Source organism: Topomyia yanbarensis, chromosome 2, assembly GCF_030247195.1.
Source record: "Topomyia yanbarensis strain Yona2022 chromosome 2, ASM3024719v1, whole genome shotgun sequence".
Lineage (NCBI taxonomy): Eukaryota > Metazoa > Arthropoda > Insecta > Diptera > Culicidae > Topomyia > Topomyia yanbarensis.
The window spans coordinates 305788067-306065797 of record NC_080671.1 but is presented as its reverse complement, the minus strand read 5'-3'; the positions used below and the strand labels follow the sequence as shown (position 1 = coordinate 306065797).

The window sequence follows — 277731 nt, the reverse complement described above, 5'->3', positions numbered from 1 at the left end:
TTAGGTATTTATAAACATCTAATATAATTAAACTTACCACAGTACAGTTAGGGTAGATTTAGTTAGAAATGGGAACAATTATTTAACTTGAGAATTGGGTTAATTTATAACAATTGTGAAAATGTGTTCTAGCTTACGCTACTTTTTACCGAATGACTTGACTTTTTTTCTTTCTTCCTATCTGACTGTCTTGTCCGTGACCGATATTCGTGCCAATCCCTCGAGAAGGCGAAGGGCGCGGTTTGTTGATGTTGATTTGCTGTATGGGCGCCGAGGGGCTCGCTGAACTGTATGGCGCTATTAACAGTTATCAATAGCAAAAAGTTATATTACTTCATATATCACCTAATTTTCGAACTTTGAAAACCTCGAGGTTTGTTTGTTTTTCTGCCGAAAATTTTCTTGTTATGTTCGTAATAATTCATTGTCATAGATACGACGCAAAGATCGACGTTGTTTCCTTTTCGCAAGGCTTCGCTTCAGTTCATTATTGAACTGTCACTCTGACGGTGAACCGGGCGCATCGAGGGGTCGCATTTGGATGGTACATGGGAAACATCGGACCACTCTATCTTGAGTTTATCTTTGTCGCAGCATCCTTTACATTATAATCGGAAAATTATTTTTGCCATAATTCTTGTTTATTGTTTCATATTTCAAATCTGGTAAAAGTGGAATGTAGATGAACAAATCCTTTATTCAGTGCTATCATTAACTAGGGTGATGAGCCTATTTTCACCATACTAAGCAAGGTGCCTCATTAATTCGGTAATTTCTTGCCTTACAATCAATAGAATGCGTAAAAATTGACATCAACCGCTTTGCTTCGTTGTTAAGAACCAATATAATAACACAAATGCTTTGAAAACAGTAAAATTCTCGTGTTTGAGCACAATGAAAACTCGAATCGAGTGCCCCTATTGTTGCGCTACCATTTGACTCAATGCGTTGAACAAAGATGGCAGACACTGCTCTAACCAAAGGCTTCAAATGGGTAGGGTGATAATAGAAACATGGCGCAAATAGGCTCATCACCCTATTTTTTGATGTTTTGCGACTTAGTCCGGTCTGACTTAACACCGACCAATTGAGAAATTGAATGTCATATCATTCATTTATCTTTATACGTCTTACAATTTTTGAGATGATCTTCCATGGGTCACTGATCATGAATCTGACTCAAAATTTAGTGCAGTTTCAAGATTATAGACCTTATCTTTCGTATTTTTGCGCCGAAGTTTTCATATCTATGTTTCTAAAAATACGCATATGGAGACGCCCTGTAGCTCATAAATCTTTTACAAATTGGTTACTTAAACAACCATTTCTGCTATCCGATGTGATTGGTTATTATTATTATCGTGTATATTAACCCTTTAACAACCAACGCCTCGAAATGAGTTAACATAAAAATAGTCGAAAAAAAAGTATGGAATCTCAAAATTGACAGCACAATTCAGCGACCCAATATTAGTTAACACAGTTTTTAGCTACATAAAGCACTTTTTTAAATTTTGTCGCATCTTTGTATGGCGAGGTGCCACTATGCACCGGTGTAGTTCAAAAAAGAGACAGACTGATTACACCCAAGTTTGAACGAGTGTAGCACCGACTTCACCGGTGTAGTGCACTGACAAAAACGAAAATGACATTGGAAAATCAGTAAGTTCTTGCATGAAAATGCATATACCTTAATATGTTAATGTTTATACTGGGTTTGTCTTTAATTTCTTATTTCAATTACTGTTGCGATACCTTGATCCGGCCTAGATTGAACCTCTTGCCATTCTTCAGGGTGAGCCTTCTTGCGATGCTTATACAGATTAGAGATGTACCCAAAACTTTTCAAGCAGAATGCACACTGATACAAGCTCGTTCTTGTATGGGTCGTCATGTGTTCCGTCATTGTGAGACGCGTAGCGAATCCTTTGCCACAAACCTCACACTTGAATGGTCTAGAGTTAATGGTCACAGAACAAGCATAAGAGCGATGACGAGCCATGTGAAACTTGGTCCGGAACTGTTTACCACACATATTACAATTCACCGGAGCTTCTTGTGAGTGTATAACCTTCATGTGTTTGGTCAAACTGGCACCACGACGCATCTCTTTACCGCAATGCTCGCACTTGACCGGTTTTCGTAGCTCTGTATCGTGTTCACGCTTATGCGTTTCTAGACCGCTGCGTGCTTTGAACATTTTTGGACATTGCTCACACATGAACATCTCATCGGTGTGAGCCGACCGTTTGTGAGCGTTGATTGTCTTTTTACTGAAACTAAAAAAAGTTTGTCAAACTAATATGAAATCAATTTAAAAAAAAACCCTCACGGTTTATTGCAGATATCGCAGGTTACATCCTTCACAGCATGCACGCGATCTAAATGCTTCTTAAGGTTAATCACGCCACGGAACATTTTATCACAAAGGTCACATCTATAGTTTTTCTCGATGCGGTCTGTCTCACGGCCGTGTGCCTTGAATTTGTGCCTTTCAAGAAATTGGAATATTTCACCGCATATATCGCACCTGTTCCGAATAGTGATAAGTAAGTAAAGCTAATGCTAAGTATTGCGTTTGTATTTGAGAAGGTAGAGTTTATTATTTTAAAGCAGACAGGTTTTAGCTTTGAAAATGAGAGAGGGCCCTATTCTCACAACCACGTCGCATAGTGACTAGAAGGAAATTTTCCTCTAGGCACTAGGGAACGTGACTGTAAGAATAGAGCACTAAATGTACAATAGTAGGTCTGGCTTATACTAGGTTGGTTGGAAGACGTGTTCTTGCTGATCAAAATGTGATATATAATTTCTTTATCGCTTCAGATTGTATGGTAGACGCGTGATTAGAGATCTTTCGATTTCTCCATCGGCGCTCGTTAAACGAAACCAAACTGTCTCAGGGGATTATATACCATTGCTCAGAAATCCATTTCCAAGAAAGCCATTCCCCAGAAAAGTTCGCATAAGGTAATATGACATACTGGACGTATAGCATTGCGGACAAAAATTACAGGATATATGAACACGCGTTAAACTGATATATACATTTCGGTAAATAGGATATGAAAGAAGATGGAAAACTCAACAACTTTCTATTGAACTGATTTTTTTTTCTAATTTAAATATTCCAAATCATATTATAAAATCAAAGCATCGTGTTAATCATTTTCATTTTGCAGCGTTTGGTGGGGCAATGAGAGCGCAAGTCAGTCCAAGGTCGATGATAGGAGAGGTAATGGCAGAATGGTCCATGCAGACTACAAATACGCCATGGGAAAGGAACAGGGTGTGGGTTGGGGTAGGGTTAATGAATTGATGTGTACTTGACGAATAATTGCACTGCAGAATGTGATGAAAAGGTGCATAGAACAGTACTACTGTTGGCTGTTCAGAAATAAATATAATATATTCTCCATAAGGTTTGATAGCAAATGTACGTATTTTGTGATTATGTGATGCCAATTCATAAGCGTTAACAAGTTCATTTTATCCCGTGGTTTTATCAAGTTTGTGAGACCGCAACGGTAGATGTGCGTGGAAGATCGCGAAATGCTCAAGCGTTTGTATGTTCACGTGTTTATCGCGTATGCCAGAACTGTGTGGCCATATGCATATTCGCGTATGTTCTTGAAAGATCGCGCGGACCGTGAATTTGTTGCTTAGTTTTTAGTGTACGGTTCAGGTACTAGAAGAAAGTTCCCCTATAACACTAGAGTTCCCGGTCATGTTTCCATGGAATATGTTGTCTAATAAATATGAGCCTCATTTGTTTTATTGGTCCAACTGAAGACATGAATCTAGGCTGTTAAGAACGAGGGCAGGGACATCCTAACGTGGCCGTCTCATGATCGGTGGGTTGTTGGCGAGATCGCGAGTATGTTGTGGATGATTGGATGTGTGGATGATTGCAATTGCATGTTCACGTTTATGACCCGGTTTGTGTTATCGCGAAGGTAGCGGCGTTTGTACGTTTTGAATGAGATATTATGAGTGTATATGAGAGAATATGCCATTGATTGTGTCAGCGAGTGTTATAATGAATCTAAGTTAAGATACAGTAATAAAAGGGAAACATACCGAATTAAAAGAAAAAAATGAAGACATTAAGTAGAAGCGTATAGATTGACTGATATTTTGGTTAACATGAGTAGTGGAAAAGCAAACTAATAGAAGTAAAACAAAAACAGACAAATGAAGTAGAAGAACGGGAGGGACGTATTCAAAGGTGCTTATATTTGGGAACATAGCCACTTTAGTTGACGGTTTTGTTCGCGTGTATGATGGTTCTTCAAGATTACTAGGCACATTTTGAACATTTGACTTGATATGGTCCCAATACTTTGGATTTTACACTTAAATCAATACATTGTGCAATTGAATGATGTTTACTTTAGATTTGGGTTCAGTGCTGGGAAAATCATAATCAAAAAAAAATCAAACCGCAATCATGGCTGATAATTATCGCTTATGATTTTTTCGAAAATTCTCACTGCCGATAAAATTATGCCGTGATCACTCTCTTAACTATCAAAAGATCATCTCACAAAAATCACTACCGATTTTTTCTTGCCCTCTATCAGTGGTGATTTTGATCTGTGGTTGAATTAGATAATTGAGAGGGTGATCACGGCATGATTCTATCTGCAGCGAGCAATTCGGAAAAAATCACAAGTGAGCATTATCAGCCATGATTGCGATTTGATTTAATTCTTGGATCAATGATCATTATCTATTTTCGAACATTATGGATATGTTAGGGGTGTCAATGAGCCAAGCTGAAATTTTTTTTTAACTTTTTGGGAAAGTGTTTTATATTGAAAGGCAAATCGAGGGCTGTTGAAAATCAATAGTTTTGAACATTTTCAATGCACAGGGGGGTCCGCCGATGCATCAAAAGTGATTTTTTTTCGCCGATGCATCAAAATGGATTTTTTTCAACTTTTTGGGAAAGTGTTTTATATTGAAAGGCAAATCGAGGGCTGTTGAAAATCAATAGTTTTGAACATTTTCAATGCACAGGGGGGTCCGCGAAGCATCAAAATTGATTTTTTTTCGCCGATGCATCAAAATAGATTTTTTTTCTACTTTTTGGGAAAGTGTTTTATATTGAAAGGCAAGTTGAGGGCTGTTGAAAATCAAGTTTTGGACATATCCAATGCACAGGGGGGTCCGCCGATGTGTCAAAATGGATTTTTTTCAACTTTTTGGGAAAGTGTTTTATATTGAAAGGCAAATCGAGCGCTGTTAAAAATCAATAGTTTTGAACATTTTCAATGCACAAGGGGCAGATGTGTCAAAATGGATTTTTTTTCAGCTTTTTGCGAAAGTGATTTATATTGAAAGGAAAGTTGAGGGCTGTTGAAAATCGACAGTTTTGAACATGTTCAATGCACAGGGGGGTCCGCCTCAAAATGCATCAAAATGGAATTTTTTCAACTTTTTGGGAAAGTGTTTTATATTGAAAGGCAAGTTGAGGGCTGTTGAAAATCAATAGTTTTGGACATTTCCAATGTACAGGGAGGTCCGCCGATGCATCAAAATGGAATTTTTTTCAACTTTTCGAGAAAGTGTTTTATATTGAAAGGCAAATCGAGGGCTGTTGAAAATCAATAGTTTTGAACATTTTCAATGCACAGGGGGGTCCGCCGATGCATCAAAATTGATTTTTTTTCGCCGATGCATCAAAATGGAATTTTTTTCTACTTTTTGGGAAAGTGTTTTATATTGAAAGGCAAGTTGAGGGCTGTTGAAAATCAAGTTTTGGACATTTCCAATACACAGGGGGGTCCGCCGATTTGTCAGAATGGATTTTTTCCAACTTTTTGGGAAAGTGTTTTATATTGAAAGGCAAATCGAGGGCTGTTGAAAATCAATAGTTTTGAACATATTCAATGCACAGGGGGGTCCGCCGATGCATCAAAATGGATTTTTTTCAACTTTTTGGGAAAGTGTTTTATATTGAAAGGCAAGTTGAGGGCTGTTGAAAATCAATAGTTTTGGACATTTCCAATGTACAGGGAGGTCCGCCGATGCATCAAAATGGAATTTTTTTCATCTTTTCGAGAAAGTGTTTTATATTGAAAGGCAAGTTGAGGGCTATTGAAAATCAATAGGTTTAAATATTTTCAATGCACAGGGGAGTCCGCCGATGCATCAAAATGGATTTTTTTCAACTTTTTGGGAAAGTGTTTTATATTGAAAGGCAAGTTGAGGGCTGTTGAAAATCAATAATTTTAAACATTTCCAATGCACAGGGCGGTCCGCCGATGTGCCAAAATGGATTTTTTTCAACTTTTTGGGAAAGTGTTTTATATTGAACGGCAAGTTGAGGGCTATTGAAAATCAATGGTTTTAAACATTTCCAATGCACAGGGCGGTCCGCCGATGCATCAAAATGGAATTTTTTTCATCTTTTCGAGAAAGTGTTTTATATTGAAAGGCAAGTTGAGGGCTATTGAAAATCAATAGGTTTAAATATTTTCAATGCACAGGGGAGTCCGCCGATGTGTCAAAATGGAATTTTTTTCAACTTTTTGGGAAAGTGTTTTATATTGAAATGCAAATCGAGGGCTGTTGAAAATCAATAGTTTTGAACATTTTCAATGCACAGGGGGGTCCGCCGATGCATCAAAATGGAATTTTTTTCAACTTTCCGAGAAAGTGTTTTATATTGAAAGGCAAGTTGAGGGCTGTTGAAAATCAATAGTTTTGGACATTTCCAATGCACAGGGGGTCCGCCGATGTGTCAAAATGGAATTGTTTTCAACTTTTTGGGAAAGTGTTTTATATTGAAAGGCAAGTTGAGGGCTGTTGAAATTCAATAATTTTGGACATTTCCAATGCACAGGGGGTCCGCCGATGTGTCAAAATGGATTTTTTTCAACTTTTTGGGAAAGTGTTTTATATTGAAAGGCAAATCGAGGGCTGTTGAAAATCAATAGTTTTGAACATTTTCAATGCACAGGGGGGTCCGCCGATGCATCAAAATTGATTTTTTTTCGCCGATGCATCAAAATGGAATTTTTTTCTACTTTTTGGGAAAGTGTTTTATATTGAAAGGCAAGTTGAGGGCTGTTGAAAATCAAGTTTTGGACATTTCCAATACACAGGGGGGTCCGCCGATTTGTCAGAATGGATTTTTTCCAACTTTTTGGGAAAGTGTTTTATATTGAAAGGCAAATCGAGGGCTGTTGAAAATCAATAGTTTTGAACATTTTCAATGCACAAGGGAGTCCGCAGATGTGTCAAAATGGAATTTTTTCAACTTTTTGCGAAAGTGTTTTATATTGAAAGGCAAGTTGAGGGCTGTTGAAAATCAATAGTTCTGGACATTTCCAATGCACAGGGGGGTCCGCCGATGTGTCATAATGGAATTTTTTTTCAACTTTTTGGGAAAGTGTTTTATATTGAAAGGCAAGTTGAGGGCTGTTGAAAATCAATAGTTTTGGACATTTCCAATGCACAGGGGGGTCCGCCGATGTGCCAAAATGGATTTTTTTCAACTTTTTGGGAAAGTGTTTTATATTGAAAGGCAAGTTGAGGGCTATTGAAAATCAATGGTTTTAAACATTTTCAATGCACAGGGGGTCCGCTGATGTGTCAAAATGGAATTTTTTGAACTTTTTGGGAAAGTGTTATATTGAAAGGCAAATCGAGGGCTGTTGAAAATCAATAATTTTGAACATTTTCAATGCACAGGGGGGTTCGCCGATGCACCAAAATTGATTTTTTTTCGCCGATGCATCAAAATGGAATTTTTTTCTACTTTTTGGGAAAGCGTTTTATATTGAAAGGCAAGTTGAGGGCTGATGAAAATCAAGTTTTGGACATTTCCAATACACAGGGGGGTCCGCCGATGTGTCAAAATGGATTTTTTTCAACTTTTTGGGAAAGTGTTTTATATTGAAAGGCAAATCGAGGGCTGTTGAAAATCAATAGTTTTGAACATTTTCAATGCACAGGGGGGTCCGCCGATGCATCAAAATTGATTTTTTTTCGCCGATGCATCAAAATGGAATTTTTTTCTACTTTTTGGGAAAGTGTTTTATATTGAAAGGCAAGTTGAGGGCTGTTGAAAATCAAGTTTTGGACATTTCCAATACACAGGGGGGTCCGCCGATGTGTCAAAATGGATTTTTTTCAACTTTTTGGGAAAGTGTTTTATATTGAAAGGCAAATCGAGGGCTGTTGAAAATCAATAGTTTTGAACATTTCCAATGCACAGGGGGTCCGCCGATGTGTCAAAATGGAATTGTTTTCAACTTTTTGGGAAAGTGTTTTATATTGAAAGGCAAGTTGAGGGCTGTTGAAATTCAATAATTTTGGACATTTCCAATGCACAGGGGGTCCGCCGATGTGTCAAAATGGATTTTTTTCAACTTTTTGGGAAAGTGTTTTATATTGAAAGGCAAATCGAGGGCTGTTGAAAATCAATAGTTTTGAACATTTTCAATGCACAGGGGGGTCCGCCGATGCATCAAAATTGATTTTTTTTCGCCGATGCATCAAAATGGAATTTTTTTCTACTTTTTGGGAAAGTGTTTTATATTGAAAGGCAAGTTGAGGGCTGTTGAAAATCAAGTTTTGGACATTTCCAATACACAGGGGGGTCCGCCGATTTGTCAGAATGGATTTTTTCCAACTTTTTGGGAAAGTGTTTTATATTGAAAGGCAAATCGAGGGCTGTTGAAAATCAATAGTTTTGAACATTTTCAATGCACAAGGGAGTCCGCAGATGTGTCAAAATGGAATTTTTTCAACTTTTTGCGAAAGTGTTTTATATTGAAAGGCAAGTTGAGGGCTGTTGAAAATCAATAGTTCTGGACATTTCCAATGCACAGGGGGGTCCGCCGATGTGTCATAATGGAATTTTTTTTCAACTTTTTGGGAAAGTGTTTTATATTGAAAGGCAAGTTGAGGGCTGTTGAAAATCAATTGTTTTGGACATTTCCAATGCACAGGGGGGTCCGCCGATGTGCCAAAATGGATTTTTTTCAACTTTTTGGGAAAGTGTTTTATATTGAAAGGCAAGTTGAGGGCTATTGAAAATCAATGGTTTTAAACATTTTCAATGCACAGGGGGTCCGCTGATGTGTCAAAATGGAATTTTTTGAACTTTTTGGGAAAGTGTTATATTGAAAGGCAAATCGAGGGCTGTTGAAAATCAATAATTTTGAACATTTTCAATGCACAGGGGGGTTCGCCGATGCACCAAAATTGATTTTTTTTCGCCGATGCATCAAAATGGAATTTTTTTCTACTTTTTGGGAAAGTGTTTTATATTGAAAGGCAAGTTGAGGGCTGTTGAAAATCAAGTTTTGGACATTTCCAATACACAGGGGGGTCCGCCGATGTGTCAAAATGGATTTTTTTCAACTTTTTGGGAAAGTGTTTTATATTGAAAGGCAAATCGAGGGCTGTTGAAAATCAATAGTTTTGAACATTTTCAATGCACAAGGGAGTCCACAGATGTGTCAAAATGGATTTTTTTCAGCTTTTTGCGAAAGTGTTTTATATTGAAAGGCAAGTTGAGGGCTGTTGAAAATCGATAGTTTTGAACATTTTCAATGCACAGGGGGGGTCCGCCAATGCATCAAAATGGATTTTTTTCAACTTTTTGGGAAAGTGTTTTATATTGAAAGGCAAATCGAGGGCTGTTGAAAATCAATAGTTTTTAACATTTTCAATGCACAGGGGGGTCCGCCGATGCATCAAAATGGATTTTGTTTCAACTTTTTGGCAGTGTTTTATATTGAAAGGCAAGTTGAGGGCTGTTGAAAATCAATAGTTTTGGACATTTTCATAACTTTAATGTGTCAAAGTGAAATTTACATTTATTGACTCTCCAAAACAAGGTTATTGGATGCGTAGTACGCATTTTTTGAACACATCCTTTTATTTTTACGAGCACTACATTCATGTGCTTTCACACATAAATAACGAGCATAATCCATAACAATAAATCAAGGAGTTAACATGATTCTGCGAAAAAAAAAATTTGGCGTAAAGTAGCCCCCTTGTGGGGGTGACTACGCCAATTTTAGCTCTTTAGATTTCTCGTACAATCTTGATTTTCTAAAAAAAATTTTAATGACTTTGGAGGTACTTGTTCCATATGTAAAACATTGAACAGTTTGAAATTTGAAGTTGCGTGATCGTAGTTCTTGAGTGTAACGTACAAAACGTTCTATTTTTGGCGTAAAGTAATCACCGATGACGGTATTTCAAAACCCACTCGTCAAACTCGTTCCAAAAACAAAGATAATTACAAAAATATTGATATCCGTCATTATCCCGACTGAAGCGAAACGAGCCTTGGAAAAACAAATGTTGGAAGCGGAAAAACGACATCTGTCACAAATGTTCCAACTTAGAAAGGCCCAACTGGAATGTGAGGAAGAACACACGGACCGCAGCCGGATAAGCAAGCGGCAGAGTATCGACCAGGTGCGTCAGTGGATGGAAGAATGCGCTGAACAAGCAGAAGGTGCCGTTAGATTCTCAACCAATCTAGAAACAGCCTCGCTGTCAATGCCGCAGCAAACATCCCAGTTCGAGGGGAACACGAAAGACAGTTGCTACCCCGGTAGGACAGTGATGCCACAGGTAGGACAAGTCCAGAGTCCGCTGAGGCATCCTTCGTTACCAAACGTACTTCAGCGTACGTCATTGTCAGCAGTAAATCCAGCTGGCCAATACGGCTACTCCGTTCCAGGTGCCGGTAATTATAAGCAAATCCAACTGGTGGATACCGGTGCAATCCCCAAGGGAACCAACGTTGAGCAAGCCGTAGTAAGCGTTACCCACAACCCCGCAGGTAACCCTTTACCCCCCGTAGTACCAGGTAAGCCACCACATAGTAAAAATAAAGTGAAAGCCCAACTGTGTTGCGAGGATAATATTGCTCAATTAACCGAGCAGTTCGGGAACATTCAAATTCCCTCGGCATTACTAATGAACCAAAAGAGTGATGCTGTATTCCCAAAGAATCTAACGAGGAATGTGTGTATAGAGCAGGTACAACCGAACCCTTCGTTTGGAACAGTCCCAGTTCCTCAAGGGCTTTTGAATATGTCTACATTTGTTCCAACCCCCTCGCAGTTAGCAGCCCGACAGGTGATGACGAAAGAATTACCCCCCTTTTCGGGCAACCCAACCGACTGGCCCGTATTCATAAGCAGCTTTATGACAACTACGCTTGCTTGTGGATATTCGAGTGCCGAAAATTTAACACGTTTACAACGCTGCTTGAAAGGTGCTGCATACGAAGCTGTCCAGAGTCGTTTGGTTCTACCTGAGTGTGTTCCCCACGTGTTGGAGGACCTGCATTTTCTCTTTGGTAGGCCTGAGCTTTTAATCGACGCACTTCTTGAAAAGGTTCGTTCTGTCGCTGCACCGAAATCCGAAAAATTGGAATCCCTTATCGATTTTGGTATGGTGGTACGAACTCTTTGCGACCACTTGGAAGCTGCCGGTCAACGTGAACATTTATCGAATCCGTCCTTGTTGACGGAGCTTATCGGGAAGCTTCCCGCTCACGTTAAAATGGAATGGGGTGCACATCTGAAAAACTGCCGAGAAGTCAATTTGAAAACTTTCGCCAGTTTCATGTCCAGTGTGATGACTTCTGTGGGTAGAGTGACAATGACAAAAGTGAACAAGCCGCCGGAGAAAACGAATCAAAGAACTAGAGGATCGATTAACACACACGCTGCTAATCCAGTAGCCGCCGTTGTTCCGGATAGGTTGTGCTATTCGTGTAGAAAACCTGGTCACCGCATTCAGGATTGTGGAATGTTCAAAGCGCTGCCTATGGAAGAACGTTGGAGGTACGTGAATACGAACGGACTTTGCCGAAACTGCTTGAATGCCCACGGGAAACGTAGCTGTCGCAGCAAGGGCTCGTGTGGCATCCAGGGTTGCGAGTATCGTCATCATCCTCTACTGCACGCAGCACGAAACAATCAAGTCTTGAACGGCCAACTTCAACATTCAGCGGGAAACTTCACGCATAGAGTACTCGAACAAGTCATCCTGTTTCGTATTGTGCCTGTGGTGTTACGCGGGAGTAAAGCTACCATTAACACGTTCGCTTTTCTCGACGAAGGATCGTCACTGACGCTTGTCGAAGATAAACTTGCAAACGAGCTCGGCGCCAACGGGATTACGAAGCCTTTGTGTCTGATGTGGACCGGAAACGTGACGAGGATGGAATCAGCATCAAAACAAATTTCTCTGACGATCTCGGCGGTGAACGGAAATAAGGAGTACGAGGTAGAAGATGCACGTACAGTGAAGGAGTTGTCTCTTCCAAAACAAACAGTATCATTTGAACGCTTGGTCAACCAGTATCGTCATCTCCAAGGACTTCCGATTGCCAGCTATGAAGATGCTACACCCAGACTGTTGATAGGAGTAAATAACTTGAATCTGATTGTTCCACTACGAACTAAAGAAGGCCTACGTTACGAACCCGTTGCTGTCAAAACCAGATTGGGCTGGTGCGTCTACGGCGGAAAGATGGGTGAGGGAACAACACATACAGTGAACTGTCATTCATGCGGTTGCACTGTAACTCAAGAGCTGCATAACACAGTGAGAGATTATTTCGCGCTAGAGGATGTCGCGGCTAAGGCGGTGACCGTGCTTGTGTCAGAAGAAGAGAAGCGTGCCCATCGTATCCTAGAACAAACGACAACTCGTATTGGCAAACGCTTCGAAACGGGGCTGCTATGGAAGTATGACCATATTGAGTTCCCTGATAGCTACAATATGGCTATAAGCCGACTGGAATGCCTGGAGAAGAAACTGTCACGAGAACCGAAGCTTAAGGAGATCGTTCAGGAGCAGTTGACTGCATACCAAACAAAAGGCTACACCCATCTCGCTTCAAAGGAGGAACTACTCAATGCGGACCTGAAACGAGTCTGGTATCTGCCACTAGGACTGGTGACGAATCCTCGGAAGCCAGACAAAGTGCGAATAATTTGGGATGCAGCGGCAAAGGTCAGTGGAATTTCTCTCAATACGGCGCTTCTGAAAGGTCCCGATCAACTGACTTCGTTACCAGCGGTCCTGTTACGTTTCCGCCAGTTCAAAGTTGGAGTTACCGCAGACATCAAAGAGATGTTCCATCAAATCTCCATACGCAAAGAAGATCGCCACTCTCAGCGATTCCTCTGGCGTTCGGATCCTTCACACCGTCCGGAGATCTTCTTGATGGATGTGGCGACGTTTGGATCAACGTGCTCACCCGCATCAGCGCAATTCGTGAAAAACAAAAACGCTGAAGAGTTTCGGGAACAATATCCTCGCGCCGTGGAGGGCATAGTTGAAAACCATTATGTGGACGACTGCTTGGAGAGTTTTGAGAGCGCTGAAGAAGCCTTGCGCGTCAGTCGAGAAATGCGCATGATACACGATGAAGGAGGCTTCGAACTGAGAAGCTGGCATTCGAACAGTGCAGAAGTGCTAAATGGCTTAGGCGAAACCAAATCAGCTGAAACGAAGACCATCGTTCAAGGCGGTGGATTCGAGCGCGTGCTAGGACTACTGTGGAGTACGGAAGCAGATGAACTTCACTTCTCTACAACGATGACGAACGAGATCCAGAACTTGGTGGAAGGCAACCAACGTCCAACTAAAAGACAGATGCTGAAATGCCTAATGGGTTTCTTTGACCCACTGGGACTTATGAGTTTCTTCCATATCCATGGTAAGATGCTTCTGCAAGACGTCTGGCGATCGGGAATCGAGTGGGATGATGTGGTCAGCGATAGTATCTTTGAGCGTTGGCTGAAATGGACAAGACTCTTCAGCGAAGTTAGCGTAGTGCGCATACCCAGGTGTTACTTCCACGAAGCGACCCTAGAACACTATGATGGACTACAGCTGCACGTTTTTGTGGATGCTAGCGAGGTAGCTTACTCCGCAGCTGCTTATTTTCGAGTAGTGAATCCTCACGGTATAGGCGAATGTGCGTTGGTCGCTGCGAAGGCGAAAGTAGCTCCGTTGAAGCCCCTCTCAGTGCCCAGGATGGAATTGCAAGCAGCTGTTTTGGGATCGCGGTTGATGAAATTCGTGGAAGAAGCTCATAGTCTCACCATAGCGCGAAGGTACTTGTGGACCGATTCGGCTACTGTGCTGTCGTGGCTTCGAGCGGATCATCGCAGGTATAAGCAGTTCGTGGCCTGTCGTATTGGAGAGTTACTTACCACAACGGATGCCGGTGACTGGCGATGGGTGCCCTCGAAATTTAACCCTGCTGATGCCGCAACCAAGTGGGGTAAAGGCCCAAAATTGACAACGGACAGTATGTGGTTCAAAAGTCCAGAATTCTTGTGCGAACCGGAGACAAGTTGGCCTGTTCAAAGAATTCGTTCCGTGGACACGGAAGAAGAGTTGCGCCCTTGCTATGCGCACCGCGGAATTATCCTGCCAACGCTGATAATCGATTTGGATCGATTTTCAAAGCTTTCTCGGGCGGTGAGGACCATCGGCCACGTGCATAGATTTCTGGGGAACCTGAAACGGAAGCGACTCAGCGAGAATGCGGTAAATGGAAGATTCAGTTCGGAGGAGCTCAAATCGGCAGAACGCTCATTGATACGGATGGTGCAATGGCAGGCATTTCCCGATGAAATGGCGATAACAGCGCGAAATCAACAGAAATCAGCTGAGCAGTGGGAACCTCTGGACAAGAGCAGCAGAATTTACCAGTTGTCTCCGATCGTGGATGATTATGGGGTGCTCCGGATCGGCGGACGCATTGGGAAAGCCCCTAATATCGACCTAGATGCGAAGTTTCCGGTCATACTCCCACGAAATCATAGGTTTACCACACTATTGGTGGACGACTACCACCGTAAGTTTCGTCATGGTAACCACGAAACCGTGACAAATGAAATACGCCAAAAGTATTATGTACCGAGATTGAGAGTAGCAGTGAAGCAGCAAGCAACAGCTTGTCAATGGTGCAAAATAAATAAGGTCAAGCCGCAAACTCCGCAGATGGCTCCATTACCGGCAGCACGCATGGCCGCATTCACTAAACCGTTCACTTATGTGGGCCTCGATTTCTTCGGACCGCTACTCGTGAAAATCGGGAGAAGCAACGCAAAGCGTTGGATCGCTGTGTTTACATGCCTGACCATTAGAGCCGTTCATGTAGAAGTAGCGCATAGCCTCAGCACCGACTCGTGCGTGAAGTGCGTACGGCGTTTCGTTTGTCGACGGGGTTCGCCGGCAGAGATACACAGCGACAACGGCACCAACTTCCAGGGTGCTAGCCGACTGTTGAGGGAACAAATGCAAGAAATACAAGGAGAGCTTGCAGCAACCTTCACCAATACGAGCACAAAATGGTTATTCATACCACCCGCGACCCCTCACATGGGTGGATCGTGGGAAAGAATGGTGCGCTCTATCAAAACCGCGATGGAGACGGCCTACAACAACTGTCGTAAGCTGGACGACGAAGCTTTGGAGACGTTAGTCGTAGAAGCGGAGGCGATCGTAAACACTCGTCCCTTGACGTATTTGCCATTGACTTCCGAAGAAAGTGAAGCCATTACTCCGAACCACTTTCTGTTGGGGAGCTCAAGCGGTGTTCGTCAGCCAACGGTTGAACCAACGGATTCATCGGCAGCCTTGCGGACCTCCTGGAATCAGATTCAGTTTCAACTAGACGTCTTCTGGAAAAGGTGGACTCGGGAATATCTTCCGACCCTCACGAAGCGCACGAAGTGGTTCGGGGATGTAAAGCCTGTCGCCGAAGGAGACTTGGTGTACATCGTGGACGGAGACAGAAGAAACGGCTGGGAACGAGGTCGCGTGCAGTTAGTCATCAAAGGAGCGGATGGGAAGATTCGTCAAGCGATTGTACAAACTGCGAGGGGGGTTGTGCGTAGACCTGTCTCGAGGTTGGCTGTCTTGGAGGTGGATCGTAAAACTGAACCTGGTGGCCAGTGTTACGGGGGGGAGGATGTTGGAACTGGCAGCACGGACAATGTTGGAACTGGCAGCACGTACATTGTTGGAACTGGCAGTACGGACATGGTCGGAACTGGGAGCACGGACATACACGAGTAGGATTTACACATTTAGAGAGAGGAAAGATTTAGAGTGTAGAGAGGAAGAAGTGTCAGAATGAGAAAAAGGAAAAGATTAACAGCGTGCGGAAGAATTTCTATTTCTAAACCTAAACCCTAAAATTTATTGGCTAGTGTAAAACTTATTAACTAGTTAAAACTTAATATCTAGTGTAAAACTTAACCTATCTTAGAACTACTGCGAAACACTACTGTAAGTAAATTTGATTCAATTGCAATAATTAAAATATAAGCTAATTGGAAATTTATCCTAACCTAGATTCGCGTACGATAGAGTTAGTTTGCACTAAAAGCGGGAGATAGCGTATGCAATTGAACGAATACCGATTTATGTAAGTCTTTATTGTATAACTGCATTACCTTTATCTAAACAAATATAATTGCAGCTAAAAGCTGAATCGAAATCACAAATTGTGATTTGTTGTTTGCGATCTGCTAAACAGATTTCGGATCTTCACGCGCCCCGTCTTCTTGTTCTCCGGAACACCGACGAACTAGTTATGAAAAAAAAAGTTCAACAGACGTTTTTTTGGAGCCAATACGTTTTTATGTACAACGTATCCAACACTTAAATTTATTTAGCGCAGCTGTCTACAAATCAATATAATCCTAACAATAGCAAAACAAACTTTAATTTCGTTTTTACTCTTAATTTACTATAATAAACACTTAATTTACTATTATAAACCGAAGCTGTTAATGTATTCTTCTATAGTCCCTAAACATAGGCTTATAACTTTTTCTGATTTTGTATAAATTTCACTTAAGGAGGTCTTCCAGCGCAAAATTAAAAAAAAACTCTAAGGCACGGAAAATATGCTCAAGATCCTTTCTTTACACGAATTGGACTTGGTTCGTCTGCTAGAGCTTATCAAACATATGTTAATATGAGGCTGACAAAAACGGGTTAAAAAGCTGATAAAATCAGGGGCTGACAAAATTGGGTTAAAAAGCTGATAAAATCTGAGTAGACAAAATCGGGAGCTGATAAAATCGGGTCTTCACTTTATTAACTTTTCTAAGTAACAACTTGAACAATTTTGAATTGCTCGAAAAATAAAAAAAATGGATAACGCAATCTTTAGCCTTAAATTATTGTAGACAAAGAAAAGACCTTTATCAGCCCCCGATTTTGTTTATCCCCAATTTTGTCAGCTTTTGACGCTTTTTTTCAGCCTCATATTTATCAAAAAGAAAAAAATAAACAAAACAATTTTCCAAAAAAAAATCAATTTTGACACATCGGCGGACCCCTCTGTGCATTGAAAATGTCCAAAACTATTGATTTTGAACTACCAACAACTTGTCCTTCAATATAAAACACTTTCCCGAAAAGTTGAAAAAAATCAATTTTAACGCATCGGCAGACCCCCCTGTGCATTGAAAATGTTCAAAACTATTGATTTTGAACTACCAACAACTTGTCCTTCAATATAAAACACTTTCCCGAAAAGTTTGAAAACAATCCATTTTGACACATCGGCGGACCCCCTGTACATTGAAAATGTTCAAAACTATTGATTTTCAACAGCCCTCGATTTTTTCGGCAAATTTAAGACTAAGAGAAAAGGAAGCAATGAAATTTAAAGCCGTATATGTATTCTAGAGCGAATCAGTTATAAACTTAGAACGGAAAACTACGACTAGAACAACTTGGCTTATATGGGTATGATCGAAAAGAAATGGGAAGAATCTTTTGCCTTCTGATGGTAGGAGTTAAGGTAGTGGATAAATTTTGCTAGGTAAATTTTATCTTGTAATCCAACGAAATTAAATTTGAATATTATAAAGCATAGTTAAAATGCCATGCATTACATGCAGAAGGTTGCGCTTCGCTAGTTCGGGACGACAGTTTCGGGCAACCGGCACACTACGCTTCTATGAATGATGTCGTCCTCGACCATTGAAATGTCAGCATTATGTTCGACGCATTCAGTCAAATGGTATCAGATTTTATCGATTACTTCTATTAGGCCTCAAATTAATCGCTCTATTTCGGGGAATATGCGAATCTTATACTTAGTTGTACACTGTATGGATAGTATATTCTTCCTAACTCTTGCCTAACGAGAAACAGTACATAATATTAAAATATTGATAAACAATCTAATATAATTTAAAGTATTTGCAACATCCATTTCAAATAGTCTAATCTGGGTATGGTTGTGTTAGTGCGTCGGCTGAGCTTACATTAAATGGTGTCTTAAGTTGGGTTAAGTTTTCTATACGTACATACCATCATTCCATTTTGACATACACTCAGGTTTTTTTAAGCGGGGGATACAGGCCGCGTAAATGAAAACCGCGTAAACTTCAAAAATTGAAATGTAAATGAAAACCGCGTAGATTTAAGAATCCGCGTTAATGGAAACCTCGTTAATGGATACCGCGTAAATTCAAAAATACGCGTAAATGAAAACCACGCAAATTCAAAAATCCGCGTAAATGAAAACTGCGTGAATTTCAAAATTAAATTAATTAAAAAATTAATTATTAACACTCGGAATACCAAGGGGGTAAAAAAAATGGGAACGCTTACTTTGACCGGTCGTATCTCAGCCGTTACATAATCGATTTCAAATCTGTCTTCACCAATAGAAAGGTATATCTTTTGTGAACACGTCGAATTTAAAAAATAGAAGACTAGAGTTGTCTACAGTAAGTTACAGTAAAAAGAGAATAACAAAGTCAGTGAGAAAAAAATGGGAACGCTTCTTTGACTTGCCATATCTTAGCTGTTTGCTCACCAATTTTAATTCTTTCTTCACCATTGGATAGGTAAATCTTTTATAAAAACAGTGAACAAAGAATGATGGAAAGCAAATTTGTATATCTAAAGTAATTGTAAAAAAGTAATTGAGAGTCAGTGCAGACGAAATGAGTTTTTCTGTTCAAACAATCGTATCACGACCATTTGTCAGCCAATTTCAATTTTCCTTACACCAATGCAATCCTTAGAGCTTCTAGACTTTTAATATATGCAATAAATAGTAGATTTTCAAAAATTACTATACTTTTTCGAGTTTTTAGGAGATAAGATTTTTACAATGTACGTGGCATACGGCATTGAAATTCTTTGCGACTTATTAGTTTTACAGTTTGAAAATTACCTGTTTACTCAATAGTTCTACATATTATACATGGATATTATTATATCAAAATGTTTGCACAAACGTGGAGAAACACAATATTGTATGTAAGTTACTTAATAATAGAGTGTGTTAGGACGATTCAGTAAATACGAAGAAGTTCAGAATTTTAAAATATTCGTCATATAACTTCAAATTTGAAGCGATGACCTATACATTTTAATACACCAATCGATTGTAATTGATGGCGGCTACAATTTCTGAAAAAAGACATTTTTATATTTTCTCAAAAAATAGCCAAAAGTACGTAGAAGTACAGAAATTTCATTTAGTTCGCAAATAACGTCGAATTCAAAGCGATGGCCTATACCTTTTTATATACCAATCGATTATAATTGATTTTGGTTACAATTTCTGGAAGAACAATTTTTATATTTTCTCAAAAATAGACAAAAGTACGTAGAACTACAGTAATTTCATTTAGTTGACAAATAACTTCAAGTATTCAAATCTATCACCTATGCAATTTATACACCAATCGTTTGTAATTGATTTTGGCTACAATTTCTGAAAGAACAAATTTTTATATTTTCTCAAAAAAATAGCCAAAAATACGTACAAGTACAGAAATTTCATTTAGTGGGTAAATAACGTCGAATTCTAAGGGATGATTTATACTTTTTTATACACCAATCGATTGTAATTGAAGGCGGCTACAATTTTTGAAAGAACACATCTTTATATTTTCTCAAAAAATAGACAAAATACGTAGAAGTACGGAAATTTGATGTAGTTGGCAAATAAGGTCAAATTCAAAATGATGGCCTACACTTTTATATATACCAATCGATTGTAATTGATTTCAGCTACAATTGTTGCAAGATAAACTTTTCATATTTTCCCAAAAAACGACAAAAATACTTAGAAGTACAGAAATTTCGTCTGATTGGCACATACCTGCGAATTTCCGTACTTCTACGTATTTTTGGCTAATTTTTGAGAAAATATAAACAATTGTTCTTTCAGAAATTGTAGCCGCCATCAATTACAATAGATTGGTGTATAAATAGTGTAGGTCATCCCTTTTAATTTGCAGTTATTTGCCAATCAAACGAAATTTCTGTACTTCTACGTATTTTTGTCGTTTTTTTTAAAGAATATATAAAAAGTTTATCTTGCAACAATTGTAGCCGAAATCAATTACAATCGATTGGTGTATAAAAAAGTATAAATCATCCCTTAGAATTCGACGTTATTTACCTACTAAATGCAATTTCTGTACTTGTACGTATTTTTGGCTATTTTTTTGAGAAAATATAAAAATTTGTTCTTTCAGAAATTGTAGCCAAAATCAATTACAAACGATTGGTGTATAAATTGCATAGGTGATAGATTTGAATACTTGAAGTTATTTGTCAACTAAATGAAATTACTGTAGTTCTACGTACTTTTGTCTATTTTTGAGAAAATATAAAAATTGTTCTTCCAGAAATTGTAACCAAAATCAATTATAATCGATTGGTATATAAAAAGGTATAGGCCATCGCTTTAAATTCGACGTTATTTGCGAACTAAATGAAATTTCTGTACTTCTACGTACTTTTGGCTATTTTTTGAGAAAATATAAAAATGTCTTTTTTCAGAAATTGTAGCCGCCATCAATTACAATCGATTGGTGTATTAAAATGTATAGGTCATCGCTTCAAATTTGAAGTTATATGACGAATATTTTAAAATTCTGAACTTCTTCGTATTTACTGAATCGTCCTAACACACTCTATTATTAAGTAACTTACATACAATATTGTGTTTCTCCACGTTTGTGCAAACATTTTGATATAATAATATCCATGTATAATATGTAGAACTATTGAGTAAACAGGTAATTTTCAAACCGTAAAACTAACAAGTCGCAAAGAATTTCAATGCCGTATGCCACGTACATTGTAAAAATCTTATCTCCTAAAAACTCGAAAAAATATAGTAATTTTTGAAAATCTACTATTTATTGCATATATTAAAAGTCTAGAAGCTCTAAGGATTGCATTGGTGTAAGGAAAATTGAAATTGGCTGACAAATGGTCGTGATACGATTGTTTGAACAGAAAAACTCATTTCGTCTGCACTGACTCTCAATTACTTTTTTACAATTACTTTAGATATACAAATTTGCTTTCCATCATTCTTTGTTCACTGTTTTTATAAAAGATTTACCTATCCAATGGTGAAGAAAGAATTAAAATTGGTGAGCAAACAGCTAAGATATGGCAAGTCAAAGAAGCGTTCCCATTTTTTTTCTCACTGACTTTGTTATACTCTTTTTACTGTAACTTACGGTAGACAACTCTATTCTTCTATTTTTTTATTTGACGTATTCACAAAAGACATATCTTTCTATTGGTGAAGACAGATTTGAAATCGATTATGTAACGGCTGAGATATGACCGGTTAAAGTAAGCGTTCCCATTTTTTTAGACCCCCTTGGTAGTCCGCGTAACTTTTTACCCCCTTGGTATTCCGAGTGTTAAAAATCTGCCTAAAAAACCTGAGTGTATATGAAATCACATAAAATCAGTGTACGTTTCATTCAACTCACCGTATTCACCAAAAGCGTAAACGTCCAGTAATTCGATTATTATTATTATATATCCAAATATACTAACAAATTAATTAATATTAAATTCAAAATATTCTGTTTAGAAGCTGCAATTCTAATTCAACAGTTCGTATAACCCATTGGACTTTTCCTTGAAGTTTTTTCGTTAGATGTGTCCTGCATACATTCCAAAATAACTGGTCTCTTAAACTGAAGAGCTAAACTATATTTAGTTTGCCATGAGTTATATGGGTATTCTAAAAATATGCAAACTTTAACTCTTAAATGCATGCTGTTGCCATTTGGTAACATACCGAATTTCGTGATATAAATCCTTAATAAGAGATATATATCGTATCCATCCAGAAAAATGAGTACCAAGGAAAAATAAGTCATGCATTTATGGGTTAAATACGATGTAATTGTTTGAAGTTGTGGTAAGGAAATAATGATGATGTGTTTTGACCACTACACTATATATTCCTCTTCAACAAGTTTTCGTTACTTGCTTTAAAATCACTTATTCTACTGCTTAATAAGGTGATATTGACCTTGTACACTTGTACTTTCAAATCAAACCGCAAATCTTCGAAAAGCTTCAGAAATTCGCATGATTTAAATGTTCCATAAAAAGAAACTTCGCGGTGTTTCAGATATTTTTCAATATCGCCAAATCTTCTATCCAGCGCGATGGCGGCTCATATTACTTTCGAAATTTGCTTAAATAGAAAATAAAACCGTAAAATATACTTAATATATAAATTTGATGTTTATTACTGTGTATTTGACATTAATTTCTTATTTCAATTACTGTTGCGATACCTTGATCCGGCCTAGATTGAACTTCTTGCCATTCTTCTGGGTGAGCCTTTTTACGATGCTTGTATAGATTGGAGATATACCCAAATGTCTTGAAGCAGAATGCACACTGATACAAACTCGTTCTTGTATGAGTCGTCATGTGTTCCGTCATTGTAAGACGCATAGAAAATCCTTTACCACAAACCTCACACTTGAATGGTCTAGAGTTGATGGTCGCAGAGCAAGTATTAGTACGATGACGAACCATGTGAAACTTGGTTCGGAACTGTTTTCCGCACATATTGCAATTCACCGGAGCTTCTTGTGAGTGTATAACCTTCATGTGTTTGGTCAAGCTGGCACCCCGACGCATTTCTTTACCGCAAAGCTCGCACTTGACCGGCTTTCGTAGCTCTATATCGTGTTCGCTCTTATGCGATTCTAGACCGCTACGAGTTTTGAACATTTTTGGACATTGTTCACACATAAACATCTCATCAGTGTGAGCTGACCGTTTGTGAGCACTGATTGCCTTTTTGCTGAAGCTAAAAAAATAAACAAAAAGTTTGTCAAAATGATGTGAAAACAATTTCAAAAAGTTCCTCACGGTTTATTGCAGATATCACAAGTTACATCCTTGATAGCATGCACGCGATCTATATGATTTTTAAGATTTATCACGCAACGGAACATTTTACCACAATGCTCGCAGCTATAGTTTTTCTCGCTGGGATCTGTCTCACGACCGTGTGCTTTAAACTTGTGTTTCTCAAGAAATTGGAATACTTCTCCGCATATATCGCACCTGTTCCGAATAGTAAGCATAAGTAAGTAATGGTATGTGTTCGAGTGCGTACTAGGTCGAGTTTCATTTTTTTAATCAGATATTTTTTTATCCTTAAACCCTGAGGCCGAGAATATTAAATTAAAATAGACTTAACCTCATGATTCAAAATGCTTGAGATCGGGTTTCGTAATATACCCCAAGAGTTCGTTGCTCCTCAAAATCACTCAACCTCATTGGTAAAAACACTAGTTAACAAAATAAAAATCTTATCTTCAATAAGTGACCTCTTTTACCTAAAATTGTGAGCGGAATGCGAAAATGATGTCCAAAAAATTACAGTAGAACAGTTTTTGAGTTAGAGTGAAAAAGTGGATTTCACTTTTAAAGAAAAAAGCACGTTTTGAAAAATCCATATACATATGTACTATGCTATATTTCACCCTAAGAAGCAAAATTGGGTAAACACCAAAATTTCTCACAAGGGCTATTCCGACAAAAAGTTAGTGTCGGTTTCTGATGAGACGAAGTCGAAACGCTCCCATGTAACATATATCAACGGTTATAGTGCATCGAGATGAAATATAACTATGTTAAATGAAAGGTGTACTTTCGGTCGTCCGAACATTTTGTTTTGATGCGACTAATGGTTCTGACATTATTTAGGCGTTTGTTGATTTTTTTTAATTTTTCCTCATTTTTTAAGGGAAATTGGGCGCTTGGTCAAAATTTTGGGCAAAATAAAGCAACTTTAAGAATTATGTTTTTAGTGAAACTTAAAGTCTGCTGATAACCAATGAAAATAATGCCTCGTTAGTTTAAATCGGATGAAAATTGCGAAAGTTATTGACTTTTTTGCAAAATGAGAATTTTTGAGTTTCTCTGGCTTAACTTAATCGACCCAAACCCAGGTCGTCAAGCGGTGAGATAACATAGTTTTCACTAAAGGGATTAGAACAGCAACATGTTCCGCTTGGAGTTTTAATTCAGCTGTAGAAACTTATTGCTGATCTCGGATTCCGGACGGAGCATGCCGTTTCTGTTTTTCTAATCTCTTTAGTGCTAACAAGTCTCCTATCTCATTTCTCCACGCAAATCTAAGTCTATTGATGACGTTTGGTCCTTAGACCGGCGAAGACTGGGACGATAGTAGCAGAATGAGAGGTTGCGATCTTATCAAAAACACTACCGTAAAAAAGACTAGCTGATCGGAAATCTTACTAGCATCGATTATTGCGGGTTAATACGTACTGAAAAAAATTCGCCGCGTCTGTTTTCATGAATCTAATTTCAAGTTCCGTTAATGCGAACCAGCCCGTGTATCAGGTTAATAACCCTTTGTATTACTCTTCAATGGTCGTTATTGTCGCTCGTAAACGTGTAGTTAACAAATAATCCGATACGAAAAATAGGAAATACTTTCCTTGATTCATAACATCTCGCGCTATTATAACGCTTTGTCTGTGTAACGTGTTATCACTCCATAGTTTTCAACCTAATAATTATATCGTAGACAAGGAATAGTGAAATCTGTCTAAATCAGCCCCGTGAAAACTGTTTGTTGCCTGAAGCTGCCACCAAGTGCCAGTAGCGCTAGCTACGCTTCAAATGTTCAAGGTCTGTTCACATGAACTGTACGACACTGTTTAAAAGTTGCGTTGCGTTGCGTTGTGACGATGATTTTGGCGGATTGCACACTGACTTCATCATGTTTGACTGCTGATTATCTAATAAGAGTTGCTTAGGAAGTGGTAAGTAGGAATTCATACCAATCCGACCCATATTAAAACCTCAACAGCATGATAGCCATCATTGCCGGCCGCCCCCATCTCCATCGTTCACGGGGAAGGATAAAGGATAAGGTAGACGGGAAGTGTTGATGCTCCACCTACTTAACGGAAGGACGACGATTCATCAGACTCTTCCATAGGTGTCGCGGAGTTGGTGGTTTGGAAGGGTATCAGGTCTAGGATTCGCTCCAAGCAAACGATGCGACCTGTAAAGCATGTTTTATTAGGTAGTTGTTTAGTTAGTCTTCGAGTGCACGATCACTCGAAAAAGAGATGACCTTGTTTAGTTTTTGGTTATTTTTAAACTCTGGGCAGCCGGCTACCGAGAGTATACTATGTTCCCTAAACAAAAGCAATTTGAACTCCACACGGCCGACCGTGGGAGTATTGCCTAGAAAAGCTAATCTTATCCGCGTAATGGGCCGGATCACTATTTATTGTAACAGTATTTGGACAGAATTCGCTACTTCTTCTCTACGATATATTTATTGGCTTGAAAACTACCGAGTGATAACACATTATACAGGCAAAAATAGCGAGAGATGTTATAAATCAAGGAAAGTATTTCTTATTTTCCATATCGGATTGTTTGTGGAATACAAGTATACGAGCGATAATACCGAACACTGAAGGGAAATATAAAGGATTGTTAACCTGATGCACGGGCTTGTTAGCAATAACGGAGCTTTAAATTAGGTTCATAAAAACAGACGCGGCGAATTTTCAATACGTATTGACCCGTGTTCATAGATACTAGTCAGATTAGTGTACGACACTGTTTAAAAGTTGGATTCAAAACAAGTAATTAATAACAATATATGAGAAATCACGCTTTCTCTTTCATCGTTGTTCCTCCACAAAATCCGAATGCTTTTATCACCTCAGTACCAGTTAAGCACATTAAAATGACGTTTGTTTGTATTCGATAAGTGTCATTTCGAGTTAACAACATTGGCTCCTAGTGATGTGAACGTTGCTTAAAGCGCGTTCGCTGTCATTTTTGGCAACTATCCGAGCCAGGAAGCCAGCTTATGTTGGCTCCACTCATTTTTCAAAGAAACGTCAAAACATTCACCCTCTTGGTCTAAATACTGTTGCAATAAATAGTGTTCCTATTACGCAGATAAGATTAGCTTTTCTAGGCCATACTCCCACGGTCGGCTGTGTGGAGTTCAAATTACTTTTGATTAGAAAACATAGGATACTCTCGGTAGCCGGCTACCCAGAGTTTAAAAAGAACCAAAAACTAAACAAGATCTATTCTTTTTCGAGTGATCGTGTACTCGAAGACTAAACTAGTTACTAAACAACTACCTAATAAAGTATGCCCTAGCTCACGTTGTCGTATTGAAGCAATATCGTAAATACGCGTATTGACAAAAATATTGAACGCGTAAGGGCCGCTTAACATTTCGTGTACAACAGTTTTGTCAATGCTATTGACAAAAATATTGACAGTATTGACAAAAATATTGAACTATAAACCAGAACCTACACGAGACAAGAATATTGTCAATAAAAATATTGACAAAACTGCTTCAATACGTCAATCTAAAGCGGACCCTACACGAGCAGAAATATTGTCAATAAACCAATTATTGACCAATATATTGATCGTGTAATGCCGTTTTGAAAATATTGATTCTGTAGAATTCAAATGGGATTGACGTATTGATGCTGTCTTTTCAATATTTTTATTGACAATATTTCGGTCTCGTGTAGGGTCCGCTTAAGGTCCGCTTTAGAATTATACGAGTGGGTTAAGCGGGATACTTCTTTCACTAATTTTCTTTCAATAATATTTCAGTTTTTTTTACAAAAGTGAGAACGATTATGAAACAGCAGCTACCTTTTGAATGAGCGATTTCAAAAATGTAAAACAATAACGGGAACTCAAAAGCGGACCCTACACGAACAGAAATATTGACAATGAACTAATTATTGATCAATATAATGATCGTGTAAGAACATTTTGAAAATATTGATTCTGTAGAATTCAAATGGGATTGACATATTGAAGCAGTAATGTCAATATTTTATTTACAATATTCTTGTCTCGTATAGGGTCTGCTAAAAATCACATAGTTTTGTGCCAAACAAAAATTGCAACTCAAAGTGAAAACTTATTTCTTCTGTCGGGATTTCGAAGTAATGAGTTGAGTTGTATGAAATCAAAGCCAAAACGGGCGCTCAAACAGAAGTCATCTCCATAGAAATAAATACCTACAATTTGCATAAATAAACATGACAAATATGTTTTAACAAATACTCGAGGTACATCCTGTCCTAAATCCTGTAAATTGTGTTAATATGTATGAGGGTTCTGTACAAACAATAAATAGTATTTCAAAGATGATTTTTGCATCAATTATCAAAAAAAAACTGTGTACCCAGATTGCAACTATAATAATTATCTAGTCTTTGCGTATTTCTGAACGCTGGCAGAACGGCGCGCTCTTCGCGCGATTTTCAACTCTGTAGTTGAAGTCCCGATATTGGCTTGTTATCGTTAATCGCAGTATCTCACTAAGTTTTTCGATATCCACTCCGAAATTTTTACACACTCTTCCAAAATGATCTTTAATATTTACAAAAAAAAAAGAAAAAAAAACATTGGTTCAAGTTTCCTTATAGTAGTTTTGGTGTAGATCCGGTCTGATCGGTATTTCTGCCCTAGGTCAAAAATGCGTTCCCCCCTCAATCCAAATTTTAATTAGCGCATGGGCGCCTTCCTTTTTCAATATGGAAAATATCATTTGGCATCATTGTTATGTTCATTGGTTGTTATGCATTCTTACCTTTCGAATTCCATAATTAGCCTAGAAGCTGGTATTAATGCCTATTAATCACTATTCCTTGTTCCTTTGAGTGCATTATAATTCATGCAATTTCCTTTTTAGAATTTCACATTCTTCTTTCCCTGTAAGGTACGAGTAGATTAGGTCATTATATATATTACCTTAATCACCGATTATGTTGGCGTTCTCAGCCTGTCATGGGCCAGTTGGGGATTTCCCTTCGTTCTTTCTTTTTTGTTAGTCCTTTTTCCGTTCGATTAGCTCCATTTTTCTGTTTGTTTCAGTGCGTTTAAGTTTCCGGGATTCGTGTACTTATAATACATTTATTTACGTTTATTAATATTCATAAGTATTTCTTAGTTTTACTCAGTGTTTCCGCTTCTCCCATGATAAAAGAAAAAATACTAAAATAATACAGAAAGGGACGTATGAGTGACATGAAACGATAGTTATATATGTTAGACATGTATTCACCACTCAACATGCTTCAACGGCCATCAAACGGAAACTTGATTCGTTAGCTTTTGTGATGTTTTCGCTAACTTGGATAGTATTTCATGCTTTTAGTATGTTCTATTTAGTAACTTCAAACAGTCACCGATTAGACCAGTACACAGCGGCTCAAAGCAGCGTTTTGAGGTACTTAATTCATTAGAGTCAAAACTGTCCATATTAGCGATTTCACATATTCTACAATGTTTGTGTGTGTATAAAGCGCCATCTTTTCGTAATATTATTTTTTTTTAAATTGATCATAGTAGGCTACAGAAAATTTAACTTTTGAACAGAAAGAGATAGCGCTTGGCTGTCTTCGACAAAGTTGTAGAGGAGAGTATTTTTATAAATTTTGCAGAAGACATGTTGTCTCTGTCACTCATAGTAATCGAGTTATGAGAAGTTCTCTATGGTTAACTCCTTCATTTCCTATTTTTACTTATAACTTTTTTTATTTCTGATTTTTCGCATTAACAATGTTCTAAGGTATTTTTTATTATCATAAAACACACAACTTTTCCGAAGTGACCAGATAGCTATGAATACTGTGTAAAGACTTATAGCTGATTTTGATTTAATTTTGGTCTGTTTTTGAACCCGTGTTCTGAAAATGAAATTCCCTGATTTTCCAGGTTTTTCCAGACCTTTTTATAAATTTTCCAGAGTGCTCAAACAAATCAAATTAAATTAACATTTTTCAATGTCTATCGTTTGAGCTTACACAGTTTTTTTCATTTTTAGTTAGTTTTAAACTTTTTATATCTTCCATTTCAATTAAACCACTTTTGGTCTTTTAACTGCCATGTAATTTAAATATTTCCAAATCTGAAAAATTGTTACCAGGCCCGAAGGATGACCGACAAGCAAATGATGAGTGTATGGGACCGTATATAAAAGGAGGAGCTAGTGTTCTGGAAAAATAAGCGGATTGACATTTTGGGGATGAATTTCCTCATAGTGTTATGTATTTTAGTCTGTGTGGAAATGGTGATGAGTCTGGGATCTTCCGTTAACCTTCCGGCAGTCGCACTGGTGTACTGAGTGCACGCTGCTCTGAAAAGCTAGCGAATTCTTTGGGCAACTGCGGCTGCTCATTCAGTGTCATGCGCGACTTCCGGAGGATTCGATAGTGAGACAAACATTCTGTTCGTACACTAATAAAATAATAATAAAATAAAAACGTCAAATGTGTTTGTGTATAATTCGAAGCATCATTATGAAACGAAGTCATTGAAGGTATTGATTATTCCGAATTATAGTGATAGGCAGAATATGAGGGCTAAACACTTCTTCGAAAATTGTAACGTGGATATTCTACCAATTTTTCCTGTGTGGCAATGGATTACAAAACTTGGACGTAGAAGACTTCAACCATGCTTCATGGTATGTAACGAAATGAAGTATTGAAGTAATTCTGAACGATAGAGAAGCCTAAGTTTATCAAGAAATATTTGGTTAAGCGGGTCTTCTGCAACAGAGGGTGAACCAGTAAAAACTTCATAGCAACAGGAAGGTATCCCAGAATATGTACTAAGAAGATTGTTTACAGAAACGGTTTTAAGCACTTATGTGCAGTAATAATCCGCTTTTTATGTTCTGGTTAGATTTGGATTCTTCTTCTTTTTTTGTCGGAGCCGACAGCATAGGTCATTAAATTGACTTTACGCTTGTCCGGACATGCCGCAGACTCAGGTGATTCGCATTTAATGCCAAAAGATCCTGACTACTGCGCTGCAGAAGACAAAAAGCTAAGTAACCGGGAAACTCTAAGCTTGTTCATTGACCCTACTCCACGCTTTTCTAAACTTTCAAATCCTTGCTCTCCCTTGAGTACTATGGCTCTTAATATTTGAAAAATACTTCACCTTCCAAGTCCCTTGCTAATTATATGTCGTTACAATATAAAAAAAGGCAACGACATAGTACGCGAATACCTTTCCAGATTTCAATTAAAATTACAATGTGCTTTCCCTGACTAGAACCTGAAACTTGGTGACATCATAGTTCATCACTAGGCATAAATTTTAGTGAGATAAAATTGAAGATGTAGACCTGAGCGAACGTTTTGGTTGTTTCTACCGCAGACTGACAGGGTAATGGTCATTACTATTATAATTTTAAACTTATTCAAATATTTGTAGGTGGTTTGGAATCAGGAAGACATCTACTTTTTTAAACCTGCTATAAGGAATCGTATGAGATCTTGTTTCCGGACACCCGGTCCTGGATGTGTGTCCCAGCTTTGAAATACTATTTGTAAATTTCAAAGAATCCTAGCAATATGGATGTCAAAATTCTTGGGTTTGCCACAGAGATTGTTAACAATCGTCATGGGACTATCCGATAATTTGACCCCGGAGCGGTCGTCACAACTTTATTTAGTTTCTTAATAATTCTGTCTGTCAGTGAGCGGAGCAGACATATGACTTCAGCTGCAGACAAAAAATAGGGGCGGCCAACGTGCGCGAATAAGAAGTATGAAAGGTGTGCGTTACCTAATGCCGCTATGGACTAGCACTGAACACGAGTGGAATTGAGTTGCGCTTAGAATTAACTCGATGACTAGTACCTGAAAGAAATTGATTAAACAAGTTTACGCCGTTGAGAATTAGTTGATTACAAACCCCAAAATTGGTCATATAAGCCAAAAATAAGCTGCCGCAAAACAAGAGATCAGCTACAATGCGATATACTGTTATACGGTCATGAAGATTTATTTCAAGAATCGGCAATTTTTTGACGTAGGACTACGCCTTTGTTTTCGATATGGGGATGCACTTTGCAAATTCTACAAAAATGGTACGTAACGAAAAGTGGTCCAATTTTAAACGCAAATAATTCAGCCATCGCACGATAAATTTTCAAATTTTTTGCACGAATCGCCCCGAAATACTTTTAAGAATAGATTCCAATAGATAAACCCGAAGATTTTTTATATCATGGCATTAAAAATTTAAATAATATACAACCTTGTCAAGATATCGCGCAATTACACACAGAAGATAACGCTTCCCAAGCCCGGTACGACAGATTTGTGTACCTAGCGCGCTACGCTTCTATGAATGACGTTATCATCGACTATTTAAAGAACGGATTTGGCCGGACAAGCTCAGTTGCCTGTTGAACGGCAAGCGGAGCAGATCACTGCGCTGTGTGTTTTCACAGATAGTGTAGCTGTAGGTACGCTATCCAGTGCTATGCTTTCTTTTGTGTTGTGCTCGTTTCCAGCAAACTTTTATGTACAATCTCGAACACAGTTATTCCTACACAAAATCGCTTGTACATTCGAGCTCCATTTGCAAACACGGTTAACATAGTGTCGTGATACTAGTTGTCTATTTCGCTCTACCCATCATCATCAGCGTTGACTCATTTTGCTTTGTTCGCTTGGGTTCAATGTTTGTGGCGAATGTAGGTATATCTAATTTGTTGGCAGGGTTACTATATTTACAGATTTTTCTGCAATGTCAGAGATTTTTTTCACAATTTTTTATCACGGATTCATCTTTACAAATGGTAGATTTTTGACATTTTGATAAAAATTTGATAATTTTTGGAAATATTGTGATTTTTCACAGATTTTTCGGAAATTTATCACAGATTTTTCCTGTTTCAGTTATCCCAGATGGTAAAATGATATTTTTGACCGAAACACAGATTTCAATGTGGCATCCCTGTTCGTTAACGGATGCATGCGTAACCTGCATGATAGCAATCTGTGCTTTCATTGCGCAAAGACGAAAACATTCTTAGCAACAAATTTACGCGGATCGATGGAAAGCACAGATATATGATTAAGACCACTGCATTCGCTACATTTGTATACGTACTTTAGGAAAGTTAAAATGATGACAAAATAAATCTAGAAAGCTTGGTCTATACATGAAATGTGATTATATTGTCTAAAATTTGATTTTTCTTCACCGGTCCAGGTTTTTTACCACACACAATCGAAAAGTTTTTACAATTTTTAAAAGCTGATCTTGTGCTATAAAGATTTAGTTTCAGGTATTAGTTTGGTCACGGTTTTCTGTCTACTTTCTTCAGATCTTCTCAAATAAGTTTAGTTGTATTCGATCGCCTACTAGAAATGAAATAACTTGATAACTAAGGTTTGGTTCAATATGTAACATTCGATGTTGATTGATTGTGCTTAAGCTATTCGTAAGAAATAGATTTGATTTATTATTACTCTAAATGTACTAAGAAAATAAATATTTTACATTAAGTAGCATAGTCCTACGTCTACAGTTTGTGCAACCCCATAGGGCTGCCCCTTGTGGTTTTAAAGAATTTATTGCTTTATTATTTTGGAAATGCAACTACATTATCAACAATATGTTCGATTTAATAGGCACAAATATTCTACCACTCTGTATCTCTAACATTATTGACCCATCTTTTTCGTCTACAACATAAAAAATACCCACGGTTCGGCCAAGCTAATGCATTGAGCCGTGTCAAAGTAAACGGCCTGTGCACACCAAGCGTACTTATATGTATTTACCTTACAGAGTCAGAAGAATCACAACAAGGCCGTCGATAAATCAATTTGGCATCCATATTAAATATTATATATGAGTAATTCCACGTCAGATTTACAACCAACATTTTTTTGCAATCTTTAGTTGAAAATTGTTCACACTTCGTTTTGTTTTTGATGAATATGATTCCTTTTTTCAATTTATGAGTTTGTAAAATATTGAATTTTATTGAAATGAACATTTTTCAATCACTGATAACTCAGAAACTATTCAATTTTTATGTATGTTGGTAGCCACCATCCTAGCTCGAGTCTTGCTCTGCATGCGGCTCCACTTAACAGTACGCTCAAATTTCGTAACAATTCTGTATTCAGCATACCACTGTATGAAAGACCAAAAGGGGGTAGCGGACCCGTAGGCAATTACACCTACTCAGTATCCGCTGGAATCAAAGAATCTTCTACTCAGAAACTATTCAATTTGTAGAAAAAATATTAAATAATAAAAGTTGCCTTTTCGCATGAGCTCACCGAAATTGTTTTTGCAATACATATTTGTTTTTGCTATGTAACTTATGTATTCTGCAAATATTAGAAGCAAATATTTGAACCAAACACATTTTATTATTTTTTGAAATCATTTTTAATTATATTGCGAAGATTAGGTAAAAGTTTCGGAATGGATCTCCAAGTACTTCACGAGATAATACAATTAGAACAGGTCTGTACTGGTCGTTTAGTGTAAAATTGGCTTGTTTTCAATTTATAACTGTAATATCTCGCATAGTATTTTGATATCCACTCCATATTTTTTCACAAAGAAAGACTAAACATGATTCTTAATATTTAAAATTGGCCAAACTTTAAAAAAAATCAATTTGTTTATAATAATTGCAGATTTCATAAGTTACATAACAAAAAATATTTTTTATGTTTTTTTTCGGTAAGCTCATGCAAAAACAACTTTTGTAAATATTTTTTTCCATGCATCAAATACTTTTCGAGTTATAAGTGATTGAAAAATGTTCGATTTTATAAACTTCAAAAGTTACAAATCTAATAACATGAAAAAAGTATCATATTCAGCCAAAACAAAAAATACGTGTTAATTATTTTTAGCTAAAGAATGCAAGAAAAAAATTTGGACGGAATTCAAATTTTGGTTGTAAATCTGACGGGGGATGACCCATATAACCATTGTTGTGAGAAGTTTATGAGATGTATCGAATATTGTTATTCTCCCTAGTATAAAATGTGTTGAGGGGAGTAAGTGCGTTCAACCGAATATTGAGCCAATATTTTCCAGTCGCATTTATAAAAAAATATTAACACCAGGTCGAAATTTCTCCCTGATTTGAATACAAATTCCCTGAAAATTCCAGGTTTTTCCAGATCAAATAGAATTCCCTGAAATTCCCTGATTTTCCAGGTTTTTTCCAGGAATCGCCACTGTAACTTCACTATCGGCAAAAATTGTAATTATACTATCAATTATTCTGATAGGAATAGATTTCACCTACAAAACGAAGGTAAAATTGTTTGTCCATAAGCACCCGCTCAAAAGTTATACACTTTTGAAAACTGGCCCTTCTGAAGTCGCGTGAATGGCTCACTGAACGAGTAGGCGCTGGTGTTCAAAGACGCTTTCGCTTGATTTCCTGAGTGACGCGCACTCTATTTACTAGCGCGTCTGCCGGAAAGTTAACACTGATATTGAATGATTTTCCAACGGATGACATATAATTTCATCTCGGTCCAGATTATCGTATGAATATTAGCTTCAGGCCAAAAAAGATGATGCCTTCACCACAGTCTGAAATATTTGAAAATATCCAGCCGGTTAATGCAGCAATTATATGGAAAATGTGTATCTTTTACTTCTTTATCCATATCCTGAAACTAAAATTCATACAGTATAAACCGGACCAAGATGAAATTGTATATTACCCATTGGAAAATCATTCAATATCAGTGTTAACCTTCCGGCAGACGCGCTAGTACACAAAGTGCGCGTCACTCAGGAAATCAAGCGAAAGCGTCTTTGAACACCAGCGCATACTCGTTCAGTGAGCCATTCACGCGACTTCAGGAGGGCCAGACATAAAGTTTTCAAAAGTGTATAACTTTTGAACGGGTGCTTATGGACAAACAATTTTACCTTCGTTTTGTAGGTGAAATCTATTTTTATCAGAATAATTGATAGAATAATTACAATTTTTGCCGATAGTGAAGTTACACGGGTTCAAAAACAGACCAAAATTAAATCGAAATCAACTATAAGTCTTTACACAGTATTCACAGCTATCTGGTCTCTTCGGAAAAGTTGTGTTTTTTATGATAATAAAAAATACCTTAGAACATTATTAATGCGAAAAATCAGAAATAAAAATGTTATAAGTAAAAATAGGAAATGAAGGAGTTCACCATAGAGAACTTCTCATAACTCAATTACTATGAGTGACAGAGACAACATGCCTTCTGCAAAATTTATAAAAATACTCTTCTCTACAACTTTGTCGAAGACAGCCAAGCGCTATCTCTTTCGGTTCAAAAGTTAAATTTTCTGTAGCGTACTATGATCAATTTTAAAAAAAAATAATATTACAAAAAGATGGCGCTTTTTACGCACATAAACTTTGTAGAATATGTGAAATCGCTAATATGGACAGTTTTGACTCTAATGAATTAAGTACCTCAAAACGCTGTTTTGAGCCACTGTGCAGTAGTCTTTCTTCAATTTTTTTTATCGTGCATGTTTCCATTTAATAGTCTTCGATTGATCATTCTATTTTCTATTTCTATTTATGTTTATTACCTTCACCAACAGGCTTCTTGGCCCCAATGGGGGTCGCTTAAACTAATTACATTTTAAAATCGCCAATATTTTCGCTTTGTCGCATTCCGCGTCCGGTTGAAGTCAAAGGCCGTCGCTACACTGTTAAAAATTCGCTGGAGTCATTGGCAGTGACTACCATCGGCTCAGGTACCTCTGTGCGTCAGGCATTCACTGACTCACAATCGAAATGTGCCTCGACCAAACTGGCACAATGCGCCCATACCCCTCGTTGAGCAAAAGGGGACTACCGAGGCGTATTGCAACCTGCATCTTAAACCAACTTTCTGTTATAGGTCACTATGGAAGATTTACGGCTTTATAAACTAGTATAGATGGATGATAATTTGATGTACTAAGTTTCTTTATGCTGATTCCTGAAGCTGTTTGCAATATTAATCAGTTTAGGGGAGGGACGCATTCATAATCGCTTATATTTGGGAACATAGCCACTTTATTTGAAAGTTCATGTGGGTGATGATTCTTCAAGATTACTAAGTAGATTTTGAATATTTAAATTGATATGGTCCCAGGCCAGTTTACATAAATTTAATACATTGTGCAATTGAATGATGTTTTCACAAGATTTGAATTAAATTTATATGCTTCCACTACTTTAGCTAGATCACTTAAGTTTTAATACAATATGCAAATTGAGTATTTAATTTAGATCATATGTAATGAACCAACAACCATAGGATACTGCATCGGTCTGGGTTACTTGAATTGAGAGCAATATTAATTCAGTCGTCAGGCTATTCCTTCGCTTCTATCCGTCACCTGAGGCACGCTCCGTGTTGCTAATAGATTCTAGGGACAACCAGAATCCAAGGTCTCCAAGCTACAAATCTCTATGCATAAAAAATTGTAGTCTGGAGTCCACCGCCAAGCCCACGGAAAAAGAAAAAAACGTTGGTCCAAGTTGAAAAAGAAAAATAGTTGCTTACAATTGCGAAATACATAGGTTGAATAAAAAAAACCTCCAATTTTGGGGCTGATACGAAAACACAACTTTCATTATATAAAAAAACCATACCTCGATTAGTTTACGAGTTATCAAAAACTCATAACTTGAAAAAATACCATATTCAGCCTAAACAAAAAATACGTGTCAATTATTTTTAACTAAAGAATGCAAGAAAAAAATTTGGAAGGAATTAAAATAGTGGTTGTAAATCTGACGTGGAATGACCCATATGTAACGCGAGTTTCGGTTCTATGACTGGCAGGGTTAGTATGGCGCAAATGCTGCATCACTTCCCAAAAGATAGAACAAAGAAAACAAAATTACTCAAAACAATTTTTCATATGTACAAATTGGTGCTTTCAGGCTTTTTGAAGATTTCAGAGGGTTTGTCACCAGTAATCTTGATATACTCGCATGTATATCACCTTATTTAGATTATTATGAATTAGTTTCGTATTTTGTAAATTTGCCACTTTGCTTTTATCGTCGAACATGCTCTTCGTTCCTTTGAGGTAGGCCTTCAATGGAGACGAGAATAGCATAGTTGACAAATCAATTGCCTTGTGCGCAGCTCATCTGGGTTCGAACTTCGCAGATCTTTAGCTGCATGGTTTAGAATCGAATGCAGATCTAGACATGTATCTAACCCAACAATGTGACCGAAATGATCAAAAACCTCTATAATTGAACGCTTAGGTTAAAACCTCTATAAACGAAATCAAAAAGGCATAAAGTTTAGCCGATATTATTCATCCTCAAAATCGATGAAGAGGTTAATATCTCAGGCCCATAAGTTTCACTTCCAACAAGGAAAAAATAATTTGTTTAACATAGTAAACTCGATTGGGGCATGCCCATCGGTACCTATCGCCATGAAACTTACCTGTACCGCTCGGGATTTTCATGCACATCTACGTGAACCAGTAACTGCTGACGACAGACATTCTTCTTGAAGCATATCGGACACTTGAGATACGGCGTCTTGTTATGTTCACCGATCATGTGTATTTTTAAATCCCAAAAATTTTCATACGCAACACCGTCGTTCTTCTCCTCATCGCAGATGTCGCACGAAATCTTCTTATAAAATTCGATAAGTTCATCGTCTCGACCCTTGTCTCGCTTTATCACAATTTTTCTGCCATGTAAACGTTCGTGCTTGTCGCGTGCTCTTTCTAACTCAAACCGACGCGGACATTGTCTGCATGGGAATGGCAATTCCTCTTCCATCTCAAGACGATGTGCTCGCATATGTTTTTTAAGAGTAATCTTTTGATCGGTTACTTTACCACAAATTTTACATCTGTAATAAAATTAAAGATTATAGTTACATAGAATAGTAATAGATGACAGTCAAAACATACTTGTTTTTTTCTGGGTCATCATGGGTTTCCATATGATTGATAAAACCGCCCGGAGTAAAACATTTCCGATCGCACTTTGAACACTTCAAATACGCCGGCTCATTATGAAATTCTCGGTAATGCAAATTGGCATGATGGAAACGATCGAATTCAATACGTTCCGGACAGAGATAGCACACAAACTCTGTGATAAGTGCAAACAAACGTTCATCTCTTGCTCGTCTGCCACTCGTTCTTCGATCGACTTCATTGGAGGCTGCGTCAGAATCATAATTATCTCGACTACTTTCCTTTCTAGCTTTCTTTTTCTTTCTTGCTTTCTGACGCCCTAGGCTCTCCTTGGAACACTCTCCCAAATTATCGTTTGAAGCGTCCAAATCAATTTCTTTCTTAATCGATGTATTCTTCGGTGGCCGACCCCTACGTTTCGCCGTTTTGGGAATTTCCACTATTTTGGCTTTGACATCCTTTACATCCTCCATGTAGTCTGCATCGTTGTCATCGTCAAAGTCAAAACCATCATCTGCTAAATCTGCATCATATTCATCTTGGTCAGAAGTTGTATTCTCAGCTTTATATGTAACGGGTGTAGAAATACTTCTTTTTGGTCGGGTTGCTTCCGACGTAGAGGGTTCATCGGATTTACTCGGTGGATTGATGGACTCGACCGGTTCGTCAATGTTTCCGCGAGCATCATCTTCATCAGGCGGCTCGATTTTCACTTCGTCGATAGGATGAAACTCAAAATCTACCAAGATAAATGTGTTACCTTCATATATGTATATATCAGTTTTTCAAGCAAAAAATTTTTCACTGGAATAAACAGTTTACCTGGTTGTACATTCACCTGCACAGTTCGAGAATCGAGATCGTTTGTTTCTAGGTGTAGTTTCTCCAATTTGCAGTAAAACAAATGAAAATCATAAATATTTTTCCAGCAATCAGCACAGACATAACACTGGTCGCAAGGTTTCAACTAGAATATGAATAAAATTGATTGATACGGGTAAAATTTTTGATAACATTGAGACAACAAAATGATTATTATCCTACTCACGTCGAACCAAAGATGTTTTGAAATGATGGTTGAAATATTCATTGACTGATTTCCCTCGCTGTAAATATCCAGAAACCATTTCGATTTACTGGTGAAACATAATGCACAACTCTCAGTTTTCACCATTTTACTTCAATTTTTTCCCATTTTGCGTACAGAAGGAAAGAAAATGCCACAACGCTACAAAAGTATCATTTGACAGCAATAGCAAAACACAAGCCAAGTACAGTGCTGCCAAATTTGAAATTTGTTTAATTTAATCAACGATTTAATTTAATGCCATGTCCATCAGATCAGAGTGTGTTATAAGAGTTGATCTATGTGATTTTTCTAATAATTTTTACGAGATTTCTTGGTTCAGTGATATTTCAAATGAGTACAGTCGTGATTCGCTGGTTGGACACTTCTTAACTGGAACGCTTTTTAGTTGGACGTCCGCTAGTTGGACCATTTCCAAGTAACAATTTTGATTATATTGAAGTTTTATAGCGTTTCATAAAACTAATATTTAAAACCTCCCATGCTAACTTTATTGTCTTATGTACTTCCTACAGGCTGCTATAAACCCGGGGGTTATTCCGAACAGTCATTTTAGGTGAGGTGACACTTTTTCTCACTCGCGCGATCACCGAAGTCACCTAAGGTGAGACGAGTCACTCACGTGACTCTCTGTCGCGCTATTTTGGTGTGTCACCGCATTCTGTTAGTCGTTCCAGGTGACAGCAAAGTGAAGAAAAAAAAAGAGATGACGACGGTGAAAAAAACAAATCGAATCGTTGTCGTGTTTATATTATGATTGTCTGGTATTCATCGTATTTGTTGCTTTTTCAAGCAATTGCATAACATATTACAACTATTTGTAGTAGTTTTGTTAATTTAAAAAACTAATACGGAAACGCTCACTAATAAGTTTGTATTTGTAAAAAGCACTGGTAGCATTATCAAAAGACGGCATGAACTGTTAAATTGTAAAGTATAAAGTTAAACAACCTTGTTGTGTATTAAGACGGTTTGATTTTTCAAACGAATGCGGTTCGACCGAATCCGACTCGTGGCGTTATATTGAGAATGCAAATCACATTCGTTCGAAAAGTGATCCGTCGTAATGCAGAATAAGCTTAATAATAATTGTGATGATTAACTACTGGCACCTCCAGACCAATGAACTGGCAGCCCGGCGGCTGATCAGTTACCACATTAAAAATCTCAGCAACCCGCTTTGAAAAATAAAAAAATGAAAAAAGGGATTCAGAATAAACGGTCGTGTTGAAACTACTTATTAATTTTCTCTCATTATACTTACCACATTGGCGACGAGGAAAAACTAATACAAAATACAGGAAAAACAGGTAAAGAAAAAGTAAATTAAATAAATTGAAAAAGCGGTCAGTTGCCTCCAATGTCGAGGAACTAAGGCAATCCTAAGCGACAGGTGACTATGATCTACCTATTCGGGTCAGGATAAAAAAAACGCTCACCTCCGGAGACGAGGTGAGGTAATTCCTTAGCGTTGGACAACGTCCACTCGGCTCAGGACACAGATATTAAAAACGCTCGCATCAAAAGATGATGGAGCGAACATAACCTAAGCGGGAGATAAGGTCTACCCGGGGCAGGAACAAAAAAAAAGGAAGCAAATAGCTTGGCAACGGAATATTCATAGTACAAAGATTTTTTTTCTCGCACTCCACAGAACATGGAGGACCAGCTCCTGAAACTTCCACCCTTCGAATGCGACAATGTCGCCGTATCTCAACTTCGACAGAAGTGGATAGATTATAAGAAGCAATTTCAGTACGTGGCAGACGCCATCGGGAAGAAGCGAAAAAAGAAACTCAAGGCGATATTCTTAGCAATTTCCGGCCGACAACTACAGCGAGTGTACGAAAGTCTACCAGGCGGGCAGGATGAAGAAGACGAAGATGACTTCCAATCAATGATCAACAAGCTCGATGAGTATTTTGCCCCCAAAAGACATGACACATTTGAAAGACATTCATTTTGGTCGCTAAGACCGAACGCAGAAGAATCGCTCGACAAGTTCCTGCTGCGCGCAAAAGTGCAAGCAACTAAATGTCAGTTTGGCTCATCGGAGAGTGAAAGCAGAGATATCGCGGTGGTCGACAAAATTGTTATGCTAGCGCCACCAGAACTTCGTCACAAAATTTTGGAAAAGTCCAACATTAACCTGGATGATCTGACAAAACTAGTCTCTACACACCTGTCTGTGCAAAACCAGGTACGAGAATTGAACCAATCAGATTCTTTCTCCGGACGCATCACAAGCACCAACTTTACCGGCAATGATGCAACTGTCTACAAAATTTCAAGCACCCCTGGAAACCGGTGGTTACAAGCGCACAACCGAAATGAATGCGGTAGGTGTGGTGGAAGACCGCACAGGACCGATGACACTTGTCCGGCAAAAAACGCTAGATGTCGGATGTGCAATCTAAATGGTCATTTTGCTAAAAAGTGCAGAACCGACCCTCGAAAACGGAACGCAGCGAACCCCCAATACCTACAAAACTCATACTCGTCAAAAAAGGCCGAGAATAAACGCGATCGAAGAACAGATAACCGTTGGAGATAACGAGAACAGAACACCTTCGTTCATATTTTCAATAAGCGACAACCACGATGAATTAGTATGGTTCAAAGTCGGTCAGGTGATGATCGAGATGCTAATTGACTCCGGATCTAAGCACAATATAATCGACGAATCCACTTGGAAATACTTACAAAGCAATGGTGCAGTCGTAGCTGACGTCAGACCATCCAACAAACAGTTGACAGCTTATGCTCAACCGGGAAGTTTATCAATTCTTTGCGAATTCGAATCTGAAATTAATGTTGTGGATGAAGCGAAAGGCAGTGGCGTTCGTGCCAGTTTTTTTGTAATAAGAGGCGGAAAACAAAATTTGCTAGGTCGTGACACAGCAAAGCAGCTAGGGGTTCTTCTTGTTGGACTGCCCAGTGTTATTAACCCAAGAGCTACAAATCACGTTCGACAGACAACGGCACTCAATGCAGAAAAATTCCCTACAATTAAAGGTAACAACTTTTTTTTAAAAAAAAACGACATAGATTAAACATCTCCCAACTTCAAGGTGTTAAGCTGCGCATCAATATTGACGATAGTGTAACACCAGTAGCCCAACACGTACGACGCGTTCCGATAGCACTCCGCCAGCAAGTTGAAGATAAACTCAACAAACTGCTAAGAACCGGAATAATTGAAAAGGTTGATGGCCCAAGTCCGTGGGTATCCCCCTTAGTTGTTGTAACTAAAGACGATGGGGAACTACGCCTGTGCGTTGACATGCGACGCGCAAACACCGCAATAAAAAGAGAATATCACGTTATTCCCACCCTTGACGATCTCCTTGCAAGATTAAGCGGAGCCAGATGGTTTTCTCGGCTTGACATCAAGGATGCATATCATCAAGTCGAGCTGCATGAATCTAGTCGGCACATAACAACGTTTATTACTCACCTGGGAATGTTCCGTTACACGCGATTAATGTTCGGTGTTTGCAGCGCATCAGAGCACTTTCAAAGGATCATCGAGCAAATACTGAGCGACTGCCCCTATGCATTCAACTACCAAGACGATATTTTCGTATATGGCAAAACAGAACAAGAACACAACAAAGCGCTACGAACTGTAATGAGAGCTCTGGAAGACCATAACGTAATTCTTAACATAAGAAAATGTAAATTCAACGCAACGGAAATGGAGTTCTTAGGTCACAACATATCTCAAAAAGGAATCAAGCCAACTGACGACAAAATCATAACAGTCCAGCAATTCAGACCTCCTAGGAGCGCAGAAGAAGTTCGTAGCTTTCTAGGTCTTGTGGGGTACGTCGGGCGTTTTATTCCGGACTTAGCAACGAAAACATTCGAACTAAGACAACTAATGGTAGCCAACCAGAAGTTCGAATGGTTGGCTAAGCACGAAATGGCATTCAATGTTTTAAAAGAAGCGGTATGTACTGCACCAGTACTCGGCTTCTTCGATAATCGTCGACGTACCAGGGTAATCGCTGATGCATCTCCAGTAGGACTGGGAGCTGTCTTAGTTCAATTTGAAGACGATACCGACAGTAAACCTGTCGTAATCTCGTATGCCAGTAAAGCTCTATCACCAGCGGAGCGTCGCTATTGTCAGACGGAAAAGGAAGCTCTGGCAATCGTGTGGAGCATTGAAAAGTTTCAACTCTACCTCATCGGCCGAGAATTCGAGTTGGAAACCGACCATCGCCCTTTAGCGACGATCTTCAAGCCCACTTCTCGTCCTCCAGGGCGCATCGAAAGATGGGTTCTCCGGTTACAAGCATTTCGATATAGAATTGTATACAAACCCGGCAAGGACAACATCGCTGATCCTCTGTCCAGACTTTCCACACTAAACGATTACCGCGATGTTGACAGCTCCGACGATAAAATGTACGTTAATGCGATAACCGAATCAGTCGCAATTGATGTTTCTGAAATCAAGGAAGCTTCGGATTCAGACTATGAATTAACTCTGGTGAAGCAGGCCTTGATGAAAGATGACTGGAACGACGAAAACATCAAATCAGGCGCTAAAGATTACGTGCCATTTCAAAAAGATCTTAGTATTCTGGAAGGATATGTCATCAGAGGATGTAGACTAGTCATCCCGCGCAAGCTACGCGCTAGAATGCTGCAACTCTCCCATGAAGGCCACCCGGGAGAAACATCAATGGTATCTCGCCTCCGAGACAGAGTATGGTGGCCAGGCATTGACAAAGATGCAAAGAATGTTGTCAAAAATTGCGAAGGTTGTCGTTTAGTTGGACAATCATCTGCTCCCGAACCGATGCAACGACGCAAAATCCCAAACGAACCATGGGTTGACGTAGCAATGGATTTTCTGGGCCCGCTACCTTCTGGTGAGTACCTACTAGTAATTGTGGATTACTACAGCCGTTACAAAGAAGTCTGCATCATGAAGAAAATAACATCAGATGATACTATTAAGCATATTGAGCCAATTTTCGTGCGCCAAGGCTATCCAAGAACCATCACCTTGGACAACGGACGGCAGTTTATTAGTACCGATTTTGAAACTTACTGCCACACAAAAAACATAACGCTAAATCATACAGTTCCCTACTGGCCTCAGGCCAACGGAGAGGTAGAAAGGCAAAATAGGTCACTACTAAAACGACTCAGAATAAGTAACGCGTTAGGTCGCGACTGGAAAACGGATCTCCTTCAATATTTAATGATGTATAATACAACCCCGCATTCCACTACCGGCAAGACGCCAACAGAGATGCTGCGCAATAAAACAATCAGATCTAAAATCCCATCGCTTGGAGATATTGAAACAGCTCCTCCCGCAGAAACGGAGGTCAGCGACAGGGACGCAGTCCTCAAACACAGAGGAAAAGAAAGAGAAGACTTGAAACGCCATGCGAAGCCCTCTGAACTTCGTGAAGGAGATACTGTACTGATGCAAAACTTACTTCCAGCTGGAAAGTTATCTACAACCTTCGGAAGGACTGAATATGTAATAGCAGGAAAACAAGGTAATCGCGTAACAATATTAAACCCTACTACTGGCAACACATTTGAGCGAAATTCAGCACATCTGAAGAAAGTTACCCCCTTGGGACATACTACGTCATACAACCCTGACCAGGTGGAAAGTTTCCCACCGTCACCATCTCAACAATCTACCAACAACACATCATGTTTGAACGAACCGGTAAACGTGCGATCGGAGGTGGTTTCCAGACCATCACGACAAAGTCAAAAACCGGCTTGGCAGAACGACTACATCCTGGATACTCAAAGGACTAAATGAAAAAAGGGAGATGTGATGATTAACTACTGGCACCTCCAGACCAATGAACTGGCAGCCCGGCGGCTGATCAGTTACCACATTAAAAATCTCAGCAACCCGCTTTGAAAAATAAAAAAATGAAAAAAGGGATTCAGAATAAACGGTCGTGTTGAAATTACTTATTAATTTTCTCTCATTATACTTACCACAATAATGTTATGACTAATCTACTCTACCATGAAGTTCTTTTTCGGATGCCAGGTTTCGTAGTTACTGTTTCATTGGACACATAAATTCGAAAACAGATTTTTCTGCGTTCTTACGTATATATAAATCTTATTTCATTCGCAGTTCCATGTACACTAGGTTGATATGTAATAACTACACATTAAAAGGTATCATTCAACACCAAATCAGTACTTTTTCGCTTTGATGTTACTAATGTGGTCGTTAGCCTGACATCCCGGATGATTTCTTAGTTTGATCTCATCCAGCCCAAATTATATTTGGTAGAGTGATTGAACACGGGGTGCCATTGAATGGGTGCACGCCCTAATACACTTCGTGTGATTTAAGAACCTAACGACCTGTTTGTCGTATTCAGAATTTTTTTGTCCACAGAAAATGCGACTATCTTCTACGGTAATAGATCACAGAATGAGGCCTGAACGCATTCTTTTTTTTTGCATCCGCTAAAACACCTCCAACGTCCGGTCTGTAATCCTGCTTCAAATTGCGTTTTGTTTTCTTCTTTTTTTTATTAGTTTGCGTTTCAATTCCTTGATTACACACTTCGAATTTTTCTAGACAATCAATTAATCAACATTATCAATACTAATTACGCTATAAAAGTTAATATCAATTATTTTATTTCTAAGGATTGATATTACTTGTTATGCATATTATCTTTTCACGAAGTCTTTTTTTTTTTTAAATATATATATTTTAATATATCGTACACTGAACGAAAACCTCCGCCGCCAACTGAATGATTTCTTGCTCAACCGAGCCCCATACCTATTTTCAGATGATTTTGAAAAGGTCATCATTCAATTTACAACCTCACAGAAATGAAATGATTTTCATTTAAAATTTGAAGGATAATCATACATAAGTCATATATTGAAAGAAATCAACATGTGTATGATTTCCATACACAGTAACTCAGTTAACCGTTTAAAAATTGAAAATAATACGTAAATAATTAAAATGAGCTGGTTTTTATTCTTTATACGACACACGACAGGAATAAAACGATTTTCATTTACAATTTGTAAGGAAGTCATACAGAAGTTAGATGTGAAAACAAATCAACATGTGCATGATTTCCATTCAGATGCTGTCCAGTTCAATATTCAAAAATTGAAAATAAACAATAACTAATTAAAATGAGCTGGTTTTCATTCATTATACGACTGTCGGTTTGTTTTTTAATTGGAATGTCTCAATTGAAGGGATTTTCTTTCCAGAATATTTTCAAAACAATGAGATTCACAACCATGTCAAAGAGGTACAAGCATCATTAAGCAAACATCAGCATTTAATTGTTATGGCATAATGATAGACAAAATACCAGTAGATGATCAATTGAAACAATGATGATTGCTTGTTTTTCTATTGAAGATGCTAGAACCTTCTTACATGACATAGTTGTTATTCATATTCTGATTTTTTTTGAATTATCAAATATATTTACATGACTAGTTACACTACTATCTACATATTTATTACTGGTTTCCACGTTCTTCTAGTCTAGCCTTATTCAAAATTTTCGTAAGCATACGTTCTTCTCCTGAATAAAACTAAATTGCCTACTTGCTCGAGTGCAAACGGAGGCCCATCGAACATATCTATTCCTATCATCATTATATTGCTGTTTTTTTTATCTATTTCAAAGGCTTGGTAATGTTCGTTATATTGTTTTATAGACCATTGACAAACAATTACAAATAACTGCAATTTATATTTAACCACTTCGACTATTTGATAAATTTCAACGATTGATTCAAAGGTAACTGTTAAAAATAGCCCTTCTATATATTTGATGTTTTTATATGTTAAGGACTTAGTCGTTTGGATATGCTCATCGCTAGATATCTCAAATGTGGTAGTCAGTCTGTTAAAATAAGTTTTCTCTGCCCATGTGCTATACATGAATTCTGCAACAGCTTCTGATTTAAAAAAATTATTGTTGATAATGTCATATGTGAAAAATAATCCTGCCTTAACACACATCGTATAACATGGATTTTTTCTTGACGATGTATTATCAAAATATTGTTTAAAGTCTCTATGTCGAGCTTCGTATCTAAAACAACTTATTTTTTTTAATGGGCCGCTGTGTTTAATTATCCTCGAGTAATGAGTTAAAAAATGTTGCTTCGGTTTAAGACTTTGTTGGAACAATGAAATGTATAATTTATGATGCTCGCTAACTAAGCTTGTCAGCTGATCCAGGTCATTCGAAGTAAATACTGGGGAGTTAATCATATCTATCAAGCTAATTAAAATAGTAGCGTATTTCCAAACTGGGTCATCTGAAGGAAAGAAAGAACCAAAAATAAAAGTAAAATAAATGCTAAATACGTACATTTCATTTGCTGTCATTCGCAAAGAAACACACTTTTTTGATTTTATAGTTGATTCTTCAATATCTGGCATACGCGATAGTCCCTGTTCCAGCCTATAATTATTCAGTTCTTTGCGTCTTTTGTTTACATCAGATATTGTGCAGTATTTAGCTTTGTAAATGCAATGATTGATGATTTCTACAAATCCGTAATAACAAACACCCGTGCTATAGAGATCATGCATTACATCTGCGTACAAATTCTCAATCACGTGGAATGACGGTAAGTCGTTGAAAATTGATTTCCCCACCAATCCACTTTGTGATTGCTTGATCAGAACATCTGAATTATAGTTTTTAAGGGACCTTAGATCATCTATGCATTCCTTATCGTCGGTTGACAACAAATCTTTTGTTCTTTTGCAAAACCTACAGTAATGTTTTGCCGAAAATGAACCGGAAAACTTCAGTATTTGATGAATTCCCAAATTGTCCCCCTGAACAAGCATTAGTACAATGTAGACTCGCTGATCATCGCCATTTACATTGATCAAAATACCGTTCAACTCCAAATCCTTGAATTTCTCGATCACATGTTTAAAAAACTTTTCTACTCCATGCTCAGCTATGTCATGTTTTTTTATGGCCCCTGCTATAAAAATATTGCATAGCTTTGCTTTGTACTGTTCAGGGAGGGTTGGAAACCCATAATAGAGACCACAAATGCAATGTTTTTTCGCGTGAGAACTGAGCGGGTCGTTGATTTCAAACTCATCTGTATATAAAGAAATTGGAATGATTGTTTTACCACTGTACTTAGATTGAATTCTTCGATAAATCAAACCATTCACGAAGTGGCAAATGCTAGATTGTTCGGCCACCTTATTAGTATGTTCCTTAATTTCTTTTAAAACATTTTCGCTTTCAAGGAATTTTTTGATTTGAAATTTGATGTCCATCAGTACCATGCAAGTTTTTTTGTTTTCTAGCTCAACATCATTCCCGCTCATTTCTGTAATCGTGCCACTTTGGATAGTCAATATTTGGGGAGGTCTCATCAAATCTAATTCTCTTAAGTGTTTGAACAGCTTGTGTTCTGTATCAATAATATCGAACATGGTTGATATTCTACCTAACACAATATCAAATATGTACTTCGACTGAGGATCAGCTGCTACCGGTGCAAATAAACGAATGAGCTGCTCTAAGTTAGTATACAGTTCTTTGATCCCTTTTTGGATCTGCACTACATCTTTGCGAGTGAAGTTTCTCCGTTTGTGCAAGTCCAGAATAAAGCTGAGCGCCCTCTGATCGACAGCTTTCAGTGATTCATGTATTGAAATTGGAGTTGCTACATCTTCGGTTTGATATGTCAGTGTGTGCGTACGTTCCTAAAATAAAATTATGTTAAGTATATAGTTTTATAGAATATTATTCTAATTACCGTTGCAGGGACATCAACTGAAGCAGGATATTCAAAAACGTTATTTGGAATTTGCTCACCGCCCATAGTATCGATCCGAGTGGAAAGATGCGTTTTAAGATGGCGGCTAAACCTATACATGGTCGTAAACTTTTGAGTACAATGGGTAAATGTACAAACTAATCGAAGCGGCTTATCAAGATTGTGCGTTTTTAAGTGTACAATGTAGTCATTTACTCGGGTAAACTTCTGTTGGCATCCTGTATTGAAACACATCACTAAATTATTCATTTTATTAGCTTTTTTATTGTTTCAACATCTTTGTACTGCGCTGGCGCACGAATATTATACAGGACTTCCTCAAGTGTATACCAAACGAGTTTAGAGACTTTTGAAAACGGTTGTTTCATTACATTGCACATCTTAATAATAATATCTACTGCCCGGGCTGCTGAATTAGTTTTATATTGAATACGATCGAATATGACGTAAAACTCTCCAGTGAGATTTCTGTAGCTGGATCCAATTGCAATCACTTTTGGATGAGGAGTAACGTTTTGTGCTACATACGATTCAAATAATACGCGTATACTTTCCACGCCGCTTTCTACGTTGTCTGTAAACAACAGGATATCCTCCTGAGCAGTCAAAATAGTCGGTCTAACATTTTTGTTGATTTTACACGGTCTTACGCAGCAATTTAAGAGTATGAGCGTACAACAAACTAGTGCATCTAAAAAAAGATTATATATGAAAAGATTATATGAGAATATAGCTTCAATTTTACAACTAAAATAACCTTCTGTGGCGTTATCCTGGTTCATGTATTCCAGTACACCAGCAGAAAACTGGTCATGCACTTTGAGAAAAAAATAAGGTTTTAATTTTTTTACTACTTCGGTCCAATTCTGGATACCTTCCGCAAAACCAAGAGAGTGGTAGTCGGCATCAAACTAAAAAACATTGAATACAAATTTTATACATTGATTTCATACCGTCCTAAGCATTTCTGTCACATGGCAAAAAATAAGCAACTGACAAAAATGCGATTGAAGTCCAAAAATTGTTTTACAAGTTATAACAAAACTGCACTACAAAAATTAAATGTATGGACAAATTTCGATAGAATAGTATTTCTAATGACTTACCATGTTGTATGAAATTTGTATGCAGTGGGAAAACTATGCTTGGAAATTGTACAATGGGAAAAAATTACCCAACATTGTTTTCGCCTAGTTGGCGAACATATATATATATATATATATATATATATATATATATATATATATATATATATATATATATATATATATATATATATATATATATATATATATATATATATATATATATATATATATATATATATATATATATATATATATATATATATATATATATATATATATATATATATATATATATATATATATATATATATATATATATATATATGATTTAGCATCAAAAGGCTGAAAATCAAAAAGCCGAAAAACATAAGGCGAAATTTCAAAAGGCGAAAATTCGAAAAGCCTAATGCTAAAAAGGTCGAAAAATCAAATGGCCGAAAACTTAAAAGGCGAAAACTCAAAAAGCCGAAAACCCAGAAGGCTGAATCTCATAAGGCAAACTTTTTTTTATTATTCGATTATTTCACATTGTGTTGTTCCTGATTGATTAATCGCCTCATGTTTGAGTAAATCGGGAGGATCACACGTTTACGTACGAAACCTTTCCAATACAAAAGAAGAATTAATGCTCTAAAAATCCACCAAACCCTTTGTCAAATTGTGCATTCATTGCGATTTTAATTGAGATTCAAAGAATGCTCGAAAGAAGGAATCATCCCCTATGTTTGAGTAAACTGGGTAGCCGAAGTGATCACAAGTGTGCGTGCAAGAGTTATTTGGCATACAGATTCCAAGAACTGCTCATATTTGAAAGAAGGAATCAATCCCTATGTTCGAGTAAACCGGGAATACGAACAGTTATGCAGTTGTAAGCAGCTGGCATGTAGCTCAAATGTTTGAGCATAACGGCAACTACCTAAACATTTAAATAACTTTGTTTACTAATAGTACTAATATTGTACTTGAACCAAAATTAGATTATTCTTCTTTACCAATTAATAAAAAAAAACATTTACACCTAATGTGGCTACGCCACATGTCGCTCCGTCGGACCTGAACTAATTTATAGCCCCTATGTTTGAGTATTCCGGGCAAACGAGTGGATCACAGGTTTGCTTGCGAGGGGCCGCCGCTTCCGACGGCGGGTCGGCGGCCACCTCGTCCGGCGGATCCTCAGCGGCTTTGCGCCGCTTCGGATCCTTGGTCTCGGTTATGCGGCAAAACCGCATTACACTGGTTTCGCCCCAAGTGCTAGATCAGTGTAACAACCGATGGTTGAATATATGTAAGTTCATTCCATAAATCATCATTTGAAAAACTTGATGAAGTATATAATTCAAAAGAACAGCTCATGATATAAAGAAAGATAATAAGGATAATTTAAATTATTGAAACGCTGTATGGAAAACCAAAACCCACTGGCGATCATAATAATAATGGTCAAAACAAAACATACGTCTGGTGGATCGCAGGTTTACATTATACTGTACTAAAACGTAAGTCATAGCCAAGTATTCATAATTGCAACAGTGAACAAGCATAAAAATTTTAAAAATGAAACTAAAAAGAACTGCTCATATTTAAAAGAAGGCAAAATCAATTATAACATGTATTCACTCGCAATATAATCAATATCAGGTAATGGATAATAGCACATTATTATCATTGCTTTGTTTGTTTTGTTTCGTCCTTTAAAAAGGTTTGCCTTTCAAAATTCTGCCTTCTGAAAAGCTTTCCTTTAATTCAGGAAAATATACATTTAGTTTGTTAACCCTGGTTTGGTAGTTAAAACAGGAAAATAGTAAAAATCGACATGGGACAGATATGCTTAGGACGGCAGAATAAGTATCGCGTAATCTAAAAACCTTGCCAAAAAAACAATGTATTTAATATGCTTACCAACTGATATCCGAGAGGTTCTGCGTAGTGGCGATATTTCATAATAATCTCTGCTGGTTTCAAAGTTTTCATATGATCGAATCTGGACGCTTCTGACATTTGCCACATTTTTGTCACTGTTTCCCAAGGTGTGTTATTCAGTACAAGCCACCTGCTAGCTTCAGAATGTTCGGCCCGACAATGGTTTCGGTTTTCATTCGCTGATAGTGTTGCCTCATGTTGATGTTCCTTTCGTTCGCGGTCACGTTTCGTGCCTTTTATGCGCTTATAAGCTTGATAGATGGATCCTCCAGGATTTTTTCTTTCCGGAGGGGCAGCCGGAATGTAGTACGTAATCTGAAAACATTATTAGTTAATATATATACTGTCGCTAGAAGCATAATTTGTCCCATATGTATAGGGATTTCCACAGCACATGGGACAGTTATGCTTCTAGCGGCAGTACAATTCTATTACAAAACATCTTCTCGTACCATATCGTTGTTTTCAGAAGGAAACCGTAGTTTTATGCAATTAACGTAGTTTTCCAGCACTGCTTTCGGTAATCTGCATAACCCAATGTTGTTGGAGTAACCAGAAATGTGATGACTTGCTATGATGCTAGCAAGTTCCTTTTTGCTATCCTTGGATAGTGGTCCTTTTAAACTACTCCGAAGAATGAATTGCCCGACTTCCGAATTCGCCAACAGGGAACCGAGGTCATCTGGTGTGAAGATTAATGTGTTGGCAGTAGCAGGAACTACGCTTTTTTGTGGTAGGATTCCTGATGTAATCTGCACGCAGAGAAAAAAATTAGTAAAAACAAATTTTGGTTTTAAATAACAATTTTCCCGTTTGATATAGTGATAAACAAGATTTTGGTTCGATTCAATCAATGCTGTTGCTTAAAATTACGAACAAATTCATTTGTTGGCTTTTCAATAGTTTCAACAAATCTTTGGTTTGAAACAACAAAATCATGATAAGTTTAACCGAACAAACAAGTTCCAAGAAACAAAAAACAAATCTTTTGTATTAACCAAAGGTGATAACAACTCAAATTTAGTTGAAATTAAACAAAGATTCTGTTGGTTTTTAATAATGGGCTCAGTTAGATCTAACAAATATTATTTTGATTCAACAATGTTTCTATTTAAAATGTAAATAGAAGTATTTGTTGAACTAAACTAAATACATGCTAAAATAGATCTAAAACGAACCGACTTTCATTTTTTCTCTTCAAATCGAGATCGGTAATGGCACCCCAGACTAACAACTATATATATTATAGAACACTTAAATCTTCAGTATATTTAGAAGAATCATATTTTCACTGTTACCTGTTTGTTTCAAATTCAAATTAAGCTAATTTGGATACTCACCGACACCAATCTTGTGAAAGTATGTTGATAGATGTCTTGTGTTAATTATCTATTTATCTTGCTACTAGTAAATCATTCTTATAATCGTAGAGTAAAAATTTTGAACTGGAAGCAATTATTGCAATTTTAGCTATATTTATCAAGAAACCCACATTCATTAACACTTTATTACATCTTTTCATTGGTTATTTTCTCAATTTGTACACTGAAGTAAAAAAACGTAAGGATTACATAAGCGTTTTGTACAAAATAACGACTCGTATACGGAATGACCTGAATGTCATTACTGGGCAGTAATAATACTTTTCATGATGGTGTAATGCAAGAAATCATAGTGTTTATGCGATGTCGGTAATGTCATTACTAAGTAATGACACTTTTGATTATCGCGTACAATACGCTCATACTAAAAGTGGTCGTACACAGAATGACCGGAATGTCATTACTGAGTAGTAATGACACTTTTCATAACGGTACCATGCTAGTAATTATGAAATTTTTATGGGTTGATGGTAATGTCATTACTTAACAATGACACTTTTAATGATCATATACAAAGTGCTGAACACTAAACATTACTAAAATCGCACGATTTTAGTTACGCGCTTATGGTATACATTCGATTGTCATTATTGCTCGGTAATGACATTAGTAATGACTTGTGTACAAACCACTTATGCAATTCTTATCATTACACGCTTTACACCATCATTATTATTATTATTATTATTATTATTATTATTATTATTATTATTATTATTATTATTATTATTATTATTATTATTATTATTATTATTATTATTATTATTATTATTATTATTATTATTATTATTATTATTATTATAATTATTATTATTATTATTATTATTATTATTATTATTATTATTATTATTATCATGTGATGATGGTAATGTCATAACTTAGTAATGACAGTTTTAAAGATCGTGTATAAGCGCTTTTAACATAAAAAAATCTCGCAGCAGTAATGTTGAGCCGTCTCACATCGTGATATGTAATATGTTTATGCAATTTTTCACATGTTTTTGTTTTACAAAAAAGTGACAGTAGGACGCATGAATTTGAAAATATCTACAATTTTTTCTTCCACAAAGAACCAGTGCAATTTGAATTTCGCTGAACGCTAATGCCTTTTATAAGCAGTATATGAATTCCAAAAGTTTGCCATGCAAATTTGCATAGACAAGACTTCTTATTTTTAAAAACATTTTATTTTAAATATGTTAAATTTATAAACAACATTGTAGGCTGCCTGTTGAAAAATAAATGCTTTTGTATTTTATTTCTGTTCATTGAATCATTTTGGGCTGCCGCATGAAACATATAAGCATCATGTTGATTTCTCGACAAACATATGATTAGGGCTTATAAGTCAACTGTCAAAATTCGATTTGAGTGAAAATTCCGGACTAACTGTGCCTGTCTCAGATATTATTAGTAAACAAAAGAGAAAAGTTGTCTTTAAATGCTATGAACTGTGTTTGATCAGTAACGGTTTACCCGATATTTCCTCACAAAGAGAATTTTGACAGTTGGTTTTTACGCCATAATCATATGTTTGTCCAGAATTTAGACTACGAGTCAGGGTGGCCAGACCTACCGATTTATCGGTAGTCCTACTGATTTTGGTCTTCACTACCGATTCGCAGACGACCAAGGCAAAACTACCGATATTTTGTTATTCCTGCCGAAAACTACCGATTTTTATTGATTTTGGACACACCCTACTCAACATTCATTTTTTTGTTGGATTTGGTCTGAGATCTGTGTTGTCAGTATTTTATAATTCTATGTCAATACTACGTTTTTGGGACAACAACCCGGCCTACCGATAACTACCGATAAACGTTTAGTGACCCTACCGATATTAAGGAATTCTATCTGGCCACCCTGCTACGAGTTCTAAAAATATCTAGCTTCCAGAAGTCTACACTCAAAAAAAGTAAACGTTATGCCTATTGATTTTACACATAGATTTTTGCAATTAACGGAAGCATATAGACACTATTTGCTAGTACATAAACCCAATGTGTGTATTTATAAGAAATATTAATCTTACATTCACATTTCATAACTATTAGGCACATAAAACCCCATTCTATAACAATATACACATATAACTTATGTGTGTGCATACATAGTTTATACAGTTGACACATAGAAGGTATGTGTGCGCGTGATAATATTAGCATTTCTTCTTCATATGAATTTTAAGCGGTTTGAAGCAAATAGAATTAACGTTTGGATTTTTTTCAGTGTAGAGTAACTATATATATAATTCGCACATTCCCGGTCAAACCATTCGGAATTTGATTCGGGATCCTGAATGAAATCAGTATGAACACAGACTGACAGACATAAAACTATGAGGGAATTCCCTCAAAAAAACATCGTTCCGGCCATTTTCCCTGAAAACTAGCTCCACCTTTTATTCACGGTCCCAAACACTCATTTGCTGATGGCCTATCCCTCAGGTTTGGGAACAATTGGGTCATTAAGCTATATATAGTTTTCCGTTCCATTCGATTAATTTTAGGTCCAATATACATAATATAACATTATTTTAAAAAAAATCGTTGTAATACGTAAAAACGATTTTTTTTTGTTTTTTAAGATAAATCTTATGTAAACTTGGCAACCGTACATAGGAAAACTGCGGTTGTTTACATCTGGCCTATCAGGACAACACCAAAAATGAAAAAAAAACTATACAATGGATGGTGTTTATGTCAAATAAAAATAACCCTCCGGGAAAACCGAGAAAACATGCCCCAATTTTTTCTGACAGGGCATCATTTGTCGTGAAATTCGATATGTCAAATCCTTCCTATAGTGTCAAATCCAGACTGTCAACATATTTCTTTATTTTAAATTTTAATATTATTTTCACGTTTCCTGAGTTGGAAAAAAAAACATTGTTGCAATCACGAAAATCAGCTTTATCGATGTAAGTAATAAAAAACTACTTTTTTTCTCATTTAATGACCCAATTTTTCACTAGTGGTCTATCCCCCAAATGCTTGTTCATATGTCAGTGGCGCCATAATTTCAAATGTGGCCACAATCCAAACTACAAATATATTTAAAATAACCGTTAAAGCGGGCGAAGCATTGTTTTCGAGTGTTATGTCTGTTAGTCTGTGGTATGGATTCCTAATCAAATGCAACAACCGATTCTGAGTCGGAATCGGTTGTTGCATTTGATTTGGAATCCATAATGACCATAATTACTCCATTCAGAAATCCGAACCGGTTCCGGAATGAGTTTATCTGGGTTGTTTCAAAAGATATTTTATCTCGGTGTATTGGTGGATTTGACAGTGCAACTTTTAAGTTCCGTTCCAATCCATAAGAAAATGGAAGTATTCCGTGTGCAAGTTATTTCTGTATTCGCTCTTTCTTCCTGTGTTCCGCTCCCTTTCATTCCGGTTTGCTACCGGAGGAAGAAAAAGAATAAGAAATGTGTACAGAAACGACTTTCTGCCACTTTACTCTGGAGTACTTCCGATTTCTCTTGGTCCTGGAACGGACCTCATGATAACAATCTTTTGAAAATGTTGTACAGACTTATTTTTCCTTGCATCCAGTTAGAACGGTTTGGCGAATTTATATTGGTTCGATAGGGTTAAATAAAGGATTCTAATTTGTCTTTCTTCGTAGTTATTTCCCATTTGTCGCAGTAATTCACATTTCATATTATGACACACAAGTGTTTAAGGTAATTGAATTATATAACAAATGTTTTTCGTTGAATGACTCCGATGCTGTGGACTGCCTGGTTTTGCACTCGAGGAGAAAAAAAACTAATGATATTTCATTTCTGCTTGAGATTACAAAATTGGTGCATTCCACTGCCCGATGTTGTTAAACGAAATACAACAGAAATTCTTGGCTTACTAATGTCATTATCGACCATTTATAGATGTAACGGTTTTTTCTACTTACCGCAGCAATAGAAGGCTCAACCATCTGTCGTACTTTTGACGTCGTAGCGCAACTATTGTTCGAATCCGGTTCGCTACAGTCACTAACATCCTGTCCCTGATAATCGCAAAGACCAGTTTCACTACCGTCGTGCTGTGATTGAAATAAAAAAATGTAAAAAATATCGAATAAAAACAGTACTTCTGTTTATCAAATACTACAATGTTTTTTTGAAGATATGAAAGCCCAAAGCATCACACACTTACCATAGCTATACACGGCTCTTGTGGCATTTCCACAGTGTCTCCAGTATCGTCAAGGTCCTTAACGGTGGATTCAGCATTAGCCGTATGGGGTAGATCGTCTGCATCGTCGTGTATTATCTGGAGAACATACATACCCGGATCAAGCGGCGGTATACACGATTGACCAGGATACACATTCTGTAAATACAAAGTTTTTAAAAGTTTAAAATAAATTTAAACACTAACAAAGTAGGCCTCAGTAAAATAATGCTTTTTCAAGAGCCATTCGCTCACCCGTGTACTGCTATCCATTTAAACTCATTCCGGAACCGGTTCGGATTTCTGAATGGAGTCATTATGGATTCCAAATCAAATGCAACAACCGATTCCGACTCAGAATCGGTTGTTGCATGTGATTTGGAATCCATACTGACTCCATTCAGGATTCCGAATCAAATTCCGAATGGATTGACCGGGTAGTCGCAAAATTTTTAATTATAATTACCGCTTCTAATTTCCATGCCGCAATCCGATTGAAAATTTCCAGTCCTTTCCCTTGCAGCTCGGTACCTTTCACAATATCTTCCCATTCTAAAGCCGTTAACGTCCCAAAGCTTTCCGCCGGGTGGTTTTTATCTGTAAAATTAAAGAAAAATTAGTGATCAATAATAATTGTACAAAGAGCGTTCATACCAAATAACGTTAGCACTGCAAGTTCGGGTAAACATATTTCCGTTGCAAGAGTATAGATGAAGTAAAATTTTTCATCCACAACTCTTTGCAGCACTTGTGATGTCATATTTTTACGAAATTATAATTTATCAATTAAAGCACTTAGCACCAAAGATAAACTCTTTGGTAAAACTTCTACCACGTGTACAATCTCGTGTATCACTTTCCGCCATTTGTTTTTTATACACACAAAAAGAATGTTGGTGAAATTAAAAGTAATACACACATCGAAATTGAATGATTTTCGTTTTGGGGCAATGATGGAATATAATCATTCTGGGTCATGATGACCAGCATACACAAATAATGCTATTTCAAATTCGACAGATTGTCATGTAATAAACGAACAAAAATATTTTATAAGGTGAACAAAATTCACTTAAAGTTGATCTTAAAATCATTCTCTGATTTATCATTCAATCTGTGGAATCCTTAAATTTGCATTGCACTGAATGAGGTTTCATTCAATTCGTGGATTAATAATTTTAATAAAGTAAATAAATTTCATTCAAAGTCGATCTTAAAATCATCCAATCTGATTTGTCATTCAATATATGGAATCTTGAAACTCGTATTTTGTTGAATGAGGTTTCATTCAATTCGCGTCTGGTGTTTTTGTTCAGTGTACCTAGATTATTTCACAATATTTTATTTTCAACTCGATGTGATCAAACTCTGATAACAGTGTACCGTTTCAATGCGTTTGCTCCATGGGTGTCTGAGCGTTGTAAAGATAATACATCTTATGTCGACTCACATCTCCATAATGACGTTCAAAAGCATAACTGTCAAAGTTCCTGTTACTTTTTATTATTCATAGTCGTCGTATTCACTACATCCTTTCCCTTCTCTACTCTGAAGTTGTAATTTTGTTAGTTGCTTTTCTCGGTGGTAAAGGATTCAAAACCCGTCACAAGCTACTAGAATATGTTTAAGTGAAACATCAATCCTGTGCAAGAAAATTATACTCTTCTAGCGGATGTTTCGTATATCGGAAAGAAAGTGATTTGGAACTCTAGCATATGCATTGCCCTTCCTGATGCGAATTATTTTCACAGCTTGAAAAGAGGAGGAGGATGTAAATTCGGATGAGAATGCCTAAAAGATTTTTTTGTTTTCTTTGTTTTTTTGAGAGATTGATTTTAATCAGTTTCTAAGGCAACTCCGATCAACAAATCATACATTTTATTCATTTTTCTCTTAAAGAAATCTTTTTTTTTTAGTGGAACACGCGGTACAAATATTCGTCATCAAATCTCGAAGGACGGTTAATCTTATCTCTTTGTCGAAGCATACGAGACTGATGTGAAGGGAAAAAATCAATTGACGGTTCCGGAGATTTTCGCTGATAGCTCGTATCGTGAGATGTACTGGTAGTTACTGCCCCGTCTTCAGACGAATTCCCGTCGTTTAATTGAGGAAGTTGCTCGTTACTATCTGTAGTGCTGCATTCGGGAGCTCTTTTTACTTCCCGGACATTTCATGCGTATTGTACCCCAGCTTGGCTAATAACCACTACTTTTGCACCATCTCTAGCTACCACTTTGTAGCGATCCGACGAGAAAGTTGGATCGGTTTTGTGTTGCCTCTGCCTGGCAAGTAAAACTGTATCACCAACCCTGATATCCGACTCTTTTGCGCCGCGCATAGAGTCAGCGTATTTCTTACTAGAAAGCTTCATGTCTGCATCCCGTTCGCGAAGATCCGTGCGGTCAAGTTTCTGTTCGTTACCCCAGAGGCTAGGGAATGTGCTACGATAGCGCCAGCCGACCATCATCTCGAAAGGTGTAATGCCAAGTCTTGAGTGTGGAACAAGAGTGTTGTGTCGATGAACATATTTCTGAAGGGCATAGCGCCAGTTTATACCATCAAGTCTGGAGGCTGCCAAAGCTTTTATTATGCCCTGGTTTTGCCTTTCCACAGCACCATTTGATTGTGGGCTAAGAGGTATGGATTTTCGTACATCAACTCCTTTCTCTTTCCAGAACGAAGTGAATGCAGTGCTTTGGAATGGGGGCCCGTTATCACTCTGAATTATAATAGGGCATCCCCACAGTTTAAACGTTTCGCACAATGCCAAGTTCGTGCTTTCTGCATCCATGGCTTTCATTTCTACAACAGCCAGATAACGCGAGTATGTATCAATTATAATTAAAAACTCTGCGGAACCAAAGTTGGGCACTGTTAAAAAATCCACTTGCAGAATCTCCCATGGTCCGTCAGGCAATTCTCTGGATGTTATCGGTATCGGAGGATTTCGTTTAGACAGGAGAATGCATGTTTCACAGTCTTTGACATATCGCGTTACTTCCGTAGACATCTTTGGCCACCAAAAGTATTGACGCATTATACGCTTCATTGCGACTTCCCCCACGTGACCTCCGTGGGCTGAGCGTAATGCTTTCTGACGTAGAGATTTCGGCAATACAACTCGGTCGTCTTTGAAAAGTAGGGGTGCAAAACTATGTAGAAACTTCTTCTGCGATTCGAATGCTCGAAGTTCATCAGGCCATTTGTTCAATTGCAGAGATTTTTGAACGAGTTGTAGCTCGCTATCATCTTCAGATTCCAATTCCACCTCACCCCATGTTATTTCCATACATCCGGAGTCCAGTGAATATAAAAAGTGCTTTTCTTCGCATTCATCAAATGGTTCTGATGCTTGTGTCTCAGGAATAAGTCGAGAAAGCACGTCAGCTACATTTTCATTACCTGTTACGCATCGTATTGAAAAGTCGTATGGTTGCAGTCTTAGAGCCCAACTCTCGGCGCGGGTTACAGCTCTTTTTCCCATCCTGTGGTTGCTATTGAAAATGAACTGATTGGCTACAGCGTCGGTACATATCACGAAGGATTTGGCAAGTAAATAGAAATTAAACCTCTCTACTCCCCAAACAACAGCTAGAGCTTCTCTCTGTGTCTGTGGATATCGTTTTTCCGAAGCGGTGAGAACCTTTGATGCACATGCTATAATTCTGGGATTACCGTTTTCGTGATACTGAACCAGCACGGCGCCGAGTCCTATTGGAGAGGCATCGACAAACAACTCGGTCCTGTCCGCTGCATTATAATATCCCAGCCGTTTTATGGTATTTAGCGCTTCTTTTTTCATAAATTGAAACTCTGTCTCTTCAGCATTCGTCCAATAAAATGTATCTGAACTGGCCAGTGAACGAAGATGCTCAGTCTTCGTCGCGCGGTGTACAATAAATTTATCGACGAAAGTTACTAGACCCAAGAAACTTTTGACTTCTGAACAGTTAATTGGAGTTCGAAAATTCTGGATGGCCGCAATCTTCTCTTCTTCAATAAGCCATCCTTTGGGTGTCAACGTAAATCCAAGGAATGGCACCGATTGGCTTCCAAAAACACACTTGCTTTCGTTAAGTCTTACATTGTGGTTAGCTAGACAGCGTCGGACTTCCTCCAAGTTCTCGTCATGTTCATCTTTAGTTTTACCGTATATCAATATATCGTCCAAATAATTTTTGCACCCTTTACAACCCCCTAGTACTTTCCGCTGTAGTATTTCTTGAAACAGGTCCGGGGCATTCGTTAAGCCGAAGGGCAATCTCACACAACGAAACATGCCAAATTCAGTACAGAAATTCGTGAGCAGTCTAGATTCTTCGTCTAGTTCTATATGGAAAAACGCATGGGAGAGGTCAATGATAGAGAACCATGTTGCTCCATTCAATTCAGCCAAAATCTTTTCTAATGTTGGCATTGAAAAGGGTGTGCGATAAATATAGCGATTTGGTCCTCTCAAATCGATGACCAATCGTATATCATCTTTACCCTTCGGCACGACTAACATGGACGAGCAGAACGATGTATCCATAACATCTACTACTGGTTCTATAATATCCGATGAAACAAGCTCCAGAAGTCGCTTCTCAACCAAAGGCTTTACAGCAAGCGGAATATTAAAAAATATATTCCGACATGGAGGTTTAGACTTATCGTAATGAATTTTGACTGGAGGAACGTTGAATTTTGGAAAAATATCTTTCGTTACGATAGACGCAATCTCTCCTGCGTATAGTAGCTGATCGAATCTAGTGTTTTTAGATTGCACAGGTACTTTCAGACCTAGCATCAGGACGCTGTACCTGGAAGCTGTTGATCTGCTTAGAAGAGCTCGTAACTCATTGACGACATAAAATTTCTCCAGCGAGGTAGGTCTATTATTAGAGATATATAGGTATGCATAAAACGTAGCTATCACTTTAATTTCGCCGGCTGAGGCATAAGCTTTAAGAGATCGATCCGTTTCAGATCTCAGATCAAAAATACCATTCTTGTAAATGGGGTCAGAAGTCAACGCGCTGAACATGTTTTCAGTGAACGTATTCACTTGAGCTCCGGAGTCAATTAAAAAAGAACACGGCATTCCTGCCACCATCACAGAGATAATACCATCGTCGTCATCAGACCTCAAAACTGTATTATTCTGTAGTGCATATGAATTTCGTGCCTATTTAAAGAGACAGGTGATGATTTGAAATAAAAAAAAGCACTTTATATGCTTAGTAAATTTATACTTACTTCGTCGATATTGTCGCTTTCAGATCTGACCAAATCATTTATCCTAGCCTGTCGAAATGATTCCGTAGCGTTAAGTTTACCGACTTTGCTTGAAAAATTTCCAACAGAGTTCCACTCTTTAGATTCAATCAAGGACACGTTCGAGTTCAAATGAAGTTCCGAACTGTTGGATCTCAGTTGATCTGAGCCAACATTAGCTACCTGTTTAAATATATAATTTTAGCGCTAGTAAAAAAATAAAACGAATCACAGTTCAATTTTTTTTTTGCTTAATTTATTGATGCTTTTTTTGTTGTAATCCAAAATTCACTCGTTTAAATGGCTTTTCTCTTTCGAATACCAAGTTCAAATTACAGCATAAGAGTAGCCGTATTGTAAAAAAATCAGTTATTAATTTCACTTACTTTTTCATCTGCATTTGTTATTTCTTCTGTCTTTTCCACAATAGCAATCTTCTTCGGAGAGATATCCAAAGGCTCCGCCGCCTTTCGCTTCAGTGGCTCGCGCGAACGACACGCACGCTGAATGTGTCCAAGTTTTCCGCAATTGTTACAGATTTTATCTTTGACGCTACAGTCCGTAGCAAGATGGAAAGCGCTATTGCAACGCCAACATCTCTCACCGCGCGAATACTGAATACGTGAACCTCTATTTTGGGTGAACTGTCTGCCTTCTGATACACGCCAACCTCCACGATAAGTTGGATTGCCACGAGTTTTCCGTGAGTCATATCCGTCCAAAGATCTGAACTGACGGTTCCTGTCCCAATTTGAATACGCTTGAACAGGAGCAATAAGTGTCTGTTCCATTTTGCCGTGTTTTTGCGCCACAAACTCTTCATTCAGTCTGATCGCTTCAATCTCGCGGACCTTATCGACGAGATCTGTGAAACAGCCTTTCCGACTGAGCATTCTTAAAGCAGTTGTTCGCACGTCCCGACTTCTAGCGTGCTCAGCTACCGTCGCCACGATCTCCTCGAATTCCTTCTCATGATCGAATTCACAGAGCCGGGCAATAGAACCAACTCGAGATATATATGATAAATCGGACTCTGTTGCCTTTTGTGTCATCAGTGCTAGCCTACGCCTTAGCAGCATAAGATCGGAACCTGATCCGAAATAAGATCTTAGGCGGTGTATTGCATTGGAAAACGGCTCTGTTGTCGAGTCCGGAGCGTCAGCTTGCGATTTTGTGTTTTTAAATATTTCCAAAAGGCGAGGACCGGCTTTCACTTTAAAAACGGTGTATTTGGTTCTTCATCGTCTATCCCAGCCAGTTTTAGAGAATCCGTCAGTAAATCTTTCCACATCTCGAATTGTTGCCGATGTATATCGTCATCATCCATCGGTTTACACTCCGGGACATTGATTGATGCCACCGAAAGCTGGTTCATTGACGACAAAAATCTGGATTCTTCTATGGTGTGACCTGTCGTCATGCGCTGAGTGCTGCTAAAGCCATTATCCGCATTGAACTCAATAGCAGCGTCATCGGAATTGTTCCGGTTATTCCTACCACTATCGCCAGCTTCAAGTTCTTTATTTCTCTTAAGGCTCCGCTCCAGTTCATCAGCTAGTTGAGCAGATTTTTTTCTTTCTTCTGCCAACTCTCTTTCTAAATTTTTAGTTTTACTCTTCCTTTTAGACTTTCCCATGTTATCTGCGAAAACGATAGTGGCAAAAAAAGACAAATAAATAGTATTTCTTTGATTCTTGTATTTTTTTTTTTTTAAAACAGATTTAAATATAAAAAAACATTTAGTTATGATCGTTTTTTTTTTTGCAGCGTCACACTCGCTTACTGGATTAAATAAATTTTGTGCGCTTCTGCTTTTCATTATTTAGAGTCCTACTCGCTCTATATTTGTAAATATATATATATATGTTTCGCCTCATATTGGCTACATGATGTAGAGACCTACTCGCTCGACATCCTTTAACATGTAGAGTACACGTGGTAACTCCGTTTAGATATATGGTGAAGAGTCCTACTCGCTCTACATCCAGCTTTGTCTCGAATATTCATATATTTTTATAGCTTCACCTCAATTTATATTAGTACACATGGTGCAGAGTCCTACTCGCCCTACATCCAGTTCTTCATGAATATTTCTTTCTTGTGGTTCAGTACTCTATTAATTCAGTACTATTTTTTTTTTTAACCAATTTCCTATATCAAACAAGTTTCACCAACGTATCATTCATTTAAACTTACCTACTAACTGCGCCATGTCGTATTCAGAATTTTTTTGTCCACAGAAAATGCGACTATCTTCTACGGTAATAGATCACAGAATGAGGCCTGAACGCATTCTTTTTTTTTGCATCCGCTAAAACACCTCCAACGTCCGGTCTGTAATCCTGCTTCAAATTGCGTTTTGTTTTCTTCTTTTAATGTAGAATACATTTAAGGTTTCAATATAGGGGTCCCGTTTCAAAATATCGGCTGCGGCGCCGCGTCAGATTTTGAACGTTAATAACTTTTATCATACTTAACAGAATGATTTGATTTTTAGACCAATTTGTTGCAAATATGTTCCTCTATGCTGTATTAAAAATTGAAGTATGTATAACATGTACTAATAACAAAAAAATGTGTTTTGAAAAATCTTTCGAAAACGACTCGGAAAAGTGAAAATTTTCAGCCCATCCCGCACAGAGCCGTCGTTATGGTAGACCAACCGAACAATAAAATAATGAAAAGTTTATATATAGGTCCATTACATGTTTGTTCGTATGGTTATTCGCATTGGGTTGCTTGACGAGAGCACTTGGTGGTGGAAAGACGGCATATTCCTTTGGTTAGGCCATTAGAAGCCGGACGGAAAGGAAAGGCTCATGCACGGCACGAGAACGAGCGAGAAAGCGATAGTAGTGCATATTAGCGCGATTATATAAATATCTGTCGGTCGGTTTTTCTCATCATTCGTATTCGTTCAAGCACTAGCAAGCAGCCAGTCCACCGAAGAAAAGCAGTCGGCGATGACGACGGCGGAAAAAGTGCCCCAGCTACTGGTGACTCATCGCAACCCGATCAGGAACTGTCGCCCTGCAAGAATTTCGCCCCAACTAAAGGGCAACAGAGTAGGCTATCGTTCCATCGTCTGGGTCGTGAGATTGTGCAGGACTGCAAAGTCGAGCTACGCTTACAAAGCTCAGTCGTAATGATGCCCCGAGAAGCCAACGATGCCTACTTGGTCGGTTTGTTCGAGAATGCAAAATAGTGCTTTCTAGCTCACCGTGTCCGCGGGGAGTGCGCCTGAATTATGCTCCCGCAATAAAACAATAAACGGTTCTTTACAGGACCAATTAATTGTGTTCTAATAAGAGTTAAACTGAAATTTACATTTTATGGTGTATAACAAATAATTTTCAGAAAGCAATATAAGAAATACGATGTGTGGAAAGAAAGAAAGAGAATTTAAATTATCCTCTCGCTCGTTTTCGTGCACTGCTTTTCCATTCCTTTCTGCTGCTACTACCATCATAACTGAAACGAATGTGCGTGTTCCCCCACCATCTCATGGCCAGTGTTGCCACAATTGCATGTCGCTATAACAATTTGAATTATTTTATTGATCCTCTCTAGTATTGATAAAATATAGAACGTGCAAAGTACACTAGTCGCATGCTTTTATTCGAACTTTTTGGCAGCCTCCGTTGATTAACTGCATAAATCGATTTGTTTGTGCAGCTCCTTGCTAGTAGCAAACTAAATAGCCTTTATCAGCGCTAACAAATAACACGAAAGAATTTAAATTTGTGAAAATCTTTTCCTTCCTTCTTTTCAAATCTGCAACATTCTTTGAAAATATTGTTTGAATGTTGTTATTGAAAAACTGAACATGCAAGTTTGCTAGCATTGGCCACTAGATTGAAGGCGATGGAAAGACAGAATATTCGTTTTGGTTATGCTAGTATTGGTAGCCGAACGGAAAGGAAAGGCGCAGGAATGGCACGAAAACGAGCGAGAGAGCGATAGTAGTGCTTTCTCGTATATGAATATTGGTCGTTCGGTTTTTCTCATCATTCGTATTCGTTCAAGCACTAGCAAGCAGCCAGTCCACCGAAGGAAAGCAGTTGGCAATAGCGACGGACGGAAAAAGTGCCCCAGCTACTGGTGACTCATCGGAACTGTCGCCCTGCAAGAATTTCGCCCCAACTAAAGGGCAACAGAGTAGGCTATCGTTCCAGCGTCTGGGTCGTGAGATTGTGCAGGACTGCAAAGTCGAGCTACGCTTACAAAGCTCAGTCGTAATGATGCCCCGAGAAGCCAACGATGCCTACTTGGTCGGTTTGTTCGAGAATGCAAAATAGTGCTTTCTAGCTCACCGTGTCCGCGGGGAGTGCGTCTGAATTATGCTCCCGCAATAAAACAATAAACGGTTCTTTACAGGACCAATTAATTGTGTTCTAATAAGAGTTAAACTGAAATTTACATTTTATGGTGTATAACAAATAATTTTCAGAAAGCAATATAAGAAATACGATGTGTGGAAAGAAAGAAAGAGAATTTAAATTATCTTCTCTCGCTCGTTTTCGTGCACTGCTTTTCCATTCCTTTCTGCTGCTACTACCATCATAACTGAAACGAATGTGCGTGTTCCCCCACCATCTCATGGCCAGTGTTGCCACAATTGCATGTCGCTATAACAATTTGAATTATTTTATTGATCCTCTCTAGTATTGATAAAATATAGAACATGCAAAGTACACTAGTCGCATGCTTTTATTCGAACTTTTTGGCAGCCTCCATTGATTAACTGCATAAATCGATTTGTTTGTGCAGCTCCTTGCTAGTAGCAAACTAAATAGCCTTTATCAGCGCTAACAAATAAAACAAAAGAATTTAAGTTTGTGAAAATCTTCTCCTTCCTTCTTTTCAAATCTGCAACATTCTTTGAAAATATTGTTGGAATGTTGTTATTGAAAAACTGAACATGCAAGTTTGCTAGCACTGGCCACTAGATTGAAGGCGATGGAAAGACAGAATATTCGTTTTGGTTATGCTAGTATTGGTAGCCGAACGGAAAGGAAAGGCACAGGAATGGCACGAAAACGAGCGGGAGAGCGATAGTAGTGCTTTCTTGTGTTTTCATATATGAATATTGGTCGGTCGGTTTTTCTCATCATTCGTATTCGTTCAAGCACTAGCAAGCAGCCAGTCCACCGGAGGAAAGCAGTTGGCGATGATGACGGTCCGCAAAAGTGCCCAGCTACTGGTGGCCCATCGCAACCAACTACCGATCAGGAACTGTCGCCATGCTAGTATTTCGCCCCAACTAAAGGGCAACGGAGCAACTAATCCGCTGGCTAACATTCCAGCGTCTGGTTCGTAAGGTTGTGTATTACTTCAAAGTCGAGCTACGCTTACAAAACTCAGCCGTAATGAAGCCACTGATGCCTACTTGGTCGGTTTGTGGGAGTGGGCGTAAATTACAATAAAAGCAACGGTTCTTTTCAGGACCAATCAATTGTGTTCTAGTGAGAGTTAAACTGAAACTTTTATTTTAAGGTGTGTAGCAAATTTTCAACAAGCAACATAATACGTTGGGTGGAAAGAAGTAGCTTGCACACGGAACAAAAATTTAAATTATCCTCTCGCTCGTTTCGTGCACTGCTTTTCCATTCCTTTCTACTGTTATTATCAGTATTACCAAAACGAATGTGTTGTTGCATGTGTTTAAGAGAAACGTTGAAGTCGCATGCTTCTATTCAAGCTTTTTGGCAGCCCCCGTGAACTAACTGTATTAAATGATTTTTTGTGCAGCTCCGTGCTAGTAGCAAACAAAATGGCCCTACCAGTGTCTGATTCGTGAGATTGTGCAGGATTTCAAAGTCGAGCTAAGCTTATAAAGTTCAGCCGTAATGGTACCCGAAGAAGCCAGTCTTGTCGTTTTGTTCGAGGCTACAAAACAGTTCGCCAGGCACGTAACTATCATGCCAAAAATATCCAACGATCCAGCGCATCACCATCAACACCAACGCCGATACCAAAGGTTCTTTTCAGAACCACCATTATTACCATAGAGAATTATTTGAAAATTTCCCATTCAAACGTGATTCTGTTGAATATTATTAGTTTTAAATTAACGTCTCGAATTGAAATCACGACGCTCCGGTTATGTGACAGACATTACCCACCCATCTTTTTTTATTGTGACCACGACACCCCATTTCAATATTTCTGAATGAACAGAAGGTCGAGTTTGGAAAGTTTGTAACTTTCATTGTACTTAACCAAATTACACAATGTTCGCACTAATGATTCAGAAATATGATCAGGAATCTTCTGTTAGATTTGTAAGTATGTATAATTTACATGAATAAAGAAAAATTGATTTTCAGGAATCAATTATTATCTGTTCTTCCATTGTCCAGTACTACGCGACTTCCTCATGCTAACAATTAATTTCATCGTTAGCCATCTCCCTCACCAAGGCCAACAACGCCAACAAAACCGGTCCTTTTCAGGACCACCATCATTTTTGTAAAGAATAATTTGAAATATTCCTCGCCCAAATCAGCTTTTGTCCGAAAATCCTAATGAGTATCAACATATTTGAAGAACGTGTTCCTTATGTATTCTACATCTCTCCGGTTATGTCGCAGACATTACCCACCCATCTTTTTTTTTATTAGTTTGCGTTTCAATTCCTTGATTACACACTTCGAATTTTTCTAGACAATCAATTAATCAACATTATCAATACTAATTACGCTATAAAAGTTAATATCAATTATTTTATTTCTAAGGATTGATATTACTTGTTATGCATATTATCTTTTCACGAAGTCTTTTTTTTTTTTTAAAATATATATATTTTAATATATCGTACCTAGATTATTTCACAATATTTTATTTTCAACTCGATGTGATCAAACTCTGATAACAGTGTACCGTTTCAATGCGTTTGCTCCATGGGTGTCTGAGCGTTGTAAAGATAATACATCTTATGTCGACTCACATCTCCATAATGACGTTCAAAAGCATAACTGTCAAAGTTCCTGTTACTTTTTATTATTCATAGTCGTCGTATTCACTACACTGTTCAGGATATCATCCAAATAATATGTGGAATCGTTAGACTATATAGGTTAAAGTTTGTGTACATTTTTTTTTATTTGGGCAGTTTTGCTGCTTGAGAAATCAATTGATCGGGGATCTGTTATTTCGTCGGGAAAACACCGTCTGGTCTGTTATGGCGAACGACAGACAGATTTTTTTTGGTAAGACCAAAAAAAGTTTGGCTAGAACCGTATAATAATGTGCTATTTTCATCAATTGTGAATAAAGAATAATCTAGGTCGTGATCTATGATTGTGAGCGATTGCTAATTTAAACCAATTGGTTTTGAATTTGATCAAACATTTAAATTTAGATCAACATTCTGGGGTCATTATTTTAGCCATTTATGATACGTTGGCGCCTCGTTTAACTTTTCCCTATTGAAAACAAATTTTAAATTTAGTGGAAGCAGCAATGATTTTTATTAGATAAGGTGTTCCTAAATCATAATTTATGCTGATAATGTTATGGTACTACTACCTATTGCAGTAGGTCAATCAACCATAATCCTTATACAATGGACAGTGGTTCAGAACAACAATTTAGGGGGAAATGCATTTTTCGCAAAAAATTTTCATTCAAATTTTTCATCTTCAGAGGAATTTTTATACACGATTTGAATTTTATTTTGTTGTTCCATTCCAGCAAACACCGAAAAGTCTCAATACATTTTGCATGTGTACCTGCAAACTTAAATATTTTTTATTAAATGATGGCTGCTAAGGGACCATTCATAAATTACGTAACGCTTTTAGGGGGGGGGGGGAGGGGGTACAACAAGTTGTGACAGGGGGGAGGGGGAGTTAGCTAGATCGTTACGTTACATGTTTTCACCGAAAAAAAAAAAATTTCTTGGAATTTGTTACGTAACAGGGGAGGGGGGATGAAGAAATTTGTGACAATTTGTTACATGGGGGGAGGGGGGAGTCAATTTTGGGCAATTTTTGCGTTACGTAATTTATGAATGGTCCCTAAGCTGTTTTCGTGGGTGAAAGGAGAAAAGTGAGACTAGTTATGTAAGCTATGCAAGCTAGGCTCAATGGAGATATCCAAGTCAGTTTTGGATCACATACATTTGGAGGAACATCAGATGTTGCTTCAAGCTGTCCTCAACTCCTGTTGGGCAGTTTTCACTTCGTTGTCTGACGTGTTCTTGATGGTCACATCATTAGCGTTTCTGCATTAGAATTGGCAGACAGCCTTTGTTGATTATAAGTTTAGGGGATGTGGGGAATAAAGTAATATATAACAACTTTTTGCGCCAGTAAAGCTCCTTGAGAGTCTCATGTACTAATTCCGAAGGAAATTGAGGTTTCGATGAAATGCCGGAAGAGATGAGGAGCAGTAAGCGAGTTTTACAAGAGGGACTGAGACACTTACTACTACTGAAATGAAATCTGTAAGTAGCACTAATACATATATAATTTCAGGAACGGTACGGGATGGCGCTGGACCTGTGACGTTCGACTGGCATAGTCTATTCTCATTAGTTCGGAAGTCTTCTTGGCTAATTTTGGTAGATGTGTGCAAGTGGATAGATCAATTCACTTGGGTGGGGGACCGGTGAATCCTGCTACTTGTCGACTCTTTTGACCTTTGGTATGAAGCTAAATCAGGAAAGGTTATTTAGCTCGACCAAGTACAGCAGCTTCTAGAAATGCTGAGTAGCCTTTTCGGGTCGGTGTCGGTGTTATCTGTTCGAGCCGAACCAGATGGACATTCGGTTCGAGAAAACTTTATGGGGAATCGCGAGTAAATATTACCAAATTTTTTATGGGCAGAGATTCTTTTTGTGAAACTTTGAAATGTCTTCACCCCGTTCACTTAGTCAGAATAATAATAGGAAAAAATTAGTATTTGCCTGATCTATATTCTGACAATCACCACTATTGACTAGAACAGGGACAATCGAATTCCGGTTTAAGATGATAGTGAAACAGCACAGTTGTGGGACAAAGTATTTGCGAATAAGGACTAACACTGCTAGTATTTTTACCGCATCCAAAAATAGTCGATTGATCCGCTTCGAACCAAGGAAACAAAAAGAAAATTATGAAGAGACGTGGATTCAATGCGAAATTCACACTATTGTTTGCTTTGTTGTACATATTGGCTACACCGAAATGTGCAGTTAAGGACATCCTGAACAGAGTCACAAGGTGGCAGCTAAAATGGCTGCCGTCGTTTCTGCTTCTTTTTATTTCATCGTCAAAATCAAAACATTGCATTGGCTCGCAAGACAAAATCGTTTGAAACTTGAACGTCTTAGCTCAGATTACTTAGAGATTTTATCACTGTATGTACGCATGTTAGCATAAGCAGATGAATAGATTCTAGATCTTCACGGAATTTTGATTCGCTTAGGAAATTTGTATCTTTTTGTTTTTCAAAACAAATGAAACACGCAGTAAAAAATCAGCCAGCTGATTACTGAACGATACACTTGTGTGCATCCCATCTCCTAACGGTATAGCACGCTCTAGCTGCATGCAGATGTTGTAACGTAAGCCGAACATAACCGAACCTTTTGTTGGCATCGCTTCACCTTAAGGTTAAACCGTGGCAGTCGTCCATAGTACTAGCGACAAATTCCATATTAAGATTGCAGGATTGTTTTTTGAAAGAGAATGGGTATTCATTTTTATTGACGTCTCGTTTCACGCAAGACTGCGTCGAAAGTCTTCTCTCGCAAATTCGCACAAGGCAAAAGAGACCAACGGCATTGCAGTTCAGAAACTTATTGAAATCCATTTGTGTATCGCAATACTTAACTGTTGTACCTGGCTCATCTTATGATCCAGATGAACAGGAATGGTTGATTGATTTCCCTAGCAATGTTCGTCAGTTAGCACAACAAAAGAAGACTGAAAAGGAAAATGATTCCCTGTACGCTGCTATTTCATCACAATCCATCGTAGTACCTCCAGATGTACTTAACGAATCAGAACAAAATGTTCTGTATCATGTTACTGGATTAACAATACACAAAGTTTCTAAAAAGGGATCTTTTTGTGGTGCATGTGTTAGCAGCTGCATTTCATATTAGCCATTTTTAGCTAACTTCACTAAATTTACAATACTCAAGGATTTTACAGGAAATGCTTTAGTATACGCTAACGAACAGACGTTCTTATTTTTTATGAATTTTGGAAAAAATCATTAGAGCTCACGTAAAAACTTCAATTAGTAATCAATTCCAAGCTATTATTGCTATATTTAGTAAAGTTCAAACAAACCATTTCAGAAACTCACACCATTAAGGATAAATTCCATATCAACTTTTGAATAGGGCTAATAAGATTTGCAAACAAACTTTTATTTTGCTGATTTCTCTTATTTTGTTATAATTTCAACACAGAAAACATTTGAAATTGATTCTACCAAGGGTAAATATGTTGATTCAAGTGTATTTTTCACGAAATTCAACTCGGCAGCGGAGTAATGAGCGAAAGAAGCTTGTTTACAAAAATCTCATTAGCCCTTTTGAAGAATTAATATTGAATTGATACGATCATTTGCTTTATTCAGATTAAAAACACTGGTACTCAAGAAAATTCGCCTTAATAAATTTGACAGTAAATCAATGGCTCTGCAACATTTCTGTATTACCATGAAATAAATATATGATTTGAATAAGGCAAGAACTTTTCTCTTATACACTAAACTCAATGAATCCAAAGAGGGAAGAAATACAGTGTCCACTGGAAATGTGTTTTTGCTTTATGAGTTTTTGTGTTGGCTGTTCTGCAGTAGCCAAACTGATTTGCTTACTTTGTGTTGACGATTTAGGTTACAACCACAATCGCTTTCAATTTATACATTTTTACAGCAGTTGAAGTTAGAATCTGACTCAGTTTCGCCTCCCGCGAAAACGGTATTGATACTGCTCAATCCCATGTTTAATTTTATTATAAAACATCCCATTGCTTCGATCGGAATTTCTTTATTTACCGAATTTTTTTGAAAAAAATGTTGAAAACTTGTGAAATTTTAATTCATTTTGATGGATTGGATAACAATACTTCCCCAATAATAATGTTACACTTTTTAGACTGACAAGTCTCATGTTCGTTTGGAATGACATTGACAGTTAAATTGGAATTCCAAACGAAACATGGCGTCTCTTTGTTATTCTAGTCTCTTTAATGCAAATCATTTCAAACACTGTGTACTTGACAATCTGTAACTGTGTTAGTGTGTTCAACGATTTGTTTTCCTCCACCTGTCATAGGTGGAGAAACTACCCGAATAGAAATGCACAACAGTATTACAACATTTTTTATTGTTACATTACAACGAAAAACAATGTTATTCTGGAAAATTTACAATGGAAATATAATCACATTTGTTGTTTCTACAACCAATTTCATTGTAAACCTGGTTTTTGCATGGAAAAATGGGAGTCGTTAAGCGATGTAACAATGAAAAAACTGATCTTTTCCCATACATTCTGAAATCAAAAACATCGATTTACATTGTTTTTCCGTTGTAGATTTTGGAGGAATGAAGGACTGCATCATAAGTACATTGATGTCACAAGAAAAGTTGTTGTTAACAAATAAAACTGTTGTAAATTCAACGTTTCTACGATCAATTTCGATATTCAGCCTTTTGTTCATGGCTGCGTTCCCAAATGCGCACCTCACTTTGACAAGTCGTCTGTCCAGTGTCAATTTTGACATATCAGTCGTGTTAATTTTGACAAGCCGTTCCTTCGGTCTCAATTTTCACATCGCGGTAGGCGTTCATTTCAATTCTCAACTCAAACATTGAACGTCAAATCATAATTTTTGATTTTCTCCCTCGAAGAAAAAGCCTAGTACGGTTCGAGTCGAGCCGATTGTAGTCCCAGCGGCACAAGTACAGAACATAGAATATTCGAAATCGCGTATACGAAAATGGCCTTCAATAATCGTTCCACTAACAGCGCACAATACGATGACCTTTCGGTCTTATAATTTAATCGGGCGGTCACTATACTGAGAAAAGCTAATTATCAGAATTATTTTTTAGTTTTTTTGCTGCAAATTGTGATCGAAATTCGCGCAGATCTTTAACAAACATTGCTAAGGTATTGTATTGTTAGAAGATTGCACGGTTTTCCTGGTCATTTTAAACCGAGCTTCATTGATTTATTACTAGTCGTATTGTATTTGATGAGATGAGATCTCGACTTTCTTAATTCTCTTAACACATAGCTTTCAAAAAGCTGAGAATATGCTTATAAATTTATTGATCAGTTTATGAATAGATACGGGAATAAATTGATAGTAACGAAAAAGGTGATTGGAAACAAACTAACAAATTTAAATTTGACGTTTAACGTTTGAATTGAGAACATAAATGAGCAGGGTAGGTGAGATTTGTGAAACTTGTGGCTTGTCAAAATTGACATTACTGACGAATTGTCAAAACTGACACTGGACGAACAACTTGTCAAAGTAGAGTGCTCATTTTAAAACGCAGCCACCAGCAAAAAGCTGAATTACTGTCTGTTCGGGTAGCTTTTCGGTCGGAATATTTTCATGATGGATCCTAACCAATCAGTATTGTACATCTCCGGAATAAGTTTTACGGCGGCGTAGATTATTAGAACACCATAATTAACGACGCTGAATCCCTCTGGATAAAGACTCGACACGTCAATCGTTTGTTTATCACACGCAGAAAAATTTATCGTAGTTAAAATGAAAAACCAAAACTTTATATCAAAACGCAATTAAAAAATTGATTCTACCTAGAAAATTATTTAAAACAAATATTTGTCATTTTTGGAAAGAAAAAGAAAAAAGTTTATTTTTAATTGTACAAACTTTATTAAAATCAAATATATATGCTGTTAGTCAAAAAAATAAAACGATTTATATCAATTACAATACTTCTTCGTTATGACTGCTTATATTTTTAAAATAACAATTTTTTATGTCGATTCAAAACACTGCTTCATTACATTGTTTCTTTCCATTTGACATTGCAACAGCGTTGCCATAGTTGCGGATTTTTCCGCAATCTTGCGGATTTTCCGCAATTTGAAATGGAGTGGCGGATTTTTCTGCGGATTTTCTGCATTTGCGGATTTTTTTGCGGATTTGTCATGAATGAATCAAATGGTTGGCCTTAATTTTTCAATTTTAAATTGTATGTTTAATCACAATACGTACATTATACTATTTTAATAAATTAAATTATGCAATCATTGGCGTACAGGAATGTAACCGACTTTGACATATAGGGGAACATGGGGAGACTTGACCAAGTTTTCAGCTAAACCTGCATAACTCTCTAAAAAGTTTTCAATCCTTCAAAACTCATTGAGATATGATGTAGAAAGGTACGCGCTCATGATTTTTTTTTTGCTGAATTTTTAAATTATTTTTGCAAAAGATATAAAAGTTTTTCTGTGAACATTTTTTCTGGTCAACTGCGGGGAGACTTGACCAAGGCCTGGGGAAACTTGACCAAGCAAAAATTGAAAAACCAGGACAAAAAATAAAGACATAAAACATACTGTAATCCTTTTTTCCATATTGTCCACAGCCTCAGGTAACAGTAAAAAATATTAAAGGGTTGCGTTTCATAAATTTCGATTTTTAAATGTATTTCCTTTTAAGGATTATCTGTACTGCTTACATTGCATGTTCACACGTTACGAAATTATCCATATTACTGCTAACTTTGACTACTAATATTAAAATATATAGACTGGTATTTTAGGTGGGATTTTTGTGTGACGTGATTAACATTAACAGTAGATACCACAGCGTAGTAAATATCAAAAATTTGGTATCCTTCTTCAGATTATTGTCACTTGGTCAAGTCTCCCCAACATTGGTTCCTACGTTCGATGTCGTGCAAATTTTAGTAATAATAATTCCAATGTTCCGATTAATGTAAAATCGTTTCACTATAAGGAATAATATGTGATATAAGTACTTTGAATGTAATTATTAGTCGAGTGGATATGTCCATACAAAATTTGAAAAAAATTACATAATTTAACTTAAATTTATTAATTACGGAATATTTTCTATAAGGAAAGGATTTTTTATTCCAAAATTTTAAAATTGCCTTTTAAAATTACGAAGCATAGAAAAAAGTTTGGAACCTAATAGAATTCGTTATAGCCAATAATAAAATTCTGCGCTTGGTCAAGTCTCCCATGTTCCCCTACTCACTTAGCTCAGCTAGGAAATTTCCGGAACGAGTAAACAATTGATTTCGAAATGGTAAAGCAAATTTTGGTTGCTGAATTTCAGCGAAATAGTTTCAGCAACCATTGAGAACTCAATAAAAATACATTAAGTGTTGATTATTTTCGACCGTGTTCCTCATCAGCTTGCTGTGGAAAAGCTAAGGCGGACTAGACTGCCGGACTGGCTGACTAATTGGATCTTCTCGTACCTTGCGAACCGCAGCGCCTCGGTGCAACTTGGAACTATACTCTCGGATCCTTTCCACATTTCATCTGGCGTTCCTCAAGGGAGTCATCTCGGACCTCTTCTATTTGTGCTCATTGTGAACAACCTCTGCAGTGAATTATCGTCTTCTAATGTCATGTATGCTGATGAAAATTTACCGTGTCATAACAACTATGATAGACTGTTGTGCATTGCAAATGGACGTCGATAGGGTCATTGACTGGAGTGACAGAAACGGAATGAGTGTGAATATTCAAAAATGCAGCACAATCACTTTTACAGAGTTGGACTCATCAAACGCAACACTATGCATTACGCTGGTACGCAGTATTCTAGAATATGGCGTTACTGTTTGAGCTCCTTATCACACCATACATATTAATCGTATCGAACGGGTACAGAAGAACTTTATCAGGTTTGCACTTCGTCGGTTACTCTGGCAAAATCGTTCCCAGCTTCCTCCATATGAAGATCGCTGTACCCTCATCAATCTCCCTACGTTGCGAAATAGAAGGTTCTTTCTGCAACGACTTTTCATTTTCGACCTCCTGACAGACAACGTAGACTCTAGTGCGTTTCTAGTAAAACTCGACCTCAACGTTCCTGGAAGATCTTTCCGAAGAATTGATTTTTTCCTGCGCTCCACATATTGCACGCAGTACGGCCAGAATAATCCTTTGGATGTTTGCTGTCAACTCTTCAACAGTGTCTATCATTTGTTTGATTTTAATATAAGTAAAGAATCGTTCAAATTAAAAATAGGTTTAAGTTAGTGTGCGATGTAATTTTTTTTTAATCGTCGACAATACAATACAAGTGTCGAAGTTCGACAAAAAATACTACAAACTGAGATTGTTTCTTCGACTTCGCTTTTCTCGTTGTTTCAACTATTCGCTAAGTATTACTTTAAATTTTTAAGCATTAAAATTCAAAAGCGCTAAAGTTTTAAAACTTTACAGATTTAAAAGTCTATAATTTTGAAAGTATAATGCTTTAAAATCAAATTTATGAATATTTAATTTTTTGTTTTAAATTTATGAATATTTTTCTTATTGATTTTCAATTTATTAAATTTCAAAATTCTTGGATTCTCAAATTTTTATTTTTCTAATTTTTAAATTTTGAGAAGAAATGGAACTTTAAAATCTTTGAATTTTAAAGTTTTTAATGTTTAATTCTTTAAACCTTATGTTAATTTTGATATAATCTTTATATCACAAAATTTTCATTTAACAAATTTTAAAATATATAAATTTTTAAATGTTTAACTTCTGGAATTCTCAAATATATTTACTTTTGAATTTAAATTTTTTTAACAATTATATTTTTAAATTTTTATGCATTTCAATTTTTTAAATCAGAAATTTCAAATTAAATGTTTAGGCCTGTAAATTTTTAAATTTCCAGTTGAACCTGCAGAAAAAATAATATCTTAATTGTTTATTAGATTTTTAAATCTTCAATTTTTTAAATTTCTGGTTTTCAAATTTTTAACTTTTTAAATTTTTGAATCCTCAGATTTCAATATTTTTTTTAAAATTTTTATATCCTTCAATTTTCAATTTTTGATACCTTTAAACTTTTGAATTTTGAAATGATTTTCTTTTTGAAGTTTTAAATAACTGTTTTTTAATTTCATAGTTTTTAGATTTTTAAAATATTTAATTTCTAAATGACGGCGCCGGTGGTTGAGTGGTAAGCGTGACCGCCACTCATCCCAGTTGGCCTTGGTTCAATTCCAGCCGAGGTCGTTGAGATTTTTCTGAGGTGAAAAAATCTGTGGTCACGTCTTCCTTCGGAAGAGAAGTAAAGCCGTTGGTCCCCGGTCCATGAAATTGGTGGATCCGATATTCTAGTTCAGATAGTGGAATCGCCTCTCTGGCGTCGGTAAAGAAGAAGTATATCCAACTTCTATACTCTACTAACAGAAATATCCTCCTCCCGTGATACTTGTGGAGTGCGCAGTAGTATATACGGCCTCTAGCAAAAGCAAGTATCGGACTAACAATTCCTTCCCTTTCCTTCCGCGATCTACGTTCGGGCCTGGCCGGCGCCGGTATTGATCAGAAACACTTTAGGATTACAAGGAGTTGCACATTGAAAAATGTTCCGCTAATCCCAAGCAAATTATCTACTGATTCCCTGTGCAACTTCAGCTAGTCCCGATCGATAACGGAGTAGCAGCCAGGAGTGGTCGCACAAGCTCAAGCTCAAGCTTAAAATGTTTAATTTCTAAAATTTGATATATTAAACTTATTAAACTTGCAATTTTGAAGCATTTTGATTTTTAAATTCGTGAGTTCCTGAGTTAGATTACTTTTATTTCGATTATAGACGTTTTAGCCTTAGGGTCATTTGCCTCCTTTTTCAGGATAGAAAAATCTCTTTAGAAAACTCTCTAACTCTATGTGCGGGATTGGTAATTGAATCCAAGTGAGCTGCGAATGAGGCAAACGATTTATTATTTACGCTATGCCCGTCCCTTTGAATTTGATTGACGTATCCTTAAATTGTTGTGCTTTTTGGTCATTTTTCAGTTCAGGTTTTTTTTTAATTTTTCGATGCTCTTATTTTTTAATCTTCATTGTTTTTTATTTTTGGAATTTATTAGGTTTTAATTGTGATTTTTCGATCATTTAATTTTCAATTTTTATATTTCCAATTCATGATTTTTTATTTGCGTCTGGTCGAATTTCCACAGCTCCTTTAGTTCATTGAGAAAGTGGATTTTCTCCCACATTCAGCTGCGAGTGTGGAAAAAGTTTTCAGTCAAACATTTGAAAATTGAAAAATAAAAGTTATTCATACAAAACGATAATAGATTGTAAAAAAGCTTAAAAAGCCCTTAATAGTGGAAAAAAATTGGGCTTTTATTGCTTGCGGATTTTTACGTCAGCCAGTGATATCAAATTTGCGGATTTTCCAAAATAAATAATGGCAACGCTGCATTGCAAAGTTGTTTCTAGTAGAGAAATTTTTATAGACACGCACGAAATAGTGCAGATTTCTGGATTTCAATAGCAGAAGCAAAGTTTACTGGGCTGTGTTCCATTTGCCATCAATTGTTTCGGAATTTTCGGTAAGTAAGTATTTAAATAATGTGTTTTTATCACCGAATCAATCATAAAGTTTATTGAGTGGTGTCCAAAGAAGGAGCTAATTCCCGTTTCTTATAAAACGAACCAAATTTGTTTTATTTGCACTGTTGAACGGTGAAAAAACAGATTGATCAGAATAAAAATATGTATCTCGATCCTAAACCGAATATTTTTATATTTTACAGGATGTGTACACTCATTTTTCGAAAGAGTTATGTAAATTTCTGAATAGATTGAAATTTCCCAATGCTCGGTAACACACGATTTTTCACCAAGATTGATCGGGATTTATCAAAATGCATGAACTACGGATCACACCTTTGGAACGACAGGTAATGATTTTAGATTCTGCAACTTCATTCATTTATATAAAATCATTGTGAAATAACAAAGATAATAATGTCAAATAAAATACCTACCAATATTTCAAAAGTATTTATTTCAACTAATATATTTATTGATTCGAATAGTTTTGACAAGCCATTTCAATAATCAAATCTGTGCATTCAAATATTTAACCAATTATTGATGTTACCTGTATTGTTTTTTGATTCTAACAACTGACTTTATCAAAAGAAACAAATTCACTTTGACCTAAACACGAAAACTGTGTTGAATTAACTTTTTTTTAGTTAGATGCCTTGTCTTGTCAAAAATGCTAACAAAATTAATTTGTTTTGATACTAATGAAAACAATTGTTGTTTCAACAAGAAATCTGCATAAGCCATAGAACAAACGAAAAACTTGTTTTTAAGGCAAATTTTCTTTAAATTCACAGTAATTTTGTCTGCGTGCATTTATCTGTTAGTATGGTTAGTATCATTCCAATCGAGAACGAGAACTGTCAATGTCATTCCATTCAAGCAGAAGATTTGTCAAATGTTGTAATCTGATGAATGAATTTTGGAAAGTATTGTGATAGTGAGTGAAAATATTTTGAATAAATTTCTGAATAGAATCTCTAAGGCAAGGTAAAACATAACTTTTATCATTACAGTGCCTACTAAAAGTTGCATCAACAATTGCAGCTATCCGTAATGTTGTAATTTTCTGGTAAACCATAGAACCGGACCTATTTCGCACGAAGGTCGCAGTTTACCAGGAAGCGAAGAAAAACAATATTTTTAAAACCGGCGGTAGTTTTATTGGTAAAAAACTTCACACAGCACTTCATGATGAAAAAATTATCGACGTTGCTACTCTTCGGTAACTGTAGTATACGAGTCAACTGAAGTTAACGCTGTGACAGTGATGCTAGTATGCAGAAAATAATGTTGCCAAACCATTTTATTTAGTTGAGATAAGATGGCGAGTCTTTATTCAGTAATTCAGCGTCTTTAATCATTACAGTCGCGATTCGCTGGTTGGGCACTTTTGAACTGGACCTAGGGTTGCCACCTCTGGAGAGGCTTTCACCCGGAGATTTTCACTGACCTGGGGGGTGGTGAGTTTTGAGTGGAACTAGACGGAAATTGGAATCAAAGTGATTGCTCGGCATTTTAGAGCACTTTAATCGCTTTTTATTACTACGTTACAGTAAAGCTGTAAATTTTTCACATTTATTAACGGTTTTGTCGGTTTAATCTGTAGTATTTCACTTCCCCGTCTAAGTGCCAAGAATACAAAAGCACCAGCTACTCTCGCTGTGGAGGATAAGTCGAACGAGCATTGCTCTCCTCCATAACTAACAGGAAAAGGAGGCTGCGGCATCATATGGGAAGCACTATGTGGTGTCGGTTATTCATCACCAGAGGTCACAACAAAGGGGCAAAACCTACACGCAGAAAAATAATTTTTAATGTCAAATAATATGAGGGTTGAAATAATAAATTTACCAAGTTGTTCTGTGTTCAATAAAAAATACATGTTTATATAAATAAAACAATTGTTGAAATAATTCTGAAGAATTTATTGGATCAAACATGGAAAATAGTTGGACCAACAAAATTTTTTATTGATTTTATCATAACAACAATCGAAACAACAAACAACTTTGTTGAATAAACCTGGATCAATGCGTCAAATGCTCAAAACAAAAAACATTTTTGTTAAATCAAATAATATCTTTTATTGTTTTAAACATAACAAATATTTGAATCAATGAATAGTAAATATTGAAGCAAAACCAATTTTATTGTATATAAAATATGCCTATTCTTTAATAGGAACCAAAGGCCAACTGTCATGGTGACAAATTTAGAACAAACCATTACTCGCTGACAACAGATAACATCAGTACAAATGAACCTCACAAAGTAAATACTTGCCATTGACTTATTGGCCTTTCTCTAAAAACAGGCTACAAACGCATTAATTTTACGCAGTCAAATCATTCTGGAACCGCTTCGGAATCCTGAATGGATGCAGTATGGCCCAGTCAAACCCATTCTGGGATCGGTTAGGAATTCTGAATGGATTCATTATGAGTTCCAGCTCAAAGGCAACAACCGATTCCGACTCAATCGTTTGTTGCATTTGAGCGAGAATCCTTTAAGGGATTCCACACCTGTTCCGGAGCAGGTTTGCTTGGAATGAAATGAAATTTTATTACATGCAGCGCATACGATTCCAATCACCGTCCCTTTATGTAGTACCTTTGGCCGTGCGCGTGGTTTATTCCAGATATGCGCCATAATGTAGTGCTTCAGAGTCTCGGCTTTTCCAAAAAGATTGCAGAAGCCGCACGAATACACTGTGTCTTCCTGTTGGACCAGAGATGGTGAAGTACAGGAAACTGCCCTCTCGAACGGGTATTATTTATCTCTGGTGCGGTGACGTGTTTTCAGTTCTGCGATTGTCGTTTTTAAGCCACACAGGGTGTTTTGTTTGAGTCCTGGAATAGAGGAAGGCACCATAAAACGCACCGTGTGCATTCGACTTAATTTATTCACTAACCTTTGTGCGACATCATGATTATTTTCAAGCTGCACTTGCGCCCTTCGAGTCCGGAAAATCTGAGCACTATAAGAATTTACCGAAATCTGAATTCCCTGATTTAAAAATAGCGAATTTCTCCAGCATTGACGCACGTGGAAAAAGTTTTCTTCTTCGTAGCAACTTTTATTTTTTATTTGTTTCAATTCAACAAGGACTGTTGATGTAATGCATTCAGTCCTTTTGAATCAATTAGCTGCATGCTTTTGTTAGAATCACTGAATTGTTTGGAACAAACAATAATTTTGTCGATCTTCGAAAAGCACAGCTAACAAAACTTGTAAGATTGATTCAAAAGATATTTTGGTTGATCTAACCAAAAAATTAAGTTTGGTTTAATAAATTCCTTGGTTCACAATAAAGAATTTTTATCGATTAAAAATGAAAAAATAATTTATAGAATCAAACATGCACAATTCTTTTGCGTGTAGGGGCAGATCACTCTAGAAATGTATAACAAATTTGCACCAAATTAGAAAAAATGCAATTAATTTCCATTTTTGCATCAACTTTGCTCTCCCTCGCAGAAAAGTTTGTTTAACAAACGTCCTACGCTGATCTACTTTGTTCGACGTTTTGTTGAACGTAGGGCTAATTTTTTGTAGGGTTTTGACGTCATACACGCAACGCAAAATACAGTATGAATTTCTATTTTGATGGAAAGAAATGCATTTAATTTAGCTGATTTTTAAAAATTCATCACAAGTGATTTGCCCCTAGTACCAATCTAAAGTTAAACTACGATGGAACTCGTATCTGTGATGCACATTGAAACTCAATACTGCGAATAATTTGTATACAGTTGAAAGTTGAGACCTTCCTATTATGGCGTGACTAGCTTCACATTGAATCTGGTTCACAAATCAGATAAAATTTTCTCGATGGGTTGATAGATAACGCTATCTGAAATGATAGATGGTAATTTATAATAAAAATACAAAACGTATGCGTGCTGTACTTAGTCCTTGTGTCAACTTGCGATTGATATCCCGCACATCACAACGAGTGGAGTCTTTCTCAGAAGATCGTCTGGTGTAAACCTTATTTACGTTTTCTGCGACAGTACCGAATCCATTACATTCCTCAATCCCTTCGTTTACATAGGACAATATTAAAGGTTATTAAGGATAATATTAGAGATTAAATTAACTATATTTACAGATAGACCTGCTTCGAAAAACGAAGGACCAACATTACAGGTGCTTTTCGAGTACATTTTTTCACAACACATGACTTTCCATTTTTAACCATAGCAACTTGCACTATTTGCCTGTTGTTAGGTTGCGTTGATTATTTTCTGTTTTTAAGTACACTCGAAAAGAAATCAAACTGGGGCGCCATCCAGTGGTGAGTGGAGTCAATTCTAAAGGGACCGAAGTAACTCATTTGAAAAGTGTAAAATAAGCCACGTATTTTTGAGACTTTCTTCGTTCGATTCACGTCTTTATTATTTGTCTTTGCTCTAACTGCATTGTATCCATCACTGCGCCATCTACAAACGTTTGCCAAACGTGTTTCAGACGTCTGATTTATTCGGAATTTCAGTAGCGGGTTTTTACACACGATTCAAATCGAGCCTAAACGTCTGTTATCTGTGGTTTGACTTTACATTTGTGTTTGTAAATGAGCTGTCAGAAATCTTAAGGGGGCGTCTGGTGTAGTGGGCGAAAATATGTACTTTTTGTCCACTTAATTTTTGAGTATTGAACCTCTATAATAGTCTCCCGCAATCCCGGTGGCGACGCAGAATTTCTTTTGTTTCAAGCAGCCATGAATTCCTCACGCATATTTGCTATAACACACGCAGATTTTAATCTATCGGCAACAATTAAGCATAAGCATAAGAGATCGCCCGTAGTTGCTACTCCGTTATTGACCAGAACCAAATTAGGTTGCAAAATGTTCATTGGAACAACATGCTTGGGAATAACATGATGAGCCACATTGTACAAACTATTCTGATCCCTGCATGCTGATCAATACCGACGCCGGCCACGTCCGAATGCAGATCTTCTGGGGAAGGAAGGAATGTTAGTCCGATACATGTTGCTACTAGAGACCGAGGAATCCTCTGCATCTCCACATGTATCACGGGATGGGGAGAGTTGTTAGTAAGTGTGCCAATAGCGTTATCATGTAATAATTGCTCTGGGCAGACGGCTGCCGAGAATTTGGGAAATTTATCATTTGTTGTATTAATATGATTAGCAAAATAAGCACATTGAACTCCGGATAGCCGGCCATAAGGAGCACTGCTTATATTTTTTTAATAATATTCAATCACACAACGAATTTTTTCGTGGTTTCTATCGTGTCGGTGCTGATTTTACCCGGCGATCGTTTGAATAAAATGAGGAATCTTATACAGAAGGTTTATCAGAATCTTCCACAGGTATCGCGGAGTTGGTGGTTTGGAAGGGAATAGGGTCTAGGATTCGCTCCAAGCAAGCGATGCGACCTGTATAGCATAGTTTATTAGGTAGTAATTCAGTTAGTTTTCGAGAACACGATCGCTCGAAAAATAAGATCTACCGAGAGTATCCTGTTTTCTAAACAAAAGCAATTTCACATCCACACAGCCGATCGTGGGAGTACTGCCTAGAAAAGCTAATCTTATCTGTGTAATGGGCCGGATCACTATTTATTGCGACATTATTTAGACTAATTTCGCTATTCCTTCTCTACGATATATTTTTTGGGTTGCAAACGAGTGATAAAACGTTATACAGACAGAGAGTTATGATAGCTCTAGATGTTATAAATCAACGAAAGTATTTCCTATTTCTAATATCGGATTGTTTGTGAAATACACGTATACGAACGATTATATCGAACATTGAAGGGAAATACAGAGGATCGTTAACCTGATGCACGGGCTTGTTACCAATAACGGAACTTGAAATTAGATTCATTAAAACAGACGCGGCGAATTTTCAGTACGTATTGACCCGCGATCATCGATACTAGTTAAATTAAAGTCTTATTGGCACTGATTTCCGAACAACTTTTACGGTATTGTTTTCTCGGCTATATCGCATACTCTCATTCTGCTACTATCGGCAGAAGGCTGATAGCTCCCAGTCGTCGCCGGTCTAAGGACCAAATGCCATCAACAGACTCGCGTGGAGGCATGCGATAGAATAGAAAACTAAGCTCAATGAAAATGACAGCAAAATACTTATTCTTCGTGCTGACATTACTGAAGGTAATTGCCAACCGGTCCCCGATCCCTCTCGCGAATTGTCAATGCAAAGCACATTGAATGCTCTGTGAATCAGTTCCCCCGTTGGTAAAACAAACCCTAAAGAAACATAAAAATTAGTTTGCTCAGTCCAAAGAAAAGTATGCCGACCGGCAGATACGTGTTCCCTTACAGCGCCATCACATCAACGAACACCCAAAATTTACATGCGACAAAATATCTGCAATCCCGAATATAAAAGACTCAAAACCTATACTCATTTGCAATAAAATAATACAGTAAAAAAACAGTTGAATATCCAAGGCGGCTCATTTTTAAAGACAGCACCGCCGATGAAACACTCAATAAAAATAGGTGACAAGGGACGCGGACGAAATTAGCTGAGCGCCGACCGGCAGGTTTGCACCTATTTTTCGGGCGAAGAATTTTGGGCGACACCTGGTAGTCGCTAGTCGCTGGTGAAACGCAAATTATTTGAATGTCAATTTTTCTTATTGCCATATTTTTTTCACTTTTCGGATCGATTTTTTTTCTCTGAAAAACCATTTTTCACTATTTTTACAATGTACACTGTGTTGTCCATGATGCACAATAAAAAGGTGGAAACATTTCCTGTACCTAATTGAGGCTATCAATATTTTTCAATACAGAATTAAGGGATAAAGATGGAAACGATAACGTGTTGTGTTAAGATTTGTTTGAGTTATTTAATGATGTGGATGTTTACTTTTCGTGGCTATGATTGTCATACTTAATGTAATAATAAAAAAACTAATTTTAAAATATCGACAAATGTTCACACCTCTACCAACTTGTGGTCATCCCAGCCGTCAATTCTAATGGCGATTTCGCTTGAACCTGAAACTGAGTCAGGTTCTAACCCCAACCGCTGTCAGTTCATACATTTTGAAAGCAGTTGGGGTTAGGAAGTGACTCAGTTTCGCCTCAAACAAAAACCACATAAATAACTACATATCCATAATGCCAACTTTTGATATGGTTCGCTCTCTCGGTTAAATTTTTCCATTCAAGAGAAAATAACTTTCGAACTGTCAAATTTTAACTAAAAGTTAAAGAAAATCGCCAAATGGTTCACAGCCTAAATAATCATAGCAACCATGGCTTTTGTTTTACTGAACACCATGGCACATCGTGGCACATTGCGGCACACGCTACCACGCTGTTTGTTTGTGAGCACAATTCGATTTGTGCTAAGCGACTCACCCCTTGGTGTAGCCTGTCGATGAACCTACAAAAAAATGAATAACAAAAATTTTCTTCCTATTATTTTGAAGAAAAGCGCAAATTTACAGTAAAAAAAAGATTTTTAGGTTTTCATGAAGCCATGTTTTGAAATTTCCTATTTTTCGTTCGAAATTTTTCTATTTTTCGTTCGACTAACTTTAAGTCTAGTCATTACAAAACTTACTGATTTTTCCGTATCAGATGATTTTATCGAGAGTTGTCGTGTACGCCGCGGCGCTCCTTGACGTGGAAATGTGTGGCTTTGCGGCACTGAAAATATTTTTTTTCATCCGCAATGAATGCATAAATAAATCTTGACATTACAAAAAATATCCATTGTTACATTGCCTTCAAAAACGTAAAACAAAATAACTTTCGTTTTGAGCACTTTAAACCAGACGATCTCCTTAATGTTCTATCACAGATAACAGACGTTTAGGCTCGATTTGAATCGTGTGTAAATACCCGCTACTGAAATTCCGAATAAATCAGACGTCTGAAACACGTTTGGCAAACGTTTGTAGATGGCGCAGTGATGGATACAATAGACTTTTCTACGGCTCATGTACGTACACGCCACATGACACAAATACTACATTACAAGCTGGTGGAAAATAATAAACAAAGACGGCAAAAGTAAATGGGATTGTTTTCAACCAGGAAACTTCATTAGTGTTCGTGAGACCGGTCGCAAAGAACTCAATGCAGTTAGAGTACAACTGTCAAACACGTGTAGCCAGGTATCTGCTACGCCGCCATGATTTCTATGCCAACATCTAAAACGTCGCGTTAGGGTCGATCCACAATAAACAGAATCAATTTCATTCGACACAATTTTGTGATACTCGAGTTCGTTTAATTTGTTGGTGAATCATGATGAAACGTTTTTGTTATTCACCGACATGTCCAAAACAACACTTTTCATCAATTCAGCTTTTTGCTGGTGGCTGCGTTTTTAAATGCGCACTCTATTTTGACAAGTCGTCTGTACAGTGTCAACTTTGACAACTCGTCAGCAGTGTCAATTTTGACAAGCGGTCTCATCAGCCTTGAGTTTCATGGCTATCATATATCCTGCTTTATTTACAAGCAGATTCTCAGCTTTTAGAAAGTGTCGAGAGAATTATGCGATTAGAACCTCTGCTCTTACCTAAATTCATCACACATGAAATGACTAATAATAGCACATGAAACTTGCTTTTAAACCACCCGGAAAAGCATCTTTTACGATACAGTACCTAAAACTAGACCTAAACAATGTTTGTTCGCATCTGATTTTGGATACAAATTTGTAACAAAATTTAGCACCAAGAATTGACAATTGTTAGCTGCAGCTGCGTTTACCGAAAAATCGGTTGCAATTTTCCTGACTTATTAGTTTCGACTAAATTGAGTATCGCTGATTGGTTTTCCTCAGTATAACAATCGCCCAATTACACTATAAGACTGATTAATTGCCTTATTATTCGACCGATTTGTGTATGCCGATAGCGCGTAGCTAATAGTTTTGAATAGCAGATGTTCTGTATCCACATTTCGAGTTGAGTGCCACCTAAGAGAAGAGAAGACAATCGCGTAGCCAATTTGATCCAGTCCTAACCTCAATATTGAACCAGATTCTGATTGGTCGTTTTGCTAATCATGAGCGTTTATTATATTTACCAACGGGATGGAAATCAGTGCTGCTGAATCTATTCTGGCTACTTTTCATACACATCAACATTTCATGCAAATTGAAAAAAGTTATGAATGACGATATAGTTACGTATACTGACACGAATAAAAATTAAATTAAATTTTTAAATGCAGCTTATGCATTGTAAATTGTTGGTTGAGGTGCGATTTTCGAGGTACAATTATTTTCAGCAATTGCGAAAAGCATACAAAAGGAATCTGGCAACGATGAACGTTTGTTGTCTTTAGATTTACTGCAGGGCCCAGTCGGGAAAATTAAGAAGAGCAAGAAGCCTGTTGTCGTCTCTTCACGGAAACAAAAAACTACCTAAAATTGAGTTCCTTTGACTCAATCTCGTGGTATCGTGGGGGAACTTAAAATTAGGTAAACCGTGTTGAAGGTAGTTTCCATTTAACCACGGCAAAAATTGATAGGTTTTTTATACTCAAATTTAAGTTGAATTTACCTAATTTTGAGTTCACCCCAAACAACTCAAAAGTAACTTCCCCCACGGAAGATCTCGACTGAGTCGAACCTCTCGTTTTGTTTTTGACAACACTAATAAGTGCGAAAGCGACGCACAACTCAAAAGTAAGGTAAAAGAACTTTTCTGCAGGTTGTTTTATTTAACCGTGTTCTCTTAGAGTGCCACTGTTGAATGGGACTACAGTTGACTGTGCGGATCCGTACCGAAATCAGTTTAGTTTTTCAACTGAAAAACAATATTTTTATTTGACGTTCAATTTTAGTTGAGAGCAGAAGTGAACGCCTACCGCGATCAAAAAATTTAATCTAAAGCACGGTTTGTCAAATTTGACAAGACTGATGATTTGTCAAAATTGACATTGGACGGAGGATTTGTCAAAGTGGGGTGCGCATTTGGGGACGCAGCCACCAACAAAAAGCTGAATTCAGCTTTTTGTTAGTGGCTGCGTTCCCAAATGCGCACTCCACTTTGACAAGTCGTCCGTCCCAAAGAGAATAAGGATTCTCTTTGGTCCGTCCAATGTCAATTTTGACAAATCATCAGTCGTGTCAATTTTGACAAAACGGTAGGCGTTGAATTTTGTTCTCGTCTGAAACGATAAACGTCAAAATTTGTGATCATAGCAAACCCGGTTGCAGAGCACCGGTATAGTTTCAGCGGAGAAGTCGTTTATTATCGAGCTCCATCTCATCTTTAGACGAATCATTGTCAAGGGAAGTCAGGCTTGGCTCACGCGGTTTTCGAATGGAGGGAGCAAACAAAGGCTATTGGCGAAACCATACTGCCCAAGGCGGAAAATGACACGGTCATGACTGGCAGAGGACGGTTCGTCCCGTATTCCAATTAAATGCGTTTTAAGATTATTCTGTTCCGTCTTGGTATTTGCTGCTGATTATCTGTGGAGAAAATGCTCAGTTGAAGGAAAGGATGACTACCTATTTGTATGGCGTCTCCAAGAAAGAACATCTCAATTATAAGTTAATTCTATCATTTGACAACTGCAAATAAGAACCGAGAAGGAACAGCCCAAAAATCACAACTACTCACAAATCACAACTACTCATGGACCTAAATGGATTGTGCTTCAAGGGTGTGGTTGAATGTATTTCTATGAAGTCCGAATGGAAAACTGACGATTATCGATCGGCCAGGTGCTGGAAAAGTGAGGCTTCCTTATAGTTTCGATACAGCAACATTTTGAATTACCTTTGACTCTGCCTGCTGGTGTCAACACTCATCCCGAAGAGGATAAGAAAATGCTCGAATTGGCAGCCTTCCTGAAGTTAGTTGCCGAAAGCGGAAATGAGAATTTTATTCGGAACGACAACCTTATTAGAAAGCCGATTATTGTTAGAAAAGGAATTACCGAACTAACCTGTTCGTTCGATTAGGTCAACAGTAATCTGGGTGTTGGCTAGAGAAAACAAAGAATTTCTCCATTCGTTGGGATCTTTGCTGAAGGAAATCTCCGAACCGATCAGAGCACTGATTGCGAAAGTATACGATGTGCTTTTGGTCTAAAAATGTGAGGAGCAGGAGCTGGAGGCACCAATCAAGGAGCTGCTGGCTCGGACAATAAATATCGAAAATCGGCATGGTTCCATTATAGCGACTCTCAATATCATCAAACGTAAGCTCGTTTTGACCTGACCTGAACTGCAAAACTGAAATTTTGAACTTTTTAAAGACCTTTTCTCATTATTATTCTCCCTTCAGAATGACCAGCGATCGATGCTTCACTCGGCCTGTATCAAAAACTACTAATACGAATACTAATTAGAACCAGAATTTAGGGATTCGAGCCTCTGCTCTTACCAGAATTAATCACGTACGATATGACCAGTAATAAAGCAATGAAACTCGGTGTAAATTCGGAAAAGCACTAATCTTCTGACAATGTAATATCTTAGCAAAGTTTATTTAGATATGCGCGTTTTTTTTAACAACATTTGTAGTAAAATTTACCATCTAACGCAACGAAAAATGCGATAAAAAATAACCTCTTAGCATAATGGCAAATGACAGCTGCAACGTTAACAAACGAAATCGGTTGCAATTCAGCCGGCTCATTAGTTTCGTCTAAATCTAATGTCGCTGGTGATTGGTTTTCCACAATCTGCCAATTTTATAAGACGCGATCAACCGGATCACCGTATTACGCGTGGCTAGTTGTCCAATTTTTGTAAGCCGATTTCGCAAACATACCCAAATTGTATTTTTAACGGAAAACAACCGAAATTTTATTTTGATGTTTAACGTTTGAGACGAGAACAAAAATCAACGCCTACCGTGTTGTGAAAATTGAAACTGATGGAAGGGCTTGTCAAAATTGACACGACTGATGATTTGTCAAAATTGACATTGGACGGACGACTTGTCAAAGTGGAGTGCGCATTTGGGAACGCAGCCACTAACAAAAAGCTGAATTGGCGGTACAATATTTAAACTTTTTAACAAAAATCTAATGATTGAGGCATACCGTGCCGTGTCTGAATAGTGAAGGTCGAGCTTCGAGCAAAACGAGCAGAACAATTTGAACTGCCAGTGGGGCCCATAATTTGTGTGCCCGCTGAGATGTTGACTTATGTCAGTTCAATACAAATGGGATAGGGGTGCCATATACGTGCGTGTAGCAAACAGTTTCGCAGATGGCAATAGTGAAACACGGATTTCCAACGTTTATCAATTTGAAAGTTTACACAGGTTTTTGAATAAATTTCGTTCTAACCTAAACCACAGACTAACAGACATAACACTATGAGGGAATTCTTCTAAAAAATATCGATCCGGCAATTTTCCCAGAACACTAGCTCCACCTTTTATTCACGGTCCCAAACACTTATTTGCTGATGGGTTACCCCTCAGGTTTGGGAACAATTTTTCACTAGTGATCTATCCCCCATATACTTGTTCATATGTCAGTGGCGCAATAATTTCAAAAGCGGCCACAGTCCCAACTACAAATATTTTTAATATGACAGTTAAAGTGGGCGAAGCATTATTTTCGAGTGTTATGCCTGTTAGTCTGTGCCTAAACGTCTGTTATCTGTGGTAAAACTAAAGAAGTTTGGATTGTTTTGTTTTCCTTCCTAACCTCAACAGCTTTTTGCAGTGCAATTTTTTTTTGTTTTCTTCACGAAATAATTCGGCACCATTTCTAGAGAAAATTTTCCATAGGACGTAACATTGAGAACCTCTCTTTGTTTACTTTCTCTTTCGTTTATTACGACATTACAACGCTTTGAACTAATTTTGCAGTATATATCAAAAGCCGACGGTTTTTACTACAATATTATGCAAAGAGCCGAGTAGTAAATGTTGAAATGGCCGAGTAATGAACAGAAGAGAAAGACCTCAAAGAGAATCTCTCAATGTTACTTACGTCCTATTGAAAATTTTCTCTAGATTTCTTTTTAACGAAAGTAAAAACTCGACAAACATATGATTACGGCTTAAAAGCCAACTGTCAAAATTCTCTTTAAAAGGAGACAAATCGTTACTCGCCAATCACAGATGTTGTTAGTAAACAAAAGCGAAAAGTTGAACCTTTAGGTTTTTAGAGTTTTAGCGTAAAAAACACTTGGCAAATTTTGGGTTAAAGCATAAAAAAACACTTTTTGCAAATATTTTCTAGAAATTTGGCGAAGCGAATTGATCAAAACTTTTGTGCATTATAATGTATCATTTCAATAATATTCTGTAATTTTTTTATGTAAAAATATCGACAAGCAACTAGGTGGCGAAGCTTTTTGTAGAACGCCTCTGAAAAACACTGTTTGCGGTGTTAACCAAAACAATGTGGCCATTCAAAAACTACTTAACCGATTAATTTCAAACCTTGCGTACACATTCTATGTATAAAAAACTCATTTGAAATAAAAATTGCTTTAATTGAAAAATTATCTCGAAAACTCAACGTAGGGGTTAGATATTTTACGGTAAAGTAGTTTTCGAATGGAACCGCAAATCGTGGTTTTGTCCAGACACGTTTTGATATTTTTGCATGGAAAAATTACAGAATGTTATTGAAATAATACATTATAATGTACAAAAGTTTTGATCAATTGGCTTCACCCAAATTTCTAAAAAAATACTACTGCTTATGATGGCAGGAGTAAATGAAATGTTTCCTTTGTTCTCTACATAATGCACAATACATCGAGAGGCGGCAAGCTATCGTTCACTTGGCTCGATTGTAGGTCTGACTTGGGCAGAGCTAGAAAGAAGACTGAATACTGGAATAAAAGTTGGATTTTTTTTATAAATTGGTTTTATTTCGCATATTTGCATATACTTTCATATAGTTAATACTCTTCAGTGACAATTTGTATTACATATTCTAAGTTCGGTATCACCATACAATTGTTTCTCACTGATGCACACTGTCGTATAGATAAAAATGGGATACAACAATCAATGTAACCTACTTTATTTCAGCTTGTGCGACATTCGCGTTCCGTTACTCATACTGCCAGTTGAAGATCTAGAAAGGTACTTTGATATGAGTCTTCTATCACTACACGATTATTGTACCAGCAGGAAAGGGAGGTTGCCACAATCGCCTGTTTTATCAAAATTTACTAAGAAGGTTTTGCGTTTGTACAATCCATACCTATCTCAGCAAACGCTCGACTCATGTTCTGTAAAAATGCGTCGAACTATATCTTATAATACTATAACCCCTGTATCAATAATGCAGCGTTTTATCATACAAGTCACAAGGAGACGATTTTTTTTTTGCAATAGGATTCGTTTATGAGATTTAACTGGCGAATGAGCCGTGAAGTGTATCCAATTGCTTTCAATTCAAACTTAAATTTTGTTTCAGGAAGGTATCTAGCGCTAAATAAACATAAATTTTGTCTACATAAATTAAAATATATTACCAATTGAAGGAAGTTAATAAATATTTCTAGGATCTCACGTTTGCTCACATACTCTGCACGTTATTTGTTTTGTTATGCTAACTAATTAACTTAAATCAATTATTTACAGGGTTGTTAACTGTACGTAAAACAGTACTAGTGGCTTTTTGTTGGCAAATAAGTAGCTTTCCATGGGCAGTCGAATGAGATTTGATTACAGCAGAGCTATTGTTAAAAGAACTGAATCTAGCTTAAGGAAAAAGGAAGCAAAGGAGTTATGTAACAGATCCTTTGTATACGCGAAGGAAGGAGAAGTTTTCTATTTAATTTGACTAGAGTTGTTATAAGGCCTAAATATTAATAATGAAATCGCATTTCAACCTCTGCTCCCTTCGCATTTAAGTAAAATGTTTGCAACAAAATTTGAGCAAAGAAGGAATGGCGTTACACAATGGCGGTGTTTCTAAATGCAATATGTACTTACTATTACAATTGCGCGTTGCATGTGTCGGAAAGTTAAGTAATCATTGTACAAGATATCGGTATTACCTATTATATAACACTGGGAAATGATCGAATACCTATTTGAGTAGTTTGACAAATACTTTCTCGGTTATTTATGTTTTGAACATCTTGTTCGCGATTTGTTAGATAAATAAATGTGACATATATTGTGTCTCACCGCCTTAGTATAAAAATAAGTAACTAAATTTCAAAACATTTTCCTACTTACTTGGACATAGAAACACAAACATGTTAGCTACTTATCGGTTTCAAAGCTTACATACAATTAGACAAAATTGAGGAGTCTAACCATGATTGGTTACGTATTAAAGGTTGACTGCAAGTGATATCAAGCTGCCCGGAAGAATCTCATCACATTTGGAACGTGTACAGCAACAAACTTACAATCCGAAACTTTCAAAAAGAGCATCTATCTATAAATATATGCACATCTCTTTTTTAACATTCTCTGTCAAACCTGTCCTTACATTCCACGAAACTTTTGGATGGTTGGTATAAGTTAAAAACAATACGATTTAAAATATACATATTGTATAGCTACTTTTAAACAAATCACAGCAAATCGGAAAACAATCCGCCAAACCAAGCCATCACAAGCGGCAGGAAGAAGTGCAGCAAGGCTCTCCGTATCGACATTTGTGGAACTCTTGCGCTGCCACTACCGGTAGTAGTGGATTTTCCGCCACTACTACTGCTGCCTCCCTCCGCGACCGGCGTTGTTTTATGACTGGTATACTCGAAATCACTATTGTTACTGGTATTCTCCGTTTCACCAGCACCATTCGGCTGTCCTGATACGCCAGGCACGTGCGATCGTTCGTCTACTTCTGGCCATGGTCCAAGACCAGACCCAGCTTCTTCGTCCTCGTCAAAGCCGCTACCGCCACCGGACCCACTTCCATAGTAATTGTCCTCTGTGAATAAGAAAGCAGGTTATGATACATGTATTATTGATTGTGCCACTTGTTTTCTTGATGATTTAAAATAGAATGTATTTATGCCTTAAGAGGCTACGCCCACACAATGTAGAACTAAAAACATTAAGGCAAAATTCATATTTCCCGTATAATTCAAATGCGAGTTTGTTTGCACTTGTTCGACACAGTGTCTGTCACAAATGTGTCTTTATTTGCTGGTATCCAGTACAACAATGGATTAGGTAGCTGCGACGCTGGTTTTCTATAGCTAGCTCTGACAATAGTATAAAGGGGCCATGCATAAATGACGTAGCATTTTGGGGGGTAGGGAGGGTATACCAAATTTGTGACGAAGTGTGACGAGGAGGAGGGTAGGGTCAGAAGTTGTGCGACGTAGCATTATGTTTAAAACCCATTGTTTAGAGAAAATAATTTAATGTTCCTCCAAATTTTCAGTTCGGATTCAACCAAACAAAATTTAGTAATTTAGATGAACGTATGGTTCTTAGAATCATTGGCAGCTGCACGATTTTGAACTGAGAGAACTTGTCTTCATGCTCCCCTTAACATTTAAAATTCAAAACAAAATTATCAACACTATATTTGTTATGAAATGGGCTTATTTTGCACGCAATTTGCTGTTATAATGAAAATGTTGATAAAAGTCGTCAACCATTTTGAAAGGACATAATTGAAAAACATATGTAATTTTTTTTCATCACCCGGGCGCTTTGCATGGGACGATGGGGAGTGGGTAGGTAAATGCTACGTTATTTACGAGGGGGAGATTAGAATTTTGTGACCAAATGCTACGAGGGGGGAGGGAGGGGTCAAAAATCGCCGAAAAAAAGCTACGTCATTTGTGTACGGCCCCAAAGGTGTCCCTAAGACAAATGCATTCAGGTGTGTCGAGTAAGGTTTATATATAAGTGTGTGTTTTGAATAGGGTTATAAAATGGCATATTATTACACGCTTTCTTTTTGTTTTTATTATTTCATACTAAGGAGCGTTTGGACCTTGTATTCGAGTTTACTTATAGGACGTTGAAATAATCTATTAATCACCATAACGTTTTGGAGGAATTACCGAACGACCACTGCGTGTTACATGAGGGGAATCGACAGAGGATGAAGCATCTTGAGAAGGATCCAAAGAATGATTCAAAACTTGTGAAGAAGGGCCAGCGAGAGTATGGCCATCAAATATTTCGTGACTGGTCGGCGAGTCATCCATTACGACAGGCCCACCAGGAGATCGATCACTCATCTTTCCATCTGAGCTGGCACTCTCAGAAGAACTCTCACAAAATCCAGACTTCTGCGGGAGACTCGTTGGTTTGCGCACAGTATGATGAAAACTTGATAGATCTTCTTCCAATAATAAATCACTACTGTTGCTTTCGTCGTTTGTAGTTTTGGTAATAAATCTACGGTTTCGACGATAGTGAGTACCAAAGTTGTCTTTAACTACAAAAGAACTACCGTTTACATCACGTATGATCTTGCCGTAGTGCCATTCCTTCGAGTTTATCTTGAAGAGAATAAGATCGCCAACCTTCAAAAGCGGGAGTTGTTTAGCAGAGCGGTCATAATATCGCTTTTGGGTGTTTCGCTTCTTTTCAATTCTGCTGCGTACGATGCGTTCATCAAATTTTTCGCGAATCAGAAGAGCCTCATCCATTGGTAAACGTGTTTTGATTTGTCGTCCGAAGAATAACTGGCTGGGTGAAAGTTTCATGCTAGCAACAGGCGTAGAGTTGTATTCTAATAGACGATATAGAAACTGGTCTACTTCTCCAACTTCATAGCAACGCTTCAGTATGTTCTTGGCTATCGCCACTGCCTTTTCAGCAAGGCCATTGCTTTGAGGGTAACGTGGACTGGAGAACTCAAACCTGATATTGTTCCGGTTAGCATACTTTTCAGATTCAAGGCAATTGAATGGTACGTTGTCACATCGCACTACAGTGGGGTATCCGTAACAATTAAAGAATTTATCGAACAACTTGCACACACTGGCCATAGTTTTATCTTGCAATCTGTCAGAACAAATAAACCCTGAATAAGCGTCAATCACAACCAACCAATCATGACCACCATACTCGTAGATATCAGTTGAAACTCTTTGAAACGGAAATTCTGGCATTTCATCTTGCACCAATGGCTCCTTACAGTTATTACGCTGAAATTTTTCACAAATTGTACACGAAGAAACCATTTCCTTCACATCGTTCGTCATTCCAGGCCAGAAAAACTGAATTCTGGCTTTAGCAAGCGTCTTCTCGATCCCCAAATGGGCGCCATGTAACCATTTACAAATTAAGCATTGCAAGGCAGTTGGTATCACCAAACGATGATTTTTAAACAACAAGCCATTTTCATAATGGAGCTCTTCACGGAGTTTGTAGAACAGTTGACTCAGATCGTCAAGCTGATGGAATGAAGGCCACCCGTTAACGACGTACTTTACTATGCGGGTATAACGTTCATCTGAAGCAAGGGTTTGCAAGTATCGGTCATAATTTTCCTTCGACATACAAGCATTCTTAGTCAAAGTATGTACAACACTCTGAAGATCTGCGTTAGATTCATCTGCATCTGGCAATGGAGCACGAGAAAGACAATCAGCAACAGCCACATCTTTGCCAGGGGTATACATGATTGAAAGTCCGGGATACTTGAGCAGAATCATGAACATTCGCTGTAACCGAGACGTAACATCATCAATGTCTCGCGTCACGAGGGCCTCCAGAGGCTTGTGGTCCGATTGAACTATGAATTCTCGACCGTACAAGAAATTATGGAATCTTTCGCATGCAAAAACTACTGCCAGAAGCTCCTTCTCAATTTGAGCCCATTTTTGCTCACTACTGGTCAAGGTACGGGACGCATACGCGACAGGACCGTGGTCTTGCAGTAAAACACAACCAAGTCCATCTTTAGAACTATCAGTCTGAACAATACAATGCTTACTTGGATCATAAATTGCTAGCGTCGGCTTAGTACTAATGGACGAGAGTAAATCCTTCAGTTCCTCATCATGTGTATCACTCCACTCCCAATTAGCGCCAAGGTGAGTTAGTTTGCGTAGGTTAGCTGTACGTTTAGATAGGTTAGGAATATATTTGGCTAAATATTTTAAAAGACCCAACAACCTGGTGACATCTGCCACACACGAAGGCTTTGGCATACGTGTGATTGCCCGAATATCCTTATCTAATGGTTGCGTTTCTCCATCGCCAATAACACTTCCCATAAAAGATACGGTATTTTTGCGGTATTGCAATTTTTCCGCGTTGAATTTGACATTATTCTGTCGCGCTCGTTCTACAACACTGGCCAATGCTCTGTCATGCTCTTCTTCATCCTTACCAGCAATCATGACATCATCGAAATAAACTACAACACCCGGAAGATCGCCAAACATTGTCACCATCTTTCTCTGAAACATCTCAGGCGCATTATTTAGACCGAACGGCACTCGCTGCCATCTGAACCGTCCAAACGGTGTCATGAATGTTGTTAAATCGGAGCTTTGACGATCTAATTCCATCTGCCAGAATCCGCTACTCAGGTCAAGAACAGTGAAGACGTGTTTCCCGCTCAAACTGCTGAACAAATCCTCTTGAGTAGGGATGAGAAAGTGTTCCCGGTTGATGCACTTATTAAGTGGCTTAGGATCAATACATATACGCAGTTTGCCATTTGCCTTCTCTACCAGTTGCATATTGCTGACCCAATCGGTGGGGTAGTCAACAGGAGAAATCACATCTTCTCTCACCAAATGCTCAAGTTCCGATTTCAGGCGATCATGAAGAGCTAATGGAATTCGCTTTCGATAGTGCAACGACGGAACAGAGTTTTCTTTAAGAGTAATTGAACACTTTCCTGGAAATTTACCCAATCCTTCAAAAATGTCACGAAAACATGCAACGAACTCTTTACTATCTTTGGGAAACTTCAAACGACCTTCTACCATCCTTAAACGTTTTATCAATCCAAACTCGACACAACATTTTAAACCCAGCAATGGTTCAAAAGAATTATCGACAACGAGAAAAGTAGCACCATACGAACGATTACTTGTATAATCAAAGCAGACCAGCTTTACCTGTCCATGTATTTTTATTCTATTCGAACTATAATCATAAATCAAATTATCTTTAAAATCATCAATGGGAAGGCGGAGTTTCTCTACTACGCCCATGGGAATGCAATTAACATCAGATCCTGTATCCAATTTGAACCACACATCTTCATCTTCAATACGATACACTTTTCTCCATGGCCGGAATCCATCATCTTGGCCACACACCGTATTGGAACTTATTCTAAAAGATTTAGTAATTTTTTCATTTATGTTCACCTTGAATGCATCGTCTACCTGATCTACACCCGATAACTTACCAGCGTCGCTCCAATTAATAAAATTCACCACCTTGTAATTCTTCTTGTCCTGCTTCAATGGTCGCTGGCTGCTTATCGGTTGCTTCGTGGACTTCTTACGACAGCACTTGCTGTAGTGACCTACGTCCCCACACGAGTGACACGCTGCGTTCAAGGCCGGACAGACCTTCCGATGATTCGGAGTATACTGCCGTCCACAATTGTAGCACCGACTGCGTACAACTACATCCACGTTTTTAATTTCCGGAGCATTTTCCTCCTTCGAAACCAGCTTCACTTCCAGAAGATTAGCTTTTCGATCAAGTAGCTGTTTGTTCTCTGATGCAGCCTCAAAGATTTTACATGTTTCAATGATCTTTGCTAGAGGGTCGTCCCTGCCATCCAACAGCTTCAGTTGCAGCTTTTTGTGTTGGATTCCGATTATTATCCTGTCGCGTAGCATACGGTCACTGTAGAACGTCTGACAATTAGCACAGCTAAACTCGCAGTACTGTACTTGCGTTCTCAATTCCGTCTCGAATTCGGCAAACGTTTGCTTTTCTTTCTGCCCAATGGAGTTAAATTTGAAGGCCTCCATAGCAACATTTTTTCGAGGGAGGCAGTAGTTATCAAACGCTGTAACGATTTCCGCAAGAGTATGCGTAATCACTTCATCCTGAGCATCTTCAAATCTATCCTCGCCATCATTCTCTCCTGTCGCTGCATTCTCGCCCTGTCCAAACATGCTTTCCATGCTACCGTAGTTCGGGAAAAGAGAATTGAAAATTTCTACCCCGCGTGGGCCGATCAGCCACAAGAACGTTGCAATCTTATTCGTTTCCGATTCCTTCATTTTATTGTTCGCTCGAAGATAGATACTGAACAGCTGCTTCCACCGTGGCCATTCCTTAGCAAGGTTAGCACAGTCAAGTGGCTGCGGTAGACGATGATCGAATCCGGACGCCATCTTGCTCCTCCGTCGTACTGATTTTCACAACAACCAATCTGCGAAAATCATTCACCTGTGGCGCTTCTGCCAAAACGAAATCGGCAAGACCAGTCGAATTTAAAACGCGCGAGCTAATAGTACTTATTCACAAGCTAGGAAATCGTTTTCCTAATCAAAATCCCGTTTCTGACACCATGTCACAAATGTGTCTTTATTTGCTGGTATCCAGTACAACAATGGATTAGGTAGCTGCGACGCTGGTTTTCTATAGCTAGCTCTGACAATAGTATAAAGGTGTCCCTAAGACAAATGCATTCAGGTGTGTCGAGTAAGGTTTATATATAAGTGTGTGTTTTGAATAGGGTTATAAAATGGCATATTATTACAGTGTCGGTTCCGAACTTTTTTAAAGGGTCAGTAAACAAAATTTAGGATTTTTTTATTTCATATTCAGGATCTCTATTCGAAACATTATCACCTGTAAAAACCCAAATGCCATAAAAATGAATTTAAAAACATATCATAATATTGAGTTAACCCTACAACGGTTTCTGGACTTTATCTATATATGAACGGTTTTGTGGGGTACACTTGTACCCCAGAGCTAAAATCGCTCTAATATGGCTAATTTTTATTGAATTTATGATTAAATTGGATAGTTTTTTTTTTTTTTTTTTTTTTTTTTTTTGAGGTCGCTAGCCGTGCATTGAAGAATGCCTAAAACTCTGAACTAGGCCCCGTCGAGTCCAGTCCGTCATCTGTCCGTCTCGTCCTGTCGTGTCTGGGGCTTCCAGGTTACATGCATTCACCAGACGAGACTAGCTTATGTCAGCTTAATTGTGCACTGGTTTCGTAGAATCGAGGCGATCATCGAAATGATAGATCCTACGAGTGAATGCACTTGGCCCAGTCACCTGTCGAGCATTTGTATATTTGTGTGTGTGAATGTTTACGTGTGTATGGGAAGTGTTGCATGTTAAGATATGTGTGTTACCTGTAAATAATATGTTAATACAAATATGCATGATGTTAAAATAAGACAAGTGTAATATGCTACTTACAGTTTGTTGTTCGTTCCTACTTATCTGATTCAATTGAGTATGAAAGTACATCTCAATTTTTCTAAAACCTGGCGACTTCTGATGGCAGCGAATAGTCATTGTTGACAGCAATGTTGCCCTTTTATGTTAAATTATCTCGGAGAAGTCATCACAGGAATATGACGCATGAGATCGAAAATAAATAAAATAAAATAAAGAGTAGAGTTAGTACTGTTATTGAATATTAATTGAACAACACATGTACCATGCAATAAAATTACTTGGAATCGTCCAAATGCCAGAAAATGATATATATATTTACCATTAACGACAATTAACTCCGTTAGAAGTTTCTCATGCTATGCTGGACGGGAATGGATCATTGACGTGCATCGGTAAATCAATCGTACCATCATTTATCCAATCCGAATGAATCGAATCGAATGCACGAATTGAACACCAGTAAAAAATGACCAACGAATCCCAAGAAGGATTCCCCACTATTCCATCATATAAGTCAGTTCTGCATCCATTCCCTGGTCCACATGTCACAAATACTCAGACGCCCACATACACAGATAGACACACGGCTAGCACACAACTGTACACTAGTACCAAAAACCACAATTATTACAACACAACACAACTAATAGGGTTCTACTGTTATTTTTTTTTAATGCGCCTGTGCACGTTGCCGAGGTCGACCGACAAATCGACACACAATGACTTCCTCTGCGAGCCGTGCTCACAAAGACTGCCGTTAAGCTGTTGAACAATGTCTGCAAACACAGCCCACAGAAAAAGTCAATCCACGGCGACCTGCCAATCGGCCACGCCAGTGTGCGCAGGCTCTTAGTTGACTGTTAGTTTGGACTGGTGCAGAGTATGAAAAAACACAAAACATAAAAAAGGTCCATAAGCCCTCTCGGTCTCCTCGATGCACCACTATCGAGGCGCAATGCAACAACCATCCTAAAGCAGGTGTCTGCTCAAATATGCTTGAAGATGTTTGCAATACCGTCAAACCCGTCAACCTAGGAGAGGGAATTTATGATTAAATTGGATAGTTTTATTCTAAAAGCATTTGTAAAGTAGCCTGTTCAAAAATATTCGTATTATTATGTAATATTTCACATTTTATAAAACAAGTCTTAAAAATACGCCAAAATTCCCTTTTTACTTTATATTACTATAACTTCGGTGGTTTCAAACCGATTTTGACCATCTATACGGCATTGTAAAGATGACTAAATTGCCTTTTGAACATATAGTAAATTATTCAAAACAGTAAAAATGCAGCAATATGCAACAACGGAGATAAAACAGGAAGGTCTCGAAGGGACAGTTAGATCCTGTACATTGTACGTGTATATAAGGTAAGAGCTGGGCTACAGAAGATGGCGAATTGAGTGCGTGGTGCATATTATATACAAGTCATATCCATGAATGTGTTTTACCTCTTTTATCTCTTTTTTTTGCTTCACTTTCTTCTTCAAATATCAAATTGAGACAAATCAGTTAAACTAGAACTTCTCTCGGTTCGTTTAGTTTATTAATGCTTTAATAAAAAGCGGATCGATTTATGCTATGAACCTTTCAAATGTGCTCAAAATACTTTTTAAAACATAATAGCCAAAGGCCAAAAAGATTTGTAAGTTTTGTGAAGGGCCAAAAGTAAACGACCATACAGTGAAAATAAAGGACCTATAATCCTTTTTGGGCAAAAATCTGCTCAAAACAAATAAAATCTTCAAAAATCATTCAAATATAATACCCAAAGTGCCTTTCTTTTAAATATTTTTTTTTAAATTTCATTTATTAAATTAAATTTAAAAAAATGATGCAAAAATAAAAGGCAAATTCATCCGGAGGTATGCATGTAAAGGCATAAATTAATAGATTATGAAAATTCAGAAGTTACACAAATACAAAAATGGTATTCGTGTCACAAAATAAATAATTAACTATAATATACTGGGCGAAAATAGCTCTACAGCATAGGGTAAAATAAACACCACCCAAAGATCTGAGATCCTGTCTCTTTGTTTTTATGAATAAGTTAATGGCCTGCGTTAGAGTTCTAATAATTGGGGCACTATATTAACAAGCTCGCACATACCTTGGTCAGTCCATTCCACGTCATGTCCGTTATAAGCATTACGTAGCTGGCTAATAGCAGTACGTAGCGTATATAGTTGTTGTTGTACTATTGCACTTTGCCGATTGTTTACCGAACGGTTTGGGAATTCCGGATTCTTATCTGCCTCGGAAGCCACAGCGTGAATATAGCTGAAAAGATCATCGTGAATTACGACGCAACTTATCGTCAGAGAAAGTATAATTTACCGATCAATGGTGTGCCCAGTCCAACAACTGCCATCGCTACTGGGAAGGGCGGCCACGTCTTCATTATTACACAACATGTACGGCAAATTAAACCAGAATCGTTTAGAATCTTTCACTCGCTGCCGAATGTCTTTTACTAGCCGATCGATTGGCTCTCGATTGCCATCTTCGTCCTCAGTCTGCTTCCGATTGTTCTTTCTTCGGTTGCTTCGGTTGGTATTGGTATTTTCAGTCTGTATTTGGTGATGACTAGGGGGACTGTTGTTGTTCGTGAATTGAATCTCTCCATTGGAGAATTGCACCGGTTCGTATTTTAATTCGTGACTAGACGAATCCTGTGCTGACCTCTTCTGTCTATCGCTGAATACACTTTCTTCGTCAAAAATAAAAATGTCGCTATCATCTTGTGCATGCGTTTTGGTCACTGCTTGTTTGAAGTCTCGTCCATTTCCTATCGATTTCAATTCGGAGAAAGAGCCTAATCCTGCTGATCTTCTTCGACGACCAAGAGCAGGTTTTCCACATCCTTGAAACACACGATTGGAAATATCTTGGCCAGTTTCCTGAAAAAGAATAATTTAGTCAGTTACAACAGTTACTATATCAGAAAAACTAACAAACCTGAAAGTTCATGATGGCCTCTGAGATTTTAATATTAATCGGTTCAACAACCATCACAATATTGAAGGGTCCCAGCAATCGATCGGACACGCGTTCCATCGTGGCCACAAACGAATCCCATTCTGCGTCCAATTCAAGGTAATTTTGCAGACAACCCTTCATCACGTTTACGCAATAAGACGTACACGGTTTTTCCAGAAATCCTGCACAAGTATTACACGTGCTCATTTTTGTCAACGCTGCTGTGCACTCAGCTGTTAACCGTACCTGTGAACGAGACACAGAAAACACATTGATGTAGAAGGGATAGATGAAATGCAAATAAGACGATGCTTCTTCTCTGCTTCCAGACAGTGAGCTCTATTTGTGCTGTGCTGTGCCTTAAGCTTTAGTGAAGAGAACATAATTTAACAGGTCTGTAAGAGCAATTATACTTTTTTGTTTGCCCGCGATAACGGAACTGAAACTTACATTCACCATATTCTTGGCGACATCGGCAGCCGAGTTTAACGCCTGAGCAAATGTACGTGTCGCTACGAACGACCTTTTGATTTGAACCGAAAGCTTATCTGGGACATCTCCGAATGGTTTCAGTTCTTTCATATGCTCGCTAACGCACCCGAGGTATCTGGAAACAAGAAGGTTAGCGTATAATTTAACCTAGTTCATATTGCAACTTTCTGACAACTGGTAACCACTCACTTGGTGTTGAAAGTGTACTGCGAATTGAGGACCGTGAACATTTTCTGGTACAGAACATTGAAGAAAGAATCCATTGCTTCCCCCAGGTCAACTTTTCCGTTCGCATAGTACCGTTCCAGTTCGGTAAATAGATCAGCGAAAACGTACGCATTCTGCTCGTAGATTGTACCGTAGGTTCGTTTAAACATTGCATGGAATTCAGCTTTAGATTCTGTGAGCAACTGCTTGAAGAAGTCTGTAAATGAATAAAAAAATTATGTTAAGTAGGGTCGTACACTACTAATTACCAGCAGCAAATGGAGAAATTTAAATTTATCTTACAAATATTATGGGGAATTGGTTTTTGTTTCTTACGTAATATCGTTATAACAGGTATGACTAAGGGAAAATATTTTCTAATCTGTTTACCAATCAAAGCTAAAAGATGATCAGGGAAGTTGATTTTTTACCTATTATCTAGAAAATTCGAAGCACAATACTGATTTTGTCTGTGCGTGCGGGTTGTAACGGTTTCCAAAGACCATTGAAGTTGGTAAAGGAAATCTAATATATACTGTAACAACTCTCTTTAAACAGTTCTTTAAATATAATATATAACTGAAGGATTCCATGAGAAACCAGCCGACCTCAAAATATGACCATTGTCGATTCGAACGAAACTTTACAGTTGTGTTTGATTTATGAATCTCCACGATTTTCTCTGACAAATGCAATATTTTGATACAACAGCGATTTTTCAAAAGGGCGTTTCTACGAGAATTATTTTCCAAAAATGTTTGGCCGACTACTCTATTTTATACAGTAAATCTATTGAAATTTTCGATTGATATGCATCGGTGTAGTGAAGTGCACTATAGACACTCATAGTAATAGACCAGCGAAGGTTTTTTTTCGAGCTAAACAAACTGACAAAATCCGGAGCCAAACGAGCATGACGTCATACAATGCAAACAAGTAGGACAAGTTTTTCGATTTTATTTAAAAAAATGTATTTTATTATTCACAGTAGGCTTCACTTTTCATGTTCGTATTAGTATTTTACAATGTGATTTAGAAAGATATTTATTGTGTGCTGTATAACTGTATAAAAGCATTTTACGAGTGCTATTTTTCTTTGTGTTTTTGAAGAAATTGGATATTTTTTTGCTTTTAATTTCTTGTTGCTCAGTATCAAAAGTAGAACTTCTCCTTTGATTCATATATTGAACCACTTGAAAAATTATTTTGACAGATGATCGAATTAGGTTTTACACCAACCGACATAACCCAACAAAATGAGTCGGATGAACTTCGTTTGACAATTCTCGGTGGTTTGTTTACATGGGAGTTACGTGAGTGCAAATGCAACAGATGAGCATCCGTTGCACTCGAACTCACGCATCTGACAAAGTAAACAAACCACCGAGAATTGTCAAACATGAACTTCATTCATCATGAGTTCATTCGTGTCGTCATCTTGTAGAACTCAATACAGTGGATCACGTTCGAGCTCGCACTTTTTTGGGTGATGCCAGTTTAACATGCTTGTTTTTCTAGTTACCAGTTTTCCGGTTTTTGCATCCGCGAGTCCAGTACTATGAGTGTTTATAGAGTGCACTGGTATTGTACTTTCTAGCAGAAGTGTCAATGGAACATTTAACAAAAATCTGCAAAAATGCGATAGTTTTCGAGATATTTGGAATTTTGCACCTACAAAAACAATTAATTCGTGTAATTATGCCCTTTATAAAAGTTATCCACGTTACCCCATCATCTGTTTATCGATTTAAAGACGTAAAAGAAACTTTATCAGTGAATTTAGATCATGGAGAAGCCTTCAATGAAAAAATTTTCCTTACATCAACTTTGACATATTTTTATAATTTATGCTGTTTGAAGTCAAAAATACAGTTTTATTTTTGAATATGATTCTTCATGCCATTTTAAATCAAAATGGACATAACAAAAGTTTTCTGAAATGTTCTTGAGATATTTTAAATTTTGTTTTAACAACACAATTATTTTGTTTTATTGCGACCATAAGTTATTCGTGTTTCTCCATCAACAACAATAGGTTTTTCAAAATAGCCATAAAATTTTCTGTAACCTTCCTTTGACATCAAAACCCAAAACAAAAATCTCTTGCAATAATTGCAAGCGACAATCACTTGCAAATAATGTTAACATCGCTTGCAATTTTGCAGTGAAAGCCGCTTGCAATTGTTGCAAGCATATAAAATCACTTCATCTCTCGCTATACGTACATACGTTTCTTCAACACACTGTCAAAGGATTACCACCACATTCACGTGCCTATGCTGGTTGGTATAGCTGTAATAATATTCATCTGTCTTCATATCTGTGATGCATCCTTGCCTAACTAACACAAATATGCACTGTCGTAGGGTGCGCTAACAAATACATATTATGAGCTAGCATAGGACCGCGTCACTCCATCATCACATAGTTAGTTTGCTCTGTACTACCACGCTGAATAAAACGTACTTTCTGAAGCTCTTCCCAATACTTAAAACATGGTGTCAGGAAGTAAAGTTAAGCTCGCGAATTAAAGTGAAACGGTCTCGAATATCATATTCGGTACGCTGTCTGCAAAACGCAGTAAAGTTGTAAAAAGTTGTTTTTTTTTTCGAAAGCCAACAATGGCTTCCGGATTCGATCTTCGGCTGCCCCAGCCGCTCGATGGATCTAACCTGGCAAAGGAGTGGCCTGCATGGAAGCAGGCGTTTGGAATTTTTCTACGTGCCAACAACAAAACCAAGGAAAGTGAAGCGAATAAAATTGCAACATTTCTGTGGCTGATTGGACCGCGAGGCGTAGAAATCTTCAATACGCTGTACCCAAACAATAGCAGCAACGAGAACATGTTTGGGCAAGACGACGACGAAGAGGAAGGAGAAAACGACGAAGAGAGGTTTGCTGATGCTACAGATGTTGCGGCGGCACTCACACTTGCACAGGTCATCAAAGCTTTTGACGAATACTGCATGCCGCGCAGAAACGTCACGATGGAAGCTTTCAAATTCAATTTGATTACGCAAAAGGAAAAACAAGCTTTCGGTGACTTCGAAACAGAGCTGCGCACTCAAAGTCAGTTCTGTGAATTCAAGTGCTCTTCTTGTCAAGCTCCGTATGCTGATCGTATGCTTCGAGACAAGATTATCATCGGAGTACATGATAAAAAGTTGCAGCTAAAACTTCTGGATGGGAAGGATGAGCCACTGTCCAAGGTAGTGGAGATGTGCAAAATTTTTGAAGCTGCGACGGAAAACCGGCTGCTGCTGGACAGAAAGGATTTTGTGATGGAAATCAAGGCGAACGGCGACAAGGCGGAGGATACTAAACCGAAGGAAGTTGCTGTCATCAATCGGAATACTAACAAGTGCTACAATTGTGGACAACCATACGTGCAAAACCATCGCCGCAGCTGCCCAGCTATGCGTGTAGAGTGCTATGCGTGTGGCGATGTGGGTCACTTCAGAAAATGCTGCCGCAAGAAGACGTCACATGAAGAACCGAACCGCAAGCCACCGAGGACGGAATCCAAAACTTCATCCGGAAAGGCGGTGTATTCCGTTAATTGGAGTGACGCAGGTAATGTTTTATGTTCAGATCAGGTCGACAGTGCATATGATAATGATTTTTGTATTGATTCTCAAACTACTTCCTATAGAGTAAGCGCTAACGTTAGTGGCCCATCGTCTTGTAATAGTCGGGTTGAAAGGTGGACAAAAACTTATCTTGTGTGTGGAATTCCTGTCAAGTTCAAATTGGATACTGGGTCCGACGTCAACTGTATTCCAATCAGCGTTGTCCGGAAGCTAAATGTTAAAATTAATGATTTTGAGAATACTCCTGTGCTCGATTACAGTGGAAATACAATTCAGGTTTACGGTAAAGTGAAACTTCTTTGTGTCGATACGTCTGACAAATCCAAATGGGTGGCTGAGTTTCTGGTTGTTGATGGTCGTTTTGAGTCGTTGCTTGGATTGTCATCTTGCGTTGCCTTTGGGTTGGTCAAGCGATTGAATGCTATCTCCAGGTTTCCAAGGAGCAAGGAAGAGTTTATCAGACAATTTCACGATGCTTTTGAAGGTTTGGGTAAAATTCCTGGTAAGTGTAGTATCGTTCTCAAGGAAAACTCTTCGCCAGTTGTCCACTATAAAAAACGAATACCGCAAGCGCTGCATGAGCGTTTGAGGACGGAATTGCAACAAATGGAAGAGCAGGGAATAATCTCACCAGTTGACTATCCTACCGACTGGGTGAGCAATATGTAGATAGTGGAGAAACCAAATGGGCGGCTGCGCATCTGTCTCGATCCTAAGCCACTAAACAGATGCATCAAGCGTGAACACTTTTTGATTCCAACTCAGGAAGATCTGTTTAGTCGTTTAGCAGGAAAACGTGTATTCTCTGTTCTTGATTTGAGCAACGGATTTTGGCAAATGGAACTTGACGTGAAGAGCTCTGATTTGACGACTTTTATGACGCCGTTTGGTCGTTTCCGGTGGAACCGTGTCCCGTTTGGGTTAAACAATGCTCCTGAAATGTTCCAAAGAAGAATGGTTCAAATATTTGGCGACATAGACGGTGTTGAGGTGTACTTTGATGACTGGGCGATTGCGGGTGAAGATAAAGCCGACCATGACAGAATCCTTGCAATAGTTCTTGATCGCGCTCGTAAGAATAATATCAAGTTTAATCGAGATAAGCTTCAGTTTCGGTTGCCACAAGTTCAGTTCATGGGAAGCACCATCGGCGACGGAAAAGTCCAGCCATTGGACAAGGATATACGGGCAATTACCCAAATGCTGAAACCTCAATGCGTGGCTGAAGTTACACGACTTCTTGGTTTTATGAAATATCTTGCCAAGTTTATTCCTAATCTGTCACAACGCACCGCAAATCTTCGCAAGCTTACCTACATTGGAGCGGAATGGGTATGGACTCCAGAACACGAAAAGGAATTAGAAGATCTGCTCTCGTTCATAACTAAAGCTCCAGTTCTTGCCATTTTTGACCCATCGAAGTCATGTACAATACAAACTGATAGTTCCAAAGATGGGCTTGGTTGTGTGCTCCTTCAAGATCATGGATCAGTAGCATTTGCCTCGCGCACCCTGTCGCGTAGCGAACAAAAATGGGCTCAAATTGAAAAAGAATTACTTGCTGTTGTCTTTGCCTGCTCACGTTTTCACTATTTCTTGTATGGTCGTGAATTTGAAGTCCAATCCGATCACAAACCACTGGAGACCCTCATTAAACGGGACATTGATGAGGTGTCTTCTCGTCTACAGCGAATGTTCTTAAAGCTTCTTAAATACCCAGGTCTATCAATTGTATACACTCCGGGAAAGGACATGTTTGTTGCGGATTGTCTGTCGAGGGCTCCTTTACCAGAGACTGGTGAAACTGATGTTCAACTGGAAGGTGTGGTTCATTCACTTGTGAAACAAGCATGTATGTCCGAAGATAACTTCAATTTGCTTTAAACAATGATGAGCGCTATATGCGCATAGTTCGATATGTCGAACAGGGTTGGCCATCATATCACCGACTCGATGATCTTAGTCAGATGTTCTTTTAATGTCGTAGTGAGCTTCATTACGAAAATGGTTTACTGTTCAGAGATCATCGATTGGTGGTTCCAACGAAATTGCAACACTTGATTTGTAAGTGGGTTCATGCACCGCATCTTGGAGTAGAAAAAACTTTAGCCAGGGCAAGAATGCAGTTCTTCTGGCCAGGCATGACCAACGATGTTTCGGAGATGGTAAAATCGTGTCTGACTTGCGAGAAATTCCAGCGTAACAATCAAAAAGAGCCACTTAGACAGGATGATTCTCCGGAGTATCCGTTTCAGAAGGTGTCCACGGATATTTATGAGTATGGTGGTAAGGATTGGTTGGTGTTGGTCGACGCCTACTCAGGTTTTATTTGCTCGGATCGGCTTCAGGATAAATCTATGCGAAGTGTCAGCTTATTGTTCGATAAATTTTTCAATGCGTATGGATATCCCACACAGATTCGCAGTGATAACAATCCGTTCGATTCGTTGGAGTGTGAGAGGTATGCGAATAAGAACAACATCCGGTTCATCTTCTCTAGTCCACGGTATCCTCAAAGCAACGGCCTAGCGGAGAAAGCTGTTGCAATAGCCAAAAATATTTTGAAACGATGTTTTGAACTTGGTGAAGTGGATCAATTCCAGTATCGTCTTCTTGAATTTAATACGACTCCGATTGCTGGTATACAGCTTACACCAAGCCACCTGTTTTTCGGAAGATTACTTAAAACGCGTTTACCTGTTGATGAGTCTCTTTTGGTTCGTAAAGATATTGAAGAAAGGGTTGTCCGCAGTAAGTTTGAGCGTAAACGTGTCATTCAAAAGGAGAACTATGATAAAACAGCTAAACCTTTGCTGCCGCTTAATGTTGGAGATCGTGTTATTTTTAAGAAATGCTCGAAAGAATGGCAATATGGTACAGTGACGCGTGACGTTAATGGGCGATCCTACATTGTAAAAGACGGGTTCGGAAATCATTTCAGACGTAACCGCAGGTTTATGAAACGTACTACAAACGATAGCACAGATGTGCGAGATTCACCAATTGTAGACCAGCGAAACGAGTATTCTCAAAATCATGAACAGCCTCAAAATGGTTCAGTTATTCCGCTCGAAGTTTCTCGACACAACGTGGTAGATCAGTCGCCTTCCTCTGTTGTTCAGCCTCAGCTGATAAATCCAAATGTTAGTGATGCAGCTGGTGATACCTTGCCTAACGCAGTGACGTCTGTCCCAGCCCCTGCTAATCCTGAATCCACCATTCCTTCCACATTGTCCCACCCTCCACCAAATTCACATGGTCCTCCCTTGTCACATGAGGGATGTCGAACTAGTCGTAGTGGCCGTTCAATTAAATCTCCCCAACATTACGGAGAATGGCTTTACTGATTTCAAAGAAAAGAAAGCGTGTAATAATATTCATCTGTCTTCATATCTGTGATGCATCCTTGCCTAACTAACACAAATATGCACTGTCGTAGGGTGCGCTAACAAATACATATTATGAGCTAGCATAGGACCGCGTCACTCCATCATCACATAGTTAGTTCGCTCTGTACTACCACGCTGAATAAAACGTACTTTCTGAAGCTCTTCCCAATACTTAAAACAATAGCAACGCAGGGCGAGTTTTTATCTTCCGTCTACTTTTTATTCCTTCCTCACCAACATCATCAAACGCAGTTTTGTGGTTTATTCATTACACATGAGACGGCATCAAATTGCGTATGTGACATTTGTACGAGTTTTAACGTCCTGTTCTTACGTGTAAGGACAGATCAGTGCTGATAGTTAGCGCTGTGATGCGCAAGAGCCTGAGTTCAAATCTGGGTGGGTGTTTTACTTTTTTCATTAATCGTGAAATCATCCAAGTGTTTATATATGACTTTTATACCCTTACTACTAACTGATAGTATGGTTGGGTGGATAAAGTATTGCTTAGCGATCTGTTTGTGCAGGGTTCGTTTTACAATGCCAGCAGTCTTTTTTACCTAACGCATATTGGTCACCAATACACATACATCGCTAATACATAGGCAAAATTAGTTTTTATCTGTTTCTTGCATTGCATGCAAGGAAGCTTCTTGCAATTTTCGCACATTACCAGAATGCTTGCAATTTTTACTCGTATTTATTGCATTAATGTAAGCGAATCTTACCGGGTACGTTTTGGGTGTACACAAAATACAAGCTATACAAAAGCAATCAAAATATTATTCAACCATAGGGTCTGATGATTGAATTATATAGTTGAATCAAGTTTCGGTTGTTTTCATGTAGCTTTCAAATGGTTTACAATATCACATTGATGTCAAAGGGAAAGTTATAGGAAATGTTATTGGCATTTTGTGTTGTTGGAGACGAACCACTGCGACCAGTATTTAGATCTATTGTGATAAACAATTGGCCCTTTAAAAAATTAAATATTTGTTGATGGAGAAAGGCGAATAACTTGCTGGAAATGTCGTAATTAAACAAAATAATTGCGTTGTTAAAACAAAATCTTGAAAGCTATTACTTTTTAGAAAATTTTTGTTATGAGAATTTAAATTTAAAATGGCATATTTTATTATAAAATTGTATTTTGACTGCGAATAGCATGAATTATAAAAATTTCTCAAAAGTTGTTGTTTGGAAAAAAAATATTGAAGGTTTCTTCTGACACCGAAAAAATAAGAATTCGTGCGAGTAGGTTTCTAATTCGGAAAACAATTAATAACTAAGCCATTTCCCAGCCGATTTTGATCAAAAATAGATCATTCGATGCGGAGTTAAATGCTCTCCTTAAACTTTCAGTAAAACGAAGACGTTTCCTAATAAAAATGTTGAGTTTTTCATATTTTTAATCAAAAAATAGCAAAATAATGGTAACTTTCATAGTGTTGTCCCGAAACCACATAGTACTTTTAACAAAAGAACATAACAGCATACCGTTGGAAAGGAAATTTCTTTTTTGCAAAGCACTCAAAAAATCTAAAATCGGTTGAAAAATGATCACGCAAAAAGAAATAGTGCCGAATGTTTCGAAAAATCGTTTTTTGCTATAAACCAAGATTTTGAGGGTATACAACATTTTTCATATATTGTTTTGTGTTGCATTTGATGAGATCTACAACCTATACTAGGTTTGTTGAAAAGTACAAAATCGCTGTAGCACCGTGTAATGTGTGAAAGATCGAATCGGATCGAAGAAATAAATACTTTGGCTAGTATCAATAATTATTATAAGTAAAGAATGCAGCAAGGGTAACCATATTGTAATACCATACTAGAATGAACTATGAGTAGTAAAGACAAGTACGGAAAAGACTTAACTCAGTAATAGATGGACCAGCTGCAACGCAATAATGACCTGCACAAGAAGGAGAATCGATCGTGCAAGAGTTGTGTACTGCAACCCGAGTTATGCAGAGACACTAGGGAAACGTTTTCACGAACGAGTGAGAAGTGATAAAAAAAACTGTACCATGACGAATATCCAATTGGTAGTACAGTAGATGATGATTGGTGCAAGGATTAGTTTAGGGACGCGCGAGGTTGACGATAGGTTCCTTTCGCCGGCTGGATGTCGAACGGCCGAGGAACAACAAAGCCGCTTCGCCAGCTACCATGATAGTTGTACAAATACGATGGTATACGCTAGGACCGAAATGTTAACCAGAGGATTGAAGGTGTGCAGCGAGTAAGTTGGCTCGACTAAGTGCGAAATTCGAACAGGAAGGATTCATCATAAGTCAGTAATGTTATAACAGTAGCATCGAGTGTGAAATCTGTGGAAATGAAAAATACATTGCTGCAACAGTATGAACTATCAAGGCGTTATTACTACCAGAAGACACTCGATATCAAGCTTTGGCATGATTGCATGATGCAATATATACAAATTTTGTAAAGGGTATATCTAACAATAACACGCATGGATTATGTTTTCAAAACTTGATCCAAATTTTAACCGATCATGGTGGTATAGAATAATCAACTTGCGATTAGCCATTTTCGCAGTCTTCTTTTCGCACGCCGTCAGCATATTTAAACGTGTGGAAAAGTAAACATTTTTGCTTTGCTTCCTTTCAATAAAATTTTAGATAAACACACAAGATAAGAGGGAGAACGAAAACCTGACAAACCAATATTCACATAATTTGCATGGAGTCGATTTGTATGCCAAACCTCTTCCATTTGGATCTCTGTCTGCGCTGTTGCCTCTGGTATGGTGGATCCGTTCACCGTCCTGCTACTTCTACCAATCTGTGCGCGATAGCCTCATAAATTTGTATACATTTCATTTCGATAATTGAAATAATATGCTAATTTCCCTAATATTGACAAACGATGAGCGCGCGTAACAAGTTGACTGTGTAATCTCACACAAGCGAAAGAACAAGGACTTTATGCACAGCAGCTATGTAGTTCTGATTTTCCGTTCAGCTTAGGCGCGCTCAGTCGGTGTGGCAATTTGGGAACGATCGTGTGATGATCATCTTGAGATGCTGGGTGGTGCCAACGATGATGCGCCAGTGTCTAGCGGTGTTAAGATGAAAGCTTGATTATTCAGCATTCGAAACGGTTGATTTGCATACAAATGTGTAGAAAAACCGCTTCTTCCGACGACATTTTAGCTACGTTTTGTTCCTAAACAGTGCATCAACAGACCACATCGATCCACTCTATAACAGGTTTATCCCCAATAATAAGTATTATATCTCAATCAATTGTAGCAGATTGAGTCTGTTTCACGTGAGTCTGCAAACAGTGCGTTCTGTTTAAAGTCGAAAATGCCTCAACAGTTCAGTGACCCATCTGTCCAGTGAAGAACACAAAACTCAACAATTGAATTAACAACCTATCAAGCAATAAACACAAAGAATGATAATCATTTAAGCTAACCAATCCTTCAGACCCACCAAAGCATACAAATAACTGAACTAATGGAATTGATTAGTCATGGTATGTCACTATTCTGTGGATCATTGCTTTTATAAGCTTAAACAAAGATAGCACAAACACGAATTGGCAATCATCCGACAGGCAGAAAAGTAATGATAAATCATCTAGACAATATATTTTGCATATTTAAATGTTATAATAAACCTGAGTGGACACTTAGAACATGTGCTGACACGTTCGGTTCTGACTACGAGCAACTGAAACATGGTTTCAGCTTCTTAAATATTTTACCCACGTTTTTGCTGATTTATTACAGTGACGACGTGGGATGATGGAATAGCCAAGCAGACATTAACTGTTTCCCGCCTACGATGTCTGTAAAGCACCATAACTTCGCACAGATATAACTTTTGGTTTCTACAAAATCTCTTTACAAAAAAACAGTACTCTTTATGCATAGGGCTATCACCTTTCATTTGAGCACTGACAATTGTTAGCATTATCAGTAGAACTGAAGTTGAATAGATTGTATGCAGGTTCGAGTTTATGATTGGGGCTGTATTTTCGCCCAGGGCTCGAGCGTTTGTACGTAACTTACGTATTAAATTCGTTTGTATACCTATACAACCGCTTACATATTCGCGTTGAGGGTTCGCGCAAACCGCGAATTTGAGTCTACGGAGATCAAGAAGAGTGAATTCCCCCAAATCACTAGAGACGAATTTCGCGCTAAATCGTATTCAGAGTTGGCTGCACCCTATCAGATTCTAATGAAACTTTCTGTACAAGACTTCGTCACAAAAAGCCACTTTGCATATTTTATTTTTCCAAAAATGATCTAGACTGTCTTTTGAAAAGGGCCAAACTTTTTTTTTACCATTTTTTTTTTTCAAATGGCTAGTCTAAAAATGACAAATCCTACAAAAAAATGTTGCAGGAGTGGTTTTCACAAAATTAGTCAAATTTTCGAATAAAAATATTGAAAAAATTCTTCATTGACTCCTACACTGAAAAAAATCGATTTTAAACATTTAAAGTCGATTTACAAAAAACCCATTTTTGATTTGGATGAAATTTTGTTCCAAGGTAGATAATTATTTTCTCTATCTACCGTCAAAAATTCAAGTTAGGCACTTTTAAGGAAAAAAAGTTATTTGAAAAAAAACTTTTCCTTGTCCAAACTGATTTTTTTTCTTCAGTGTATTTTTATCGAAAACTAAACCAATGGAAGTCATAATCATCTCAGAATCCAATATAACTCAGTGTGTGAAAAGATATTGTCTAAATCAGCAACTAAGAATATTTTTATTAAGGGGTTAATTACTTTTTCATTTTTCATGAAATAGAATTTTTTATTACTTTATCTGTAAGTACAACTCCTTGAGAATGTTTTCCCAATTTTTTATAAAGATCCGAGAAATAGATCGAAAGTTACAGCGCTTCCAAGCGCGCTTCGTCTACCAAGAGCATTGGTAATTTGAAATTTTAAACTCGATTATCTTGAAATGTCGTTTTACTAAACATGGTTTTCCGTGATCACGATTGCCGAAAAACTACTCAATCAATTTTCTTAATTTTTTTTAATTAATAATTAATTATTTTTTCTCTTCCTTTTTTATTCATAAATTTTTGTTTCATAGATAAATTTTTTTAATACAATTTTTAGAGCTTAAAACGGCGATTTGTTACTAAAAACGTTCTCGAATGCAGGAAAAAATTATTAGGGGAGAGTGGCTCCTTGATCCCACTTTTGTTTTTTTTCTTCTCATAACTTTTCAATGAAATAAAAATTCCAATTGTAAAATTATAGCGAATGTAGTCAATTCGAATTGTAAGAGCTATGAATAATGTGTAAATCCGAATACTATGTGCTGTCAGTAATATGAACAGTTTTGAAAATCATGCCAAAACAAGGTTTTTGCAAAAACGTGTGGTAATTTGATCCCCCGACTACTATGGCTCAAGAAACAAAGCACACTCTGACCTATAGACACGAAAGTTCAGCTAACCACCTATCCTGACAAATTAACCAATAAGACTACCTTTTTAGATGCACGACAAACTTTAACCACAGTAGAAAGTCAAGACAAGTATTTGCGATAAATCAGTGCGGTTTAACTGGTTTTTCCAATATTCAATAACTTATAACATCATTTGTTCACGGAAAAAAAACATTTTAGCTCAATTAATAGTGCCCGGTACGTTATGAAAATGATGTTTTTCTATTTCTATATGTTTTGAAACTGTTTGAGAGAACTAGTGATAGGAATCAAGAATACCCAGCACTACAGGGATCAAAGATGCCTGTTGTGTGAGGTGAACAAAAACATTTTTTTTATTCGAAAAACGTGTTTTTCTAGGCAAAAGCCCTTAGAAAGAAATTGTACTTGAAAATATTCATCAATAATTAGTTCGACGATATCAGACAACCGTTCAAAAAATTTGTAAAAAGATGTTCTAGTTAGATTTAAACACATATTTGCTAAAATATTATACAACTTTTCCAAACCAAATTTAATACATCATATTTGTTTTTTAAACATCATAAACGACCAAACACTTCATTTTCTTTTTATATTGTGATAACTTTAAGCGTATAGATTAGGAGACATGGCCAGGGAATCAAATATCCCCAAGGATCAAGTGTCTTCACTCTCCCCTATTTATTCAACTAATCGGTAAGGTACGAGGAATACTCATATACTAATGGAATTTTTTGAGTTTTGGGATTTTAGATGATCTATTGGTCTCCAATAGTGATCACTGCAAACCTCTTAAATGAAAAAAGGGTTTCGGGGAAAAAAGCCATAACTCCGCCAATTATCAATTTATTTATTTATGCTTGTTTATTTTACTGAAAAATGTACTACCAAAATATTATAAGTTTGATGAAATGAAATCATTGCTTTATTCCTTTATGTATATTCAAACTTTCTTGACATTTTTATCACTAAAAAGTATGTAACCCCTTAATCAAGAATCCCATTGAAAAGGGTTTATGTCGTGAAACAAATATTCCATTACTTTTTTATTTTATTGTTTTAGTGCTGAGGAAGAATCAGAGAAAGAACCACCACAACATTATGTATTGAATTTTATATAATTATTTATTTATTTTTATATATTACATTTGTCTTCAAACTATCTTCATGCATGCTCCTTTGTGATATTTCTATACAAAGAAAATATTTTAGGTTCATCTTCTGAATTAGAATCCCTTTTCGTCTCTACTTTGCCCCCAGGAATAGGCACAAAACTGTGGAATTGTTGAGTTCCAGATATTGTTTTGGCGGTATTATACAGTTCTTAGAGTTCTTCTGACATTTTGTTGTACTGTTCAGTGAATATGCAACAGAACATTAATTTTGTGATATTTTTATAAGTTTGCTCAACTGCCCAGTTATATAACTCTCGGGAACTTATTACGGTAATTCCATAGTCGCGAGCAAGACTGGCTCTTTTTGCCATTCGCTTGAGAGTGCCACCAATAGCATCACAGGGTCCTTTTCCATGGGATGCTGCAACAAAATGCCATTCTGCGCTTAACTCATACTTTGACTGGAATCTACACAAGCTTGCAAAGTTTTTCTTATTTTTGTATTGTGCTGCTGCTCCATCAGACATAAAATAAATTTTAGAAAAGTTTGTCAATTGTTTCTTAAAATTTATCAGCTTTGAGAGGAACAAATGAACTGCAGTCTTCAAGTCTTCCAGTCTTCTTGTCTTCCAGTCTTACAGTTTTCCAGTCTTTTAGTCTTCCAATCTTTCAGTCTTCCAGTCTTCATTCAAGTTTATGAATATATACCAAATTCGTTACTGATACTTTTTTGCATGTATCAGGCAACTATCAGCTGGGAAAATGGATTCTGAGAAGATTATGACTTTCATTGGTTTAGTTTTCGATAAAAATATGCTGGAAAAAAATTAAGTTTGGACAAGGAAAAGTTTTCTTCAAATAACTTTTTTTCCTTGAAAGTGTTCAACTTGTATTTGTGACGGTAGGCAGGAAACATAATTACCTATCTTATAACAAAATTTCATCCAAATCAAAAATGGTTCTTTTTGTAAATCGACTTTAAATTTTTAAAATCGATTTTTTCAGTGTAGGAGTCAATGAAGAATTTTTTCAATATTTTTATTCGAAAATTTGACTAATTTTGTGAAAATCACTCCTACAACATTTTTTGTAGTATTTGTCATTTTTAGACTATAACCATTTGAAAAAAAAATGGTAAAAAAAAGTTTGGCCCTTTTCAAAAGACAGTCTAGACCGTTTTTGGAAAAACAGTATGCAAAGTGGTTTTTTGTGACAAAGTTCTCATGTACAGAAAGTTTCATTAAAATCTGAGAGGGTGCTGCCAACATTTGTTCGAGTTGGCGCGAAATTCGTCTAGAGTAACTTTGGCGTCCTGAGACTTCTAGTATATATGAGTTAGTTTTGTTTTAGACCAAGATTGAAGACATGAACCTAGGCTGCTAGGACCAAAGGTAAAGGTACATTTCTTATATTTCATTAAACATTCACAAATAACTAAAATAGGAATAAGGTTTTGAATTCAATACGACGCAAATGTGCATTATTATAAAAGTTAGGTGTCCAGATTTTGTCTCGAACAAGCCTTCATTAGGTCTCTTCGATATTAAATTTGTGCATCGCGTGGCAATTTGACAAAATATCAACTTTTTTCATAATTTTTTCATGGTCTTTCAAGAGAAAGACTTTGTTAACGAATTGCTAATGAAATATTCCAGTACTGATCACGTAGCGTACCGATTAATTGATCACCTGGTTCGGCGACCAGGGTGTGGCGCTGGTCTCATAAGTCACTCGTCATATGGCCCAACCTCGATCAGAAAGGATTCTTAGTGTCAGGGAGATCTTAGCACTAACAACGCAATGTTCTATGCACTAATAATCGGCTGCAAAGGCTGTTGAAACAGAAGGCAAAAATTCCGCAAAGGGATTTTAGTGCCAAGGCTTTGTTTAATTATGGTAGAACCCCGAAATCTGAGGACGTCCACACAAGTTAAGCAAAGTTGCATAAATCATTATCGCACACACATTTATACGCAACTATTCGTAAAGCGGTCCCTGGGAGTCTACAAACCGATCGTTGTACAGCCAAAACATTGATGTAAATTTAAGATGTTATTTCACAACGACAGTTGGATAAGTATATTTTTACACACATCACAAATTTGACTTGGACGTCTGCTCTATGAAGTCATACATTTTTTGAGTGGCAAATTCAAATATGTTTGTGTGGCTTCGACAGCTTTGGAGCTACTGACTCATGCACCAAGGTAGTGAAATAACTCAATCACAAAATCCTGAAACGAGTTGAAATCGATCCCGATACTGTCAGCAATCTCCGATGAACGTGTTGATCCAGCTAACCCGCACGAAGCCACGAAGGTGCTGAAATCATCGTACCGAAATGGAGACAAAAGCGATATAATTGGGAATTGATTAAAATTTATTCTGAAATTTAAATGAATTTTGCGGTCGGTGGTGCTGACACAGCCATTAGATTGTGCTTCGTGTCCTGTTTCTCGCCGGTGATGATGGTGCGACGAAAAAGGGAAGGCACAAACTATGGCGAATGAGCGTGTAAATGGTGGCTTATTTGGTTGATTTATCTACTGTTGCCTTTGACGGTTGCCGCCGCTTGATGTGAATGGAAATTTATTTCTGTTTGAAATCAAAATCGACAAAATTAGTCAATAATGATGCAGAATTGATACATCATTTGTGCACAGTGGAGAGGCTAATCGCTTCTTTTCTTTGTCAACAGGATAGTTTGTGGAATGTTCAACAATTGCATTCGGTCGCGTTTTTTCCACAGCTAACAGTCTACGTGGAAGTAATGATAAATTTTCAATGAAGATGTGGTGTGAATTAAATCAGACAACTGATCTAGCCTACCACAAAAATTTATATCTTGGTAACTCAATTCATCTTAGCTTTTTATACAGGATTGAAAATTCGCATATAACTCCCAAACAAACAATTGATGTAATAGCGACATTCCTTCAGGTATCCAAATTATGCAAATATCCCATTTTCCGAGCGTTCGTCATACTGCAAACATTGTTGTTGATTCCAACAGAATGCATGCTTTATTATTCTAGAACTATGAATATAATTATATTGGGGAGCATCATAAATTACGTTACTCTTTTAGAGGAGATGCGTCCATGGAATGTGTTACATTCTGTTACATATAGCATGTTACCATCAAAATTTAGTTCTTGTCGTAGGGTTCCCCACAACCTTTTTCCGTTATTGCTAGCTTGCCAGGCCTCTCCAAGACAGCATGGAATAATCGAGTAGACTTCAAAAAATTCAGCAAACGTTTTTTCAGACACTCGTTCACGTAAATTTCCTGGTTGACGGTCTCGTTTGCAGTGACGATGTAGCTTTTCAAATCACAAGTACTGATAGCTTGCCAAGCCAAACATTTTTAGCGTACTTCAACAGTTTCATATGGTCTGGCACATTTCCCCTCGCACATTTCGTCGTCCTTAACCACGCAATCGAACTTCGTCAGCATTGTCGACAAGCGTTCTCCAATATTTTGGTGACAGTCGATGTGTCCTCTTTTAATGATATTACTAGCTGGACGAACGAGCAATTTAAATTTGTCGTCTCGTCTTGCTTAGGCGCCATTTTGAAACTAAAGACCCTTATTAAAATAAAGGCATCATTCTTTTTTTTCGAGAATTATCCTACTGGAGCTGTAAAGCTAGGTTCTCGGAAGGATTCCCCGTCAGAATCACATACTACAATTTGCAGACGAAACAGGCAATGGCGCCCAATAAAACATTGCTTTAGGCCAATTGTAGCGGGCCGTGATTCTGAATGTGTTATTCGTTGTACGGTTCAGGTATGTGCGGGCGTAGGGACCCGCGATCGCGTGTATCATCGCGAAGGGATCGAGCATTTGTATGTTAACGTGTTCGATCGCATGTGTTAACGTGTATGTAACTTCGCGCGTATAGATTCTATTTTATAACCGTGTGCATTTCGCATATTCGAGTGTGTTCTTGGATAATCGCGCGCGGACCGTGAATCTGATACTTAATTTTTCGTGTACGGTTCAGATTCTTGAAGAAAGTGGGTTCTTCCATATCACTAGAGTTCCCATTGATTTGGCCATGGAACGTGTTTTCTAGTGGATATGAGGTTTATTTTTTGATTGGTCCTACTGAATATATGGACCTAAGTTTGAAACTTCGTAAGTGCTACACGTTTTCCTTATTACCGGGGTGTTATTAAGTTTGCGCGATCGCGAACGTAGGTGTGCGTTGTTAATCGCAAAGGGCTTAAGCGTTCGTATGTTAACGTGTTTGTCGCGTTCATGTGACTTCGCGTATACAAAACTGGATTTTGCGCGTGCGTTTTTGGATGGTCACGCGGACCTTCATTCTGAAGTTAGTTTTCGGTGTACAATTCACATTCTGACTTGGAGTAAGTTACCCCATATCACTACAGTCCTCGGTCATGTCGTCATGTAACGTAGTGTCCAGTGGATATGAAACCTTTTTTTTAATTGGTCCAATTGAAGGCATGGACCTAGTCTGCTGATATCAAGGTTAGAAAAATCCGAAAGTGACCGATTCATTATCGTGCGACCGCGAGGGTTTTTAGGTTCACGCTTGAGACCACGTTGGAAAATTTATAGGATCTAAGACATTCACTTTATCACTGGGATGTTATCATGTTTACGAGATCGGGGGTGTAGGTACCATGGATGGTCGCGAAGGGCTCAAGCATTTGTATATTAACGTGTTTGTCACGTGTATATGACTTCGCGTGTATAATTTTGATTTCATAATAATGTAGCGTGTATTATTGAATGGTTGCGCGCGAATCGTTAATCTGATGCTTAATTTTTAGTGTACGGTACAGATGGTAGAAGAGAGTCCCTTTAACCATATCACTAGAGTTCCCGGTCATATCACCATGGAACGTGTTGTTTAGTGAATATGAGTCACTTTTTTGATAGGTTCAACTGAAGGCATTAGTCCAGACTTCTAGGACCGAGGTAAGACTTCCGGACGTGACCGTTTCACGATCGCGCGAGTAGTGGGTTAATGTTCGGGACCGCGTTTAGAAGTTTAAAGATGCTACGTTTACTTAACTGCCGAGGTTTTTTTTCATGTAGACAAAATCGCGGGCGTAAGTATGTGTGGATTATTGCAATTGCATGGTCGCGTTTGTGGCCAGGTTTGTGTTATCGCGAAGGCCACGAGCGTTTGCAGCTATATCAGTATAGATAGCGTATAGTAAAGATATACTAATAAAAGGAATCATAACATGCCAAATAAAGAAAAAAATATGCAAAGAGCTTGATTAGAAGTGTATAAATTGACGATACTATTTTGGTATACATCAATAATGGAATAGTAAACTAATAGATGTACAAAAGAAACAGACTAGCGAAGTAGAATAGAAAAACACATGTAACATGCAATCAAACTCGTCTAAATGCAGTAAATGTTGTATATTTACCATTAACGACAATTGCATGCTGTTAGACTTTCATCATGCAATGCCGATCGGGAATGGTTGACTCGAGTGCGTCGGTATATTCATTATATCCCAATTTATCCAATCCAACCTTCCCGAATGAATAGAACCAAATGCACAAATTGATCACCAGAAGTATTAGCCACTATTCTATCATATACGCCAGTTCTGCATCCATTCCTTGACCCAACTGTCACAAATACTCGAACGAATACATACATAGATAGACATACAACTATCACATAACAATTGTACACTACTTCGAAGAACTACGATTATTACAAAGCGATAACTAATAGGTTTCTACTTATGTATTTATTAAATTAATTAAATTATTAAATTAATTTAATTAGTATATGCACGATGACGAATTCGACCGATAATGGACACACAATGACTCCCACTGTGAGCCCCGTCCACGAAACCCGCCATCAAATTGTGGAACAATATTTGCAAACACGGCACACAGCAAAAGTCAATTCACGTCGACCCGTCGACGTCGACCACATCACCACGCACAGACCAGTAGTTGAGCGTTTGTATGCGCAGGTGCAGAGTATGAAGAAACATAGAACTGAAGATGTTTGCAATACCGTCAAACTCCTGAACTTTGGGGAGGGTAAACCAAAAAAAATAAATAAAGGCATCATTCTTCACACAAAATTAGGGGTACTCAGGTTTTTGAAGTGCACAATTAAATGAAAATGTGACAAGTATAAGTCGACTACATTTTGATCGTCAATCTCTTTAGGGTGAGTTTACCGGATGATTAGACGGAACGGTGTTTCAAATGAAAAAAGATGAAAAACTGAAACTTCGGTAACTACCGAACAATCACATTGCTAATCCCCGTATACAAGGTGCCTTTGACGATCACTAGCAAGAACGTTCAGAATTGTCGCGAAAAAACTCGCCTACTTATCACTCACTATTGAAATTTTGGCGTTATATCCTCTTAGAAGTATTTAGGTGGTATTTACACTATAAACATATGAGTTCGAGACATTTTTACCAAACCGAATTTCTGGCCACGACACTGACTCCAAGTAAGTAGAAATAACGTCGTTCAACATCCGTCAACAAAAAACTTCTTCGAATATTGCCTCTCTATTATAATACTGATTACTAACTGTGTCCCGCATTAATAGGCACATCCCATTTTATGAGGATATATTTTTCTATTGCATCAAACTACACCAAATTTTTGGTAGTTTTGTAAACAGTTAATTTGACGACTTCTTCCAAAATTTGGCGAACCTACTTCCATACGCGCGTTTCCTACGATAGTTTATGTTGAATGGGTATCCGAAATTAATTGGTACGCTTAAGGGTTTATATATGTTGTAGATCGAGAAGGTTCAGGAATTTCCATCATTTCCTCTATTCAATAAGTAGTCCAGCTGTCTGCGTTTCGACTTCGTCTCTTTAGAACTACGGCTTTTGACCTATGTACAGGACTGAGGATAGGTCCAAATTTGGAAACACTACTCCATACACAAATTTTCGGAGATTTTCGACACCTCCCTCCCCCCTCGTTGCATTTTGTCACAAAATTCTAACCTCCCCCTTGTAAATAACTTAGCATTTTCTAACACCCCCCCCCCCCCCCCCCCCCACTCCCTCGGACCGTGGCCGGGGGATAAAAAAGTAAAGTATGTTATGTCTTGTTTTCAGCTAAGCAGGCGAATGCTAGCAAAATGCTATAGGAGAAAATTGGTTGAAGGGCACAAAACCTAACTATAACTAGTCCAGATTTGTCTATTCAATATTAAAAAAAAAAAAAATATTCCATAAAGAGGTTGTGAATGTTATACAATACATACTAGAAATTTTTTAATTGAATTATTTTTAAAAAAAGGAGTAAAAACTGTGTCTCCACAACGCAGTTTATTTTTCATGGCTGTGTAATTTCTGTCAAATACATATTATATAAATGCATAACAAATTGTATAATGATGCTTTATTCTGTATTGGTGATAGTATAACTTCGGTTAGAAGTTATTCAAAAATAGTGCGCACCGTTGCCTAATATGGTTGAAATAAGTTCTCCCCTTAAAAACATACATTTTCTGGTATCAAACGATTAGGTTGTAGGGTGGATGTACCAATAGTTGCATGCTTAAGGAAAACTTTTGATAAAAAATCGGTTAATAGACCTATGGGCAATGTTAATACACTAAACGAAAGCTTTCAGTCCCTACTTCATAGGAAAAATATAAAGATGGCTTAATAACAAATTTATGTATTCAAAACCGCTTGTACCACTATAGGAACACATGTACCAATAGTGGTGCAATCGCTAATTTCGGTTCCTATTGTTGCAAATCCCATTGCTTTCTTACGGGACTTGCAACTATAGGTACACTACATCAACTATAGGTGCAAGGGAGCTCAAAATTCTAAGAAAATCATTTTTTCAATAGTTATTTGAGCAAATTTCAAGGATAACAGTTTTATTGTCGCATAATTTTAGTGCGATGAATCGATAAAAAAATATTTGTTGATGGTTGGTACCTTAGTTAGGCGTATAACCCACTACTGCAACTATTGGTACACCTCAACTATAGGAGCACCCACCCTACGATTCTTGTTTATCCTAGCTTCAATCATATCTTACTGGATAGGAAATATATTCTACTTTACCTTATCATATAGCTATAAGGGAAGTTCGCCTAGAATATAGCGGAGGTCAAATTCCTGAAAATGTGCATCTATACCTCAGCTTATGATTGTACGCTCTCGATTAAGTATCAATCCGGTTCTGTTATAAATATGGCGCCTCCTTTTCATCCACGGGCTCTGATAATTTTTATACGACAAACGGCTGATACATAAAAACACGATAGAGTGGTCAAGTTTCGCCCACCAAACAAGTTGTTGCAATCCTGTAGGCAGGTATATAATACGGCATAATCAGAGACGACATCGTTAAGATACGTTCGCTTGAAATTTTAATTTTACCCGACTTGCTAGTTATGGCAGTTACACACCGTCGCATTATCTTCTGTATTCGACAACCTACATCATGATGTGTAGTTCCAGTTCCAGTGTTAGGTATGGCGTCGTCTTGACAGAATATCTTTGGCTGGGTTTGGGGATGGTCAAATGCAAATAGTAAACATGTATATGAGTGCGCTTTTGTGCATTATGTTAAAGCTATAAAAATGTTCTATGGTCTCTCCGTGCATTGTTGCGTAGAGAATGATTGACAATTGTGTATTGGGTGTCTGAAAAGTGATGTAAGGATCTAATATTGCGTATTTTATTCAAAATTTTAAACATTGCATAAATACAGCATGGGAATCTGTTATCGTATCAAGCGATAAAAAGCAAGGTGGATGTATAACGGAGGTGGGAGCACATTCGTTTCATGTAAGTAAACAACATGAGGCAATTCCACGCTTACAAATTAATCTCTGACCAACATAAACAAGACCAGAGATTATTTTTAGACCTCCAGCTGTACATACCACTCCATACTGTGTTGAAAAAAGCAAAACTGTAGAACACTAGAACGAAAATCATTCATCAACCTCAACTACCAGCTCAGGTAGTTTAAACACAAATAAATTAAATTTTACGATGAAATTTGCTTTACAACTACCACACACCACTATTTTAATCATCCCGCTTCACATACGTTCTCATACATGCACTCATTCTCTGTTTTCACCGTAAGTCGCGAGGTATATAAGGTATTGAGCCCATTTTAACCGTCTTCCTATTGACGTTCTCTACATCCCAAGCCATTGGCTATAATAACGTCAGCTATTTAATGTTTAGTGTATTAGTTTAATTTTCAAGTAGCTATTGTTGTTATACATTTATTATGAAACGGACCAAATTATATGGAGGCCATCGCTTGTTGTGATTAGAGATGCACCGAATATTCGGTCGACCGAATATTCGGGCCGAATACCAGCCGATTTTGATTTATGCCGAATATACGGTACGCCGAATAATAAAAACCGACTTTCGGCCGAATATGATAAGTAATGGTCTAATATTCATGAAATATTTAAAAGAAACAAAATAAAAGAAAATACATATATACAAAATACTAGAGATGCACCGAATATTCGGGCCAAATACCAGCCGATTTAAATTTAAGCCGAATATACGATACGCCGAATAATTAAACATTAAATATTCGGTATTCGGCTGAAAACCGAATAGTACTATTCGGTGCATCTCTAGTGTGATTAACTCAATAGTTGGCCATTCTCCAAAATAAGATCAAAACAAGAAAATCACCTTACCTACTTCAAAATTTGTTCCTTCTGCTTCTGCCTATTTCTCTCACGATTATAACCTAGTAAGTTTTCAAATGATAGACAATCCTAACATTCCAGACGCAGAGCGGTAAACCGTTGTGTTTTATGTTTCTTTAACCTTTTTGGGGTTTATTATTTGTTTAATAATACGTTCCGTAAATAAAATGCTAGCTCCAGCCACGGATGATAAACTTGGTATGCATAAAGGCGATACACGCATCTAAATCAATACTATCTGGTGAGGTAAACATTACTATGGTTGACGAACATAACCGGTGGTCTCGAAAATTCAGGAAACGAAGCTTGAAGTTTAAAGCTATGCACATTCATGCTCCCAACAATGATACATAGATACTAGAGATGTTTAGGTAATTTAAATTTGTGCTCAACCGCACAGAAAAAAAAAAGATATCAATTACGAACACATTTACCAACCCTTCGGCTTCCAATCAACAGTTTTGATAGATCGCTAATCTGATGTCACCCGTAAGCGGTTTCTTAACACATTAGACCCAATGTTCACAGTTGGGGGTCGTGTTTCAACACATAATGGGGGCAGTTCAACACATACAAGAAGGTAACTCCGCTGCTGAACCCACCCGTCAAATCTTATTAACTGCTTTGGAGGATACATGATACTTTTTATCGAGCTTCTCATATTTTGTGCTCGACCGAATCACGTTGCAATAAATGGGACGACATGTAGGAGGAATACCGGGAAACCCGTGATTATGGTCAAGTTCAATGGCTGGAGTTAATTAGCACTTCTTGTGAGTGATCGCGGTGCGTTATCTACAGAGGCAAGTCGGTCGGTATTCTGGATTAAATAGCTGTCACCATTTAGCTGCTGTGTCTATTCAAAGACTAAATTTGTATAACAGTCTTTGTTATGGAAGTTTAAAAATTGTGTATGGCGTTAATATTCTTGTCGCGAATATGTGATTTGTTTCAGGTTCGAGTGGTCCCATACTTGCAGTGCTCAACAACCGGTTAGTGCAGAGGGACCGTACATACGCCTAAACTTTTCTTCATGCTGGTCAATATTTCGTCGGATACATATATTTTTTATACAGATTGTTTCCTACTACACTATTTTTTGGGTGGTGAGCTTATCATACAATTCAATATACCTACCATTGAATTTTTGCGCCCGGATTCCCAATACTGAGGACAGCTTGGTGATCGAGTCTTTGGTATTTCGTTCCAAGAGAGTTTTCGCATGCACTGCGAGTTTGTTCTCGATAGTGTGCGTGCAACAGGTCCCCCCAGGTGGCACATCACAGTATCGTAGCGGCCTATCTGCAAAATGGCATAAAGAAAGAAAACAACTAAATTAGCATTTCATTACCACTGTTTATACATTAAAGACAAGCATGTAGTTTATATAATCTAGTAAAATCTTAGCCATATTACATTGTTATTTATTATTTCCTAAAACTTGATGTAGTCATGTAATTTATATATTTTCTCTCTCGCTCCGTGTATCTTTCCTCATTTAAATTATAGATGGTTTAACCTTCGGGGATTTTGCCTCCTTTTCGAGGTTAAAAATATTTGAAACTCTATGTGCGAGGTTGGGAATCGAGCCCGAGTGAGTTGCGTATAAGGCGACTTACGATATACACTATGCTTACCGCCTGAGTATCTTTTAAGTCCACTGCGCTCTCGGTTTAAAATAACGGTCCTCATCACGAAGTACATCAATTTCTTGGGGTACTTTGACAATTATCAAAGGCTACAAGAGACGAAAATAACTAATGGTGATGGTTGCATCAATGGCCGATTAGACGAGCATAAACGCAATTATATCAAAAGTCAACAAATCGCAAATAATGGGTATCAATTAAGAAGCAAATAAAATAACGAAGTTTGACCACCTGATTCTATCTCACTTCTATGAAAAGTTGGTATTGGCGGCCCTCTATGCGGTAATTTTTTCAATCGAAACATGCCTCGCACCATGTCCTACAATTCTTCACAAAAATGTAAAGTTCGTGGGAATCGAGTACTGATACACAAGCACTGCTAGGCCCCATGCCCACCTCGTTAAAAGTTTAATAACTTCTTTTAACAAAGCCTGATTGACTAGCAGCCTTGGACAAAGTTGTAGACAATTTAATTTTCTTTCTTATTTTCATTTACTGTGATAATACGATGCATACAGCGGTGATAATGCGAGATAGTGGGTTTTCTCCATGTAAATTGTCGAAAAATCTCATACAATCCCATATGCTTCAAATTTGGTGCAAGTACTGGTGGGACTAGGAATCAACTCAGAGGTGGGCCGATTGAGTCTTAGGGTAAAACAGTTTTGAAGTCATGAAGGTGATAGAAAAAAGTTGGGCATGAAAAGGTTACGCGGAGATTTATGATTAGACTGTTATAAATGGTTGATAATTGATACTAGCATAACAAGTTTATTCCAACTGATACACTAACTGTAACACTAATTGATGATATTTGCAATACGATTAATACAATCAGCCTGAGGAAGGGTACTTTAATTGCGGAAATCACGATAAGCCTTGCCTATTGAAGTATTAATAAATTATTAACCTCTTCAATTACGGGAAAATTTCAGAAAAATGTTGGGGATACGTAAACGATAAAATTCGAAAACCTAGCGCAAAATTTGTCACTTCGTGAAAAAGTTCGATTACCTTGTACTCGCATGTGACTTTTTTAACTTTATCTTGAACCATAAAACATGATTATCGCATTCGAACAGCATATTTCTATCGCACCGACAATTAAACAGCGCCGCTTCGAGATAACGTTTATTGCATGCATTGTTTATCTCTTATTTCTTCTGCATCTCAGTAGAAGCGCCTCAGTTATAATCGTGCCACTTCTTTATAAATAGGTGGAAGCAGTTCTATGACGAGCACCTCAACGGTGAAGCAGCAGAGGACGAAGGTGGTATGGCAACGGATCTTGGAGCACGCGCAGAAGACGATAGGCTGCCGGCCCCTGATCTCCAAGAAGTCAAAGAGGAGATCGGTCGGCTGAAAAACAATAAAGCTGCCGGTGTAGATCAACTACTCAGCGAGCTATTAAAATACGGTGGTGAAACACTAGAGCGCTGCACTGGGTAATCGCCAAAATTTGGGAGGAGGAGATTCTTCCGGTGGAGTGGATGGAGGGTGTCGTTTGCTCAATCTACAAAAAGGGTGACAAGTTGGATTGCTGCAACTACCGCGCGATCACACTACTTAGCGCCGCCTACAAGGTCCTCTCCCAAATTCTTTGTCGCCGATTGTCACCATTTGCTAGGGAGTTCGTGGGGCACAACCAAGCGGGATTCATGGATTCCCGCGCCACCACGGAGCAAATATTCGCGATTCGGCAGCTTCTGCAGAAGCGCCGCGAATACAACGTGCTCATACATCATTTGTGCATCGACTTCAAATCGGCGTATGACACAATCGATCGAGATCAGCTATGGCAGATAATGCACCAGTACGGTTTTCCGGATAAGCTAACACGATTAGTCAAATCGATGATGGATCGGGTGATATGCGTTGTTCGAGTATCAGGGACACTCTCGAGTCCCTTTGAATCTCGAAGATGGTTACGGCAAGGTCTATCGTGCCTGCATTAGAAGGTGTAATAAGGAGAGCGGGGATAGACACGGGTGGCACGATCTTCAGGAAGTCCGTCCAGCTTCTTGGCTTCGCCGACGACATTGACATAATGGCACGGAACTTTGAGGCGATGTCGGAAACGTACATCAGACTGAAAGCTGAAGCCATCAGGATTGGACTTGCCATCAACGTTTCGAGGACAAAATACATGAGAGGAAGAGGTTCTAGAGACGACAACGTGAACCTCCCATCCCGAGTTCGGATTGACGGTGACCAAATCGAGATGGTCGACGAATTCGTGTATTTGGGCTCACTGGTAACCGTCTACAATGATACCAGCAAAGAAATTCCGAGACGGATCTTGGCGAGAAATCGTGCCTACTTTGGACTCCGGAGGACGCTCCGGCCGTGTCGCCGCCGCACAAAGTTGATTATCTACAAGATGCTGATTAGACCGGTGGTCCTCTACGGCCACGAGACCTGGACTATGTTCCAAAGGTGTTGCGTACCATCTACAGTGGCGTGCAGATGGAAGACGGAACGTGGCGCAGGCGAATGAACCATGAGTTCCATCAACTGCTGGAAGAACCATCCATCGCGCATACCGCAAAAATAGGACGTTTGCGGTGGGCTGGACACGTCGTGAGAATGTCGAACGACGACCCGGTGAAGATGGTTCTTGAGGGCGACCCTACAGAAACAAGAAGACGGGGCGCACAGCGAGCATGGTGGATCGACCAGATAGACCTGCGGACCCTTCGAAGACTGCGATGCTGGCGACACGCAGGAATAGACCGAGTGGAGTGGAGACGGCTTCTGCATACAGCAAGAGACAACAAGGCTCTAGCCTAAACGGTAAGGTAAGTTAAGCTTTATAAATGCTTTCCCGAATAGAAATATAGAATGAAATATACCCTTTGAACAAACATACAACTACCTATAATAGTTACAATATTGTATTTTGGATTAACTCCAGTTTATTTGCAAACAAAAATGTTGAAACAAATATTTTTACAGACCAACAAAAATAATAATGAAAATGAATATTAGATCATCATAAAATCATCTCCCCCTTTTCAATACAAAAATCGACTTCACATTGAAATACATTGTAAAAACGTTTTTGTTTTTGTATTATTGCATTTCATTAGACTGTAAATTATTATAAAATTACTATTCTGTCACAGTGAAATTTTTGTTTTGCTCTATTCGCAATTTCAATGTGAATATGTTAGAAATCTCAGTAAATTTGTTTTTAAGTTACTACTTACTAACACGACAGCAAGGTGAACCCAATACAGGATTTCCCAGGTACAATGGCCGACAGAAATACATCAAAACGTACCGGCCTAGAATCCGATCTAGAGAAGAGGAAGCTTAAAAGGAAATCGAAATACATGATAGGTACATACATAGCATTAAATGCCCACAAATCATCATTGGACACGCTTGGTGTGTGGGTTAGCTCTCAATGAGTGTTTATTACGATTTATTGTTATATTTACGGGAGAGCTGCGTTAAGTCAATAATTATCACGCCATGAAACTGAACAAATTTAAAGCGCAATGAAGTGTTGGATAGCCATCAATGCACCCCTCAATTTTACAGTAGAACACTTTTTTGACACTTGAAAGAACCAAGCACTTCGCTATTTCATGGCTGGACGATGCTGGTACCGGAACTACCCCTTGCCGTGAGCTGAATTGAAATATTCCCATTCACGAACTTATACCTGCGGACTACTGCTAAAAGCCGTTATAAAGATTGTAATGAAACATTGATTGATTTTTAAGTAATCTGGGTGGTCACATAGCGTACAACCATTAAATCGCTTAATTTGATTGACAATTGTCACTGATTATGTATGATGTTTAAATTATTATAGTGCTGTTCGAAACAAGAGAAAATGACTTTGGCACTTTGTTGGAAAAAATAAGGTTTTTCTGTCTACGTGTTAAATGAACAATATTTCGTCTTGTTAAATGAAAAATATTTCGTCTTGATTATTTATACTACTTTGCTTCAAGACCTCTACAGAATAAATATTGTGCTAGTTTAAAAAAAATTCATCGCTTAACAAAGCTCAGTGGTTAATTTAAAAAATTAAAGGGCTGTGTACAAGACACGACCGCTGTCACATTGAAAATGCATCATTTTTGGTGTGGCTTTCGCTTAGTGTCAGGGTTGTCACATTCACTAATTTTCTTGAAGGTTTTGCAGAAATCATCGGGGATTATTATTTTGAATATTTGCTTATATTAAAATTCACTGGTAAAGGAACAGAATTGACAAGCACAAACTTAATACAAGTTAATTAAAGGAATTTTCTAATTGAATTCTTTTTCCATTATATATTCGTCCTAATAAGGACGGTTTGCTAATAACCATGTTTTGGGTTACGGACGAAAATCCTATGGAACGATTTGAGCCTTGCCGGCACGACTATAATTAACGGTATGAACCAGCAATTCGCCATCTCGCTTCTGTTCCTCCATCGTCATTTGGAACTACGAACAAAATCCTTCCAGCGGACAGATAAACGTTCCCCTTCTGTAGCTCGTGTCAAATAAAAGATCTAACAGCTATCCTACAAGCAACAGTAGCGATAATCTATCTGGTTCTGCCAGTAGAACAGGCATGTCAATGAAGAAATTCGGTCAAAAATATTCCTTTTATATCAAGCGATGGAATGTATAGAATGCTTAGAATGAATGTCGAGATGAGGTCCGTGTTAGGGAAAGTCTTGCGCAAATTTGTGAAAATTGTATACGTTTATCCCTATTTATTCCATATTTACGGATTTTTCAATGATGTGCTAATAAAATACACAGATAAATTTGATAACAATTTGTTACTGGCAATTTTTAGAATCGATTGGTGTTCGAATTATGAAAATCCAGCAACAATCAACAAAACGTAAGCGAAAACTTTGTCTGTTTTCTTACATTTTCTTAATATTTTTACAATAATACGGATTTTTCAATAGTGTACAGTTGAAATACCAATTTATAGTTGCAACTAATTTTTAAGTTGAACTTCTCTGAATTGATTAGTGTATAAATGACGCAAATCCATCAACAATTAACAACGCTACAGTAATTAAAAATTATGCCACATTTTCGTGACGCTGTTCGACATCAGATTTTAGTTTTACACCTAGCCCCAGCCCCTATATAATAGAGTAAAGCATTTTCAATGCTAAAATCCTTCGCAACCTATCTAAGAATAAGAAGTCAAATCCACGTATTCAACCATTAAATATAGCTACCTCCATTCAATCTGTACGTAGACAGTACGCTACTCGACGAGATTCAGAACAAATAACTACAAACTCTCATACATAATTCTCACAAAATCGAACAACTCGAATGCATAAGTTTTCTAGCATAACTTGCCTATACTGCCCAATAAAGCATAACAGTCATAACATATACATTTTTGTCAGAAATGAGATCTCCGGTGGATTATATTGCGCTCATTATTTTTTTTGAGTTATCTAACTGGAGCTATAGTATACAGTGGAGTAACCCCTTAATCATCTGGAGGATTTCATGATTGCGAGATCATAGGCGTAAGTGTGCGTGAATGATTACATTTGCGAGCGGATTTGTATTATCGCGAAAAGCTAGATCGCTTGTATGTTACGTATGTCGCGTATGCTAGCACATTTGTAATTTCGCGTGTTTTTCATTATGGGACTTTACACATTAATAAACAGAATAAAATAAAGATGGGCTGAGCCTCAATCAAAAACCGTCTTTTCTATCCTTTATTTTTATGGCAAGCGATTGTCTAGGGATGCAAGTGTGATATGTACCACTACTTGGGAAAAGTTTACTTCAAACCATTTCGCCTGCCACTTCCCCCGCCGACGTCGCTTGCTCATTTGTGTATTCTGGAAATGGAAATAATATTCAAAATATGTGTGCCACTCAAACATGGAAATAATATTCAAAATATAATCAAGCCGACAACGCCGTTCAAAAACAGTTTACAGTGACAGGGAAGTGGTGAGTATTTTGATTTGCAAAGCACGGCACTATGCAGTGAATGTAACACTACGGTGAATGTAATAGAGTCAAAAGTCTCAAGAGGGCCAAGATCCAATTTTTGGTAGAATTTGACAGTGCAAAACCAAATCGAGGTGGGTTTCGCAAAAAAAAGATTGACTATAATATTTGAATATTTGAAGCTTTTGGTCTATTTATTAAAAAAATACTACGGGCGACACAGATTGATATTCATTTTTATCCTGCCGTGTTATTAAAAGGCTGAAAAAAATATTCGATAATCTGAGTAAAATCTTAAGTTATCATTTTAATAAAAACCAGTCTACACATTTTCTGCAGTGAATAATCGCATCAATTGGATGCAACAAAGCCAAGGCAGAGATTTTTCAATAATTACAAAGAAGATCGGAAAAGGTCGACAGAACAGCAGCCCTTTAAAAAATGCCGGGTCGGCCGACAAAGCAAACTACTGATAAACGTAACATGTTTGCCTTCTTTCTGTCGCTTTCGGCACTTCTTCGATTGTGTGAGATCTTTGGCGCACCGTGTGAGAAAATCCAGGAAATGCCAGACTCCTACGATGCAGTTGGATCACCCAGAATTTTTATTCGGGGAAATGACTCATGATGGGTTCTTTCATATAAAAACGGTATTACCACTATACAGGTAAAGAAAAGACAACCATAATCAGGGCAAAGCAAGTTAGACTTTCAATAGACATTATTTTATTACGATAGACACCAGACGTCGCATGGTTTACGGCTGGCTAGTTGACTGTACGAACAAACAGTTTTATTTGCGGGCGGGGATATCCATTAACTGATGTTCAATATGTTTCCTGGAACGATCCAAAAATATGATAGGTTATGTAGTCAATCGACACGAATATCGCACTATGCTTACGCATAGCTCCACCAAAGAGCTTTATATGTATTCAAAAAACTCAATCTGAGGAGATCGGACAAGGTACCTTCTGTTCAAAGTCGTACATTAGGAACAATAACGTACACTCAGTGGAACGATAGTCCTCTTTGGATGTTGGGAAGTGAACATGATATAAGCAAGCTATTTATCGCTCATTGATTGCTGGTATCCATTAAAACGTTAATTGAAATATAAAAATCAATTTAAGATCGCGATGACGTGGTGTCTCACAAATAATGGATATAATGGACGAACGCTAAGTAAAAAGGAGCGTATCTCTTATGTGAACTTTGCTTTTTCTTCCTCTTCACATAACAAACCGCAGATTGATCAATCGCGGTCATTATGTCTTCATTACACTTTGAATGTGGTTTTCTATAGCACTTTTGTAGACCTCAAATAGCCTGACTATATGTATAGGTAGCTGGTATGTAGTCTTTCCGACATTTTCCGTAAATGCCTAGAGCAACCTGTTGGTGAGATGTGCACCGAACATTTTTTCTCATTTGACACCACTGACAGAAATGTACCGGCCATGGACTGTATTGATCAAATTGTATAACTTAATCTCGTTCATAGAACAATAAATTGCATTCAACGCATGCATTTTCCTCAAATAGCGAATCACATTTGAGTCATAGACAATCTATTCCGGCTGAATAACATGTATGGGACCGTTCATAAGCCATATATCACAAAAATTGTCCAAAAAAGACTCCCGCTAACCCCATGTAACAAATTGCTACAAGTTTCTTTAAAATATTCTTCCCAATGATTGTTTATAACAAAAGTACATTTTAAATGCTATTGCAAGTTTAATGATAAAGAAAAGCCATATAAAGTAAGCGTTCCAAATTTTCTGAATGTTATTCGTTTTTCTATGACTTTGGTAATACGCCTTCGTTTTTCATTATTTTAAATGCAATTTTTCGATAAAATAGGCACATTCATAGTATTGTAAAAACAATTTGAATTGTTCAACAGCTGAAATATTTGAGTTTTGACTTATGGATTTTCTGAATATTGTATATTTTAAGATGTGGTGCCCTTTTTTAAGAAGCGGCTTATTCGGCATGTCCGTTTGTTGAAATTTAATCTAGGTAACTTTAACACTCGGAATACCAAGGGGGTAAAAAGTTACGCGGACTACCAAGGGGGTCTAAAAAAATGGGAACGCTTACTTTGACCGGTCATATCTCAGCCGTTACATAATCGATTTTAAATCTGTCTTCACCAATAGAAAGATATGTCTTTTGTGAATACGTCAAATTAAAAAAATAATAGAATAGAGTTGTCTGCCGTAAGTTACAGTAAAAAGAGTATAACAAAGTCAGTGAGAAAAAAATGGGAACACTTCTTTGACTTGCCATATCTTAGCTGTTTGCTCACCAATTTTAATGCTTTCTTCACCATTGGATAGGTAAATCTTTTTTAAAAACAGTGAACAAAGAATAATGGAAATCAAATTTGTATATCTGAAGTAATTGTAAAAACAGTAATTGAGAGTCAGTACAGACGAAATGAGTTTTTCTGTTCAAACAATCGTATCACGACCGTTTGTCAACCAATTTCAATTTTCCTTACACCAATGCAATCCTTAGAGCTTCTAGACTTGTAATATATGCAATAAATAGTAGATTTTCAAAAATTACTATACTTTTTCGAGTTTTTAGGAGATAGGATTTTTACAATGTACGTGTCATACGGTTGATTGAAATTCTTTGCGACTTGTTAGTTTTACGGTTTGAAAATTACCTGTTTACTCAATAGTTTTACATATTATACATGGATATTATTATATCAAAATTTTTGCACGAACGTGGAGAAACACATTATTGTATGTAAGTTACTAAATAATAGAGTGTGTTAGGACGATTCAGTAAATACGAAGAAGTTCAGAATTTTAAAATATTCGTCATATAACTTTAAATTTGAAGCGATGACCTATACATTTTAATACACCAGTCGATTGTAATTGATGGCGGCTACAATTTCTGAAAAAACACATTTTTATATTTTCTCAAAAAATAGCCAAAAGTACGTAGAAGTACAGAAATTTCATTTAGTTGGAAATAACGTCGAATTCAAGGTGATGGCCTATACCTTTTTATATACCAATCGATTATAATTGATTTTGGTTACAATTTCTGGAAGAACGATTTTTGTATTTTCTCAAAAATAGCCAAAAGTACGTAGAACTACAGTAATTTCATTTAGTTGACAAATAACTTCAAGTATTCAAAGCTATCATCTATGCAATTTATACACCCATCGATTGTAATTGATTTTGGCTACAAATTTCTGAAAGAACATATTTTTATATTTTCTAAAAAATAGCCAAAAATACGAATAAGCACAGAAATTTCATTTAGTGGGTAAGTAACGTCGAATTTTAAAGGATCATTTATACTTTTTTATACACCAATCGATTGTAATTGATGGCGGCTACAATTTCTGAAAAAAACACATTTTTATATTTTCTCAAAAAATAGACAAAATACGTAGAAGTACGGAAATTTGATTTAGTTGGCAAATAAGGTCAAATTCAAAGTGATGACTACACTTTTATATATACCAATCGATTGTAATTGATTTCGGCTACAATTGTTGCAAGATAAACTTTTTATATTTTCTTAAAAAAACGACAAAAATACGTAGAAATACAGAAATTTCGTTTGATTGGCAAATAACTGCAAATTAAAAGTGATGACCTACACTATTTATACACCAATCTATTGTAATTGATGGCGGCTACAATTTCTGATAGAACAATTGTTTATATTTTCTCAAAAATTAGCCAAAAATACGTAGAAGTACGGAAATTTGTAGTTATGTGCCAATCAGACGAAATTTCTGTACTTCTACGTATTTTTGTCGTTTTTTGTTGGGAAAATATGAAAAGTTTATCTTGCAACAATTGTAGCCGAAATCAATTACAATCGATTGGTATATATATAAAAGTGTAGGCCATCACTTTGAATTTGACCTTATTTGCCAACTGCATCAAATTTCGGTACTTCTACGTATTTTTTTCTATTTTTTGAGAAAATATAAAAATGTGTTCTTTCAAAAATTGTAGCCGCCATCAATTACAATCGATTGGTGTATAAAAAGTATAAATCATCCCTTAGAATTCGACGTTATTTACCCACTAAATGAAATTTCTGTACTTGTACGTATTTTTGGCTATTTTTTGAGAAAATATAAAAATATGTTCTTTCAGAAATTGTAGCCAAAATCAATTACAATCGATTGGTGTATAAATTGCATAGGTGATAGCTTTGAATACTTGAAGCTATTTGTCACCTAAATGAAATTACTGTAGTTCTACGTACTTTTGGCTATTTTTTGAGAAAATATAAAAATGTGTTTTTTTTTCAGAAATTGTAGCCGCCATCAATTACAATCGATTGGTGTATTAAAATGTATAGGTCATCGCTTCAAATTTGAAGTTATATGACGAATATTTTAAAATTCTGAACTTCTTCGTATTTACTGAATCGTCCTAATACACTCTATTATTTAGTAACTTACATACAATGTTGTGGTTCTCCACGTTCGTGCAAACATTTTGATATAATAATATCCATGTATGATTTGTAATTTTCAAACCGTAAAACTAACAAGTCGCAAAGAATTTCAATCAACCGTATGACACGTACATTGTAAAAATCCTATCTCCTAAAAACTCGAAAAAGTATAGTAATTTTTGAAAATCTACTATTTATTGCATATATTACAAGTCTAGAAGCTCTAAGGATTGCATTGGTGTAAGAAAAATTGAAATTGGTTGACAAACGGTCGTGATACGATTGTTTGAACAGAAAAACTCATTTCGTCTGTACTGACTCTCAATTACTGTTTTTACAATTACTTCAGATATACAAATTTGATTTCCATTATTCTTTGTTCACTGTTTTTATAAAAGATTTACCTATCCAATGGTGAAGAAAGCATTAAAATTGGTGAGCAAACAGCTAAGATATGGCAAGTCAAAGAAGTGTTCCCATTTTTTTTCTCACTGACTTTGTTATACTCTTTTTACTGTAACTTACGGCAGACAACTCTATTCTATTATTTTTTTAATTTGACGTATTCACAAAAGACATATCTTTCTATTGGTGAAGACAGATTTAAAATCGATTATGTAACGGCTGAGATATGACCGGTCAAAGTAAGCGTTCCCATTTTTTTTACCCCCTTGGTATTCCGAGTGTTAATAATTTGTTACATGTCAAAAAGATTAAAATTTGTTACAAATAGTTGGTTAGATAATAATATATAAATATTTATATTTGAGACGCTTAAACGACCGCTGGTATCAGAAGTCAGTGCAGTAAAACACGGCAAGACAAGATAATCGTCTTATCAATTACGCTACGCTCTTCCCTCGTTCATTAAAGTATTTTGTTTTCAAAAATTTCTTCGTTTTAAACCTATGATACGTGAAAACAGTTTCAGTATTTATTACTCCGAATTTGTTAATATTAGGGGTGGGGTGGGGCAAATCCGACCTAGTAAATGGTTTTGACTGTAAAATGCTCATTTTACATCGGACCAAGTCGTTTTATATACCAAATTAAAGGTTAGACTTCTATGTATAGCATTATATTCGTATTTTGGGAAAATTTTGAGATACAAGCGCTTTAGGAAAAATTCATTTTTGCTATTTTCAAAAATGATGGGGTAAACCCGACCGCATATGGTTTTGGTTGATTTATTTCAGATATTACCCAAATTTTATGATTTTTCAATGATAAATTAATGAATGTTATGTTATTGAATTGTAACATGAAGAAAATGGAATTCAACGTCAAACTTGGAATGTCAAAATCACGAGGAGTAGCACGTAAAGATATTTCCATTCGCATCGGAACAATTGCTCGACGAATGCTATATTCCTCACGTTTGTATGTCTTTCGTTTGTAATTATGAACAATTATGCAAAAAATAAATAAATAAGAACAATAAAATTATATTTCAATTTGATTAACATTTTCTTAACAAAAAAGCGGTCGGATTTACCCCACTATTTAGAGGTCGGATTTGCCCCACCGCGTCATTTTTCATTACGATGTAATCAAAAAAAAATATGAAAAATGTTGGACCAAATTGATCTATCCTGTAGTCAATAATGCACAAAAATCAAATCAAAAGTTGTAAAAACACACTTATTGTCGTTTGAGCACCTCAATGTAGACTAATAAAATGCTGTCATGCCACCATTACGATTATTTTCGATGCTCTACACGACAACATTGATATTAGTTCGCGTAGTGCTTCCGATTTTCTAAATAAATGGGGGGTCGTGTTTACCCAACGGTCGGATTTTCACTTTACCCTAAATATATTTGAAAAGAGCTATAGATATTGTTCATTATCAAATGCTATCGGGGAATTGACATTACATCAACAAGTTTTTCTATGCAGGCATGAGTACAGAAGCACAACTTAAAAAAGGTGAAAACATAATAACTTTATTCAATTCTAAACATAATTCTTCCAGTTAAACAACCAAATTATGAAGTAAAGCGGAAACAATAATTATGAACTTTTCCGCAAAGTTATTATACTGAAGAATTTAAATTACTCGACAGATTTTTTCGGCATCCCAAAAAAGGAAAAGAATGAGCGTTGCTTACACGTGTATGCTGTGCAGGGTAGCAGAGTAAAAATACTCCCGGTGGGAAAGGCATACAGAAAGCAACTGATTGACCATGGCCAATTAGGTTATTTTCGTTTGGTTTGTGCATCGATATGGCTGGTGCTGAAAAAAGCAATGGCAAACATTATAAAATTGCACAGCTAACCAAGCCGTTATTCGTATTAACTGTGGATCGTTTGTTCGGGTATATCGTGCCGAAAGCTTCACCAGTATAATATTTCATTTAATAATTTCCGTAAATAGATTCATTTTGTTCTGTAACTAGTTTTTTTTTAAAATGAAACGTAGAGGTATATTATTTTCTATGCATAAATTGTATTTCACAAAAAAAATTTTAATAAATTGCACTTCAGTTATAAATATCAAATTCAGTTCATACTGAATTAAAGTGTATGAAAACGAAAAGCTGTTCATTAAATTCTATTTTTACAAGAAGTGGTAGATCGAATACCGAAATCGAAACTTTTGGACATATAACGTGTACAACTTCATTGTAAGTACACCCAATACTCTTTCATTTCTTAAGTATCGACGTAAATAACAGTTATCGAAAATAAAGACATTAATCGCTTGAATATTAGCTGACTCCAGTGACGGATCCAGGGGGAGGGTCTGGGGGTCCGGACCCCCCCCGAAATTTTTTAACTTCTTGAGAAATTTTAAAATAGTTTCTATTTTAAATTCATTCTAAGTTTAAAATCATTCCAAACCAGATTCGATTACCAAAACTGATTTTAATTAAATGAGGGTATTACATATTACGTATTGTACAATGAACATTTCAAAGTCGAAATTTTGGACCCCCTCCGAATTTTTTTTCTGAATCCGCTCCTGGCTGACTCACAAACTATTTATTTTGATACCTACATAAAAAGCGAATTAAGTTTTCAATACTAATTGTACTTATTAAATCAATGATTATGCAAATATTACAAGTTGAATCAATGGCTACACCAATACTGCGAATTGGTATTACCTCGATCTTCATCTCGTTTGTAAGTACCTGGTCTCGTATAAGGTGCCCTATTGAAACCATTTGTGATTTTTATTCAAATAAATTGAATTTAAGTGTAGGGTAGCCGAAGCGAGGGCAGTTCCCAGGTTAAACTGCCAACCCTCTTTTCTTGCGGTGCGCAAATGCGTTCATAAATGTACTTTGGTTAAATTTATTTCTTCCTCGGCCTATTACCTGTCTGGTCCTGTTTGGTCGAGTTCAAGTCCATTTTCTCTTGTGCGCCCCGCATATGCACATTCACCCGTGTGTGGCTGGCAAATCGAGGTAGGTCCGCAAAGCATGATCTGCCCCTGAGAGAAATAACTCCACGAAAATAATGAATGGATTGTGTGATGTGAAGAGAGGAAAAAAACTGAATCGAAATTCCTCGCCGCTTTGTTTGTATTAGTATTGAATTTTTATTCCCATGGTTCTTTTTGAGATACTGAATCTTATAACCGGTATCTTCTCCTTCGTGACGAGGGAGGCAAAGGTGTAGAAGAAACGATGAAATGGACAATTACATGGAGCTACATTTAAAGTAGATTGTGGTTTTTATAAACGTTTGAAGCAGAAGATTGTGAAACGAATAGAAAAAAAATGCAGAAGAATTTTTATTAATTAATTAGCATACGAATTTTATTTGTGCTTATTTTATTTATCCAACGCAACAGGAATCTGCAAATCTGCAAATGCCCGGATCCCATCATCTTATGTTAATTGTTGTGAGTCATCATATTGAGAGAGATGTGGTTGTTTGAAAAAATCCGAATAGCGCCGCTTTCAACTCCATAACAAAGAATGTATACAGAACACGCTCAAACAGTTTAACAGGATTGTGTGAATATGTCCGGACTAACATTCCTCTCGTGTTCTAACGACTAATTATCAAAACGGAAAAGCACAGACAGCCGAAAAACAGACCGGCTGCTGTAAAAATATTAATTTAAAGAAAGTGACGGAATCATTGCCAGTTCGGTGAAGTAAAGATTGATGTGAAGCTAGCATAAGTAGTTTATCAAACCGCTGATCTAGTCATTGAGCTACCGAATGAAGAGTATGCTGAAGCAATGTTACCACATTGAAATTAATGTTCCGGGATCCATCTGCGATCGAAATCAAAGTTACAAATATTCGAAGTTACTTACTATCTCTGTTTTGAAACAGAAGCACTGGCTGTAGTCACTGATGATTCAATATTCGCCGATGGTTCAACCGCTGTCATTGATTGGACAATTTATTGCAATTTACATTCTGGTGTTGTTAATCTTGATGTTAGTTTTGGTTTGAAAAACCATTACCAATGCCGGTAAAGGAATTCCTCCAAGAGTCGTGGATAAGACCACTTTTTTATTTCCCCTCAGCCACTGTCCGCGCTGAGTACCAATCACCAACGCCTGAGAGGTGACTCCACCATCTGGAAAATATCAATGACTGAGCTGGGATTGAAGTCAAACCCACTGGCGTGAGTGGCGGTTACGCTTGCCACTCAACCACCAGCGCCGTCAGCGGACACAACTTCACCGTATTATGTTATGTGAATCACTCACAGCGCAGGAGAGAAATCATGTTGCCGTATGTCGACTGCACTATATTCCATGTACACGGTGTGTGTCTTTACACATTATCATTTTCAACAAAGTGGTTCATGATACTCTGGTGGATAAATTCATCTAGAAAGGTTTGATTTTGGTATTGTATCAGTACCACATTTCGTACATGTTGAAGCTGTATAAGTGTACCGTTGAAAATATTTTTCTCTTTCAATCAGTGGTCCTCTACTTTTCGCAAGGCGGACAATTCTTGAGGTATTGACGTCAATGACAGCTGTGAAATAACGTTCCTAAAACATTCATTGTACTCAGACTGATACACCCATTTAACAACCCTACACCCAAAATCCGACGGGGATATATCTATTACTTTTGGGTAAGATTGTAATACGAGCAATTTTGCATTGCTATATTAAACCCATATTACCGCAAACATACTAAATACGGTGAAATGACAAACTTCACCAGTGTATATGTATGTACATCACACAACCAAATAGTTTTTCAGTATGTGGCAACCTCGGCTCTGTTCGTATGTGGGCTGATTCGGTTGATGCCTGTGTTTGTATTAGTGCCAGCCAAACTAACCGGAATTCTGGCTAGTTTCTGCCGAACTATGGGCAGAAACCAGTCGGATTTGTGACTGGGTAGGTTCGATCGCATAATAAAAAAATTAAAAATAACTGATATTATTTATACCGGACTTCCCCACTTTGATTGCCTGATTTCGATTTAGGCATAGACACCGAAACTGGGACAAATCTCGGATCAGAACCAGCCCATTGATCCAAACTAGTGTAGTCTGAATCAAGACTAGTTCTCGGAGCGGTACCAGATCCCGTAGCTCTCCCGCATCTATCACACAATGTGCACAAAGAGCGAAATACACCAATGAAAAATAGAGCATCACAAAGACACTGCGATGTGCAGAACGACCGCACAAAGAGGAGCTTGAAAACGAAAAAGAGAAGGGACCAAGAATCACACTAAAGAGCCTCTTTATTTCTGTTCTTTGAGGTGTGCAGCCATGGCGTAGAATGCACGTATGGGAGCAACACACATCGGAATGAAGTGGTTTATTGCGAAAGAGAACAGCGCTAATTCGCCTGAAAAGTGCAAAGAGTGTTTTTTAGTCTTCTCTTTATCTGCTTTGAGGTGCATTACATCCCTGCCCCTTACCATCCGATCCTGAACCAGGCCCAGACTAGGTGTTTAGATACAGACAAGTATCTGGATCCGGACCTTCAGTTCGGATACGTGGATCCAAACCGCAGGTCTCAATTTACATGACAAGAAGGACTGTTTATATTTTTTATGCAGTCATTACCTTTTTGTTGATTTCCGGATTGGAAAGAGATTTCAAAACAACACGGCCACCACTATTTAGAGTCGGTTTTTCGTCTGTGCCGGCAAAGTGTGAGACGATCTGCGAATACAAAACGTGTCGCGCAGTGAAACATGAAACCTATCTTTCCCGACACTATGTTCGCTTTGCATGATGCGCAATACACTTGCAAGCAAAATGTTTTTAGAATGTTCGACGTGTTAATATGTATTGTATAAGAATTGATGAAACGTGAAGAATCCATCAATACACATGACACAGATCTTTTAAACAATATAATACCAGTTGGTAGAAAGAGATTAAAAACAAAACAGTTCCATCGAGTTAGAGTGACCATATCAGGAGAATAAAAACCCAGGACAACCTAAGAGAAAGCCCCCCTCCCCTCAGTTACATCTCACTTGAACGTGTTGGGCGATACTCTGCCAGAATATCTTTCGTGAAAATTCGCAACCTGGACACTTCTTTGGATTTCTACACACCTTCTAGCTACACCAAAATCAGCGAAGGGCCGCCGAGGAATCTTTAGCGCTAAATATTTGTCATTAGAGTAAAGTAGAAACATCAACGGTCTCAAGTAGCCTCCCTGGGCTATTCCTGATATGAAAGTAAATGTCTGGTAATCTCCATTGAAAACCTTTACCTCTTGATCTGCAAGGTAGGAACAAAACAAATGCAAAAATTACCAATATTTCCAAATTTCTCCAATTTGAAAAATTGTTATATCGTGGTTCGCTGTAAGTATTATCATTTTGAGCGCGACGTTCCATAGTGTAGGATGTTTGACATGACAGGTTAGTCTCTGAGGTGATTCTATATCCAGAGCAGAAAAAAATAACTGTAGAATACCAAATTCAGGTAAACTATACCTAATACTTGAACACTTCCTGGGCACAAACAGTAAGGTATTGAGGGGCCTTGCATAAGAGGTAAAATGCCTAAAATAATAACTGAGACATGTACTACGAATAACTAGTTGATAATGAAACGAGTTATTATAATACCTGAATAATTACAAACCTTCCAATAACAAAATTCACTGTATGGAGATATTCAATAAGGTATTGATTTGGTATTTGTAAAAATCACGGGATTACATCAATAATACTAAAGTATTATAACACATTGAGGTATTGAGCTGAATGTTTCTGCTTAATACCTCAATGAGGTATTAATAATTAATATTAATACCAGGTTTTGGTGTGATACCAGAAAATAGTATGCTCGGGTTGTTAGCCAGTTATTTTCTCCTGGTCGAGTAATCACCAGCTCGAGACAGTGCTCAATTCAGTTAGTTCATGATAATTATTGTTTTCTCAGTTATTTTCTTTTATGAACTGGAAACATGTTCGCAGAGTTCACGTTGCAGTGATGGTTGTGATCGACCGTAGCTGCGACCTGAACAAGATTCATTCAGAAGACCTAATGAAAAAAGTAGGCTTGAACGTTAAAAATCGGGACAATTCAAGCATTTTCTTCGACATCCCAGGACAATCAGTTCAAACCCAGGACATGTCCCGGAAAACCAGGAGGTATGGTCACCCTACATTGAGTTGAAGAGTGATAGCATATGTTGCTTCAACTAATATATTTAAATGACCTGGGTGAAAAAAGAAGCTAAGATAAATTACGAAACAGTTACTCTCGGTGTTGCATCAATCGGTGCAACAATGTATCCCCACCGACTCGTTCCCTGGTTTACTGCTATTCAGTGACGTGTTTCGAACAAGTTCTCGCTCGACACTGCTAATTTGATATTCCAAACTTGGCTGCATCATCGGTTCTCGAATGAAGCAGGAGAGGCAATGTGGTTTGCCCAAAGTAGCCCAGGTTGCAAAATGAGTGTTGAAGATATCGCAAAATGCTAATAAAACCAGGAATGCTATCAAAAAATAATCGCTCCAGTGCATCGTGTTGCCATTTTTCATTATAGCCTGTCTGTAACGGGTCATATAAAGCGAAGGAAAACGTACTAAGACGTGCAAAAAGTTGCTTAAATTTATGATTTCACAAAACCGGTACTAAGGATATGGAAATATGGGTTAAATTGTGTAGTTACTCCCGTAATTGTGGTATAATTAACTTTTTCGCTACTTTACTTTAGTCCTCCTTCAACATTTATGATTGATAGCGTCATTGGCTGAACAAAACAGAAAGAAAAGGATACCTCGATAAAACTTAAGGCCGACGAACCTGAAAAAAGAAAGAAAAGAGAAATAAAATTACTATATATTGAGATAAGATAGCGGCTGGTGTTAAAATTGACACACGCATCATTCACACAGGTCGAATATATCAACAGCTGGCATAAAAAATGTTCAACACGCTCTCAGTTCGCCCATAATATGCAATTGGCGCCATATAAGCGCTTTCAAAAGAAGTAAGGTCATTACGAAAACCGTTCTTTTTTATGTGACTTTAACGCAAACTTTGTGATGGTTTTGTACATTAAACTTCAAATAAGTTTGGGATAACTTACGGGCGCATGACACAAAGTTAGGTTATGAGGTGAACTATTTGAAAAAATTTACGGTCGCACAGTGATCACCTTCCATACAAAAGTCGGACAAAACCTCAAAAGTGGCCCGAATTTGATGAAAACTTCACATTAGGGGCCATGCATAAATGACGTAGCATTTTGGGGGGTAGGGAGGGTATACCAAATTTGTGACGAAGTGTGACGAGGGGGAGGGTAGGGTCAGAAGTTGTGCGACGTAGCATTATGTTTAAAACCCATTGTTTAGAGAAAATAATTTAATGTTCCTCCAAATTTTCAGTTCGGATTCAACCAAACAAAATTTAGTAATTTAGATGAACGTATGGTTCTTAGAATCATTGGCAGCTGCACGATTGTGAACTGAGAGAACTTGTCTTCATGCTCCCCTTAACATTTAAAATTCAAAACAAAATTATCAACACTATATTTGTTATGAAATGGGCTTATTTTGCACGCAATTTGCTGTTATAATGAAAATGTTGATAAAAGTCGTCAACCATTTTGAAAGGACATAATTGAAAAACATATGTAATTTTTTTTCATCACCCGGGCGCTTTGCATGGGACGATGGGGAGTGGGTAGGTAAATGCTACGTTATTTACGAGGGGGAGATTAGAATTTTGTGACCAAATGCTACGAGGGGGGAGGGAGGGGTCAAAAATCGCCGAAAAAAAGCTACGTCATTTGTGTACGGCCCCTTAGAGTAATTTTGTGACGCTAAATTCATATTTGATGTTTATTTTTTGTTTTTTAAATCCTCAAAATTTTGGCACTTAGGGTGGTTCGAAAATTCAACATTTACGAATATAAAGTGCACTATTTCAAAAATTAAGTTCGGTGAATTTTTTAGCAGAATACACATTTTTTCAATTGTTGATAACGATAAGACACATCTATAAATTATATTGCGAACCCTGGGTAGTCAAAGGATATCATGCGTCGTCTTCAGACGTATCATGAAAAATCACTTTTTCATACCTCGGGGCAGAAAGGATAATAATTTTCGGAAAGTACACTAATTTTCAAGTATAATGAACAACAAGCGATCTTTCCGAACCGTTTCAAAAAAAGTACAGCCACTTTGAACATTATAACTTTAAACTATTGCTCGATTTATTATTTGTTTTTCATGTCTGAGCGAGAAGAAAGGCGTGTATCGACTAAATCGAATGGCAGCTATAAGTCCAGCGAATAACCTTTCAAATGAAATCAGTGTGACCCCAATCAGAATCTTAACTAAAAAGATATATTTATTTGAATAACTTAGTTTTGAAAATAGTATTCCTCAAAATTCATCATCTATTTCACCTTTGAAGTTCTGTAAAAAATTGAACTCTCGTCTTCGGGACTTAATATTTTGAGAAAACTCTATTCAACCTACTAAGAAACAGAGAAAAATGTTAAATCACGAAAAATCTAAAATAAGGTTTTGTCCGGCTAGGCGACACTGTGGGACGGTGAAAGTCGATGCTTCGTAAATTTTAATCGAAGCAGACATCAATGAGGGATTCCACCAAAATTCGTCCGAAAAGTTTTGAAATCGTGACCGATCATCTTCAATTTCGATAAAACTTAACATCGACATGGAAGACTAAACCTAAGCCAATTAGACCATTTTGTCACAATAGCAATTTTTTAAAAGGGTGCGCAAGTTTTTGCATGCAACAATTTTCAAAATCATGTTCGATTACCGTATTTTGTACAGCAAAACGAAGAAAGAGTTACAGGGAATGAGAACATCAGCGCGAAACTATATACACAAAAGTTTAAATAAAACAACAAATCAATATCAATTCTTCAAAAGGGCTAATGAGATTTTTGTAAACAAACTTATTTCGCTCATTATTCCGCTGTCGAGTTGAATTTCATGAAAGATACATATGAATCAACATCTTTACCCTTGGTAGAATCAATTTCAAATTTCTTCTGTGTTGAAGTTATAACAAATTAAGAGAAATCAGCAAAACAAAATTTTGTTTACAAATCTTATTAGCCCTATTCAAATGTTGATATGGAAATATAATTGCATCATGGAGAAACTATCAGTGAATTTCTAACCATAACTTTGAACATGTTTTTAAAATTCATATTAATTGACAGACAAAACTATAATTTTATTACTATGCTATATTTCACTCTAAGGAGGAAAATTGGGTAAACACCAAAATTTCTCACTAGGGCGAAAATTAATATAATTTGATTATAAAATATATTTCTAAATGTCAATTAAAATAAAAATAACTAAAATCTTTTAAAATACAGAGATAATAGTTTTCGAAACATTTAGAACTTTATTTCAACAAAAACAATTAATTCGTGAAATTATACTCTTTTTATAAGTTACACGCGATTCTCCATTATTAAGGGGATTCTCTTATAAAATTGTGGCAAAAAGTACCTAATCTTTAATAATTTTTTTAAAGCAGTAAAATGACATAGACATGTGCGCTATTCTGCAAAATATTTATTAAGGATACATTTATAAAATCAAAATTTTCGAGTATATGGTGTCAAAAATGGCGTCCAAAATTCTCGGAACAAGATTTTTCTAAGCTGCGGGCATTCTCGTCCTTGAACCATTCAACCAATCAGCTTCGGGTTTTGTCCACTTAAAAGAAGGCAACATTCTCGGACGCTGTAACCTACAAAATCGCAATAGTTTGAGGATTAACCATTTTTACAGCCGGCCAAAATGGAAAAAAATCATGCGAAAAAACGATACTTTATTTTCAAGTAGCCGCCATTTTGTTTCTATATCGAATTTGTTCATGTTTTTTAAGTTGGGGCCCCTCTACAGAATGTAATCTTCAAGATCGTTTTGGTTTGTTGCTTGCAGACGACGAATTGCGACCTGTATCGTGACCGCAGATGAGGTCGGTTTTCAAAACACCTTTTGCTGGAGCCGCCATTTTTGACACGTTACTCTCGAAAAATTTAATTTTATAGATGAAACCTTAATAAACATTTTGCAGAATAGCGCACATGTCTAAGCCATTTTACTTCTCCAAAAAAATTAATCAAACATTTGGTAGTTTTTGCAAGATTAACTAACTAACGTAACTAATATAATACCAAATTCGAACATCGAAGGATGCGCCGAAGACATTGCTGAACAGATCTTTAACCGTATCACAAAAAGCATTTCGCATTCAGGTAACGTACCCGATCAGAATGGAGCTGACAAAATAATAACAAACTTATACTGAGATTGATATGCACATATCGCTTTAATGCAGATAAATAACGCTTTTATCACGAATTATACAATAAAATTTAGCAACCCAACGTTAAATGTGTATATAATGATTCGAACTAATTCACTGAAATATCATTTTTGTAACTTATTACGCTATCTCGAATCGTTACCATTTTGGTGTGCTGGATCAAATCGGTTACAAATATGATACTTGTAGAAAATTCTTTGTTATTTTAGTACTCAACGGTCCCTACTTTATAACATTATTTGATAGGAAAATCTTCGTAACAAAGTAGCAAGATGAGTTATGTGTTTCGATATGTCGTGTTGTTAGACCTCAAAGTAAAGTATTTATCATGAACGAATAAACACACATATGCACAAAAATGTCTAGACATCAGTGTAATTAGTATTCCACGTTTTATAAATTAAACACATGATCCAACAAATGTACGCCTAAGTACTACATTTTGTATAAATGTATTTATATCATGTAGCTAGCTAGCCTGCCGCCGGAAGTCTCCCTATCGGAAATAATGTCGCCCTGGACGACAACAAAAAGCAACAAGCTGTGAGCTATTCCCACAAGTTATGTTACGGACGTGCAGGGTGCGGGTACATTTCGGTACATCTATAGAAAGAAAGGTTTCCTTTCATTCGATTATACAGAGCAATACTCTTCTGCGGAAGAACTGTTGGTTTGTTTTTGAAAGCAGCTGCTATGTACTTCCTTCAACTTTAGAGGCGTGGCGGTCTTATAAAGCAAAATTACACAAGAGCTCAATAAACTTGTAAGAAATAAAACTTGCAGATTACATATAGTTGTGGACTTGAGCTTGGTTTATGTCCAACATGACGATGGTAATTACGGGAGGTTTATCTTCCCGAGCAGAGTTTGATAATAAATTGAAAACTAAACTTGATGTTGTGATGTTCGGCAAATGATTACTCAGGTTGTTATTGTTTCTCCTATCAGTGAGAGCAAATTGAAAGCTCTTTGATATGTTCAAATTTTTGTTGATAACAAAATATATATTCAATTTAATGTTTTATCAAAGAAATAAAAACAAAGAAAATTCATCTAAGAAACGCAAATAGCAAAACGAGTTTGATCTAATGTCATATTAAAAAAACAAGCTAGGATTTCAATTTTTTTTTTCGAGAGTTGTCCTACTGGAGCTGTAGAGCTAGGTTCTCGGAAGGGCTCCCCGTCAGAATCACATACTACAATTTGCAGACGAGACAGGCAATGTCGCCCAATAAAACACTGCAATAGGCCAATTGTAGCGGGCCGTGATTCTGAATGTGATATTCTTTGTACGGTTCAGGCATGTGCGGCCGTAGGGACTCGGATCGCGTGTATCATCGCGAAGGGCTCGAATATTTGTACGTTAATGTGCTCGATCGCGTGTGCGTTTGTATGTCGCGTGTGCTAACGTGTAACTTCGCGTGCATAAATTCTATTTCATAACCGTGTGCCTTTCGCATATTCGCGTGTGTTCTAGAATGATCGCGCGCGGACCGTGAATCTGATACTTAATTTTTTGTGTACGGTTCAGATTCCAGAAGGAAGTGGGTTCTTCCATATCATTAGAGTTCCCAATCATGTCGTCGTAGAACGCGTGGTCTAGTGGATATGAGCTTTATTTTTTTTTTGATTGGTCCAACTGAATGTATGGACCTAAATTGCTAGAATGAAGGTTAAAGATTTCCGGACGTGACCAATTCATGATCGCGCATTTGCGGGTTGGCGTTTGAGATCGCGTTTGTAACTTCGTAAGTACTAAAACGTTCACACAATTGCCGCAGTGTTATCAAGTTTACGCGATCGCGGGCATAGGTGTGTGTAGATGATCGCGAAGGGCTTAAGCGTTCGTATGTTGACGTGTTTGTCGCGTGTGCTCGCGTGTATGTGACTTCGCGTGTATAAATTCGATTTTGAAACCCTGCGGCGATTTATATATTCGCGGACCGTCATTCTGATCTTTAGTTTTCGGTGTACGGATCACATTCTGACAGGGAGAGAGTTACCCCATATCACTAGAGTTTCCGGTCATGTCGCCATGGAACGTTTTGTCTAGTGGATATGGTAGTTATTTTTCAATTTTATTATTTTTTTAATAATTAACAAGGACCTAGATTGTTTGTACCGAGGATAGATACTTCCGGACGATCCCGATTCATGATGGCGCGAGCGCGGGAGTTTGTAGGTTGACACTTGAGATCGTGTTGGTAAGTTTATGAGTGCTGAGATTTTCACCTTATCACCGGGGTGTAATCATGTTTGCGAGTTCGTAGGTTGCTTGGAAAATCGCGAGGGGCTCTAACGTTTGTGCGCTGACGTGATTTTGTAACGTGTGTTCTTGAATGGTTGCGCGAACCGTGAGTCTGATATTAAATTTTCAGTGCGCGGTTTGAATTCTGGCAGAGAGTGGGATCGTTTATATCGATAGGGTTCCCGGTCATGTCGCCATGAGACGTGTTGTCTAATAGGTAAGGGCGTATTTTCTTAATTGGTCCAGCTGAAGGCATGGACCTGGGCTTCTAGGATCAAGGATAGACTTTCGGACGTGACCGATTCGTAATCTCGTGCACGATGGCATTTTTGTAGGTTCCCGCTGAGACTGCGTTTGAGAATGTGTGAGTGTTAAGACGTTCACTATCACCATCGTTGTTGATTCAGCTGAAGGCGGGTGTAGAATGGCAGTATAGGACTCGAAAAGAAGAAATAAAAGACAATATATGAGAGACGTAATAGATTAGATAGCTACAAGATACAGCTGAAATTATGATCATCACATGAGACATACATTAGTACTTCAAACACTACTAATACTTGAATAGCCAATCACCACACATAGCACATCCTTTCTCAATTATCTATTTGTTACTGGTTGATTGTTGGTTATGAGCTGGTGAATAGAGGAAAGGTATAGAACAGACAAAAGGCTCATATCAGCCCTCCCGGCCTCCTCGACACACCACTATCGAGGCGTATTGTAATCAACATCTTGAAGCGGGCTTCTTATATAAATCAAATCCTCAGTAGTCATATTTGGTGGATTATTAACATGAGAACTAATTAACCTCTAGTAGTAGAACTTGGTGCAAATAAAAACTAAAAAGAGCGAAGGTCCTTATATTTAGATAACTCTATTGAATATATTGTGGCTTGATGATGTTTACAATACCGTCAATCCCATCAACCTGCGAGAGGGCAAAAAAAAACAAGCTAGGATTTCAATTTGATGCTTATTATCAAAATATGAATTCTACTTGTAATTTTGATGTTCAATTTTGCTTGGGTTATTATCGGGCCAAAACAGGATTGTCGCAAAAGAAATGGATTGCCGATAAAAATTAATGAAAAAGTTCATGAAAATTTTCAATTATGGCGTTGTTTCGAGGTGCCTCCGGAGATTAACTGTCACTCGACCAACTTTCAATATTTCTGCGACAAAAATTTAGAAAATATTATTTGGGTATTGACTGAATAGAGTAACACTCCCTGTAGTGTCAAAACATTTTTTAAAAGATATTTTCTAACCGAAAATACTTATGCTTTGACAACACGTCAAAAAGTAAGTTTACACCCGATTAACGTTAACATCTAAAATTACTTCACTCAAATTTAGAGAAATATAAAATAAGTATTTGCAAAAGAATAAAGAACTTTGATTTTTGAGACTTTGTCACACATCGTGTCACTGTGCGGAAGCAAAAAACAGTATTTAAGCATAGAGTAAATTTTCCCGAAAAACCTGTGTAAATATTTGTAAATATGTGTAAAGTCTGATAAGAAACTAATAAAACATTTCCACAATTATATTGAACATAACATGCTATTGAATAATATTTATAATAAATGAGAAGCCACTATTGTACTACTAGATTTTTTTTATTATTCTACCATCTAGAGAAATAGCACGCAGGTTTTTCACGACTGGAGAAGAAGAATAAATTTACAAAATTTGTTAAAAAAAATTAAAAGCCCAAAATATGCAGGAAATTAAGCAGAGAGTCCTGACTTTGTCGCTTCTTACGACATGGGAGCAATGGTCTGCCGGATGTCACACGGTCTCTAGGCTGACTTTGTTCGGAGTAAGATAACAGTGATATCAAGCTTCTAGAGGACACCAGCCCCTGTTATAGCTGATATATATATTTGAAAGGGTATTAACTCAAACAGAGGAAATTTCGGGTTTGTTTCTGTTTAGACGTTCTGCTGTTATCTAAACTATGATTGAACATAAAGATGGGATTATTAACCTTTCTCCTTCTTCAAGGGATCGGAAGTCAAACGATTTGGGATTATGAGATGGGAAGGTTAACAAGATGACTGAAACGGATAAAATCTTAAAAGGTTGTAATCCCTGTAGGTAAGAAAAACTGGACTTAGAAAACCAACAAAAATCTCTATGAAATTTAGATATACATCTGCACATAATCTGAACACTGTTCAAACAGTGCAATTCGAGCGGAAAATAACTAGAACATGGACAATGTGTAGAAGTCACTCGAGCATGCCGTATCTGAATTAATCGTCCTTGAAGTGAACTTTTAGGCAAGTTACTGAACGCAAGTTTTAGGCAAGTTACTGAACGAACATAACTATTGAAATTGAATTTAAATGTTTGTTGAATGATTCATTAATACAGTACGGTGCACAGAGGAGTAATTGGGGTCGAATCCTGGCCAAAATTACTTACTACTGCAATTGTTGTTATTATGTCTTAACATGAACTAAAAATAGACAATTACTAGTTTTTGGAACAATTTGGCATCTACCCACCTACCAGTGCAGAGGCCAATTTTCTATATCCTTTCGAAGACTAGTAATTTCGAGGTGATCCTTGTGAATACATTTGTTTTTCCAGTTGCATAAACATTTGATCAGTGGGAAAGGGAGAAGAAAAGAGAGGCCTGTGCATATTTTCATAGAGATACATTTTGGCAAACATACCCTACAGCATTTCAGTGTACCTTAAATTAGTAAAAATTTCAATATTTTCAAATCGCTTGGGATTGGTGGATCGGACAAGATCGGAAGAGTTCGAATATTTTTTGTATAACTGAAATCTTGTTTTGTAATACTGCTTCAGCAACTTTGCCGGATCTAGCCGTATAATGTAACTTTTTTATCATTCAAATCAGGAATAAAATGTTTAAAAAGGTATTTTTTAAAGTTGGTGCAATACAAAGCAAGTCTACTTTTTTTTAGTTAGTTTTAAGCTGAAGTTAAACAAACGGTTGTGTTCAACTACGTTTGTAACATTATTGTCTTATTTAATACAGTCATCATAACTAGAAAGCGATTTTGCTGAATATATAACGAAAACGATTAAAATATCCCTTAAAATATCACCATTGGGCATACATGCAAAAAATCTTTAACAAATTTTGATATACTCCTAATTTTTCCACGTTATACAGTAGGTTCTTAGGTATGTTGAAAAAATATAACGAAACAAAAAAAATCAAAAAAAATATTTTGGTTATTGGCCAAGAATTTGTTCTACTTACTCCTCTGTGCGGTGATTGTATTAGTATCAATATGTTGTACTTCATTGCTTAAAAGCAATATAACATAGCGAGTCCACAATTCGAATAGAGTACCCCAATTTTCTCCCTACCATTTCAGCCGATGTGTCCTATAATTCTTTACCTAACAGGTTCAGATGGATAGTGTGACAATAGGAATAAAGTGAAAATGGATGAACAACCCAGAAAAGAAAATTCCCAAAGCGGTTTCTGTATGCCCACAAAATGATCGCAAATCCGATTTCCGTTCGGATTAACCTTATTTAAAATAAACCCTCTTAAGGATTGAGTAGGACGTGAATGACAGCCTTCTGAAATCTAAATGGGCTTCAAGTTCGCCAAAAATGATTTCATCTGCTTTTAAAATGTTCATGAATTCATCGCCAAACCTGATTCTGGTTATTACACTTATGTTGAATGCATCGGTCAACAACACATCCTTCGAGTGTAGAGAGTACGAACGATTGGAATGGAATTTATATCTCCTCCGCATTTCCGACTGCAGCCTTTGAATGTTTAACACTGTCTGCCCCTAATGAGGTGTATGTACCAAGCGAGGAAAAACTTCATGCTTGATAGTGTTGGTAAGCAAAGCAATGTATGGAAACAACATTCATTGCGTCATAAATGCGCAAAAATAAAAAAAAAAAGGCAGCAATGATAACACTGCCAGTTTCTCGATATTACAATACACCGCATTGGCTCAGCACCACATGATTTTCAGCGAACAACTGGCCAAAGTGAATGGGCAGTGAATGTAAGAGGAGAAAAAATACGGAATGTACTGCTCGGATATAAGAACCGAGAAAATCAAGTTCGAAGTTAAGTAAGAAGAAAGTGTTCGAGACGAAGAAAACCAAAGATTGCAAGGCTGAAAAATGCGTATAATGAGAGAAAGGGGCAACTCTGAGTTGGTTCAAAAATGCCACGGATTTAATTCTTCAGAATCAAAAGGCTTGCAGTTAGAAGGCATCAGTTGAGCTTGGGAAATTGGACTATTAAAACGTGAAAAAGGAGCAGTTTCGCTGGATCACTTCAGAACTTGAATGCTTGAGATGTAGAATGAAATTAAACATGGATATCAACTCACGCAGAAAATAAACTTCAGATGAATAAGAAAATATCAAAGGATTGAAGATTAAAATAATAGGATACATCGAATGATTTACATGTTCAAATAAACTTCTCATCATTTTATTGTATTTAGCAAACGCGTCTGGAAAGAAACACTCGAAGAGACTAACAGGTAAATGCAACAGATGGTCGTACGGCAAACGATGTATTATCCCTATATCCAAGATAAGTTGCAACGTTTCAACTGTCTTCGGTTGAGAAACGAAAATTGTTTCGCCGATTCCCCCGAGAAAATGACTCATTCAAATTAAGCACTAACTACTCCCGAACCGAGAAACTATGTGTTGTTTGCATTAGAATTAATTTCAAATGTTCTTCGCGTCGAAAATTGCGGAACGTATCAATGATTAGCTTCTCGATTCACTTTATTTTCGAGTTTTCTTTCACGTGCCGCGTTTTTCGGTGCGGCCCATGCTCAACGGCCTCTTTCCCCAAACAACGAACAGCCCGAATCGACGCAATTCACTCAAGCAACGCGTCCTGCTAGCTTTCAGCTGAGATGTTGCTTTACGGTGTGTTAAAGACTCACTCCAGTCTTTGAGTGATGAGATAATAATCGAACCAGTTTCAAACCGAGATTCAATTATCACTGCTTTGGGGGCTGTGAACAGAACACAAACTGACAGGGAGTATAATTACTTAATCTGATTGATGTTATAGTTACTATCTACAGAAATGTTTATTTCACATTGCTATTAACTGATGGGCTATACTCTGAAGGATTCTAAATAAATATTTGACTCTTGGGAATTCGAGAGTTATAAATCTCATAATGATACGGCAGTCAAGAACCAAACCTAAACAATTGAATCACTTTCCCAATACTATTTCCTGTACCCGATTATCTTTCCAATAACTTCTGCAGTTCAGGAAGTCGACGATCGAGCTGCTGTTATTATAATCAATATAGTTCTTACCATACCTATGAATGCGATCAAACGAGATGAAACTAGTTTCCACCTCTAAATCGTTTTCGGTGGAATTTCAACGAGTTCTCACAACTGCAATAACTGTGAAACTATCTCAGACATCTAAAATCTAGTAGGTACAATTGATCAAAATCAACCTTTGCAAGAAACAGATTTAATATGTGCAGCAGCAACAATCAGATAAGTAGCAGACCGGTCGCTTATGTACCTACGTATACACGATCCTCCATTTCCACGCAGCCAAGTGCACCTCGGGTTGTTTTTTCAAGGGGAAAATGGGACGAAGTCGAAAGTCCAAAATCTGTTCCTCTTTCACTGCAAAGGTGAACTCCATCGAACCAGAGAGGAAGCAGGGCACAACAAAAAAGTAAACTCTTGAATGTACCTCACAGCTTGTTTAGTGTTTCGTTCTCACATTTCATAAACAAAAAACGAGATAATTCACCTTGCAGTGAGATTCGACCTGTTTGTATTGTGCTGTATTTTGAATATATACAGTAACTCCTTTTTCTTGACGGTAGAGAAATGCGTTTGAATAATTACAAAAAAAATCATGAAATCCGACAGATACTTTAAATAAATTCACGTTACAGTTTTTATGGAATGTCCTTCAATCATACATGACGCATTTGATTCTCAGATAGTCATCATTTTTCATTCGATAGAAAACATTCTGAAATTCTAAGCGCAAACTTGCGCAAAACGATACTGTGCTGTCTGCACGTCACCTGCGCATGTTATTCGCACAATGATGCGCTATAATTCGTACTAGTTGGATATTACTGGCGCACAATAATAAAAGCTTTGAAACATAGATATAATATGCTTGTCTGGGAGAAAGTTGTACCAGAAGAAACGGGAGCAACAGAACTGACTAAATAAAAATTGCTTTTCAGAGTAATTTTATGACTCTTCTCCGGTTAACAAAAGAATTGATAGCTACAGAAGGAAAGAGGAAAAGAAATATACACGTTGGAACTTGGATAGTGCCAGGTCTGATCATATGCCGAGGCCCGAATAACATTCTCTCGAACAGTTCGCATGGTTATTTGTAAAATGGACCAAGTGAGGAAAAGAACGCCGAAACGGGTGCATGGAAGAACACTTGGAGTTATTACGACTACCAACGCAAATTAATTTGTTTCATGTTTATAATCGCCCTTTTTGTGCAAATGATTGTCATTTTCCATAACTTTCTTAGTAATTGTTATATTTTACTTCCTTCAAAATTTTCAAGTTTTTAGTTAAGGTATTTTGTAGAATTTAAGAACCATTAAACGGCTTCATTATGATCGAAGCGTAGCGAATAATAGTGTGTAAAATCCAACAGATATGAAAATGTCCAATGAAGAAATGTTATATGAATTTTAATCAAGATGAAATGTGAAGATAAAGCAAAAGCATTGCCAGTGCGACCCATGCTGGTCACTTCTTCAAACTGGTAGGTAATGTATTGTAGGGGTGCACCTACACCACGTATTTTATTCGAAACCGTTTCGTTTCCCTTTCTAAAGCAGAAAAGTGGTCACAAATGGCAGCGCAACAGTTTTGTGTGTGTCGAATTTCGATGGGTTATCTTTGGCGCACCGCATCGGTCGGGCCTTTTTTTTCTTGTTGCCGCACAAAGAATTTCAAAACTGACAGGAAAAGGAAGACGGCGTCGCATTGTACGCTGTGTGAATGTAACACGAACGGAAATGTTAATCTCTTACGCAAGAGAACAGGCAAATTCATTATGGGAACTGGAAAGAGCCACGCTCAGGATAATCGTCGACCCTGCAGTATGGTATCGAATGCCATACGGTTATGAACGCAGAGCTGTCGAGCGAGTATGCATGAACGTAGAAAGTATTTAGTGTGTCGTTGAAATTGACGTTATTTTCTTGTAGAGTGTAAGTGGTAATACTTTAAATATTTAAAATCGCAATAGCGCGTTAAGAGCACAAAAACCACAATTAAATTAGTTATGGAATTTGCGCTTCGATTTCCTCTCATCAAAATCCGATCTAACCTTGTGACAAGACTAAGCTCAATTTTTTTGGAAACCATAATTTTTTTGTCAAATAATCCACAAAAAAATCAGAAAATTTTGTTAACTATTTTATTTTGAATCATTACCTGAAACAGTTTGGTAAAAGTACTTTTGTTTTCTTTTGGGACGTAACGATATTGGACATAAAATTGCCTGAAGGTATGCAATTCACACAACTTTTCGAACATTATTTCACTATTCGATCCAAAAATTGAAATTGAATTGATCTCATTGTTGATTTAAACTAATTCAACGTTAAATACAACATACTATATCTCAAAATGATGACTAATTTCGATTGACGTTTTGTTTCACCGAACGATGGTTGAACGTACAATACGTAAATTGTTGAAATACTCCGGAGGTATATACGTACGCTGAATATTGAGCGATGTTTCTCATAAACTTTTTAATGACTGCCATTTCAAGAAAGACGAAATTGCATTGTTCACAATTACCTCGAGAATTCAATTCTTGATGAAGGGAATAATTTATATTTGGTCAGCCAGCACATCAAAAAATTTCAAACTTATTCCACATCTGGTTTAGGGTTTTAAGAGATGGAAAATAATTATTGCATATCAAATTAGCATATCAAATTTGTTAAAAATTGAAATTTTATGACATAATTAACTAAATCCGAAATAGAGGTATTTTGACAATTTTCGACAATACTTTCAGTAATATATACGTTTTGCACAAAATGCTAAAGTAATTTATTTTGAAAAGTTTTTAATGATAAACTAGTAAAAATTGACAATGAAGTCACTTGAATTTTGTAATTTTATAGTTTTTGTACTGTCTCAGGTGATTGGATCTAGACTAAACGACGTATCAAGCAACAAAAAATACGATTTTTTGAAAACTCATTCGATCTACCTCTAGCTCGATTTCTAGTTCCACCAAGAGTGCCTGCTCCAGATCAACGTGATCAAAGTTTGTATACGATTTTTCACTATTGTCTATTCTGAGTTAAACTAGCGTTTCGTCGATTTGTTGCTATATGTGACACACATGAGTGCGAAAACAAAAATAAACGTCGAACCGTTTTTTCGCTTGCACTAATACAAAGTGAACCTGCGCGTAATTCGGCGCATGACTGAAATGTCACGTTGTGAATTTTAGAAAAGATTCGCAATAATAATCCAACTTCCAGGCAATATATGAACAAATTGTTCAGCATTCGGTGAATGTGTGCATATTGTGAATTTGCTCCGTACGCACCAAAAAAGTGTAACCCTATTACGTAACCACAAAAAAGACAAGAATAGATCAAATACCCTTTTTAAGCCATAAATTATGACAACAAACGCAAGCTTTCAATTCATACGGTGCAGACGTTAAAACCTGAACAATTAAAAAAAAGTCAAATGGCTTCATTTAACATACTCGTACGATCTGCGATAGTTTGTTTTCACCTGTCCAATGAGAATAAAGAGAAATTCAGGAGAAAACAGAAAAGATAAATATAATAATAATTCCTTCTCTTTTCCTTGTCCACCGCAACGCGCTATACAATAATCACTTCACCGATCGCCTGTGAAAACGTTGCTGCCGGTGCATCTGTATTCCGTCCCCAGGTATTTAGGATCATTCTCACGTTCCTTTTCAAGTGTGTGGCAGCCGCAGACGGCCTAGTCTACTGCACCATAATAACAAACACTACAACATCACAATTTTCAGACTGGTAGAAGAAATAGCAATTATTCAACAAAGAAGCGGTGTGAGATAGGAAATAAAGATTAATACTTTATCAACTAGGTGGCCTCCTCCATATATACTTTTTCAAAATATTCAGCTCGGGCCCTGAGAATGCGCCCTGGCTACAAATTCCTCAGACAGCTCTTTTTAATGCTCTTGCCGATTTCATTGAACACAAGAACAGAAGAACAAAAAGCGATGATGGATAGTAAAACACAGTCCGAAAAAGCCTGAGACCAACATAGCAAAGAGCAAAAAAGAACAGCAGAGGGATAGATCCAGCACGTTGGAGAAAAAAAAAATAAAAAATATGAAGCTTCAAAACGACCAGGGTAAGGTAAATGATGATGATGATGATGCAGATCATTGAATACAATAATGAAAGGATGAAATGAACACCGTGGTATAGGTTTTTGTATGCTCCATTCCATTTAACAGCGTGGCCACACAGCTATAAGCCGCCACCGTGTCGACTTTGGCCAAAGAATATTTGATCAACGAACCACATCAGGTAAGAGTGGTATGCCCAAATACCAGAAAAACACAGATCTCTGTCACTTACCATGATCACTTGCTGTCATCTTCATCTTCTTCTCCCCATATAAAAGACTTTAAATAATACCGACAATAATATCCATAACTGTAGCGGTATAAGAAATACCTTTTTTGATGATCGGACAGAAATATTCAATTCAAAATTGACCATCTCCATTACCTATCCCCGCTTGAAATGTGTGACTAATTGACTTGCAGCTAATTCCTTCATTCTCTTCCGTTCTGTTACTTTCTTCTGAGACGACATCTGCCGATATACAGGGTTGCTGCTTTCATTGATTAAGATCTAATAATTAAGCAACATTTGAATATTCGACTGAAATGATGTTATCCAAAGAGGAAATTTATTATATATACAATTCTATGATTGCAGATTTCATGTATTGCTGGAGTTTAACTTGAACGAATCTGTATCCGAATAATAACCTGGATAGAAACACTAGACACTAGAGTAAAGTGGGTCAAGAAGGTCAGTTTTTTGGCGAGCTTGTGCGATGGTATTTTTTTGCACTTATTTTGACAAATAAGCCCTCGTTGGAAAGGTTATACATCTGGCAACGTTTTAATGTTTTTGTGCACGGCTAAATAATGATTTTGTGCATGGCTAAATATTTTCCAAGCCAAATCCAATAAGACTAAGGTACTTTTTTTCGATGTCTTTAAAATCTGAGGGTACGATGGGTCACAAAAACGTGATGAATATAGTTTTCGTCGAGCAATTGCTCCGCTGCCAATGGGAATATCTTTACGTGGTACTGCTCGTTATTTTGACATTCCAAGATTAACATTGAATTCCATTTTCTTCATGTTACAATTTAATAACATAACATTCATTCATTTATCATTGAAAAAGCATAAAATTTGGGTAATGTATGTACTAAATCAACCAAAAACACAGGCGGTCGGGTTTACCCCACCATTTTTGAAAACAGAAAAAATGAACGTTTTCGTAAAACGCTAATATCTCAAAATTTTCCCACGATACGAATAAAATGCTATGCATAGAAAGTTGCCCAGAAGTCTTTAATTTGATATATAACACGACTTGATCCGATGCAAAATTATTATTTTACAACCAAAACCATTTACTAGGTCGGATTTGCCCCACCTTACCCTACCTATTATACCCCTATAACTATATAACCCCATTCTACTCTAACCCTGTATGTCGCCGATATCTGCTGATGCTAGCCAGTTAAAAAAGGCAATTTGCTGGCTAACGGGATCTATTTGCTTGTCTGTCTGTTTGTTTGAGGGCAAATAGGGGCGGACTCAAATGCAGCATTTGGGCGGTTTGCCGCCGTCATTTTTTGGCGTCCTACCCGCCCCCAAATCGCCATCAAATCGCTTACGGAACGCACCATGTAATCGTCCTTAATTGGCTAATATGAAAATTATAAATAATGCTTATTTTCGGATTCAATATCTACTCACATAAACTTATCAGCATACTAGGTAATCACCACCAAACTATTGGAAGAATCAATGGTGAAATTGGTATTGCACACCAAAACTTACCACAATCTGACGTTCGTTCAGACTTTAGGTCAGGGATCTTGTTCTACTATACTTACACACGATTCCACAATTTCCCACATTCATTGGTTAAATGAAGTACACTAGAGTCTAGACAAACAAAATTCAAGCGAGAACACGCGAATTGTTAAAAAAAAACAATTTTAAGCTTAAGCTAAACATGAACCAACATGTTAGAGAAACGCGAAAAACAACCAAGTCCATTTCAGCCGGCGGAAAATTGGTCTAACTTTTGAAATTGCCTTTAAATTGTATCCGCAAATTGCATTTGTTCCTACGGGCAATTAGCACAGGCAAGTTGAGTCAAATGTCAAAGTGTTTAAATCGCCTAACCATGTTCGTTCGCCTTTTTTGACTGGGATATAACAAATAACTTCTTATCGGAAATACTGCTTAGTTCCAGTGAGATAAACAGACGAAGTAATGGATGCAAATCGGATAATGAAGTATCTGACATCCATAGGTGTGTACAGATTAGCTATAGCTAAAGTCCTGTTTCTAAAACTCCGTTAATCTATGTTAACTATTTTAGAAATACAAACAAGCGTGTTTATAGCAAAGCAAAACTACAATAACAGCTAGAAAATCTAGAAATGAAATGAAGAAAAGGTTCCTGTTCTCTTAACTTCTTGCGACATGGGAGTAAGGACTCAGTGGCTTCTAACCCTCGGATACCTCACTTCCTCTGGACTGTTTTTAACTCTAGCCTATACAACAGCAGTGTTTCTAGGGTTACTGTGCGCTAATTCTTCTTAGTACCTCTATTCATCCTACCCATTTGCACATATTAATTAGAGTAGTGTCTGTCTCTCTATTCAACGCATTAGCTCAAATGGTAGGATGAATAAGGGTGCGTTGTACTCAACTTTTCGCTTCGCCCAAACACGAGAATTTTAAATTTTCCAAGCCAGATTTTTTGTTGATCTGTTTCTTAGAAATGAAGCAACGACGTTAATGCCTATTTAAGCGCAATCCGACCACTGTAAGCCGAGTTGTCAGCAAAATAGTGTGACATCGTGACTAATGAGATAAATAAAAGCTCGCTTACCCTATATGAAAAAGCAAAAAGGATTATGCTCAGATTCGATTTGCTCCAAGACCGATCAATCTGGGCATTTGCACATTTGGTCATGGTTCGAAGCAACACTCGGAGTGTTCCTCCATTGTAAGCAGTAGTAAAGTACTCAGCTTCGGCACAACAAACATAAATATTTTTTTCTCACTAAACTCCCCAACTCTTTTTCTTTATAACACGCGTGCGCTAAGAAACCCCCTTGTGAAAATGCCTATCATTGATTTATTGCACTCTCGAGAAAATGAATCACGTAAATCATACAAATAATGGGAACATTTTTGTACACAAACAGGCATGGTAAACAGTGCGGTGTCGTTTTAACAATCATCCAGTACACTCAGTGCTGTTGTTCATATGATTTTGCAACTGAAGCCAAAAAGACAATTGTAGTTAGAATAATTACTGAAAGTGGAATGCAATTGCTACTATATCCGGTAGAAATCATTTCTGTACGCAGCAGGTAGTAGTTTCAACTTTTCGAGTGTTGCTGTTCTTACCAAAATATGTTAGAAACTTATAAGAATCAATGGTGAAATTGGTAAATTAAATATTGAACAAATCAATTCTACGAGACCATTCGATAAATGCCGCTTGTTGTAAGCATGGCCACCGAAATTGCACGAGACTATTCTAGAGGTTGAATACTAACAAATGAGTGATTTTTTACCCACTACACCTGACGCTCCTCTTAAACAGCAGCACCTGATCTGTAATCCTCAGTGTTTCGAAATGTTGGACCCAAAAGACGGAACATCTAATAAAAGCGTTTAACCGCTATTATCCGGAACTTGCTATAATCCCAATCTATCTAAACGTAGCAAGTCCTATTGCGTGCGTTGTGACGATGGTTTTGGAGGATTACACACTGACTTCATCATATGTCTGCTGATTATCTATTAAAATTATCTGAGGAATTGGTAAGTTGAAGCTCACACTAATTCAAGTCATATTAAAAACACGACAGTCTGATAGCCCCCAGGACGAGACTAATGTGAATGTGTTTAAAAGAAAATGTTTGTTATTTGTTAAAAATGGAATAAGAGTATAATTATGTAATTTTTTGTGAAATATCTACTAGATAAATAAATGTCAATCAATCAATCAATGATAGCCCCCATTGCCGCGGCCGCCCTCATCTCCATCTTAGGATAGACTGGAAGTTTTGATGCTTTACCCATTTAACGAAAGTTAGAGGGTTTATCAGACTCTTCCATAGATGTCGCAGATTTGTGGGTTTAGAAAGATAAATGGTCTAGGATTCGCTCCAAGCAAGCGATGCGATGTATAAAGCATAGTTTGTTATCTGATTGTTAAGTAAGTCTTCGAGTACACAAACACTCAAAATAAAAAAGATCTACTCAAGTTTTGAAGTTTATGAAACTGTAGGAGTATTGTCAAGAAAAGCTGATCTGCGTAATTAGAGCAATGTGCACTTAGATATTTATATTCGAGCGACCGAAAATAAAAGTCGCAAGAATGCTTTGCAAAACCCATTAAAAATATCTTAGAATGTAAAAATCGAATTTAAAAATCAAGCATAAAAATCGGACAGGGGTGCTTCAGCATTAGAATTGCTTAGAAAGATCTCACTCGAAAAAGTAGGCAAGAATGAACCTCCAGTATAATTCTCTCGATGGAAAATCTGTATAACGTTACTTTCAACATTAAAAGTCGATTAAAGAAAAATCGAAAATATTTTTTATGGTTTTTATACTGTAGGTTTTTTTAATCGACTCTTATTTCGAAGAGCTGCTGTCCGATTTCTACGCGTTTATATCGTTTTGTTACATTCTAATATATTTATAGGGCGAACACGAAATTATTGCGACACATTCAACAGGACATAACCTTTTTACCATTGGGTAAAAATCAACCAAATTTTGTACACTTTCTCATTGATGTGTATTGTTTACATGCTGTCAAACTCGAAGTAGTGTTTTTCGATTCAACGAAAATGGAGGTGAACCAACGCGAGTCGAGAGAACAAATTCTTTCCAAACACCTGGAATTTCCTGACCTGTCGCACAGGCAGTTGGGAAAAATGTTGAACATTCACCATTCAACCGTCTCCAGAGTGTTGAAGCGGTTCCAGGAGCGGTTGACGTTGGACCACGGCAAAGGAACTGGAAGGAAACCGGGATCGGAGAACAAAAAGACGGAGGGAAAGGTGAAGCGGATGATTAAAGCAAATCAAAACGTCTCAAGCAGTGATTTGACTAAAAAGATCGGCATGTCGCAGAGCTACGTCCAGAATACAAAGAAGAGAGCTGGACTACATACATACAAGGTACAGAACTTCCCAAACCGCGATGAGCGGCAACAATCGACGGCTAAAATTCGGGCACGGAAGCTCTACGAGAAGGTCCTGACAAAATATGGCTGCTGTGTGATGGACGACGAAACGTATATAAAAGCCGATTTTAAGCAAATTCCGGGGTTGGAGTTTTTCACCGACAACAGCAAGTTCTATGTGGACGACAAATTTAAGAAGAAGAAAATGTCGAAGTTTGTCTCCAAATATCTCATTTGGCAGGACATCTGCTCTTGCGGACTGAGGAGTGAGCCTTTCGTGACAAAGGGCACAGTAAATGGCGAGATCTACAAATCTGAGTGCCTCGAGAAGCGCCTTTTTCCGTTCTTGCAGCAGCACGACGAAGCTATTCTAAAAGTGTCCTGGAGTGGTATGAGGCCAATTCTGTCCATTTTGTTCCAAAGGACATGAATCCGCCAAACTGTCCGGAACTGCGCCCGGTGGAGCAGTACTGGGCAATGATGAAGCGGGAACTTCGGAAGAGCAAGAAGACAGTCAAAGACGAGAAGGACATGTTAAGAAAATGGAAAGAAACTGAGAAACTGGTACCGGATGAGAACTGTAAAGACTTTGATGGAGGGCATCAAGCGAAAATGCGTTCAATTTTACACTCAAGGCTCCATCGATTAACTTTTCTTTTGATTTTTGTAGTAAATATATGTATAAAACTACCCTAAAATTTTGATTAGATTTTGAACATTATAAAAAAATTGGCATGACATTTTCGGTGTCGCAATAATTTCGTGTTCGCCCTTTAAAACGAGTTTTACGAAGCATGTTCCGTTCTTGCGATTTTATTTTCCGTGTCTCATTTAGTCCGCAGCCAAATATCCTAGCTCGTTTTATATAATACAGATCAATTTTATAAAGCGATCAATAGTCATAGTTACTCTGACTAGTGAAAATCAGGATAATAGTACACAAGCCACTTTTATCGTACTTGTTTAAGGGCTGTTCCACGTTTAACGAAATTAGGTAGGTATTCACTCTTTCACAGTAAGAAACGCAATCGACTTAGCTGGAAAAATGTTGAACAGCTAACATATCACATATTTAACTGCAAAATTTGTAAATAAATGTGGAATCAGCCGATTAGATATTGATTAAATTGACCAAATCTTATCGGAATTCTCAGATTTAAGCAATACTTAAACAATAATGGTCATAAATAAAAAAAAATGTTTGGAAAACAATATATAACATACAGTTATTAAAATATCAAAAAATTGGAAAAGTGGCAATCTTTCTATGAAAACCCCGTTTTAACCGGAAAAAAAACATTGGGTTCTTTCCCCAAAATTATAAAAACCCGATTTGGTACATCACTGAAAAGGAGACTTGTGAGAATTAAGTTATTTCATCGTTAGACGACCAGTCCACAAAATCTGAACATGCATTAAATTAAGAATTAGGCAATACTTCCATGAATGTTCATGCCCATTCATTCATGCCCATGTTATTTGTGGACAACAACGTTTTTAAACAGCTATAAGTTGTTCACAAAAACAAGTAAGGCTACACACCAAAAAATAATGAAATTTAAACGACATGTAAATCAATACGAATGTAAACATACAACGATTGAATCGAAAATTTGATTGAAAATTACGTTAAAATCAATTGAAGCACCAAACAGCATACAATTTTACACTTTCATTCGTGTAATATTACATGTCATTCATTTTACAGCAGTTTTCGAGTAAAAATACATAAGAAGCGCATTGGTTTTCCGTTTAAAAAAACTGTAATTTTCAATCCACGTGTAAAATTATAATAAAATTCGTTGAAGAAAGCACGACAAGTCGTGTGTGTTTGTGGTGGAACTTAATTTTACATTTATATTCATGCTCCAAATAAACTTAAAATTACAAAATATTTTTTTCTGTGTAGTAAATGTGACTATAGCCTTTTATTTGAGTACTAGCAGGTACAAGGATCGGCTATTAAACTGGAGTTATTGCAGTTAGTCTGATTGAATTCCAATGGAGCAGTGATGCCATAGATAGTTTACGTTGACGACGAAAAATGAATTTTTCATATACCTTCGTTAGGTTGCAATATTATTGAAAACTGATAAAACTTATCAATTTTGAGTGTCTTTGGCTACGTTTTCCACGCAATTGGACTATTGTAAATATTCTAGGAGAATTGTATTGAGCAGCTTCTATCACTGCGAGGGAAGCACCTATCTTTATGAAAAATGGCTTTTCGTGCTTCTTGACCCCACCGTCTTCAAGGAAAAATAGTTTTGAAATCCTACATGCGCTAGAATAAAGTTGGGCTTGAAATGGTTAAGAGATTGTTCTGCTGTATGAGAAAGATACGAAAATCTACGTTTTAGAAGACACTCTTGTACTACATCTGCAAAATAAAAAAAAATGGAAACAGCTTGCAGAAATTGTTCCTACCCATAAATTTCCATCAAAACGAAAACTTGCTTCTTTCACATCTCATATTCAAAATATTTTCTTTCGGAAGAACGGCTCTTAATTACCAGCCGATTTCAAAACCGATTGTGTCGGAATCAGTTGTTACATTCCGGTTGAAATTCAAATAGAAATCGTGTGTCGCCATTAAGAAGTTGTAGCTCTGAGATACTCTGCCAAAATTTATATACATATATGACACTCAATGTTTGTATGTATGTAATTAATGGACTCCAAAACGGTAAACCGATTGCCGTAAAAATTTATACGTACCCAGTTAAGCTCAGCCGGAAATGAACCGGAATTCTGGTTGGTGTCAGTTCGTATTCCGGCTCCAGTGACACAACCGATTCTAGTTAGAATCGGTTGTGTCACTGGAGCCCGTGTACGAACTGGAACCAGCCAGAATTCCAGTTCAATTCCGGCTGAGCTTAATTGGGTAGTAGACATTCGTTATGGAGCGTGTTTGTGTGCTATTGATTGGCGATTATCTACTCGCCAGATGGCGCTTCGGAACAATGTGTTTTACTTCATTTTCGTTGCAAGTTGCAGCAAAGCGCGACGGGTATTAGCTAGTATTCAATAAATATTTGGAATTAATATACTTTCCTGAAAGTTGAAAAAATTCTAAGACGGAAGCCAGATAAAAAAATCTGCTGAAACATGAATTTGTCCACCAACTATTTAACTCTCTTCTGTTGAAAAATTATTTGAAAAAAGTCTAATTAAAATGATGTCACATATCAATGAAAATTCTATTTCTCGGTCAAAATTATTCGAATTCGTGTTGAACATTCAGCTACTCATAAACTTGTTAGTCACTTACACGATAAAAACAAATATATAAAAAATATTCCAACTTTAACAGTATTCAGCACAAACAATAATGCGTGTAAATCTGATATGCTACCATCGTGCAGATGTACAGCAATGATCAAGCGTCGCTCCAGTCCTATATAACTAAAACACAATTAAAATTTTTTTTTTAAATGTCACCTGTCAAGTGAATAGTGTGCTAGGTTGTTAAAACACAATAAGGTAAAATTTTAATATGAAGGTGCTTGATAAACAAATTTGGCGAATACAGGAAGCCAAACGTTGACTGTAAGTAACAATAATAAAATGCTAGCAAAACTTATGATAAGGGACCAAAAGGAATTTATGTAAATGCAGTTTGAGAATAAATCGTTACCTGTAAAATCAAGCAGTTGACATTTAACAGACGTGAAAATTCTATCTTTCATCTACAGACAAAATCTGTGCTTGGAGAGTATCGCTTCGTTCGCATTTGTCCCCTAGCGCGAATGTTGATAGATGTCTTTTCAGACCTTTTCATAAATTGCTCGGGAATTAATCTGTCGCTCAGAAACAGCAAAGACTAAGCGTCGGCCAAAAGCGACAAGGTCAAGTAGATATTCGATACTCTACTCATCGCCTCTCATTACCCCTCTTTTTGTGCTATTCTGTAATTCTACCGATCGACAGTCGTCGTCTGGAAGGGGCCACTCCCAACTTTCAGTTTTTTTTGTCGAAAGTTTATTGCACCATACAGCAGCGCGATACCTAATACCTTTTGGACTTTTTTGTTCTACCAGTACCTGTGGCTGGTGGAATAATTAAGTGGATGCGACCTGCCAAGTAGCATGCAGGATTTCACACGGTTTATGCTGTCTGCCGACAAATAATTCCTCGGGGAGGCTAACATGAATGAAAGCTTGCTTTTTATAACATGTTGGGTTCAATCAGCGGTTCGGTGCACATCGGTAGTACTTAGGGTGGAATCTTGGCGAAAAATATTATTTGACGTTATCGGTGTTCTACCATAATATGAACTCAAAACAGACAATAATTATTTCTGGGTACAATTTGGTATCTGTTTTCCTGCCCGTGCAGAGAGGTTGATTTTTTCTAATCTTATAGGTATTTATTATATTATATTGCTAAAAATTTCGAGAAAATCTGTGTGAAAATGTATATCCACTGGTACAGACAGGAAACTAGAGGGGAAGGAACGCGTGTTCTCCTATTGAAGAAGATACATGATATTTGAACCTTTATCAATAGGCAAAAATTGAAATATTTTCAAATTGCTTGGAGTTTTAAAACTGGACGAATAGCTAACATTTGGTATTGTAATACAACATCAGCAAATTGCGTGGATCTCACCACATTAAATAACTTTTTTAGCATGAAAATTTTAGGAATATGTAAGGAATGTTTTTTTTAAAGCTGCTTCATTACATGGTAAAATATTTCGAGTTCATTTCAATCTGAGTTTTTCACAAGGAGATCGAAATATGCAACGCCTGAGCGCGGAGGGAAATTTTTTTCTCGCGTCATTTATCATGTTTATCGCAGAATTAAAAAATAATTCTTGGTACTGCAAATTCTGACTTTTTTATAGTGAAGAAATGAACCGATCAAAACTTTTGAAGTATTCGAGTGTGCAAAATAATTTTATCGGTTTAGTGAAAACGTCAGCATCGGTGTCGGTTTGTCATTCATTTGCAGTCCGAATCGTCACCCGGGTCCTCATCGATGCCTTCTTCGTCAACTGCACGCAGAGTTTTCATAGCTGTAGTGTCTGATGCCTGTTACCACCCAAATAAATTTGGTTGGAGATCAATCCGATTTATAATAATTTTTATTACCCATTTTGTTGAATATATAAAATCACTCGAATCCCACACCCATTTTCCCTCTCTACTAACCAAATCTAACATCCGTAATACCTATAGAAATTGCGTGGGTTCCCTGTATCTTCTTAAGTAGGTACTCAACTAACATTCCCTTCCCTTTAGCGATCGTAAGGACATGGCCAGGTGTGCAGTGAACTATATGGTCGTATAAAAAAAATTCACTGTATCAGCCACCTATGATGAGTGCAGTCGTTTTTGCTATGCTATTTCAATCTGAGTTTTTGACAAATAATTGTTGCAATAACGTTGTCTCATTTCTCCCTAATGCTACAATATGCAATATGCTTTCAGGTATAAAAAAACTGACTTAAAAATCAATTTTTGTTTTGGATTTTGGTGAGAAATTTGGTGTAGTTACTCCTACAATACCCGTCATAAGTTTGCAACCGCTTCAATAAATATTGCAACACCCATATTGAATATTACAACACCCTCCGAAAAGTTTAGCATGACCTAGGAAAGGATGAAATTATTGGGGCTTTCGGTACTAAAAATTAGCTACGCAGTTTTTTCCAGCTTTTCAATTTTTTAACTGTGGTGGAGAGCAATTTTAATATTTTTGTCCCAAAACCGCATAGTGTTTCTAACCAAAGAACATAAGGGCATGTTCAGGAGCGTTTTATTTTATTTTATTTATAGGAGTTTCAAAAAAGAACTGGAACTGAAACATTCACATCCCCAGCAGAGCGGTTTGTTTTATAATTTCGAACAGTTTTGTTTCAAAATTTAAAACTGTTATACGACTCCGTTCTATTTGTTGCTGATTTTACAACACGTTTAGAACGATGTTTTAAATACATACAAAGTTTTCAGCACAGACACTTAGACCCGATAGTCTGGGGAAAAATAAATTTGAATGTAGTAACGCTGAAGGAATGGCGAGAGATGAATTTTAAACTGAATAGAACATCCTCTAAAACTGCTGCTGGGAACAGCAAGTTCTAGTTTTAAAATTTTCCGGTTTATTTAACCTTAAGGTCATTCGCCTCTTCAAGTTAGAAAAATCTCTTATGTAAAATTTCTAACCCCATGTGCGGGGTGGGGACTCGAACCCAGGTGCGCTGCGTATAAGGCAATCGATTTACCAACTACGCTACGCCCACCCCCTTGAAAACCAATTTTTTCCATTTAGGAGAAATTTGGATAAAACCACATTTGCGCGTAATTTTCAAACAATGTCTTGTGTCCTGAGTGACGAAGCTCTTTTAGACTTGATATGTATTGTATTGCAACGCGAGTGCAAATAATCGGCACGGCAATCGAAAGATGCTTCCAAACGAAAAAAAATGCTAATTGAGCGTGGTAGTTGAATCCATTACAAACATTTCAAAAGATATCATAGATCCACAATTCGAATATTTTGTGTGAAAAATTTACCGCTCGGTTTTGATAAAAAAAAGCTCTTTACATAACTTCGTGCTCCATCGAAATATGTTACGGCAATTCATATTTTCAAAGCATATCACATACAAATTGTCCGAACCATAATGCTCGATGGAGAGCATAGATATTTTTAAAATTAAGTTTAACTTCAATGGAATGGAAGAAGATACTATTTACGTCCCTAGTGAAAAAGCGAACTGTGAAGAAACTACGATTGAAGGTTTTTGTTTACCCCGTTTTGCTTGCAATTTGCATATGAAACAGATTTCGTTTGTTTCTCTTCAGTCTAGATCAAAATGTAGCTTGCATAGTTTGTTTTACTTACATAAAAATTCAGACTGCCGGGTCGATGAACTCGAAAACTAATGAAAATGCAAATAGCACAGACATAGACTTCCATACTCATCATATAGATCGGACAAACATTTGTATGGTCAGTCAAAAAAGTTACTAATTCAATAATTATATAATCTATGACAAAAATTACCTAGAGAGACATGATAAGATATGCATTCTTGTAAACTAGCAATGTTCTATTTTACAAGCAATAACTAAGGAAATCTTTAAAATCCTCAATGCTTTCATAATTGTTATTAAGATACAACTTTCGTGTTCACTGCGTTAAATACAACGTAAAATCGCAGTTAGATATGAGAAAAAACCGTTGTTTTAAACTACTGTTATTTTGTCGAGTAGTTGGGAAAAAAAGATAAATTACCCTAGCTAAACAATCTCTTCGTATGTTTTATTCGTAACTAGATATACATTCTACGAAATAAAATCACGGCGAAAGAACAATTACTGCACCCTGTGTGTTCCAATACGCAGACCGGTAGGTAGTAGCTCAGCAAATTACCCGCCAGAAAATAGGAATGTGTGAAGCAGAGAAGTTTGCCAGACACGTTTGTCTTCATGCGCAGTGTTGTGTTGTTATTGTTTTGTCATTATAGAAAGGCGCCACTGCAAGCAACTGTTTAACTATGGTCGATTTTCTTTGTTACTCTTCATCATCAAGCTTCCCGATTCCGATTCCCCATACAATACACCGCCTCGTAACGTCGATGATATATCGAACAAAAGAAAAGGAAGGTGAAATTCATATAGCCTACCGCATCATAGGTGCACAAGTGAGAAGGAGAAATAAATCATGGAATGCAGAACACATCGAAAGAAAAAGAAGCATGTTGGGCTGTGAGTTTATATATCACATTTTATCATTTAGCATTCTTTCTGACTTTTGTATTCTCTACAGGAAATGTTAGAGCGGTTCCTATTTGCCTTTTTTCATTTTTGAATCTCATTCTCAAGCAGAATAGAAGCGGAATGAAGAGCATGAGATGCTGAATTTAGGCCGACAGGGCAACGGGCAAACAGGTAGGACAAGATACTTCAAATGATTGAAATGGTGCTTCATTCAACATTTTTGCTTTTGCCTATCGTTCCCGCAAACACTCGTCAAATAAGAAGAGTACGAACGTAGATTCATCAAAATGGGACAACTTGTGGTAGATTTTTAATCCATTTCCTTGGTACCCAATCTGTCGAATGCAGTCTGTCTGATGCTATATGCTTTCAAGGATACCAACTATGATATATATGAATAAAAAGTTGGAACGATGATATGTGCTGTAACTGTTTTAGGAAATTAATGTATTTCGTATGGAAGCGAGTAATAAAGTTTTTCTATCGAACCCTACACTACTTACTACCTAATATAAGTGTCTGTCGAGAAAGTGCCACAAGAAACACGACAGCCATTTGTTGCGACTGTGGAAACGATTCAGTTAATGATAATGCACTGAATCATCTTTTCCATATTTAGACACATTATATCTCTAGAATGCATGGTCAAGAGTTGTTCAGTTTTCGTATTTTCCTATGAAAGAAAATTATATGATTACATGGATTTTGGCCTAATTTTAAACCAGGATTGCATAAGACGACATGATTCCAAGGGCGAACCATTTCACTCCTAATGATACTATTTACGCGAACCGTTCTCCGCACGTTATCCCGACAGAAAATAAATACATAGTCTTTCTATACACCCATATTTGAATACATTCAATGCTACGGTATACCACATCCATTCAGGCCTAGTGCTACTTGAATGACATGAAAGGATAAAAGCAAATATTTGTGTAACAGATGAGAGCAAAAGAGAAAACATGCACATATCTGAAAGGAAGCGTTTCCTGTAGCTTCCTTCGCTTCCCTTCCGGAAGCGACATTGTAAAATAGTTCACACGACGCAAGTATCGAATGATCTTTTGTTACTTGCTGGATCCCGAACGCCAAAAATTGTAGGTTTGCTGTTTGTGTGCCTATTATATTATAACCTAATGAAAAAAATTTATAAAAATATACTACATCGAATTCAACAAGATTACACACAAATTATGATGTTTTTATTGCGTAGTATGATTTGTAGGGCAATGTAGGGTGGGAAAAACCGGCACTGTGGGTAAAACCGACACCCCACAACTTTTCCTAGAAATCAAATTTTTATTCATTTCATAATGATACATTATTATTAGTATGTTTATGTAGAGCATTTGAAGAAATATTGGATTTACGTTAGTGCGCCGAATGTCATAAAAATAAACAAAATATACGACAGCAGCGTTCAAACTCGTCTGGATGTAAAATTTCGTTGGTAGATTTTAAGGTTTTAACCGAACAAAAGCTTTTCAAATCACCCCATTTTTCAGTACCTATTATTATCGGCCTTTCTCATGATCAACTAGGTGCATTGAAGATGAGTTTGAGAAATTCGATATTTTTAATTGCTTTTATAAAAAAATGTGCGCTGTTGGGGTAAAACCGACACCCTTTGGTTAGGGTAAAACCGACACACTGTTAAGATGGTTGTGATTACTTGCGATTCATTACAAAAGGCTGGGGATCTTTACACTATTAGCACACTATAGTAATAGCTGAAATACACAGAAATACTTTTATTGTGTTTATTTCTTATAAGTCTCTTTAAAAATCAAAAAATGAATTTTTACTTATCTGATTCTATCGAAGCTTTTGCTATTTCTGCAAAAAGCTCATCAAACCGAATTTCTAGTGTTCTCTTGGTTTGTCATAGACGAACTTTATCACAATGAGACAATGATATTATGTATACCAGAATAGATCGTTGATGATCAGAGTCCGAAAAATCAAATCTGAAAAAGATAGTTTTACTAAGAAGTGTGTGTGTGTGTCACTTATAAGTGAATGAATCCAATTAGCAGAACGTAGAACGCTTGCAAATCTTCTCTTACGAAATAAAATGCCACTGGAGGTTGCAATGATGTGCGCAAGGATTATTTGGAAATACTCATATCAATAAATAATCCTATAGCATAAAATACTCTTATTTACAGTACTACGCTTTCGAACTTTCTTCCCCTCACTACATGATGAAGCAATAAAAAGTACATATTTCCATCATACATACTCACACTTTATTAATCACGCATATATCTAATTTTTAATAAAGATAAAGATTTTAATACAGTGGAGAGAAAATAAATTAAATGGGGTGTCGATCTTACCCCTATAGGGTGTCGGTTTTACCCGCAGTGAGTCACTTTGTTTTCCAAGTTTTACAACCAATAATTTTTAATGAAATTAATTTTTCGAAGCGTTGAAAAAATTAAGTCTTGTTAAGAATTTTCTGAAGAAGAATTGTGCATTAAAATTATAATTTTATTGGTTTTGTGGCAACTTAGAAAAATGTTAAGCTTAAGGTGTCGGTTTTAACCATAATTCCCCTACCACAACTCTGGATAAGTTCACTCTTTTTATCCCTTCACACATTTCAAACACATTCTTTCGCAAATGTTTTGATGAATTTCTATATATATAAATCCTAATGAACCAAACACTTGTGCCTCTCGAACACACATGTGCGCTTCTACTAGAGGCTATTCTATAAATCGAATATGGCATAAGTGCCGCCTATATATTATAAACATGTTTCGATACAAAGTCGTGTACTCTGACTGAGCATAAAAAATCCAACATGAGGTTATTTTTTCAACAGAGCATTTTCTAGTGGTAACGGGTGCTAACAGCACACTGTGATGCTATTGGTGTTCAGTATTGTTTGCCATTTCATAATGAAACGACTTACACTGGCTTGTCACAACTGTATTACGAGAATCAGGGCTCTGCGACGAATGTGTTTGTGCTAGACATAATCCGCCAACGGAGTCCACTATTCGCCATACAATCGATAAGTTAGAGTCGCAGTTCACGTTTTTGGATAATAGGTGACCAAATCGGCCACATCCAGCAGCCAGTGAAGAAAACATAGCACCACACAGTCTAGCCAGACAAAACCAAAATTTTATTTTAAATTGTTCATGATTTAACATTTTACTCTCAAGTTGAATAGAGTCTTCTCAAAATATTACGTCTTGAAGACAAAAGATAATTTTTTTACAGAACTTCAAAGGTGAAATAGATAGGCAATTCGAAAAAAAAACTGTTAAGCTTGTGCTATTCAAAAGAATTTATCTTTTTAGTTAAGAATCGGATTAGGTTTCACTTGAAAAATTATTCGCTGGACTTCTACTTGCCATTTGATTTAGTCGATACAAGCATTTCTTCTCGCTCAGACATGAAGAACAAATAATAAATTATGCATTAGATTAAAATTATAATACTCAAGGTGGCTGTACTTTATTTTTGAAACAGTACGGAAAGATCGATTGTAGTTAATGACACTTGAAAATTATTGTATTTTCCGAAAATGAATGTCCTGTTTTGCCCCTTTCTGACACGAGATATGAAAAATGGTGATTTTTCATTTGATATCTGAAGGAGACGCATGATAGTGTTTGATTACTCGGGGTTCGCAACATAATTTATGAATGCCTTTTAGAATTATTAACAATTGATGTGCATAAAGTTAGCAATTGAAAAAGGTGTACTCTGCTAAAAATTTACCATACCAAGTTTTTTGAAAATCTATTTTCAGATATATATTGTAAATGTTGAATTTTCGAACCACCTTAAGTACCAAAATTTAGAGACAAAAGATAAAAAATAACTTAAATATAAATTCAGCGCCACAAAATTACCGCAATGTGAAGTCTTCGTCAAATTCGGGCCACTTTTAAGGGTTTGTCCGACTTTTGTAAGATCAGTGTGCGGCGCACAGAGGAGTAACTAGAACAAATTCCTGGCCAATAACCAAAAAAATATATTTTCGGTTTTTTGTTTCGTTATATTTTTTTACATACTCAGAAGCCTACTTATAACGTGGCAAAATTATGAATATGTCGAAAATTGTTAAAAAAATTTTTTGCATTGATGCAAAATGGTGATATTTTAAGGGGTTTTATATATCCAGCAATATCGCTTTCTAGTGATGAAAACTGTATTAAATAAGACAATATTAGGCCATTACAAATCTTTTTTAAAAATTATGTCCAAGTACAAATTTTTTTCTGAAGGGGGGCAAACAAAAAATAAATATTTATTTTAATAAACACAATTTTTTTTCTTTTTGCATTTTCTTTCGATTGTTCTCGTGGACGTTTCCGCAGGGTGATTTCGTATAGCGGGGTTGAGCTATTTGTTTTACTAGAAAAATTCAAGCAAACATTACTGAATCAATCAAAAGTTCACATAGGAAAGGGATGCTAAAGTTTTCGTTTTAAATAATTTTCCCAACAGTGCAATTTTTAAATTCCCAATAAAAGCTTGAAAGTTCTCTAAGAACTTAATGTAAACATTTAAGAGTACTTTAAGGTATTAACTTTTGGTTGCTTGAATAGATTTCGTTCCGTTGTGGCGGCACATGGACCGACTGTACACACAAGGCATGAAAATCGGTCAAAGGTGAACCTGCTTGAGAACAATGTACAGAAACAGGATTGCAACATTTCACTTATGGACTTTTGGAAAACATTCTGGAATGAATCCAAAGGTAAAGTGTGCGTCAATGGAATTATTCATCTCAGATATGGTTTTCTCTGATATTTTTTCTATTGCGTATTTCGTATACAGTAGCCTGGCGAACGTACATCCTGTGCATACTATATTTTTTCGAACTCTAGTGGAAACATCAGCTTTGGTTTATCGCTTGTGCTTGAAGACTTGTAGATTTGTTTGTTTGGTACATGATAGTAATTCGGCTCGGTTCCGTGTACATCTTCGAAATCTTTGCATTTTTCTCCATCTTGTTGCGCAGTAGGTCGCCACATCAGATAAATTCATTTGATAGTCGTACGGATTTATGAAATGTATAGCAATCATCAGTTCATTTTTTGCCTTTTTCATATAAGGAAGACTGTGCAATCACTCTGAAATCACTCTGAAACTTTTTAAGCTACACCCGGAGTGTCGAGTGTCATATACCACTAGATTCAGTTCGTCGATATCTGAAAATGTCTGTATGTTTTATAGTATGGTTAAATAGCTTCAAAAGTGCATTGGCTCTAGGTGGGATTCACTCTTGTGCGTAACCGCTACTAATAGTCCTTACTTCTCTTCCTTCCTTTTGTTCCACGAGACTGCATCGAAGTGTTATATCGTGGGGAGGCTGATTCAGTCTTAAGACAAAATGATACATTAGAGCGGTTTAGCTCCGAACACATATCCGGCTAATCGCAGTGGTGAACTTCCGTTAGCCATTTGGCTCCCGTTTCTGTGAACCATTTAGTTCCTGTTTTCGCGAGCCATCTCAATTCCTCGTCGGAAGTTCTCCCGATACCGATGCCTGTTGCGTGAGTCATTTAGCTCCCAGTTTTGTCGCAATCTTCTCGCATAGTCCATAAATCCTACTCAAAGGGCCAACCAGTACATGGCGAGGACGGTTCGGCGATACCGGATGGAGCGTAGCTTCTGGTTCGCTGCTTCCGGATCGTTGAAAACTCGACGACCCACCGCTGGTGCTTCACTCGACCTACTCGATCTTGTCCCTGACGGTGAAACTAGTCTGCTCACATGCTTCGGTCCGGCGATTCCAGCTGGTTCGTGGTGCCCAGTACACTGGCGCCTCAAGCAAAGCTGTGGTTGCTCTCACAGCCTTCCCCTTAACATAATCATCGTAACTTTAAAAGTTCAAATATTTTCCGACTGCGCTGTCTTTCGGCTGCTAGTCATCACCAACTCTGTTTTATGATGGGCAATCGTCTCCGTGTCGAGTGTCTCCTCTTCTAGCGATTGTCCGATTACTTGGAACACCACATCATCCGTGAAGCCGAAAATCGTTATATCTCTGGGAAGGTTCAGCTTCAATACTCCATCGTACACTGCATTCCACAGCGTCGAGTCGAGGAACGTCAGTTGTAGTTGTGATTCTCCCTTGTCTGTCTCGTAGATCTGTGTTCGGTACTGAAAGTAGCCTTATAATATCCTGCAGAGTTATTCATGCTGTACAGCGAATGGGCGATTGCTTCCCAGCTAGTACTATTGAAGCATTCTTCACGTCTAAGGGAACCACCACGCAAAAACGATATCCTTATCTCTGCTGTCTCCAAAGCTCCCACAACCGTTTGGATGGATTTCACTGTAGACCTGCCTATAAGGAAGCCGAATTACATGCGATGCCGTTCTCACGGTCCGCGTACTTCGTTAGCTTGTTCAGGATTACTGCTTCTCTCTAACATTACCAAAGGATATATTGACTACGCTGAAAGATCTCCATGTTGTCCCGGCATCGGAAGCAACATCAGCTTTTGTCGCTTCCAATTATCGGATCGTTTTGAACATATCCGGGCTCTCATGTATCACTTCACTTTTATGGCTTTCGCCATCTCGATAAGCTGTTTGTTGGTAAATCGATCTTCATGTTTGTGATCATCCTCCTCACTGTACGGCGAAAATAGATTCATGTTGTGGGGGAAACTTTTCGATGGTGACCTCCATCTTTTCCGGGCACCTTTCAGGTGGTGCAGCTGAGCCTTTTATCTTTGTTATGCGAACTTTGTAGGTCTCTCCTAAGGAAATTCGCGTTGGCTTTGTGGCAAGGCTTTCTTGTACAGCTTGACTGCTTTGTTGAGAGCGGTTCTTGCAGCTCGCTTCCCTTGAGCTTTCTGACTTCTGTTTTAATTTTAAATATATTGGACACGGCTCAATGCGTTAGCACAACTGAGCCGTGGAGCGCACCTTGGGGGTCATTTGGTCCGTCTTCTCTCGCGTTTTCGTTTACGTCCATGTCATCATCGGTACTGCATTCATCTTGCTCATCGTCGGATGTTCTTATTTGTTGTTTGTGCTTACGGGTCGTTATTGTAAATCCTTCCTCATCGGTATTAGATTCCTTATTGGTGGTGTTGGTTGTTGGTTTGGAAACATTTGCTGTAATCGTTGTTACTTCGATGTTGGTAATGGCAGTTGGTTTAGTAGTACTGGGGCCGATCGTTGTTGAGCTGGTGCTTGTGAATGCCCGGTCTGCAGTCGTTGGTTTACCAACTGGTTGTGGTTTAACATACGATGATTGTATACCGGCTTTGGTCGTATCAGGTGGAATTTCTTTAGCAGTCTCTGCGCAAGGTTTCCCGTGGTGTAGCGGATGATCACAATTTTGACAGGTAGGAATCTGCCCTGGGTGCGTGACTAGGTGCGTGACTAGTTCGTTGAGAACATTCAACACCATGAGGTGATTTGCATGTGAAAGTCAAGTAAGAGGGAATAGGTTTTGTCGGACGCATTCTCACCACACGAACGCCGTTGCGGAGTCTTGGGAAGAAGTTCCTCCAAGTATCGTCCTTAATACTATTCACCTCTCCGTATTTTGACAGGATTTGTTTGGTAGCGAAGGAACTAGAACGTGGTGCCAGGTCATGTATCTTTATTTCAATACTGTCAACATCTATATACGTTGGGATACTGTATAAAATGTCATTACATTCGATGACGTGTTTCATGTTGTTCTGGGAAGCGAATGATTCTGCTTGACTAATGTTTTTTAACATATTCAGTACCGCATGACGTAAATGGTGGAATTGCACCGCATAAAGTACCGCAAGCTACGTTAAACTTCAAGTTCACCTTCAACATTTGCTCCTCTTCATGAATTGATGGTATTACCGGATATTTCGTGTAGTCAACAGCAACACAGTTTGCCCGCATCGTGATATATTTTTGATTTGCATTGTCACTCGTTGTTTGTTCACGTTTCACACACTAGGCAGAAGGAATCAATTTTTGTCTTTGCAAATAGACCAAGCGTCGCGCGAGTAAATTTGATTATTTGCCCTGCTATTGCAGCGGAGCGATTTCTAGCTTCTGAACTGAGCGAGATGAGAAACCGAAGTGATCTCCGACTTCGGTTCCAAGCTCGGAGGCAACTTATACGTAGATCGATAATCGTCGTATTGCACCCGGCGACCGTTTCTCGGTTTCCCATCCCTTGGTATGGTCGCATTACACGCCCTTGTTAGTAGTGCCGTGAACTCGTTCGCATTTAGGTTGAAGAGGATACCCTCAAATTCAAGTTCTTCGACGGACACGTTCCTGTGAAAAATCGCTGTTTTCCATCTTCACTCGTTTATATATCTCCCACATATTCATATTCATGTGTAGTTCATAGTCCTGTTATCAATGCTGTACCAGATCGCTTGGTGGTCGCTGTGGATATATCCTCGCACACTTTTCAGTCCATCTTTCCGGTTACTCCAAGGCTACAAAAATTGACATCGATAATGGATTGCCGGTTCCCCCTGCGGTAAGTGCCGATGATACCATTATTTGTAAGATCTATATTTAGCTTTGCTAGAGCATTCTTGATCGCTGATGGCCAGCCAAAGTTCTTTTGATTCCAGCGTCTATCTCGAAAATTTCGCATGTTTCTGGTTCTTGGAATATTTCAGAATTAATGTCTCTTCGGCTTCTTGGAAAACGACTTATTCGATTTTCACAAGCTTAGCCTTAAATGGAAGGTTTGGTAGCAGATTGTGATCTGATCAAGTTCATAAGAATCGCACAAATGGCTGCGGAAATACGGTATGAACACTACGATCCCATATGAAATCTTTAATTGTCAAAAACTTTTCGGTAAAGCTCATGTATATTGAATATTGAACCACATATAAATCGCCAGGAGTCTGATTTGAATTCAGATTGTTTCCTTATCGAAATTATTTTCGAATGCAACGATCGATTATGTCTCTATCGACTGTTGCGTTTAAAATGGAATCGATTCAGAAGTCGGTCTGTATTAGCCTTTCCATGAGATTTTCGTTTGATAATACACAGATGGGTCCTTCCTTCCGCGACCAGCAAACGTTTTATTTGTTGTTGGACTGGATCGATGATCTCATTTAAAATTCACATTTACCCGAGAATGGTCAAAATAAAAATTATCATGGGATGGTAATTTCTAAAACTACCATAATAGTTTTCAGTTACGAAAAGCAAAACTCTATGGAAGCTATTGTTGCTCTATAAAACGTGACAATTTTTTGAATTTTAATTATTTTAAAAAAATTATTTGCCCCCTGGTGACATAATTTTTAAAAAAGATTTGCAATGGCCTTATTAGAAATGTAGTTGAACGCAACCATTTGTATAACTTTAGCCTAAAACTAACTGAAAATAGTAGTGTTGCTGTGCACTGGACCAACGTTAAGAAATACGTTTTTTAAACATTTTATTCCAAACTTGAATGATAAAAAAGTTATATTAAACGGCTAGATCCGGCAAAGTTGCTGAAGCAGTATTACAAAACAAGTTTCCAGCTATTCAAAAAACATAAGAATTCTTCCAGACTTGTCCGATCCACAAATTCCAAGCGATTTGAAAATTTTGAAATTTTTACTAATTTGGGGTACACCGAAATGCTATAGGGCCAAATACTATATTTGGAAAAATGTATCTATATGAATACGTGCACAGACGTCTCTTCCCCTCTTCCTTTTCCACTAATCATTTGTTTATGCAATTTTTCCACTAATCATTTGTTTATGCAACAAATGTATTCACAAAGATATCCTCGAGATTACTAATATTCAGCAGTAAATAATTTTGGCCAGGATTCGACTTCAATTACTCCTCTGTGCGGTGGTGGCTGAATGTGTACGTGATGATCGCGAAGAATCGATTTAACGCTTTTCTCAACAGCTTGATTTATCGTATGCAACAACTTGGAATATTTTACGGAAGGATCTTGGTTATTGTCCCATGATAACAGACTGGTTACTGACCGAACTTGAAGCCCATAGTCTTGACAACATTTGGTTCCAACAGGACGGCACCACGTACCACACAGGTAATGTAACAATGGAATTATTGCGTGAGAAATTCGGTGAACGCTCAGTTTCTCGCCGTCGAGCTATCCAATTTTGTTCCATTTATTTATTCAGCATAACTGAATGCATTATCATAACGGAGTTTCAGTTTTCATTTGTTTAGAGGAGACCGGGGCTAGTTGGCGGTGTTTTCAGTTTCACTTTTTATCGCTTTGATGTAGGTAGATCTTGCAAAATAGAACATGCGGCATGAAAGAGCAGACTGTTGGCAACATCTCTGATTTTTTTTTAAAGTGTTTGATGCATTGTCTCCATTTTTAGAGACAAAAATATGTGACGCGGGAAACCCGTCAACCCACCCCGGCCCCGGGGTAAGTTGGCGGTATGAGAGTATACGCCAAAAACTAAGCGATCAAATGGAGATTCAATTACTTCAAGGGTCCATTTAGAAGGTGCTGAATTTCTTTTCGAGAAAACTGTATATTAACCGACATTTGCTATTATATTTCAGTTTCAATGCCCTATTCAAAAGCAAATCTTCGAAATTTTTCATGTAATTAACCGGAATAAATTTCTCCTACATTGGCGAGATACACAAGAAAAAGATTTTCTTACTTTGGAGTGAATTCCAGAAATAAATTTTTTTGATGACTTTTTTGCACTGTAAATAGTACCGCCAACTTGCCCCGCGTGCAGCACCGCCAACTTACCCCAACCGCATATTTTATTAAAAATTATTTCAAAAATAACTTTTGTTTGTGGATAGATGTAATATCTATACGGATACTGAAAGCTCTTTTCACGCGCTATCAAAAAATATACATTCGGGAAATAAATTGAAAATCACCCTAAATAACGCAAAGTATTTAAAATTTATTTAGAAAATTTGCTTGGTATGCTCGAAAACACAATATCACTTACAACTTCCACCAAACAAATCGTTTTGCAACAAAACCACATCGGATAACAGGATCACATAACATGAGGTACACAAGAAGAGGCAACGGTATATGTCTAATTGAAACAGAGAAAAAGGGATTCCTCCAACTTACCCCAACCGCCAACTAGCCCAGGGCTCCCTATTAGTTGACATCTTGCTGCTGCGTGTTGAGATCCTCTTTATTGGCGTTGTTGCATTGTCTGCCGCAACTTAAGGGTCATTCTATCCGTTTTCTCTCGTGTCTTCGTTCACGTCCATATCGCCATCGGTACTTCATTCGTGTGGCTCACGATCGGATGTTTTTATTTGTGCGGGTCGCTGATCTAAATTGGTCTTCGTCGGCATCTGATTCTTTTTTTCTGGTATTGGTTGTTAGTTGGGAGGCATTTGGGGCAATCGTTGTTACTTTGCTGTTCCTAATGACAGTTCATTTCGTGCTACTGAACCCGATCGATATTGAGTTAGTGTTTGTTATTGTGTAGTCCGCAGTCGTTGATTCAACAACTGGTTGTGGTTTTCCCTGGTGTAGCTGCTGATCACAGAACTGGCACGTAGGAATCTACCCTAAGTGCGTGACCAATGTTCGCTGATTAATTGTAACACCTTGTGATTTGCATTGAATGGTCAGGTAGGAAGATAGGTTTTGACGGGCGCATTATTACCACATGAACTCCGTTGCGAAGGCCTGGATATAAGTACCTCCAAATATCTTCCTTAACTTTATCCAGTTTTCCGTATTTTGACATGTCTTGTTTGATTAAGCCAGCAGTAGCACGCGGTGCCAGGTCATGTAGCTTAACTGCTATGGTGTCGTTGTCTATATATGCTGGGATACTGTATAGAATGTCATTACATTCGAAAGCGTGTTTCAAATTGTTCTGCGAAGCAGATAATTCTGCTTAGCTAAAGTTTGTAAGTATAATTATTCAATTGAATTTTGTAACCCTGTGGCAATTCACATATTCGCGTGTGTTCTTGGATGGCTCCGCGGACCGTCATTCCGACCGTGTTGTCCAGTGGATATGAATGCTTTCTTTTTAAATTGCGTCAATTGAAGGCATGGACCTAGACTTCTGGAATCGATGATAGAGACTTCCGAACGTGATCGATTCATGATCGCGCGAGTGCGGGGGATTGTAGGTTCGCGCTTGAGACCGCATTTTAATGTTTATAAGTGCTGAGACGTTGATATTGTCACAGGGGTGTTATCATGTCTGCGAGAACGCGGGTGTAGGCTAAATGGATGATCGCGAACGGCTCAAGCATTTGTATGTTTGTTTGCCGCGTGTATGTGACTTCGTGTGTATAAATTTGATTTTTAAGTCGCCATGGAACATGTAGATTAGTGGACATGAGCATCATCTTTTTGATTGGTCCACCTGAAGGCATTGGACTTATGCTACTAGAACCGAGAAATAGGGTTTCCAGATGAAACCCATCCATGATCGCGCGAACACGGGCGGTGGTTCACTCTTGAGGCCGCCTTCGTGAATTTATAAGTGCTAAACCGTTCACTTAGTCACCGGGGTGTTATCCTGTTTGCGAGATCGTGGGCGTGGTTGTACCTGGATGATCGCGAAGGACTCGAATGTTTGTATGTTGACATTTTTGTTGCGTGCGCTAGTGTGTATGTGTGTATGTAACTTCGCGTGGATACATTATTTTTATGGGCATGCGACCATTCGCATGTTTTCGTGTTATTCAATGATCGCGCGTGGACGTCTTCGTTTTTGTTTCTATTGTTCTATTGGTCCAACTGAAGGCATGAGTTTGGGCTGCTATGATCAAGGATAGACTTGCGGACGATTACGCGAGCGGTGGGTTGATGGTTGCGACCGCGTTGGTAAATTTTTAGGTGCAAATGTTCACTTAATTACCGGGGTGTTTGAATGTTGGCGAGATCACGGGCGTTCGCAGTTTGACCAGGTTTGTGATATCTTGAAGGCCACGGTAAAGATTTGATATCAAGAACAAAAAGTATAAAAATAGATCAATCGATATTGTGAATAAATTTTCCATGGAAAACCACTGATTAATAATCTCATCCCTGTATATGGCCTGCGTTACGCTGAACCGAACTGAGCGTCATGTTTTTTCTGATATTTTTCATGCCAAAATTGATTTTTAGATAATTTAGCGCGACTGTTTTTTTTTTTTAATTTTAGTAGTGTATAGCATTTAATTTAATGTTTTGAAATAATTTCAGATAAATGTCCACAGAGACCGTGGTCAATTTTGGTTATTTTTTCGAGAATTACTGGAGAAATTTCTTAAAAAATGCATTCAATGTTGGCCCCAAGCTCAGCAGTTGCTTGCAGTATATTGAAGAAATTTAACATAACACCTTCAAGAAATTCCAAAGACGTCAATCGCAAGAACGATGCAGTGAATCGAATTTACCATTTTCCGAATGGACTTTGAATATCGTCTGTAATAAATCGATCATTGCAACGGCCGCCCTTATGCGAGGCCTTAGTAATGTCATTACTGAGCAGTAGTGTCACTTTTAATGATCATCTAAGGCGAGTAATGACGGAATTCTCATACAATTCTAGTAATGACATTACTGTGTAATGGTGTTGAAGTTAAACGCCGTGTAATGATAAAGAATAAAAGAAAACGTCATAAAGAGTTTGGTTCGTTACCCTGTAATTCGCTCACGAAGAGCGAATCCTTCTGTAGTAGTTAATAATGAAGTAAATAACATTTGATTCTGCCTTTATATGCTGTTACTGATTTGGCTCTTCTACGCTCGGGGTTTTAGGTTACTATGTTTCTGTTGTTTATGCAAATTGAATGATTTGCCTTTTCTTTTATAAAGGAAGAAAAATGGAATAACCAATTTGCGCATAAAAGCACAAAACCTAACTTTGAAAAGTTGAATTTTATTGTTTTGTGTTCGACTCGTCAGTAACTGGCACCAACCTGTTGCCAGTTAGACGATATATACCAACTAACACTAAATTGACGCTAGTTTTACACTAAATCCAAACGGTTAACAGTAAACTGTTTGAAGGGTTCAAGTATTCTAGAGCGAGATTAAAAATAATTTGATTCTCGCCAATTTTTCCTTTTTTTCAGAAATTAATAAATAAATGAATACCCAAATAAGGCAGAATCGTGACAGAATATCATTCCTCTTGAGAAGTTTACTGAAAACTTTCACTATGTAGCTTGATTAAAACTGAGAAATCTATGGTAAGATCAAATTTTACAAGTAGCTGTAAATAAAAATAAATTGAATGATATCAGTCAATACATTTTTGCTTCCAGTATTTGTTGATAAGAGAATTACGGGTAAGACCGACACCTCACGACTTTTCCCAAAAACAGGCTTATTCATTTTACATAAGAACAGGTTACTATTAGTACAACTTTGAGCATTCAAAGATCAATTGAATCTGCAATGGTACGTCAAAAGGTTTAACAGCAAACAAAACATACGGAGCAACAGCATGAGATCCGCTCGATTTTGTTTGTTGATTTTAAGGTTTCAACCGAACAACTTTCTTATCTGCCTTTCATGTCAATATCTGGGTGCTTTGAAGACGAGTTTGTTTCACGCAAAAATTTAATTGTTGGGGTAACACTAGCACCCTTTGGTTGGAGTACACTATTATCAAATTATGGTAACAGTAGAAATACACAGAACCACAGAAACTGTTTTGTTCATCAAATTCCCTCGAAGCTTTTGCTAATTTTGCACTGTGCCCCTTAAACCAAGTATAGCATAATCACGGGTTGCGATAGATATAATATTTCTACTATACGTCACTGTAGTTTGACACGCGTTTAGAGGTACCACATTATAGGGTGATATGATGATTGATGTGTTATCGCTTATCAAAACTGATGGCAAAGTGCACTTACCTGTAACTGGGTCAGTTGGCATGTTGGTTCTATCGAAACCTCGCTGTTCGAAAAGTGGATGCACATTAGAGCAACTCCGTTTGGTGGCAGAAACAGCACCACCCTCATTTTGCAATTGATTTTCACTACTGTTTCCACCGGTATGACCAAGTGATGGGACCGTATCGGCTGTTGAGACTGACCATTGATTCATCAATATCAACAAGTTCAGACTTACGATGAGGAAATCATGACGTTTATTGTGTGCCATTTTCACCGGTATATCCGATACAGCAGTGCAACACGTTAGTCTGATTATCTTTTATGAGTTAACTTATTGAATTCTGCAGATGCAATGTATCATGAAAAGCCGGTCATAATTTTCGCGCACACATTCACATAAGGTTTGAACGAATACCCCTTCAATACAGGAATGTGCTCCTTCAGACAATCTCGAGTAACAAGAAGTTGAATGACTTTTGTACGATTGGTTATGTGTTCATATTTTTTCTCTTCTCGCCTAATATTCAATGCTATCGAAATACACTTAACACATTGCAGAAATTCACAACAAAAATATCGGCAGTATAGTAATGTTAGCGCGCACTGTTTGAATCACATGAGGACAAAAAATCCAGCTAGCTAGTTTAACTGTTTGTAAATCGATATACTGATAAGACCAGACGATTTTATCATTTTCGTCTAAACGCAATATTGGCTAACGTAAATGATAGCATACACAGTACACTCGTTCAATTACGGGATTAGAGCAATCCACGCACACTATGGAAACTTTCTCTCACGAATCATGCGGTTTAAGTTGGTCACTTTGATGGGTATGAAAAATACTTGAAGTTGATTCGCTGTTCGTTTCTTTTAAGCAGAAACCTAAGTGCAACTTTGATTCACGCTACTTCACTATCTTGCAAGAGTGCGCAACATTACACCACTACAAGCTCACGATAAAACACCAAGTTTACTCAATGCGATGAAAATTCAGCAAACTATAAAGTTGGTTCTCCAGACATGATTGAACTTCATCAAATGTTTTCTCTCATCTTAAATGAACACAAAAATATTTTTTCCTAATTCAGTACTAATTAGACAGCAAAACTTGAACGAATTGTAGAATAAAGAAAATTATTAAAACTAAAAATTGTGCGAAATATATCTTTAGATCGCAAGCAAACTTCGACCACCAAACCACACCAGAGCAGAAAACGAACTGAACAAAACCAAATTGTGAGAAGTCTCTCGGATTTTTTGCATCCACTAGCCTCTTCTCGGCTCTCGCTCACTAGTACCTTGAAAAGCGATGCCGTTAGGACAGAGATGCCAGGTACTTTTTTCAAATGTCTGCAATAATAATTTTAAAAGTATGGGAAGTACAAAAAATGTCAGGAAAGCTAGTGTAACCTAAAGCCTGTATATTCGAAAATCTGCAAATATCTGCAACAAAACTAAAAAATCTGCAAATATCTGCAGCCAAACTAGAAAATCTGCAAATATCTGCGTCATCGAAAAAATCTGCAGCCTAAATTAAAAGTCTGCGAATTTGCAGACTTGTCTGCAAATCTGGCATCTCTGCGTTAGGAAGAAGCAAAATTATACGGCGAAAAAAGGATGAATGAAAAATGCTGATACGCCTATGCGTGCAAGAGAGAACTCTATAATGGCGACGGTCATCGCAGTTGTTTCTTTCTCACAACAGCGATTTCGTATACTTTCCATTTCATGTTATCTCTTGGTTGCGTACACGCTTGTGAGAAAATACATAACCATCAACTAAACTAAACTTAAAACTAAACTGCTCTTAGGGCATGTTCAGGAGCGTTTTATTTTATATAGGAGTTTCAAAGTAGAACTGGAACTGAAACATTCACATCCCCAGCAGAGCGTTTTATTTTATTATTTCGTACAGTTTTGTTTCAAAATTTAAAACTGTTATACGACGCCGTTCTATTTGTTACTGATTTTAAAACACGTTTAGAACTGTGTTTTAAATACATGCAAAGTTTTCAGCAGGGACACTTAGAACAGATAGACTGAGGAAAAATAAATTTGAATGCAGTAACGCTGAAGGCATGGCGAGAAATGAATTTTAAACTGAATAGAACATCCGCTAAAACTGCTGCTGGGGACAGAAATTTCCAGTTTTAAAATTTCCAGTTTTATATTATAGAACTGTCAAAATTATAAATCTAAAACAAACTCTCCTGAACATGCTCTTAGGGCATGTTCAGGAGCGTTTTATTTTGTATAGGAGTTTCAAAGTAGATTTGAAACTGAAACATTCACATCCCCAGCAGAGCGTTTTGTTTTATATTTTCGAACAGTTTTGTTTTAAAGTTTAAAACTGTTAGGGCATGTTCAGGAGTGTTTCAGTTTTAGATTCATAATTTTGACAGTTCTATTATATAAAACTGAAATTTTTTAAAACTGTAACTTGCTGTCCCCAGCAGCAGTTTTAGCGGGTGTTCTATTCAGTTTAAAATTCATGTCTCGCCATGCCTTCAGCGTTACTGCAATCAAATTTATTTTTCCCCGGTCGATCGGCTCTAAGTGTCTGTGCTGAATACTTTCCATGTATTTAAAACACAGTTCTAAACGTGTTTCAAAATCAGCAACGAATAGAACGGCGTCGTATAACAGTTTTAAGTTTTAAAACAAAACTGTTCGAAATTATAAAACAAAACGCTCTGCTGGGGATGTGAACGTTTCAGTTTCAATTCTACTTTGAAGCTCCTATACAAAATAAAACGCTCCTGAACATGCCCTTAGGGCATCAGTTGTAAATTCATAATTTTGACAGTTCTATAAAATAAAACTGAAAATTTTAAAACTAGAACTTGCTGTCCCCAGTAGCAGTTTTAGCGGGTGTTTTGTTTGAGTTTAAAATTCATTTCCCGCCATGCCTTCAGCGTTACTGCATTTAAATTTATTTTTCTCCAGTATATCGGGTCCAAGTGTCTGGCTGGGTACTCTCCATGTATTTAAAACACAGTTCTAAACGTGTTTTAAAACCAGCTTCAATTAGAACGGCGTCGTATAACAGTTTTAAATTTTAAAACAAAGCTGTTCGAAATTATAAAATGAAACGCTCTGCTGAGGATGTGAGCGTTTCAGTTCCAGTTCTACTTTGAAACTCCTATACAAAACAAAACGCTTCTGAACATGCCCTTAGAGCATGTTCAGGAGTGTTTCATTTCTAGATTCATAATTTTGACAGTTTTATAATATAAAACTGAAAATTTTAAAACTAGAACTTGCAGTCCCCAGCAGCAGTTTTGGCGGATGTTCCATTTAGTTTTAAATTCATGTCTCGCCATGCCTTCAGCGTTACTGTATTCAAATTTATTTCTCCCCAGTCTATCAGGTCTAAGTGTCTGTGCTGAAAAATCTGCATGTGTTTTAAAATCAGCAACAAATAGAACGGAGTCGTATAACAGTTTTAAATTTTGAAACAAAACTGTTCGAAATTATAAAACAAAACGCTCTGCTGGGGATGTGAATGTTTCAGTTCCAGTTCTACTTTGAAACTCCCATACAAAATAAAACGCCCTTGAACATGCCCTTAGGGTAAAAGTACACTTTATGAAACAATGCATTTGCTCAAAAATCTCCCTTAGCCTTACACATGTACCTTCACAGGCGCGAGTTACCGTAAAAATGCTTTTTGTGGGACAAATATTGTGGGCCCTATTCTCACAGTCACGTCACTTGGTGACTAGAAGGAAATTTTCCTCTAGTCACTAGGTGACGTGACTGTGAGAATAGGGCCCTGTGTGTCCAAGACCAATCTTAAGGTACACGTTTGTCTTCATACGGGTGATTGTTCTGCAGGTTCATGTTTGAAGGAACCAATACCATTCAAACGAGTGAGCGATCATACGAGTGAACCGTATGCTCGTACACATGTGCTTTCATAAAGTGAGAAGCAGTTCAATGGCACCGTACCTCGTGAAGATTATATATTGAAAACACTACTAACCCATACACATGCGCTGTCGTACGGGCGAACGAATGTAAAAGTATGTGGCAAAGAATTCTCGGTACGAGCACGAAGCGAATGAAAAAGGGTTCAAGTGCACCTTGTGTGGCAAGCACAAACTTAGCGTGTATCCAATCATACTGGTGACTTTCGGCACAATTGTGATGTATTTGATAAAGGATTTCTTTTTTACGAAATCAATAAAACTTAGAAAGATAAACTTTATGACGAAAAATGTGTTACTATTCTATTATTTTACTGCTGAAGTTTTCTGTTTCTTTGTGCACGCTTCGGATTCATTTATATTCCATCCATTTCTAATGTCATTATCAGTTCGTTGTGGCATGAAGAGTACATCTTATCCGACAGTTCGCGCTCTGATCGGATAGCCTTGACTGAAGTGATTTTGGTTGCATTTGGCAATGAATTTTCCCTGCTAGACTAACGCTTACCTTTGAAGGGCGGTTTGCTAAAAAAAAATGGAAATTAAAACTCTATCAGTCGACAAACGAAATCTCATTCTTACCATTCTCTGGAACACTCTCATTTCCCGTACGAGCGGGCAACAGTTTCAACTGTAGATTCTTTTAACAGCATTCAAACGAATCTTTGCGTGATTTGCATTTTGGTTGATTATGGCTTCAATTCTATCGCTCTTCGCATATCGCCGGGCATTGATCGTTTACTGGCAGTTGTAATTGGCTGACGAAACGCAAGCTATCATTTCCTCCCAGCGAATCCTGTGTGTTTAAATTCTCTGTATGTCACATGACCAAGTGGCCTTCCAAAGAAACCTAACGCCAATTAACAATTCCAAGCACCAGCGGCCTTGATTGAGTTGGCTTCATTCTTAAAACTATCTCCGGTGACTTTTTTTTCGGTCACTTCAATCCGGTGAAATATATCTTTTTGTTCAAGATCGAGTGCTTTTTTATTCTTCGACCGATTGGTCAAATAGATAATAAAAATTACGAAACTTCCACTGGATACGGGATGAATTACTATAGAAGCGACCGCTCGTCACACAATCTGGAATGGCTCCCCGTATAAATAAATACCATTCCAGAAATCTTCGGAACCATTTCCTAACTATTCATATAATACTCACCATATTGGGAATACTACTGATACATTCCACCATTATAATTCAACTATTATACTACCATACTCATTTTAGTTACCATTTCCAATACCTTCCGTGTATCCTATATTGGAGACTTGTATATTACATTGTTCTTTGGCGCCAGAGGTTAATACTGCTCTAGGTGGGCTTTGTTATTCGCATATCTGTTCACGCTGCTCCAAAAACCTGTAGTTTAACATGATCAAAAATCCTCGTCTTCCAATATTACGGCGATAGCTCAGTTGGATAAAGCGACAGTCCAGTTAGTCTCAACCAAGCTCTCATCAGAAGATTGCGTGTAACAAAACGAAATTTCACCAATCGATAGAATTGAAATGTGAAAGGGAAGACATTTTTTTCTGCGCCAATATTTTATACATCGCTAGATCTAAAATGCATGCCACCGTAATCTGTATAGTTCTTGAATGGTATGTTGTCAAAATGTATATGGAAAATCGCATACTTTGGTATGGTGACTGTTCTCAACGACCCGTTGTTTGTATGGTCGAGCATGGAAAAACGACACTGGTTATGTTCGATATTATACCAGGCAATGGTTAATCTATTGTTGAACGAACCATATTGAAAATAGTTTTTCGACATTTGATACAATGGTTGGCATATGGTACAGATTTATGCGGGCCCAGCAGTCGAAGTTCTTCTCACCGGTAACAATTTTCACAATTCCGCAGGATGGATTTTTAGAAGTCGTAAACATTACATGTGGTTGCTCAGCAATTGAAAATCCAATAAACGAAAAAGTGTTGCTGGAGAAATTATTTTATGTTGCGTATTGAGGGGTAACTCAATGTGCTGGTACCTGGCGATAAATACCATGAACACTTTTTGTTTGGCAAATTTCATTAAGTTTCAGGTCGTGCCGTTGGCTGAGTGCAGTTTCGCAGTTGTTCGAGCTGGTGATTATGGAACCTCTTCAGGCTCATTGTAAGCAGTACCTAAGTGACGATCAACACGGCTTCACGTCCGGGCGGTTAACAGCGTCTAACCTGCTGTGTTTAACATCCTACATAACAGAGAGTATGGCACATCGTGCTTTACACGACGTTGTTTACACCGACTTATCTGCCGCTTTCGATAAGATAAATCACGATATCGCAATTGCAAAAATGGAGAGATATGGAATAAATTGTAGTGTTTTGCAGTTGTTTCGATCCTACCTCACAGACCGAGAGATAGCGGTTGTCATAGGAGATTGTCAGGCCCCCACCTGCATTTCTACGTCAGGAATACCTCAAGGACTTGGGACCGTTGATGTTTCTGCTATACATCTAGTTCTGAAGACTCCACGATTGTCCTTCGCATATGACCTCAAAATATTCCGCCTAATTCGTTCTATAGAAGATTGCAGATTTCTCTAACAGCAGCTTGATGTCTTTGCTGATTGGTGTAACACGAACCGCATGTGCGTGAACCCGAAGAAGTGTTCGGTAATATCGTTTTCACGGAAAAAGGATTCGATTCATTTTAACTACCGTCTACTAGAAACAGACATTGAACGCGTCAGTCTGGGAGTGATTCTGGATCCTCAACTTATGTTTAAACAACACGTCTCCTATGCAGTTGGTAAAGCATCTCGAGCACTGGGATGCATCTTCAGAATAGCCAAAAATTTTACGGATATCTATTTTCTCAAATCGCTCTACTGTTCTTTATCGCGATCAATTCTAGAATATTGCTCTGAAGTTTGGAGTCCAAACTACAATAATGGCGTTGAGAGAATAGAGTCCGTTCAGCGTCGCTTTTTACGTTTCGCGCTTCGTAGATTGCCGTGGAGAAATCCTTCCCGACTACCTCTCTATGAAAACCGGTGTCAGCTAATTCAACTAGAGCCCCTACATGTTCGAAGGAATACTGCAAGATCCTTGTTCATCGCTGACACTCTGCAAGGTCGTATAGATGCCCCAGCTATTCTGGAACAAATCAACATAAACGTCGCTCCTCGTACGCTACGCCACAACATTATGTTCAGATTACCATTCCGACCCACTAACTATAGTATGTATGGAGCCATCACTGGTCTGCAACGAATTTTTAACCAGGCAGCTACAGCATTTGATTTCAACGTTTCTCGACAAACTCTGCCTATACGTTTTCCCAGACTATTTAATCAATTAGCTAACAACACTTGACCTTTTTATTTGTTTTTAATTATTGTATTATTTTATTATTGTTAGAAATTAGATTAGTATTAAGGCCAACATCATTGGGGCTTTGATATGACTGTTGATGTATTAAACAAATAAACAAACAAATAAACCGGTCCTACGCCTCCTAGGAGATGAAAGTGATTTTGTGCTAATTCTGATTCACTGTTAAAATGTTCCAAGATGATCAACTGAGCGTCTACCATTTGTTTTCTACAGCTGCTTTGCCATAAAAATTTCGATGACCAAGGATCAGTTTCCGGTGGCACTGGAAAATTTGTGACTACCAGTTTTTACCGGAAATAACTGGTCAACGATAGTCTTTTGTACGATGGATTGGATCACTTCAAAAGCTCCTGTTTCATTGCCAGCTGCTGTCGCTGTACCCAATAAAGGAGCACTGGAAGAACTAGAGTAATAGTTAATGAAAATTTAAAAAAGAACATCAGTGCGGTGGAATATTCGGCCAGCGAGGATAATACCACGTTCACACTACGAGTTAAAACATGTTTTAACGCTATCTTGATGACATTGTTCTTGTTGCTAATTACTGTAACGTGTTTTAACTCTGTAGTGTGAACATTGTATAATACTATGTTCACACTACGAGTTCAACATGTTTTAACGCTATCTTGATGACGTTTTTCTTGTTGCTAATTATTATAACATGTTATAACTCTGTAGTATGAACGTAGCAGAACCAAATACAATATTTGTATTTGGTATAACTGTCAATGATGCCGACTTTAAGCAGAACTTCGTGAATGAATATTTTTTAGAAAACGGTACCAATTGGGCCTCCAGATTTGATCAAGCAATAAAATTACACAAGGAAATAAAGTCATCAAAAACAAAGAGGGGATACATTCGTGAAAAATTGATGTTGTATTTTGGGACGAATTGGTGACATTTTGTTGGTTTTACGCAGAAGCTTCGTAGAGAACAACACAGATTAAATATAATGCAAAGGAAGACCTGGTTCTTGCCTATGGAGCTGTAGGTCATGCTTCTAAGCACTGCCGCGAGTAACTTGAGTCGGAACAAGCTCCGGTATCAGCTCGTCGTTCTTTTTGCCTTGGTCATTAGCCTCATGCTAATTATAATGACGGCGTGCAACACTAGTGTATTTAAAAATGTAGGATTAAGGAATATAGTTGAATGTGTCCTTTACCTTACGCGGCCTTTGATATAAGACGATTAATCGCCCCTATTTTCCAGTTATGGAAAAACTCATATTAGGGGGCATATGAATCCGTAAGATAAGTTAAGTGCATATGAGCCCTGTTTTCTGGATATTCTAAAATTAATTTTTTCAAAAACAAGAAGGCAAAATGGATTGAGGTTTTTTACATATTACAAAACATACTTTAGTCTTGGATAATACTACTTACCTCTGGCTCTTTGAAGTTCACAATACAAAAAAAATAGATGAAAGGCGGTACCATGGATTGATGCTCGTACGTTCATCGAAAATCAAAAATTAGAAAGCAATCTTAAAACATAGTAAATTATATAGTCCTTGGACCATTCTTTTTATTTTTGAACATTGGGACAAAAACATTGCATCAAAAAATACTAAAGTTTTTGAAAAAACGGGTCAAAGGCTAAATTAATTATTAGGCTTTTAAACGAAAGTAGGGGATTGCTTTTGGGCGGTTCGAGAGCTATCCATAGTACCTACTTTGAAGACATGGTTCCTAAGAAAAACACGATTAAAGTGTCTACAAGTGTTTCAACCAAAATTTATTTATTTCTCCGAGTTCAGGAGGGAGGCCTAGTTGGGGCGGTTTTAAAAATTTATCCCTAAAATGTTAATATTTCAATATATGTAAAAAGAAAAAAAAGATTGTTTTAGGAAAAGAAAACTCTTACGCTTTTTTTAATTTCAATGGGCAAGCTCACTTCATCCGCGTTGACTTTCAGAAACGGATGAGAAGAGTCGTGAAGTATGAAGTGAAATTTGTCGTTTCACTTCAAACGCCGCACAAGGGTGAAGGGTGTTTATATTACCACTGTGCATGAACAAAACATCCCTTTAAGCACTACCATTTACAGGCCAACAATCGTTTAAATGAGATTCAAAATGGGTATCACTTCTTGGTACAAAAGTATTTGCAGAGCGTGTTCCTAACAAATATTTCGTGGTTTTTTAAACGTTTTAACAGTTGCTTTATTCAGCTCTAGCTGAATAAAGCAACTGTCATCGTAAACGCATGGACAACGGCCTGGAGGATCAGGTAAATGACATTTGAAATAACAATGAATATATTTGTAGTTTTATTAAAATGCGGAATGATTATTTTTCGTTTTTGCCTTTTGAGTAAAATGTACTCAAGTTTGACATTTTTATCCCAAACTCAAAACTGAGTAAAAGAGAAAAACTCAATTTTTGACTACGCGTGCACTTTTGATGAAATTGGGTGGCTGGCAACTCAAATTTGAGTTTTTATGAATGAGCGTGTAAGTATATATATATATATATATATATATATATATATATATATATATATATATATATATATATATATATATATATATATATATATATATATATATATATATATATATATATATATATATATATATATATATATATATATATATATATATGCAAGTCCTTGGTACCAGCTTCTTTTTGTTAGCACACATTTTTTCAGGCCGAAATTGAAATTGCAAATTAACTGCAAGAAATTGTAAAAAAAACACTGTATAAATGTTAGTAGAGCAAACCGTTGAACCACAGAGAACAGACGTCCATCTTCAGCATTCAACTTGTGTAAAATCTCTAACGGTTTCGAAGGTAGTTTGGATATCTAAACCAGGTGCGCTACTGTCGTCATGTTTTTTTTGTGGCTGAGTGCGACAGAATTGACAGCGGTTATTCCTCTACCCAGTCAAACTAGTCCGGAACCGATTCGGACTTCCAGCATGAATTTCAGCTCAAATGCGTCAACCGATAGAGTCGGAATCGGTTGTTTTCTTTGAGCTAGATTCCATGCTGAATCCATCCAGGATTTCGAACCGGTTCCGGAATCGATTTGACGGATAGTTGGGATAGGTTGGTGTGGCGGCGCTAGTGTTTTTAGTATATTAATTCAAATGTTTACACACGTTTTTTAAATATTTTTGTTCGATCATGGATGTCTGTTCTCTGTGGTTGAACCAACAAATAGAATAAGAAAAGGGTTCTAAGTGAGAAGTATTTCACTTGAAAGTAAAAAAAAAATAATGTGCGTGTATTGGGACTCGAACCCAGGTCGGTTACCATTCGTCATGGTTCGCTAATCGTGTCAATTTTTGGAGTAGGTACAATTACCTTTGTTAAACACATAATTCAGCTAAAAGTCAAAGGTGGTATAAGAGCAAATGCATAGGTAGAATCAAACTTTTGAAGACATGTAGTGCAGCTTAATGATTAAAGGTAATAGTATTGGTAACAGCATCATTTATTCAACATTTGTTAGTAGTTAGTAGTATAGTTCAGCCTAGTTTGGCTGGAGATTAAATAGGCTGAATAAACTGTTAATGTTTAAATAGTTCAGCGAAAGTATTATTCAGCTTAAACAGCCTTTAATCTGCTTTTAATCAACAAGTAGTCTTGTAGTTCAGCTCCACATGTTTGTTGGGTTGTTGTGTAGGCAGAACTTACATAGAATTCACTCACTGATTGTGATAACTGCATCCAGCAACTGTAGGAGGTAGTTTATTGTAATTTTTGTCTGAGGTGAAAATGAGACAAGTTATAATCACAGCTGTTGTGAAAACGTATAGTGGTTAGTTTAAGCCCGACTGAGTGATAGCGAAATCAGACAGCACACGAAATGGTGATATTGTGTGCCCAAATAACCCAAAATAAGATATCGCTGGGTGCTGAAATGAACGATGATGATAACACGCAGAATCGCTATGAATCGGTCAGTCACTACAAATTTCAAATCTGATGGGAAATTAGGGGCTAAATGGCGGGAGTCTCCCAGATTTGAACATGTAATCTCTACTACGCTTTCCAATAGAAGAACTCCTTTAACCTTAACAAGTTTGGCGTCCAACTAACATAAAAATTACGATCCAAACCTAGTCCAAAAGTTACTACTAATTACTATTAAAGTACACCCAAAAAAAATGTAAACGTTATGCCTATTGATTTTACACATAGATTTTTGCAATTAGTAGAGGCAGATAGACACTATTTGCTGGCATATAAACCTAATGTGTGTGTTTACAAGACATATTAATCCTACATTCACATTTCATAACTATAAGGCACATAAAACTCGATTCTATAACAATACGCACATATAACTTATGTGTGCGCATACATAGTTTACACAGTTGACCCATAGAAGGTATGTGTGCGCGTGATAACATTAGCATTTCTTCTTCATATGGATTTTAAGTGGTTTGAAGCAAATAGAATTAACGTTTGGTTTTTTTTCAGTGTAGTAATATATCATCTTATTCCTTATGAAGCAGTGGAATGATTTTACATAAATTGGAGCATTGGAATAATTATTTCTAGAATTTGCATGACATTGAACGCAATAACTAATGTTGGGGAGACTTGACCAAGATTTTATGGGGAGACTTGACCAAGTGGCAATTAGCTGAAGAAAGATACAAAATTCCTGATATTTACTACACTCAAAAAAGTAAACGTTATGCCTATTGATTTTACACATAGATTTTTGCAATTAACGGAGGCATATAGACACTATTAGTTGGCACATAAACCTAATGTGTGTATTTACAAGAAATATTAATCTTACATTCACATTTCATAACTATTAGGCACATAAAACTCCATTCTATAACAATATGCACATATAACTTACGTGTGTGCATACATAGTTTATACAGTTGATACATAGAAGGTATGTGTGCGGGTGATAACAATAGCATTTCTTCTTCGTATGAATTTTAAGCAGTTTGAAGAAAATAGAATTTTGGATTTTTTTCAGTGTATGCTTTGGAATCTACTGTTAATGTAATCATGCCATAAAAATCCCACCTCAAACATAAGTCTATAAATTTTGGTATTAGTAAATAAAGTTATCAGTGGTAGGACTGATTTTGTGACGTGTGTGCTGCTTACATTGCATGTACAGTAGAGTGACAGGAAAAAAAATGACCCCTATCGGCCCATGCCTGAGTCGATTCCTAGTTCCACCAGGAGTACTTGCTCCAAATTTGAAGCAAATCGGACAAGTCTAGCTACCGGACCAACGTGCCTGAAGTTTGTATGGGATTTTTCGACAATTTACATGGAGAAAACCCACTAACTCGCATTTTCGCCGCTAGGTGGAACTATATGCATCATATTATCACTGAAAGTGAAAATAAGAAAGATAATTTAATTGCCTACAAATTTGTTGAAGACAGCTAGTCAATCCGGCTTTGGTAAAAGAAGTTATTAAACTTTTAATGAAGTGATGTCTGAGTCAGTTTTGTATGGGGCCTAGCAGTGCATGATTGTGGATCAGTACTCGATTCGCACGAACAGAACATTTTTGTGAAATAATGGTTAGGTTTAGGTCAATAGTATGTTCGGAAGATTTATAGTAAGTAATACGAGTCATGTTTTGGTTAGAAAATTTTAGTTCCACATTTTACCGCATAGAGGGCGCCAACACTAACTTTTTAACGGAAAGAGATAGAGATTAGGTGTCTTCCACAAAGTTGTAGAGCAAGCATTTTTAAATAATTCTTCCGAACATCTCGATATTCTTTCTCATTCCTATGAAAAGTTAGTGCTGGCGCCCTCTATGCGGTTACAGGTGGAACTAAAATTTTCTAACCAAAACATAACTCGTATTATGTACTACAATTCTTGTGAATATACTATTCAGCTAAATGTAACGATTATCTCACAAAAATGTATAGTTGGTGGTAATCGAGTACCGATCCACAACTAAGCGCTGCTAGGCCCCATGCAAAACTGACTCAGACATCACTTCGTTAAAAGTTTAATAACTTCTTTTACCAAAGCCGGATTGACTAACAGTCTTCGACAAAGTTGTAGGCAATTAAATTATTTGTCTTATTTTCACTTACAGTGATAATACGATGCATATAGTTCCACCTAGAGGCGAAAATGCGAGTTAGTGGGTTTTCTCCATGTAAATTGTCGAAAAATCCCATACAAACTTCAGGAACGTTGGTCTGGTAGCTAGACTTGTTCGATTTGCTTCAAATTTGGAGCAAGTACTCCTGGTGGGACTAGGAATCGACTCAGGCATGGGCCGATTGAGTTTTCAAAAATTCGTTATTTTTCTGGGCACTCTAATGTACAGTTAATCCTTAAAAAGAAGTGCATTAAAAATCGAAATTTATTAAATGCAACCCTTTTATATTTTTTACTGCTACCTAAGGAACTCGAGAATATGGAAAAAAATAATTACAGTATGTTTCATGACATTATTTTTTGGAATGATTTTTCAAAATTCTCCTGGTCAAGTCTCCCCGCAGTGGGGAGACTTGACCAAAAAAACAATCACAGAAAAACTTTTGTAACTTTTCAAAAAGTAAATTAAAAATTCTGCAAAAAAACAAACACGCACAATAACTTTGCACATTATATCTCATTGACTTTTGAGGGATTGAAGGCTTTTTTAGATTTATGCAGGTTTATCTGAAAACCTGGTCAAGTCTCCCCATGTTCCCCTACTACAGTATCCCTCTTTTTCGTATAAAATCTATTGCCGTCTTATGGCGTTTTCGCTTGAACCCGAAACTGAGTCAGGTTCTAACCCCAACCGCTGTCAGTTCATACATTTTGACAGCAGTTGGGGTTAGAAACTGACTCAGTTTCGCTTCAAGCAAAAACGACATTAAAGAAAATTAGGTTTCTTCCACTTTACTTTCAGTTTTGTATATGAATATGGTCAAATTTCTTAAAAAATGCAAAAATTGCGTAAACTTTTGAAATTTTTTACCATACAGTTCATACGCAAAACATCCACCTCAAGCATGTAGCGCCTACACATATTTTCTTCGTAAAGATGCCAATCCCGAGAGATTCGGCGTCTTTTTGATTCATCACGCTTTCAAACCGTGCAATTCGATTTTTATGAACCCGTTGTGAACTGCAGTTGTGCAATTAGGCTATACACGCAGACGAACACGATCATTCAAAACTACTCAAAATTTGAGTTTCCGCTACTCAATTTTAAAAACCGGGGCAAACTGTCAAAAGATGGGTATCGATTTGAGTAGAATTGACTCAACTTTTGAGTAACCATGAGATTATAAACTATTTGAGTGAAAAAAAAACTTACTGGTACACGAAGTGGAACAGCCCGCACAAAAAAATTGAAAATAGATTCAAATGTTGATTCAACAGCAAAAGAATCAACGAGGAGACATTCGGAAAACTAAAAGGTAAGTTTTCACAAGTATGGTTTCTTTTTTTAAATAACATGCTTTATTATTTTGCAGATCCAGTAGCACGAGCTCCTATTTACAGGAAAAAGGAGAAAGGACTTCGGAATAAATTTATAAGCATCGTATTAACAACTAGAGATGCAGGTAAGTGGAATTTTATATAAAGATTAATGCGTTTGTTAGTATTTTTAAAAATACAGATCGGTTAAATTTCATATTTTGTCTTTGCGTAAAAAGTACCCAAAATTGACATTTTGTACCCGAACTCAAAACTGAGTAAGTGAGGAAAACTCAATTTTTGACCATGTGCACTTTTTATGGAATTGAGTGGCTGGTCACTCACTTTTGAGTTATTTTCAATGAGCGTGAAGTCGACATAAATAATGACTTTTACTGTGAGCCGTGTTTATCAACACTACCATTAAACTGTGAAGCAATGTTTGTAAACACGGCTCACAGTAAAAGTCATTTTTAAGTCGACTTCGTCAGCGTGTACAGCCTAATATATAGAGGTTTTTCTCAGTGCATTGAACTGGTTGAAAATTGCGATGTTGACAAGTCGCCCAAATGCTACATTTGAGATCGCATTCAATTTGCCCCTCCTGTAATAGTCAGTTAATTGGCGATTTGCATACTCGAGTAGGCAAATAGACTCCGAATATTTGGAAATTCGTCCCACTTGACTGGTGCATTGTGCATTTGACAGCAAAGAATAAAAAATCTTGCGTGGTTGTGTGTTTCGTGTTCATTGGTGGATGATGTGTCGTTTGCCGGATTTTATTGATTTCAGCTGGTTTTTGCAATAATTTGTGTGTTTTGGGTAGCATTTTTTTTCAAATCTACGTATTGATAGTTAGAAAGTAAACTTGCATGTCAACAAAAGTGTTTGGGTTGTGCTTCCTGGCATGAGCTGTGCTTTTACCCCTGGCTTTATACGGCTAGATCGAACACGTTTGAGGTTACGACAAACGAATCGTAAGTTAATCCAATTTGTATTATTTAATAATAAATAATCATAAATGGGCTTAAAACCGACTTCATTTCTCAGCGTTCAACATGTATAAATTACTAAGCATTTTCATCGGAGTAATACTTCTAACTGAAGCCGCTAATGGGGATTCCAGGAGCCATCCTATCACAACTCAACTTTCCGCTAAATGGGATATTACACCGATACAACTAGAAATTGCAGAATTTATTGAAGAGGAAAATATGAATATGTTTTGGGACTACGTTGAGTTGATCAATCAAATCCCTAATGGGCTGTATCATATAGGTAACATGACTGCAAGAATAGTAATTTTGGTCTTACGATACAGGAAAAGCAATAGCTACATTGTTTCATTATTCATTTTCTTTCCAGAAACGGAGGAAAAGCGGTATAAGAAATCAATGGAACTTGCAAATACTTTGTTAGGGGTAGGGCAAACCAATTTGCTAAAACTAGCGTTGTCGCTGCACAGTTTTGCACCCAAAGTACAAGCACACTTACAAATTGCTAATGATGTGCTGGAACAGGGGGATTGTGATAGTCCAGCATTTGTGAGAATTGGTGGTAAAACTGCTTGTGATGAAAGTGATGTACAAAGTATGCTAAAAGTTCTTAATAAAGATGTGGAAAGTGTAAAAACTCATAGCCTTGATCACATCTATCCTGGATCTGAAAATAACTCCTTAACAGCTGTTTTATATGCCCAGATAGGAACAAGGCAATTCAAAAACATTCACAATATACTTAAGAAAGAAGCCGAGAAGGGCGTTTTAAAATATGTGTTGCGACATTTCGTCAAGAATGCGTCTAATAGAAAAATGCGGCTTTCGGGTTATGGAGTAGAACTGCACCTAAAGTCTACTGAATACAAAAGCCAAGATGATTCACCGCAACAACAGGATCAAGAGACAACAATTAATGACGATTCTTTCGAGCCAGAAGTAGAAGGTTTTGATTTTATTAAACTGAAACAGCATTATCCACACCTTTCTCACTCGCTTGATCGGTTCCGCAATTCACTATTAGAAAAGCATGAAGAGATAGCACCATTAAAGGCATGGGAGTTTCAAGAACTAGGACTCCAAGCAGCCCAGCGTATTGCGCAAATTCAAGGCGAAGAAGCATTGCATATTTTACAGTACACCGCACAGAATTTTCCTACTCAAGCAAAATCATTACTTGTCCAAACTGTTTCGGATGATTTCAAAAAAGAAATGAGGCACAACATTGAAGTTTTAGGCCGAAATTTAAACCTTCAACCCCCAGATTCCGCTTTGTTTCTGAATGGCCTATTCTTCGATGCCGAAACGATTGATACCATTACTCTTCTGGATACACTTAGATCCGAAATGCGTGTTTTGGAAGGACTCGACAAAATAAGGATACGTGGGAAATCGGCCACCCCTCTTTTAGCATTAGACCTGTCATCGTCCGCTAAGGAGTTTGCCGTTGATATTCGTGATTCAGCAATAACTTGGATCAATGACTTGGAAAACGATGCCCAATACAGACGATGGCCTGCAAGCGTAATGGATCTTCTTCGACCCACCTTTCCTGGTATGCTGAGAAATATACGGAAAAATTTATTCAATCTTGTTCTGGTGATAGATCCAGTTTCCAATGAAGACTCAGGACGAGACATTGTTAAATTGGCGGAAAGTTTTGTCATACACTCTGCACCAGTCCGCATTGGATTGGTTTTTCACGCCAAAAATCGCGAGCATTTGGACTACCGTGCCATTGTGTGTGCCTTCAATTACGTGCATCAGAAGAAGGGATCCGCTGAAGCACTTGGATTTCTCACCGATGTAAGTATTAGTTGAACGCGCTAAAATAAAAATCGCAAGAACAGACCATGCTTCGCTGAATTTGCTTTAAATATATTGGAATGTGATAACCGGATATGAACTTCATGCGTAAAAATCGGACTTGGATCCTTAAACATAAAAATCGCTTAAAAAGTTCTCACTCGTAAAAGTTTGCCTCTGTAATTCATATTTATTTCAAATTTGACAAATATTCTATCAAGAATAAAATTTCTAAAGCCACTGTATTATATTTTCAGCTTTTTGCAGCAACTCCGAAGCGTAAGATTGAGCTGGATGATGTTCGGAAGCAGATAAAGAAATTGTTCACTAAGTTGAAGTCGGACGAAGTTGATGAGATCGTTGGTGAAGACTCCGACTTTGATTACGGTCGTCAATTGTCTTACGAATTTGTTGATCGGCTCGGACTCCAAGCGACACCTCAAGCATTACTGAACGGAGTACTGTTGCCATCAAACACTCTGAACTCTGATGATTTTGAAGAAACTATTCTAACGGAAATTATGCAGCAAACGCCCACAATCCAGAAGGCCGTTTATAAAGGTGATTTGAATGATGGAGAACCAGTGATAGATTTCCTGATGAAGCAACCCCATGTAATGCCTCGTCTTAATCAGAGGATACTCTCGGTAGATGACCCCGTGTTTATAGATGTTTCTGGAAACCCATACTCGAATCTCGAAGATGTGTCAGCACTAGCTCAGCTTCCAAACTCAGAGCTGACCGCTACTTTAATGAGTAATCTAAAATATTTCGGGGGGAAATCCACTTATGAGAAGTTCTTGGGTCATAGATTACATTTCCAAAGCTTGTGGGTTATAGCGGACCTGACTCAATCCGCTGGTCGTACACTTTTGAGGAACGCTTTAGGATTTATGGTAAGCTTTTGTTCATTATACCAATAGTTTAAAATTTATCCTTAATACATTTTTACTACAGAAATCAACCAGCGGAACACGCGTTGCGTTTATCCCGAATGTAGACGGTAACAATTTTGCTAGGTCAGAATTGCGGAACAACTTGAATGTTCTTGTTTGGGCTACAATCAATACTTTACCCGCAGAGGAAGCCACAGATTTAATTGCCAAATTGTTAGAACAAAGTGACAACGGGCAGGGATATCAGTTACCCGAATCTGTCCTCGACTTTCTACCAGCAACCCAAATGCATTTGAAGATGCTCAGAGTGTACTGTCAACGTGTACTGAAGATGAAAGCATCCCAAAATGGCCTAGTAGCCAACGGACGTATTTTTGGTCCTTTTGAAACCGATGAGTATTTTGATTTGGAAGATTTTGGTCTACTAGAAAAGTTTTTCAGTTTACAGTACACTGATAAGATTAGACAGGCGTTAAAAGAGGCATCTGCCGATGGAGACGATCTTACGATCACTAGTGATACGATATTCAAATTAGTTTCAATTCTAGTACCTCGACAGCAATCCAAATCACGCTTCACAATTCCAGCAGAAATTGAAGAAAATCACACTGTTGTTAAATTGGCTCCAAAATTAAGTGAACTTCCATTCTTTGAAGTCGTCGCCGTCCTCGATCCCGCTTCGAGAGGTGCACAAAAGTTATCGTCTCTACTTATCCTGTTGCGAAATGTTGTAAACTGCAATATTAAGTTAATACTCTGTGCTATCGATAGACACAGTGACATGCCTGTTAAAACGTAGGTTAATCCTTTTGCATAATATGTTTTTTATTTGTTCACATCATATTTAACCATATTTCAAGGTTTTATCGATTCGTGGTCGAACCTGAACTGCAATTCACACCCGATGGAAGACACGCTCCGGGACCTTTTGCCAGATTTGTCGGACTTCCGGCCAGCCCTCTACTGACACAAAGTTTAAATGTGATTTATATTGTTTCTATGACTAGTAAGATTTTCAAGCATTTTCATTCCATAGGTCCCTGAGAACTGGTTGGTCGAAGTGGTTAGATCTGTTTATGATCTTGACAACATAAAGCTTTCGGAAATAAATGGGCCAGTTCATAGTGAATACGAGTTAGAATATCTACTGATTGAAGGTCACTGCTTTGATACGACCACCGGTTCACCCCCACGTGGTTTACAGATTACCCTAGGAACCGAACAACAACCTATTATCGTTGATACAATCGTTATGGCCAATTTAGGTTACTTTCAATTGAAAGCTAACCCTGGAGCATGGATACTGAAACTGCGACATGGTAAAAGTGCAGACATCTATGATATTACTAGTGCAGACGGACCGAACGTTGCTCACTCGAGCGACGGTACCAGAGTGCTACTGAGTTCTCTAAAGTCTCATGTGTTAAAGCTGCGTGTTACGAAGAAACCTGGTAAAGCAAATGCAGATCTTTTGAGTGATGATAAAGATTCGAGTGGTGGCATTTGGGATTCGATCAGCTCGATGGTTGGAACTGGTGATAGCCAAGATCAGGAAGTTCTAAACATATTTTCAGTTGCCTCAGGCCATTTATATGAACGTTTGCTGAGAATTATGATGCTCTCACTTCTGAAGCATACTAAAACACCGGTGAAATTTTGGTTCTTGAAAAACTATCTGTCACCACAGTTTATTGATTTTTTGCCTCATATGGCTAAAGAATACAATTTCCAGTACGAATTAGTGCAGTATAAATGGCCCCGGTGGCTGCACCAACAAACTGAAAAACAACGCATTATTTGGGGATACAAAATTTTGTTCCTGGACGTGCTATTTCCGTTGGACGTCAAAAAAATTATCTTCGTCGATGCTGATCAGATAGTGCGAGCAGATATGAAAGAACTTAATGACTTCGATCTTGGAGGAGCTCCTTACGGATATACTCCATTCTGTGATTCTCGCCAAGAAATGGAAGGATTTCGTTTTTGGAAGCAAGGATATTGGAAAAACCATTTACAGGGAAGAAAATACCACATTTCTGCTCTGTACGTTGTCGATTTGAAACGATTCCGAAGAATTGCAGCCGGTGATAGAATACGTGGGCAGTATCAGGCACTAAGTCAAGATCCAAACAGTTTGTCCAATTTGGATCAAGACTTGCCTAATAACATGATTCACCAGGTCGCTGTCAAGTCACTACCTCAGGAATGGTTATGGTGTGAAACATGGTGTAGTAGTGACACGTTGCAACACGCAAAAACTATTGACCTCTGTAACAATCCTTTAACGAAAGAGGCTAAACTAACTGCAGCCCAACGTATTGTGCCAGAGTGGAAAAACTATGATCTGGAGATCAAACGACTGCAAGCTAAAGTAGACGAATTAGAGCACGAAGATAGCCAAACTACACATTCCCAGGGTAAGATCTTTCAAATGAAGAAATATCATCGTTTGGTAATGCCATATTTTTTTTAGACAAAACAATTACCAGTGAGTACATCAACCACACTGAACTTTAATTTACGTTGTGGGATCTAGGCCCAATTAGGAAATTGAAATTTTTTTCTACTGTTCGATTGTAATCCAAAAGTTATGCTAAGCCAATGTTCAGTTATCGATTGAACCTTGTCTGCTGTGATTTAATGGTAGTGTTTCGCGTCAGTCGTCGGATTATAGTTCAAAGACTGCCGTTTAGCTTTTTTTCAATTTAAGGACGAGAGAGAATCTGGCTTATATCCAGTATGAATTTCAGCTAATTTCTAGGGTCAATAAACTGTACAATATATTTTAAGAAATTCTGTTGTTTTATTTACGCTTGCGTTTTTCTTGCACTGTCAGTGCAATATGTAACGTTTAGAACTAGTTTTTGGAAGGTATGAATAAGTATAAAAAATAGGATGTTTGTTTAACAGTGGTGTAACTGTAGAATGCATATTCCGATAATTGTTCTTGACGCATATTTATTTATAATACTAACTAATTAGAATGTAAAAAATGTTCTTACTGCCCTTATGCTCAGTAAGAGGGACGGGGGCGCGTTGTGCCAGATTGGTCGAGGCACATTTTGACTGGAGTCAATGCCTGACTCGCAAAAAGACCTGAGCCGATGCCAATGATCAATCGAAGATTTTGAAACGGACACATGACTTTAAAATAAGAATAATCTACTCGTATATTTTATAATTCGTTAACTGCTTCGGGTTGATCAACTATAGCAAGTAATTGATAATACAGTAGAGACCCGATTTTATCAGCTTTTTGACCCGATTTTATCAGCTTTTTGACCCGATTTTATCAGCTTCATATGAAAATTGATAGTTTGATGGGCTCTAGCAGATGAACCAAGATGAATTCGAGTAAATCCTTTCTTGGACATATATTTCTTATCTTAGAGATCCGAAAAATGCGAAAATAAGAATGTTAATTTTTTAAGTTTTGCACTGTCAGACCCCCTTAAGGGGAACTTAACGTAATTAATCAGAAAAGGTTGCGGGGCTATATCTAAGGACCGAAGAAGAATGGTTGTACGACTTTCCCCCGAAAACCATTTCCCAGAAACTAAAACGCCAAAGTTTTTTCCCCAGAAAGAACCATTCTCCAGAATACCATTCCGTCGAAAGTACCAATTACCAGAAAACCTTTTCCCAGAAAGTATTTTTGTCCAGAAAATCGTTACCCAGAATGAACAAATACCCAGAAGTTCATACCCCAGAAAAAAACATTTCCCAGAAATTGAGGTATTTTAACTGAAGATGACTTATTTATTAGTATAAATATTCAGGTTTGGTTTTGTAATATAAGGGCTATTGATAAAATGGTATCTTTTAATGTTGCACCATCTTCCTGGTCGGCAATTAAAACTTCTTTTAATTTTTTGTCTCTCCTGCATGTTTTTTACAGCGACGCCGGTTTATCATATCTACTTGCAGATATCGCATATATTCCGCCGACGTGGACTGCTCTTCCTCTTTGAATGCTTTCACAACCGCATAAAATTTAAGGACACTGGTACCTTTTAAGAGTGCATTTCATTTGTTGTTATACCCTTCTATTGCGTTTGAGGTTCTGGGTATGTCATTGTCGTTTATCTCATCGGTTTCGAAATCTGTCAATACAATCGACGGGCTAATTGTAATATTTTTGTTAGCTGCTCAATGTTCCGATTGACCCATTGATGGCAATTTATGTAGCAGATGAATCAATGACCTGTGATCAACTCGTATGCCCGGTTTATTCGAACATAGGAGTTGACTCCTTCTTTTAACCCTTTCATGCCCAACTTTTTTCTAGTGCATGAAGGGTTTCAAAACTATTTTTCCTTGAAAACGGTTGGGTCAAGAAACACGAAAAGCCTATTTTCATAAAGATAGGTACTTCCATGGCAGTGCTAGAAGCTGGTCAATTTTTACCTTCTAATGCTCAATGCAATTCTCCTAGAATAATTACAAAAGTCCAATTACGTAGAAAACGTAGCCAACGACAGTCTAAATTGATAAGTTTTATCAGTTTGCAATAATATTGCACCATAACGAAGATATATGAAAAAATCATTTTCCGTCGTCAACGTAAACTATCCCTGGCAGCACTGCTCCATAGGAATCCAATCAGACTATCTGCAATAACTTCAGTTCTAGAGCTGATTCTTGTAACTGTTAATACTCAAATTAAAGGCAATAATCACATTAATGAGCCTTACTTGTTTTTGTGAGCAAATCTCGCCTCAATCAAAAAGTATAGCTATTTAAAAACGTTGTTGTCCACAAACAACATGGGCATGAATGGGTTAAACATGAGCAGCTCTTTGAATATGTATGCCAAATAGCCCTCGGAATGAAACTTGTTATCCACTCGTCTGACCGGTTTTCTCAAACATAGGGGTTGATTCATTCTTTCCAGCACACTATGGAATAGCTGGAGCAATAGGTTGGCTAAAATAGGAAAAACATATTCGAACTATCACATTTTTTCATCATTTTTTATAACATTCTTCGATGTTTGTTGCCTCATGTACCATCGAAATTTCAGGGGGGTCCTCCACTCTAGAGGTCTAAAATTGAGGTGTTTTTTGGGAATAAATTGCGAAAAATCTACTGAATGGATCTTGATTTTTTTTATTTTGAAGATACATGTTTCGGCTTTTCAATTTAACTTTAAACGATGAAAACAAATATGTTTGCGATCTTGAAACGTCATTGGTGACATTGATGTTTAAATTACATGGGTCCCGTAAGTAAAGTTTCGGCTAATTGGGTAATCAGTAACCAAAGGTTGATATTAATAGCTACGTTGGCTATATTTTCCCGATTTACTTTTTTTGATGTTATGTAACGATTTGTAAAAATTCCAATCATTACGTCATTTTTTGAATAAAATTTTGCAAATCGTACTCAGCGTAACAAAGCGGTATGATTTCTGAACAATTAAAAAAAATATTGAAATCGGACCGACAGCTAAAAAACACTACTGTCGAGAAAACGCACTTTTTTTCGTCTTCAAAAGTGAAATTCGAAAGCCAAAACACGTATCTTTATAATAAAAAACATAATTAAAATCTATTCACTCCCTAACAGTTTATTCCCAAAAAAATGTTTCATTTCTTCTAAAAACTGGCCGTATGTAAGTTTTTTATTAAATTGAAATTATGCAATCAATGAGGTATTATTAAGTTAGAAAACGTTGTTAATGATCTATGCTAAGTACTCTGTTGTTGAAAGTATCGAGTTATTAAGGGGTTACATCATTAGAATTTTCCAAAAATCGAAAAAAAATTGAATGGCTGAAAAAAATTCTTCGGCAAAATAATTTTCTGGGTTTTGGTACTTTCTGCGGAACAGTTTTCTGTGTTCTGGTTCTTTCTGGGTGAAAGTTTTCTGGGCTTTGGTACTTTCTGGGAATCTGTTTTCTGGGAATTAGTACTTTCTGGAATATGTGTTTCTGGGGGAAAAGCTTCGGCATTTTTTCTTCTGGGGAATGGTTTTCGGGGGAATGTTATACAATCATAAAATGATAAGTAATGTTTAATGATTTTGAATAATTCCTGCGTTGGGCACTTCGACAGGAATACATTTACCATTTTCAGCCCATTTTGTTTGCTTTGGTTTTGATGAAAATTTATCTCGTGTTACATCTGTTTGTCTATGCTGCAATCATTGTGGTCCATTTTGATGGCCACTGCTTTCTCTAAAAATTGCTCCCCAAAACCGCAGAGAAGAGACAGCCGTTTTGAGCGTTAAACTCATGTAAAAATATACGGCCTATTCAAAGGTAGTTGGAATATCACCAACCACGTACGCTACTGAGATGGAATTGGATTGAATTTAAAGTTGATCAGAGATTTCAATTCTCAACTGCAATCAGAATGCTTGGGTTCTGTAATTGTATATTCAGGCACTTTCGTTTTTGACATTAGTCACTACACCGGGTAGTCGGTTTATCCTGTTTTATACCACACCCAGGTGTAAAACCCCATAAAATAGAAAACGCTATTAGATAGTTTATCTACCGATCGTGCAAAGCAGGCAGCCTCTAATTTTCTCATCAGTGTTCTAGGATGTCATCGTGAAATAAACAAGATTCAAGGTCACAGATTAAGTTCATTTAGCAAACAGTATAGGATAACTTATGTTGTATTAGGTATTAAAAATAAAATAAAAAATAATTCAAGCAACAAACAAACTCAAGATCTATAAATGCTTTCTTTTATGCAAACAAATAAAATGAACGTGAGCGATCAAAAAATAAAAAGAATTTTGCTTCATTCAGTTTGCTTCACTAGCTCACATACGTGCTACTTCCGTGATCGCACTGGTCGTTTTCGATTGGTAGTGAATGGCGAGGAAACCTCTATTTCAATGTCCACTGGTTCAGCTTTTTTAACACCCCGGCGAGTACGTTTCTGTGACGGACTTTCAATTTGTTCCGTAGAAGTGTGTGGGATACTGGCATCTTTCTTCGGCGGTGATGCAGCCTTTACTGTAGTTTTTGTTCGCTTTTTTGGTTGCTCCTCCTCTTCGATTTCGGCTATTTCCACAGATTCCTCGCTTCGGATTCTTTTGGTTGATGCCGAGTTATCCTTCAACTTCGAAGTGGCACTAGATTTTATACCAGCCCTGCTTTTAGAAGGTTGTAATTTTGTGTCTTTTTCTATACTTGATTGAGTAGAATCCACATCAGAACTGTTCTGCATGACCTCTTGCATTCTAGTAGGAGCTCGTCTAGCTCGCTTAGGAATTTTTTCGCTGAGCTCTGCTTCCTTTTCCTGAATTGTCGGTAACTTTGTGTTGTCACCACTTTCAGTGATTTTCGATTCTTTGTCTTGCTTTTTTTGGGTTCCGCGCTTACGTTTTTCAGTCTTTGATAGCGGTACCATGTGTTCAGGCGTTGTTTGCTGTTTTTCCGTTTGTGTTAGGTTATCTTTTGTTTCTTTAGCTTGTTGACTCTTCGCGGAGGCACGCCCCCGACCTCGTTTCATTACAGGAGTTCCTGGCGACTCTGCATCATGTATTGATTCCTGAACGTTAGCGTCATTTGTACCGCGATGTCCTCTTGGTGACCTACGTTGTAGAGTAGACTCTTCCTCAACTAGCGCGGCAATTATGGGGTGTACAATCTTACGTCCTCGATTACGGCTACCCTTTCCATCAACTTCGTGCGATTTTTCCACTTCAGCTGGGACCGATGTTTTTAATAAAGGAGTCGATGTATGAGACGAGGACAGCAAGGTCTTAACCATGTGAGACTCATTCAAAGATTCCTCAATAGTCTGATGCAGCTCCACTGGATTATCTACATGCTTCGTCTTTTGCCTGCCTTTTCTTTGCACTTTTGCAGGTGGAGCTTGCTCAACAGGTTGTTTGAAGTTTTGGCCAACAATACGCTGCTTGGAGCCCGAAATGTCTTCGCTAGTTTCCAAAGCAGTCGATTCCTCTTCGATGAGTGTAGCTTTATTTTGGTCAAAAAGCTTCGATTTCCCTGGTTTGCTTCGAGCAGCTGCACGACCACCAGCACGTTTCGTTGGAGCCGGATCGGTGTCGTCCTGACTGGTTGAATCCGCAGCTGCTTTTAAAACAATTGAACCTTCAACTATTCTGGTTCCAGCAGGTTTGTCGGTATCAGACGAGGGTTGTGCACTTTGTGAAATTTCAGAGTTTTCATCTAAGTTTGTAATTGCGTCGTCTTTGGCTGAATCAGCTTTGCTAGCGATACCTCTGCCAGTTCGCGTGGACCGTTTCGCCGTGGTTTTTTTCGCCGGACGAGATTTCTTCGGCACCTCCTTAGACTGATCGACGGTCTCAGATATCTCGGAGGAATCGACAATTCCATCAATAGAGCCCGACGGCTTAACGCCATGCAAGTATTCCGGTAATAGTTTATCTACAGTGGTATCCTTTTTCGGTAGTCCACGCCGGGAACGAGATGTAACGATCAGCTCTTCCACTTGATCATCAGTTACCACAGAAGTCTGTTTCACTGCATCAGTTTTCGGGAGTTGCGATTTCGTATTGTTCGAAGCTTTTGTGTTTCGCGCACCGCGCCGAGGTCGTGTTGTAACTGGAAGCTCGTCACTAATCTCATTCGCGGTAATGGTATCTTGAATATTTACTAAAACCGATTTGTCATTTAATTCATTCATTCCTATATCTTGTCTTTCGTCCTTTTCTTCTGAAGGTTTTATTGGTTTTTTTATATGGACCATTTCCTTAGCTGGTTTGCTCTTTTGGGCCCCACGACGGGTTATTTTTGTTTTCGTATCACTAGGATCTTTATTAGTTTCAGGGTCAATTAGCGAATCGATGTCGTCAATCTTTGAATCTATATTAGTATCATCATGAGCTTTTACTGTGTTCAATTGCCCGGCAGGTTTCTCGAGAGATTCGTTTGAACTATGTGGGATTTGTTTGCTGGATGAGTTCTTTTTTCGCGCTACACGCTTAGAGCGTTTCTGAATCGAAGCAATGACATCTCTATCGTCTTCACGCTCAGATATATCTTCAAATGGTGTAGTTGTTTTGCCTTCCTCTACAATCTTTGATTTTTCACCAGTTTCTATAGCAGCATTCTCGTAAGACGATGTCTTTGATTTCACTTCTTTTTGAGTCTTCTTGGTCGACCGAGACCGCCCAAGTTTCACAAAATCTTCTTGTTCTTGTTTGTCGCTGTTTAACTCGTTTATATCTTCTTCAGTCAGTTTATCGACGTCTTCCAGAGAAACTTTCTTTGACACTCTAGTCCGAACTTGCTTCACATTGCTTGTAGGTTTTTTCTGTGCTCCTCGTTGAGATCGTTTTGGAGCCGGGGCGTCAATCTTATCTACTATAGTAGATGAATCATTGGGTTCAGCTACAGGTGCAGATGGTTCACCGAAACTTTTATCGTTTGTTGCCTCTTCTGCGTCATGAGAAGCAACCTGATGTTGTTTAGTGGACGGTTTAATGGTCTGATAGTTTTCTCGAACAATTACCTCTACGGCTCGTTGAGCTTTACGACCACGTCCACGTGCCGATACCTTTTTAATAATATCGCCAACCAGGGCTGGTGAATTAATTTCTTTCACTTGAATTTGATCGTTGAACATTACCTTCCGGCGTCCACTAAGTAATTCCTTAAGCTCTAACACTTCGTTTTCAGACAAGTTAGTATTATCAACTTTAGTGTTATTTTCAAGCGACTTAGGCTTGACGAACTTGGGCTCAGGAGAAGCACCTGCCAAATTCTCTTCAGCCAGTGACTTGATTTTTCGCCGTGATGAACGATTTGGAAGCACTTTTCTAACCATTTCCCCCGTATCATCTTTATCATGCGCCGAATCATGGCGCTTTCGTGTTTTCTCAGTTGAGTTAGATATTTGATCAACGATGTTTAGATATTCATCACCGCTAACCGCTCGAACGACAATCGATTTTCGTCCCTCTGGAGTTCTATCTTCCGGACTATTTTTTGTGTAAAGCTTTCTTTTGGTGGTAACAATTGAGGTTCCGCCTGTCGCACTTCCGGATGTTGTTGTATTTTCAGTCGTTAATGATGGTGTTGAAGAGTCCGCTAGATGTTCAACTACTTCCGAAGCACTGATACTATTAAATGTAGTTTCATCCAGCGCTTGTACTTCGTGTTCCAACGAAATAACTCTTTCGCAAATCTGCTTCAGCAAACCTGGAGAAACAAAAGACGTTTCATTTGAATTAACTTCTCCTTGTTCTTCCCTTTTCGATGCAGAGATATGTGTGCTCTCGACACACACTGTAGTATCCTTCGATGGCGTTTCTTCGATTACAAATGGAACACTTAAAGGTGTCGCTACATCCTTCATTTTCGACGTGCTGCTAATGGATAATGTAATGCATTTGTGACTGACAGGTGTTTTGAATGGTCTTGATATGTCTGAAACTAAAACTTCAGGCGTTTGGATAATAGATTGATCTGCCATTATTTCTAAAGACGAAACATTTTTAGCGATTGACGTTGTCAGACTTTTTACCGGTGCCGATTTTTCCGATACTAACATAACTGGTGTTCCTGAAAGAAATATGTGATCTAAAATTAATATTTTAAAAACTGGTTTGAGAATAGCTCAAAGAAAACTTAGCGAAATTACCTCTTAGCAACGGTTCGTTTTGTGCAGTCAAAGTCATGTGCTCAGCCGCAGAAACAGTTATAGAGTCTGCTGTCGTCCCATTAGCATCATTGGGTGGAGTAGCAGTTATTTCATTCAAGCTGTTTACTGATTGCCTGGTGCGTGCTGTGCTAGGGGTTTCGAGGGTACTCGACAAAGATTCCACCTCTATTATTGAATTGTTAGGAGTCGATACGTCATTGGACAGCCCGGTTGTTTCAGGAAGATCAACAAGGTCAGAAACAATATCCTTTTCTAAAATGTCTGATGTTTTGGAATGTGATTGACTAACGACACTTTTTCTAGCAGAACGATTAGCACAAATGGCAGAGCTTGTAGTTTGATTAATAAGTATTTGAGAAGTTTCCAAATTGACCCTTTGCTTCCTCGTCAAACGGGCTGGCGTTGTTGACAAAGTCGGGACGTGTGACTCCGCTGCAACATCGGAAGATGATTCGTCAACCTCACTGCTTGCTGTCAAGGAAGCCTTAATCGATATTGGCGTCAGTTTTTCGGCGACATTAGCCAAAGTGTTGTTAGACTTAGATGTGGATGAAGTCAACTTTGATATCTGTGGCGGCATTTCGATGGCTAACAGTATAGATCGGTCAACTTCTGATGATGTGTGCAGTTGATTTGTCGTAGCTGTAGTTTCAGTAATAACTAAAGGCACTTTCCTTGTAGAACGCGTTGGCCGGCCTGGTGTAATGGTCGTATCTTCTAATTTGTTCGAAGTCTTTGCTACTTCTGAAGACATCGGTATCATCCCAAAAGCGCTACTTTGGAAAACATCCGGATCACTGCTGCGTGCAGGTGTCTTGAACAACTCTCGCAATGATGGCGTTATCGCCAGTTCTTTCTTCGATATCCCATATGGAGTTGAAATTGCGTCCGAGCAGTCAACTACCGGACTATTTGACAACAATTCAATTCGATCAGTTACAGCTGCTGGTTGGACATCAACTAAATTTGATTTTCTAAACGGCGTCAAGGCAGGGTCATCCACAACCGACTCTACTGAGACGTGCATCTTTTTCGCAGAAATTGATGATTTAACGTTCTCCGTTCGAATAGGCGTTTTAAATAAAATTTCCAAAGAAGATGTATTACCATAGCCCGATTCGTTCATAGTGACATTCGGTATTGGAGTTCCTTCCACACTCGCCACCTGCGTGGTGTATGAAGAATCGGGATAATCTGACGTCGCAGTTTTTCCTGTGCTTATTGAACGAAGCACCCGTACTGGTGTAGCTGCTGTGGAATCTATATCAGATATAATCGACGTAGTTGGTGTAACTGCGTAAGTGGTTGCTTTACTACGCATGGATCGTGCAGGCGTCTTGAACAGCACATCCAGCGAAGGTGTCATTACGTCATCTTGTTCGCTTTCTGGTATTACCTTCGGTACTGGAGTTTTTTTCACGTCTGCCAAATGTATCTTCTCGCTGGAATATGACTCGCGCTTAGAAGGTATTGCCGTACGTTCTGTTTCGTTAGATGGACCTATAGTATTTATCACGGGGGTTGATACATTACCACGCAGCGGACGTTTAGAGGTTCTAAATTCTTTCAATACTGGAGTCTCTTTGGTTTCTGAACCATCTGGTCCCAGAGTCGCTTCTAAATTTTGACGCTCAGATGTTACATGACCATGCAGCACGTCAGAAACAACTGTTTCTTCCAAAATGTCCATCTTCATCATAGGAGTCATAATCTGTTCCGGTTCATTCGATATTACTGCCGTAAGTGTTTGAATAATATCGGTGACTGTCTCATAGTCCGATTCCTTCGAACTAACATTTAATACTGGAGTAACATTCATACTGTTTTGCATTAATACCGTGGATTCATTTTCAGTTGTCGTTTCACCTGCGGTAACCGGCGTCAACATAGCGGCAGAGTGTACTGGTGTTTTCTGATCCGGTTCTTCTAATCTCAACTTAGGTGCTGCAGTTGTTACCACTTCCGTAAGAACCTGAACAGTAGCCGTAGGCGGTACGGAGTGCTTGGGTGTGACAGAGTTTCTGGTAGTGCGTGGTACTCCCAACGGTGACAAAGACGTATTATCTGATTTTTCCGAAGTAGCACCCAACTGTAACGACCGTGGTGTCTTGAACAACTCTTTCAAAGTAGGAGTAGTTTCATATTCCGATTCTATTGAACTGATTGTCGTTGCTGGAGATGATTCCACCTCCGTATGCACAGGTACAAATACCGTGGATTCGGTTTCAATTGTCGGTTCCCCTGAGGTAACCGGTGGCAACAAAACGGCAGATTGTGCTGGTGTTTTCTTTTCCAGTTCCTTTAATCTTGAGGTAGGCACTGGAGTTGTTTCCATTCTCTTAAGTACCTGAACAGTTGCCATGGGAGATTCGTAATCCTTTGGTGTAACACATTTTCTGGTAGAGCGTGATATACGCGACGGTGTCAACGATGAATTATCCGTTTTGTCTGAGCTTGCGGCCGACTGTAAAGCGGAGGTTGATGTCCGAACTCGTAATGACCGAGGTGTCTTGAAGAGCTCTTTCACTCTGGGAGAACTGACATTTGGTGCTGGAGAGGATTGCACATCTGTAGGTTCCTGATCAATATCTGTGACCATCTCGAAGTGCTCAGTTGTTTCGCCTCCAGATTTCTTCAAACTGACAATTGATATTGGAGTAACATTCATGCTGTTTCGCGCGAAAACCGTGGGTTCATTTTTAATTATCGTTTCATCTGATATAACTGGTGTCAACACAATGGCGGATGTTGCTGGTGTTATTCCCTGCTCCAAATCTTCTGACTTCACATGCATTGGTGTGAGTACCTGAACAGGAACTGGGGACGATTCGAAATGTTGGGATGTAATTGAACTTCTCGAAGAGCGTGACGCTCGCGGCGGTGTCAACGACAAACTATCCATTTTGTCAGAGTGTACGGTCGAATGCAACGCGGAGGTTAATGTACGAATGCGCAACGACCGAGGTGTCTTGCCCAGCTCTTTCACTGCAGAAGTAGCTTTATGTTTCGCTTCAATTGAATTGACATTTGGTGCTGGTGAGGATTCCACATCTGTAAGTTTCTGAGCAATATCATTTACCGTTTCGAAGTGATCAATAGTTTGGTGTTCCGATTCCCCAAATACCGCGGATCCATTTTTAATCTTCGTATCACCTGAGATAAGCGATGTCAACACGACGGCAGATGGTGCTGGTGTTTTCTGTTTCAATTCTTCCGATCTCACATGAGGTACTGACGTAGTTACCACTTCTGTAAGTACCTGAACAGAAGCCGTGGGCGTTTCGAAGTGCTTGCGCGTAACAGAGTTTCCGGTAGAGCGCGATACTCGTGACGGTGTCAAGGGTGTGCTATCTGATTTGTCCGAAGTTGCACCCAACTGACACGACCGAGATGGTGTCTTGAACAACACTTTCATGGTTGTTTCATGTTCCGATTCCATTGAACTGACATTTGGTGCTGGAGAAGATTCCACATCCGCAATATCGGTGACCAATTCGAAGTGCTCAGATGGTGCTGGTGTTTCCTTTTCCAGTTCCAATCTTACAGGATGTAGTGGGGTTACATCCACTCCCGTAAGAACCTGAACAGTAGTCGTGGGCGATTCGATGTTCTTGAATGCAACTGAGTTTCTGGTAGATCGTGATACTCGTGACGGTGCCGTGGGCGTGCTATCTGATTTCTCCGAAGTTGCACCCAACTGACACGACCGAGATGGTGTCTTGAACAATACTTTCATGGTTGTTTCATGTTCCGATTCCATTGAACTGACATTTGGTGCTGGAGAAGATTCCACATCCGCAATATCGGTGACCAATTCGAAGTGCTCAGATGGCGCTGGTGTTTCCTTTTCCAGTTCCAATCTTACAGGATGTAGTGGGGTTACATCCACTCCCGTAAGAACCTGAACAGTAGTCGTGGGCGATTCGATGTTCTTGAATGCAACTGAGTTTCTGGTAGATCGTGATACTCGTGACGGTGCTATGGGCGTGCTATCTGATTTCTCTGAAATTGCACCCAACGGACACGACCGAGACGGCGTCTTGAACAACACTTTCATGGTTGTTTCATGTTCCGATTCCATTGAACTGACATTTGGTGCTGGAGAAGATTCCACATCCGCAATATCGGTGACCAATTCGAAATGCTCAGATGGCGCTGGTGTTTCCTTTTCCAGTTCCAATCCTACAGGATGTAGTGGGGTTACATCCACTCCCGTAAGAACCTGAACAGTAGTCGTGGGCGATTCGATGTTCTTGAATGCAACTGAGTTTCTGGTAGATCGTGATACTCGTGACGGTGCTATGGGCGTGCTATCTGATTTCTCTGAAATTGCACCCAGCTGACACGACCGAGACGGCGTCTTGAACAACACTTTCATACTTGTTTCATGTTCAGATTCCATTGAACTGACATTTGGTGCTGGAGATGATTCCACATCTGCAATATCGGTGACCAATTCAAAGTGCTCAGATGGCGCTGGTGTTTCCTGTTTCTGTTCTTCTAATCTCACAGCAGGTAGTGGGGTTACATCCACTCCCGTACGAACCTGAACAGTAGCCGTGGGCGATTCTAAGTTCTTGAGTGCAACTGAGTTTCTGGTAGATCGTGATACTCGCAACGATGCCACTGGTGTGCTATCTGATTTCTCCGAAGTTGCACCCAACTGACGCGACCGAGATGGTGTCTTGAACAACACTTTCATGGTTGTTTCATGTTCCGATTCCATTGAACTGACATTTGGCGATGGGGAAACTTCCACATCCGCAATATCTGTGACCGACTCGAAGTGCGTAGATGGTGTTTCTTTTTCCAGTTCTTCTGAACTCACATGATGTAGTGGAGTTGCATCGACTTCCCTATTAACCTTAGTAGCAGTCGTGGGAGATTCGAAGTTCTTGAGTGTTACTGAGTTTCCAGTAGAGCATGATACTCGCGACATCTTTAACAATTCTTTCGCTGTCAAGGAGATAGTTTCATGTTCCGATTCCATTGAACTAGTTACATTTGGTGCTGGAGAGGATTTTACGTCCGTAGGTCCCTGAACAATATATGTGACCGTCTCAAAGGGCTCAGTCGTTTCATGTTCCGATTCCTTCGAGCTGTCTTTCGATACTGAAGTAGCATTGTGCACGATTAGTGTGGATTCATTTTCAATTGTCGTTTCACCTGAGATAACCGGTGTTAACTTAGTAGGTTGTGCTGGTGTTTTCTGTTCCAGTTCCTCTAATATCTCACGCGGCTCAGTTATTACGTTTTCCGGTTCGTTTGAACTGACATTTGACACTGCAGAAGAATTCATACTGTTTCGCACAAATATCGTAGATTCATTTTCGATTGTCCTTTCATCCGAGATAATCGGCGTCAATACAGCGGGGGGTTTTGCTGTCTTCTGTTTTGGTTCTTCTAATCTTACTTGGGGAAGTGGAGTTGTTTCCACTTCTTTAAGTGCATGAAGAGCAGCCGTGGGAGATTCTAAATGCTTGGGTGTAACTGAAATTCTGGTAGAGCGTAGTATACGTGACGGTGTTAACGACAAACGATCCGTTTTGTCTGAGCTTGCTGCCGACTGCAAAGCGGAAGTTAATGTTCGGACTCGCAATGACCGAGGTGTCTTGAAGAGTTCTTTCGCTGCGGGGGTAGTTTCATGTTCCGATTCCGTAAGTTCCTGAGTATTATCTGTGGCCGTCTCGAAGTTCTCAACCATTTCGTTCGCAGATTTCTTCGAGCTGACATCTGATGCTAGAATAGTATTCATATTGTTTTTCACAAATACTGTGGATTCATTTTCAGTTGACGTTTCACCTGCGATAATCGGCGTCAACATAGCGGCAGGTTGTGCTTGTGTTTTCTCTTCAAGTGCCTCCAATCTCATTTGAGGTACTGGTGTTGTACATACCTCAACAGTAGCCGTGGGCGATTCAAAGTGCTTAGGTGTAACCTTTCTGATAGAGCGTGATACTCGCGATGGTGTCGAGAACGAATCATCCGTATTGTCTGAGCATGCAGCCGACTGCAAAGCTGAGGTTAATGCGCGAACGCGCAACGACCGAGGGATCTTCAACAACTCTTTCACTGTGGGAGTAGTTTCATGTTCCGATTCCATTGAGCTATCATTCGGTGCTGGAGAGAATTCCACATCCGTATGTTCCTGAGCATTATCTGTGACTGCCTCAACCGTTTCGTGTTCAGATTTCTTCGAACTGACATTCGATGCTGAAATACCATTTATACTTTTTCGCACAAATATCGTGGATTCATTTGTCATTTCACTTGAGATAAGCGGCGACAACACAGTGGCTAGTTTTTCCGTTGTTTTCTGCTCCAGTTCTTCTAATCTCACATGACGTACTGGAGCTGTTTCCACTTCCATATGAACCTGAACAGTAGTCGTGGGCATATCGAAATACTTGGACGTATTATCTGATTTTTCACACAACTGCAACGACTGCGGTGTCTTGAAAAACTCTTTCAGTGTAAGAGTAGATTCATGTTCCGATTCTATTGAACTGACATTCGGTGGTGGTGGTGAAGATTCCACCTTGAAGTGCTCAGTTATTTCATTTTCCAATTCCTTCGAACTGACATTTGACACTGCAGAAGAATTCGTACTGTTTTGCACAAATTTCGTGGATTCATTTTCAGTTGTCGTTTCATCTGAGATTATCGGTGTTAATACAGCGTCAGGTTGTGCTGATGTTTTCTGTCCCGGTTCTTCTAGTCTCACGTGGGGAACTGGAGTTGCTTCCCCTTCTGTGAGTACCTGAACAGTAGCTGTAGGCGATTCGAAGGGTGTAACCGACTTTCTGGTAGAGCGTGATACACGTGATGGCGTTAACGACAAACTATCTGAGCTTGCGGCCAACTGCAAAGCGGAGGTTAATGTTCGAACTCGCAACGACCGAGGTGTCTTGTACAACTCTTTCACTGTGGGTGCGGTAGTTTCATGTTCCGATTCTAGTTTATCTACAGTTATAGCCAACCCCGACATTCTGGTAGAACGTGAGCTTTGTCGAGGAGTCAGACTAGAATCGGCTATTTTCACTGATATCGCAGATTCCAATGAAACGACTAGCTTTGTAGGAGAAGTTGATTCAATATGTGCCGATCTTGCAGGTGATTTCAACAACGTTTTTACAGATGATACTGGAGTCGATTGTGGAACTTCCAACACCGTCGAAGAACACTCGTGGGATGTTATTTCATTGGCTGCGATCTTCGAATGCGATTTCTCTGTCGAACGGGATGATTGCTTAGGTGTGGTAACTTCTTGTATACCACACCTTACTGGGCTTTCGAAGGAGTACTTGCATGTTGCTCGAGCTGGTGTTACAATTTCGATTCCTTCCTCGGATTCGTTAATTATTGGTGATTCAAACTGATGCTGGGTGCTGCTTTGGTGATCTTCAGTTTGTTCTTCGTCGAAAGTATCGGCCAAATCATTCTTCGTATCATCCAAACACATCCTAGATATTTGACCATAGCGTGCAGTCATCGATACAAGTTTTTCTGCCGGTGACGATACAGTTTCTGGATCTAGTTCATTTGTTATCGACTGAAAACAAAAATGTAAAATCAATACATTATTATCACAATAGATTATTGATCCTTAATTATCTCTCTGCGCTGAAAAGTTAGTATTGGCGCCCTCTATGCGGCAACAGGTGAAACAAATTTTCTAACCAAAATATGACTCGTATTATTTAGGTTCTATCACATTCGCCCGAAAGTCATTTACCCGAATGACGTTCGCCCGAAAACCATTTACCAGAATGGACCATTTACCCGAATGTCATGAACTCGAATGGACCATTTACCCGAATGCCATAAACCCGAATGGACCACTCGCCCGAATATCATTAACCCGAATACCACATTCACTCAAGCATAATATAAAATCAGTAATTGTCTAGTTTAGAGACTTTAGTGATAGAGGTTCGACTTAATGCGGTTTTTTTTACCAAAAGGGAGTATTTTAACCTAAATAAACCAAATCCAAGAGCGGAAATGTGAAATAATTAACCAAAGTTTTATAAACTGAACAATAACAAGTAAGCTTATGCAGCGGAGCTAACGTGATGCGACTTGGTCGCATATCAGAGGCCAAGGATCCGAAGCGGCGCAAAGCCGCTGAGTTTCCGTTAGACGAGGTGTTGATCCACCCGTCGCCGGAGTTATAAGCAAACGAAAGTGATCCTTTCGTTTGCCCGGTTTACTCAAACATAGGGTTATAGCTATAACACTGACCAATGTGGCTACGCCACATCGCTTTTAGGTGTACTTTCAGACGCCGCTGAGGTTCCGTTGTCAACGTCACAAATGCTCTTCAGATGCAAACGGATGCATATAGGGCGCAGTTGTTAGCTCGAGCGGTGGAATCTCGTGATAAACCGGGCAGAATAATAAGAAATCTTTCGGAAACATCACCAATCGAGGTAAATATATATATTAAGATGTTCCGTTAACAAGTTGAATCAATTAAATTAGTAATTATATCATGCATAGTGGAAGTCCATTTGGCATAATGTCGTTAGTAAATAGTAGCTCATAAAGTTTATGTGGCGAAGCTAGTATGATGCGGTTTTGTTCCAATTACCGAGGTCGAAAGACCGAAGCGGAGGTCCCTCCTAAACAAACCTGTGATCCATTGGTATGCTTGGTTTATTTGATTCCTTCTTTAAATATGAGCAGTTCTGTGAACTTGTATACCAAATAGCCCTCGCAATCAAACTGGTGATCCACTCGTTTGCCCGGTTTATTCACACTTAAGGATTGATTCCTTCTTTTAAGCATGAGCAGCTCTTTTCCCACAATTAAGGGTTGATTGCTTCTTTCAAACGTGAACATCTGTATACCAAATAAGTTTGCAAGGAAACTGTTGATCCACTCGTCTGCCCGCTTTACTCAAACATAAGGGTTGATTTCTTATTTCAAATCAAGAGCAATTTCATGAATCTATATATCAATCTATATATCTCTACATAATATTGGATTTCGAGACAGCTGTGATAAACGTTGCTAGAAGTTTTTTTCGGTGCTGCCCTTCACGGATGATTCTTCCATCTAAATCAGTTTTTTTTTCAGAAAACTAAAACAACTTGGTCATCAGACAAAATATTTGGAAGCTAACCGAATATACAACTCATTTATAAACAAGTTGTTGCCTTGGTTTTCTTGCTCAATCAAGGTATTCCATGGCACTCGAAGAATTGAGAAAAAGTTGTCCAAAAGTTCTCGACGATTTTTTGGGTTACATTAGTAAAAATTGTATTTTCAGTAGGAAGGAAGCTAGCAAAAAGTTTCTCGATGACCGCTCCTACCCCCCGCTTCGTGGTCAGTTTTCGAAAATTTATCGAAAAAGATTCCTAAGATCACCAATAACATGGCAGGCTGGCACAATAAATGGAACGGTTTGTTAAGCCGTGGGAATCCTACATTTTATAGTGTGTTGAAGCAGTTGTTGCTTGAAGAGAAAAACCCTAGTACGGATGTTTTACGTACACTACAAGCAGTACCAACAGCTAAAAAGTCTAAAAAGAACTCACGAGAGGACCATATAAATTAAGAGTTAAAGCATACAATCCAGGTGATTGGATGAACTATTTGACTGGTATAGCTTTAGTGTTAATTTCTTCATAGCATCAAATGTTATAAAATTTGTATTTCAGCTTAATAAACTAAATTTCTATTAAGATTTCGATGTTTTTCGGGTATATGGAATTCGGGCGAATGGTATTCGGGTTTATGTTTCATTCGGACGAATGTCTTTCGGGTGTTCGTGGCATTCGAGTGAATGACATTCGGGTTTATGTGACATTCGGCAAATGTCATTCGGGTAAATGGCTTTCGGGCGAATGTCATTCGGGCAAATGTGAAAGAATCATTATTTACTATAATTCTTCTGAACGTGCTATTGAGCTAAACCAAACCACTATTTCACAAAAATGTTTAGTTCGTGGGAATCGAGTATTGATTCACAGCCATGCACCGCTAGGCTCCATGCAAAACTGACTCAGATGTCACTTCGCTAAAAATTTAATAACTTCTTTTAATAAAGCCGGATTGACTAGCAGTCTTCGACAAAGTTTCCTATTTTCACTTACAGTGATAATACGATGCATACAGTGCCACCTAGGGGTGGAGATGCAAGCTAGTGCGTTTTCTCCATGTAAATTGTAGAAAAATTCTATACAAACTTCAGGCGCGTTGGTCCGGTAGTTAAACTTCCGATTTGTTTCAAATTTGGATACTCCTGTTGGGACTAGGAATCGACAGTCGGGTGCCTTTTGGTGTCGAATTTGGGAGCACGTCGTTTGGCATAAGTTCATTTGGCTTAAGTTCATGTGGCATAACAACAGGTGACACATGCTTTCGTTTGGCATAATGTTCATTTGGCATAACGGTCATTTGACGTAATGGTGTCATTTGACATAATGGTCACTTAGCATAATGGAAGTTTGGCATAATTTGAAATATACATTGAAATTTATGTTATATTAGGCGTTTACGCCTAATGTGGTTATTCCACATCGCTTTAAGTATTTGATGGTTGAGTAACCCGGGCAAACGAGTGGATCAAAGGTTTGCTTGTGAGGGGTTGCCGTTTCCTATGGCGGGTCGGCGGCCACCTCGCCTGGTGGATCCTCAGCGGCTTTGCACCGCTTCGGAGGCTTGGTCTCGGTTATGCGACAAAGCCAAGGACTATTTGGTATATAGATTCAAGGAATTGTTCATGTTTGAAAGAAGGAATCAACCCTTAAACCGAGATCATCACTAGTTTACTTGCGAGTGCTATGTAATATACAAATTCAAAGAATTGCTAATGACTGAATGAAGGAATCAACCCTTATGTTTCTGACAAATATATGTATATATTTGCCAGAAACATAAGGGTTGATTCCTTTTTTCAATCATGAGTTGTTCTTTAAATTTATATACCACATAGCCCTCGCACGTAGACTAGTAATCCACTCGTTTGCCCGGTTTACCCAAACTTAGAGATTGACCGTCGGAAGCGGCGACCTCTCGCAAAAAAAACCTGTGATTCACTCGTTTGCCCGGATTGCTCAAACAAGGCATTGCAAATCAAATGTAGTCGTGAGTGCAGCCTTACCGAGCACGAGTGGCAATGAATCATTAGAACGACAAGGAAATATAGGGTTTGAGGTGCTTACACCGAAATGAAGCAGTGGGAATATCCAAGATGATTAGCAAAATACCTAAATTTATGTGTTTGAAGTCGCAGTTTATGCAAGACTATGATGACTTGAATGACCATAACAACTACGCAATGAAGTGCCTAGCTCAATTTCCGGATCTTTACCCTAAAAGACGCATATCAATTTTTTTTAACTATGTCTTAAAATTGTCTCACAGCTTCAATTCGGTTACACTGATATGTTAAGACGGTTTCCGCAATGTTGTTTTAAAACAAGATTACGCCATTTTATACGACTCCCCCGGAAACTTTTACCCAAAAAAAAACATTTCCCAGAATACACTAGAAAGCCATCCCCAATCATTCGAAAATATATTACTTGTTATAAGTTACCTCTATGTGACCCCTCTCCCCACCCAACTTACTCTTGATTTATTCCATATTTTATATCAAACAATTTTCCTAGTTTACACATACTAGAACACACTGTAAAATTGTTGATGCCAGTCATATTATAATTCACATGTAACATTGTTCCCGTCCGCTCTAATAATAAAAAAATATTATGTAGACCAAAGAATTTGCCACCGTTAAGCTAATGGAAACGTGCCAACATAATCAATACGTTAAAAAAATCAAGTTTAAGAGTGTAATACCATTGACAATCATCATTCACGGAAGCGTTTTCTCATTACATCGTGGTAAAAGCAGATATTTATAACATTTGGATTTGAATAGTTCCTAATACAGTGAAGATCCGTTTTTATCAGCACCTTGGTGAATTTTAGGCTGATAAAACAGGGACATTGATAAAATAGGGACATATATTTTTCTTTCTTTTTAAGAAACCGAAGCTCTTAAAACATGTTTCTTTAGTCCCTAGATATAGCCTCATAACCTTTCCTGTTTATTTAGTTGAAACTTCTCTTAAGTGTGTCTGACAGTGCAAAATTTAAAAAAAAATTCTGCATTTTTCGGATCTCTAAGATAAGAAAAATATGTTCAAGAAAGGATTTACTTGAATTCAACTTGGTTCGTCTGCTGGAGCCCATCAAACTATCAACTATCAATTTTCATATGAAGCTGATAAAATCGGGTCAAAAAGCTGATAAAATCGGGTCTTCACTGTATGTCAAGAGACAAAGCTTGAAGTCTACACTTACCGGGTCTAGTTGATCAAACACTTGAGTATTTCGTTCCTCTGAAGGAGTATCAATAATTTTATCAATCAGTGCTTCCTCTACGACATGGTCAATCGACATTTCATCTTGATTTACCGTATCTTTGGCCGGCGATGAGCTGCAATGAACAACATCGTGAAAAGGTTATTCGGATATCATTTCTCAAATTTCACTTACTTTTTCGCATTAACGCCGCTAATGTTCGATATGTCATTGACTCGCATTTGAACAGGCTTCTCCAAACGCATTCCTGTACTTACAGCAGTTTTTTCAACCTTCGCATTTTCAGAGTTTATTTGATTGTCATGCTGGAGTAAACCGTCATCGGTCTTACTCTTGTTATCTCCGTTAATCGGGTGGCTAACCTCCTGGTTGACATTATTTGTACATAAAGAACTGTGAAAAATAAATAATATGCATCAAATTATTTTGAACAGTTTATATGATTTGATTTCTATAAATCAGAGAAAGACGATGGATCTTCAGGTAAATGGAGAAAAAGGGAAACATCGAAGAAAGTTGCCAAATTATATACAAAAGAAAAAGTGTGGGGCCACGTGATGCTACTTCGTTACGGCACAAAAACAGTTTTAGCTAAAATAATGAAGTTGAAAAGCACAGCTTCTCAGATCTGATGACATTTAAAATACTTTTTCGCCTTTTTACCAGTAAGAATAAACAACTGAATACTTTCGATCAGGAGCTCAGATTTTTTGTCTTTTTGACGATTAATCATCAATAAAACTATTTGGTGCATTTGCTTTAAGGGCTTATATACAAAGTTGGAACTCGAAAAAGCGGAAAAAGTTGAATATTCTGAAAGTACATACTTTTGAAAATATCTGTGCGAAATTTAGGCTTCGTAGAACAACTTGAAACATTTTATGCAGCGTCCTAGCATATACAGATAATGGCAGTATTGAAATGGTCGGTGTTAAATCAGACCGGACTAAGTCGCAAAACCTTAAAAAATGAGATAATAATAGCGCTGGCTAAAGAATTTGTTCAGCTACATTCAATTTTTCGCTGAGTTTAAATATGTTACAATAAGCTAGAATTGTCATTGTCATTTCTCAGCCCACACCCTGGCAGACGTTCATCCGCCCATCTAGACTCTGTTAAGATGAGAACCTACAAAGCCTAACTGTTCGTATGTGCTAGCCCGTATAGCACACCAGTTTCTTCCACAAGCAGGCGCCGGCTGTTAACCAGTCCCACAAGTTTCAGATACATTACATAGAGGATAGTTGGAGGCAGAAAATGAAGAGACGAGACAAGAAAAGCAAAGTAATTAGTATCGTAGTTATAATAAATAAGTAAACGATTTCTCATCTGTTGTTTGTTTCCTTGTTCGTAGTCCTCCTTCCTGTTCCTGATCTGTTTGGGCTATTGGCTTTCCGTTTCCTTGACCGACACGTTCTCTTGCACCGAGTTTCATATATTATAGCAAGAGAAACAAATGAAAAGACATAAAAATGAAAATGAATGCGAAATGCTCTCCTTCCAGACCCCGAACATAACCCTTACTTTCCCTTTGCCTATCATTTTGGTACCATCCGAGGAGTACTTGGCCTTGTACCCACTGCTCTTCCACCATCCTCGTGGTTTTCTACATTTATAACTGGCGTCACATGTGATATTTGGGTACGAAAAATGATTTTCTGAGAGTACAATCAAATAAAAGAAGATTGTCAGGTAATTAGTACACTTTCTGCCACAGGTATCATATCGCATTTGTAGATACACATATTAAGTGTATCTACTATACGATATGATGGCCGGAAGGATAAAAAAGCAACCCACGCTCCCCAAATATGTTACAATAAGCTAGAATGAAATTTTAATGTAAAGGTTGCTGCGATTCAAACTTTAAACTTGTTTTTTTCTCGAAATCAACACAATGTCACTTAGTCCGGTCTGACTTAACACCGACCAAATAAAGCTACATGACCTGGCACCACATACTAGGTCCTCCGTTATCAAACACAACTCATGTCAAAATACGTACAGGTGGACTGTGTTAAGAAAGAGGTATATTCTTAACGTACAATGGTCACGTACTCAGGGCAGATAATAACATGGCAATACTGTGATTAGCTACTACACCACGGAAAACCTTGCGCAGAGGCTGCTAAGGAAATTCCACCCGTTAGGATCAAAGCCGGTATACAGTCATCGTGTGCTAAACCACACCCGGTTGTTAAACCAACGACTGCGGACCGTGTAGTAACAAACAACACTTCAACAACGATCGGGCCCAGTACCACTAAAGCAACTACCATTATCGGCAGCGTAGTAACCACGATTACACCAAATGCCTACAAACCAACAACCAACACTACCATTAAAGAATCAAATGCCAATGAAGAAGTATTTAAAACAGCGACCCGCATGTACAGGAAACAAATAAGAACATCCAACCATAAGCATCATGAATGCAGTACCGATGACGACATGGACGTGAACGAAAACAGGATAGAGGACGGACCGAATGACCCATGGTGCGGCAAACAACGCAGCAGAAAAACATATGACCTTATTCAACCTTCGGATGAATGTGATCAAAGCTCTCATCCAATATAGTTAACACACGCGCAAGGGAAGGTCGTCAAAGGCTGTCTTTTCCGCTCAAGTGAAAAAACCAAAGCTGGTTGTAATAGCACCAACCCTTGGTGTTCTTTTCGATGAAGTATTCCATTCGCCAGAAACTGCTTAAAAACAATTATGCCGCCAATCCAATGACCGGAACCATTTTATACATTTCAAATGTTCTAAGTATAACAATTCCACTGATAAGTTCTGCGTTTGAGATGTACTTCTCCCGGTTGCCAGACGATTTTCTAGGATCCCTACATCACGCAGAATTTTTTTTGTAAAAATAAACAAATATTGATTTTAAATAACAATTTTCCCGTTTGATATAGTGACAAACAAGATTCAGGTTTGATTCAATCAATACTGTTGGTTGAAATTACCAACTAATTCATTTGTTGGCTTTTCAGTAGTTTCAACAAATATTTCGTTTGAAGCAACAAAATCATGGTAAGTTTAACCGAACAAACAAATTTGAAGGAACAAAAACAAATCTTTTGTATCAACCAAAGGAGAGAACAACTCAAATTTAGTTGAAATTAAACAAAGACTCTGTTGGTTTTTAACAAAGGGATCAGTTAGATCTAACAAATTTTATTTTGATTCAATAATGTTTCTATTTAAAATGTAAACAGAAGTATTTGTTGAACTAAACCAAATACATGCTTTTGAAAAACGCCCATTTCAGTTTGAAACAGTCATTCGCTACGTTTTAGATTCAACAAAACGTTTTGTTGATTCAAAAAGGCCTGATTCTTCTGCGTGATGTATTGGCTGTGTATGTGTAGACTAGTCTAGACTAGTACTTCCCCCGGTTGCCAGACGAATACCTGTAATTATTGCCTGTGATTTTGTATGTATAAGTCTAACTGTGAGTCCTACTGTGGTGATGTGTGCGTGGAAGGTGTGGGTTCTAGCGTTCGAGTCCAGCGGTACATATCTTTCTGAGTTGGTGTGGGTTTTCACTAATTGCCTAATAGTTTGTGTTTGTCGCTTGCACTAGCGTGTATAACTTCGCGTGCATAAATTCGATTTCATAATCATGTGGCCAATTGCATATTCGCGTGTATTCTTGAATGTTCGCACGCAGATCGTGAATCTGATACTTATTTAGTGTATGATACAGATGCTAGAAGAGAGTCAATTTTCCCATATCACTAGAGGTCCTGGTTATGTCGCCATGGAATGTGTTGCCTAATGATTATTTTGATTGGTCCAACTGAAGGCATGAGTCTAGGCTGCTATAACGGAGGGTAGAGGTTTCCGGACATGACTGCTTCATGGGCGGTGGGTTAATGCTTCACGCCGATTTTTACATTTAAAGGTGCTACAACATTCACTTAATTACCATTAATAATTGTTTTAATGTTGGCGAAATCGCTGTCGTATGTGCAGATGATTGCAACTGCATGTTTGCGTTTGTGACCAGGTTTGTGTTATCGCGGAGGCCACGAGCACACAATATGCTTGATGATGTTTGCAATACCGTCGGCTGTCTTAGATTTTAATTTGAGAGTAAAGGGGGTTTACTCTACAATGTTGATATTGTATGAATCTAATTGAGGATATAGCAATAACAGGGTTCATAACATGCCGAATAAAAAAATAAGATGCAAAAAGATTAACTAGACGACACATTCCAACGTTAGGGGACAACGTTTGCACGCATCATGCAACTGTTAACAGCTCGTCGTTTGAAAAATCCTACGATGTGCGCTCAAAAAACTGAATTGAATACATTAAAAGTCCTAACACAACGTTAATGTTATGGATTCGTTGTTTTTCAGGTCGATATTTCATTCTGAGAGGTGAAAATATCGCGTTAGGGGACAACAGAGCAAAATATTGATTTTTCAACCTACACTTGTATTTATTAAAAAACCTCCTCTATCTCAAACTTTAGAGCATCCATTTGTTCTAGGAGTTTGATCATTGATAGTTACAGAACTTAGATTTTCGAGCTTTCATGAAAGCTAGGGGACAACACCAAAATGAACACAAACGGTCGCACATGAAGTGTTCTCCCCTAACGCGACTGAAGTGTTTGTTGAAGATCAAACAAAGCGATATATATTACCTTTAAACCTGTAAATAACTCAAAATAAAGATTTGAAATGCCAAACTAGCTGTATTTCTAGTTTTACCTTCATGTGTATTTGACAAATGATATTTAGGAATCAAATTAATATTGATTGAGAACAGGACACACCGCATACCACAGTGTGGCCCGGTATAGAAGTAGACCACAATCGTCGCTTTATAATGGTTCGAAAAAAGTGGTTTCAAGTAGTTTTGGTAAGTTGAATACATTATTGACATCGGAAAATATATGAAATAAAATTAACTGTTTATTAGGGAGACTCAACAAATTTTTATCGTTGTAGACCAAATAAGTTTTTTTCAAGTAATTTTGGTGCGCTGGCTTTGTTTTTTGACATTATAAAATCTTGAAAATAAAATTGACTGTTGATTAGGGTAGATCAAAAAATCGTCATTAGGGTGGTTCAATATTTAATTTTTGTTGCGTTAAAAATAGACAAATGTGACTGAAGCAACTCAACAAGGCTGTCAAACGATTATTCTCAGTTAAGCAGTTATTATATTTACATATTGTATATAATGTTGTCGCAAAATACGTGTAATACGGTTGAAGTAAACATTTCGAAAGAAAACCCGAGCAGAGTCTGATATCAAATTGAGAACTAAACTTGATGTTGTGATGTAGTAGGTAATTGTTGCTCGGATTGTTATCGTTTTGGTCGTTTCAACGGTTAAAAGATCAAAATCGAAAAAAAAATTGGCCTATAACAGCAAACTGAAAACTATTTATGCTATCACTGAAAGCAAATTGAAAACACAATGAGATGTTGAAATATTCCATTGATAACAAAATAAGTAGTCAATATGATGTTTGCCAAAAAATAGAAACCAACCAATTCGAAAGAATATTAAAGGAGAACAAGTGAGTGTCATTCCCTAAGACAAAATCCGTCCGCGCGCTCTCAAACTTGTTTGACATTCTAATGCGTCCCATTCTATATCTTTGAAATCACTTCGAACTCTGTTCTAAATTATTGATTTATCCTTAGATAGTTTATCTATTGATAGATGAAATAAAAAAATAGATTATGTTTTGATATTATAAGGTAGGCCTCCCCCTTAATGGCATACCTCCCCTCCCCCCTCTCCGCCCCTTAGGCCCTGCCACTCGTACCACTGCATGGCTGTACTATTGCTGAAATAGGTTGCTTTTATCTTTTATGTCTATATCCTGTTCTGTAGGCTCTCAAAGTAACTGCAGAAGGATTCATCGTACTGTAAAAGACAGCGTTAGGGGACAACACTTCAGTGCACCCCTGTGAAAGAACGATTTCAAAGATTTTTATATACAAATAGCACATTTTTAGAAAGGTATTGATGAGTACTAATAGCTTCTGAAAATATTTCATAGATAGCGTGCTTTGTATTCGTGAAAAATTGAAAAAACCTGATTTTTGCGTTAGGGGACAACGTTAAAATCGTCAATTTCCCCCCCCCCCCCCCTTTTATCCGGCGATTCATTCACTCAATAAATCTGCGTCCAAAGATAAAATCTTTGTACAATATGTAAACAATAAAATGGCATTCAAGATTATTCCAAAAGAATTTTATTACAAACCTACCGGTGTGGTACGGAAAAAAACAGTTCAATTACTAAAAATGAGTCATAAATGCATTACTGGTTTTCATTGACGACCGTCATAAAATTATTTTAAAAAATTTCTATACATCTATGATTTGGGAGCCTTAAACCTATACCAACATATTTCAGAACAATTTTTACTTATATTAGCAGATTTATTTTCATGAGGTAAGCGATACAAGTGCGTGGAATGTGTCAGAAGTGTATAAATTGTTCGATATTATTTTTGGTATACATCAGTAGTGGAAAAGCAAACTAATAGAACTACAACAAAAATAGGATTTCATCATGCTACATTGACCGGGAACGGATGATTTACGTGCGTCGGTAAACTAATTGTACCTTACCAACTATTCTATAATATGCGCCGGTTTTACATCCATTCCCTGCTCCAGCTGTCACAAATGCTCAGATGAACACACACAGATAGACAAACGACTAGCACATAACCATTGCACACTAGTACTAAAAACTAACTGTCACCGACGCAAAATCACAAACAGCTGTTCGCAGCGAGCACAAAAAAAACCGTTCGGCAGAATCAAAACAAACCGCCGCAACATAGAACAGTTCGTTCTGACCTAAAGAGGCAGAAGTAAAATCAAATTACATTCGAGTGCGCCCAACGATAAGTCAATGCGCGCTCACGCAGGGGTCATATATGCTTCGTCGGCATTCTCGGTGCCACCACGGTCACAGCGCATTCGAAGACGATAATTATATCGATATTTGCCTTCGCGCGGTGGCTTGGATAATAAAACATTTGTGCAGAGTTGACAATAAGATTTGTTGTTAATATTTTGTACCAACACAAATCCAAATAAAATCGATTCAAAAATCGATTATTTGTAAATAGCTATCTTTAGGAAAGTAGGTATATAAACCAAAAAATTGCATAATAAAATCAAGTTGAAATCGAGCAGTCGAAAGTACCACTTCACTCAGTCGAAAATCCTTTACTTCGTGTCCAGACCCTGGAGTTCTTCGTTGGTTTTTCCACCTTGTTAAATCCAAAGTCAAATTACTTCCTTGTTTGAAACGCAAGCGGGGAAGCAAATTGTCTTACGACCAGAATTAGTATTGGTTTGTTACGCAGAACGATACTAACTGGACGAGGAATTCACGGCTTATTAAGCTATAGCGTGTGGTATTTGTAACGCAGGTGCCACAAACTAAAATTAGTCTACAATTAGAAGTGGCTTGTACCGCAGGACGCTTCTAACTAGACCCAGCACCCCCTTCTGCGGCGTAAGATCGTTCGGCGGAACGATACTAACTAATAGGTTTTTACTTCTACAGTTCTTTATTTATTTTATTGACCTGTGCACGATGACGAATCTGACCAATAAATCGACACGCAGTGATCTCCACTGCGAGCTGTGCTCACAAACACTACCATTAAGCTGTTGAACAATGTTTGCAAACACAGCCCACAGAATCCACCAGTTTGGGCTGGTGCGGAGTATGAAAACACAAAACATAAAAAAGGCCCATAAGCCTTCTCGGTCTCCTCGATGCACCACTATCGAGGCGTAATTAAATAACCATCTTAAAGCAGTTGTCTGTCAGGTGCTGCTTGATGATGTTTGCAATACCGTTAAACCTGTCAACCTAGGGGAGGGGAGGCTAACCCCTTACGTTGAGTTATTTTTCAATTAAGGGTGCTTGTTACTCAATTTAAATGAAAATTGCTATCTTAAACAAAAAATTCCGCCATTTTATGGGTAAAAAATCCCCGACAAATTATTTCGAAAACTCAACGGATGGGTTAGGTATTTTCGACATAGAATATGTATGCAAAACTTCAAATTAATCGGTAAGATAGTTTGACAGTTGACAGTTAACACCGCAAATCGTGTTTTTTCCTGAGGTGTACTACAAAAAGCTTCGTCACCGAGTCGCTTGCAGATAAAATTACAGAATATTATTGAAATGATACATTATAATGCACAAATTTTTTTGATTCATTCGCTTCACCCAAATTTGTAAAAATTCAAAAAAGATGTTTTTTTACGTTTGAACCCGTCTTATGACAAGCGTCGTTTTACCCATTTCGAAAAACACGATTTTTAAAGTTTGAGATCGAACACCGTGAAACTTATAAATGGTAGGAACAATTCAGAGAAGACAATTATTGTTTCTATCTATGCTTTCTTAATTTCTCAAATATTACGAAGATCGGTTAACTATATTTGGAGTTCTTGCTAAAAATGTAAATAAAAGTCGGGCTGAGTCGCATTGATGACAAAATTTGTGTGTCATAATTGCGCATGAAAAATTTTCTATACAAATAAAGCGTCAATTATTAACTTTTATTCTTATCTTTGGCTTTATTTGACATTCGAAGACGTCGGGAGCTCGATCGTTTGCGGATTTAAAAAACGCTGACTGCGATAGCATCGTTAGCACGCAGTTGGATATAAACTGAGACGAAAATCTTAATAATGACCAAGTAAACGATGCAGCGATGACGTTTTGTGATATACTAATCGATCGTCATGTGCAAAATATTAGTAACAATTAGTACCAATCAATACTCTCCCTAGTGTTGTGTTCATGAAAGGGCTTAGCTAAGGCTAAACCCCGTCGGCAGTTTTCTTATATACTGCATCCAGCAGATTCGAAATGTAAACAAATACTAATAAGGTCATCTCGAATAAATACCGCTCAGCTGGACTCGAGCGGCATAAGTTTATTGAACCTTCAAACAGTGCGTTCTGTTTAAAGCCGAAATTCCCTCAACAGTTCAGTGACCCGTTTGGCCGGTAAAAGAATATAAAAAGTGACGACGAGGATAAAAGTTTCGGTACGCGTGTGATAAGTGAAGTGATTGCCGGTTGGATTTTGTGGTGCAAAGGCACACGGCAGCAAAAAAAATCACGCTTAGTGAAACGGAAAAGGTCGTTTATAATACAGCGGGTGGTTAAGCCACAAAAATTGTGCAAAAAGTTACGGTGATAGTGATAGAGCGACAAAGGTCGCCAGTGATTTTGCTAAAGCCACAAAAAGGTGAAAAAATAGAGCGCTAAGGTGCTGGTAGTGTCACCAAGGCTAATCATAATTAACCGTTTGTGAGGAGGACAAAGGTCCCACAGTTGCACAAAAAGCAAAGGCATGGTGATGCGGAAAAAAGAGCAATAGTGAATACAATTTTTTTTATCTTTCGTTAGGCCGCAAAGGTGGTGTTGCGCGATTTTGTCGCATCCTCTCTGAAGAGTAGAGAGCCAGCATCGGTAGTCTGCAGCATCGGAGCGAGAGGGATTCTACGAGAAGTTCGTCGGTACTCCGCAGCATAGCTCACGTACATCGTTGTGTGGGGCGTGTAGGAAGATTTCGTTCGCTCGTTTGGTAGTATACATCGACGGCGGTAAGCGACTTTTATTTACTTTCTACATTCATTAGAGTGACCGTATTTTTTTGATAGCGCGCATAAATTTTGAAATGGCATCAAATATTGTCGGTTCGATTGAGCCCTACGTACCAGGTGCTTCTTTTGCCAATTATGTAGAGCGCTTGGGGTTTGTTTTTGCATATAATAACGTGCCGGAAAATTCTCAGAAAGCTTTGTTTATAACGCTTAGCGGACCAGCAGTGTTTGAGGAACTCAAACTGTTGTATCCGGCTAAAGATTTATCCACTTTGCAATACTCGGAAATCATTAAAAAGTTGAAGGAACGGTTTGATAAGAAGGAGTCGGATTTGATACAACGGTTCAAGTTTTATAATCGCGTCCAAGGGGCGGATGAGTCAGCGGAAAATTTTGTCTTAGCTATAAAGCTACAGGCAGAATATTGCGAGTTCGGGGAATTTAAAGACACGGCAATTAGGGACAAGCTTTTAATGGGAGTTTTTGATAAAGATTTACAGCAGAAGATGTTAGGCGAGGAAAATCTTACTTTAGCATCGGCGGAGCGCATGTTGGTAAATTGGGAGTTGGCAGGATCGAGAGCTAGAATGTTAGGTGGAAAAGCTGAGCAGGTGGCTTCAGTAAAAACGAGATTGGGAAGACGAGATGAAATGCGTGGAAGAAATAGAAGCAGGAGTAGAAGCAGAAGCAGGTCAGGTTTCGTGTTGAGGAATAGAAGTATGAGTGGTAACAGAGATAGGAATAACAGCAAATCAAAACCGGGAAGATACGACAATAACAAACGAAGCATGGTTTGTTATTTTTGCGGGAAACCAGGCCATGTTTTGAAAAAATGCTTTAGGTACATCAACAGCCAACGGAAGCAAACTGTAAAATTTGCGGATGAGCAGTATCCAAGTTCCAGCTCCGGTACTAATTTAGAGCACTTGTTCAACAGATTGAAGCCAGCCTTAGACGATTCTTCGGATGATTCAGGTGAATTTACTTGTATGATGGTTTCCAGCAAAACAAAATTAAATGATCCGTGTTTAGTTGACGTATTAATTCAGGGTCGTCCGATCAAAATGGAGGTGGATTGTGGATCATCAATCACTCTAGTAGGGAAACGGTTATACAATAATTTTTTTGATTTTCCGATAGAAAAATGCGGAAAGAAATTGGTTGTTGTTAATGGGGCTGAGCTATCAATTTTAGGAAAAGTTACGGTGGATGTTGTTCTAAATGGTATTTACAAACGTGTAGAGTTGATTGTTTTAGACAGCAAAAATGACTTTTTACCTTTGTTAGGGCGTAGCTGGTTGTATGTTTTTTATGTTGGTTGGAGAAAAGCTTTCGCAAATCCTTCTATGGTCAACAATATGGTTATTAGCAATGCAAATGATAAAACGATTTTAGGAATCAAGGAGCGATTTTCGAAGGTTTTTCATAAAGATTTTTCTTCTACAATTGTTGGGTATGAGGCTGATTTGGTGTTGAAAGAAGATTCTCCAGTGTTTAGAAGGGCTTACGACGTTCCGTATAGATTACAGGAAAAAGTTATAAAGCATTTGGAGATGCTAGAAAGAGAAAAAGTTATAACACCAATCAAGACTAGTGAGTGGGCCTCCCCTGTAGTTGTAGTAATGAAGAAGAATCAGGAGATTAGGATGGTTATTGATTGTAAAGTTTCCATAAACAAGTTGATTATTCCCAATACGTATCCCCTTCCTGTTGCGCAGGACCTGTTCGCTAAATTATCTGGTTGTAAGGTATTCTGTTCGCTCGAACTAGAAGGTGCTTATACACAGTTAGCTTTGTCTAAAAAATCTAGGAAATTTATGGTAATTAATACCATAAAGGGTCTGTTTACATACAACCGTTTACCCCAAGGTGCATCTTCTAGTGCGGCTATTTTTCAACAGGTAATGGAGCAGGTTTTGGCTGGTTTAGAGAACGTTTGTGTTTATTTAGACGATGTTTTGATTGCAGGAGTTAATATGGAAGATTGTCGTAGGAAACTTGACATGGTTTTGGAACGTTTGACCAATGCTAACATCAAGGTTAATTGGAAGAAGTGTTCATTTTTTGTGTCAAGTTTACCTTATTTAGGCCATGTTATAACTGATAAAGGGTTGCTTCCAAGTCCTGAAAAAGTTTTAACAATAAGTAAAGCATCTACCCCTAATAGTGTAACGGAATTGAAGACATATTTAGGACTCGTTAATTATTATGGTAAATTTGTTCCACACCTGTCCTCTAAACTGTTTTGTTTGTATCAACTGCTCAAGAAAGATGTAAAATTTGAATGGAACAGCAAATGTGACGAAGCTTTTGCTGATAGCAAGGAGGCTTTATTGGATGCAAACATTTTAGAATATTTTGATCCTAAAAAGCCAATTGTAGTTGTTTCAGATGCGTCAGGTTATGGATTGGGTGGTGTCATTGCACATGTTGTTAACGGTGTTGAAAAACCAACTAGCTTCACTTCGTTTTCGTTGAATAAGGCACAGCGTTCTTATCCCATTTTGCACTTAGAAGCATTGGCTTTAGTGAGCACTATTAAAAAATTTCATAAATTTCTATATGGTCAAAGGTTTACGGCTTATACCGACCATAAACCCCTTGTAGGTATTTTTGGCAAATCAGGCAAAAACTCAATTTATGTTACGAGATTGCAGCGGTACATTTTAGAATTATCTATTTATGACCTCGACATTTGTTACAGACCATGAGCTCAAATGGCTAACGCAGATTTTTGCTCGCGTTTTCCGCTTGAGCAGGGTGTTCCAGAAGAGTACGACAAAGAGATCGTGAATAGTATTAATTTTACACAGGAAGTTCCCATAGATTATTCTAAAATTGCCAGAGAAACTAATCAAGATGCGTTTTTACAAAGGTTAATAGCTTATTACCAGAATGGTTGGCCTGAGAAAATTGACAAGGATTTAGTGAATGTCCACTCTAATCGATACGACTTAGAGGTGATTGACGGGTGTTTAATTTTCCAGGATAGAGTTGTGATTCCAAAGTCCATGCAAAGAAACATTTTGAAATTATTGCATGTGAATCATTCTGGTATTGTAAAAATGAAGCAGATGGCTCGTAGGTCGGTGTACTGGTTCGGCATTAATGCAGCAATTGAAGCTTTTGTCCACTCATGTGAATCATGTAATAGAATGGCAGTAGTTCCTAAAGATAATTCGCGATCGCATTGGATTCCCTCGACTCGTCCATTTAGTAGAATTCACGCTGATTTCTTTTATTTTGGCCAAAAGGTGTTTCTATTAATAATAGACAGTTTTTCCAAATGGATTGAGGTAGAGTGGATGAGGTTTGGTACGGATGCAAGCAAGGTGATAAGGAAATTTGTTTCTGTTTTTGCCAGATTTGGTCTTCCAGATGTGGTGGTTACGGATGGTGGTCCACCCTTTAATTCGTCTGTTTTTATTTCATTTCTAAAAAGGCAAGGAATAATAGTAATGAAAAGCCCTCCTTACAATCCCTCTAGTAATGGGCAAGCCGAAAGGTCGGTCAGGATTGTAAAGAATGTGTTCAAAAAGTTCCTTTTTGATCAAGAAGTTAGACAGATGGATACGGAGGATCAGATTAACTTATTTCTGATAAATTATAGAAATTCCTGTTTGCCTAAGGATGGAAGTTTTCCATCTGAGAGAATTTTTACCTATACACCAAAAATCCTATTGGATCTTATTAACCCTAAAAAAGTAACCAAACCAAAGATTATTGACGATTCCATAGATGGAAGTAAATTGAAAATCTGTTATATTCCTAGTATTAAGGCGACAGTTTCGATTGACCCAATTACTAAACTGACTGTAGGAGATACCATTTGGTACAAAAACCATAACATCAAAGACTGTTCTAGGTGGGTACAAGGAGAGTTTGTAAAACAGTATTCTCCTACAATCTTTCAGATCAGTATTGGAAGCGTGGTCGTAAGAGCGCATCGCTCGCAATTGAGGGTCCCGAAGGCGAGTAGTAGGCGTCAGAATTTGGCTGCTCCGTGCAAGAGAGACTGTAAGCGTAACAGGCATCATTCAGAAGACGAATTCTTCGGCTTCTCTAACATTGAAGTAGAGTCGGACAAGAAGAAAATACGGGCGAATGACAATTCGAGTTACGCAGCAGGATCGCCGGCACTGAAGCGGTCAGAACGAATAAGGTTACGCCGCGAAAACATGAAATTGAAAAAGTGAAGTGCGAACAAATTTTTATTATTGAAATGAAATTATAAGTTAAAAATATATATGTAATTTAATTGTAATCAAGTGATTAATTTAAGGTATCAATGGATACAAAATGAAAAGCATTCGAGCGTTTAAGGACGCAGTCAGAAATCTAATATATATTTAGAGCGTTTAAGGACGCAATCAAATCAATAAAATAATGAAGCGTTAAAGGGCACAGTTAGGCAATTTAAATAATTAGAGTGTCTAAGGACACAATCAAGTGTTTAATCAAAAATAGGGTTGGCTTAAAAGCATAGCATCAAAGGATGCATTCAAATCTAAAAGAGGAAGAATTGTTGTGTTCATGAAAGGGCTTAGCTAAGGCTAAACCCCGTCGGCAGTTTTCTTATATACTGCATCCAGCAGATTCGAAATGTAAACAAATACTAATAAGGTCATCTCGAATAAATACCGCTCAGCTGGACTCGAGCGGCATAAGTTTATTGAACCTTCAAACAGTGCGTTCTGTTTAAAGCCGAAATTCCCTCAACAGTTCAGTGACCCGTTTGGCCGGTAAAAGAATATAAAACCTAGCAATCAACCGTCCTCAGACAATTAAAAACTGCCAAACGAGCTGCATTTAAAAAAAATCGAAACATAAGACACTTGCATTAAGAAACCACCACCAAAGTACGTCGAGCGCCAACTGAAATCTAGGTGTCGATTTGCCAACTGTTCTCCAACAAATCTTCAAGCGTTTTTTCGGCGAGCGCCTTCCGCCAAAACAAGTCGCTCTTTTCACTCCTTCTTTAACCGAGTTTGCGTTGATAATGCTGCCATTCTTGCAGCAAATTCCAAGCTGAAAGCAACCCACATGTTTCCAGTCCATAACAAGGGAAACAAATCAAACGCTGATAATTTTGGGGAATCTCGTGTTTGAATACCTTATCAAAACTCTTCGAGCTGGTTGTTTTAGACGTTTTTTTTGTTTCACTGCAAACACTACATTACAGACGACCAAGACGATTTTGCGTCTAAACGATCGAAAACAATCTGCTTTCGTTCACAACCTATGTACCCCGCTGACGAATTATAAACCGATGCTATTTACAAGGAACTATCTGCGGCCTTTAGCAAAATCAACCATGATATCGTAATAGCGAAGATGGACAAAGTCGGTATTCATGGACAACTTCTGAACTGGTTTCGTTCCTACCTCGAAATCGAATCCAGGACTGTCTAGCCACACAATTCCTTTCCACATTTCGCAAATTCCTTGCGATGCCGATGCCGAGAGTGAACTAGCCAGTTTTAGTACGTGGTGTGATCTAAACAGAATGATTTTAACCCGTGTAAATGCTCAGTCGTCATGTTCGCGCGGGAACGCCATCCGATCCAGTTTACTTATCATCTATTTGACTCAAGCTTTCTAACACACTCTCACGTCAAGGATGTTGGAGCCATCATGGATTCCGCATAAACATTCAAACCACATATTTCATACATCGTGGATTAGGCATCAAGACAGCTGGGGACCATCTTGCGAATCGCGAAAAACTTTAGGGACGTATACTGTCTAAAATCGCTTTACTGTGCGTTGGTTCACTCAATACTAGAATATTGTTCTATTGTTTGAAATTCGTACTACTAGAACAGAGTGAACAGAATCGAGACTGTTCTACGCTGGTTCATACGCTTTACACCCCGACGACCTCCTTGGCGAAACAGATTTAAGTTGCCGAACTACGAAAACCATTGTCAGTTAATACAGCTCGACACTCTAGGCATATAAAAGGGCTGCTGTCGAGCCCTCGACCCTACTGTCTGCCAGGGTGGATTGATCTACAAACCTCGGATGCCTTGATCTCCAAGCCCGCATTCACACTTTACGCAATAACTCTGCTGCGATTACCATTCAGAAGAACCAACTATGGTCGTCAGAGCACCGTTACCGGCCTTCAACGTATTTTTAATGTAGGCTTCCAATAAAGAGGTCTCGTTTCAAAATATTGGAACCGACCTACGGTAAAGATGGACAAGTCTGTCTATACCAAGGGACATGCTGGTGAACTCGAGTGATTCGTAGTTATGCTGCCTCATCAGCAGAAGACAAAAGTTAAGCCCGTACGATATTAAGCCTGTTTTAATGACCCTGCCACTTCTAGTTTTCCGATCTGTTTACTTCACATCCTTGCTCTCACTTAAGTACTATGGCTCAGATTTTCATAACTTTTCCTATCCAGTAAACTCTAGCTAAGTGAATGTCGTTAAAATGAATATTTTTCTTTCTTTTTAAAAAAACCGAAGATCTTAAAATGTTCTTCTTTAGTCCCTAGACATAGCTTCTTCCTGATTATTTAGTTTAAATTTCCCTTAAGGAGGTCTAACAGCGCGAAATTAAAAAAAAATAAAAAATTTTTTTGCATATTTCGGATCTCTAAGAAAAATATGCTCAAAAAAGGAAAAAAAGACCACATCGACCCGAAAAGGTTGCTTATCATTTCTGAGAGCCGGTGTGTTTAGTCGAGTTTAATAATCATAATTAACTATCTCTTAGGTGCCAGTCCTGCACTCCTTTCTTCAAGGTTGCACAGAGAATGGGCAAAAATCGAAAACGAAAAAAGCAGTTTTTTCCACACCGTTTGTTAGATCTTCATAAAAATTAATCAGCTTATGTAGAATGTTGTTACAGTACTGCTGTTTAATTTTTATGAAGATCTAACAAACAAAGCTAATGATGTGATTATCAAGAATACGTCACACAACCTCAATTGACCCCCGCGATACCAGTTTGGCCTTACCAAGCCGTACATGGGTGGCGTTGTGAGAGCTGTCGAATAGGAGTTGAGAACAGTTTGAAACAACATCTGATGTTGTTCCAAATGTAAATGATCGAGACACTATGTCTTGGATCCGCCATCGAGTGAAATATGGAACACTTGGTAAAATTATATCCGATTGACGACCTACACCCACAGCACTCATGTTAGAATCAGATGCAAGACAACAGCTAAATCCGGACTACCACCATTTTAATAAGGGACCATTCATAAATTACGTAACGCTTTTGGGAGGAAGGTGGTCTGTTGATGCAGATACAACACAAATAAAAAAATGCTGGAGGTGAACGAATAAAAATTCAGCGTGAAAAAACTTTCCTTTGCAAAATGCTCGAATTTACTGAATGACGAGGAATACATTGGGAATCATTCGAAAGTCTGTTTAAGTTTTACTTACTTGTTTTGATTTGTGGAGATATCTTCTGCAACTGATAGAGCGGAATCATATGTTGCCTCTGTCGAACACTTTTCTGTCGTAGTCATCTGCGATATACACGATTTCGTTGGAGTACTGACTAATGGCACAGCTAGTGGGCTAATCACATGTGCTTGCTGAGCGATTCGTTTGGCAGGAGTTGAAGATTCAGATGCGTCAGTGATACTCGGAGAGTTCTGCAAATCTGTGCCGTATCTGTGTAAAGAATCGCATCTTTTTTTAATGAATTAATTTAAGAAACATGAAATATCATTCGAGCTTACCGAGATATACCGCTTTCTTTTTTTGTTTCAACAGATTGTGCTGTTGTTGATCGACTACTCAAATCTGTTAGGTCATAACTTCCTTCAGCCAGCTCGTCCGCATCGCACGTGTCATTTAGCAAAAGACTCTCATCAATTTCAGTAGCTTCTATCATGATTGGTCTTGACGTGTTCAACGAAGTCAATGCACTTCCAATGTGCTTCCGCGTGTTCCGCAAAGAATGGCGTAATTTTGGACTTGAACTGGTTTCGACGTTTTCAGTTTGGTAAGCGACCTCCACATAATGATCAGTTTCGCTATCATGGTACACTTCCTCTGATCCATCAGAATCATTCTCTGGTAAATTTACCTCTTCATGTGACAATTTAATTTCATCAGTTATGCTGACCCTAGTTACGGGACTGACCGTTAGCTTGCCAAACATATTGGAGAAGAAAGTACCAATCGTCTGCCGTTTATTCCCCAAGGATTGAACAATCTTACTTGTGAATGGAGTATGACTTTGTCTGCTGCTTTGAACAAAACTTGGCTTGTCGGTCATGTTTTCTAGCTCATTGGTGCTCAAATGCGTCTTACATTCCTGCTGTTCCTCATTGGCAACTGGCACGTTAGAACCATCAATGAACGAATCATGTGGTGTTATATCCGAATACTGCGACGATCGGATTTGGGTTGTACGGTTCGGTTTCTTGATTAACGAGTCAACGTCCATTGTTTCAGAGCTAGCTACAACTGATTCCACCCAAAGATCAATGTCGGTTTTGGGAAGCTCGCTTGCTTCTTCGCCAATTACTAAGGGAGACTTGATCTTCTTTGGAGACTCTGATTTTCTGCCGTAAGTCTTTTTTATAGATTGTCGTCCTAAAAGTGTATCAAACAACTCATCGGTGGTCATAACTGGCTCTTCACTTTCTGGTGTTTCTTTGATACCACCCGATGAGCAAGCCTTTTTGGAAACATCTTCCTGTCGGTCTGATACCGGAGTTTTGGACGAAATTTTACTGACAATCGGAGATTCTATCTGACGGCGAATTTTGCTTTTGGTTGCACTCATTGGCGTTCTGCCGATTTTCTTGTATGTAAGCGATTTGCTCATTTGGTCATCGATTGAAATTTTTGGAACGTTTTTTGGGGTGCCAACTATTGGTGTTTGAGGTGTTCTGCTGGCATTTTTCAAAGCAGATTTCAGCAAACCTTTTTGGGTCGACCTCATAACCGCAGACGACGCTGCTTTAACTTTTTTCGGGCTAGGCGTAATTAAGTCAATAAGCCCAGCGGATGAACCCACCGAAGATGATAAAGAACTATTACGCTCTCGCAGCGGACTGCATACGTAGCTGTTGTGGCAACTGCCTGGCGTTGTTAGGTCAATGAGATACATCGAATTGCCTGCCTTCGAGATGTTGCTAGATTGCAACGGAGTGACGACACTTGCTGAAACATTCTCTTTTTTGGGGGTTAAATAGGTATCAATTTGTCCTTTTCTAGCTGATGACCAAGCTGTCTTTTGAATGTTTTTAGAGCGCGTTCCCACAGTGGGAGTGTATGAAAGTACCATCATTGCGGAATTTTCCAAATGCACACATGGTGTTTTTCTAAGAGTGACAGGTGTTGCATTTTCTTTATCCAATTCGGGTGTATAAAACGGGGTGTTATTTTGAGATTGTATTGGAGTCGTATGAGGAGTTGGAGACGATTGGTGCAAGAAAAACGCTGCTAAAAACCAAAAGATTAAATGAAATGTGTTCTAAAGTAACAGAAATATATACATACCAGAATTTTCTTCCTGCATTTTTGCATCATCAGACTCATCTTCCAAATAACCAATAGTAATACTGAAAACAAAATAAAATATCAAATCGGAAACAGCATTAATAATACTACTGTACTGATTTTGTTTGCTATTTTTGGCAAACGAAAGCAATGAAATTGAAAGACGGAAGGGTATTCTAGAGCGAATCAGTTATAAATTTAGAGCGGAAAACTAGGGCTAGACAGGCTCATATGGGCATGATTAAAAGGAAATGAGAATCCTTTACCTTCTGCTGGTAGGAGTTGGGCGTGCCACCTCTGTCGCATGGTCGTTGATAGAACATAACTAATCATATTTTACCGCCTGCGATAAACTTGGGTGGAACGCCCAACTCCTACCAGCAGAAGGCAAAGGATTCTTAACATTTCCTTTTGATAATGCCCATATGAGCCTGTCTAGTTTTTCTGTTAACTGGTTCGCTCTGGAATACCTATCCGTCACTCTGCATTTGCGCATCAATCGAATATTCCATAAGATATGGAATTTTCGATTAATGCGCACCGGTGTAGTGGAGTGCACTGGTTTTGCACTTTCTAGCAGAAGTGCAGAAAACTGGGAATGTTCCATTGACACTTCTGCTAGAAAGTGCAAAACCAGTGCATTACACTCCACTGGCCGAAAATAGCCAACTAAATCGATTCAGAAAAACTTTGCGGAAATCAAAACATATGGGGTTTTTGATTGATCGACACCGGTGTAGTGGAGTGCACTGAAACTGCACCGTTTTTGCACCTTCTAGCAGAAGTGCAGAAAACTGGGTATGTTCCATTGACACTTCTGCTAGAAAGTGCAAAATCAGTGCTATCTACTACACCGGTGTCAATCAATCGAAAACCTCAATAGTAACATTAATAATACTAGCCGTACTTTTGAACTGTAAATCTCTTCCGAATATTTTTCAATTGCAGTTTACGATTTTTGGGTAATGTGTATGTTGGCGTTTTTTGTCCCTTCTTTGAAACTCTTTTGTTCGCTTCAGTGGATGCTCTTTTCCTTCCCAATAGTTTTTTTCGTATAATTGTCGTGCGCCGTCGTTTTCCGGCTTGGGAACTAGTTGGGGTCTGTTCGAATTTTTTGACTTTTTCGAGCCGCAGCGTCAATTTAGATTCATCAAACTGCCAACGGAATCGTGTTCCACAAATATCCAGAATAGAACCGTCGCTCAATAGGCTGCGCTTCAATACAATTTCACCGTCAACAGAGATGGGATATTCGACTGAATAGTTGGCAATTATTACCTGTAAACTTGGAATACATAAAATACGTCCCCAGGGCGTAGCTCTAGTATGCAACTCACCTTCTCATTTTTTGCGAAAATCTTGCAATGCAATCGCTTCGCTGAATCGGCTTTCAGACGGATTGTGTTTAAAAAATGCGAACCAAACCTCACCTGACTAGTCCGGATCGCTATTTCCCGGTTGGTTTCATTACTATCTTTTTCCAGCACATGCAATCGAGCCCCGCTCAATGCCATTTTTCATTTGTTAGACGAAACTGGCAAAAGCGCAAAATAATGTTTACTTCGATCGATGTGAACACTACTTTTCGACAAAGGGCCACTTCAGAAATGTTCGATATATCAAAAATTTATTAAAATATGGAAAATCCCGAAGTGTAAATAATATTACAAATACCGCGTACCGGTTTCAACAAGAATGCACAAATAGTTCCATCGGTGTTTTGCTCGTCTGATTTACCAAACTAAACGCGCAAATTCCGTTGAAAAGTGCTGTAAAAAATATTCTCAAAACTGCTAGAAAAAAACATTATGCTGCTGTCATTTACCGTTTCTTAGTGCAGTGGCGCCACTATAGGTCGACATTACCCAGTAAAGTTCATTCCGGCTGGTTCCAGTTAGTGTTCCGGCTCCAATTACACAACCGATTCTAACTGGAGCCCAAGACGGATACACCAACTGAGACGTCCAAAAAATTGTTTCAAAATCATTCAACACGGGTAGGGACGTTTCGATATTAAAATACATCGATACTTAGAATCGATACTGGTATCGAATGCAGGTACTGATACTTTCGATATAATCGTAGTCGTAGTATCGATACTTGAAAGTATCGCCATTCGATTCCAAACTTTTACAGTAGCTTTTCCTGAATTAGGTAATCTACAAACCGCTGTTTGGCAATTCAGCAGTGGGTTTTGTCAGTCAACGTTTTACTCTGCTCCTGCAAAAAGAAAAAAATCTTTCGACAAATATTTTTTATTGGTCTGATCCGTCGACGATTCTGTCAGACGTCGAATGTCAGAAAAGATAGACAATAAATAGTTGGCTGATCAGAAAGTCTCATGGACTGTCAAATAATGGGCAATGTTCGGAATCGATTTTTTTTATCAAATGCGATCGGTGCTCCAGTTATTTAGCAACTCAAATACAACAACCGATTCCGCAACCGTTCAGCCTGAATAGGTAATTACATTTCACACGGAAATCATTTCAAAATCGTTCAGAATTCCGAATCGAATACTTCCAACTACTGGTTCCTTCGATTCTTTTCGATATCGTAAAGATTGTATCGATATCAGTAAAGTATCGTGCTTGAAGTATCGATACCAAAAAATCGAGTATCGAAAACAGAAGTATCGATTCCGTACTAGTATCGAAAATATCGCAACGTCCCTAAACACGGGTCCAACGATATGGACGTTCGTTGAACGGTTATTTGGATGTCGTCCAAATTGGTCCAACGAACGTCCTTCATTGGACTATTTTGAAACCAACCGTTCTTAGAGGGCAGGCACAGAGAACAGACGTCCATCTTCAGCATTCAACTTGTGTAAAATCTCTAACGGTTTCGAAGGTAGTTTGGATCAAGGAGCTTTTATTCTCAGGTGATACGATCCTCGAAATCGCCGATCAGCCATGTTGGTTCTAGAAACGACAGCTAACCACATTGTTTACTACATCCCCATGCATGTTTGCTTGGATTTCGGTATGTAAACAAAGTTGTTCGCCGTCATTATTCTACTCCGCAGCTTGCTGCACGCTTATCTCACTCCTCACCTAGTTACTGCCAAAGACGAATAACCTTATAACTCTAAGCACCTTGGTTTGGATATCTAAACCAGGTGCGCTACTGTCGTCATGTTTTTTTGTGGCTGAGTGCGACAAAATTGACAGCGGTTATTCCTCTACCCAGTCAAACTAGTCCGGAACCGATTCGGACTTCCAGCATGAATTCCAGCTCAAATGCGTCAACCGATAGAGTCAGAATCGGTTGTTTTCTTTGAGCTAGATTCCATGCAGAATCCATCCAGGATTTCGAACCGGTTCCGGAATCGATTTGACGGATAGTTGGGATAGGTTGGTGTGGCGGCGCTAGTGTTTTTCGTATAATAATTCAAATGTTTACACACGTTTTTTAAATATTTTTGTTCGATCATGGATGTCTGTTCTCTGTGGGGCAGGTATGCACATTTTTTCTGTGAGTGAGTGCGGTCACAGAGAACAGACGTCCATCTTCAGGGCATGTTCAGGAGTGTTTGAGTTCTAGATTCAAAATTTTGACAGTTCTATAATATAAAACTGAAGATTTTAAAACTAGATCTTGCTGTCCCCAGCAGCAGTTTTAGCGGGTGTTCTATTCAGTTTAAAATTCATGTCTCGCCATGCCTCCAGCACAGAGAACAGACATCCATGATCGAACAAAAATATTTAAAAAACGTGTGTAAACATTTGAATTAATATACTAAAAACACTAGCGCCGCCACACCAACCTATCCCAACTATCCGTCAAATCGATTCCGGAACCGGTTCGAAATCCTGGATGGATTCTGCATGGAATCTAGCTCAAAGAAAACAACCGATTCCGACTCTATCGGTTGACGCATTTGAGCTGGAATTCATGCTGGAAGTCCGAATCGGTTCCGGACTGGGTAGAGGAATAACCGCTGTCAATTCTGTCGCACTCAGCCACAAAAAAACATGACGACAGTAGCGCACCTGGTTTAGATATCCAAACTACCTTCGAAACCGTTAGAGATTTTACACAAGTTGAATGCTGAGGGCATGTTCAGTAGTTGATTGCCATGCTATTCAGTCGCAAAGTGTGAACTTTCCACATGATTTTCACGCGAAAAATATGTAGTGCTTTTCAATATGTAAAACTATTGATTTCACCGTTTATTCTGCCAATTGAATCAATTAGCACAGACTAACAGACATAACACTATGAGGGGATTCCCACAAAAAACATCGATCTGGCAATTTCCCAGAACACTAGCTCCATCTTTCATTCACAGTACCAAACACTCATTTGCTTATGGGTTACCCCTCAGGTTTAGGAACAATTTTTCACTAGTGGTCTATCCCCCATATGCTTGTTCATATGTCAGTGGTGCCATAATTTCAAGTGTGACCACAGTCCACACTACAAATATATTTAAAATGACCGTTAAAGCGGGCGAAGCATTGTTTTCGAGTGTTATGTCTGTTAGTCTGTGCTATTAGCACCTATTAGGATTTACACCAACCGACATAACCCCACAAAATGAGCCGGATGAACTTTATTTGACAATTCTCGGTGGTTTGTTTACATGGAAGTTACGTGAGTTCGAATGTGACAGATGAGCACCCGTTGCACTCGCACTCACGCAATTGACAAAGTAAACAAACCACCGAGAATTTTCAAACATGAACTTCATTCATCAGCAGGGATGCCATTATGCCAGATTTATCTGGCACAGCCAGAGGTTTTGGCAGCTTCCAGACAAAAAGACAAATCTCTCATTCTGCCAGATTTTTATGTTTTGGAAGCGGCTACATACACATTTTGGAAATTTGGGTAAAAATGTCCCAAATTTTACAAAAATCGATTGATGCAGATTCTACGAAAACTATAATATATGCCAAATTTCGATGACTATGAGGTCGCTGTCAAGTGCCAGATTTTGCCAGATATTTTTAATTGAACTGCCAGATTTTCTTTGAAAAATAGTGGCAACCCTGTTCATCATGAATTCATTCGTGTCGTCATCTTGTAGAACTCAATAGGTAAAACGAAATCACATTCACGTGCAATTTATTTATCTGAAGCGTAACCGCAGCATCGGTTGGTTTAGCCGCTTCTATCAGAAACGACCGGGGTTCAGCGTGGCAAGCAGAAAGTTAGCAAAAGTTGAGCAAAGCGAAATTGATGCTGGCAGAGTTTCTGTGAGCATTTTGCGCGATTTGTGCGAGAATTCTGGCAACGAATTCGCTCAAATGCAACAACCGTTTCTGACAGAAGCGGTTAAACCAACCGATGCTGCTCACTTTTATCCAGAATCGATCCAGAAATGTACGGCCAAGATCTCTGCACGCTTCCTGCCACATCTCTGTCAGATGTTTTGCTCGATTCGTGCTAAATTCTACCAGGTAGGAATTGCCAGGATCTTTGCACAGTTTATTTCCTAGTTATGCCAGGGTTTTGCTCGATTCCTGTCAAAATTTGCCAGAAAACGCGAGCGAAACCGAGTTCGCCCTAGCTCAACTAACCCGACAGGATACGCGCAGAAATCTGACAGGGCTGCCCAGCGATGCCACATGTTTTTGTGAAATGTCTGTAGAAGAATAATTAAAATGTCTGTAAAAGTGTGTAGAGGGTTGTGTATATCCTATTTACACTAGGTTATTACTTTAAAAGTGGCTTGAAATTAGTAAACTATTGTGAAGGAATCACTCGTATTCGAATCAAATTATTCTAGTATAATTTTGTTAAACACTGAAACTTTTTTAAAAGTCTGTAGATGTCTGATTACGTCTGTAGGAGACCATCAAAAGTGTAAAATACAGATATGTCTGTAAATCTGGCATCCCTGGGGCTGCCAAACCAAGACTTACAGAAATCTAGCAGAGCGGTCTCCAAGAAAATTTGCTCACTGGGACGGGTAGCAGAGCGGTCTCTGCCAGAAAATTTGCTCACTGGGTGAGTGCACACGGTAAAAAAACTTTAGCCATTTTATGCATTCAAATTTCCCATTTTCGGAAGTTATTCGAGCTATCAAAAATGGGTATTTTTGTTTCTAACAATGAGTACTTTTTTGGCCATTTCACAACTATTTGATGAGGTAATGTCAATGGGTATATTGATCTTAACAATGGGTGAAAAATCCTTAAGAATTATTTCAAGCGAGTTAACCTGCAAACTAAGTATCGTAGCGGAACCTGTAAATTATCGGTCTGCATCGGAGTCCGTGGCGGAAACGGAAAATTTCGGCAATGTTCAGAAAACAACGGCTGTTTAGACTACTGAGGATGTTGCAAATATGCACCAGTTCGGCATTTTTAGAGCAGCCAAAAGATCCAGCCATCAAAAATATATCCAGTTGGCGGTTTTATTTTGTTAAGGAGTTTTGGAATAGGATCTCTATCTAGATTCATATACTTTTATAAGGAGACAATAATGTGAAATGAATGTTATTTTATGTTTTTTTTAATTCAGTAATAATTCTATTGACAGTAATTTTCATTCTGGCGCGATTTTCATGAATGGGTATTTTTTACGCATTTTGTTGTAACAGTTCTGCGAAAAATAATGGGTAAAGCATACCCAGGTTGACGTACAAGGTCTGTACTCATTTATGGGTACAAACTCTTTACCCATTTAATGGGTTATTCCACTTTTATTGAAAATGCGTAGTTTTGTACGTATTAATGGGTACTTTATTTTATCAGTGCATAAAAGGAAGTTGTCTTCATTCTCCTTAAGCTACCAGTAGACTGTTTGTCATAACGTAAAATATTTGATTAGGCAAAATTTGATCAAATAAACGTGTTTGACAAATTTGACAAGGCCAGTACACGAGATCAACAGTTTAACAAACTTTTTTCATCAAATATTTGCATTGATGCATTACCGGACGCCTAATATTGTTTGACAAACATAATAAAACAAGTTTGATGGATCAGTACACTGTGGGCCCATATTATTGGCTCGAATTAAAACTCGTCGAAATGTCAATTGACGATAGGTTCATCCGGAGTGTTCATTTGTGTTTACACTTTGCTAGCGTTGCGGACAGCACGCGCAAAAGCGATGTGACGTAGCCACATTGGGTCCTGGACACAAAATAAAATTGGCAACGCTAGCAAAATGTAAACACAAATGAACACTCCGGATGAACCTATCGTCAAGTGACATTTCGACGAGTTTTGATTCGATCCAATAATATGGGCCCTTCCGGCTGAGCTTAACTAGTAAAATTTAACCTGGAAATAAAAATTTTCTGGCAACACTCCAGCACCCCGTAGAATTCTAACGATTTCACCACCTGGGCGCCAGGATGACTATATAAAATGGACTTTGTTTACTTTCGACAAGTTTTGATTCGAGCCAACAACATCCAGCCCTGTAGCCAGTTGTATGGCACAGACATTCCAGTGCTCTTCTAGCGATGGCTACAGTGGCCGTTGAACGAAGGGGAAATCCCGGCGTCCACGCATGTCATCCAAGTCATAGCATATCAAGCGGGCCCATATTATTGGCTTGAATCAAAACTCGTCGAAATGTCAAATTGACGATAGGTTCATCCGGAGTGTTCATTTGTGTTTACATTTTCCTAGCGTTGCCAATTTTATTTTGTGTCCACCACCCACTAGACTAGAGAGCCGGGCAAATGAGTGGATCACAGGTTCGCTTGCTTCCAACGGCGGGTCGGTGGCCACTTCGCCCGACGGATCCTCAGCGGCTTTGCGCCGCTTCGGTTCATAGGCCTCGGTTATGCGGCTAAGCCGCATCGAAATGGTACCCCTGAAACATTCTAACTAGAATCGGTTGTGTCACCGGAGCCGGAATACGAATTAGAACCAGCCAGCATTCCGGCTGGGCTTACTTTGAAGTTTAGTAAAATTTAATCTGGAAATTAAAAAAAACGCTCCGGCACCCCGAACGATTTCACCACCTGGGCGCCAGGTTGAGGATATGAAATGAACTTTGTTTACTTTCGACAAGTTTTGATTCGAGCCAACAACATGATGTATCCAAACGAACATGAAATTTGATGTATACACAATAGAAATACGTCAGATTTCTGCTCGTTTGGATACGTCAAACGCGTCTTGGCCGCACTCTAACTAGAGTGCTCTAGGATCTAGCCATGAACATAGGGCCCATATTATTGGCTCGAATCAAAACTCGTCGTAATGTCAATTGACGATAGGTTCATCCGGAGTGTTCATTTGTGTTTACATTTTGTTAGCGTTGCCAATTTTATTTTGTGTCCAGCACCCAATGTGGCTACGCCACATCACTTTTGCGCGTGCTGTCCGACTTCGTTACCGCTCAGTCGGACTTAAACTAGGGATAGCCCTTGGGATAGCCCCTATGTTTGAGTAAGCCGGGCAAACGAGTGGGTCACAGGTTCGCTTGCTTCCGACGGCGGGTCGGTGGCCACCTCGCCCGGCGGATTCTCAGCGGCTTTGCGCCGCTTCGGTTCCTAGGCCTCGGTTATGCGGCTAAGCCGCATCGAAATGGTACCCCTTAAACTTTAACATTCTAACTTGAATCGGTTGTCACCGGAGCCAGAATACGAATTAGAACCAGCCAGCATTCCGGCTGAGTTAAACTGGGAAGTTTAGTAAAATTTAATCTGGAAATAATTTTTTTTTTGGCAACGCTCTAGCACCCCGTTGATTTCACCACCTGGGCGCCAGGTTGACGATATGAAATGAACTTTGTTTATTGTCGACAAGTTTTGATTCGAGCCAACAACATCCAGCCATGAACATATCGTCAATTGACATTTCGACGAGTTTTGATTCGAGCCAATAATAAGGGACCCATTAGACAAAGCTGATTTCGCCACCTGGGTAGTAGTTTGAGATTTTCCCTTGAACTTTGTTTGCATTTGACGAATAAGATTGAGGCCAACATTATCCAGGCAACGTTTTATATTCCTAATTTGTTGGATTTGATTATTTAATTTGTTCTTAATGTTGAGACCATGAAAAAGATTGAAAAAATTGAAAATGTGTGCGTTGTTGTACTTGGCGATATTGGTCGAAGCCCACGAATGCAATATCATGTAAAAAGTCTCTCCGAAACGCGGTTCATTGTTGATGTGATCGGTTATGTCGAGTCACAACCACTGGAGGATTTGACATGCAATCCAAATGTGAGAATTCATCCGTTGAGTCCGTTCCCTGAGCTAAATCTCACTAATGTGCTAAAGTACGCATTTAAGACAATCTGGCAAGCGTTAACTTTACTGATGGCCCTGATTAGCATCAGAAGACCTAAGTTTATTCTGTGTCAGAATCCACCAGCTATTCCTGCGTTGGTCATATGTCATATATATTGCTTATTTGCCCGATCAAAGGTTATCGTCGATTGGCACAACTATACGCATACAATTCTTGCAATTACTTCAACGCCGAATGCTCCTATCGTGAGATTGGCCAAGATAGTCGAGCGTCGTTTTGGACAGAAGGCTGCGGCTAGTTTTTGTGTGACACGTGCGATGCAACAGGATCTGTTGGAAAATTGGAATATTCCGTAAGTATTTTTCCTGTTCGGCATTCCATGAGACTGTAAGGTGAAACGATACTTTAATGAAGACAAAGCTTTAGTAGAGCGGATATCATCTTGTCGTCCTCTGTTGCTACTATATACAGTGAAACAATTTCCTAACAATCTGAAGTATGCTATAATATTAAATTCACAAATGGTTATATATTGCGTGATAATGTAATTGATTTTGACGATGAAACAAGAAAAAAAAACTATTACATTAGGGGAGACCGGGGCTAGTTGGCGGTGTTTTCAGTTTTCATTTTCACCCGCTTTGATGTAGGTAGATCTTGCAAAATAGAACATGTGGCAACATTTTTGAATTTTATTAAAATGATTGATGCATCGTCTCCATTTTTAGAGACAAAAATATGTGACATGGGAAACCCGCCAACTTCCCCCGACCCCGGGGTAAGTTTGCGGTAAGTATGGATACACCAAAAAATAAGCAATCAAATGGAAATTCAAATACTTCAGGGATTTTTTTCTTTTCAAGAAAACTGTGCATCAACCGACATTTGGTATTGTATTTCAGTATCAATACCCCGGCATTTGGACTTGGACGCGTACTTCATATTCAAAAGCAAATTCAGGCGATTGACTTTGGAGTGAATTCCAGAAAAAAGTTTTTGATGACTATTTTTGCACTGTAAATAGTACCGCCAACTTACCCCAACCGCATATTTCATAAAAAAAAAAACTATTTAAAAATAACTTTTGTTTGTGGATAGATGTAGTATCTGTACGGATACTGAAAGCTCTTTTCAAGTACTATCGAAAAATATAATCATTTGGGAAATAGATTGAAAATCTACCTAAATAACACAAAGTGTTTATAATACAGAAAATTTAATTGCTATGATCGAAAACACAATATCGCGCACAACTTCTACAAAACAAAATGTTCTGCAACAAAAACAAATTGGATAATGGTTTTCATATAACTTGAGGTACATAATCTCATTGGCAGCGGCAGCGCTATATGTCTAATAGAAACGGAGAAAAAGGGATTCCGCCAACTAGCCCCGGGCTACCCTATCATTATCAATTTTTTTCGTTAAGCTTTGCAATTAACCAGACAGATTTGTATCGATAATAAACGAAATAAAGCTAGTTCACTTTCTCACTTTTAGTGCAACAGTACTATATGATCGTCCACCATCACAATTTCGACCGACCACAATTAAGGAAAAGCACGAACTTTTCCTTCGACTGTCAAAATCTATCCAGGAATTCAAATGCAGCGATCTTGTTTTGGCTAGCGAAAGTGAAATTGAGAATGCTTCAGCTTTTACCGTGAAATATTCTGATGGCACAATCAAGTATAGACCCGATCGATCGGGTCTATTGATATCTAGTACCAGTTGGACCTCAGACGAAGACTTCGGTATACTATTGATTGCTTTGGAATTGTACGACGAAAAGGCCATTAAAAATCCAAAGCTTTATCCTCATCTTATATGTGTCATAACGGGCAAAGGACCATTGAAAGAACATTATAGATCGCTGATGAAAGATAAAGCCTGGAAAAAAGTTACTGTCATCACTCCTTGGTTAGAAAACGCCGATTATCCACAACTTCTAGCCGCTGGAGATTTAGGAGTGTGCCTTCACTATAGCTCAAGTGGCTTGGATTTACCAATGAAAGTAGTTGATATGTTTGGGTCTGGATTGCCCGTCTGTGCCCTAAAGTTTGCCTGGTATTGACGGATTAAAGTATTTTGAATGGATTCGGTGAACATATACTTTTTTTTTCTTTTAGCCTCGATGAACTTGTACAACAAGGCCAAAATGGTTGGGTTTTTGAAACATCAGCTGAATTGTCGGATCTGATTGGAAAATGGTTCCACGATTTCCCAAACAACAGTCTCATAACCGAAGAAAAGAGACGGATAAGTAAGCAACTCAACGAGTTCCAACAACTGAGATGGGCTGATAACTGGAAAAAAATTGTCCTACCATCTTTGGAGTTACTGTAATTGCCTATGTGCCTGTTTAACTTATGACATTAAGGAATAACGTGATTAGATTAGTTTGTATATATTACGAATTGATTAAATATATATTTTGACAGTTGTTAAGGTTGCACAGAGATTGCGTATGTAGAATGTTGTTACTGTACTGCTGATTGATTTTTATGAAGATCTGACATACGGTGTGGAAAAAAAACTGCTTTTTTCGTTTGCGAATTTTACGCATTCTCTGTGCAACCTTAACACAATTAACAAGGGCTTAGAAGGCCCACAAAGAATTTTTTTTCTACGCGGTAGCGAAATAATCGTTTTCGATCTGAAATATTCACCCGTATTCTTGTTTACGACGCATCGGTCTGAGTCTAGTTGAATTGATAGCAAAAAAAAATCCAATCTACCAGTCGTCAGGCTATCCTATCCGCCACCTGAAGCACGCTCCCTGATTTTAGGGACTGAAGCTATAAGATTCTAGGGACCACCACGCTACAAATCTCTAAGCCTAAAAAATAGTAGTCAGGAGCACACCTCCAAGTCCACGGGATTGATTATTTATTATAATCTTCGACCATTTTCAGCTACAGCAAAGCTTTTTAGGGACAAATTATCGAGTCTCAACCAAAGGCTGGATAAAAAGTGTTCTCGAGTATTCTCGCAGTATCTTATTACACCTAAAGCGGGACATAGATCGAAACTAGATGTTTATTTCTGTAATTTATCAAGGTTGACCACCAATTATCAACATAAATGCGCATGAGAGTACAGTAAAGATCCAATTCTATCAACCCCCGATTTTGACAGCCTCACATGAAAATCCGTTTGAAGCACTCTAGCAGACGAACTAAGTCAAATTCGGGTAAATCTTTTCTTAAGCATATTTTTCTTATCTTAAAAATGCAACAATAGAAATATATATATATATATATATATATATATATATATATATATATATATATATATATATATATATATATATATATATATATATATATATATATATATATATATATATATATATATATATATATATATATATATATATATATATATATATATATATATATATATATATATATATATATATATATATATATATATATATATGTTTTAAGAGCTTCGGTTTATTAAAAAGAAAGAAAGAAATATCCCGATTTCATAAAATGCACCAAAGGGCTGATAAAAACGAGTCTTCATTGTATCATACATAAATACTCAGTTTCGTCTGTTCACCCACAGCAAATTTGGCATCTATAAAATGTGATAATGTGGAGTGGCAGAAATAAGATATGTGATAAAATAATCGAAAACTCAATCTGCGTTTTAGGAGGCATCTATAGCCAACAAAGCCATTTTATCCTATATATGTTTCGGACGCACAAATTCGAACTCAAAACGGAAAATGTATGTTCATGTGCATGCTCACTAGCAGTGTCGTGCCCCGCAATCCGTCTTCTGCTTCGTTCGAAAAAACCTGCCCGAAACCCACGAACGCGATATTACTGTCAACCCCACATTGCATCATCCGCGGGGATTAAAGATACACCTATATTGAAAAAATAAATAACTTGCTTAATCTGAATCATCATCCATTTGTTGCTCCTCCTCAGAACTGCCTTCTTCTTCAGATGTTTCATCCGGATCTGCCACTTGACTTTCGCATTTCTCACACTTGCATTGAAATAGGTAATTCTCACTAAGCATCTTTTGTCGCGAATGACGTGAACGTTCCAGTGCACATTCGTCTAAATATGAAATGCAAATTTCTTGTCCAGCATCAATATCGCGGATTGTCGTTAGAGCTAGCACATTGTTGGAATGTGGAAAACGACATTCTGTATTTGGTGCACAGCTATGGTTGACTTTGCTCTGACGAGCGTATAAGGCAGATCCTTCGTTGTTCAAAAAACTTCCAACCACATCATCTAGTTTATTGTACAAATTATCAATCGTCACATCTAATGCTTCGCGTTGCATTTCGTTCATTTCAATGTCCGTAACGTTTCGAACCCAGTCAGCGAAAGAACTGGTTCCGATTCCCTGGCCGTTTGTTCCTATTAATGCCAGTAAAGATCGAAAGCCGGACAAGCTCAACCAATGGAGTCGCTTGTCAGAAGAAGGGTCAAACGCATTACAAATAAGATCATACAATTGCTCGATCTGCTGGGAAAAATTTTCTCCCAACATTTTATGAAAAATCATTAGGTCCTGATTAACTGTTTGACTTACAAAATCTTCAAATTGGGTCCTCAATTTGGATGTATTTTCATGCTGTTTAAACATTGCAATGATTTTGATCACCAGCATTATACTTGACGTTTCCGGAGGGAAATGGATGTTTCTGAAAATAATTATACTGTAGTTATAGTCTAAGACAAAATTCCTTAAAATATACTTCCAAAACTCCACAAGAGCATTTATCGGATGGTTTGTATCGGACCGATTTGCACCCAAACAGAGAACACGATGATAAAGTTGCAAAGCGTTCTGCAAACATTCGGCTCCGCAATACATTTCCATGCAATCTGTACATTTCGTGTGGCTGCTGAGCTGTTCTTGAACCGTGCAACACTCGGGGTATGGCAAGTTAATTGTATAATCGTTCGTCAACCGCCGCACATTAGATTCCGCGGTTTCCAATGGTCTCAAACAGTATTCGCAAGCCAAATACCCATAAGACGAATTCCAAGAAAACTGGCACGATACCAGAGGAGACTCCTCGAATAATACAGTGCCAGCCTTAATTGGAACTACAGCAAACAAACCTCTTCCCTGCGACAAGGAAATTTGTTTTATGTCGTACTGAATATGAACATTGGCGGTTTTTCAAAAAACATACCTTGAAACCGGTATCTTGCACTTTCACCATCGACATTGTATGTAGACTGTTCTTAATTCCGTGATAGTTATCTTTTAATTCCTTCCAATTTTACGATTTTTACGAAAACAAGTTACCGGTATTACCCCAACCACGTTACTGATACAGTAAACAAGCCCAGTGATGTCAGGCCTCTATTATTGGCTCGAATCCAAACTCGTCGAAATGTCAACTGACAATACACTGAGAAAAATTCTATGGTATCTGTGACTCGACTTTCGTGGGGCTGGATGTTGTTGGCTCGAATCAAAACTTGTCGAAAGTAAACAAAGTTCATTTCATATCGTCAAACTGGCGCCCAGGTGGTGAAATCAACGGGGTTCTGGAGCGTTGCCAAAAAAATTTTATTTCCAGATTAAATTTTACTAAACTTCCCAGTTTAACTCAACCGGAATGCTGGCTGGTTCTAATTCGTATTCCGGCTCCGGTGACACAACCGATTCAAGTTAGAATGTTTAAGGGGTACCATTTCGATGCGGCTTAGCCGCATAACCAAGGCCTAGGAACTGAAGCGGCGCAAAGCCGCTGAGGATCCGCCGGGCGAGGTGGCCACCGACCGGCCGTCGGAAGCAAGCGAACCTGTGATCCACTCGTTTGCCCGGCTTACTCAAACATAGGGGTTATCCCTAGTTTAAGTCCGACTGAGCGGTAGCGAAGTCAGACAGCATGCGCAAAAGCGATGTGGCGTAGCCACATTGCACAGTGGTCCAGATCGCTAATTTAGGAGGAATTTTTACTTTCTGACAAACCTGTATAATTTAGCCGTATCATGTCTTAGGATGAATTTGTGTACTTTAGAAGATGCTTCTTTTTATTGGAATAGTTATTAGGGTGGTTCTAATTTATCTAAAATACGAAAATAAACTTTTTACTGATGAAAGATAGAGCTCCACAGTCTTCCACAAAGTTGTAAAGTAATTTATTTTGAATAAATTTGTTGAACATATTGAAGCTCTATCTCTTTTAGTTTTTGTTATACAAGAAATTTAAAAAAAAAGATTAGGGTGTTCCTGAAAAAAACGTTTTTTTAGTATAACTTTCGTATCTTTTACTTTTTGTTAACACAACCTTTGAACAGCTTATTGAAAACTTCAAGCCGAGTATTTTTCTCCAAGACACCGAAGGTCTAACTTTTTTCTTTAAAAAGTTATGGACACTTTTCGTTAAAAAAATAGCCTATTTCAAGGCTCAATATCGCTGATGCGGGCACCTAAAATTGAATTCTGTTTCCGCCACATGAAAGACCATACTTATTAGTATATTTGAGCAAAAATTGGCGAATACGATATTTTTTTAAAATTTGCAATTTAGATTTAAAGTTTGTAGTTTTGCAGGTTCAACGCATTAAAGCATTTACACACATATCGTTGTATTATGAAAAAAGCCACTTTCAAATATCATTCTCTCATCGCAGCAAGCTTTGCATAAGTGAAACGACTGTCAAAAAGGTTTCTGATTTTATTCGTTTTAAATAAAACTAGTAAATATGGATATTAGTCGAAGAGAGTTGGCGAATTTGCTTATTGCTGGTAAAAAGACAGATGAACTGCTTAAGTTCATTACAAGTAGTAATCCAAATGTAAAATTGAGACTTGTTAATGTTCGAAAGAAATTTTATATTTTGTTAAAACAACCTTTGAACAGCTTTTAGAAAACTTCAATCCACGTTTTTTCATAACTCTGAAAGTCTAACTTTATACTTTCAAAAGTTATGGAAACTTTTCGCTCATAAATAGCCCTTTTTCAAATGTCATTATCTCTGATTGGGGCAAATAAAAGTAAGTTCGGATTGAACCATAGAAAAGAACATACTTTTAAGTATATTTGAGCAAAAATTGGAAAATATTATTTTTTTAAAGCATGTAATTTTAAATTTACTAACCAAAGTTTTAAATTTTATCGCATAGCGACATAAAAGAAATTGCCTAAAGCCTTTGTATTTCCTTTTCTGTTTTGCTTACATATCAACAATACAGAATGTGTTCATTAAAAATAATTTGGCTATGACAATAATTTATGATTTATATAAGGAGAATTTATTCAATGCCAATTAATTCAAAAGTAGATGCATTGCATTTTCAGGTATATCCAGCGGTGCTCGTTGAATTCTACGTTTACATTTAAGAGAAATTATAGGATCTGATGAAACAAGAAGTCTCTTGAAAACGTCATCAAGATTGACGAGTCGATCGAATTTGCGTGCGTGGAATTCTCGGAATCTGCGAATACTTTTATTCCTGGTTTCTTGAACTTCTTCACTGCACATACCTACTGGCAGCATGTTATGTTGAATAATGCTTCCTCCATGGACCAGGAGTTTATGCACGGTTGGTGAGAGAGCGTACCAACCATACAGGCGTACATAAAGCAATCGTGTATCTTCGGCGTAACTCCGGTAAGCATCCGCGTTAATTCCCAATTTGCTGTTGATGATTGTTAATAGCACATACATACGTTCTAGCAACATTTCGTCCAACCCGGTTTCTTCTGCAACGACATCTCGGTTTCTGAAAAATTTTCGAGCTGTGTTACCATCGTTAGAATTTCCGCCACCTGGCAAAGGTCACGTAACGCTTGTCGAATTTTTATTTGTCGTTCCTTAAGCTCGCTGGTATTTTTGCCTACGCGCCAACGCGGTTTTGCTAGAGCTAAACGGTAAGCAATATTCAATAGTAACTCCATTGCTCGTATTAATGCATGTAAAGGTGAAAAAACATATAAACTATCCAGTGGATCGCTGGCTTCCAGTAAAGGATCATTCAATCGCTTTCCGGAGCGTTTGCATATATAACACGCTTGAGACGGTGTGCCTGTTACGTCATTCACTACCTTCGTATCAACCATGGAAAATATGAAGCTTGAACTAATCGGAATCTTGCGCATATTAACATTTACTATAGTCGGGACTAATTCATCGATTTGCTTGTTCATCGCGGCAACTTCATCCTTTGTTAGTTCAGGATTTTCCTTCTTGAAAATTAATTTTACTGGTCGGCACAGGGATACTGAAGATGGAAAATCATTATTCCAAAGAATGCAATCTCTTGACTCATCTTTCCGGCGACTAACTACACGTAAAGGTACTATAGATAGAGCAAATATATGCGAATCGTTATACTCGAATAGTTCTCCATTTTCATCTTCGTCAACGCACATTTGCTTGTATCTATGTTCAAGTGGAAAAGAGACTGTCAGTCAAAGTTTAGAAGAAAAATAATGTTGCCTACCGGGAATGGTTGCTGCTTCCATCGCAGCCCCACTTAAAGATAACAAACGTATTATCCTCAGGATGCAGTGGTAGAACTCCAATATTCAAAAACGAGATGAGTCGTTCCACGGTATGGTTAACAAGAGCTTGAAGGGGAACATACGCACAAGAAGGCTGAACAGAAATTCCTGAAAAAAATTGTTGATTCAGGGACGAATCTTTGAGAATAGTACATACCGATCGGATAGCATAGTTTCTTTTCTTCTACTATTTTATTATACGCGGGATAAATGTCCAAACCCTTCTGCATAACTGAGCTGCGTATGTTTTGGTACTGCGCCTTAGAAAAATCATTTTCACAAATAAATCTAAGTGCTTCCTCCGCAGTAAACGCTTCTGCAATCGGGACAGCCATAGATCCTAAATTCTCTACGGTAGATCTGACGGGACTTTTCGACAATCGTTCGATTTGTCTGCCAACTAAACGGAAACCAGTAGAATTAGCGTTGACGGCTGACGCTAAACCAAGTTCTTCCGTGGAATACTTATCGCGCAACTTTCCTAATCTTTTTATTTTAGCTCTGCGACATATTTCGGAAAATGGTTTCCTCTTTCGGCCTTTACCTTTACCTTCGACTTCGAATCTTAGCTTTCCTTCAAGCCACACAAAATTTTCCAGCTCAAACCGAATTTGCGTGCGCTTACTCCGAATCCACAACCTTCTAAATTCCAACATGAAGATTTTTATTTTCTTCCGAGCACTAACAAGTCTCAATTTTACATTTGGATTACTACTTGTAATGAACTTAAGCAGTTCATCTGTCTTTTTACCAGCAATAAGCAAATTCGCCAACTCTCTTCGACTAATATCCATATTTACTAGTTTTATTTAAAACGAATAAAATCAGAAACCTTTTTTGACAGTCGTTTCACTTATGCAAAGCTTGCTGCGATGAGAGAATGATATTTGAAAGTGGCTTTTTTCATAATACAACGATATGTGTGTAAATGCTTTAATGCGTTGAACCTGCAAAACTACAAACTTTAAATCTAAATTGCAAATTTTAAAAAAATATCGTATTCGCCAATTTTTGCTCAAATATACTAATAAGTATGGTCTTTCATGTGGTGGAAACAGAATTCAATTTTAGGTGCCCGCATCAGCGATATTGAGCCTTGAAATAGGCTATTTTTTTAACGAAAAGTGTCCATAACTTTTTAAAGAAAAAAGTTAGACCTTCGGTGTCTGGGAGAAAAATACTCGGCTTTAAGTTTTCAATAAGCTGTTCAAAGGTTGTGTTAACAAAAAGTAAAAGATACGAAAGTTATACTAAAAAAACGTTTTTTTCAGGAACACCCTAATCTTTTTTTTTAAATTTCTTGTATAACAAAAACTAAAAGAGATAGAGCTTTAATATGTTCAACAAATTTATTCAAAATAAGTTACTTTACAACTTTGTGGAAGACTGTGGAGCTCTATCTTTCATCAGTAAAAAGTTTATTTTCGTATTTTAGATAAATTAGAACCACCCTAATAACTATTCCAATAAAAAGAAGCATCTTCTAAAGTACACAAATTCATCCTAAGACAGGATACGGCTAAATTATACAGGTTTGTCAGAAAGTAAAAATTCCTCCTAAATTAGCGATCTGGACCACTGTGCATTGGGTGGTGGACACAAAATAAAATTGGCTGGATGTTGTTGGCTCGAATCAAAACTTGTCGAAAGTAAACAAAGTTCATTTCATATCGTCAACCTGGCGCCCAGGTGGTGAAATCAACGGGGTGCTGGAGCGTTGCCAAAAAAATTTTATTTCCAGATTAAATTTTACTAAACTTCCCAGTTTAACTCAGCCGGAATGCTGGCTGGATCTAATTCGTATTCCGGCTCCGGTGACACAACCGATTCAAGTTAGAATGTTTAAGGGGTACCATTTCGATGCGGCTTAGCCGCATAACAGAGGCCCGGGCGAGGTGGCCACCGACCCGCCGTCGGAAGCAAGCGAACCTGTGATCCACTCGTTTGCCCGGCTTACTCAAACATAGGGGCTATCCCTAGTTTAGCACGCGCAAAAGCGATGTGGCGTAGCCACATTGGGTGCTGGACACAAAATAAAATTGGCAACGCTAGCAAAAGGTAAACACAAATGAACACTCCGGATGAACCTATCGTCAATTGACATTTCGACGAGTTTTGATTCGAGCCAATAATATGGGCCCATAAAATTGGTAACGCTAGCAAAATGTAAACACAAATGAACACTCCGGATGAACTTATCGTCAATTGACATTTCGACGAGTTTTGATTCGAGCCAATAATATGGGCCCCTTTCGTGGTTGTTATTCGCAAATATAGCAGTAACCCAGTGAGCTAATTTTCTGGCAGAGACCGCTCTGCTAGATTTCTGTAAGTATTGGTTTGGCAGCCCTGTCAGATTTCTGCGCGTATCCTGTCGGGTTAGTTGAGCTAGGGCGAACTCGGTTTCGCTCGCGTTTTCTGGCAAATTTTTACAGGAACCGGGCAAAACCCTAGCATAACTCGGACATAAACTGTGCAAAGATCTTGGCAATTCCTACCTGGTAGAATTTAGCACGAATCGAGCAAACCATCTGACAAAGATGTGGCAGGAAGCGTGCAGAGATCTTTGCCGTACATTTCTGGCTGGATTCTGGATAAAAGTGAGCAGCATCGGTTGGTTTAACCGCTTCTGTCAGAAACGGTTGTTGCATTTGAGCGAATTTGTTGCCAGAATTCTAGCACAAATCGCGCAAAATGCTCGCAGAAACTGCCAGCATCAATTTCGCTTTGCTCAACTTTTGCTAACTTTCTGCTTGCCATGGTGACCGGAAATGACCATGAGATCGGCAATACCTTAACTCGAATAAACCGATTAAATTAACTATGACCGCACTAAAACTTATGGCAACAGAAAGGCCCACTACGTCATTTGTTTGTGCTTTTCTTCTTCATATCCTCTTGTTTTTTCGGCTTCATCAAGGAAAAATGACAACCGCACTCACACACAGAAAAAAAAATGTGCACACCTACTCCGGGAAAAATTTGCATTGAATTTTCATAAAAACGACTTATGACATTCAGACATAAGGATTTTAAATGGATTTCATAAGTTTGTCTTATGATTTAGAGGGGAAACTTTCCAAATCCATCTCTTACTATTTTCATAAGACAGTCTTAAGAAATTTATGATAATGTCCGAATGAACGCCATAGGTGCCCATTTATGAAAATTGCTGACATTTCTAATTAGAAAACATGGTAGAAAAAGTGATTTTCATAAAACAGTCTTATGAAATTCATCACAATGTTCGAATGAATGCCATAAGTTTTTTATTTATGTCTACTATTGTGCATTTATATAAAAACAATGTTCTAACATGACTGACATTTCTCGAGCGTTTTCGATAGAGTGAAAAAATCAACTGTCAAAATAAACCTTGTGAAGAAATTCGGGACAAATGAACTCCCAAGTATAGATCCCATTAGAAGATTGAGGAGAAAACTCTCTTACTAAATATTAAAATTTATACATAATGAGCATCGCTTTGTCGCTATTTTCCGAAAAACTGGATATAGACAATAAGGTTAATAACTGAATGATTATGTTTACTACTTCTAAACTGATTTTGATAATTATACGCGTTGCGATAAATGGCGCCAGGCACTAATTATATGCACAGTTTATTTCAAAGTTCATATCAATGATAATCGGATTTCTTCAACAAAAATCATAATTATGTAAATTGATTTAATCCACTCAGTAATTTATTGAATAAATTGAACAATTCTCGACAAACATATGATTACGGCCTAAAAGCCAACTGTCAAAATCCACTTTGAATGGAAATTCCAGACAAACCGTTATTAGTAGAACACAGTTCACAACAGTTTATGAAAGAGAAAACTTTTCTCTTTCGTTTACTACCAACATCTGTGATTGGCGTGTAACGGTTTGTCCGGAATTTCCATTCAAAGTGGATTTTGACAATTGGCTTTTAGGCCGAAATCATATGTTTGTCGAGAATTATTTGAAATTTTGTTTTAATTTCTGTAAAAACCTCGGTTATTTTGCTACAAAACACAACCAAAAGGCACTGGCTTAAAACTATTAACTCCTGGTTGGACTTCTATGCCACTAGTGAATTCATAAGATGCAATTATGAACTTTTCACAAAAGTGACGTTTATGAAAAATTAAATATAATTTTATAGAATCAATAACAGATCTCGTATGGGTTTCATAAGAAAAACTTATGAAATTCTTTAACGCATATATTGGAGCAGAGTCATAAGACTGTCTTATGAAATACATAATTTGAACTTCCATGGAGTGCATGCATAAAGAGTGTTGCCAAAATGTCTTCATAAGCCTGCCTATGACATTCGAAAGCGTTTGATGGCATCGTCAGAAGGCTGGTCAAGACTTGTAAAATTTTCAGGTGCTTTTTCCTCGGTGATATACCTAATTGAGCCTGTATACACGCAACCATAAAATAACCTACAGAATAAGTTCTTTTGACTTAAATTTAGGTACTTTTGAGCTGTGCGTCGCTTTCGCACTTATAGTGTTGCCAAAAACAAAACGAGAGATTCGACTCAGTCGAGGTCTTCCGTGCAGTAAGATACTTTTAACAACGTTGCTTTTAAGTTGTTTGGGGTATACTCAAAATTAGGTAAATTCAACTTAAATTTAAGTAAATTAAACTCAACGTTGAGTTATTATTTTTGCCGTAGTTAAATGGAAACTACCTTCAACACGGTTTACCTAATTTTACCTTCCTGCACGATACCACGAGATTGAGTCAAAAGTACTGAATTTTAGGTAGTTTTTCGATGGCGTGTAGCTTAGGTAACAGGTTACCGTGCGACAAATAAATTACAATTACAACTCTGATTTCGCCACCTGGGCTCCAGTTTGACGCTACAGAATGAATTTGTTTACATTTGTCGAGTTTTGATTCGAGCCAATAACATCTAACCATGACGAGGTCGACAGCGCCGTTGGTTGGGTGGTAACCCGAATAGAAATGCACAGTGACAAAACCATGATTTTCACTGTGACAGTACAGTAATTTTACAATAATTTACAGCAAGTTTTAGTGTTATGCTACAATACAAAAACAATAAACTTTAGCGTTTTTACAGTAAATTCCGATGTAAAATAGACTTTTACAGTGAAAAAGGGGGGTGGTTATGTATCTTAACATTAAAAAAATCAATTTTTCTCCATACATTTTTTTCTCAAAAACAGTAAAATTTAATGTGAATGCACTGTATCAGTTTTTTGCTGAACAGTGAAATTTATTGTTACATGAAATTTTATTGTAAATCTACTATGAGAACTTGGCATCGAACAATGTTAAAACAGTAATAACTATAATATTTATTATTTTACGATTGTTTGTAGGGTAAATGCTATTGTAAAATTCTATCCGGGAAGCGTGACCGCCACCTACCCCAGTTGGTCTGGGTTCAATCCCAGTCGAGGTCGTTGAGATTTTTCAAGGGTGAGAAAAATCTGAGGTTACGCCTTCCTTCGGAAGGGAAGTAAAGCCGTTGGTCCCCGGTCCATGAGTTGATGGGTCGATATCCAGTCCAGAGAGTGGGAGTGTCACCTCTCTGGCGTCGGTGTTTGGCCTCGTAGCGGAAATAGGCCAACGCGACATAAAGACGCTGAATCCCTCTGGATAAAGGCTCGCCAACTCTATCTTATTCTTATTATTTATCAGCTAAGAGAAGAGAAGACAATCGCGTAGCTAATTTGATCCAGTCCTAACCTCAATATTGAACCAGCTTCTGATTGGTCATTTTGCCAGTCATGAGTTCATTATATTTACAATGGGGATGGAAAACAGTGCTGCTGAATCTATTCTGGCATTCTGGCATCAACATTTCGTGCAAATTGAATAAAAGACCTGAATGACGATATAGTTACTTGTATTGTTAAGAGAGACATGAAATAATATTTAATTTAATTTTTAAATGCAGCTAGCATTGTAAATTCTTGGTAGAGGTGCGATCTTTTAGGTACAATTATTTTCGGCAATTGTAATAAACATTCAAAGGGAATCTGGCAACGATGAACGCTTGTTGTCTTCAGATTTACGGCAGGGCCAAGTCGAGAAAATTAAGAAGAGCAAGAAGCCTGTTGTCGTCTTTTCTCTTATGGCGATTTCGCTTGAACCCGAAACTGAGTCAGGTTCTAACCCCAACCGCTGTCAGTTCATACATTTTGACAGCAGTTGGGGTTAGAAACTGACTCGGTTTCGCTTCAAACGAAAACCACATTAGTTTATCAGTAATGTGGTTTTTGTTTGAGGCGAAACTGAGTCAGTTCCTAACCCCAACTGCTGTCAAAATGTATGAACTGACAGCGGTTGGGGTTAGAACCTGACTCAGTTTCAGATTCAAGCGAAATCGCCATAAGTGTCATTCCAATCGAGTACAAGACCTGTCAAAAGCCCTCAATCCGAAGAAAATCGCTTCGAATCCTTCTGGAACGAGGGCCATTGACAGGTTTTGTGCTCGATTGGAATGACACTGACAGATAAATGGTAAACAAAAAATTAACGTGTCGAGTCTTTATCCAGAGGGATTCAGTGTCGTTAGGCCGACGGAAAATAAACAGAATTGGAAGAAGAAGAACCATGACGAGAAAATATCTAACGCGTGAATGTGCACACGAAAAATGCATTCATTTGCAGTGGTTGATGCATTGTGTTGGTCGTACCGGATTGACAAACACAAAAAAGATTCAAGATAAATACCTTAATGGACGATACATCAGCTTCCGTCAACGGAACGTAACCGTTCCGTCAGGATAAGTTTAATATTTTTCTCTTGTGCCCGTTCACATGTGCCGTACGTCAAAACGTTCCGTGCCGTTGTTTGTGAATGTTTTCATTTAACTGCATGCAATCTTGACGTTCCGTACCGGTGACGAAAGCCTGATGTATCGTGTGAATCGTACTTAACTGTTAAGGTATTTCCCAGTTAAACTCATTCCGGAACCGGTTCGGATTTCTGAATGGAGTCGTTATGGATT

At 37.9% G+C, this 277731-nt stretch overlaps 10 protein-coding genes and 1 pseudogene across 16 annotated transcripts; 6 read left to right on the top strand and 5 right to left on the bottom strand.

Moving 5' to 3' along the window:
• The first annotated feature begins 10329 nt into the window (after positions 1 to 10329).
• Positions 10330 to 16445, top strand: LOC131680515 (uncharacterized). Its single transcript, XM_058961225.1, has 2 exons — positions 10330 to 16305; positions 16372 to 16445. The coding sequence occupies exon 1, from the start codon at positions 10330 to 10332 to the stop codon at positions 16090 to 16092; it is 5763 nt and encodes a 1920-aa protein (XP_058817208.1). The 3' UTR covers positions 16093 to 16305; positions 16372 to 16445.
• A 6099-nt stretch (positions 16446 to 22544) lies between these two features.
• Positions 22545 to 39390, bottom strand: LOC131683497 (zinc finger protein 678-like). 2 transcript variants are annotated; one of them, XM_058965526.1, is made up of 6 exons: positions 39170 to 39390; positions 38944 to 39088; positions 38113 to 38881; positions 37632 to 38051; positions 23206 to 23403; positions 22545 to 23143 (listed from the first exon to the last, which is right to left on the bottom strand). In XM_058965526.1, exons 1-6 carry the CDS (start codon positions 39293 to 39295, stop codon positions 22588 to 22590), a joined length of 2214 nt encoding a protein of 737 aa, XP_058821509.1. In that variant the 5' UTR covers positions 39296 to 39390; the 3' UTR covers positions 22545 to 22587. The 2 variants fall into 2 exon arrangements, with proteins under 2 accessions (XP_058821509.1, XP_058821510.1); XM_058965527.1 differs by having other exon boundaries at positions 38113 to 38860; positions 39170 to 39389.
• Positions 39391 to 40865: 1475 nt separating this feature from the next.
• LOC131680514 (uncharacterized protein K02A2.6-like) lies at positions 40866 to 45011 on the top strand. Its single transcript, XM_058961224.1, has 3 exons — positions 40866 to 41547; positions 41651 to 42223; positions 42280 to 45011. Exons 1-3 carry the CDS (start codon positions 40866 to 40868, stop codon positions 45009 to 45011), a joined length of 3987 nt encoding a protein of 1328 aa, XP_058817207.1.
• Positions 45012 to 46703: 1692 nt separating this feature from the next.
• LOC131683496 (uncharacterized) lies at positions 46704 to 58405 on the bottom strand. 3 transcript variants are annotated; one of them, XM_058965525.1, is made up of 10 exons: positions 58253 to 58405; positions 58065 to 58195; positions 57581 to 57757; positions 57336 to 57467; positions 52485 to 52784; positions 52012 to 52347; positions 49899 to 49935; positions 49782 to 49841; positions 49004 to 49715; positions 46704 to 48950 (listed from the first exon to the last, which is right to left on the bottom strand). In XM_058965525.1, the coding sequence occupies exons 1-9, from the start codon at positions 58356 to 58358 to the stop codon at positions 49270 to 49272; spliced, it is 1725 nt and encodes a 574-aa protein (XP_058821508.1). In that variant the 5' UTR covers positions 58359 to 58405; the 3' UTR covers positions 46704 to 48950; positions 49004 to 49269. The 3 variants fall into 3 exon arrangements, with proteins under 3 accessions (XP_058821508.1, XP_058821507.1, XP_058821506.1); XM_058965524.1 differs by having other exon boundaries at positions 49782 to 49935; XM_058965523.1 differs by lacking the exons at positions 49782 to 49841; positions 49899 to 49935; positions 52012 to 52347; ... (3 more) ...; positions 58065 to 58195; positions 58253 to 58405 and having other exon boundaries at positions 49004 to 49270.
• A 12892-nt stretch (positions 58406 to 71297) lies between these two features.
• On the top strand, positions 71298 to 73526 carry LOC131680513 (uncharacterized; annotated as a pseudogene).
• A 20696-nt stretch (positions 73527 to 94222) lies between these two features.
• On the bottom strand, positions 94223 to 193883 carry LOC131683494 (glypican-4). Its single transcript, XM_058965521.1, has 8 exons — positions 192674 to 193883; positions 130713 to 130877; positions 106319 to 106553; positions 106088 to 106244; positions 105617 to 105883; positions 104996 to 105558; positions 104769 to 104938; positions 94223 to 96271 (listed from the first exon to the last, which is right to left on the bottom strand). The coding sequence occupies exons 1-8, from the start codon at positions 192921 to 192923 to the stop codon at positions 95910 to 95912; spliced, it is 2169 nt and encodes a 722-aa protein (XP_058821504.1). The 5' UTR covers positions 192924 to 193883; the 3' UTR covers positions 94223 to 95909.
• Positions 108957 to 110252, top strand: LOC131683495 (uncharacterized). The gene is made up of 2 exons (XM_058965522.1): positions 108957 to 109909; positions 109989 to 110252. The coding sequence occupies exons 1-2, from the start codon at positions 108958 to 108960 to the stop codon at positions 109991 to 109993; spliced, it is 957 nt and encodes a 318-aa protein (XP_058821505.1). The 5' UTR covers position 108957; the 3' UTR covers positions 109994 to 110252.
• Positions 193884 to 208026: 14143 nt separating the features above from the next.
• Positions 208027 to 213799, top strand: LOC131683493 (UDP-glucose:glycoprotein glucosyltransferase). Its single transcript, XM_058965520.1, has 8 exons — positions 208027 to 208286; positions 208360 to 208587; positions 208675 to 210110; positions 210368 to 211006; positions 211068 to 211801; positions 211867 to 211987; positions 212043 to 213423; positions 213480 to 213799. The coding sequence occupies exons 1-8, from the start codon at positions 208217 to 208219 to the stop codon at positions 213521 to 213523; spliced, it is 4653 nt and encodes a 1550-aa protein (XP_058821503.1). The 5' UTR covers positions 208027 to 208216; the 3' UTR covers positions 213524 to 213799.
• A 3815-nt stretch (positions 213800 to 217614) lies between these two features.
• Positions 217615 to 254826, bottom strand: LOC131683492 (mucin-2-like). Of its 4 annotated transcripts, XM_058965516.1 has the most exons (10): positions 254757 to 254804; positions 254413 to 254674; positions 253983 to 254353; positions 253076 to 253137; positions 251302 to 253018; positions 251000 to 251251; positions 234130 to 234348; positions 233935 to 234070; positions 221596 to 229168; positions 217615 to 221516 (listed from the first exon to the last, which is right to left on the bottom strand). In XM_058965516.1, the coding sequence occupies exons 2-10, from the start codon at positions 254587 to 254589 to the stop codon at positions 217792 to 217794; spliced, it is 14232 nt and encodes a 4743-aa protein (XP_058821499.1). In that variant the 5' UTR covers positions 254590 to 254674; positions 254757 to 254804; the 3' UTR covers positions 217615 to 217791. The 4 variants fall into 4 exon arrangements, with proteins under 4 accessions (XP_058821499.1, XP_058821498.1, XP_058821502.1 ...); XM_058965515.1 differs by having other exon boundaries at positions 254413 to 254826; XM_058965519.1 differs by having other exon boundaries at positions 251000 to 251233; positions 254413 to 254826.
• A 7107-nt stretch (positions 254827 to 261933) lies between these two features.
• On the top strand, positions 261934 to 264709 carry LOC131683491 (chitobiosyldiphosphodolichol beta-mannosyltransferase). The gene is made up of 3 exons (XM_058965514.1): positions 261934 to 262600; positions 263749 to 264315; positions 264378 to 264709. Exons 1-3 carry the CDS (start codon positions 262050 to 262052, stop codon positions 264592 to 264594), a joined length of 1335 nt encoding a protein of 444 aa, XP_058821497.1. The 5' UTR covers positions 261934 to 262049; the 3' UTR covers positions 264595 to 264709.
• Positions 264710 to 265899: 1190 nt separating this feature from the next.
• Positions 265900 to 267589, bottom strand: LOC131683489 (histone-lysine N-trimethyltransferase SMYD5). Its single transcript, XM_058965513.1, has 3 exons — positions 267422 to 267589; positions 266978 to 267354; positions 265900 to 266923 (listed from the first exon to the last, which is right to left on the bottom strand). The coding sequence occupies exons 1-3, from the start codon at positions 267455 to 267457 to the stop codon at positions 266155 to 266157; spliced, it is 1182 nt and encodes a 393-aa protein (XP_058821496.1). The 5' UTR covers positions 267458 to 267589; the 3' UTR covers positions 265900 to 266154.
• Positions 267590 to 277731: the final 10142 nt, after the last annotated feature.

Coding starts and splice junctions, on each gene's coding strand:
- LOC131683491 (XM_058965514.1), top strand. CDS start 262,050: ATGAAAAAGATTGAAAAAATTGAAAATGTGTGCGTTGTTGTACTTGGC. Junction 262,601..263,748: donor TTGGAAAATTGGAATATTCC/GTAAGTATTTTT, acceptor TCTCACTTTTAG/TGCAACAGTACTATATGATC. Junction 264,316..264,377: donor TGTGCCCTAAAGTTTGCCTG/GTATTGACGGAT, acceptor TTTTTCTTTTAG/CCTCGATGAACTTGTACAAC.
- LOC131680514 (XM_058961224.1), top strand. CDS start 40,866: ATGGAGGACCAGCTCCTGAAACTTCCACCCTTCGAATGCGACAATGTC. Junction 41,548..41,650: donor GCACAACCGAAATGAATGCG/GTAGGTGTGGTG, acceptor TAAAAAGTGCAG/AACCGACCCTCGAAAACGGA. Junction 42,224..42,279: donor AAAATTCCCTACAATTAAAG/GTAACAACTTTT, acceptor CCCAACTTCAAG/GTGTTAAGCTGCGCATCAAT.
- LOC131683497 (XM_058965526.1), bottom strand. CDS start 39,295: ATGGTGAAAACTGAGAGTTGTGCATTATGTTTCACCAGTAAATCGAAA. Junction 39,089..39,169: donor CAAAACATCTTTGGTTCGAC/GTGAGTAGGATA, acceptor TTCATATTCTAG/TTGAAACCTTGCGACCAGTG. Junction 23,144..23,205: donor TGTGATATCTGCAATAAACC/GTGAGGAACTTT, acceptor TTATTTTTTTAG/CTTCAGCAAAAAGGCAATCA.
- LOC131683495 (XM_058965522.1), top strand. CDS start 108,958: ATGGCTTCCGGATTCGATCTTCGGCTGCCCCAGCCGCTCGATGGATCT.
- LOC131683494 (XM_058965521.1), bottom strand. CDS start 192,923: ATGGCACACAATAAACGTCATGATTTCCTCATCGTAAGTCTGAACTTG. Junction 106,245..106,318: donor CAGTACACTTTCAACACCAA/GTGAGTGGTTAC, acceptor TCTTGTTTCCAG/ATACCTCGGGTGCGTTAGCG. Junction 104,939..104,995: donor ACTGGGCACACCATTGATCG/GTAAATTATACT, acceptor TGATCTTTTCAG/CTATATTCACGCTGTGGCTT.
- LOC131683496 (XM_058965523.1), bottom strand. CDS start 49,258: ATGTGTTTCAATACAGGATGCCAACAGAAGTTTACCCGAGTAAATGAC. Junction 48,951..49,003: donor CAGTTGATGTCCCTGCAACG/GTAATTAGAATA, acceptor ATTTTATTTTAG/GAACGTACGCACACACTGAC.
- LOC131683493 (XM_058965520.1), top strand. CDS start 208,217: ATGAGCTGTGCTTTTACCCCTGGCTTTATACGGCTAGATCGAACACGT. Junction 208,588..208,674: donor TAATGGGCTGTATCATATAG/GTAACATGACTG, acceptor TTTTCTTTCCAG/AAACGGAGGAAAAGCGGTAT. Junction 210,111..210,367: donor CACTTGGATTTCTCACCGAT/GTAAGTATTAGT, acceptor TTATATTTTCAG/CTTTTTGCAGCAACTCCGAA.
- LOC131683489 (XM_058965513.1), bottom strand. CDS start 267,457: ATGTCGATGGTGAAAGTGCAAGATACCGGTTTCAAG. Junction 267,355..267,421: donor TGCAAGATACCGGTTTCAAG/GTATGTTTTTTG, acceptor TCCTTGTCGCAG/GGAAGAGGTTTGTTTGCTGT. Junction 266,924..266,977: donor GCTCTTGTGGAGTTTTGGAA/GTATATTTTAAG, acceptor AATTATTTTCAG/AAACATCCATTTCCCTCCGG.
- LOC131683492 (XM_058965515.1), bottom strand. CDS start 254,589: ATGGCATTGAGCGGGGCTCGATTGCATGTGCTGGAAAAAGATAGTAAT. Junction 234,071..234,129: donor AGCGGCGTTAATGCGAAAAA/GTAAGTGAAATT, acceptor TGTTCATTGCAG/CTCATCGCCGGCCAAAGATA. Junction 221,517..221,595: donor AAACGAACCGTTGCTAAGAG/GTAATTTCGCTA, acceptor TATTTCTTTCAG/GAACACCAGTTATGTTAGTA.
- LOC131680515 (XM_058961225.1), top strand. CDS start 10,330: ATGTTGGAAGCGGAAAAACGACATCTGTCACAAATGTTCCAACTTAGA.